Source organism: Ambystoma mexicanum, chromosome 3q (genome assembly GCF_040938575.1).
Source record: "Ambystoma mexicanum isolate Mex_15411 chromosome 3q, UKY_AmexF1_1, whole genome shotgun sequence".
Lineage (NCBI taxonomy): Eukaryota > Metazoa > Chordata > Amphibia > Caudata > Ambystomatidae > Ambystoma > Ambystoma mexicanum.
Window position 1 is genome coordinate 705,876,995 of NC_090926.1, and position 288,358 is coordinate 706,165,352.

Here is a 288,358-nt window from a genome sequence, read left to right on the forward strand (position 1 = left end):
AAGAAGTTGTTGACTACACTGGGAGGGTGGGGTTTGAGTGTTGAAGAAATTTTTGGAGTACCCCCACAGGATTAGAGTCATCCTGGTATGTGATTGTTAAGGGCAATATTGTCTATTTTTTGTTTCAGGATTAAAGTCAACATGTCAGGCCAAGGACCATCCAGTTTCTTCTCCAGTGATGCAAGTATGGTCAGTGAAAGGAGAGATAACACAGCAGAGATACCTGCAGGTCAGGCAGAAGTGATTTAGCAGTTTGGAACGGGACTGAATGAGAAGGGTACACTCATGGCAGATATGTTTAAAATTGTGCCGTTTTGTGCATTTGGCTAATGGGGCTTGTGCACAGACAGGACCCACGAATGTGTGCGTGGACTGAGTGTTCCTGTACCTGATTTCAGTGCAGAAGGTACACAGGTAAGATGCATCAGTGGGTTGGAGAACAATAGGGGCTTCTTGGAGTGTCAGAGATTGGGGCTCTTATATGCATCAACAATCATTTGCAGTATTGGACAACACACCTAACTTGATCGCAAGTTCTGGGGAGAACCCATCCACAGGACTAGGTCTGTTGTGAGCCCCACATCACAGGACGGAACAGTGTGAAAGAGTGTGAGGGGGTCAGCTTTGGTCGAGGAAGGGGTCAAAGAAACGGGTCGGGAAAAGACCAGGCAGGTTAGTATTGAATTGATACATGAATAGTATTATTATTATTATTATTATTATTATTATTATTATTATTATTATTATTACAATTATTATAATTATGAAGGGAAAGAGAAATTGGTTTCCATAGCCCCTTTGCTATCTGGACGGTCCACGCTAGCATGCATTTGTCTAAACAGGTGAACAAATGCATTTGGGCAAAGGCATTTTTTTATATAGTTTCGATTCTGTCCCTGAACACAGCCAGCCAGATATCATGATTAGTAAGGTGGAGTAGAAGAAAAGGCAATAGAGGTACAAGCCAGAGGAAACAATAGAAATTTGGACCAAGGCCTTCTCCCTAAAGTTGCCGGAACAAGGTACAGCACTATGGAAATATAAGAATACCATAATGGAAGAGCAATGGAGGTATGGGACAACAGGGTGACTGGATTATGACAGGGACTTTCAAATCAAGATTGCCCAGCTGCCTAAGCTGCTGTGGGACTGGAAGGACATGGAAATGCAGTGAAGGTGCTGATTCAGCACTGTCCATGGCGGAATACATTCTAGCTGCACGAATGATGGGAGCGAACAAAGCACCCCTGGGGGGACAGGATATAATTGACATCTGTAATAAAGGAGTCTAAGGCCCACGTGCAGCTGGAGAAGTCCGGGGGCAGGTCAGGATAGGGCTGCTCAAGGGGGACATGAGTAGACTTTGGGAGTGTGTGGTATGAGAATGAGTTAACTAGGTAAACGAATGCGAGCGGGAACCACCTAGCCACCATTATGAGGTAAGAGCCACAGGTAAGTAAATCAAGCGGGATTAACACTGACTGGCCCTGGATGGTGAGCTAACACAAAATTGCATGAGCGCACCATTTTAATTGGGTGCAAAAGGAATAATGAAAACTGACTGCTCCCAGGAGACATCAGTCACTGGGAACAGGAACCCTACAAGGTCGGCGAGAATGGCTCTTGGGCACTCACTGGGACCGGGGAGAAATAAACTCATAAAACATGTTCAGTGAGGCAGAGCCGCAATGTGGTCAGCGGTTTCAAATTGCTGCTTGGCAGATGGGAATGGGAAAAAAGATGGTTGGATGAGGGTTGATACGGGAGGGAGCCAATCAGAAGGTGAGTTTTGATGTCCCTGAAAGGTAACAAGGATATTGTGTTCTCGCTGATGTCCGCGGGGCACCTCATTGCTCGGATGCCGTGTGAATGTATCCCTTCCCAAAAGTATAGGATGTCTGGTGTTTTTTTTTTAATGTGTGCTGACCAATTTTATAATAATAAAGTCCCGGAAGTCTGCATGATTGCGTAGCACAAATAAAGAAACAAGTAATTTTCTAGGCATAGTGTGAAGAAATGTGGCTTCATAGGGGATATGGTGAACCGAGGGGTCAAGAGCGTTTTCTCCAATCATTGTTGATTAGCATATTTCTAGCTATGGGGGACTGACATTATCCTGCCAATCAGTTTAGTAAGATGTCTAATATTAAATTTAACAGTATAACATATCTGACCGCAGTGGATGGTGTTGTCTGCTCCTTTCAACCACTTCTGTTCCACTGTGCTGTTTGATTTGTGCTTGCCCAGTTGTAATAAACAGCTACTTCTTGCCTGGTGTATACTCCTTTTTAAATTGCTTCTGATTCTTATTGACTACATGCTCGTGGAGGACTGCTGAAACTGAAGGATGGCTATCTTACTTGGGCGTAAAAAAAAGGTCTGGCCAAGAAAATAGGAAAGTAGGTCACAGAGGTCCACATGGTTTAAAAATAATTCCAAAGTGAACAATGAGGAGTGGAAGCCCTTTTGTCAGGGCAAGCAGGACGCAAAGGTCATAGGCTTGCTTCACAAGGGATCTGGGGTGGCCTGCACAGCGGTAGCTGAAGGGAGGCAGGCAGCTTTAGTCAAGACAACTCATGCCGTCTGTTTAACAGTGGGTATTGCCACTGGGGTGACAGGTGTCATTTTGCCCATGAATGCACGAAATGTGGGGGAAACCATCCCATGACAGAATCTTGCAGAACACAGGGAAAGATAAAGGGCAGGGGTCAATACAGGGGTGCACGGTAATGAAAAGTTGGAGAAAGGGCCATTACTGGTTGAAAGGCTTCTGTTAGACGCATTATTGACCCAAGGGCTCCCGAAAGAGACTTGTTTTAGAGGGGGATTAGGGATGGCTTCTACATACTATACGTAGGACCCGTGGCCATCAGAATGTCCAACAACCTGCCTTTAGCAGACAAACTGCCAGGAATAGTAACTGAAAAGCTTTTGAAGGAAAAGAAGCTGGGCAGAATAGTGGGCCCCTTCGCAACACCTCGAATCGACAATTTCATAATATCACCCCTGGCTGTGGCACCCAAGAAAGAGCAAAGCTCATTCACCACCTGTCCCACCCCTGCAGAATTTCGATCAATGGCTGGCTTGATCGTGAGTACGGCTCAGGGAACAATGCCACATTTGACCAAGTGGTTGATGTGGTCTCTGGAATGCGCCAGGTAACTCTCTTAGCGAAGGTGGACATAGAGTCGGCTTTCCGCTTGCTGCCAGTTCACCCTGACAGTTTTCACTTGCTGGGGTTTCAATGGAATGGACAGTTGAATTCTTACAAATGCGTGCTGCTGGGCTACAGGATATCCTGTGCCCTATTTGAGGCATTTGGTTCATTTCTAGAATGGGCAGCATGTGCAAAGGAATAGAGAGGTGGCTTACTACACTATTTAGATGCCTTCCTCTTTGTGGCAAGAACAGTTTTCAAGATTGTGAGGTGGTGCTGGCCTCATTCCATGAATTCATGGGTCAACTGACGGTGTCTCTGGCACCTGAGAAGATTCAATGGACTGAGGAAGTTTTGACATTCCTCGGGGTTGAAATTCACTCTCTCAGGGGCAGCTACAGATTACCAAATGATAAGGTGGAATGGTTGGTGGCTGTTAGAAAAACTGACTTTTAGCTTGAGGGTAATCTCCATGGACAGGGTCTTCTCCAGAAGACTGTCGAGGGAAAAAGCTTCTGCTGATGGGATCCCATCAAAGACTTTCCAGGAATCCTGATTTGTATACACATTTCACTATTGATTGCTGTTGTATCCCAGTCGTACCAAGGTAAAAACTCTTGGTGCCCTCTTGCACTCAACTTTGTCTATGAAGGACCAAGTAAATTCAGAAATCTCATCTTCATCGTTTTATCTGAAGTTGCTTTGCTGCATTAGATTGTTTGTTGCTAAGGAAAACTAAGCCACGCTTGCTCAATCTATTATTGGTGCTAAAATCGACTACTGTGGCTGTCTTTTGGTTGGCACTGCTCAGAAAAAGATCACAAGGCTCCAAGAGCTGCAAAATAGTGCAGTAAGAAGAGCCTCCATCTCAATAGAAGAGCACACATCACACGTACTCACAACGTTTTACATTAGCTACCTGTGAAATAGCGCCTGAATTGAATTTCAGGATCCTATATATCGCTCAAACATGCATATTGGGACATTTCCCATCTTGCCTCAAAAGCAGGTGAAGCAATGCTCACGATTGATAAGATCTAGTCAGAGTACCACATTTACAATTAAAGCAGGTGAAGCAATGCTCACGATTGATAAGATCTAGTCAGAGTACCACATTTACAATTAAAGCAGGTGAAGCAATGCTCACGATTGATAAGATCTAGTCAGAGTACCACATTTACAATTAAAGCAGGTGAAGCAATGCTCACGATTGATAAGATCTAGTCAGAGTACCACATTTACAATTAAAGCAGGTGAAGCAATGCTCACGATTGATAAGATCTAGTCAGAGTACCACATTTACAATTAAAGCAGGTGAAGCAATCTTCAACACATCAGTTTTCATTTTAGACCTATCTGATTCAAAAATCTAACAGTATCCAAAATCAATGGAACATACTTTCCACACAAAATTAGCACCAAGACTCTGGGCTCTGACATTTTTCTATGATAGTTAAAATGCTGTCTCACGAGCAGATTTATCAAATCATTCAGTTCTAAGCATGACGTAATTAAATGTCTCAAAGTTTTGGTTTCTTGACCACAAAATCGACAAACTATATCAAATTCCCCCTGTTTTAATCTTGAGGCAATAATTTATTCAGTGGTCCAAAGGTTTAAGCGCAGTTTTAAAAATCCAAGTCCTTTAATAGGGCAAGGACATCAAGATAAATTATTTGGAAGACAATTAAGTGTTTTCACTTCAAATTCATAATTTTTAAAAGCCCTATATCTATGGCCTTCAGCAATTGTAGAGCGCCAATCAAATGTCCACATCATCTCTTTTGCATCATCTGGTCTCTGCTGTTATGTTTCAACACTAGTACCTGACTCTTTTTACCAGGCCAGGCAAGTCCTCCTCCAATCAATCATGGCACAAGACAGAACATCTTCTAGTAAAGGGGGCAGGACTGGGAGGATGGAGTTAGTATGCCCTAGTATTATTTTCCGTAAAAGGCTTAGAAGTTTCCACCTTCAAATTAGAGATAATTAAAAAGGACCAATTCATAGGGTAAAATATGGATGGGCGTACCCTTTGGTAGCCCTAAAGCCCTATTCCAGAATAGACCTTCTCATTTATTCCAGTCTAAAAACAAGATGGCTTCCACTACATATGATATAGTTTGGACCAACTTCTGTTCATAGAAGGTCAACAGTGGTTCATATGATATGATATGATATATTTTATTTGTTTTGCTCTCGTACACAAGTATTTCAGAGCGCGACTAGGCAAGGGAGGGGAACAGAGGAGAACACAGCACCACATAAAAAGGATCTTACTAGGCCCAGTGACATTGAGAAAGCGCAAGCGCATGTGAAAGGGCAAAAGGAAAAAGTGCATGGAAGGGGGAGAGTGGAAAGTGCGGAGCAGAGGAGCGCAGATAAATAAAATAAATAAAAATAAATAGAAAATGGAGGCAATAAAAAGTGGTATTGCAGCCAGCAAGTGGCAAATGCTGTCTTTAAGGCAGTAGACTGGATAACTCTGATAAGTGCAGACAAAGAAGAAAAATGGGGGGGGCTGTATGGGTACAGATACAGGCTCCAGTGTAAGGGGTGGCCAATAGGCAGTGCAGGAAGGTGGCAGGGTGAGCAGGTACCTGGGCGCAGGGGACAGAGGATGGCCAGGTGCACAGTGCCAAGAGAGAGCAGATCAGCAGGGGGGAAGGGGAGCGAAGGCAGAAGCAAAGAGGAAGGTCTTGAGGTGCTTCCGGAACCGGAGATGGTTCTCCTCAAGTTTTAGAGTGGCAGGGAGGCTGTTCCAGACTGAGGCCCCAGCCGAAGATAGAGATCTACCCCCAGCTTGTTTCTTTAAAAAACGATTGACCCGGAGGGAGTTAGAGGTAGAGGAGCAAAGAGCTCGAGAGGGGAGGTATTTGCGGAGGGATAGCTGAAGGTATTTTGGACCCAGGCCCAAGAAAATCTTGAGGTTTTGAATTTAATCCCTGCATCCACTGGTAGCCAATGGAGAGATTTCAGAGCTGGAGAGATACAATCCCAGGGCTTGAGGTAAAGGACAAGTCTTGCAGTCCTGTTCTGCATAAGTTGTAGAGGGTGGAGAGTAGAGGCAGACCAAGAGAGAACACAAGCTTGGGAGACAGTGAGCTTCTGAGGGAGGAGAGGAAAGGCAGAGTACTTCTGGGGAGGTGCAGTAGGAAGTTTGACTTTATAGAGACCTCAGAGATATGGGTCGAGAAGGAAACTGTGGAGTCAAAGATGACCCCAAGGTTCTTAGCATCGCAGGTAGGGGTAGGAGGAGGGCCAAGGGAGGCCGTCCAGAGAGTGAAGGAAAAGGATGGAGATGGTGTGCCGATGAGGAGGATCTCCGGCTTGCTGGCATTCACACAAAGATCATTGGCGTCACACCAATCTTTAATGGCAGTTAGGCAGTCAGAGATGAGAGAGGGAGAGGAGGTGTCCGAGGGCAGCTGGAAAATGAGTTGAGTGTCATCAGCGTAGCACTGGAAATCTGAGCAGAAAATGGCAATGCAGTGAGCGAGAATTGCCTGGTACTAGTTGAAGAGCCAGGGTGAGAGGTTAGACCCCTGGGGAACCCCACAGTTGGAGAGGAAGATAGATGATAGGAAGGAACCAAGTTGGACCTGGGAGGGTCGATCAGAGAGGAAAGAGGTCAGCCAGGCCAGAGCCTGATCAGTAATAACCAGGTTATCACGAAGACGGTTGAGCAGGATGGTGTGGTTGACCATGTCGAAGGCAGAAGAGAGATCAAGAAGGATGAGGACAGAGGGAATGTTAGAGTCCAGTTTGGAGAGCAGATCTTCACGGATATTGAGGAGAGCAGTTTCCGTGCCTTTGGCCGCTCTGATGCCAGACTGGTGGTCATGGAGACAACCAACAGAATCTGAAAGAAGGTTAAGCTGAGAGGCCAGCATTTCCAGGAGTTTGCCCAGAAAGGGGGTAATGCAAATTGGGCGATAGTTAGCCAGAAAGGAAGGATCAGCTGTGGGTTGATATTGATATTAATATTTTATTTCTTTCGCGCTCGTACACAAGTGTTTCAGAATGCGAGTTTCTTGAGAAGCGGATGCACAAGGGAGCGCTTCAGAGGGGTGGGTATCATGATGCATGGGAGTGGTTGCAAAAATCAGCACGGGCCGGAGCAAGGGTATCAATTTGGCCCTGGATGGTTTTGGAGGAACAGGGATGAACCTGTTTTGACAAGGCTTTCATAGATCGAACTTGTCTTGCGACCTCGTCAGGGGAGAAAATAGGAAAGGAAGAGAAGGACGGTGGGGGGGTGGCTGAAGGGGGGTCTGCAAGCAGAGACTGAGTGGGAATAGGAGGAGGAGGGGAGGAGAGGGTGGACAGGATGTCCTGGGTTTTAGAGATAAAGTGCGAGGCAAGGGCATTGCAGAGAGCCTGGGAGGCAAGAGGAGGGGTAGAGACTGCTGCAGGGTTGGCAAGCTCCTTTCAGATTTTAAAGAGTTTGGCCGAGTTGTTGGATGCCGCAGAAACACAGGCTTGAATTTGGGCTCTCTTCTTAGTGCGGACAGAGTCGGTATTGCCTTTGGAGCAGGCGACAGGCCAGTTTGTCAGAGGATGAGCAAGAAGACCTCCATTTCCTCTCAGCCGTTCTACACTTACGTTTAAGTGTAGCTAGGTCACAGTCATACCAGGAATTGCACTTGGCTTTGGACTTCAAGCGGATCCTCATGACAGGGGCAAGAGCATCAAGAGTATCAGAGGTAGAAAATTAGAGTAGGGACAGGGTTGTGTCGAGGTGTGAGTATGCCAGAGGAGGAGGAGGGGAAGAGAAGGAGGCAGCTAAAGCCTCATCTGACACACGCTTCATAGGTCGGATGTCAGAGAAAGTAAGTGGCCGTGTTGGGGTGGGGTTGGCTTGGGGCGGATGAGAGTGAGAGATGGGAGGAGAGAAGGCAGTGGTCACTCCAGGAGAGAGGAGTGGTCAGAGGAATAGAGAGAGGGAGGCCAGGGGAGATCAAGACATCAAGTATGTGTCCTGCAGAGCGCGTCGGGCCGGAGGTGAGGACAGAGCGGGAGAGGGAATCGCAGAGATTGCAAAATAGCAGAGATGAGGGACAGGGAGAATCGAGGTGAATGTTGAGGTCACCAAGGAGGAGGAGTTGAGTGGTTGAGGCCAGGAGGGAGGAGGAGAGGTCAACCCACTCAGAGAGAAAAGAAGTGATTTACCGGGGGGCCGGTAGAGAGTAGCAACAGTAAGAGAGTTGCTAGGAGAGATTGAGAGCCTGAAGGCAAGGCATTCAAAAGAGGAGTAAATCTGGATGGGAATGATAGTGGCAGGAATCTACTCAGGAAAGATCAGGGCTATGCCCCCTCCATGTCGAGTGGATCTGGGTGCAGAGAGGATCTTGTAGCCTTCAGGGAGTAGAGTGTCAAAGCTTGTGACAGTGCTAGCCATGAACCATGTCTCAGTAAGACCGTGGACACCAAGGTCCATTTCTTCAAGGAGGTGGCAGATGTCAGAGATGTGTTTGACAGCAGACCGAGAGTTGAGAGTGGCAAGATGAAGAAGGTTGCCAGCCTTAAATACCTTCCGGGGAGGGGTACAAATCAGAGGTATGCCCTGCGGAGTTGTGGATGTAGCCTGAATAGTGGCAGAGGAGGAGGAAAAAGTGGGCAAGGTAGCCAGGGAGTGAGAGGAAGGGGACAGCTGGAGATGGGAGGAAGTTGATGAGGCGAGGGAAATGCCTATCAAAGAGGAGGAGATTGGCCTGAGGACCTTGGACCATGACAGTGCCATTTAGGTAGACATTAAGGATGACTCTGGAGGAGTCGAAAGAAGCCATGAGGACATCGCAGCGAGTGCCACAATTAATGGGAGAGGAGAAGACAGGACAAAGCACAGAGATCATATGGGGTGCTCCATAGATCCGGAGAAGGAACAACAAAGAGGATGTCGGTTAGGGTCTGTCTGGAAGAGGCGCTGGTATAGGTATCAGCAATAGGGAGACCAGGGTTGGAGGCCAAGATATCCTTTTTAAATTTCTTTGGTCCAGACTTAGTGAGAAGGGAAGGGTAGTTGATAGAGAAACAGTTGGAATAGATGGGAGAAACAGCAAGCACCATAAGTGGAAAAGAGAAGAGGCAGAGGGAAGAGTAAGCAAGTAAAGCAGTATTGAACAGTCACTGGGCTAGCAGGTTACAATCAAAGGCCAAAAGTTAGATGCAGAAATACACTGAAGCTGAACTTTCAAGTAAATGTAAAAATACACTCAGTTTGACTTTCAAGTTAAATGGGAGACCAGTCCTTAAGAAATTAGAGTGTAGTCAGATGGTAGAGGTGAGTATAGATAAAGCTTCAAATGAGTATATGACAGGAAGAGTTGCGTACCCTCCGAGAATGAAGTACAGGTAAATCAAGGAGGGAACTAACCCAAACAGAATATGGTAAGATAGTCACGGCAGTCCAATAGTCCAGGAGTAGAAGCCTCAGTGACAATGAGGGTTTGGCTGTTGCAGAATCTCATGTTGCAGCCTGTAAAGCAGACAGAGATGCTGACAGGGACCTTAGAAAGTGGACCTTTGAAACAAGGGCCGGCTGAAGCCTGCCCGTCCCCTGATTAGCTTGAAAACAAAGCGAACAGCCAATCACTGCAGACGATGGACGGAACCACTTTAGATACACAGCCTCATGCAAAGAAGGAGGCTAGGCAGCCATGATGGAAAACCTCAAACACACTATGAGGCAGCAGGAAAAATCCATGTCATTGAAATGAGTCAGTGCAAATATAAGCAGCAGAAGGTTAGAACACAATGCCAATTTGCACAGTGTAATTTCCAAAATTAAAATGGTTTGCAAAGTGAAAAAAACACTTTTTTCCATAAGAGAACCTTCCATACTTCTTGTGCCATATAAGCCCCTGAGAGGCTGCTGTTATTATCTTGATTTTCATATCATTATAATATTGTATTTCCGCTCTAGTGTCATTGGCTAAGATCCCCAAATATTTATATTCTGAAACCCGTTGTAGGGGAAGATTATATACTCTCATTAAAGGGAACGACCACGTCTTCCTTTGACCTGGCCTAAGCATACAGACATTACATGTTTTAGTGTTTATCCTAAAACCATTGTCTAGCCAGAGCTCCTCTAGCTTGGCCAGTTGCCTTTGTAGACCCACCTGTGTTTGGTCCAAAAATACCAAATCATCCACATATAGGACCCATTGTATTGGTACCAGCCCAAGTCTAGGAGGAAATGCACGTGCTTTTAGCAGGTTAGACCCAATATCAGCTATATAATAATTTTTCATTTATAAAGCGCTACAAACCCTCAGGTATCTAAGCGCTGCATATTATTACTCACGGTGTGTGGTGCTCATTCATCTACCTGGGAAGGATAAAAGGCTGAGTTTGGCCCTGCCAGGATGGAACCTGCGTTACCAAGCTCTGCACGGAGGTCAAAGCCAGCGCTCTACTCGCTGTGCCACTTGACCGCATTTATAAAGGTTGAACTGGGCTGGTGCCAAAATGCAACCCTGTTTTAAACCCTTAGATGTCAAAATGGGTCTTGACAATAGGCCCCAATAATTTAGTCTGACCTGAGTAGAGGTTCATGTGTATAGATCTTTTATAATTTCCAACAGGTATGGCGCACATCCCCAGGTCTCCAGTTTTGCCCAAAGTCTGGCTCGGCCCGCTGAATCAAAGGCGTGCTTGAAATCTTTAAAAGCCAAAAAGACTGGTTGACCTGAACTATAGACTTTTTCTTTAATTATGGCAAAAGAGGCCATATTTATTAAAGTACCCAAACCCGGAATAAATCCTGATTGCAAATGATAAAAACGCTTTGCCTCCTTTGCCCAATGTAATAAATGTCTTAGCACCAGCTTTGCAAATATTTTTCCTGAAACATCGAGCAAAGTAATAGGCTAATAATTTCCCAGTTCTGACGGCATTCCCTTTTTGAAAATAGGAAGAGAAACAGATTTTTTCCTAGAGGTCGGGACTCTGCATATATTTTTAAGATAGACTTTGTAAAGAATACATTTGTCCATGCCTCGGGGAGGGCTTTGAAGATGATATTAGACAGCCCTTCTGGTCCCGGGGCTCTCAATTTTCTTGACTTAGCTATTATCGAAATAATATCCAGAAGATTAAAAGTCAAGTCCCATGGATCAATCCCCCAGACTACCACAGGCTGCACACTACCTCCCCCATGCGAGAAAAATGTCTCAAAATGCATCGCCGATACATCTTCTGATATTACATTAGCCTGCAAAGCGGGCTGATGAAAGAATGTATTATCCTTGAGCAGGGCCCATATACCTGCACGGTTTTTAGTTTCAAGTACTCTCAACATTGCTTCCGCATCTCTTTGCATCATAGTGGATTCATGGTTTTTCAACTAATTTTTCAGCTCTTGGCTTTAGATGCTTAACTTCCATATAGCTTTTCTCCCTACAAGACTTCACAGGTTTCCAAATCGCTCCCCTCGTTGTCTTTTTCCTAGCTTGTTCTTCGGGGTCAAAGCACTACCTGTACTGGCACACAGGAAGAGCTGTAGAAGTACCCTGTATGACAAACTGATTTAAAATAGCTGGATAATAGTATATCTGAGGCGCTTTCTCAATTAACATAGAGTTGAGAAGTGCCAACGAGGAGGAAGACCATTTAAATCAGTGAATCCACTAATTTCTGCATAAACTTCTACCACCCTAGGAGACTACGTAAAATCCAACTAGGTCACTCTTTGTCTGTGTGATGGCCACAAAATCCTCAATACAGCCATATTACTCCCCCTAAAGGCAAATATATAGTCCACTGTGGAGGAATATAGCCCCTTAGACCAAGTTGGGTGCTGCGGAACATCCCCAGGGAGTATACCATTGACCATCAAGAAACCTCTAGTCTTCATTAAGTCCATCCACAGCTTTGTTCCTATCTGATTAGTACCACTAGACTCCTTAAAGCAAGATATATTTAGATCTACCATTATAATAACAGCAGAAATCTGTGAATCTAGCACACAGACATTAAGCAAATTCAATGAACTTGTAATAAAGGTGTCAGTGGATATCACTCTACGGTTTCATACAAATTCATTAATCCCACCACAACCTCCCTCTCTTCTCCCAGCAGACCATGATACCTTGGCCAATTGGATACACATGTTTGGCGATAGCCATGGGGTTAGGGATATGCCCATACCATTTCAACAACTGTGATAAGGCATGCGGATGGTCTGCCAGAGCGACCCTTACTGGCATCAACCTTCAACAACAAATATCTAAGATTGGGGTGGATAATAGCCATGTTTCTTGCAGGCAGAACACATCCAAAATACCTAATGGATTGCCATGCACTTGAAAGGGATGTTTAAACACTCTAGTAGTCCCACTCCCCATTTGGATCTTCATAGGCCCTTTGGCCCCCTGAAGCAATTTCTTTTCAGGCTTAGTCAATAATGCTTCCGAAAGCAAGGACCTCATTTAGACAGAGGAGCTTGACATCCCTAAATCTAGGGTCTCCCTATAACAGGTTACCCTTAGTGGTCCAGTATGGATTGGTCTATCAGTGCCATCTAGGCCAATACAAGTGGCGAGATCTCAGCTGGTCTTTCTCCCAATCAGAGAGCTCAGAAATGACAAATCCCAAAGGGTGAAACTGAAGCCCCATTTCCATAATTAGCTGTCTTATCCATCTGGAAGGAATATGCAAAAATACTCGCTCTAACTCAGTATTATTTACAGATTCAATCTGATCGACATCTTTTGAATCAATGAAAGACATTTTAGGGATCTGTCTAAACAATCTCATAACATTTGCTCTGTTCAATGTCACGGGACCATGATTTTTTACAAACTGTTCAAGCATTCATGGGGTCTGCAGCAGGGCTGACATCACTGTCCACAGTATAGGATCAGCTTGCACTTTTGATGCTCTAGATCTCCTCTCTTCTAGAGTGACCAATACGTTTGAGAGGACTCCCTGATCTGACCCCCTGATATGAGGCACTGATGGCAAAGCCTCATGGGCCCCTCCTTAGGAGCCTATTTGATTTAACATCACGGGTTCTATACATTACACAGAGAGAGGTGACAGATTGCCAAGCAGAGCATCGCAATTAAAGTCGCCCCAGTGTGTGGTCAAATTCAACAGATCTTTATCAGATACATGACGTTTCTCCAATTTAATCCAAATCCTCTTACAAGTGGTCGTCCACACTAGTGGTCTGCCCCTCTGTAGAGACTTGCATCATTTTCTGTCTTTTTATGGGGCCTTTCCGAGGGTGAGCCACAGTTTTTGGTATAAGGGGTGCTATCACATTTCGAAGACATTTTCTAGAAACAGACGCTTGTGGTCTGCCGACTCCCTTTTGATTCTTAGATTTTTCTTTTGCTCATATACCACTTTCTGCCCTTCTTTAGTTGTATAAAAAATCCCCAAAATTGGGTGAAGGCATTCTACAGGGCCAGAAGTCGGTTCTGTCACTAAACATGAGTCTGGGGTCATCTGGACACTCACCTCTCTTCGTATCTGGCATACCCTCTCTCGGGTTCTAAGATCCAAATCATATAGGATCGGATAGGCCCCTGATTGTGATGCCTCAGCAACCTGAAGTATAGATGTTTGAGGTGGCAAAGAGCTGCCAATCATTGCTCCCGGAACAATCGGATGACTATATGTGCACACCGTTATATAACTTCAATAGCACATTTTTAAGGCTAAACTGAAGTGAGTAACAACTTTAGGTGCAGGGGAGGAATACAGATGCTGACACGGGGTCTGAATCACACAAAGCACAGAAAAAGTGTCTAACACTTGAGGCACTCCCGTCCCCTGCACAAGTTACAAACTGAATAGACAGTCAAACACTTTATAACAAGTATTACCTGTTTACTTGTATTTTTCTTAAGGTTCACAAAATCAAATTGTGATCTTCACACTAATTAATTAAAGTACAGTAAAAATAAGAAGGGAACACAAAACAATATTCCGCCTACAACACGCAGAGAAAATCTTGATTGAAAGGTTTTTGAAGCTCAACGTGTTTCGGGGTACACAAGTAGAGATTTTTATTCAAAACTCTGTTTGTATCACACTCGTTTCATTATGCATGTAATATAGTTCTGTTAACGTTAGCAAAGACGTGTTCATGGCTGTGAAAGGTAGGTCGGCAGAGGGAATAGGTGGGTTTGATATGCCAAAGAAGCATCTTGAGGTCGTGTGATTAAAAGACACAGAAGAAGATAATGTGGATGGAGGGGAGTCAGGGTAAAGTATCAGTGAAGCTGACAAGTTCCTATCTTGGGCCAGTGTGGTACTTGCGTCTCCTTACGTACTCCAGAAGAGTAGCCTTGTCCTATTTCCTGCACCACACATGAATTGGTGAGTTTCCAGGGTATTTGGAATTGCCCATTCCGAAGTAGGAGTCACAGAATTATTTCCAACCCTATGCCCTCCACCCCACCAATAGGGACAGCCAGCTCCCTTGATGGTAAGTTGCTTAGGCCAATAGTTGGGGGCACAAAGTCACCAACTGTATGAACCTGCGCCATAGCTGTAACCGCCTTCCCAGATGAATGTTGATAGCTAGGACCAAATCTTGGTCGTTTGAGATCAGAGGATCCCCAGAAGGGATCACTGAAGGGACTAAATCATCCATGATGTGAGAGGCTTCCAGATGTTCCACATCCAGTTGGGTTGTAACATCTTTCAAAGTAATGTCCGAAATGTCCAAAAATGAGATCAGCCGCGCCATCGGACAGGCAGGGCCATGGCCCAGAGTTTATTAATGTAATTTAGCTTTACACTTTCAGCCCCTGTGACCTGTAATGCCACATGGTGTTCATATATATAGTGCAGTATGCCATTTGTATTATTAGAAGCAAGTGTTTTCTTAGGGATTATTACGAGCATCTGCCACCACTTGCAAAGTCACAGTTTTCGATGGCATAGCACTTTTCAAAGTGTATGCATAAGACATCCGCTGGTCTGCAGCCAAGTTATTTTGCAGCTCAATGCAGGCAAGAGTGGCTCACATTCTGGGCTCTCAGCTCATCACAAAAAACACTTGAGCTCACACCCTGCTTTGGTTTTGGTCCTCAACATAGTGACAACAGCACAAATCGCAATGCTCAGCTAGCCGAACCAAACCTTAAGGCACCCTTACAGACCTCTCACCTTCTGGGCTCTCAGTTCTTCACAGAAGACCACTCAAACTCACTGACTGCTTTGGCTTTGGGCTTCAGCACGTTGGCAACTGCCCAAATCACAAATTTCAGCCAGTCAAACCAAACCTTATGGGATCCTCAAAGCCCTCTCGGTGGGTCACAGACTGCATGCCAGGCACACAGCTTCTGACTTTGACACAGCCTGCAGCAAAGCTAGAGCAAGGGCTTGAGGAAAGTACCTACTGGCGTACATCTGCACCGATCTCCTGAACAACAGAATAGACAACAGCCGCTTCCGACACCATCCCTCAGAGTAAACTGATCTTTGTGCCTCATGTGATATTTGAGAGGGCAGGTAAAGGTTCCTTTGATTTTATTGTCCATCTCTCTGGAACAAGCTACCTTGTATGCTTAGACTGAATCCCTCACTTACATCTTTAAGAGATATCTTAAGACATTCTTTATTACCTGAAATGTTTTAGCTTGTTTCTGGTTGAGCTTAGTCCTGCTGATTTTACTTCTCTGTTTTATTTGGCATCTCTTATTCTAATGATCTTATTGGTATTTCATCTGGTTTTACTGTAACCGTTTTTACTGTTTGCTTTTATGACGGAGTTCATTTTATTCTTTTATTAGCGGTACCACCCAGCGTTTCACAAGTCTGTAGCTGACATGCACATGGGGGTCTGATATAGCATTGTGTATGTTGTATTGCCTATGCTGATAGCACAGGACTGGACCCTGCCATGTGCAGGGAGAATGGTTGGGGTTAGTCAAATTCCACTATCACCAGTACAACCCAGACTGGTCTGCTGACCTTGGTCCAATATTTCAGCCCACCAACTATTGTGGGGCTGGAGCCAACAATCACAAAATCGGCAATCCACAAAAATCACCCATTCTAATAGCACAGAGACAGAAACCACCCTGGCCATGTCAGATTGAGAATACAAAGATGGGTGAGGTTTCGTGCAGGGGGTGCAAAGTTATAGGGGGGGACCCAAAATGTGTGTTTTTTCCAAGGACACAATGGAAAAAGAAATGTGCTCATGCCTGCAGCGCAAACTGCTGTACAGATTTTCACCAAATATGCGGCAGGACCGGAAGCTTGGACCCGAAAGTGTGCTTTTGTAAAATTGGCATTAATCCATACAGTAGTTTTTTTAAATGTCCCAAAAGTAGGTAAACCAAGATTAGTGATATCTGGGTTAGGTCTGCGGACCCATTTCCCTGTTCACTCCAAAGACAGAGTTCTGATTGGTCCAGGGCATGACGTGTTGTCAACGGACACCAGACATGCTCGCCGATTGGACGGTGAAGAGCGTGAGGTGCGTCATATTCTCTGAAAACCCCACCATGTTGGATCCACAGACAGTCATGTGCCTGCGGACAGCGCGGTGAGGGAAAAGGCCTGGAAACACATTGCAGGTTATTTGGTGCTGGAAATAGGGACTGGGGAGGCTGCAGGACTGGAAAAATATGATAGGGGCTCTTTGTAAAGGTTGAAAAACAGCGTATGGGTGGTGCTGTAGTCTGTGGACATCGTGGTAGTCCGCAGCCAGCATCCTGGGCAGACAACTTGAGAAAAACATTTGGGGTTATTTGGTGACTGAAAGAGTGCTTGGTCAGGGTAGGGGAGTGGAATATAGATGATATGGGGATGTTTTCAAAGGTAAAAGTAGGGCTGGTGTTTGTGGGAGTTCAGGGCGAGTTGTGTTATTCCAATATATTCCAATATATATTCTATGTCCTTCTTATTCATGGTTTAATTATGCTGCGGTGGTTGTGGCAAGTGGGCAGATTCTTGGGTGCATGGCCGTAGGCCGTAGGCCACGCACCCAAGAATCTGGCCACTGGCCACAACCATTATAATAATATGGGTATAGTAATTAAGTCTGGCCACTGGCTACAACCATTATATATAACAATGTGTGCATAGTAATTGAATCTAGGCACTGGCTACAAACATTATGATAATATGTGTATAGTAATTCTTGGTAGTGTAGGGCCAGTATACAGTATGATTGCTGTACAATTGAGGGTATAGGTTGAGTTTGTTATACATGGTAATGAAGGAGGAATCTTTGCTTCTTTCTCTGTAAAAAAACACAGTATAGTATGTTAAGCAGGATAGTTTAAAATGTTTCATTGCATACAATCTCACATATTCATGTACTTTTTAGACTCTCATAATCAGTACATTCTAATTACTATGTTTGGAACAACATTACTGTGTGTTCTGCACAGTTGCTGTTTCTGTTTGCATAATCATTGGGTCATTGGGAAATAAAATCTATTCAGAATTAAAAAGAAAATACTATATTTATGTAAATTTATTTTTGACAGTGTGTTTGTTTGAAGTGTGCTGTACTTAAAGGAATAGTGTGCTCAGAAATAGTATTGTCCCGAGTGTTCGGGCATGTGTTTTTAAGCATACGTTGATCGATCGTACAAACATTTCCTATGCACCTTACCATAGTTTTCCTCTTTTTTACCCATGCAAAATTAGGCAGCAGGGCACGGCCATCATGTGATAATCTTATCCGTTGGCACTACATCATATCCCCCGCCACTGAGGCTGAGATCACTAGATGCGTACTACCCATTTCACAACGCCAATGCACGTCTTGTGTAAACATTCTGTGCGCTTCAGCTAATGACGTGTCTCCATGGGAATGGCAGGATGCCTCTTTCCTCAATAAGTATAAACAGACCACTTCTCAACAGACACCATTACATTTGCTTTTCCATTCCTTTCACTGTCTTTTTTTGAGTATTTTGTGCCTCGTTTGTGTGCTCTGGACAGCTACCTTTGTTGCGTGTAGCCCGTGCGAACAGATACCAGTACCATTAGTATACATTTTTTTTGTTTGACCCATAATGGCAACAATACATCCCTACCAGTACGAGCTGGAGTATTCCGAGGCGGAGTATTCCGAGGCGGAATTACTCAAAAGAGAAAGATGCACAAACGATGGGGCTTCGGACAACAGTTGGGAGGACGATTCAACAGATCAAGAGCCTGAGCCTAGTCGCATGAATGGCGTTTCCACCAGTACACCAGTTTCCAGTAACTGCACTCGGTGCGCGCTAATGGCAACCGAGGAGGAGAACTGCTGCTGCTGAGAAATCTCTGGATGTTTGTCCTACATATTGGATGGCGAGACACGGCCGCAATGTGTTACAGAGCTGCCAGACTTCAGGGCAGCCTGCCTCACATGGACCGTGTTGAGGATTATGATGGTGCTTATTCACGAACTTCGAGCAACAGTTTGCCCTCGCAATCTGAGTAACAAGTAAGTGTACTCTAGTTGTGATGCCACTTAGGCCACTACCATTTCATAGTTGTCTCCTATATTGTTGTAACTTTGATCTAACAATGCCAAACGAATGTAGTGATTTTGGGGAAATCATATTGGTCTCCTTATGTTAATTTCATGCACACCCATGAAGCAATATCTCTTTGTGTCCCAAATTTAATGGAATGCATAGTTGTTCAATATTGTACAGTGTGTAGGTAATATTTGTACTGGCAACAATGCCATTGGATACAAGAAATGTAATTGGCAACTAAGGTTTAATACACTTATCTTGTTCATTTAAAAACAGTTTGTATCTTTCTCTTTCATAGCTGGTACAGGTTGGTGGCCTATTGTTCGTTTACATGGTAGCTTCATGGGAGGCTTGGACACCGCGTTCGACGAGTAATAACTGCCTGTATCGTTGGAGCCATTAGAGAAACTTTCCCCAGTGAAAGCGGTCAGTACAAGGTATTTTTCCACAATGTGCTGCAACCAGAAGCTTTTAATGTGTAGTACATGTGTGCCATCAAAATCAGAAACAAAATAAAACACTACAGAATTTTTATCAATGGTTGTTTCAGTTTTTCAGTGAATCAAGTGTGTCTCCATTCAGCAGTGCTCTGGCCCTTTCCTGCATGCCTCAGCCCCCCCCCTCCATTATCAAAGGCAGTTTGCACCAGTGGATGTGCGCTGCCAAAGGGTGCTGGCAGTGGTGGGAATGGCCAAGGTGCCAAACACCATGTACAGGTCAAAGGTATCTTACGCACAAGGATCAATGTTCACATGCCCTCCTCAGACCCTGTGTCTCCAGGCAGGATCCCCTGAAGGAGGCTGCTCCCCTGCAATCCACAGAAGTGTTTCTCCATTCAGCAGTGTTCCGGCCATTTCCTGCATGCCTCAGGCCCCCCATTAGCAAAGGCAGTTCGCACCAGTGGATGTGCGCTGCCAAAGGGTGCTGGCAGGGGTGGGAACTGCTAAGGTGCCAAACACCATGTACACTTCAAAGGTATCCTACACGCAGGGGTCAATGTTCACATGCCTCATGCCCCTCCATTCCCCCTCCATTATCAATGGCAGTTCGCACCAGTGGATGTACGCTGCCAGAGGGTGCTTGCAGGGGTGGGAACAGCCAGGGTTCCAAACACATGTACACTTCAAAGGTATCTTACACGCAGGGGTCAATGTTCACATGCCCACCTCAGTCCCAGTGTCTCCAGGCAGGATCCCCTGAAGGAGGCTGTGCCCTGCAATCCACATAAGTGTGTCTCCATTCAGCAGTGTTCTGGCCCTTTCCTGTATGCCTCAGTTCCTTCCGTCCCCCCTCCATTATCAAAGGCAGTTCGCACCAGTGGATGTGCGCTGCCAAAGGGTGCTGGCAGGAGTGGTAACGGCCAAGGTGCCAAACACCATGTAAACTTCAAAGGTATCTTACGCACAGGGGTCAATGTTCACATGCCCTCCTCAGACCCTCTGTCTCCAGGTAGGATCCCCTGAAGGAGGCTGCACCCCTGCCATCAACATAAGTGTGTTTCCATTCAGCAGTGTTCCGGCCCTTTCTTACATGCCTCATGCCCATCCATCCTGCGTCCATTATCAAAGGCAGTTAGCACCAGTGGATGTGCACTGCCAAAGGGTGCTGGCAGGGGTGGGAACGGCCAAGGTTCCAAACATCATGTACACTTCAAAGGTATCTTACGTGCAGGGGTCAATGTTCACATGGCCTGCTCAGAACCTGTGTCTCCAGGCAGGATCCCCTGATGGAGGCCGCGCCCCTGCTATCCACATAAGATTACGCCATTTACACGTCATTCATTCACATACACATCCTCTTTTCTAATTCTTTATAAACCACTTGATATTTATCGTGAGAACATCTTTGAGCACTGCAAGTCAACTCGTGAACGTGCTCCCTGAGATCTTCTGTGACCACTGCGAATCAATTCATCATTGTGCTACCTGTGCACATCTCCCTGTTCTCCTGCCACTAACTACCCTGATCACTGAATCTAACTGTTTGTTGGTCAAGGTAAGGGCAGGTCACCTACTCATATCTCCTTGATTTCGAAATTTCTATTTATTTCGAACCAACATACCCAGCAGTGTTATGTTCATTCATCTCATTGCCATTGACTTGATTTTAGTTTGTTATGTTATCAATATATTTTTAATGGATACTCTTTTCATCGGGATATAGAAGAGGAGGCATGAGGATCCGAGTTGGTGGACCAGCTTGCTATTGCTGTAGTTACAATAAAGAAGAAGGTTTCACAGAAAAGCAAGAAAGATACGGTAATTTGCAAACAATTTCATTTTTAAACAGTGTTTTGTGGTGGTGCCTTCATAACATGCTTTTTTATGTAAATTGTCCAATACTGTATGTTGTATTTACATTGAGCATCTTTTTCCAACCTGTCTTCTAGTTGCCCGATAGTGTACGAACTATGCAGACAGCTACAGAAATCAGAGATGCTGCTTGCCAAACTGATTTCACCATGGAGCAACTATTATTTGAGGTGCAGTGTGTTCAAATCAATAAGCAGACTCCAGATGCTTTTGCCCAATGGCCAGAAAATGTATTTAATGTGACCGGCGAAGCCAGCTAAGTGTTGGTGGATCATTGCTACAATGCGACTCCTCCACCATCTGAAGATGAAAATGAATGTAATGAAGATGCTTTTGAATTTGTCGCAGACCACTTGACACAATCGCCACCAGCCAAAAAAGGGCCACCCAAAAACCAATCGACATTGATGTTTTCTCTGATTCATGTTCAAGTAACAGACACTGAAATGACAGAGACTGTAGCATCAATACAATTGACTGAGGGACTAGACAAAGATCTTGACTACAGTATGTCTAGTTTGGCTAATATGTCAACCGCAGTTCAGTCAGAAACAACATTAATGCATGATGATAGACTGATAAAGGATATAAATACATAGTATTCGTCAGCAGCTTGATGGAGATTATAATGATGATGAAATGTGTGCATTCAGTGAGAAGGGAAGTATGTGGGAAACCATTGGTGAATGTGACTTGTGTATCACAAGGCAGTAACCTCAAAATACATGCCACCTGTGAAATTCTCCATGAACATTTTTCATGGTCCACTCAACTGATGCTGGGGAAACTGCCAGCTGGGAATCTACTGTGTGTAGCTGCTTTACTTTTCAGTGGCTCTAGTTTCATTAAGTTGTCCAGTTTCTGTCAATTTGTGGGACTCCATTTCATTTCTAAAACGCAGTACTACAAATATCAACATCAATATCTATTCCCTACCATTAGTGAAGCTTGGAAAATTGAACAATTGTCTATTCAAAATACATTCTCTGAAAAACGGTTTAGGCTAGCTGGCGAATGACAGTGTGACAGCCCCGGATTGTCAGCAAAGTACTGCGCACTGCACATACCACTTGCAGGACATGGAAATTAAAATAATTGTGAGTTCGGTGGTCGTGCAGGTGTCCAAATGTAAATCCCCAGTGGCCATGGAGAAACTTGGTTCTATAAAATCACTGGAAGATCTCCATCGAGGGTAATGCAAATCGATCCAATAGCCATGGACAGACATGTTTCAATAGCCAAGACAATGAGAGAGCAGTTTCCAAATATTCGCCATCAATTTGATGTATGGCATGTTGCCAAATCCATCAATAAAAAAATCTCAGCTGCAGGGAAAAAAAAGGTTCTGAAAGTATTTTACAGTGGTCCCAGTCTTTCAGCAACCATCTTTGGTGGAGCTCCAAAACTTGTGATGGGTCTGTGGAAAATCTACTAGAAAAATGGCGGTCACTAATGCACCACTGTTCCAATGTTCACTCTTGGACAGAAAATCAACATTTCCACCAATGTGCACATGGCCCTTTGTCGCCGGAGCAGGAACGGAAGAAGAAGTGGTTGATTCCATCTTCACCTCCACACAAAGCCCTTGAGAAGATTGTGTTTGATAAAACTCTATTAAGAGATCTGAAGGGACTCACAGAATTCTGTCACATGGGAGATTTGGAGGTGTTCCACAATATGTGCCTAAAGTACAGGCCAAAGAGATTGTATTTCGGCATAGAGGGGATGAAATATGGGACATTACTAGTGGTATTAGCGCATAATGAGAATGTGTGCGGTGAACAATCGAGGACTGTGGGAAACTTTGGGATGCTTCGCTACACAATGGCCTTTACGAAAAGAAGCAAAATATGCGTTGTCAAGCCAATATATGAGGAAATGGAATTTGATTTTGTGAAAGATGTTATTATGAATGTCTTGGAGATATATACTCACGGAATTGCGTGCAATTTTGTTCCAAGGACACATATATTGAACAGTTCACTTCCCGGGACAAATGATTACCATTTGTTTTTTCGATCAACAATGTTTTTATGAAGTGTCGAAATAAACCTTCCAATTTTTAAAAAAAAATATATTCTCTTTGTCAATTTATTTTTTAACAAGTACCATTTTTATGAATGCCATACAATGTAACACTGTTCTTTCCCACTTCTCAGTTTCGTCAAGCTACTGTGGGACATTCAATGATCGTGGGAGGGCCAGATGGATAAGAGTATGAAAACAACTGTGGGGTTCTACAGTTTCCTTACCAAACAGTTGCCCAAATAGCTGAATAACTACTCGTCCCACAAAAGGGATGAGACCTAGGCTAGATAAGTTACTCGGCACACAAGAACAACTGACTGTGAGCAAAACAACGCATCAAAGTGGGTTGTTGGTGAGAAATAGAAGCACTCTGTTTAATGTATTCATGGGGGCATGTGTTGGGGATCGTTGTTAACGTAAGGAAGGATTGGGTTGGTTGAGCCCCGTCCTCCATACATTATACACAAAAGTGACATCCTGCTCTTGCTCTCGTGGGGGACGCCTCCTTTGCCCTTCTGCTGCCATGGGGAAGAATGCCCTGACATAAGCAGAGGTGGGGCTATTTCTAGACACACTTGGACTCCATTTTGTGTACCCTCGACTCCAACTTTGGACTAGGCCGCATTATGTCATTGCAAAGTTTCCCCTAACCCTAAGCAGCACTGACACCCCCTCACATTTTTCCTCCTATGCCTGCGCCTCACATGTCCCTTTCTCGTGGATGCGCCGAGACAAGATGTTGCAAACTAAGAATGTATCTTCATTCTGATTGAAGGTCACCAGCTTTGAATTTTGGCTTGCGAGCTGAGGAAGCCCACGCATCGCACACAGTATAAGGTTCAATTGTTTTTTGACCTTGACAGAAAGGGACCATTCTAAAAGGAATTGAATTAAGGGAGGGGTGTAATAATGTCAGATATAATAAGGTTCACCATTAAAAAACTGGTCAAATGAACATGTAATTTCAGTATATGAAAATGTGTTGATCTGAATGGAGTCTGGATGGAAATGCCAAATATAATGCAAGTTTGACTTTTGATGATTTTATAGACCAAAAAGTCAACTTATCATTAGCCGGCCGTTATTGCTGGGTTACATTGTACTTGTTTGTTCTTTGTAGCATATTGCAATGAAACACAAGTACAACCTTTGTGTGTACTGGTCTTTCTACCGGGCACATGGCCAGTCCAGCATCGAGATGCATGTAGACCACCACTCGGTTCCCCCAGGTTCAACGCTAATATTTAATTAAATGCTGTCTAAGTGTTCCTCGAATTGTAGCATCAGCTTCCGCATCCCCTTTTTAGCTGAACATACTCCATAGCACTATCCTCTGAAGCAAATTGTAGACTACTTTCCACGTGGTTTTCTCTGTTTTCCGATTGTTTCACGTGTGTGTTCATCGTTAGTTTTAACACAGGGCCGAATTAATGGGTAAAATGATCAATTGTAATAAAGATCGGCTACTGAGACACATTTCTGTTATGTTTTCAAAACAGCTACATCCTGCCTTTCTGCAATTGTCATAGATTCCAGATACCAACTGACGGGTTTTTCAACCGGCAGCTGAATAGGTGAATAGCTGGATATCAATGACTCTTTTTTGGGACTATCGCCACGGGTCTATATGCCCTTACTTGGGACCAGCGATTAGGGGCAACCTAACATCGTTTACGGTGGTTTAGCGCCAAGCTGATGCACAAGCCTTGAGATTCATGGTGTGTCCAAAGCGCTTCTTTTACCGAAAAGGAACACCGCGTGACTCACGATAAACATTTGCAGATCGAGACCGAAGAAAAAAATTACCCATTTGATTGAATATGGCAATCACCAGATGTTCTTGGAGTGTTTATTGTGAAATAAAAGTACTTTACAAATTGTACAGTCTTGCTATTTCCTTTTAAAGTATAGTTTTATATTCCGAATTGTGACGCTCTGTGTTGTGAGATGATGTGTGTTGATTTCCGGGTTCTTCGTCACGTAGGTGATGACTGGGTGTGCTTGGCTACGCTGCCCAGTAACGTCCTGGAGATAAGCAGAAAATATCACTAGGTTTGGTGATGTCAGCTTCAGGGGCGGGGGATATGATTTATTGCTGCCTGCTTGGGCGATGCAGTAACGGATAAAATTGTCACAAGATGACCACACCCTGCTGCCTGATTTCGCATGTATACAAAAGAGGAAAACTACGGTAAGGTGCATGGGAAATGTTTGTATGATCGATCAACGTATGTTTAAAAACACATGCGTGAACCCTCGGAACAATAATATTTCTGAGCGCACTAATCCTTTAAGTGAATGTTTAAAGTGCACAGATACATGTATTTGTTGTTACAAGCAGTGTTGAAGTAAGAAGAATCCTGATGGTGTATTTGAATTGAAGTGTAATGAAGGCTTTTTATGAAGTAGTTAGATGCCTGTTGGCGTATTCTAACAATTTTGCTTTTCAAAAGTACCATTGTACTATTTCTTTAAAGGTATTTTTGAAGTACTTAGATACCTGTTGGCGCATTGAAACGGTTTCGCATTTTAAAAGCAGCATTACAGTACTTTAGATGTATTTAGATATCAGTTGGCATATTTTAACTGTTGATAGTTTTATAGTTCTTAAGGGTATTTTACATGTTGGTGTATTCTAACTATTTTGCTTTTTAAAAGTAGTATTATAGTATTATGGATGTGGTTAGATATCAGATGACGTATTCTAACAGTTGATAGTTTTAAAAGTCAGTGATTAAATTTAGGTTTAAGGAATATTAAGAAGGCATTTGTTAGATTTGCTGGTGATCTCTGTTTGAGAGTAACAGAAGTGTTGTTGCATTCAAACCAAACACTTGTTTTTCTAATGTATGCACGATAGTGACCTGCAGTAGTTGTGGCAAGACTGTGGTAGATTATGCCTACTGTTGTGGACGTTTTCTTGCCAAGAGATACTTGCCCATATGGGAAGATAGTAAGTTTGCAGTTGTTTTTGGTACCAGCTGTGTTGTACCTTAAAAGCATTAGTATCAGATTTTGGCTATATGAGTTTATGTGCATGGTGGAATGATTGTCTGAATTGCAATTGCAAAAAGTGCATAATATGGCATGATTTGCATTTTGCAACAGCTGATGAAATCAAATGCATTCACAATTGTGTATAGATACATACACAAATTGTGGATTAGGGATGTGTTCTTGTGAAACATGGTTGCTGAGAGTGAAATTATGTTTCCATGTATATGGAATCAGGAAGATTTCATGTATAGGTATGTTTTTAGTTTCCAGTACTTGCAGTAAGTATATTAGAAATTATTGTGGATCTTCCTATGTGTTATGGTGAATTGTATTGTTCCTGTACAATAGTCCAATTCATGACTTATTCCTGAGACACTGTAAGTGTTGTCAGGATTATTTGTGGCAATTCTATGCAGGACGAGCATTTGCAAACAAAAGTGGGTTGAGCTGTTCACGTAAATGTTTAGAAAAATTGGTGGCAATTGGAAGAGAAGATCGATTGCTACATTTGCATAGCAATTCACACAAGTAGTGTTGAAAAATTTTAATGGACCAGAGAGTTCTGTCTCTGTGTCATTTTTTGGACTTCCACTTGTTTTTTAGAAGACATATTTCTCTTTCTATCTTCTGATAGAAGTGCAGTTCTGTTTGCACTAGACTGTTTTGTGGTTGAACTGCTTGATGGAGTAGAAGTTGTTTTATGTTTCCTTGGTGGTATTTTTTGGAAATCCGTTACATATTCTGTTTGCATTTTTTTTAAACTTGAGCTTTTTGAGGAACAGGGTACATATCAAGAAGGGATGTGTAGAGTGAACATAGTCTGTTGTACTCTAGGATGCTAGTAATGTCAGCCTTGACTTTGTTTACATCAAAATTGACTAGGAATAATCCTTCTAGTGTACGTCGATGTGAAAGTGCTATATAACTCATACCTTCTTTAAAGACTCTGCTGCCAAAGTCAATCAATGCATGATATAGGGTTAGACCTTGCAATTTGTGAATAGTGACAGCATATGCAAGAGACAGAGAAAGTTGTTCTTTGCTTACATACATGTCTTTTTTATTTATTATCTTATCTTTTTTCTGATTTGATCTATGTATTCCTTGTTTCTTTTTATCGTTGTAGGGAATTTGTCCTTCATATCTGCATCAGTTATGCTGTGAGATGGCCTTTTAAAGGGTGTCGCTCTTTGTTGGGGCCGATGTTTTATGGGAGCTGGGGCCCTGATCGACTGATGGCTGACCAATTTCAAAATGGAACTTGTTTATTAACTTCCTGGCTGAGAATGTCTATATAGTTAGTTGGAATCTGAAGGAAGTTAATAATCCAATAAAGAAGAGGAAGGTGCTCAATTTTCTAAACAGTAAGAAGCCTGATATTGTCCTAATCCAGGAAACCCAGCTAAAACAGGATAAAACAGAGTACATTCAAGTAATGTTTTTGTGAAAGAATATTCAAGTGCTTTTACTAATAATTTGAGAGGTGTGGCTATTTCATTTAGGAAAAGCTTTATATTTTCCATAGATAGAGTAGATATTGATTATGATGGCAGATTTGTAGCGGTAAATTGTTAGTAGAGAATATTTGTCTGATGATAATTAACATCTATGCCCCAAAAATTGTGCAATCTGATTTCTTTTGCAAATTAGAAGACATTTTGATGAACATTGGAGATGCAATATTGGTAGGTGTGGACTTCAATACCATCCTGGATAAAGTGTTGGATGAATACGAACTATCGGATAGATTATCTTCTAGTTAGCAGAGATCTCCATAGTGCTGTAAAAGTTGCAAATATGGGTGAAATTGTGATTTGTGACCATGATTGTGTGTTTGTGGAACTGCATCAAACCTTGGGAGGTGAAAGAATTAATAGGCAATGGAGATTCAACACGTGCTTATTTTCTGAGGAAGACTTTGTTAAACAAATAATCATTGACATTTAGCTTTTTCTTGAAGCCAATGTGGGCTAGGTTAATAGCTTGTTTACTATCTGGCATGTGCTGAAGGTCTACGTACGTGGCAAAAAAAAGAGGGCTGAAGCAGACTATGTTCATCTGGTGTCTACTTACAAGCATTCTGGGGAAGACCATGCAGCTTCCCCTTCTGATGTTACCCTATTTACTATGTTAAGAGCTAAATGCTCATGGATGGCTTAATTCATGCTAAGGCAGAGAGGGATATATTTTACTCCAGGCAAGTATTCTGGGAACATGGGGATAAATCTGGTGCTTTGCTGGCTAGCAGACAGAAGGGTAGAGAGCGTGGAAGGCAGGTTCTGTCCATATCGGAAAGTGACGGGCCATTTCTAAGAAAAAATTAAGATATTTGTGGCGCATTCCAGAAATGTTGTGCATCAGTATATTGTGAAAAGGGATCTATAAGCCTTGATGAGGTGTTGAACTATCTTGATCAAATCCCTATCCCAAGTTAAATGATGATGATACATTTTGCCTGAAAAAGGAAATTACAGCACAGGAGATTAGAGATGTTATGGGACTATTTGCGCCTGGTAAATGTCCAGGACCAGATCGGTTTCCAGTTGAGTTTTATGTAATGTTTAGCTGCCTGCTTACACCATTCCTAGTTGAACTCTTTAAAGACATCATTGAATCTGAGCGAGTGGTCAATTCCAAGAGGATTGCGGTAATATCAGTGATACAGAAACGTGACAAGAATCACTCAATTTGCAGTAATTATAGACCAATATCTCTTTTGAAAGCAGATGTTAAGCTGTTAGCAAACATGTTTGCAGTAAAGATCAGTCCTCTTAGGCTTCATCATTGGTAGGAATAGTTATGATAATTTGAAGAAACTATAAGATCTATACATCTAAAGAGTAACTCAATAGACCCCTATGCTACCATCAGCATTGATGTGGAAAAAGCATTTCACTGGGTTAGCTGGGTGTTTCTACTGCAAATACTAATAAGAGTAAATTGTGGCCCCTGTTGCTTGAAGCTTTTTGCTACGCTCTACAAGGACACAGAAGCTAGGGTTATAATAAATTGTTGTTTTTGGATTGTTTTCTAATCCATCGGGGGACGAGGCAGGGTTGTCCCTTATTGCCTCTGTTTGCTCTCTTTATGGAGCCTCTGGCTATTGAGATTACAGGAAATGTCTGTATAAAGGGTGTCCTGTTGTGTAACTATGTTTCTAAAGTCCTACTTGATGCAGATGACCTTCTAGTTTTGATTTCTGATCCTGAGCCTTCTTTCAAGGAATTCATTTTGACATTGACTAGTTTTGGCTGGTTTCAGATTATAAAATTAATGTATCTAAACATTGATCTTCACAATTTCCGCATTGTGTAACAGAGGACGTTTTGGAGTTGAGCAGGATAGTTGGGCTGACAATTAGTTAGTATATCTGGGAAATTGAATTTATAGGCATGTAAATTGCTTATTAGCCTCAAATATTTGTGTCAAGCTTGCAAAGATAGCGGTGTTATGTTTGAAATAGAAAAGGCTAAATCTAACGTTGTGGGGTAAAATGTACATAAAAAAAGGTGACCCTGCTTCTGAAACTGCTCTATGTCTTTAGTATACTTCCTCTACCTTTGACGTGTGATTTACTTCATGACATTAAGAAAGTTTTACAACATTTTCTTTGGGGCGAGAGGGGTAGATCCAGGATCGCAATGGATGTACTTATGAAGCCTTATTTAGGCCGTTTTGGTTTCCCAGATACCGTCTCATATCATAGAGCCTTCTCCTTGTGCATGTTGCATTTCTGTTTAAGGGAGGGTGTTGCTAGCTCCCTGAACTGGTTTAATATAGAGAAGAATGCAGCGCAGCAAGGTCCCTTGGACTGCCTACACTGTCACATGTAATACCCTTTGGGAACACTACACACAATTAAGACCACACATGTAAGTACAATTTCACCTTTGGTACAAGCCTGTACTACACAGTAATGTGGTAGCAGTGGCTGAGCAGCCAGACGTATCTCAAGAGTAAAGTGAGCAGTACAAGAGGTTACACAAAGGGCTAGCAATCACGGTGGTTCAAACAAACACTTACTCAAGGTTTCTTGGCTAAAGAATATACATTTATTTACACAGTCAGTTGGAAAACATTCCACTAGTAAAAGCAGCTCAATATCACAATCTAATATACTACAATACACAACCACTAAGATTCTGAACAATTTGAGCACCCTGAAGTGGGAGCAAAATGGCACTTAAGTTACTTTAAAAAGGGGGTAAAAAGATAAGGTTAAAATAATTAAAGCACAAATACTTTCAGAGGTAGGGCAAGTCGTTTCAGTTCACTACAACCAGCAATTCAATTCAATAGGCCTCGGCCAAAGTCAATTATTCAGAGTTTTTGATAGGATAGCAGAGTTCTGTTAGTAAACGGTTAAGTCTTTGCCACTGTTTTTAGGAGTAGTTGGTCAGACGAAAAGTTTTATGTCGGTTTAGGAAGGACAACCCTTCAAAGTTGGGAAAGTTTCACAAACTTCCACCGTTGCAGAAAGGATTTTTTGACCGCACTTGCATAGTACCTTTTAAATGAAGACGAGCTGTAGCTGAGGCAGTTGTTCCTCGCAGTTCCTGCAGATCTCGCTATTCCTGAGCTTCAGTCGTGGGGACAAGAAGGAGGATGTTGGGAGGTTCCTGCACTGCCCAGGGAAGAAGCCACACGTTTGGCTAAACGTCGGTTTAAGGTGTGAGTGACCACAAACTGGTATCCTTCTCACTGGCTATCCGGTTTTCAACAGCACTCTGAAGAAAATCCAACCAGTATAAAGACGGTGTATAGAGACAGTGTCCAGGTGACTTGCGAGTTGGTTGTTCCCACCAAACTGAAGGGAAGAAGTAAACCTTGAAAGGCTTCTCTGTCCATGGCGTTTCAGGCAATTCGGACCTGCAGCAGGGCTTCCCCAGAGGATCAGGAGTTGCAGTGGTCATCTTCCTTCAGCTCGTCTTCTGTTCTTTTGTTCCATTGGTCGACTCTGCTTTCCAAGTCCCAGAGGCCTGCTTTTAAACAGTTTTCCCCCATTCATTCCAGCCTAGCTGTCACTCACCCAGCAGGGTGGCTGTCCTTGATGGACATCCAGCCAGCCAATCATGCCAGAGTGCATTCAGGTCTCCTTGGAGACTAGGCACAGGGAGTTTTGGGCACCTGCCTCACATCCTGTCCACCCCAGACACTCAGGCACCAAAGGGGGGCTTCAGCACTGAAGCCAGCCAAAGGCCAACGAACAAAGGGACCAAACCTGGTTTGGCGCGCAGAGACAAACACTAAAATGAACTTTCCTAAAAGAAACGGTGAAAAAAGTTGACCGGAGTCTGTTTTTACAGATAGGCCTTGGGTGCCATATTGAAAAACATGGCTGACACAATGTTTAGTTTACGGTGTTCCTGGTCGGGAAAAAACATGGTAGTTTGTTCTAAACCATTGCCACCAGCCATTTCAAGAGGGAAAGGGTACCATTTGACTGTTACATGAGTGTTTAGACTCAGGGGATGCTAGGCAACCCCTCCAGCACTCTATATGAAGATAGTGTGTGCTGGGTCTGTAAATTTAAAAAGACTAGTAAAGTCAATTTAACTTTACATGCTCTGGGAGACAGTAGTCAGTCCCAGAAGGTATTTAAACCTTGGAAAGACATCCCTGTGCCACTGCACTGAAGGTGCTGTGTGACACACAAGAAGAAGAAGATGCCTATGGAGTTGTTTTAAAACACATTGAAAATGAAAAGTTCAAAGTCTCAAAATAAGGCAAAAGATCTGGAGGGCTCTAATGTAGAGGGAATTTAGCGCTTGGGTGAGAATTCTCCCTAACAGTCAGACATATCCTAAAAGATTGGAATAAATAATGGGAACGTTCTGGGGTTAAATATCTACTGTGTTCAGATTCCTCAATCTGGAAAAACCTGTCATTATGTTATGATAATCATACCCTCTCGTGGCCCTCTTGGCAGTCTGCTAGCATCTGGCAACTGGGACAGGCAAACAATGGAGTTTCAATGCTTTCATTTGAGTTCCTCAGGTTTAAATATAGGTTACGTACATCAGAGGATTGTCATTATTATATTCTCTGTGACGTTTTTCAGAATTTGTTTGCACCTCTGAATGCTTCATCGCATAATGTCCCTATGATGCTGCATTTATCCAAAAGTACACCTCTATCAGCTTCTACTCTGTATAAATGTCTTTTGCAGGTGAGCAGTAATGTGCCTTCTGAGCAAGGTAGGGCTAATTAGGCACAGGAACAGGAATTGGAATCTGATTTATTGGAGGCAAATTGTAGTCATATCTGTGTGGGACCTTGCAGATACAAAGATGGCCTGGATTTGAGGTTCACGCAACAGAGGGTTGTACATGGCATTTTCTGGATGCCTTCAAACATGAAGCTGTGTAAACTTGTAAATTGGTTACTGGTACTAGTTTGCATATGTTCTGGTCCTGTATGAAAATTGACAACTTTTGGGAAGAACTACTGCGGCGTGTGGTGCTTATCTTGAAACTTTTGCTTCCTCACAATCCATTGTTATGTGTGCTAGGCTTATTTGTAGCTGGTAGTCTGCCCTCTGCTGGCCAGCTCTTTTGGTCCTGTAGGGCGTTATTGGTAGCTAAAAATCAGATCTTGAAATTCTGGAAAAGAGATGCTAAGCCCTCTATTGAGGGCTGGTTACAAGACTTAGCCATTCTTTCAAGTAGGGAGAAGGTAACTTATCAGAGTTTGACAAAATCTAATAAATATGCTGCTATATGCAATGGGGGTCAATACCACCCTGGCGTTAAGGGGTTGATGGCACTGTAAAAGGCTGTGGTGCCGTTAACCCCTTAACGCCTTACTACGAGGTCCCTTTCCATCTCCCGACCTTAACGGCTGGTCTGGACCAGCCGTTGAAGTAGGGACCCGCAAAGGGACCTTGATGGCAATTACGGTACCGCAATTTGCGGTACCGTAATTGCCGCCTTCCCCATTCCCATTGAGCCCTGTGGGGCAAAAATGGGAATGGGGAAGGGCCATGGAGAAAGGGGGAATTACCACCCCGCCAACCTTGGAATGGGGTGGTAATTCCCCCTTTCTCCATGGCGGACTCCGGCATGGGCCGTGGTGCTAATAGCACCATGGTTTAGCACCGGAGTCCTAATGAGGGCCAATGTCTTTAATGCATTACATTTATGAATATTCCCTTTTGCTATTTTATTCTTTATTTGTTTTTTCTCTTTCTTTTCTCTTCTCTCTATTTCTTCCCCTCTTCCTTAGCTTTTTCTCACTTCTCTTTCTCTTTCCCTGTATGCTCTTTCCTTTCTTTGTCTTTCCTGCTTTTTTTACTTCTTGTGAATGCTGTATAGGTATATGGACAAATTATCTTAATGATCATTATTGATCATTATTGGTTAATTTGTATTGCTGTTTTTTTTCTTTCAAATGTTATAACATTTCAATAAAGAAAGTTTACAAAAAAAAGAAAAGAAGGAATCGGTCTGTTGAGCAGTCTATTTATTTAATTTTTGCAAGTTTGTCAAAGTGTATGTTGGCAAACTGAATGTTCTTGTCATGTGGATATGTCTGGAAGCCAACAACTGTACCAGTTGCTCCATTGACTAAACCTTGTTCTACATCAAGGTTACGTTTAAAAATGACCCTTCAATTTTCACACAACATTAACATGTTCTCCAATCTAGCTGTGTTGGAGATACATTTTTCTAAGCTAATTAGTCGTGCTGTTGTTTGTTGACACATAGGTTGTGTCTGTGCACTTCCAGTTTGTCTGTGGAGTCAATATGAAGTATGGGTTGCATTTTTTTTAAACATTATCTCATTGAATTGACTACAGCTTGCTAGGGTTTGCATTAAGGACATGCATGTAAAATTTTGTAGAGTTAATTGTTCCATGACATCATGACCAGATGTGTTATGCACATTTAGATCATGGTGTAGTCTACTATTTAGGATTCATTTTGCATCTTTAGTAAGCAGACCAGTTCTAAAGCTTTTTAAAATATTAGCGTAGGTGAGGCCTGCAGACTGACGCATGTTTTGAATTAGTTCTCTGTACTGACAATGTTAACAGAGATTCACGATTCCTATGCTGCTAAGTGTGTTTTGGCATTGTTTGTGTCTTAATGTTTTGAAAATAGGTTTCCCTTTTACTGGTATGACTGTACGAGGTCTCCGAAAACAATAATGTGTTTTCCTCCAAACAGTTCTTTGTACTCTGTTTTTAGGACTTCTTGCTGTCTGAGGTCAATTAAAGCCAACATGAGGTAGGAAACCCTGCTTATCTCATCTATTAGGAGCACTTTCATTTTTTTTCGAAATATGTATACTTCAGTAGCAGCTGGTGCTGATAATTTGTAGTATTCCAATTTGTTTTGCTGATCTCCTGGAAGGTGCAGTCATCAGTGTATAGTTACAAGAGCCGAAAAGGTTGTTGTTTGTTAATTTTTGTAGAAATGTGCTGATGATTTTAATTAAGAATGTTTTTCCAGAACCAGCTTCACCACTTACATAGAGGAGCAGAGGTTTATATTTTTAACAGCTAGAAGTTGTCATTTCAAAAACCATGTTTAATTTCATCAGTGACTTGTAGATAAATGGTGAATTGCTCATCATTTAGCTTTGATTTTAGCACTGACAAGTGTTCTTCTGATTGTCTATATTGATACATGGTATTTTCTACTTCAAGCAAGGCTATTTCTGCTTCATTTAGAATGAGTGGTTCTCCAAGTGGTTCTTGATTGCCTGTAAATGAAGGTTGACTACCTTCAGGTGTCTTTATCTAGTTGAACTTCAATGGCCCTCATTCCAAGTTTGGAGGCAGCCGGTCTGGTGAAGGGAGTAATTAGCATTCACCAGAGCCATTCCCCATTCCCATTTGAGCTCCCATAGGGAAGGGGGAAGGCAGCAAATTGCGGTACCGTTATTGACACCGGTATCCCTTTGCGGGTCCCGTCCATAAAGCCTGGTAAAACCAGGTGTTAAGGGAGGACCCGCAAAGAGCCCTCGGATTAGGGTGCAAAGGGATTACCGGCACCGGTGTCATTACCGGTGACCGGTATCCCTTTGCGTCCGGGTCGTAATGACCCCCAATGTCTTCCTCTTGTTGGCGTTCATTGTCCAACATGTCTTTGTATTATTTGAAATTGGCATTTGTTGCACTGATTTCATTTGCATTGAATGCATTTTCAAATGAGTTATGGTTAACTAATAATTCTTCTTTTATCCATGGTTTAAAAAGCTGTAGTAGGGACATGTAATAAAGTTCCCTTTGTTGTGGAGTTTTAAATGGTAATTTTATGTTATTAATTAGGCTGGGTTTGGTAAAATTGACTAGGCTTATTTTAAAAGTTGAGACTACATATTGGCCAGTTGACTGATCTGGTTTGACATTATTTTTGTACGATTAGTTTTGGGCTATGTGGTACAGGCACATGTTTTCCAAAGCAGTACTTCTATTTGGATAGCATATGCCGAGTACATTGTTTTTTTTTAAATGTTCTGGCTTTTGGGATAATTTGTGGCTATTGTTTCTATCTCTTGGTAGGATTTGAGTACTCTTTTTCTGGATGAAGCTGGACCAAGGTTGAGCCAGACAATGGCCCTCATTACGACCCTTGCGGAGATCCATGGTGCAATTTGCACCATGGACCATGGCGCAGAGCTGCCAACTCCGCCATGGGGGTTGGCGGACTTACCGCCCCATTCCGACCTTGGCGGGGCGGTTAGCCCCCAATCCCCATTTACCCTTCCCCATTCCCATTTTTGCCCCATAGGGTATAATGGGAGTGGGGAAGGCGTTAATTACGCCACCGTAGATTACGGTGGCGTAATTAACAAGAGGTCCCGTAGCGCCATGGATTTTTCCGCCCGGAAAATCCGGGCGTAAAAATCACCATGGCGCTACGGAAAGTCGTAATCTGGCGGAGAGGTACGCCATGCATTACGCTGGCGTAAACCCCTCTCCGCCAGGGTCGTAATGAGGGCCAATGTGTTCAGAGTTGACATATAAGGCTGTACCTGTTAAATAGTCTACCACTTCGTAGCACCTGCATTCTCTATGGGAAGGCATTTTTATACCGAAGCAGTACATCTTTTGTGAGTGTTTTATCAGATAATATGTCATCACAGAGGTCTTTTAGCTCTGTTTGCTCAGCTTTGGTGAGATAGGTTGTGGCATATCTTGCATCAGCAGTGGAATTGTCTGCAATGTATTGAATGTCTATATTTGCATTCCACAAGAGGGTAATGATAGCCTTGTAATCATTGATATACTTGGATTCTTCATCCCTTTTAATGTTGTATGTGTTTTGGGGCGATTTGCCTTTCACACTGTGTCTAACAGAGGACGCTATTTACTTGTCCTTTTGTGCAAACTGATGTAGGGAAGCCAAAGCGACATTTGGTATAATATTTCCCTTTGTTTTTATTTCTTTGTCGGCAGTATTTGCCACACTTATGTTTTTGGAAGCGTAAGATTTGTGCACGTAGGTCACTATGTGTTTTTTCTGAAGGATGTTACGGGTTATGTATTTTTTGTAAAATGGTGTCATCACTGTCATGGGCAAATTTCAGTGAATCTTTTATCCACAAAAGCATGTGGATGTGTGGTGCTCCTCTAGATTGATATTCTTTTCTCCAAAAGTAGTGTTCTACTTTGCCGAGCGGAGGGGTACTTTTATTGCAGATGAACTGCAGCAGTCAATTTAGCCATGGTGACGGTACCTTGACACATTGACAGGGTCAAAAGAACAGAGTTCTCCTGGTGTTTTTACATCTATTCCTTCTTTATTTTGGTTTGCTATGCGTGAGAAGTTGCGCAAGTCATCCCATGCATATTCTGCGCAACTTACTGTAACAAACCACGTGGTTCCTTAGCATACAAGGCACATCAGCATGATGTCAGAATCAGGATTCTTTTGTACCACGCATGGTTGGCCAAGAGATTTGTGATACTTGACTGCAAAAACTTCATCTTTGTCTTTTATATTTTGAAGCAGTTGGGTAGCGGACATGTTTATAAAATTGAAGCCTGTTTTTAATGTGTGTGCAACTCCATAACATAGAGTTGCTAGTTCACTTTCAAATAGGAGGCGGAAATTGTATTCTACGTATTTTGTCTGAATCACTGGTCTTAAAAATACATTGATAAAGAGTATTATTCTGATGCACTAATTTGTTTGGGTATTTCAGGAAAGAGTAGAGGAAAAGAACGTTCTTTTCTCATTGCTCATTGGAGATCCTTTGGCTTGATGCATTTGATATGTTTCTAATGCATCATCTATGTTGTCATTGGAGTGGAGTGGATGAATTGTATACTGGTTCAAAATGGTGGCTGCAGTTATAGGATATACACGTCCAAATTGGCCAGATGGTGGTAAATCCTCAATTAATTGGGTGGTTGCTGTTAGGTTCTCCTCTATGTTTATATATGATTAGTATTCATCATTTTCTTTAAGATATTGTAGGGCTTGTCTAACCTTGTTTAAGTTGAATAGTTGTTGCAATTGTGTTTTGTCTTTTGTTGGTAAACCATTAACTAGGATAATCGAAGATTGGTCTATTGGCCGTTGTATTCCAAGAATTTGTACATTTTCTTTAACATCTAATGGCAAATATACTACTTTGCAACAAATGTCGTTTAGTTACTCAGAAGGAGGAAACTTGGCCGTTTTGGGTTGAAACGTATTATAACTTGAAATGGGTATACTGTTTGTATTATAATGCTTTCATACACGTTAAGTTGTTGGAGAGGCTTTGGAAGCATGAACATTTCTAAGTTATAAGTGACTGCATGTGATGGCATTTGGTTATTGCCAAGCTTTGTATTGCAGTATGTGCAAACTATTGAGGGGCAAGTTATTTTGTATTTATTTTCTTTTGATAAATATAAAGCTAATTGGAACCATTGGGATTCCTCATTGTCCTCTATTTTGTAGGCCATATCTACTATTGTTGTGATTGTACTTGGTCTGGTATTTCAGCAGATGTGTTTTGAATCTTTGCTATTTATTCTTTGTATGTGTGTGTTAGGATGTTGGTGTTTGTAAGGTTTTCACTCACGTTTTCTAAAGTTACCAAATTTTCAAAGTGATCTTCAGTTCCAAAATATTTACTTTGGATGTGCTGTATTTGTTGAAGGAGTTCTTTGGCTGTTCCATGTGGGGAGAACGTTATTTAAATGTTGCAGTTGTAAAGCAGGACTTTTAGCATGGTTTAGTCTCTGCACAAGTTTCCGTAGAGTGGAATGGTGTGTTGCCAAAACTTTGATTTGGTGGAAGGGGCGTTTGCAAGCAGTTTCCTAAATGCAGGCTAATGAATGTCCTTGCAGTCCAGTGTTGTTGTGCACTGGGCAGGAGTGCATGGTTTGTAAAGATTTTATTCTACTTTTGTCTTTTAGTTTTACTTACTGATTGAGGAATTGTCATAAAGATTTGAATGATTGTTGGCATATGTTATACATTGAGCTGCATGCCCATTGGTACACTTGATGGATTGTTTGGGTGAAAGGAATAGTAGTTCAAAGTTTGTTGGGGATGTTTTTCTATAAGGGTTTCTTGTGCCATAATGGTGTCTGCTACCTTTTCATATCCTTGGACATTACTGTTTATGGCATTTTTTTGTTTTTTCTTGTTTATAAGCCTCTTCAATGAAATATGGTTCTCTGATGCTTGTGTGAATCCATTCACCTGTACAGAAGATTGAAAAGGTATCTATATTGATGTTGCACATGTTTAGAAATACTTTTTTTTAATCTACTGATTAATTTAGTTAGTGGTTTCATATTGTTTAAAATGAATATAAACAGCTTTTTTTTATCAGAAATGCGTTGTCAATTGGAGCTTTGAGTGTTAGTCTTCTGCAGTAATATTTAACACTAGAGCGTGACTTTGCAGCTGTTTTCAAAAGATTGCTAAGTACTGTACGCTTCATTTTTATGTTTGTAAAATTACTTTTTTGGAATGCTTTACTGGGGATACATTACCCTTGTTAGATATAGGGTTAGGTTTATTCGTAGGTGTGATTTTGTTTATACATTTTTTTAAAACATTTTTGGGGAAGATGGGCTTCACTTTTTTAGTGGTTGCTGGTTTAATTTTGTTGGGTGATGTTATCAGTAGTTTTGTTTGAATATTTTCTATAAATTGTTTTAGAATTGGATGATTATATGGCTTGCTTTTTTTTTGGAAAGAAAGTGTGGGTTTGCAATTTGTGGAATATATATGGATGTATTGTGGAGGGGTGTGTGAATGTGATGATATAGATGAATACAGGGCTGGGTCATTATGTAATGGAATGATAGTTGTGGGTGGGAAGGTTGTAAGAGTAACTGTATGCGTAGTGGTGTGAAGGGCTTGGGGTAGTAAGCAAGAGAGTGGTGGCGTGAATGAATACATAGGGACATTATGATGTTTTTTGGAGACTAGTGGGTGGTATAATGATGTTGTTTAGATGAGAATGGAAAGAGTGTGCATGCTGAAATGTAATGAGTAAGAGTGAAATAATTGTTGATGATCTGAAAGGAATGCAGTTGGCTAATAAATAGCAAAAGTGCATTGATACCATAATAAAGAGATACATAGGATAGCAATGTACTTACTTTGTAGGATGTGAAGAGTAGTCTTCTTCTGGTTGGTGTCTTCAGTCATTTTCTTTTTTCCTGTAGTTTAATGAAAGAAGTGCTTTGTTTGTGGTGCAATATATTTGTAATGTGTTGCAGTATAATTAACAAATAGGGAAATTTTGGCGCAGTGGTAATGTAATGGTGGATTGTTGTTGCAGCAGTGTTTGGTGGCTTATAGCAGAGGTTGGAAAAGAAGAGTACTTTATATATAAGGTGAAGTGATGTATATAGATACTTCAGCAGTATATACATATATGTGTAAGCAGGTTGAGAAGGGTGGCAGTTCAAAGGTTGTAAAGAGTGAGGTTGGAAAGTGTGACATTAATATGGAATGAAAAATGGAAAATGATGAACTTGTAAAAAGGTTTGTTTTTAGGAGTATGTATATGAAAGATAAAAAAAATGCATATGAGCATGTATAGCAGCACTGTGTGTAACTTTTTTGTAAAATAAAATAAAAGTGGAGGTTAAAGATGTGTAGAAAATGTTTAAGGGGTACTTGGTGTGCAGAGGTTTAATATGATGCCTGTGGATGCATACGTGCAAACATGATCTGTTGCAATATCTAGGTGCTTATCAAGTCTTCTTTTTGTTTTGCATTCTGGGAGTTGAAGTTGCAGTTTTTTCATCAGAAAAGTTGCACAACAAATCCCAGAATGTACAGAAAAAATATGACAGGGTAAGCACTTGTATATTGTAAAGGGTCATGTTAGCAAGTATGCATGTACTGTCAAGATATTAAACATGCTCACACTAAGTGGCACTTAAAAATTTTGTGGAAATCTTTTGCATCTGCTTTTTTTTTCTTTTCTTGCGAAGTTATACATAGTTTAATAACAATGGTCCTAAAAATAAATTTCTTTAAACGCATAGCATTTTCCATTCCATATACATGTTTTACTTTTGAATCATCTAGTGTAGTCATGTATTTTTTTGTTTTTGTTCACAGTCTGGGAGTTGTAGTCCAAGATGTGTAATGGCAGAAGTGGTATATCAAGTCACTGAATGCAGAGAAAAAACGCATGATGTCATAACCACCTATAAATTGGAATGGGTGATGTTGGTTGGTATGAATGTGCTGCCAACATATTAAACTTCCACTTAACAAGTGTAATCGTAAAATATAGTAGACATCTTTTGCAGCTGATTTTCATTATTTTTTTAGAAAAAAAGTAGCGCACAGTTCTTCTAAAAATGCACATAAGCATGTTTTTAGTTTCATCGGAATACTTTTAAAAAGAAATATTTTTACATGTACAGCATTATATGTAAGTGTGCTAAATGATGCAATACATGGCATTTCGTAGAGTGGCTGCAAAAGAGAATATGTTGATTGAGAAGCTAATTACAGGGTATGTAAAAACAACTGTGAATATATATTTATAAAGATGTTGAAAACAGTTACTTATAGGCATACCGGTACTATGTTTTGTGAGACGCAGATCTTGTTGAATCTGGAAATAGAAATCTTGGACAGTTGCACAGTAGATTTCGGTGCATATGCTTTTCATTAACAGGAGATATGTATGTGTTCAAGTGTACACCTGAAGTGCTGAAGTGAGATGACAGGGTTAGGTGTAGAGGTTTTGGATGTGTTTGGTGGATGGATTTCTGACTCTAAGCAGACAATGAAGGAGTGTTGAGAACATGAAAGGGGAAAGAGTAGAAGAGCTGCCCCTGTGTTACGGGGTCCACGGACACCGAGGTAGACCATGGACGGCACGTGCCTCATTGGGCCTTTTGAGGATTACTGGCATGGAAGGGGGACTCTGGGGATTAGTCAATCATGTTTGTTGGGTGTGATGTACAGGAAGAGAGGGTAGCAGAAGATTTGTTTGCAGGAGTTGTGAGAACAGTGATAATGGCTATGGTTATGTGTTTGAGAAGGCAGACTGTGTGGATTCTCTGGGACTCTTAAATTCAGTCTTTGTAGGTATATTCTGAGAATCATGGCATCCTTCAAAATATTGGATTGGCAGAAGTGGAAGTTTCCTGGCATGCAGTTTTTTGCTCAAGCTATGAAAGCTTGCTTTCAATTCTGTGAGAGTATGGCTCATTTTAAAATGCCAAATATTGGGATTGTCCACTGTGGAGAGGATAGTTTGGGGTTTGTGACTCCAGTTTTTGCTCTGAAGGATTTGTTTAAAAGCTTGATGCAACTGTTTCCTGCTGCTCAGATTATCTTTTTCATAAATAAATCGGAGACGCACATGGAGATGTCCAACAAACTTTTTCAGTCCTCAAATTGAACGATCAAGACCGATTGTCAATAAAGATGTATCTGCTTTTTTGTATGGTTCTGGAATGTCCTCTTTTGAGAATGATAATATCAATTCTCAGGGTGTGAATTATTTCTGTCCAGATGGAATTCACTTCACAAATATAGGAAATACAATTTTCCTTTATAATGTAAGGAATACATTCAAGAGGTTCCTGCAAGGAAAACAAAACAACATAAAAGCAAAACAAAGAAAAAAAAGGTGTTTGTTTACAACCTCCCCCACCAAACAAAACGGTTCTTTTCAGAACCACCACTAAAGAGTAAATAACTGGACACCGCGGTAGTACGCGGACAGCACATGCCACACCCCTGTCTTTTGTGGGCGCCTGGCATGGAAAGGGGTACTGCGGAGGCTGCAAACAGTCATGGTGTCCACAGACATCGGGGGAACAGCCAATCAGGTTTCCAGGGTGTGGTGTACAGGAAGAGAGAGTAGAAGGAGTTCTGTTAGTAGGAGTTGTGAAAGGATTGAAAATGGCCATGGCAATGTCTTTCAGCAGGCAGTGTGTTTGGATTTTGGGGGCCTCTTGGGTCCACTGGGTGAAGGTGTATGCTGAGCATAGTGGGATAGCCAAAAATCTTGGACGTGTTCTGGTAAGGAGTATGTGGCATGAAGTGTGTGGACCTGCTCCCATTTTGTGCAAATATGGTTCAATTGAAGCATCTGGACCTTATCGTTCATTGTGGAGGGAACAGTTTGGGGGATGTGACTGGAATGTCATTGCAATTTGCAATGAAGGAGACATTGGGGCAGTTGAAGGAAATGTTCCCTAATTCTAAAATCATTTTTTCACACATTGTGCAGAAATAAATGTGGATGCATTCCAGTTAATTTGGTCCGCAAATGGAAAAAGCAAGGCGCAACATCAATAAAGCTGTGTGTGCTTTTGTTCGTGATGTTGGCATGATGTTGTTTCACAATGAGAAAATTAAATTTGATAGTAGCAACATTTTTCGGCGAGATGGAGTCCATCTAACTGATGTGGGTCATCAGATTTTTCTGGAAAACATTCAAAATGATTTGAAGCAGTTTTCGCAAAAGTGGGAAGAAATAATGAGGGTCATTCCGAGTTGGGCCGTAAGGGTCTACCGGCACCGGTAAGGATGCCGGTGCTGGTAAACCCTTACCTCCCTATTCCGAGGTCCCTTAGCGGGTCCCAGCAGGAACGGCTTGGCTGACCAGCCGTTCTTTGCGGGACCCGTTATGGGACCTTGGAGCTAATAACGTGCCTGCAATTTGCGGGCCCGTTATTAGCGCCTTCCCCATTCCCATTGAGCACTATGAGGGCTCAAATGGGAATGGGGAATGGTTCACTGAATGCGGACTTACCAGATCCTCACAGGTCGGAATGTCCCGGTAAGTCCCCATTCAGTGAGACCGGACCCAGACCCGGGTTTGGAGGCAGCCATGGCACTAGTAGCGCCATGGCTACCTCCAACTCGTAAAGACCCCCAATGAGTGAACTGTTTTCGTAGTTCAGTTTGTAAAACCAAAAATGAAAAAAAAAGATAAAAACAAAAACACAAAAAAGGATCTTTTAAGAGCCACCCTTTTTGAATGCAAAACAACAGATGATTTCAATTGTCCCATGCTTTGAATTTTTTAGATGTCCTCAGGCTACTGCACTGTCAGGGGACTATGCAGGCCACACAAGGGCCTGTGACTTTTTTGTTAGTTTTTTTTCAACTGTGAAAGTTGTGTCCTAAAGAAACTGGTTTTTGCGTGTTTTTTGTGATTTTGTATTTTTTGGTTTTTTGGGGGGGTTTCAGGAGAGGCAAAGAAGGGGAGGAAAGGGATGGAATGGAGGGAAGAGGCACCAACCACGGTGATGGAGGGGCAGATGGAGAGAGTGATGTCCTCAATGACATTTGCAAAGTCATCTTTGATGTCCTTGGTGTTAGTCTTAGCATTGCACAGTGGTGGTGTGAGTTATGGTTGCTTAGCTTACCATAACTGGTGAATTTCTGAGTTTTTTTTGGTTTTACTTGTAATCATAACGTCCTTTTAACAACATTTTTCACTGAATTCCATCCGTTTTTATTAGTGCAGCTTAACACTAACCTCCCTTTAACAAAGTTTTTTCATTGAATATATATATGGGTTTCGTCCTACAAGAAAGTGATGAAGTCCTAAAAACCCAGGAGAGAGTAAAGAAACACTCGGTGAGACAAATCAACAGAAAAGACAGTAGTGCCAAGACTAACAGAACAACATCAGCGAGAAGGGGCACCCAGAATACACAAAGCTCAAACAAAAGAATTCAACAACAAGAAGAAGAAAACGAAGCAGCAAGGTGAAATGGTTGAAAAACATGATTGATGACAAAACAAACACCCAATAATATAAAACAGCAAAAAGCATGGGTTCATGGAGCCTGGGAAGTTGGAACACCAGAGGCTCTAACCACCTTTTTACTAATGGAGCGCTTCAAAAAGAGAAACTGAGAGGCCGATTCATGGAATAATTAGTGCGGCGCAAGTGGGCAAAAACGTGCGAATCGCAGTGGAATAGCGAAAATCGCAGTGCAATTGCGAAAATCGCACGAAAAGCAGCGCACGTTGATTCATGGAAGGCCGTGCGCGAGAAAACCAGCGGATGTGCGATAAAGTGCGCGGCGCACGTTGGCGCACAGGCCATCTAACAGCGTGCGCCAGGTCACTGCGAAAATCGCACAGGCCACAGCGAAAATCGCACATAGCGCGGCGCACGCAACAAAAGTAGGCGGAACACGGGCGTAACACTCGGAATGGGGAACAACTTGCCAAAACGTGGGCGTCACGGGGGAAGTACAGGGCACAAGTGCGCGGAACGCCCACACGCTCGCCTACAACGCGTATTCATGGAATAGAATAGGGGAAAAAAGCGCACGCTCAAACCAGCGCACAGGCACAAACACGACCGCCACAAGAAAGCAGGCGGTAGCGTCTCTGCGGCTGTAAGAAATGTGCGCCAAAAGGTGCGCCAACAAATCGCACCTATATACTGCCATGATGAATGTCCCATACTGTGGCCCTCCAGGAAAAATGACGTGCAAAGGGGTACCCACAAACACGGACACCCGCTGACAAAAAATACGTGTGCGTGTATACCGGGGTGCGCGGGAAGTCTAACACGCGATTTCAGCGGGGTACGTGCATCACAGGGGTTCGCGTGAAGTTTCACACGTGATCGGGTCTGGGGGAGCGGGCTACGTGTATATCAGGGGTTCGCGTGAAGTTCCACACGCGAACAGCCTGGGCGCGTGTATTTCAGGGGTGCGCGGGAAGTTCCACACGCGAACAGCCTGGGCGCGTGTATTTCAGGGGTGCGCGGGAAGTTCCACACGCGAATAGCCTGGGCGCGTGTATTTCAGGGGTGCGCGGGAAGTTCCACACGCGAATAGCCTGGGCGCGTGTATTTCAGGGGTGCGCGGGAAGTTCCACACGCGAATAGCCTAGGCGCGTGTATTTCGGGGGTGCGGGGGAAGTTCCACACGCGAATAGCCTGGGGGCGTGTGTATTTCAGGGGTGCGCGGGAAGTTCCACACGCAAACAGCCTGGGCGCGTGTATTTCAGGGGTGCGCGGGAAGTTCCACACGCGAACAGCCTGGGCGCGTGTATTTCAGGGGTGCGCGGGAAGTTCCACACGCGAATAGCCTGGACGCGTGTATTTCAGGGGTGCGCGTGAAGTTCCACACGCGAATAGCCTGGGCGCGTGTATTTCAGGGGTGCGCGGGAAGTTCCACACGCGAATAGCCTAGGCGCGTGTATTTCAGGGGTGCGGGGGAAGTTCCACACGCGAAAAGCCTGTGGGCGCGTGTATTTCAGGGGTGCGCGGGAAGTTCCACACGCGAATAGCCTGGGCGCGTGTATTTCAGGGGTGCGCGGGAAGTTCCACACGCGAATAGCCTGGGCGCGTGTATTTCAGGGGTGCGCGGGAATTTCCACACGCGAATAGCCTGGGCGCGTGTATCTCAGGGGTGCGCTGGAAGTTCCACACGCGAATAGCCTAGGCGCGTCTATTTCAGGGGTGCGGTGGAAGTTCCACACGCGAATAGGCTGGGGGCGCGTGTATTTCAGGGGTGCACGGGAAGTTCCACATGCGAATAGCCTAGGCGCGTGTATTTCAGGGGTGCGGGGGAAGTTCCACACGCGAATAGGCTGGGGGCGCGTGTATTTCAGGGGTGCGCGGGAAGTTCCACACGCGAATAGCCTAGGCGCGTGTATTTCAGGGGTGCGGGGGAAGTTCCACACGCGAATAGGCTGGGGGCGCGTGTATTTCAGGGGTGCGCGGGAAGTTCCACACGCGAATAGCCTAGGCGCGTGTATTTCAGGGGTGCGCGGGAAGTTCCACACGCGAATAGCCTGGGCGCGTGTATTTCAGGGGTGCGCGGGAAGTTCCACACGCGAATAGCCTGGGCGCGTGTATTCCAGATGTGCGCGGGAAGTTCCACACGCGAATAGCCTGGGCGCGTGTATATCAGGGGTGCGCGTGAAGTTCCACATGTGATTTGACAGTGTGGGTCCTCCCAGGTGTACCCTGTACACCCTCCACGGCCCCTGCAGGCAGCCCACACCACAGGGGACTACCCTGCATCCCTGGTCATGTCCAGCAGGCAGCCCACCCACCATGGGCATGCCCCCCAGCAAAGGCACATGTCTCCTTGAACTAATGAACACCAACTCATGTCCCCTTGCACCCCCACCCCCCAGCACTGTGGGGCACCTGCCAGCAGGCCCCCACCCATGTCCAACTCATGTCCCCCAGCACCCCCACCCCCCAGCACTGTGGGACACCTGCCAGCAGGCCCCCACCCATGTCCAACTCATGTCTCCCACCACCCCCACCCCCCAGCCACCAGGGTCAGCCTCCACCAGGCCCCCACTCATGTCTCCCACCACCCCCACCCCCCAGCCACCAGGGGCACCCTCCACCAGGCCCCCACTCATGTCTACCACCACCCCCACCCCCCAGCCACCAGGGTCAGCCTCCACCAGGCCCCCACTCATGTCTCCCACCACCCCCACCCCCCAGCCACCAGGGGCACCCTCCACCAGGCCCCCACTCATGTCTACCACCACCCCCACCCCCCAGCCACCAGGGTCAGCCTCCACCAGGCCCCCACTCATGTCTCCCACCACCCCCACACCCCAGCAGTGCAGGGTCACCCTCCACCAGGCCCCCACTCATGTCACCCACCACCCCCACACCCCAGCAGTGCAGGGTCACCCTCCACCAGGCCCCCACTCATGTCTCCCACCACCCCCAAACCCCAGCCACCAGGGGCACCCTCCACCAGGCCCCCACTCATGTCACCCACCACCCCCACACCCCAGCAGTGCAGGGTCACCCTCCACCAGGCCCCCACTCATGTCACCCACCACCCCCACACCCCAGCAGTGCAGGGTCACCCTCCACCAGGCCCCCACTCATGTCTACCACCACCCCCACCCCCCAGCCACCAGGGGCACCCTCCACCAGGCCCCCACTCATGTCACCCACCACCCCCACACCCCAGCCACCAGGGGCACCCTCCACCAGGCCCCCACTCATGTCACCCACCACCCCCACACCCCAGCAGTGCAGGGTCACCCTCCACCAGGCCCCCACTCATGTCACCCACCACCCCCACACCCCAGCAGTGCAGGGTCACCCTCCACCAGGCCCCCACTCATGTCTCCCACCACCCCCAAACCCCAGCCACCAGGGGCACCCTCCACCAGGCCCCCACTCATGTCACCCACCACCCCCACACCCCAGCAGTGCAGGGTCAGCCTCCACCAGGCCCCCACTCATGTATCCCACCACCCCCACACCCCAGCAGTGCAGGGTCACCCTCCACCAGGCCCCCACTCATGTCTCCCACCACCCCCAAACCCCAGCCACCAGGGGCACCCTCCACCAGGCCCCCACTCATGTCTCCCACCACCCCCACCCCCCAGCCACCAGGGGCACCCTCCACCAGGCCCCCACTCATGTCTACCACCACCCCCACCCCCCAGCCACCAGGGTCAGCCTCCACCAGGCCCCCACTCATGTCTCCCACCACCCCCACACCCCAGCAGTGCAGGGTCACCCTCCACCAGGCCCCCACTCATGTCTCCCACCACCCCCAAACCCCAGCCACCAGGGGCACCCTCCACCAGGCCCCCACTCATGTCACCCACCACCCCCACACCCCAGCAGTGCAGGGTCACCCTCCACCAGGCCCCCACTCATGTCACCCACCACCCCCACACCCCAGCAGTGCAGGGTCATCCTCCACCAGGCCCCCACTCATGTCTACCACCACCCCCACCCCCCCAGCACTGTGGGGCACCTGCCAGCAGGCCCCCACCCATGTCCAATCCATGCCCCCCTGCACCTGGGTCCCAACATTCCCCAATCATGTCCATAATGCCCATCCTCCCCTGCCAAAAGGCCCAACCAACTATCACACCCACCCACATATCAAAGGCAATTACATGTTACACCCCCAATTTAAATAATGCAATTTAACACATGTCTGTCACACACAATGGCTGCAAGTGAATGACAAAACACCCAACATGACATGCCTGAAAGCAATGAGATGATACGACACATTGAAGATTAAAAAAATAATATGTATTTAACAGCAAGTAGAATGGAAATGAAATAAGAAAAAACACAAAGCAAATCAAACAAAACAAGATGAATGTCCAAGAAAATAATCTGAAAAATTAAAATAAGCCAATGAAGAAGATCATCCTGGGTCCATGAGCCCTACCAAATTAAACCTAACTGACTACTAACTAAAAAGTGAACTATATACAAAAAAGTGGTGCATTGTCCAATCGCAACCAAAAAAAAATCAAAAAAACAAAGGAAACCTAACCCTAACTATACAACTATATACAAAGGCAGCGGGCTATTCGGACGGCTCACTGGTTGTTGTCATGGGCCAGGGCATCATCGAACTCCTGGTCAATGGCTTGGAGGCGGGCATGTTCCCTGGCCCCGAGGTCCCGCAGGGATAACGCAGTGTCAAGCTCAAACTCCCTGCGAAGACCCTCGAGGCACTCAGCCCGCCTCAGCGCCCTCCGCAAGGAGTCCTCAGCCCTGACCATCGTGAGCCGTTCCTCCTCTGCCCGCTGCCGCTCCGCACCTATCCGCTGGCACAACCTCTCCCACACGGAAGCCACTCCCATTCCAGGGTTCTCCTGCCCTCCGGCCGATGCCTGCACCCCTGATGTTGATGGCCCCGAGCCATGATGCCTCCCACGTTGAGCCTGCTGCTGCCTCCGACGCAACTGCCTGTGCCAGCACGACGGCATCCAGGCTGATGGAAACCACCGACGCCGTCGTACACGTGCCCTGCCCGATGATGCCGTCACATCCTCCATCTGCTGGGGTCCAGTTGCTCTGGTGTCCACCCCTGCTGGATCTCTGACTCCCGACTGTAGCAGGGATGGGATCCCCACCGAGCTGGCTGCATTGGTCGGGGATGGTCCACAGGGGGCCCTGGTGGCATCTGGGCTGGAAGACGGCAAGGAGAACGACTGGTGGATAGCCTGCACAGAGGAGGAGAGGGCCGCCACATTGGCCAACACATGCAGGAAACCCCCGAACATGGGCGATCCCAATTGGGCCACGTCGGCACGGTGCACTTCGTGATGACGTGCGTGCTCCTCCCGGGAAGCACGCACGGCATCACGAATCACAGCCGTGCGCATCGCGACCCCAATCAGGACCTTCTCCGCACGGCCAGGGGTTCCCACGTCCGCAGGTGGAGGGGAGTCAGGTGACATGGACATCCCCTCTACCTGCGGACAGGCCTGGGACGGGGCATCCCTGCTGGTGCATGGTGGTGCACTCACAGGGTCAGGGACAGCGACATGCACAGGCCCCTCCACGGTGACCTGTGCTGCCTCCTGCCCCTGGCCCTGGACTGCACCACTTGCACCAGCAGGGATGCCCCCACCAGGCCCCATGTGTGCCCCAGTGGCGGCCTCCTCCTCCTCTGTGCAAACCACCAACCTGGATGGCTCCTCACCGTCTCCCACCGTAGCAGGCCCCTGTGGGGGCTCACCCACCCCTTCCGCTGCAGCCGTGGGGGCATCCCCGCCGCCTTGCTCCACAGCGCCGTCTCCGCCCTCTTCTTCACTAGCCGCTGCGTAGAGGGAGACAAAGAACACAAGCATCAGGGCACTGTACAATGGTCCCCTAGACAGGAAGCAATAGCAGATGAGCACCACTGTCAAAGTACACTTCCATCATGTCCCTCCACAACACATGGGTCAGTCCAGGCAAAACACACACAGTAACAGGCATGGTGCATGCCATGGACATTTCCATGCATGTCCAATGGACTCTTGAAACATTCAATGATATGTAACTCACATGCATCATGGCTCATGCCCATCACATGCACACACTTCACCTCAGTCACATCCATCTGGCCCCAAACACACCAAACACAGCGGATACAAGGGTAATTTGGCTGCTTTACTGAATCTCTGCATTGTCACACACATGTGTAATGCATCCATGGCATGCACAAGTCACAGACACGCAGGTCAGGCACACAGACATGGCTACCATATATGTACCTGGCATCAGCACCCATCCCTCACCCCCACCCATGTCCAGGTACAGAGACTGGCATGCTCTCATGTTCAAAATCTGAATAGGGCTCCCCATGCGGCATTTCAACACATGCAACAACCATGTGCATCACACATCACTGGTCGCACATGCATTACCATGATGTCCCTGCACACATACATGCATACATGGCCTATGGCACACATACAGGCAAGTATCATAGAACCAGCACACCGCAACATGCCCTGTCTCACACAGTAATGCATGGACACTTACCGCTCAACTCCAGACGGGCCTCCCTCTCAAGGATCTGGGCGTGGTGCGCTGGGCGTACGCGTTCCAGGACCCTCATCTGGATGGAACTCATGCGGCCCCGGCCCCCCTCCACGAGGCGCCGGGCCTTCACAAGGGTCCTGGACCTCAAGTCCTCCCAGCGCTTCTTGATCTTCAGGACGTCGCGGGTTGCCACCCCCTCCGCGTTGATGGCAACCACACAGTCGGCCCAGATCCTCTGCCGTCCTTCCTTGCTGGCGCGGGACGATCCAAAGAGGGCATCATACTGCCCCAGGACATGCTCCACCAGGACACCAACTTCGTTGACAGTGAAGCTGGTGCCCCTCTGCCCCTCTGGCCTGGGGTTGCCACTGGTGCCAGATGTGGAAGTGCCCGACATGGCAACCCCAGAGGCAGGTGTGGGTGGGCAACTGGGTCCTGGGGCTGGGCTGTGGAGCGATGTAATCCCAGTCGGGAGTCTTCAGTTCCAGCAGGGGTGGACACAGCAACTGGACCCCTGCAGATGGCTGATGTGCAGGCACCAAATGGCAGGGCACGGTGGCAGCAGGCAGGCAGGCAGGCAGCAGCAGATGGCACGTGGGAGGCTGCTCGGGGCACTGGGGGGCAGTAACTCGGCCTTCTGGGCAGGAGAGTGGGCTTCCGTGTGTTTTCGCGTGGCCAGCTTGATACGGAGTGATTTGGCACGTGAATATCCTGCACGTCAGCGTGAAATCCGAGGAAAGGCCCTTAGCGCGTAAGCGCGTCAGCACGCATACGCGATTCTATTGGACCAGAGTCCCTCAGCGCGTAAGCGCGTCTGTGACGTGACCCGCACGGGTGTTCCCCACTCAGCACGTGATGACGGGGCACACGTGGAGATACTGCACGTCAGAGTGTCATCGCGTGTAATTGGACAAAAGTGCGCGTACACGCGATTGGCCTATGTACGTGTATTTAATGGGTGCGCGGCCACTTACACACGCAAGTACGTCAGCGAACCTGTATCCCGTGGTGCGTGTGAATTTCCGCACGCTATTGGACTGGGAACTGGATTCCAGGGGTGCGCGGGTCACACGCTGTATCCCGTGGTGCGTGTGAATTTCCGCACGCTATTGGACTGGGAACTGGATTCCAGGGGTGCGCGGGTCACACGCTGTATACCGTGGTGCGTGTGAATTTCCACACGCTATTGGACTGGGAACTGGATTCCAGGGGTGCGCGGGTCACACGCTCGCCTAGAACACGCGCAAAGCATAAAATTGCGGACTTTAACAATAACAAGCTCAGACGCCAGGATGAACATACCGTTCCTAGCAGCAGTGGCAGTGGGCTACCAAAGGAGGAGGAGGAGGATAGTCAGGGCCAGAATATTCACACCCAGAACCAGCCTTTTCGGGATGCCTGATGACCAGGTGTATGGGAGGTACAGGTTTCCACCACACATCATACTGGACCTGGTGAGTGAGTGGGAGGATGACCTCACATCACCCACCCTGTGCTCCCAAGCACTCAGCCCCCTGGAGAAGGTCCTCAATGTACTGCACTTCTTAGCCACTGGATCATTTCAGCGGACAAGTGCCATAGTGGGTGGGGTGTCACAGGCCACCCAGTCACGCTGCCTACACCAGGTCTTGAACATCATGACTGCACGCCCATCAGTCCGCAGGCACATATACCTGCCCAGAACACCTGCAGAAAGGCATGCTGCCGCCCTGGATTTTTACGCAGTGGCACGATTCCCCAAAGTGCTAGGTGCCATCGACTGCACCCATGTGGCTCTACGTCCCCCCAGGGCATCTGAGCACATCTATAGGAACCGCAAGCACTGGCATTCCATCAACGTGCAGGTAGCATGTAATGCCAAGGGAATCATCACCTCAGTATATGCCAACTATCCCGGCTCCACCCACGACAGCTTCATTTACCGAATGTCCACCCTAAGCCGGGACCTAGAAGCTGGGCGGCATGGCGATACATGGCTGCTTGGTGAGTATGTATGCCACTGCACATGCATGCATGTTGGATACTGAGCAAGGTCACAACCTCACCAATGATACCAATCCCCACCTCCACAGGGGACAGTGCCTACCCTCTCAGCCCCCACATGATGACGCCAATTCGGAACCCCACCACGCCACCCCAGGTAAGATTTAACACAGCCCACATTACAACCAGGGGCATAGTGGAGCGCACATTCGGAGTGCTAAAGTCACGCTTTCGCTCCCTTGACCGTTCTGGCGGGCAGCTGTTATACGCTCCCCCAGTAGTGTGCAGGATCATAGTGGCAGCATGTGTCCTGCACAACGTTGCAACATGCCGGGGCCTGGCCGTGGACATGGTGGTGGCCCCACATCCCCAACCACATGCACAGCCGCTGCGCATGGGAGGGGAAAGGGCACGGGGGGAGGCAGCCCGTACACAGCTAGTGGCTAATTACTTCACATAGAAATCACACCCCTGTGGAGTGCACACTGTCCTGGCACATTCCATCTGACAATCAATGATGACTCAACCTGACACTGATCCTGAATGTCTGGAGAATGAACCGGGAATTCCATGTCAGCCTGAGATTGTTCACCTGGAAGTGTCACAATGTGTGCATTCCTACCCACACAGACACCACCAATGCAGTTTTGTGAAGTTACACATTGAAGCAGCTAAAATGAATACCCACTTGCAAAATGCAACAAGAGGACAGTGCCATGTCAGCCAACCCAACCCCAGCACTGCCACACGACACACCGTGCCATGTCATGCTAATTGCAGGTAAACAAAGTAATCCCCACAACATGACATCACTCTCACTATGTACAGTGGCACTATTAGAAACCTGCAACACCTGAAATGCTCACAGCAATGCCGGACCAACAACATACTTGAGCACGTAGTACCATTAACATGACATCACAAATGTTACATATTAGTAGTCTCACCACCTGGAAATGCCTGCACTCCCACCACTACCAACTGTGCAGTGTTGGCGCCATGTAGAGTTGTAGGTGCACTGCTGCCAACATGGTCCCCATCTCCAGACTAGAGGTCCTTGTGTGGACTTGAGGAAGGGACCTGCAAATTGGGAGGTAGACACAGAAGAAGAGTTACACATCAATGCAACATGCAGTGTACAACACAACAGCAATATGCACTATGAATGTATACACAGTATTGACTACAGACTGGCCACACAGCTCATGGGAGTCCAACGTCACTGTGTAATTCACTGTCACTTGGGCACACCCTTTGCAAGCCCATGGAAACGGGAAGCAGGAGGGGTGTGCGTGACTCAAACCCAAGCATCTGAACCAAATACATTACAAGCCTGCATGTGCCCAGCCACAATGCAGCGTATGCCCACAGGAACCACGGAAGCCAACAGATCGAAGCCAACAGATCGAAGCCAACAGATCGAAGCCAACAGATCGAAGCCAACACATCGAAGCCAACAGATCGAAGCCAACAGATCGAAGCCAACACATCGAAGCCAACAGATCGAAGCCAACAGATCGAAGCCAACAGATCGAAGCCAACAGATCGTCCCAAAAAAATTGGGAATAAAAGAAATCAAAATAAAAATAAAAATAAGAAACAATCAAAAATGGCCATTGATGGGCCCGGGGGGGTTGGGGAGGCCACCCAGGAGGTCCGAGGACAGGATGCACACCAGAACCCACCTGCGTGGATCCTGGGAAGATAAAACACCTCCATGGGCTCATGGCCCTCACGGCTACCCTATTGTGGGAGTATCACTGCTGTCGCTATTATCACCCTGTGCAGCTGCATCCGGAGGTGGTTGCACTATGGGAGGCAGCCCACGCAAGGCCCTAGTCTGCTCCTCCATGGCTGCAAGCATGCGGGTGTGGTAGGTCTGGTTCTGAAGGATGAGTGTGCGGAGGTCCCCATGCAACAACTCACGGGATGCCCGGACCTCCGCCCTCGTTGCCTGCATCTCAGCTGAGAGCGTACGGGTGAGACGCTCCAGCTGCTGTTCTGTCCTTTGGTGTGTTGAAGCCTCAAGCTCAACAAGAGTCGTCCTGAGGTGTAGGAGCTCCTGCCTCAGGGCTTCCCTGTGGCCCTGGGACTCAATGGAGATGGCCTCCTGCAGAGTCGCCAGTGCCGTCCGCCTGTCCCTGTTGGACCCCAACATGTCCTCCCTGTGTGACTGGCAGATGGAGTCGGTTGCCTGCTCTAGTCGCTCCATCAGCCTTTCTGGGGGGACAATGGAAGTGGCCACCCTATCCATGGCCTGAGCCATCATCTCGGATGATGCAGCCTGTTGGGTAGCCATACCATAAATGGATTGCTCCCATGCGGTATTGCCGGGTGGCGTATGGCCACCACGTCGGCGGGCACCACACCTGTCTGGGGCAAGGCGAACTGCGCCTTGCTGTGCCGGCACTGCCTGAGGCTGCAGGACTGCATTCCCCCTCTGATCTGCTGGCCCAGGAACAGAATCAGATGTCGCGGAGTGTGACCCTGCATCCGTAACCACCGAAGGCGTAGCTGCCAACACTGACATCCCCATGGAGGGTACTGACCCTGGTGCAGGTGGGTGAGACAGAACAGAATCCCTCCCTGGAACACTCACCTGCGACGGCACGTAGGTCTCATCCGAATCAACACCTGAGTACAGCTCGGGGGAGGTGCAGCCAGAGACACCCCTTGAGAGCACGACCTGCAGCACTTGTGGGTTCTCCCCCACCACCACACCACGTCCCTCACTGGTGGTTGGTCGGCCCTGGGACACCTCCTGGGTCTGCACCATCTCCACAACCCCAGCAGTATCAGGTGCGTCTTCCCCTGCATAGACATGAAAACAAAGAAATGGAAACAGGCATTAGCACCATGGCACACATTGAGGGCTGAGAAGCAAGAGAACCAGTACTTGATTGACACATGTCCCACATGACTAAAACCCTCCCATGCATGCACCCTCACTGCGAATGAAGTGCAGGCAAATGGCACACACTGATGACACCAAGATGGAAGATGAACACATTTTCTGCATGCTGCCTGGCAGTGGCATCACACATTGGCCTGTGATTGGCAGGTGAAACACACATGCCATCACACAGATGGCATGTACCATTGCTATTGAGTGAAGATGGAGAGGAGGGCAGCACCTATTCATTCAGTCCAGTTCCCGCATGTAATAGCTTTTCTAATTCTAACAGGTCAGATTTTTCACCTGGAGCTGCCAGTCTGAAATGGTCAAATTGCACAGGGACATGTGTGTACAAATGATATCCAGGTAACAAAGTCACTCCACTTTACCATACCCATGTCAGACATGTGACTAGTGGACAGCGACATGCCTAGTGAAAGTGGTGGAATGCAAACAAACTGACTGAATGAACAGTGAAAAAGAAGCAAATATGTTGTGTCAAGGTGACACTTCAAGGGCAACTGGCGTGCAGTTGTGCTAGATGTCTACTGTTGGCAGAAGGGATACTGCTATGGCCAAATGCAGCTGCGCAGGAAGGATTGCATGAAGCACATGGCTGACCCATACGACTCAGGCGCACACACTCTCACCTGGCACCCGAACAGAAGCCCTCACACACACACCATGCACATGGATGACACACACATGCATGTGCACTCACCGGACAATGCCTCGTAATCAGCCAGATCTCCCACGCCTTGGATCTGTTCCTCCGTGACGTAGGTCCCAGCGACTGACTCATGTGGAGTGAGTTCCATGTCTACTACTGGAGACCCACCTCCAGTCACTAGAGTTGCGGCATGACTTGAGGCCAGCTTACTCTTTGCCCTGCGCTTTAGGTCATTCCAGCGCTTATAGCAATCATTGGCTGTGCGCCTCACGATTCCAAGGGCACTTACGATGTCCGCAACGGTCTGCCAGTGTGCCTGGCGTTGTGCAGGTGTGGTCTTGGATCCTGCAACAATGACCATCTCGTTGGCATGTCCGGACACATACTCGACAAGTGCATTCAGTTCGTCATCCGTGAAGCTGGGCTTCCTGGACGGGCCGGACTGTGTAGCCGTGTCTGGGGCATCAGCCTGTGCCGGACGAGCACTCTTCCTCTTCCGCTTGGAAGGTGGTGGTGATCCTGAGTGTCCTGCGCCGCTCTGGACACTAGGGGCAGGAGCCCTGGTGGACTCTGTATCAGGAGTGTGGGATTGCACACTCAGCATGGGAGTTGGTGCAGGCATTGGCTCTAGTGTGATGGTGTCAGGGGGAATGTCAGCAGCATGGACTAGGACCGACACTGTCCTGGCTGGGTGTGTGAGGGCTGGGGTGGATGGAGCCGCAGCTGCCCCTGCAGCCTCTCCGCCCTGCCTCCTTGGTGCAGCAGATGACCTTGCTGCCCCAGATCCACCATGATGGCATCAACGTGCACCAGCACACGTGTCGTAGCCCTGCTGACCTGGAAGTCAGCCATGGAGTCAGCCAGGTCTGGTGCCACAATGGGCTGGTCCAACAAGGGCTGAGCATGGATGGTGTCAGCCACTTCAGCCTCAACGGGAGGGGGGGAGGGGGGGGAGGGGGGGATGATGGGTGCCCTTGACTGGTCCTCCACACATGGGGGGACAGGCTCACCCTGCAAGTTACGACCACGTCCCCTACCGGATCCACCACGGCCACCACTTGTGGCTCTTCCACCTTTGCCACCCTTACGGAATCCTCGCCTCCCAGCCATGGCACTGATATTAATGTGCGTATGGGAGTGGCTGTAGACAATTGTCCTGGGCAATTGGGGGTCAAAGGGGTTGGGTACCAGATGGTAATTGTACCCTAGTGCTCTAGCACGGCTGATTGTAACCCCTGGGAAAAGATGACGGGTCACGCAACGCACAGGAGGCCCAAAAAAGGGAGATGACGTGCACGCAACCCCTCCTAAACCACGTGTGCAGAAAGAAAAACCTGCACTACGCTGTGGCACCCAGTAACACAAGAATGAACGTATGCGTGTCACACGCAGCCTAGAATGACCTCTGAAGGGGTAGGCTACACACGGGGCAAGCACAGAAGTTGGATACGTGCGTGACTCACCGTCTGCCAGGTAAAAGAGCGTGAAAAATGAGCGCGTTTGGCTGGCTAAACCCCCGCCAAAAGAAGATGTGTACGCTGTCTGAGAAGACAGGACAACAGTAGAAGGGGACACTGTTTGAGGGAACAGGCCCAGGTAAACCAGTAAAAGAGAAAAAAGAGAAAAAGCTGTCAGAGGTAACAGGGAATATGAACTGGAAACGCCGTGAAGTAAATCGCGTGTGAAACGACAAGAAGTACAGAATTCACCCACTCGCTCTCCACGAAAAGCACGTACAAGGAAATGGTGTTCTACATGTACCTTATATACAGGCCCACACGTACAGCGTCACTTACGCGGCGTGTACGTTCACCAATCACACGCTTTGTCACTCCTGCGTGTAGATCCATTTTCACCAATCACACGCTTTGTCACTTCTGCGTGTAGATCCATTTTCACCAATCACACGCTTTGTCACTTCTGCGTGTAGATCCATTTTCACCAATCACACGCTTTGTCACTTCTGCGTGTAGATCCATTTTCACCAATCACACGCTTTGACACTGGGACGTGTCACGCAACAATTTCCTGCACGTGCAGGTGACTATAGGCGCGCATATGCTGTTGACGGGTTTACGCGCTAAGGGCCTTTGCTGACGTGTGGGATTTCACTCCCTATCAGGCTGTCCACGCGTTCACACACGAGAGACCACGCTCCTGGCCAGGAGGCCAAATTACTGCCCCCCAGAGCCCTGAGCACGCTCCCACCTGCCATCTGCTGCTGCCTGACTGCCTGCTGGCCACGTGCCCCACAGTGCTGGTGGGTGGGGGTGTTGGGAGACATGGGTGGGGGCCTGGTGGAGGGTGCCCCTGCACTGGTGGGGGTGGTGGGAGACATGGGTGGGGGCTTGGTGGAGAGTGCCCCTGGTGGCGGGGGGGTGGGGGTGGTGGGAGACATGGGTGGGGGCCTGGTGGAGGCTGCCCCTGCACTGCTGGGGGTTGGGGGTGGTGGGAGGCATGGGTGGGGGCCTGGTGGAGGCTGCCCCTGGTGGCGGGAGGGTGGGGGTGGTGGGAGACATGGTTGGGGGCCTGGTGGAGGCTGCCCCTGGTGGCGGGGGGGTGGGGGTGGTGGGAGACATGGATGGGGGCCTGGTGGAGGCTGCCCGTGCACTGCTGGGGGTTGGGGGTGGTGGGAGACATGGGTGGGGGCCTGGTGGAGGCTGCCCCTGGTGGCGGGGGGGTGGGGGTGGTGGGAGACATGGGTGGGGGCCTGGTGGAGGCTGCCCCTGGTGGCGGGGGGGTGGGGGTGGTGGGAGACATGGGTGGGGGCCTGGTGGAGGCTGCCCGTGCACTGCTGGGGGTTGGGGGTGGTGGGAGACATGGGTGGGGGCCTGGTGGAGGCTGCCCCTGGTGGCGGGGGGGTGGGGGTGGTGGGAGACATGGGTGGGGGCCTGGTGGAGGCTGCCCGTGCACTGCTGGGGGTTGGGGGTGGTGGGAGGCATGGGTGGGGGCCTGGTGGAGGCTGCCCCTGCACTGCTGGGGGTTGGGGGTGGTGGGAGGCATGGGTGGGGGCCTGGTGGAGGCTGCCCCTGGTGGCGGGGGGGTGGGGGTGGTGGGAGACATGAGTGGGGGCCTGGTGGAGGCTGCCCCTGCACTGCTGGGGGTTGGGGGTGGTGGGAGGCATGGGTGGGGGCCTGGTGGAGGCTGCCCCTGCACTGCTGGGGGTTGGGGGTGGTGGGAGGCATGGGTGGGGGCCTGGTGGAGGCTGCCCCTGGTGGCGGGGGGGTGGGGGTGGTGGGAGACATGGGTGGGGGCCTGGTGGAGGCTGCCCCTGCACTGCTGGGGGTTGGGGGTGGTGGGAGGCATGGGTGGGGGCCTGGTGGAGGCTGCCCCTGCACTGCTGGGGGTTGGGGGTGGTGGGAGGCATGGGTGGGGGCCTGGTGGAGGCTGCCCCTGGTGGCGGGGGGGTGGGGGTGGTGGGAGACATGGGTGGGGGCCTGGTGGAGGCTGCCCCTGGTGGCAGGGGGGTGGGGGTGGTGGGAGACATGGGTGGGGGCCTGGTGGAGGCTGCCCGTGCACTGCTGGGGGTTGGGGGTGGTGGGAGACATGGGTGGGGGCCTGGTGGAGGCTGCCCCTGGTGGCGGGGGGGTGGGGGTGGTGGGAGACATGGGTGGGGGCCTGGTGGAGGCTGCCCGTGCACTGCTGGGGGTTGGGGGTGGTGGGAGGCATGGGTGGGGGCCTGGTGGAGGCTGCCCCTGCAATGCTGGGGGTTGGGGGTGGTGGGAGGCATGGGTGGGGGCCTGGTGGAGGCTGCCCCTGGTGGCGGGGGGGTGGGGGTGGTGGGAGACATGGGTGGGGGCCTGGTGGAGGCTGCCCCTGCACTGCTGGGGGTTGGGGGTGGTGGGAGGCATGGGTGGGGGCCTGGTGGAGGCTGCCCCTGCACTGCTGGGGGTTGGGGGTGGTGGGAGGCATGGGTGGGGGCCTGGTGGAGGCTGCCCCTGGTGGCGGGGGGGTGGGGGTGGTGGGAGACATGGGTGGGGGCCTGGTGGAGGCTGCCCCTGCACTGCTGGGGGTTGGGGGTGGTGGGAGGCATGGGTGGGGGCCTGGTGGAGGCTGCCCCTGGTGGCGGGGGGGTGGGGGTGGTGGGAGACATGGGTGGGGGCCTGGTGGAGGCTGCCCCTGCACTGCTGGGGGTTGGGGGTGGTGGGAGGCATGGGTGGGGGCCTGGTGGAGGCTGCCCCTGCACTGCTGGGGTTTGGGGGTGGTGGGAGGCATGGGTGGGGGCCTGGTGGAGGCTGCCCCTGGTGGCGGGGGGGTGGGGGTGGTGGGAGACATGGGTGGGGCCTGGTGGAGGCTGCCCCTGCACTGCTGGGGGTTGGGGGTGGTGGGAGGCATGGGTGGGGGCCTGGTGGAGGCTGCCCCTGCACTGCTGGGGGTTGGGGGTGGTGGGAGGCATGGGTGGGGGCCTGGTGGAGGCTGCCCCTGGTGGCGGGAGGGTGGGGGTGGTGGGAGACATGGGTGGGGGCCTGGTGGAGGCTGCCCCTGGTGGCGGGGGGGTGGGGGTGGTTGGAGACATGGGTGGGGGCCTGGTGGAGGCTGCCCGTGCACTGCTGGGGGTTGGGGGTGGTGGGAGACATGGGTGGGGGCCTGGTGGAGGCTGCCCCTGGTGGCGGGGGGTGGGGGTGGTGGGAGACATGGGTGGGGGCCTGGTGGAGGCTGCCCGTGCACTGCTGGGGGTTGGGGGTGGTGGGAGACATGGGTGGGGGCCTGGTGGAGGCTGCCCCTGGTGGCGGGGGGGTGGGGGTGGTGGGAGACATGGGTGGGGGCCTGGTGGAGCCTGCCCCTGCACTGCTGGGGGTTGGGGGTGGTGGGAGGCATGGGTGGGGGCCTGGTGGAGGCTGCCCCTGCACTGCTGGGGGTTGGGGGTGGTGGGAGGCATGGGTGGGGGCCTGGTGGAGGCTGCCCCTGGTGGCGGGGGGGTGGGGTGGTGGGAGACATGGGTGGGGGCCTGGTGGAGGCTGCCCCTGCACTGCTGGGGGTTGGGGGTGGTGGGAGGCATGGGTGGGGGCCTGGTGGAGGCTGCCCCTGCACTGCTGGGGGTTGGGGGTGGTGGGAGGCATGGGTGGGGGCCTGGTGGAGGCTGCCCCTGGTGGCGGGGCGGTGGGGGTGGTGGGAGACATGGGTGGGGGCCTGGTGGAGGCTGCCCCTGCACTGCTGGGGGTTGGGGGTGGTGGGAGGCATGGGTGGGGGCCTGGTGGAGGCTGCCCCTGCACTGCTGGGGGTTGGGGGTGGTGGGAGGCATGGGTGGGGGCCTGGTGGAGGCTGCCCCTGGTGGCGGGGGAGTGGGGGTGGTGGGAGACATGGGTGGGGGCCTGGTGGAGGCTGCCCGTGCACTGCTGGGGGTTGGGGGTGGTGGGAGACATGGGTGGGGGCCTGGTGGAGGCTGCCCCTGGTGGCGGGGGGGTGGGGGTGGTGGGAGACATGGGTGGGGGCCTGGTGGAGGCTGCCCCTGCACTGCTGGGGGTTGGGGGTGGTGGGAGGCATGGGTGGGGGCCTGGTGGAGGCTGCCCCTGCACTGTTGGGGGTTGGGGGTGGTGGGAGGCATGGGTGGGGGCCTGGTGGAGGCTGCCCCTGGTGGCGGGGGGGTGGGGGTGGTGGGAGACATGGGTGGGGGCCTGGTGGAGGCTGCCCCTGCACTGCTGGGGGTTGGGGGTGGTGGGAGGCATGGGTGGGGGCCTGGTGGAGGCTGCCCCTGCACTGCTGGGGGTTGGGGGTGGTGGGAGGCATGGGTGGGGGCCTGGTGGAGGCTGCCCCTGGTGGCGGGAGGGTGGGGGTGGTGGGAGACATGGGTGGGGGCCTGGTGGAGGCTGCCCCTGGTGGCGGGAGGGTGGGGGTGGTGGGAGACATGAGTGGGGGCCTGGTGGAGGCTGCCCCTGCACTGCTGGGGGGTGGGGGTGCAGGGGGACATGAGCAGGTGTGCAGGGTAGTCCCCTGTTTTGTAGGCTGCCTGCAGGGGCCGTGGAGGGTGTACAGGGAACACCTGTGAGGACCCACCCAGCCTAATCGCGTGTGACTTCCCACGCACCCCTGTAATACACGTACCCAGCCAAATCGCGTGTGATGATTCCCACGCACCCCTGTAATACACGTACTCAGCCAAATCGCGTGTGATAATTCCTGCGCACCCCTGTAATACACGTACCTGGCCAAATCGCATCCCTGTAATACACGTACCCAGCCGAATCGCGTGTTAAACTTCCCGCATACCCCTGTAACGTACCCTGGCCAATCGCGTGTTGAACTTCCCGCGTACCCCTGTAATACACGTACCCTGGCTAATCGCGTGTTACACTTCCCGCATACCCCTGTAATACACGTACCCTGGCCAATCGCGTGTTAAACTTCCCGCGTACCCCTGTAATACACGTACCCTGGCTAATCGCGTGTTAAACTTCCCGCGTACCCCTGTAATACACGTACCCTGGCCAATCGCGTGTTAAACTTCCCGCGTACCCCTGTAATACACGTACCCTAGCTAATCGCGTGTATAACTTCACGCGTACCCCTGATATGCACGTTACCCGCTTTGCGTTCCTTGTTTGGCAGCCCTGTAAACTGGTCCAGGGTTAGCGCAGCCCTTTGCGATGATTTAGCGATTTTGATGGCTTTTCCTTGCGCGAGGGCGTTCTTGGGGGCGTTACTGGCGCTGCTGCAGGGTCGCTGCGATACTCTGCGCCACGGCTGGTTTGGGAGCCTAAAATCCATGAATACGCTGTGCGCGGAAATCGGTTTTAGCGCACGTGCCTGGCGCAGTCAATCGCACGCGGACACTCTGCGCCAGCCGCTTGCGACACTTTTCTGCGAAATTCTATGAATTGAGTGTGTTGTGCCTACAAGAAACATGGCTGGTGCAACCACCGACATTGGAAGGATACGAGGTATTGCTAAACCCAGCAGTCAAAGGTCCAAAAGGTAGACCTATGTCAGGTCTATTGGTAGCCATCAAAAATGACCTGGACTGGCAAGTGCTGGAGGAGACAAATCCAAACTTACTCATTCAGATGGTAGCGTTACAGCTGGATAAAAAAGCCAGTAAAGTACTAATACTGATCAACATATATTGGAATCCAGCAAACTCACTACACAAAAACCTGCCAGATGAAATAGCAGAATTAATCGATGAACGGAGAGAAAAGTGGACTAATCCTATGTTCATACTGGTAGGAGACTTAAATTGTTCGTGCCTGAACAAGGACGACCGATCAGAGCATGACATAACAACAGCTTCAACAAAGGAAAAAAGAGGTACAATGTGGAACCGTATGGTACAATCAAGGGATTGTGTAGTACTGAACGGAAAGGTGAAGGGGGACCAACCAGCAAAACCAAACTGGAAGGAACACAATCAGTAGAGATCCTGGACTATATTTGCATCTCAAGTAATTTGTCGGAGAACATCCAGACCTTGGAAGTAATCTCAACAGTAGAAAGTGACCACAACTTATTAAAACTGACGTGCAAAAACATCAGCAATAACAAGACTGGAACTTATAACCAGAAGTTAGTCACAGACCAAAAAGGTATCAAACTAAGGATCAGACCAGAGAAAACAAGAGAACTAAACCATAATCTAAAACAAATGATCTCGACGCTTGAAAACGAACAGGGCCAAAAAAGGATTGATTACACCCCGCTATTCAGAACATTTGTTACAGAAAGGAAGCTTGGAAGTAACCATCAAATATCAACCTACCAACACCAGTACGACAGTCGTATACGAGAAAAGAAAAAAGCATTAAGGAGAGACATCAGAAGACTAAAAAAGAATAAACACGACAACTGGAGTAAAGAGATTCATAAGCTAAAACAAAAATACAGAAACTGGTTACATTTACACAAGAAGACCTTGCTAAATCAGGATGCAGAAAGAATGCTGGGAAAAATAAAAACTAAAAATACAGCTGAAATCTGGGCAATCATCAACGAAGTGGAGAAGCCTCAAGCAATAAGTCAAATGAACCCAATTAGTGCTTCTTCATGGGTTAAGCACTACACACAGCTGCAAGGAGAAACTCACACTGACCCAAAGCGGAAACCAACGACAAATAAAAATGAGGCAACTATAGACATCAGTATTGAAGCAATTGAGAGCATCCTAAAAAAAACTGAAAGATTTGAGAGCCCCTGGGCCCGACGGGCTGATGAACGTAATACTGAAAAGTAACACAGGCGAATGGGCTGAATTTCTTCATCTTCTATTTAATTACATACTAACAACAGAAAAAAATCAGGATTCCTGGCAAAAGGCAGTAGTGGTGGCCATTTTTAAAAAGGTTCTCAGAATATCAGCTGACAATTACAGACCAATCACATTACTAGACTTGGTGGGGAAGGTCTTTGCGTCTACACTACTGAAAGCATTAGACCATTGGGTACAGCAAAGTGGACGACGTGATGCTTGGCAATGGGGTTTTGTGAAAGGGAGAGGCACAGCACTTAACATCTTCCTGATTAACTTAATGAAACCCAGAACACAAAGGAATAAAAACCAAGGAATCTATATTGCGTTCGTAGATTTGTCGAAGGCTTTCGACACCATAAAACGAGCTAAACTATGGAAGAACATGGAAAGCTGGGAATGTCCACAGTCACTGGTGGAGAACATCAAAGACTTGTACACGGATACAAGCATCAGAGCAGATTGGACACAGCGGGTACATTAACAGACGAAATTCAGATAAAAATGGGCTTAAAACAAGGATGCCCGCTGGCTCTGGAATTGTATAACCTGTTCACATTAGACCCGGAGGAGTCATTTGAGTCCACTGGCTGCTTTCCACCAAAAATAGCAGGAACGCCGATTGGGAGATTGCTTTACGCAGATGATATTGTCCTGATGGACCAAACCCAAATCGGCTTGCAAAGACAGCTCACTACATTACAATCGCATGTAGACTCAAATGATCTGGTAATAATTCCAGAAAATCGAGAATTCTGAAGCTATGGAAAAAACTAGGATGGTCTCTGAAAAACAAAAAAATCTTGGAAGTTGAAGCTTTCACGTACTTGGGAGCCTGTATAGACAATACGAAAAACAACATGCCAAGAATAGTGGGGCTAAAACGGAAAGCAACCAACCTAGCTGCGTAAAAGATACTGCAGATTCACCTTATCACCTCTAATATCCTTTTACAGGATGAAAGTGGTGCCAATATTAACATATGGGGTAGAATCACCAACCCCCCTACAAGCTCAAACATGGTCAATCCTGGAGGGCCTGTTTTGGAGGAAAACTTTACAGCTGCCCAAATCAGTCCCAATACAGCAAATAAGGAGAGAGCTGGCATTGACATCACTCAAAACAATTGCGGTATGGAAAATGCTACGTTTCTACCGAAAATGTCTTGAAGAAAACACCACGGGAGGATTTGGGGTGCTGATAAAAGCCCTAAAAGACCAATCTGACATAATCTTAATAGACTGGCAAAAGACATGTCGAGGGATCCTAGTGAACCTCAGTGAGTCAGAGGATGACTTATGGATCAACCCAGACAAAACTAAAAAGAAACTATACATGGCAGATTGGATCGAAACCCAAGAAGACAACCGCAAATACAAAGGTTACGAAAACTTCTGGGCTCAACCACGAAAACTGAATCAGATCCGGAGTTATCTGACTTTATTCCCTAACTGGTACTTCCGAGACCTTTTTCTGAGATTCAGATTGAACATTTTACCAACAGGAGAAATATTACAAAGAAGAAAAAGGTTGGATATCCGTGAAAGCTGCAGAATGTGTAAAATAAAAGGAGAGATAGAATCTCTGAAACATCTCACACTACAGTGTACCGGTTTAAGGAAAGAGCGAGAACAGTGCTTGGGGGACATCATTGGAAGTCACATGACAAGGAATGTTGATGAGTGGTGGAAGACTCTTGTAGAAGGAGAAAACATGAAAATAACATTGGCACTCATAAGACTAGTGATTCTAATTCTCAAGAAACTAAAGGTGATCAACAACATGACCCAGGCACAATAAGGTGTTACCAAGCTCTGCTATCAGGATACTGTACATCAAACTGAAGACACATCATGGAAGAATGGACATGATCAGGTTAAAGATTTCAAATATGGAAACCATACAATCTGTTTAAATAAAATTAAAAAAAATAAAAATATATATATGTATATATCACATGGCCACGGTAGTGGCCATGTAGTTACGGTTAAGTTGCTGTTTCCATGGGAAGAACACTTTTTGGGTGGCTTATAACTTTGCTCCCCCTGGACGAATCCAAACCAAACTTTGTAAAAAAAGTATATGGCCCACTATCAATTTTTTTTGCAAAGTTTGGTGAGGTTTGGTCCAGGGGGGGCAAAGTTATAGGGGGGGTCCTATTTTTTTTTTTAACCATAGACTGAATGGGAAAAAAACTCACGCCTACAGCTTAAACCGCTGGATGGATTTTCACCAAATTTGGACCAGGAGCAGCGGTTTGGTCCTGAAAGCATGCTTTTGCAGAGTTGGTGAAAATCCGTCCAGTAGTTTTTTAAAAAATTACAAAAAATAGGTCAGAACAAATTAGTGATATCTGTGTCCGCTTCGCGGACACACTTCCATGTTCGCTCCACGGACAGGACAGGGATTGGGCAAGCGTTCTGCATGGTGTCCACGGATATGTTACGTGCTTTCCCATTGGCTGCTGTGCAACGTGCAGTGCGTCTATTTTGAAAGACACCCGCCATCTTTGTTTATCCCGAGGAGCGGGATCTGCCGCCTGCTAGTAAGGTCATGCCCATGTCTTCCTCCTGTTCCCCCCACCACCGCTCATGCCCGTGTCTTCCTCCCGTTCCCCCCACCCCCGCTCATGCCCTGTGTCTCCTTCTTGTCCCCTCCACCCCCGCTCATGCCCCGTGTCTCCCTTGTGTTGCCCCCACCCCCTGCTCATGCCCGTGTCTCCCTCGTGTTGCCCCCCACTCCCTGCTCATGCCCTGTGTCTCCCTCCTGTACCCCCCACCCCCCGCTCATGCCCCCTGTCTGCCCTGTTCCCCCCACCCCCACTCATGCCCCCGTGTCTGCCATGTTCCCCCCACCCCCCGCTCATCATGCCCCATGTCTCCCTCGTGTTGTCCCCACCCCCCGCTCATGCCCCGTGTCTCCCTCGCGTTGCCCCGCACACCCCGCTCATGCCCCGTGTCTCCCTCCTGTACCCCCCACCCCTGCTTATGCCCCATGTCTGCCCTGTTCTCCCCACCCCCCGCTCATGCCCCGCGACTCCCCTGTTCCCCCCACCCCCCGCTCATGCCCCGTATTTCCCTCGTGTTACCCCCGACCCCCGCTCATGCCCCGTGTCTCCCTCCTGTTCCCCCGACCCCCTGCTCATGCCCCATGGTTCCCTCGTGTTCCTCCCACCCCCAGCTCACGCCTCGTGTCTCCCTCATGTTCACCCCACCCCCTGCTCATGCCCCATGTTTCCCTCGTGTTCCCCCCACCCCCTGCTCATTCCCTGTGTTTCCCTCGTGTTCCCCCTCACCCCCCGCTCACGCCTCGTGTCTCCCTCCTGTTCCCCCCACCCCCTGTTCATGCCCCATGTTTCCCTCGTGTTCCCCCCACCCCCCGCTCACGCCTCGTGTCTCCGGTGTACCCCCACCCCCCGCTCATGCCCCATGTCTCCCCTCTTCCCCCACCCCCCGCTCATGCCCCATGTTTCCCTCATGTTCCCCCCACCCCCCGCTCATGACCCGTGTCTCCCTTGTGTTGACCCCACCCCCCGCTCATGACCCGTGTCTCCCTCGTGTTGCCCCCCACCCCCACTCATGCCCTGTGTCTCCCTCGTGTACCTCCAACCCCCGCTCATGCCTCGTATCTCCCTCCTGTACCACCCACCCCCGCTCATGACCCGTGTCTCCCTCCTGTTCCCCCCGACCCCCCGCTCATGCCCTTTGTCTGCCCTGTTCCCCCCACCCCAGCTCATGCCCCGTGTCTCTCTCGTGTTACACCCCACCCCCCCATCATGCCCCGTGTCTTCCTCCTGTTCCCCCCACCCCCCGCTCATGCCCGTGTCTCCCTCCTGTTCCTCCCACCCCCGTTCATGCCCCATGTCTCCCTCATGTTGCCCCCCACCCCTTGCTCATGCCCTGTGTCTTCTCTGTTCCCCCAACCCCTGCTCATGGCCCATGTCTCTCTGTTCCTCCCTACCCCCGCTCATGCCCCGTGTCTCCCTCCTTCCCCCCCGCCGCCCGCTCATGCCCCATGTCTCCCCTGTTCCCCCCACCCCCCGCTCATGTCCCGTGTCTCCCCTGTTCCCCCCACCCCGGTCATGCCCCGTGTCTCCCTCCTTTCTGCCCCACCCCCAGTCGTGCCCCGTGTCTCCCCTGTTCCCCGACCCCCACTCATGCCCCATGTCTCCCCTGTTCCCCCCCGCTCATGCCCCGTGTTTCCCATGTTCCCCCTACCCCCGCTCATGCCCGGTGTCTCCCGTTTCCCCTCACCCCCTGCTCATGGCCCGTGTCTCTCTTGTTCCCCCCACCCCCCGCTCATGCCCCGTGTCTCCCTCCTTTTCACCCAACTCCCTGCTCATGCCCCTTGTCTCCTCTGTTACCCCACCCCCCTCTCATGCCCCGTGTCTCCCCTGTTCCCCCCACCACCCGCTCATGCCCCGTGTCTCTCTACTGATGCCCCCCACCCCCCGTGTCTCTCTCCTGTTCCACCCCACCCCCTGCTCATGCCCTGTGTCTCCCTCCTGTTACCCCCCACCGCCGCTCATGCCCTGTGTCTCTCTCCTGTTGCCCCCCACCCCCTGCTCATGCCCCATGTCTCTCTCCTGTTCCCCCACCCCCCGCTCATGCCCCATGTCTCCCCTGTTCCCCCCACCTCCCGCTCATGCCCCGTGTCTCTCCCCTGCTCCCCCCCCACCCTCCACTCATGCCCTGTGTCTTCCCTGTTCCCCCCACCTCCCGCTCATGCCCCTTATCTCTCTCTTGTTCCCCCCACCCCCTGCTCATGCCCCATGTCTCCCTCCTGTTCCCCCCACCCCTGCTCATGCCCCTTGTCTCCCTCCTGTGCACCCCACCCCCTGCTCATGCTTCGTGTCTCCCTCCTGTTCCCCCACCACCCGCTCATGCCCCATGTCTCTCTCCTGTTGCTCGCACCCCCCCAATCATGCCCCGTGTCTCCCTCCTGTGCACCCCACCCCCCGCTCATGCCCCGTGTCTGCCCTGTTCCCCCACCCCCACTCATGCCCCGTGTCTTCCCTGTTCCCCCCCACCCCCGCTCATGCCCCGTGTCTCCCTCGTGTTCCCCCCACCCCCCGCTCATGACCTGTGTCTCCCTCGTGTTGCCCCCCACCCCCCGCTCATGACCCGTGTCTCCCTCGTGTTCCCCCCACCCCCGCTCATGCCCCGGGTCTTCCTCCTGTACCCTCATGCCCCGTGTCTCTCTCCTTTTCCCCCCACCCCCCGCTTATGCTCTGTGTCTCTCCTGTTCCCCCCATTCTGTGCTCATGCCCTGTGTCTCCCCTGTTCCACCCCACCCACTGCTCATGCTCCGTCTCTCCCTCCTTTCCCCCCGCACCCCTCCTCATGCCCGTGTCTCCCCTGTTGCGCCTACCCCCCGCTCGGTCCCCGTGTCTCCCTCGTGTTACCCCCCACCCCCCTGCTCATGCCCCGTGTCTCCCTCGTGTTCCCCCACCCCCCGCTTATGCCCTTTGTCTGCCCTGTTCCCCCCACCCCCCGCTCATGCCCCGTGTCTCCCTCGTGTTAATCCCTACCCCCCGCTCATGCCCCATGTCTCCCTCCTGTTCCCCCACCCCCCGCTCATGCCTCGTGTCTCCCTCCTGTTCCCCCCACTCCCCTGCTCATGCCCCGTGTTACCCCCACCCCCCGCTCGTCCCCCGTGTCTCCCTCCTGTTGCCCCCCACCCTCCGCTCTTGCCCTGTGTCTCCCCTGTTCCCCCCACCCCCCGCTCATGGCCCATGTCTCCCCTGTTCCTCCCTACCACCCTCATGCCCCGTGTCTCCATCCTTTCCCCCACCCCCCGCTCATGCCCTGTGTCTCCCCTGTTCCCCCCCACCCCCCGCTCATGCCCCGTGTCTCCCCTGTTCCCCCCACCCCTGGTCATGCCCCGTGTCTCCCTCCTTTACCCCCCCACCCCCGGTCATGCCCTGTGTCTCCCCTGTTCCCCCCACCCCCACTCATGCCCCATGTCTCCCCTGTTCCCCCCGACCCCCGCTCATGCCCCGTGTCTCCCCTGTTTCCCCCCACCGCACGCTCATGCCCCGTGTCTCTCTCCTGTTGCCCCCCACCCCCTGCTCATGCCCCGTGTCTCTCTCCTGTTCCCCCCACCCCCCACTCATGCCCCGTGTCTCCCTCCTATTACCCCCCACCTCCGCTCATGCCCTGTGTCTCTCTCCTGTTGCCCCACATTTTTATTTTTACCAGCCGGGGTTCCCACTTTGAGGACTTAAAATGCTAATGGTCTTCATCTATTGAAAAGGATGTTATGGTGACGGTGCACTAATAAAAACCTATGAAATTCAATGAAAAAACTTTGTTAAAGGGACGTTATGGTTAAGTTGCGCTACTAAAAACTTATGAAATTCAGTGAAAAAACTTTGTTACAGGGACGTTATGGTTAAGTTGTGTTAGTAAAAACCTATGAAATTCAGTGAAAAAACTTTGTTAAAGGGACGTTATGGTTAAGTTGCGCTACTAAAAACCTATGAAATTTAGTGAAAAAGCTTTTTCACTGAATATACATATATATATATATATATATATATATATATATATATATATATATATATATATATATATATATATATATATATATTACATGGCCATGGTAGTGGCCATGTGGTTATGGTTAAGTTGCTGTTTCCATAGGAAGAGCACTTTTTGGGCGGCTTATAACTCCGCTCCCCCTGGATGAATCCTCACAAACTTTGTAAAAAAAGTATATGTGCCACTCTGAATTTTTGGTGAGAATTCGTCCAGGTGGAGCGGAGTTATAGGGGGGTCCCAAAACATCTTTTTTTCCCATAGACTGAATGGGGGAAAAACTTTGCGCACGGCTACAGGTGAAACCGCTGGACGGATTTTGACGAAATCTGCGGCAGGTACAGGGGCTTGGTCCAGAAAGCGTGCTTTTGTAAATTTTCTCACCATACGTGCAGTACGTTTATTTATAATTATGAAAAAGTAGGTCTGAAATAATTAGTGATATCTATGTTCGCTCCGGTGTCACACTTCCCTGTTCGGTTGACAAACAAGAAACCGATTGGCTAAGGGGCTGCCGTCATGACCGCGTCCACGCGACGTCTCTGCTCATTGGCTGCTGCGAGACGTGTTCTGCGTCAGATGGTTTGGATGCTCCCGACATCTTGGATCCGCGGAAAGCGGAGCAACAACCAGCGTACACATGCTTTTTTCATTAACCTATTTTGCTGTGTCACAGAGCATTGGGAAAGGTTCAGACAGTAAGAAATGGGTGATCTATGCATTTGTTCTTCGGCCATCATGATGTAATTTCTATGGACAACTTGTACATGCATACGTTTTTACCCCCCACAAATGTGGGGGGTAATAACGATAGCACTTCAGTCCATGTAGTGGGTAGGAAATTTCTAACACTTCAATCCATGTAGTGGACAGGAAATTTGTAACTCGTGAAAGCACACGGGTATAGGTAGGCAACATTGAAATTGACAACATGCCGTGAACGTATTATTTCTCCCAATGGCTATTTTTATATTCATTAGCACGCCGCCATGGGTGGCACATGCTACGGTGGTAGTGGCCAGGGGCTACAGTCTTAACATATGGGTAATTAATGCACTGGTTCTGGGGGTCAGTTGTCATGATGTAATGTGTATGGACATCTTGTATGCACAGTACTCTTAAACCTACTTAATGACATATGTTCTATGGCCTCCTTCTACGAACAGAAAAGTAGGGGTCCAATAAAGGCAGTATTTGAGCCTGTACACTGCATGGGGGAGTTATTACATTTGTAAGTGCATGTGTGGTGTTAGGGAACATTGAAATTGCCTACATGCTGTGAATACATTACTGTTTCCAATGGCTATTATTATATTCATTAGTACACTCCCATGGTTGGCACATGCTACGGTGGTGTGGCCAGGGCCTAGAGTCTTGGATGCATGGCCGTCAGCCGAAGGCCGAAGGCCTTACTTCCAAGACTCTAGGCCCTGGCCACAACCACCGCTGCATGTGGCACCCATGCATACACCTCTTGTGTTGCATTTTCATTGGCAAGTTGTGGAGAGTGGCCAAAGGCCATGCACCCAAGAAGAAAGAGGTAGTTGTGGGGATATCCTGCACTCTTGGGTGCAGGGCCGAAGGCTATGCACCCAATAATGCACTTAAACCTACTTTATGACATATGTCCTGTGGCCTCCTTGTACGCACAGAAAATGAGGGGTCGAATAAGGCCAGTATTTCAGGGAGTTGTTAGATTTGTAAGGAAACTTGTAGTGTTAGGGAACATTGAAATTGACAACATGCCATGAATGCATTATTTTTTCTAATGGTTATCATTATATTCATTAGTACGCCTCCATGGGTGGCACATGCTACGGTGGTTGTGGCCACATGTGGCAGTGGTTGTGGCCAGGGCCTAGAGTTTTGGATGCATGGCCGTCAGCCAAAGGCCGAAGGCCTTACTTACAAGACTGTAGGCCCTGGCCACAACCACCGCCACATGTGCCACCCATGCACACACCCATAGTGTTGCGTTTTGATTGGCAAGTTCTGGGGAGTGCGTGCAGTCTTGGGTGCATGGCCAAAGGCCATGCAACCAAGAACAACGTGGTAAGTACTAGAGTTGGAAGACACTGCACACCCATCCCATGTAAGATCTACAGACACTCACCTAGGAGGGAAGCCTCTGGGCAGAGGTACTTAACAATAACACACATATAGAATAGCCCCTACTACCACACATAACCGAGGTATTTGTGGGGAGACCCTGCAGTCTTGGGTGCATGGCTAAAGCCCATGCATGCAAGACTGAAGTCATAAGCAGTGGAGTTACAAGTTAATATGGGTGTGGTGGATTGTGGTCGCTGTGTTGATGCCCTAGTTTCTTCACTTCATGGCTGCAGACGATGGTCCGCAAAGTACATTTATAAGCAGCTAATTTGCAAGGACTATGTTTTACATATGCAGCGATGATTGTGGACAGGAACTGTACTCCTTGAAAATTGGTTGTAAGGCGTAGGTGATAGGTTACTTATCACAGATGAAAGGCCAGCCTACAGGCACTGCAGCATATTGCTACCATAGATTAGACAAATTGATTCCCATGTGTAGAAAATGCCTGCCAATATACTTAGTCCTTACTTTGTTCAGAATCCATACGTTTTTTTAAAATTGGTTATCATACTTGGCGGAAGTATCACTTTTTTCATTTCTGTGATGAAAGAAAAAGGTGTGTTAATGTTTGCAGTTTTTCCACATTTGACACATTGCATAATAGACAGTTAACTCTTTTTTTAGACCCTCATATTTAGTTTACAAACCAGTGTACTGTGCATTGCGCTCAGTTTCTGTGTTTGCTTTTCTAATCCTTGGGTCTGGGGAAAAAAATCCTTGTCGGATTAAAAAAAACCTTCATTTCTTATGCAACTAAGTACTTCATTTTTTCCTTTCAGTGTTTTCTTCATTTTTCTAATCAATGTTATGTTTTTGCCTTCCTGCCCATTTTTAACAAAAGTTAGATACCTGTAGGAGTATTGTTACTGAGCATTTGAATCTACTTATTTTTGATACTCATTCATTTGTGTCGTTGTTACATCCTGTTTCCTTCATCTTTCCCATTAATGTTTTCTTTGTTGCCTTCCTGCTGATTTTTACCAACACTTAGATACCTTTAGGCGTATTCTTCCTGTGCATTTGTTTCCAACGATCTGTGATAATCCTTTATTTGTGTCATTCTTCCATCCTGTTGGGTAGTTAGATACCTGTGGGCGTATTCTAACTGTTTGTAGTCTTTCACATACTTTGTTTACAATTTTGAAGTACATCTTATTACGTAAATTTTGGCTTCAAGAACATTAAATACGCATTTGGTAGATTATCTGGCAACCTCTGCTTTAGAGTAATGGTGCTATCATTACATTCAAACCATCTAGAAATCTTTTTCATGTATGCAATGTAGTGACCTGCATTGGTTGTAGCTCCTGCATGGTAGATTATTCCTACTGTTGTAAAGGTTTTCTTTCCAAGTGACACTTGACCGTGTGTAAATCCTGTTAGTTTGCAGTTGTTTTTGGTGCCATCTGCATTATAACGTAGAAGTATAACTATTATGTAGGCACTATGTGATTGTATCAGTAAGGTAGAGCGATTGTCTGAATTGCAAATACTACATAATCTGCCATGGTTTGCATTTTGTACACGTTGCTGAAATGGAATGCTCTGACAATTTGGTATGGAAATATACACAAATCGCTCATTTGGGATTTCTTCCTGTATCACTTTGTTACAGAGAGTGCATGTATGTTTCTACATGTACGAAATTTGCAGGATTTCATTTATAGGTATACTTTTATTTTCCAATACTAATAGTATGTACATTAGAAATTCTTGTGGATCTTCTTGTGAGTTCATAGTGAATCTCACCATTCTAGCACAGTTGTCCAATTGTTGCCTTACTCCATGAACACTGTATGTGTTGTCAGGATTGCTTGTTGCGTTTCTATACAGCACTAACATTTGCAAACACAATTGGTTTGTGCTGTGCAGGTAAATATTGTTAACAAATGGTGGCAATTGCAATAGAATATTCATTGCTACATTTGCATAGCAACTTACGCCACTTTCATTTGTAAATTTGAATGGGCCAGCAAGTTCTGTATCTGAGTGCATTTTTCGGTTTTTCTGTTGCCTAGTTTACATTCCCTAATAGGTTCTTCTATGTTTGCGGCAATTGATGAAACTTTAGCTTCTTTTCTTTTTTTTGCGGAATTTCCTGTTGCATTCTGTTGCATTTCTGTTTTATTTACTTTTCTTTTAGCACGTTTCACTTTATCTGGAACAGGGTATTGTTTCAGATGAGGGGTGTACAGTGAACGCAATCTATTGTATTCTAGAATGCAAGGAATATCAGCTTTGACTTTACTTGAATCAAAGTTTATTAGCAATAGACCGTCAAGTGTACGTAAGCTTGATAATGCTACGTAACTCATGCCTTCCTTAAACACTGTATTTCCTATATCTATCATTGCTTTCTCTAGGGAAGACCTTGGGATTTATGAATGGTAACTGCATATGCAAGAGTTAGAGAAAATTGCTCTCTACATACATACATGTCTTTGAAGAGAAGGAATCGAGCCATTGAGCGCCCTATCCTTTTTACTTCTGAAACTTTATCAAAGAGGATATTGACAAACTGAATGCTGCTATCACGTGGGTATGATTGAAAGACAACAAATGTGACCAGTGCTCCATTATCTAGCCCTTACACTACGTCAAGGTTACATTTAAGCATTACTCTACAATTTAATGATAATTTCAATACTTTTTCCAACCCAGCTGTGTTGGAGATTGATTTTTCTAAACTATTTACTCTTGTTGTGGATTGCTCACACATGGGTACTGTCAAAGCATGTACGTCTAGTTTGTCTGTGGCGCTAATTTCTATTATTGCTTGCATTTCTTTCTTTAACATTGTTTAATTGAATTTGAAACAGCTTGCCATACAATTGACATTTTTGTGCGCTATTTGTTCTATAACATCAGTTGCACATGCATTATCGCCATACTGTGCATGTATATGCTGCTTTTTCAATACAGTTTGTGCGTTTTGCGATAATACACCAACTGTAATACTTTTCAAGATGTTGGCATACGTGAGATCTGCAGATTGCTGCATATTCTCAGTGAATTATCTGTATTGGAAATGTTGCCAAAGGTTATCATTACCTATGCTACCAACAGTTTTCCGGCAGAGTTTGTGGCCTAAGGTTTTAAAAATCGGTTCACCTTTTACTGGTGTCAATTGTAGAAGATCTCTGAAAATGATAATGTGTTTCCCTTCAAAGAATTCTTTGTTATTACTTTTAAGTACTTCTTGCAATCTGAGATGAATCAAACTCAACATTAGATTGGAGACCATGTTCACTTCATCTATTAGTAGCATTTTCATTTGTTTCAATACTCTATGTAATTCCATTGCAGCTTCTGCAGAAAGTTTGTAGTCATCTAATTTATTTTGATGCTCTACTGGAAACAGTAGTAATCGGTGTAAAGTCACACCGCCTATTTTGTAGGCAACTAAACCTGTGGGGGCCGTTACAACAGCTGACAGTTTTTTGTTTGAAGGAACTTGCTGATAATTTTGATTAAGGATGTTTTCCCTGATCCAGCTTCACCACTGACGTACAGCAGTATAGGTTTGTAATTTTGGCAGGCACACTCTTTATTTCTGTGATGTACGTCATGCACAATTTCTTTTGTCACCTCTTCAAAATGGTGCGCTGATCATTGTTAAGTTTTACTTGTTGTACAGTTAAGTCCTCTGTATCTTCTTGATACTGATACATGGTGTTTTCTACTTCTGCCATAGCAACTTCAGCCTCATTTGCTATTAGTGGTTGTCCTAATGGTTCTTGACTTCCTGTTACAGAAGCTTGACTACTGTCGGAAGAGTCTTTATCTAGTTGGGCCTGAATTTCTTCTTCCTGTTGCTGCTCATTGTGTAACATTGTTTAGTACCGCGTAAAGTTAACATCAGTGATAGTGCTTTCATTTGCTTTGAAAGCATCTTCATAGCACTCATAATTATCTAGTATGTCTTCTTCTTTTCTCCATGGTTTGAAAAGTTGTAACAGAGACATGTAATGTAGTTCTTTCTGTTGAGGAGTTTTTAATGACAATTTCACATGATTAATTAAGCTTTGTTTGTTAAGTTTCACTAAGCGCCCTTCACAATTGGTCACTCTATATCTACGTTTGCTTTCATCAGGTTTTACATTATTTTTGTATGCAAAGTTTTGAGCTATGTGGTATAGACACATGGTTTCCAGAGTGGTACTCCTGTTCGGATAGTACGTGTCCAGTAAATTGTTTTTTAGAATGTCTTGGCTGTTGGGATCATTTCTGGCAATTGTTTCTATGTCCTCATATGATTTTAGCACTCTTTTTCTAAATTTTACAGGACCAAGACTGAGCCATACTATGTTGTCTGATTTTCGATACAAAGCAGTGCTGGTTAAACGATCTGCTGCTTCATAGGCCCCACATAATATATGAGAGAGCATTTTTATGCCTAGGCTGTACAATTTCTGTGATAACGTTTTGTCTGATGCTAGGTCATCCCAGAGGTCTTGAAGCTCTGTTTTTTTCTGCTTTTGTTACGTAGGCTGTAACATATTGTGCAACAGCAGTTGAATTGTCTGCAATGTACTGCACATCTATGTTTCGAATCCATAATAGGGCAATGATTGCATTGTAATCATTGATATATTTTGATTCTTCCCTTCTTTGTATGTAATACGTGTTTTTAGGTGATTTAACACTATGTCGAATTGAAGACATGAAGTTGTTTACTTCACCTGTTTCTGTAACTGGTCTAGGGAAACCAAAGCAGCATTTGGTTTAGTATTTATCTTTGTTTTTGTATTTACGGCGACAATATTTGCCACATTTGTGTCTTTGAAATTGTAAAATCTGCCCATGCAGCTCACTATGTGTCTGTTGTGAAGGGATTTCACATGTGGCATATTTTTGGATAAACTGCAAAACAGTGCTATCACTGTCGGGCCCAAATTTCGGAGCACCTTTGATCCATAACAGCATGTGAATATGTGATGCTCCTCTCATTTGATATGCTTTTCTCCAAAAAAAGTGCTGCACTTCTCCAAGGGGAGGAACAGTTTTATTGCAAATAAAGTGTAGCATTGCAATGAAACGATGATGGAAATATCTTGATACATTAACTGGATCTAGAGAGCAAAGTTCTCCAGGTGTTAATATATCTATGTTGTTTTTGTTGCTGTTTGCTATGCGTAGGAACTCATGTAAATCTTCACATGCATATTTTGGACAATTGAGCGTAACAAACCAAGTTGGTGTTCCAAGATTTCTGATCATGCAACATACGTCTCTGTGCCGTCTGAGCCAGTATTCCTTTGTACCACACATGTTTGCAAACAAATTTGTTATACTTGATTGTAAAACCTCATCTTTTTCTTCTACTTTTTGTATTAACTGCGTAGCTGACATATTTTGAAAGTGCATTCCAGATTTAAGAATGTGTGCAACTCCATAACATAGTGTTGCTAATTCACTTTCATAGAGTAGGTGGAATATGTATTCCACATTTTGCCTAAATCTGGGATCTTGCGAATACATTCGTAATGAGCGGTATTCTGATGCCCCAATCTGAGTGGGTCTATCATCGTATCTCCCACCTTTGCCAGTAGGAAATAGCAGTGGAAAAGCACGTGCTTCTATACTTTTTTTCCCAAATACTCATTGGTGACCCTTTGGTTTGTCGCATTTGGTAAGTTACTAGTGCATCATCAATGCTTTCATTGGAATGCAATGGATGAATTGTGTAATGGTCCAAATGAGTAGATACTGTAGCTGGATCCAGACATTCCAATTGCCCTTTCTGATGGCTCTTGAATTATTTCAGTTGTTTGCCTTAAGCTTTCATCAATATTTATTTCTTTGTAGTACTCATTGTTATCTTTTAGATATTGCAATGCTTGTGTAACTTTGTGTAAGTCTACTAATTGTTGCCAAATTTTGTTATCCTTTCTTGGTACTCCATTTGCCAAGACTATTAAAGAATGGTCTATTGAACGTTCCACTCCTAGAGTGTGCACATTTTCCGTTAGATCTAATGGCAAGTAAACTACTTTGCCACAAATTCCTTTCACCAATTCAGAGGAAGGTAAATTTGCTGTTTTTGGATAAACGTGTATAATTGCTTGAAATGGCTGAACTGTTTGAATTATTATGCTCTCATACAAATTGAGCTGTTGCAGGATTGTTGGTAATGGAAACATTTCCAAATTATTTGTAATTGCACGTGAAGTAGTGTGGTTGTTGTCTAATTTTGCAGTACAGTTACTGCAACATATTAGGTGTTCAGTTATTTCATATTTGCTTTCAGCTAAAAGGTACAAAGCTAATTCAAACCATTTAGAGTCTTCATTGTTTTCTATTTTATATGCTATGTCCACTTTTTTTGTGTTCCTTTTATAAAACGTTCTGCAGCAACATACACACACATGGTTTGGTACTTCAACCGATGAACTTTTAAATGTTAGTATTTCTTTTCTGTATGTGTGTAATAGAAGGTTGCTATGTGCAGAATTGTCACTACTATGCTCTAAAACGGTTGCATTTTCTACGTGGCTTTCACTTCCAAAATACTTTTTCTGAATACGGTCCATTTCTTCTTGTAAGTATTTGGGTGTACCATGCAGAATAGTGGTTTTTAAATTGCCTAATTCTGAAGCTGGACTTTTTGCACAGTATATTGTAAACACTAAATTGCTTACTTTGGAATGATGTTCTGCTATTATTTTGATATAATGGAAAGTACTTTTGCAAATAGGGCCAGAAATGCAGGCTAAAGAATGTCTTTTTAGTCCTGTGACTTTCCACACTACACAAATATCGATATTTTGCAGCACTTTCATTTTACTTTTGTCTTTACCTTTTACATATCGATTGAGGAACTGACGTAAAGATTTGAAAGCTTTGTTTGGAATGGCACACATTGATGTGCACAACCTATTGTATACTGGACGGTGTGGTTCTTCTGAATCAAGAGGTAATTCTGAGTTTTCAGAAGACAGTTTTGTAAGCAGTGTTTCTTGTTCCATGATGGTAGTATTGTTTTTCTCATACCCTCTTCCACTGCGATGGATGGCAATTGTGTTTGTTTGATTTTGTTTGTATGCTTCTTCACTAAAATATGGCTCTGTGGTTGTTGTGTGACTCCATTCACCACCACAAACATGCAACAAATTATTTTTGTTCACATTCCGTTTATTGCCGAGTTTCATTTGTAGTTTGGTACTTAGTTTTGTTCATGTTTTCATCCTTTTCAACACTAATATGAACAACTTCCTTTTGAGAAGGATTTCACTGTCCACAAGTGTTTGTAGAATTAACTTTCTACGGTACGTTTTAAGGGGCGAGGATGATTTTGGTCCTCTTCTTAGTAGATTCTGAAGGACTCTGTGACGAAACATTTTTGTTAAAAATACTTTTTTTTACTATGGGTTCTTCTTACACTATCAGGATTATTATGAACATTGTTAGCTGTACTGGCAGCCGTACAGTTTCGGTAGTTGAGACTTCTTTTATTATGTTACCCAAATGCATTAGGTGGTTTGTACCAAGATTCTCCACTAACTCTACAACAGGTGGATGCTTACATTGGGCACCTTTATTTTTATTTGCTCTAATTCTGCATTCCTTTCTACGGAGCTGCTTTTTGGTAGGCATTCTTTGGTGTCTGTTGAGAAAAAAAGTATACTCTGGTCTGTTGTCCAGTGTGTGTGTGCTGTGTGCATGTGTGCATAAGTGTGATGGGGAAGCTCTTTGGCATGGTGTGTCAACGCACAATGACCTCTAACTATCATTTGGTAAGGCTACTTTACTGTTTGTATACTAGTACAATGTGCTTTAGATGAGAGTACAAAGTGCCCTACTTGTGACGAGAACCATTATTAATAACCAAAATGCCAAAAACCTGCTACCACAACTTACTTTCACAATCTAACCTTCTAAGGATTCCCTATGTTATTTCAGTACCAAACACACAGGGATTTGTCAGCCATTCCACCTGTTAATCTTTGTTCAATAAATGGATATTCTTAGGTAGATTGGTTTACAAATGAATGCTTGCTTCGGTGCCCAAAATAAACAAATTACCCATGCAGCCTCTTTAAGGAGTAGTTACAATATGAAGGTTGTACTGTACTTACCTTTTTGTACAAGATGACCAGGTTTCTTCGGATATGTCTTCTGAAGTGTAGATGCTGTTGATTCTCAGGACAGTAGTCTTCACTGTGAATTAAAAAAAACAATATCAATTACTTTGTGTGTTTGCAGCAGTCATGATAGTGCAGACTTTACTTGTACTTCTTTCGTCAGAGGATTTAACTTTCATATTTCACCCCAGTGCACGTGCACATTTCACTTCTCTCTGTGCAGACTTTCCATACTACTTTCAATATGGTACTTGAAAGTCCTTCAAAATAACTACATTTTTTAAGGGTTTGGAAATGCCTTGTCCTTTACAAAGTGTAGTATGCATAGGAGAGAGCTTTGTAAGCAATAGGGCAAAGTACTAGATGGGCAAACATTTTGTACTTGGTAATGAAAAGCACGATGTCCAAAAATCGGGAGACCCTCCGAAGGACATGTGAGCACCACAATCGGGAGCAATTACTATTCTCATACGATCACATTGCAAGTAGCATTACTGTAGGCAGTATAGAGTACAGAACTCTGACATTTTCACATACAAAATTGAGGTCTTCCCTAATTTCTACTTCTCAACTCACACGCTTTTGGCAGGTTTTACCCGCCTTGTAAAGGGCAGACTCACCCATCAAGCCTCCTGCACGGCCATTCAATCCAATGGGCATCTCACACGCCAAAAACAAAATCGGATGATTTCACCCGTATTAAAGACAATAATGGTTGAGAGCTATGCCTAAATAGGCATGCTTGCAACATATGTACAGGTTATGCAGAAGACAGTAAGCGGTTGTGCGATTTGTTAATGACAAATCAGCATTGTTGCCCTTTAAAAGGGGGAGCGTTGTTATGTGTTCCCTATGGAAATTTACCGCCATTATTTTGTCTATTTTAAATCATAAGGGTTCCCCATGTACTCTATACTGATGCATGTGCACATGCATGGAGCTGTACGTAGAAATTCGCAATCCTTGCGCAGTCGCTTGTGAAGTAGGTGCTTTGCATTGGTATGCGATTTTCATTAAGAATCATCGACAGCAATTTTGAAGTGCGCAATGTTGATGACTGAGTTAAAATTAACGATGTTCTATGTGATTGGTGGATGATTGTGCGTCCGCTTAGTTGTGTCCAATGAGGGACTCGCTTTGGACCCGCTGTAGAAAGGGTGGAAGGACTGGGTAGGAGTTACGTGCCGCACGTAGGCAACACTTGTCCGCTGGTAGGGCGTGTCACATACGGGTTTCTACAGCAAATCCTGCATGGAAAGACGACATTAGGCATCAGCCAATCAGATGTTCACATTAGTCTTTTGTGTCGAAAAACGGTGCGCACACTGAAAATGGCAGAAGTGCAGAGGGTCAGGGTTTTGCTGCTTGGGGACATTTTTGTGCAAGGCTTACAACACTATGCCCAGAGTAGGCACCATTTTGATATGCGAGGAGTAGAGGTGGTGTGGAGCGCTGACAATGATGCAAATGCTGCTACAATTCTGCAAGTTTGCAGAGACATTCATCGAATAACCACTCCTCATCTGGTAATTTTGCACTACAGTGCTTGCCACTTGGGATATCTCACTTCACGTACTTTGTTGGCAGATTTGGCACAGTTGGTTGAAGCGCTCATGACCATCTTCCCAACATGGAAAATTATTTTTTCTGCTTGACTCCCGAGAGTGCAATGGAACAACACTTCTGTTTTCTGTCCAGATCAAAGCATCGGGAGGTGCATCATCAATCGTGGCATGCGTGCATTCATGCTACGAGTTGGTATGTTTTTCTGTAGCCACTATAACATTGCTCCAAGCAATGCACATTACTTCGAAGGAGATGGTGTTGCGCTATCTTCTTTGAGAAATGCAATGTTCTTTTGGAACGTAAGGCTTGCTTTAGAGAAGGTTCTGTAATGTTTGCAAGAGTAAAGCAAGGACAAAAAATACAAAAAAATACAAAAAATACCAGATGTCTGTATGGTATCTGGCCAAAAATACAAAAAAAACCAGCTCTTTTCAGAGCCTACCTTAAAGGGGAAAAAAGGGAATAGTACTTTAATGTACCATCGTCACGCTCTGATCCTGTACATGTCCGCGAACATGGCGGTAGTTAGCAGCCAGCATATAACACCACCGGGGATTGAAGGGTGGAGCTGCATGTAAATGAGAATGAGCGGAGCTAGGGATTGGTCCATAAAGTTCAGTAGGTGTGTTCTGACCGACATACTTTAGTAAGACCGTCTTCTCCCTCACAGGACACCACACAGCCATGGCTTTCCATGCTCGAAAACAGATTATCTGGATTGTGGGAGACTCATGCATACATTTGTTGAAGGTGCATGCAGAAAGCTGCAGTTTATCTACAAATCTCGGATTTCCACATGCTGAAGTGCACTGGCATGGCGTGCGTGACATGAGATGGGTGGACTTGCTACTTCTTTGTGTTACTTTACAGACAGTGGACCTCATCACGACTTGGGCGGTAACGGTAACGCTATTAGCACGGGCGGTATTAGCCCTACTGCCGAACTCCCCGGCGCTAATAGCGCCGGATCACGAGTTTGGCGGTAATGTAAGTCCCCATTCCCCACTGAGCCCATTCAGGAATGCCCCATTCCCCATTGGGCTCAATGGGGAATCTTTGCGCTAATACCGCCGGCGGATTAGCACAAATTTTCGGTGGATTTCCCCCAGCTCACAGCTGGGACAAAATCTGCCGAAGCCCTGATTCGGCGGACCCTTAAATCCGGCGGTAATAGCGCTACCGCCGGATTTAAGGGTTACCCCCGAAGTCGTGATGAGGCCCAGAGTGTCCTCCAGATATACTCATCATTCATTGTTGAGGAAACAGTTTAGGCCATGTATCTGGCATTTTGTTACAATTTGCCATGAAGGAAGGACTTGCAAAGCTCATGGACATGTTTCCAAATTGTCAAATATTTTTTTCCCGTATTGCCCAAAGACAAAAATGGTTGCGTTCTTCTGCATTTGGTCCACAAATGGAGAAAGCGAGACGCAATGTGAATAAGGCTGTGTGTGCCTTTTTAAGATATGTTGGCATGTCTTCTTTCCACAATGAAAACATTTTGTTTCGTAGCAATTTCATTTTCCGCAGAGATGGAGTCCACCTCACATATGCTGGTAATCAGATGTTTCTTCACAATTTACATAATGCATTGCGCCCTCTTTTGCAATCACACTAACCTATCTGACAATCCGTTTTCCCCACTCCACTGTTTTTGACAGCACACAACACACCACCAAAAGGCTCTTTTCAGAGCCGCCACTTACTCCCAACGTACACTTTATTGCATTTGCGCAGCTTGCACCCTCCCTTTTTTGCCTCTACGACTGTCCGCAAACCTTTGCTGAACTCTGCAGGGGTCTACGGCCTTCACTTCATAGTTCTATTGTTACACTGAGAAAGGCGGCTCTGAAAAGAGCCTTTTCTGTCATTTTTGTTGTTTTTATGTTCATTAATTAACAGCACTCGACACACAAGGAGAAGAAGCAAAAGGAGGGTAAGGAAGGGACACCAGCCACGGGAATAAGAAAGGGCAACTCAACAGACAAATATTACGAGTGATCTTTATTTAGGTAAGGAGCAAATCTTCTGGTGCTTGGTGATGGAGCCTCAAAAGCACTTCGAAAACTCTCCCCCTGCAGAGTACTGCGTCACAATACGTGCACACTACTGTCACCTTTGAAAGGTAAGGGTCCACAGCATTGCAAATGGCTTGTGAAGCAGCTGGAGGGAGGCGCTCCCCCACAGGAGTGTCTCTTGTGGTGGGAGGAGAGCATTCTGAGGATGCTGTGGAGGAACTCAAACGACTATGCTCTTCACATGGCACCACCTTGCGAATGTCCACAGTGTGGAACGAAGTGAGGTGTCGCTTCATAGTTGTCGTACCAAAACTGTACGCCCCAAATCTCCCTTAACTCAACACCACATTGCACTGGTTACACTTCACCAGCTTCGCACGTGCTTTTGGTACGTTCCATAAACAGAAAACAACCGCCACACCCACGACTCCCGCCGAGTGCTCCTAGTGCGGAGTTCCTCCACTTCATTCTCTTCCTCCTCTTCTTCCTCAATCTCTACATCCTCACCCATATATCTCTCTGCAGGCCCTGGGTGAGGTGGTGATGGTGGTGGGTTTGGGGGTGGTGCAGAGGCTAATAATCCAACAGCAGCCATGGAAGCCATAACGATTACTTTACTTTTCGTTACTACAGCACTAAAGGCAACGCACCTCTATCTGCTCTAGCTAGAAGGACAATGAAGATGCGCTCGGGGGTGTGGCCTTTTGAACCTCGCGACCGTCTTCATCCCTACAAAGCGGTACACACATTTTACACAGCAACTCCTGATATAGCCTATTGTTTGGGATGTGTGAAATTACATTTTTACACTCCTCAATACTTTGTCTTGTGTCTACAAGTTCATTTTTAGTGTTGCAGAAGCACACAAACCGTAGAAACTAGTCCCCACGTGCAGCGTAGGTGCGGTCACAAGATGACGTCCTCAACACATCTGCCCCCTTAATGAAAGTCCCCTGGATAGCAAAGGCAAACAATCAAACATGCGCATGCGCACAAGTGTCCTACGGACAGTGTTCGGGTTCTCAAACTACTTCAAAGTGCGACACAAGTGAGACGGACAGTTAGGAACGGGCAAAATGTTGGCAATCCTTTCAATTGTACTGTGCATCTGCATTCATGCTATATTCACTGTATGGACAGTTCCAGTGTCCTTAGGACAACTCCATTTTGTTTACCTACGAACTTGCCGGCCACCGTGCCTGTTCTACGGACAGCACCATTTTGACTGCGCCCAATATGGACCGCTATACTGTCCTTCACACACTAACTTTTTACTCATTTACACCCATTCTGGACATCTTGTGTGTTCTACGACCATGTATTATCTCGTTTCCAAGCGGTACGCCGAGGTAGTATATCCTTTGGACACCCCTTTCTGTTTATGTACGCACATTTTGAAAAGATGGTGCAGTCACACATCACATCCGTCTTACTTGGCATTAGACAGCACCCACATTCCATTGCTTGTGGATAGGTCGAACAGGCGCGCTGTTCGCAGACATTTTAGGTTTTAAAAAAAAAGAAAATTACACACAAACTCTTTCTCTACAAGTACTGTACAAAACCATTTACGACACACACACACACACACACACACACATCAATCTAAAGAAACAGTGGGGGAAGCGGACACTGAAACAAATATGGGGGAATTTGGATTTAAAACAGTCTGGTTATGAGGGGAAGATTTGTGAGGGGAAGAAGAGATGGATACTTCGTCGAAACATCTATTTTCCTCTTGCAGGTTTGGGGATGGGTCACTAGGCAATGGAGAAGCTGGCAGGTGCAGGTGGGGCAATGCTACCAAACTTTTCCTCTCACAACATCCTCTACAAACCCCCGTATACTTTGAAAATTGTGGTTCAAAATGTCTATTTTCTGCTTTATCCTTTTTATCCTGTCTTCTTCTATCTCGTTTGTTGCCCTTTCCTCTTTTTTTTTCCTGGTCTGTTGAAAAAAAAAACTATAAAATGCTGGTCACTATTCTCCATATGCAGGCCAATGTGTACCATTGTTGTCACTGTCTTCAGACATTTCCCTGTGCGGGAAATACTCCTCCAGCCACTCCAAAGTACTAGCCATTTCTGAGTAAAAACAACAGAAAGAAATTATTTCTGCACCACATACCAAAAAAAAACCACACCCACATAAAAAATGGCTTGCATTCACTCTTTTGATGTAATCTCCCTTCGTCCTACTGCGTCCGTCCACTATCGTTCCAGGCTGCCGAGTTTCTGTGAAGTGATTACAGTGGAGGCATCCTTTCTTTTTTTTTTTGGTACCATCCACTTCATTCTACATGATTATTAAATGTGTTGTTTTCTTTTCCCACATCCAGGTTTCCATATTTACTTATTACTAATTACAATATCTTTATGCCCTTCTTCAACGTTTTACACTTTTTGTGTAAGACAATAGTACATTTTCAGATACCCCCTGCCTCTTTTGGTAATGTTGATCCTGTCCACCCCCGTCCGCAAACAGGCGCTCAGTCCGTCCCTTTCTAAGATCAATAGGGAGGGGGTTCTGTATGTTCTATGTTAAATGTATTTCAAGTACATAGATTATGCTACATATCTCTGAAAATCACATGATTACAGTGTATATTCTGCTCAACAACTTCATTGCAACAATTTAATGCTTAGGTTACACCTTCCAAAAACCTGTACAATTCCCTACAAAAAAATAACTTTGTTAAGTGGACGTTATGGTTAAGTTGCACTCCCAAAAAACAGTAAAATTCACTACAAAAAAAAACTTTGTTGAGGGGACGTTATGGTTAAGTTTCCCTAACAAAAACCTTTACACTTTACTAAAAAAAAAACTTTCCACCTCCACTTTATGCTTCAAATTAAAACCGAAAACCCCCTGAAATTCAACAGTTATGGTTAACTAAGCCACCAACCCTGCCACCACCCCTGTGCACTGCTAACACTGACACCCAGACCATGAAAGATGTCATCTCACATGTCAATGATGCCAGCAATGACAACATCAGTTGTTTAGCCCCTTTCTTTCCCTTCCCTGCCATAGATATATATGTACATTCAGTAAAAAGATTTCACTAAAGGAATGTTACACTTCACAGTGCAACCAAACACCACTGCACATTCCCCCTTTATAGTAAGATAAGCAACCATAACTCGCACCATCTATGTGCGTTTCTAAGACTAACACCCAGGACATCAAAGTGACATCACAAATAACATTAATGACATCACTGAATAATAGTTTCTAATTACCCCCAGCAGATGCAAAGGTGTTGGTCATCAGGGATTAATTTGTGGTTGTTGCACAAGCAGAAAATAGAGCCCGGCAATGTCCACAGAGCGTTAGGGACATCGTTTTGAAAATAATAACAATGGTTTGGAATGTTGTGTCGGGCATCAAGTGGGCTGCCTTGATGCCCACAGTGAAAAGGCAACTGAGAACGGCTGCAGCAATGAATGTTTCAGTGATCCTCCTGGGTGGTAATGGTAATACCTCACTGGAAGGGGTCTGCTATTGCTCCAGATGCAAGAGGTCATAAGGACCGTGGTACAAATTTTAGGTGACACTGAAATTGTTTGGTCAGAAATTGTTCCCATGCCGGAATGGTGAATAGCATGGTCAGGCACTTTGGTGGAGATATCCATGCAGAGCATACATAAAACAATGGAGAAATGTATGCAGAATGAGGGCCTGGGTTTTGTCACACATAGGATGATCAGTGAGAAAGATACAATCAAATTCTCGCATGATGGGGTGCACTTTTCAAAAAGAGGACACACTGTTTTCCTGCTAGATATTATTAGTGCCATCCGGAAAGCTGGATGCGAGTAAGAGGAAAGGCTGAGGATGGGAGCTCTGAGTTGGGAGCATTGGGGGCCACGGGGTGGCCACCCCCAAAGTGTGACAGAGATACAGGGTGATCCTAGCTTCGGAGGACTCACGCTGTGGTTGCTAGCCGCAAGCATTACCCGCTGGTTTCATCAGCCAGGGTGGGTGCAATAGTCACTTTCACCCTTAAGGACAGTTGGACTCCTCACAAACTGCAGTGTCTTGTGCTTCGCTCCATACAGGGGTATGGGATTTAAGAGACTGTTTCTAGTGGAAATGGCTACCAGAAGATGGTTTTGACCTAGAAAAACTTAACAGGAAGTGACGTAGTTCACCCAGCAGGAATGGTAAACTGAAGGTATGGGTTAACCGATTTGAAGCCCAGAAATGCGGAAGGCCACCCAGGGAATGTGCTCAGGATAAGTTCCACTTGGTTCCCGGGCACTGCTGGGATCGCCCGCAAGTTGACTCCTGAATAAAATGATCTGTTTTTCTTCCAAATTCTCAAAATGTCTATGCATATGTTATTTTTAGTAAAATGACTGAATTGAATGTGTGGGGCATAGTGGGGACTATCCCTGACACGCAACTGCCCCAACTCACTTTAGGATGCCATAGAGAGGGCAGCTGACATAGCTGGCTTCCCCTCTGGCCCCTTTGACCTTTACCACCTCTTTTGTCCATGCAGGGAGGCTGGAAACTGAAGGGGCAGCCCCCCACATGCCAGCTGGAAACAGCTTCTGGCCAGATGGGAGGGCTTTAACTTTCCTGCCATGCCAGCGAAGGTCTCTTCTTGGGTGGCCTGGACACGACACCCACCCATTCACTCCAAGGAATAGGTTCGGTAAAGTAGGTTAGGTAGGTGATGTGTACTAACGTTTAATTCTTTATTTGTCACATGTGCAGAGTTATGGGGCGATTCTACCTGAGGAGTAATCGTTCTGGGGATAATAGCCACGAACATTACCCACTGGCTACAGGAACCAGGGTGGCAGCGACGTGCACTTTCACCCTTATGGGCAGTTGGATTCCTCAACAAGTGCAGTGGCTTGGGCTTCGCTCCATATAAGCTTTAAACCTATCACCTTAACTAATGTTTGTTCAATTAATCTTGATATATCCGAGTGTTTTCAAACTATGGTAGGCTCTCCAAGGTGAGAGGGACCACTCAAACGATAGCTATGCATGACTCTGGTCCCAATATAACGGCGGAGGACTGGGAGAGCGCAAGCCGGGAAACCAAGCAGGGCGGAATGACAACTAAGGTATCAATCAGCGTTTTGATAACTTCAAAGGTAGTCAGAGAGTCGATATGCCAATATTAAATACATATGAATCAAAGAAAGTGCTATGCTATGTACAAGTGTATTTCATCCATGACATTTCCCAAAATCTTGCAGGCAATTTAGCTTGCCAATTTCAAACACTACTGCAAACTATGCAAAGGTTGTACAGATGCTTCCATGTGAAAAACAATGTTGAAAAATCGGTATGTTTTGCATCCGCTTGGACCTAAGTATCTAGAATTCTGACCAACACAGTTTGTCTGGAATAAAAACAATAGGTACATTTGCGTTGAAGGAAACATATTCCAAGTATACAAGGATCAATGACACATTATCCACAGGCAACATATGTTGAATTACTATGTGTATATACACCCTTATGCACAGCAATAATGAGTAAAGTAATGTTAATGAGTTGGTAATGATCTGTATTCAGACTGACACACACACAACACACACACACACACACACACAAACAGCCACACACACAAATCATTACCGCTGTAGACACAAACACAGCACTCGTCAACCAAGTGGTCCTCTGACTATGTGTAAACACACATGCAACCGTATGTTATTATATAACGCTCAAAGGCAAATTATGAGTGCCATAGAAATTAAACACCTTAAATTACTATGCTATGTCTAACAATATATGCTGAACATATGTGATCTCATTCAGCATCATAAATATGCATTTAATATGCATACATCGCGACCATACTCCATACGCACGGGTATTATATTTCATTTAATTTCATTTATTGAGCAGCAAAAATGGCATTACAATAACACACAACACATAAGACAAAGTTTAGAATATAGCTTTACAGTTAAAAACCTACACAACAGTTGTGCCTACTTACCAATCGCTATAACAACAAAGCCCCTCAATCATTTACCTTCCCCCATGTCTTTTTATGGATTACATGTATGCATATGCACTGTCCATTAGAAATGGCACCACATGGCTAGCGGTATTGTGCGCCTGGTCAATAGCTTCATGGAGATGTGTAATAAGTGCCACTTTTCAGTCAAGCAGACGCAAGTGAGCTGTATAAGGGGCAAATTAACAAGTGGTCAGTGGTCTCAATAACACTACCACAATCACAAGGAATTTCTGAAGGATATATGTCCCTCTGTGTCCCCATTACTGCATCTAGTGCAAGAAGGTCAATGCAAAATCTAACCAAGGGATTGAATGTCCACAATGTACATTGTATTAAAATATTGTTCACACTCCACTTCAGCACAACATAATAGGTGGGTTTAAAGAGGTCTTCTCCAAAAGCCACTACGTTTTTGCCCCCAAAATCTATCCATAAGGTTTCAGGAATATAACTCAGATAATTATACTGGAAAGGTCCACATGTGGGCCAAAATGTAAGGTGATCAGGCACTGCCTGATTGCTTTGAACCATCCCAGATCTTCATGACCAGGTTGGGACTACACATCCCGAAAATGACTATTATATACATTCTAGGGCCTTCGGCTGGGCAAATTCTCACCAAAGAATGTAGGGTCTTGAGAAATATTAACCCAAGACTTCCAGAAAACATTGCCAGCTCTCTGTATCTTGAGACAAGTGCTAAATCCTTACAACTCATCAGCACAGAACACTTCCGGAAGGACCTCAGCTCAATGTATCACCAAGGCTTGGCAGATGCAATGACTCCCAAAACAATCAGAGACGCAAAGTATTCTCAAGGCAATTTGATTGATTGTTGTGGCCTCCTCTTCCACCTGGGGTCCCAGGAACCATTATCACAGAAGCAAATGCCAATGTAGTCGCAAAGAAATTGCTCAAGGGTTGTTGTGGCAGAGTGATGCAGTTTGCCAAAGTAAAATAAAAGGTACTCAAACCTAACCCTATTTTGTGCCTCTGCTCCGTCCCTGCACCCTGCCTTTAACTCGTTGATGAACTGGTTGAAAACCACGGGGGCAAGGACATGTCCATGACTAACTCCCCTGGGAATTTCAAAAACATCTAAGGTTTTCCGGTGGGGTCCAATCCTGACTATTCCTCTCGTTTTTTCACATGAATGAACTCATAGAAGGATCTACCTCCCCTAATGCTTCCCACAATACATCAGTGTCAACCGAGTTGAATGGTTCCTTCAGATCCAAAGATCCTAGATACAAACAACCCTTCCCAAGATTTACATATTTCAGCATCAGGAGCTTCAGTCTCAATCCCCATTCAATAGTCCCTGTTTCCTTGGCAGCCTCCCAAAAGGGGACACATAGAATGTTCCCTTTTCCAGTCCTGCACTATAGTAGCAAGAACATTGCACAAGACTTGCAGAGTCAAGACATGATCTTGCAATTTGGTGAATCGAGTCTTTACCCTTTTTCTAAAACAGGTACATCTTCTCATAGTTTCCAAGATGGGAGGATCATTAAACTGTGAATTGCTGACTTTTTCACCCACACAGCATTGGTGTCAATATAGCTAGCTGTAACGTATACATGTCTATGGGTATGCCTTACAGCTCATTGATAGCTATATTGACATGGGTATGCCTTACAGCTCATTGATTTCACAGAGGCTTGCAGTTGTACCATCTTTGCAGCATCAGCTACAGAAAATGGGCAATATAAAATAATACCATGTCCATTGTCTAGGCCTGCTCATCGCAGGCAAGCATTATGTTTCTCCACGACTTAACATCCCGCCCCCCCAAACAGACTGCTGCACATGGTAAGACATGTATTCCGGCAGTTCTTCTCCAAGATCGTTGAGGCTGCTGGCAAATGCACTCTTTAGAGCTCCAGGTTCCATCTTGCTGGAAAGGATTAGTCATCAAGCCACTCTTGAAAAAGCCCTTGCTTGGGGGGGGCTGTTGCCTGCATCGAAAATGGACACCTGAGTGGAGAGCGCCGGTTCGAGAGAAATCCTTTACACAATATATCCTGCCAGAGCCAACATTCACAAACGGAGATTGGAAAATACAGCTATAGAGGGTCCACGGAACAAGCCCTGAAAAAACGGGACATATTCGCTGTGTAATAACGGAGATATCCTGCTTGCAGTCTGAAGCGGCTTAGAGGCTGCGATGTGGCCGCCTGGCGGCTCCACGCATCACCCACGCACAACCGAGGTCTCAGAGTCTGTGAGCAGGTCGAATGGGGGGAGGGGCATCGCACCCGCAATGAGGCACGCCAGAGCGAAGACAGAACACGGTGTTGCTGCCCTCCCCCATGGAAAAACACCAACAACAGCCGGCCCTGCACGGGTCGGGGAGGCTGTGAGAGCGGTTCAGCTGCACACTTAAAATCCGCACATAGCGCCGGAGTGAGAGGCCCGACTGGGGGTGCGACTGTAGGCGCAGCGGATGGCTGCACACTCGAGGCCTGTGAAGCAGCATTGGAGGGAGAGACCCCAAAGCGCAGCTGAAGGTGCATCAGATCCCCTGGGGCCTGGCCTCCCAAGGCCCAGACAGCCTCCCGCGTGATCACTCCAGGTGACCTGCGGCTGTACTGTGGGGGAGAGGAGGCCCACGAGGGAGGCAGACATCACCCCCCCTGCCAAGTAAGTGAAGTGCAACGGGTGGAGCCCCCTATCAGAGAAGACATATCCTGGGCACTGCTCGGCACGGGACTACAGGGGGCAGCTGGGAGGCTCCTGGGCTGCAGGAACAGCCAAGGGACAATAAAACCCCAATGGAATCCGGGAAGAGCCATATCTACATCACTGGCACGGACCAGGCATAGGCACATAAGCCGGATGCAGCTGTCTGCCAATGCTACACGTCTACTATAGTAAGGGGAAACTTGGGATCCCCCATGAAGCGGATCGGCTGCGGGCCTCGCTTGCAGGAGGTGAGGTGACGCCAACCCTATACCGCTTGCAATACATCCTGAACCAGGTGGGGAGGTAAAGGCAGCAACACCACCCCCCCCGTACTTATTTAACTCTCTTACTGAATATCAGACATACATACCTGGGAGAGCACAGTCCACCCTTAAAGCAAGAGCTGTGACACATGGGCACTGAGAATAAGGGCTCAGGAGGGAAAAAGACTGGCCCAATGGACTCCTTTGCCAGCTCCCAGCTGCATGCTGCAGCCAGGGGGATGCCTCAAACATCCAATAGCCAGGAGGCGGATCCCATGGACCACTTGGCTACAATAGTACAAAATGAATTTCTGGCGGTTAACGTTAAACTGGATGACATAGTGGCGACAATCGTATCCCTGAAAGCACTGGGGGAAAAGGAGAGCACGTGCATTATGGAAGCAGAGAATAGAATAAGCACGAATGAAGACACAATCTGACAGCATAGCAGTGATATAACCCAACTCAAAGCAGAACTACGCAAAACTCTAGATCACGAAGAAATAACATCCAAATAGTCTGGGTTTCGGAAACATTTGGCAAGGGCTCCATGGAAAGACAGGTGGAAAATTTGATGAGGGCTGTTCTGGGGACGGAATCCCTCTCGGATCACTTTCTCATCGAGAGAGCTCACTGCACCCTTGACCCCCTCCGAAGACAGGTGCTCCACCCCACACCATAATAGCATGACTCCTCAATTATAGAGACAGGAACACAATACTCCGACTGTCTAGAGAAAAGGGATCGCTGAAATATGAAGAAAATAGAATACACATATATCCGGACAACTCAGCAAACATACAAACACAGAGAAGGTCCTATGAGTTGGTCAAGAAATAGCTACGGATGCGCAATGTGCCCTACGCCTTACTCTTCCCCGAAAAAAACAGAATTCAACATGGAGTAAGAGCCCCCTTCTTTCAGAACCATATGTAGGGCCTGGCGTATGTGGAAGCCTCATCCCGCTTCCTCCCGGAGAACTGGGGGGATATCAAAATGCGAGACCAAGGCCAGTTGAAGGGAGAAGGGACCCCGCAGAATGAGGAAGGAAAACCATTCCTCCATCATGAAAAGGTTGAAGAAATATTGATAAAGTTGGACTGGACCAAAGTTCATTGTTTTTTGAGCCATGTGGCCTCCGACGAAGGTAGCCAGATGGCCACAGCGGCTGTCCCTCAGGAAAGGTCCACTAGCTCAGAAGAATGCCCACCGGGCAAGTTATGAGCGTTATGGGGCAGCATCATCAAGTTTGGGGAGATGATGTGAGTGGGGGGTCAAGACACCAGAGACTGTTTAGCCATGTTGAGCTATATATGGGGAAAGGGCGAAAGGGGAATGGGGAGAAGTTTGCAAGCTGGGCCTACAGATGGTGGAGCTGGGCAATTCAGGTTTTGGGTTTAAAAGTTATGTGGTCTCACAGAAGTGGTTGCTGTTCCCGCCATGCGAACACTGGGACTGTTAGACACAGTGGCTGGTCATAACACACGTATGTGTAGTACCCCAGATGGGTTAAGAATACCACTTCTATCCTGGAATGTGCGAGGGCTAAACAACCCGATGAAGGCCAGGAAGGTCAGGAATTATGTTAGCAGGCATAGCCCTCAGATTGTGATGTTGCAGGAGACTCATGCACAGGCAGCCATAAACATGAATATGCTGCCCAAATGGGGGAAGCTACGATACTATACTGACTACTCTTCTTAGTCCAGGGGAGTTATCATTCTAATACACCCCTCATTGGGGTTTCAGACTAAGAGGTATAAAATAGACCCACTGGGAAATTATGCCCTGGTATGGGGCGAAGTAGCGGGTAAACAAATGACACTGGTTAACACATATGGCCCCAACATTGATGACCCAGACTTTAACACATATGGCCCCAACATTGATGACCCAGACTTTTACTTAAATATATACAAAATAATAAAATAATAATATGGGGAGGGGATTTCAACATGGCACTTGACCCCACATTAGACAGATCCAGCACGAAAATGAGAATGCCCACCAGAATGGCACTTACATTGGGTCAACTACTCACACAAATGGCAATGATAGATGCATGGCGTATATTACACACTGATGCCAAACGATACACCTATTACTCTTCTGTCCACGACAGTGAATCACGCATAGATTATTTTTTTGTGTCACAAAGCCTATCAGAGGCGCTGCAGAGCTGTGAAATCCTGACCCGTACATTATCTGACCATTTCCCTGTGCTGCTAGAGTTTAGGCTTAGAGACACCACCAGACCGGCTAGGAGATGGAGAATGCCGGGAGGGATACTTAGTGACCCAAATGTGGTGGAATCTCTGCGGGTTGAAATAGATGAGTTTTTCGCTAATAATGTTGGGATGGTGGAACGGGTCTCCACGGTTTGGGAGACCTTCAAGTTTTGGGCTAGGGGGGCATTGATTTCGAAATCTACTGGTCTCCTAAAGGGGGTAAGAAGAGAGCTCGAGGCAGTAGAAAATACATTGAGTAACCTAGAGGAAACCTATAGCCGCACACATGATAGAGATACCCTTGGAGCAATTCACAAACACATAAGAGACTTTGACGACCTGGCCACCAGAGAAATACGATATCTGGCAGCCCCTGCCAGAGTAGACAGACATGGTGAGGGGAACAAGGCGGGTAGAACATTGGCCAACCTGATTAAACATGAGAGGCAACCACACCCGATTACCAGTATACAAACGGCACAAAAGGAAGTGGTGACCTGCGAGGAGGGGATAAACGGGGGAATTCGTCAAATTTTACCAAACACTATATGCAAATAAAGACAGGAAAACAAGTGCTGAGATAAAGGCCTATTTGGTGACACTGGAGCCCCCCAAACTCCCGCTTGAAAATAAATTGGCTCTAGATCAGCCGATCACTGTGGAAGAAGTTAACGAGGCGATTAAGGGCCTCTCGTCAGGCAAAGCACCGGGATCTGATGGTCTAGGGGCCGAGTTCTATAAGGAGTTCCATACAGAACTAGTTCCCATAATGTTGAGAACCTGAGAGGAAGCACTAGAGGGAAACATAATGCCCCCAACAATGAGAGAAGCTATAATAACTGTGCTACCCAAGCCCCGATGCCCACCTTGTGATATGTTGTCATAAAGACCCCTCTCACTTATTAATGTGGATGCCAAAATATTTGCGAAGGTGCTGGCGAACCAAATGCTACCCCTAGTTTCCATGTTGGTTCACCCTGACCAGAATGGATTTATCCCCCAAAGGTCTACTGCTTTAAACCTTCGCAGACTATTTGGTATAATGGCACAGATAGATCCAGACAGAAGTGCAGTCGCAGTAGCCATGGACGCCGAGAAGACGTTCAACTCTGTCTCATGGGTCTATCTCCTTATAGTGCTCAAAACATTTGGGGTGGGACCCGGCTTCATCAGATTTGTACGGCTACTGTACACTGCCCCCGGGGCCAGAGTGTTCACCAACAGAACCATCTCCAAGTTATTCCGACTGGGTAGGGGCACGCGACAGGGCTGTCCCATATTGTTTGCCTTGACTGTTGAACCCTTGGCAGCGGCTTTCAGACTGAGGCATGGAGACAAGGGAATAAACATGAAAGGCTCCACCCAATTAATCTCACTATATGCCGATGAAACGTTCTTATACGTCCATGAGCCAGAGAAAAATATAATGCCTATAATGGCTGACATACAAGAGTTCACCGAATACTTGAGATACACAATAAACAATGCTAAATCGGAAATATTCCCGCTCACCCCTTCTACTAAATGCCCAGCTGGTACCTGCGGACTTAAATGGTCGGAACAACACATCAGATACCTGGGGGTTTTAGTATCAAAGATGACCCTAAGGTTTTTTGCCTTGCAGGTAGGAGCAGGAAGAGGGCCCAGAGAGGCCGGCCAGAGAGCAGCAGGGAAGGAGGGAGTGCCTATGAGTAGAATCTCAGTCTTACTGGCATTAAGGCAGAGGACGTTGGCGGCACACCATTCCTGGATAGCAGAAAGACAGTCAGAGATGAGGGAAGGAGAAGAGGAGGCCACGAGTAGCCTGAAAATGAGCTGGGTATCATCCACATTGCACTGAAAGTAGGGGCAGAGAGCGGTGATGTGGTGGGCAAGAAGTGCCAGATACTGTTTAAACAGCCAGGGAGAGAGGTTAGATCCGTGGGGACACCACAGGTAGAGAAAAAGATGTCAGAGAGGAAAGACCCCAGTTGGACCTGGCAGGGTCAATTTGAGAGGAAAGGGGTCAGCCACGCCAGAGCCTGACCAGTGATACCCAGGTTATCACAGAGACGGTTGAGCAAGATGGTATGGTTGACAGTATCAAAGGCAGAAGAGAGATCAAGCAAAATGAGAACACATGGAATGTTAGAGTCAAGGTTCGAGAGCAGGTCCTCACGGATGTTCAGGAGAGCAGTTTCCGTGCTTCTGGCAGCTCTGAAGCCAGACTGATGGTCATGAAGACTACCAACAGATTCAGCATGGAGATTTAACTGGGAGATGGCCAGTTTCTCCAGGAGCTTGCCCAGGAAGGGAGTGATGGAGATTGGGTGATAGTTAGCTGGGCAGGAAGGGTCGGAAGAGGGTTTCTTAAGAAGGGGGTGCACAAGGGAGTGCTTGAGAGGGGATGGGAAGACTCCAGAGGTGAAGGAGTGATTGCAGAAGTCAGCAAGGGCAGGAGCCAAGGAGTCGATGTGGTCCTTGATAGTTTTGGGGAACGGGGGTGGACCTGTTTTGACTAGACTTTCATAGATCAGACTTGTCTTGAAACCTCGTCAGCAGAAAAAAGGGGAAAGGCAGAGAAGGAGAGAGGAGGGGTGGCTGCAGAAGAGCCAGAGGAAGGGCAGGGAATAGAGGGGGGGAGGTGATAGGAGGAGAGTGAGGACAGGATGTCCTGAGTTTTTGAAATGAAGTGAGAGGCCTGTGCCGTGCAGAGGGCCTGGGAGGGGACAGGAGAGGTATAGACTGCAGCAGGGTTGGCCAGCTCCTTGCAGATTTTAACATGTTCGGACGAATTGTTAGATGCCGCAGAGATGCAGGCTTGGATAAGGGCTCTCTTCTTGGTGAGAACGGAGAGCCGGTATTGCCTTTGGAGCAGGAGACAGGCCAGTTTGTCAGAGGATGAACATGAAGCACGCCATTTCCTCTCTGCCACCCTGCACTTGCGTTTAAGGGTGACGACATCTGAGTCATACCAGGAGTTACATTTGGCTTTGGGCTTCAGGTGGATTCTCATGACAGGGGCAAGGAAATCAAGAGTATCAGACATAGCAGAGTGGAGAGTGGAGAGGGCTGTGTCAGGGTGGGAGTCAGCCGAAGGGGGAGGAGGAGGTGAGAAGGTGGCAGCGAAAGCCTCAACTGACACGCGCTTCATGGGTCGGATGACCGAGAAGGAAGGTGGCAGTGATGGGGTTGGCTTTGCCTGTGGGGTAGGGAGGGTGAGGTGGGAGGAGAGGAGAAAGTGATCACTCCAGGAGAGAGGAGTGGATAGAGGGACAGAGAGGGGAAGGTCAGAGGAGATCAGGGCATCAAGAGTATGCCCTTCATAATGAGTCGGCCCAGACGGGAGAATAGAGAGTGAGAGAGAGTCACAGAGGTCACGAAAGAGTCCAGAGGGGGGATAGGAGGCATCCAGGTGGATGTTGAAGTCTCCAAGAAAGAGGAGTTGAGTGGTTGAGGACAGGAGTGAGGAGGAGAGGTCCGCCCACTCGGAGAGGAAGGAGGAAATTTGACTAGGTGGCCGATAGATAGTAGCCACGTAAGGGAATGGCTAGGAGAGAGAGAGTCGGCAGACAAGACATTCAAAAGAGGAGTAGGTCTGCATGGGAGTAACAGTAGCAGGAATCCACTTAGGGAAGATAAGGGCCACACCCCCCCCAGCACGGTTGGGCCTGGGCACGGAGAGGATCTTGTAACCGTCGGGTAGGAGTGCGTCAAAGCAGTGAGACCGAGTATGTCAAGGTCAAGTTCCTCAAGAAGGCGGCAGATATCAGAGGAATGTTTGATGGCACAGCGAGAATTAAGAGTGGCAATGTGGAGAAGGTTGCCATCTTTGAAGGACTTCCGGGGAGGGATACAGATCAGAGGTACGCCCTGCGGAGGTGAAGAAGGAGCACGCGAGGGGTGGGGAGGGAGGGTAGAGGCAAGGTAGTCGAGGACAGAGGAGGGGGCACAGCAGGAGAGGAAAGGAAGTTGATGAGGCGTGGGAAGCATCTATCGAAGAGGTGAAGGTTGGCCTGAGGGCCTTGGACCAATACGGTCCCATTAGCGTAGACATAAATGATGGCCTTAGAGGAGTGGAAGGAGGCCAAGAAGACATCCCAACGGGTGCCACCATTGATGGGAGAAGAGGAGATAGGAGAGAGCACAGAGACCATATGAAGGGTCCTGAAGTGTTTAATTACACGCAGGGAGACGTGATTTATAGGCAAGCTATTTATTTACATTAATAGCTAAGTGAAAGTGAATTGGCCCCACCGACCGTGGAAAGCAACTGACAATGAGACGCGTTTGAAACTCGCATTCCAAACATAAGTCTTTATGTTCTATTCACCCTTCCATCACGGGAGCCGCGAAGGGTCCCGTGATGAAATGATGAAAGGACATTACACATCTCCCTTCCTTAGTCTATTGTTGTTTATGGAACACAGTCTAGTAGGCTTCTTCTACATCTCCCTTCCTTAGTCTCTTGCCGTTCATGGAATACAGTCTAGTAGGCTTCTTCTGTATCCTCAGTAATATCAGACAAAATCCTTCATGCGGTTTGTGTTTGCGGATCACTCTCCCTGTTCTTGACATATGCAGAGGATCTGGTTTAGATGTTGGCAAGGAAATTTTTGACATTACATTTCTATTCAACCTAGATCTCACATGCTGAACATTCCTTTTCATTCTTTCATTGTCACCACTACTGAGTTGCTCCTTGTGTTCCATTTCACCAGTATTTACATCCTTACTTGACTCCATCACACATACTCTCTCCATATTCCAGACTCTACCATCTTGCACTCTCACCGCATGTCTAAAAACCTCAATCACACTCACTGGTTTGGACCATTTGCAGGGTCCATCTCTTAGTACAGGGGGTAGTTTAATTCTCACCAGACCCCCCACTCTGGGAACCTTGTTTCTTTTCCTTTTGCTCATTAGACTATCATGAGCTGCCTTGTTCCTCAGCTGGATTTTTCTAATACTCTCTACTGCCTCTCCAAAATCTTTTCTTACTATGGTCTCCCTCTCCAACCAAGATGGTGTCAATTTGGTGTTTGCTCTGCGCCCTCTACTTAACTCAAAAGGTGATAGACCAGTAGTACTATGGGGAGTAAAACGGTGAGCAATTATTTTCCTTTTCACCGCTTCTTCCCAGTTGAGCCCATTTGACCAAGGCCACCGAATAGCATCCTTGAGCACCTTATTGAATCTCTCAACCATCTCATTGGTTTGTGGGTGGTATATTGCACTATTTTTGTGCACAATGGAATTACTGGTGCAGAACATTTCCATCTCTTTTGACCTGAATTGGACACCATTATCAGTTAATATGCTTCTTGGGAAACCCTCTCTAGTGCATATCTCTGACAAAAAATCTATCACTATTTTAGCACTCATATGAGGTTTGATTAAACTTCTACCCATCTGGTCAGAAGGTCAATGACCACCAAGCAAAATTGTTGTTTACCATCACAATGAATAGGCCCTAGTATGTCCATGCCTACTTCATCCCATACTTTCCCTGGAATATTCGTTATCACCATAGGGTAATTCGCACTCACACACGCCCTGTCACTCTGATTACAAAGGATACATTCTCTGATGGTTCTCTCGATTTGCAGGTCACATCCTGGCCACCAGAAATCATTGCGTATTCTCTGTTTAGTCTTCACAATTCCTTGATGGCCTTCGTGGCCCAGATCGATGATTCTTTGTCTTAGACTTGTAGGTGGAATTATTCGATCTCCTCTCATAATTCTGTCACTCGCTACGTTGAGTTCATCTGCAACTCTCCAGTATTCGATGAGACCGGACCCTTCAAACATAACTTTCTTTAAACTTCCATTGCTTCGTATAATTTGTTTCAACTGTTTTATGCTATCATCTTGTCTCTCCGCTTCTTCCCACTCAGTTTTGGATATGGAAAGCGCTTCAACGTTCAAAACAACTTCAGGATTGTTTTCACTTTCATTGTCTACTTCAGAATTGTTGGTAAGTCGCGATAGACAATCAGCGGCACGATTCTTCACTCCCGGTACATATCGTACTGTACAGTTGTACTCTTGCAGAAGTACAACCCATCTTTTAATTCTGTTAGATACATTGTCCAAACCTTTATTCATAATGACATGTATCAATGGTTTGTGGTCAGTGCGAATCTCCACCTCCACTCCCCAGATGAAATTCCTGAACTTTTCTGTTGCCCACTTGATGGCCAGTATTTCCTTTTCTATTGCAGCAAACGACCTTTCTGCACCCTTTAACAATCTAGATGCAAACGCGATAAGAACTTCTTTTCCTTCAACTTCTTGTGTGACAACAGCTCCTAACCCTAGGTTGCTTGCATCTGTTGTTATTATAGTCTTCCTCCCACTCTTGAAATTCTTCAATGATGGTGCTCTGTTTAATTCTGATTTGATATTTTCAAATTCTTATTCGCACTCTCTGTTCCATTCAAATGACTTCTGCTTTAGAAGTTCACGTAGCGGAACAGTATGTATGGCAAAATCCTTTATAAACTTAGAATAGTACTCTGCCATTCCAATGAACGTACGCACGCCCTCCTTTGACACTGGTCTTGGCATGTTCATTATGGCATCAGCAAGTTGTTTCCTTGGTTTTATGCCGCTAGCAGATATGGTATGTCCTAAATATTCGATTTCGCTACGATTTATATTACATTTATCTCTACTAAGGGTCATACCTGCTTCATATAACTTCTTGTAGACATGTTGTAATCTTTCATTATGAACCTTCTGGTTGACGGCGTGTACCAGTATGTCATCTTGAAAACAAATAATCCCTTCGTCACCTTCAAATAGTTTGTGCATGATTCTCTGAAATACTGAAGCAGCTGACACCAACCCAAATGGCAATCTTCTGTATTGATACAGCCCATCAGGTGTGATAAAGGCTGTCATTTTCTTAGAATCCCTATGAAGTTTAACCTGATGGTATGCTGATGTTAGATCCAGAGTGGAAAAATACTTCGAGGGTCCAATAGTGGATACAATCTCTGGAATATTGGGGAGTGGATGTCTGTCCGGGATCACGCACTTATTTAATTCTCTCATGTCTACACATATTCTCAATTTTCCGGATTTATTTCTTAATACAACTAACTGTGAAACCCATTCACTGGCATCTATTCTCTCGATGATTTTCTGATCTTCCAATAATTTAATCTCCTTTCTTACTTCTTCTCTCATTGAAAGCGGGATGTTGCGTAACTTCTGCGCAACAGGAACATGTCCTGGCTTCATTTTGATCTCATGAACAAACCCACGCAGACATCCGATGTCTTTCCTGAAAATTTCACCATATCAGCTTCCTTGGCGACTTCTTTGTTTCCTTGAAGTCTTCCAGCGTTGTTTTCAACTGAATATACAGACTCATCCGACGCAGCATCCAACTTCACTTTGAGTTTGCATTGGTGGGTCCAACTTAACAAAGGCATTCTCCCCTTCTTTGTTATGTATATTTTCCCATTTGCTTTCCTCTCCTTGAATTTGAGTGCTCCCCAAAACCATCCAATGACATCTATTTTAACTTCGCCATATGCTCTGGGATTTATGTCTGGTTCATGCAGGTATTCATGTTTCTTCCTGTCCCAGAAAATTTGTGGAATCAAGGTATATTTTGCACCTGAATCAATCATCATGTGCATGTTGGTTCCATCAACACAAACTACGGCCTTGGGGCTTTCTATTTCTTGTTCATTTTCTTCGTCTGTCACGACAAACACACAGGGCCTCATTACGACCCTGGCGGTAAGGGGTTTACGCCAGCGTTAGCTGCGCCGACCCCTTACCGCCAATTACGAGGTCCCTTAGCGCCATGGCGCTTTTAACACCTGCGTTTAGCAGGTGTTAAAATCCATGGCGCTAAGGGACCATGGAGTTAATTACGCCACCGTAATTTACGGTGGCGTAATTAACGCCTTCCCCACTCCCATTATGCCCTATGGGGCAAAAATGGGAATGGGGAAGGGTAAATGGGGATTGGGGACTTACCGCCCCCGCCAACCTCGGAATGGGGCGGTAAGTCCGCCAACCACCATGGCGTAAACGTAGTTTACGCCATGGTGGTAAAGTCACGGCCCAGGCGGTAACTTACCGCCTGGGTCGTAATGAGGCCCACATTCTTCTTTATCTTCATCACTATTTTCATCGCTTCCTATCCAGTTAGTGGAAGTGTTTTGCCTTCTGCAACATCGTGCGTAATGCCCCTTGCCTTTGCATTTCCCACATATAATTTTCAAAGCAGGACATTCCAGGTTATCCGCCCAATGATCCATGCTATCACATCTAAAACATCTCCCTGTGATATTCCTTCTAGGGTCGTCTCCACGCCTGTGCGGACTTTTCTTTCTCACATCACTGTTATAAATTCTGGAGCTTGTTTTTTTCCTTTTATCATCATTCCACGGTAATCTCCCGTTTCTTTCTGATTTGTATCTCCTATTGGAATTTCCTGAAATTTGGGCAATGGGTTCATTCTCTTTACTTGTAGTAAGTGTATTATGCTTCTCTTTTGAAATTTCATGTTTAATATCAGTATTTTGCATCCTGCTTTCTAATTCTTTAACACATTTCTCAGTGTGCTCCACTTCCTTGGCCACACGTAAGACAGTGTCCAAGTTGGGGTCGTCCTCAGCCCATAATCTTTCTCTTACTTTGCTACTCCTACACTCCAGCATGAATTGATCTCTCAACCGCTCGTCCAACTGAGTATTGAAATTGCATGTCTTGGCTAGCTTTCTCAAACTAGTGATGTACTGTTCTATGCTCTCACCCTCTCCTTGAGTTGTTTTCCCAAATTTATAACGTTCCAAAATAGTGCTCAGTTTCTTTTCATAATGTTTTCCCATCTTCTTCACTGACCGCTCATATTCATTTAAGTCATTATCTTCATCAGATCTGGTAGATCTTCAAATTTTTCCTGCCCCGCCGGGCCTAAACAATGCATTAAAAGAGACTTCCTCCTCTCCACGCTGCAATTCTGACCACATACAACGCCAGCGTAATGTTCAAATGATTTAATCCATCTTTTCCATGGAATAGCTGGTTCACCAACATCCCAAAAAGAAAAAACATTGGCGGTGGTACACTATTGAAAAACATGCTGACCACAAAATATATGTGCCACAAAATTGGAAAGGGTTGACCAAATATGTGAATTACGGTCTCCTTAATGTCTCTTTTAAATTCGAATGCAGGGAGTTGCTGCAGTACAATAATGTATCACTTTAATTCTCTGTTTCTTTTTTTCAATGTACTTGCACACAGTGTAGAGAATGGTGGACAGTCATAATGTCGAAAAAAATGTCGACAGACAAAAATGTCGACAAAAAAATGTCGAAAAAAAATTGTCGACTTTCTCTTTTTTTAATTATATATTTATTTTAGGGGTTTGGGAGCTAAAAAAAGGGAAAAATTAAAAAAAAAATTAAAAAAGGGGGGTTGGGGGGGAACCCCCCATATAAAAAAAAAATGCATTGAAAAAAAAAGTCGACATTTTATTTTTCGCCATTTTTTTTTCGACATTTTGACTGTCGACATTATGACTATAAACCGTAGAGAATATGGGTGGATGGCTTGAAATGGTTAATTATCAGCCAACAATATGACTTCCTGCAAATTTAAAGGCTTATCAGTTCAATGTACCTTCTCTTTCCATGTGATTGCGCCTTTATACTGAGAATTACGGTAGATGGAAAACTTGTAACTGACAAAAAAATAAACACCTCTATTCTGTGAAATACGGTAAGCTTAACAGCACAGGCCAAGAGGCGTGTCCGGACGGCATACATTAAAAGTAAACACAATCAGGATTAAGAACAACTACTCACTTAATTGACTTTGACTAGCCGTCGCTGGAAGTCGAGTTGATTGTAAGCGGAGCGGAGCGGCCACAGCTTTTATGACAGCTGCAGGGCCTGCTCACGCACATAAATCACGGCTGGCAAACCGAGCGTAGAAGATGGTAACAGATTCAGGTAAGATGAAAGCCTGGGGCACACAAAGGGGTGGTGGGGCCTGAAGATCCTCGTCGCCACTTGAAGTGTTTAATTACACGCAGGGAGACGTGATTTATAGGCAAGCTATTTATTTACATTAATAGCTAAGTGAAAGTGAATTGGCCCCACCGACCGTGGAAAGCAACTGACAATGAGACGCGTTTGAAACTCGCATTCCAAACATAAGTCTTTATGTTCTATTCACCCTTCCATCACGGGAGCTCGCGAAGGGTCCCGTGATGAAATGATGAAAGGACATTACAGGTCCATAGGTGAGGTGAAGGCATGAAAAAGAGGATGTCAGTGAGAGTTTCCTTGGAGGAGGCACTAGTGTAGGTGTCAGCGATAGGGAGGCCTGGGTTGGAGACCAGGATGTCCTTTTTAAACTTTTTCCTTCCAGATTTAGTGAGGAGAGCAGGATAGTCAATGGAGAAGCAGTTAGAAAAGATTGGTGAGATAGAGAGCACCATAGAATAGGAGGGAGTGGGGGGGGAGACAGGACAAGCGCAAGCGGACAGGAAGAGAGCGGCAGGCGCTAGTGGAATATGGAATTACCACAAATTCAGAACACAGTAAGCGTATCAGTTATACAGTGGTAGATGACTTGAGTATATTATGGGAATGAAGCTGCTGTAACTGTTGAGACCACTGTTAATCAATAAAAATATTGTTTTTAAAAAGGAAAAGCCCTTGCTTGACCCAGAAGAACCAGGTAACTTCCATACTATCTCTCACCTACCATTCCTTGTTAAAATATTGGAAAAAGGGACAGCCTTGCAAATACAGTCTTATACGAAGAAACCGGAAAATTTAACACAAACCAATTTGACTTTTGATCCTTCAGAAATAGTTACTACAAAGCTACTTCACTTCTTGATTTATCAAGCGATATAATGGGCAAAAATGCTGTGGGTTCTTATCGTGCTAGACCTGTTGACTATACAATCACAACATTGAAATGGATACGTTCTGTTGAACAAACCGTTTCTAACAAGTCCACTCACAATTCTCACCTGTGACTTGTGGAGTGCAACACGTTTCAGCCTTGTCACCCACAATGTTCAATATTTATATACGTTCCTTAATGGAGATAGTTTGTCAGCATGGATTGATCTTTTTCAATTATGCTGACAATACACACACATCCTTAGAGATCTACAGCATGCAGAGAATCCACAACTTTGCTCAGCTAATGTATGTCTGAGGCCATTAAGGAATGGACGGATGCTGATTTTCGAATACTTTATTCAGACAAAATTGAAATACTGTTTTTTAACGTAAAACCAATTCCAATTATTGTTTTTCTTTCTAGCTAGAAAGCTTTCGAAAATGCTCTGAGCCTAAACAGAGGTTCAGGAATCTGGGTGTCCTTAAAGATGATAACCCCTATTTAAAGAGTCGAATTGGTAATGTGACAAAAAGTCCCCACTTCCATTTCTGTCTTTCACACACCATGTGACGTTAATGAATGTGATTATAAGCTCAAAACTGGATTTTAAAAATAGCATTTATTTAGGCTTTCTAAAACATTCGAAACAGCGTCTTCAAAGAATTTAGAATGTTGCAGCCACAAATCTTCTAAAGCTAAGTAGACATGATTATATAACCCCGGCCTTGAGAAAACTGCACTGGCTTCTGATTAAGAAATGCATTATCGTTAAATGGCTGCGCATAGTCTTTAAATGACTACATTGGCCCAATATGACTCCTTTTGCTAAGAATACGAAAATGTTGTATTTCAAAATGAACACTAAGATTTAACCAGTTGAACATTTTGAACACTGCTGCCTACGGTGGTTGCTCCTTCTCTGTACAAGCATTAACAATGTAGAACTCACTGCCACTGTATCTCCTTAATTAAACTAGTTTACTCTCTTTCGGAAAACACGTAAAGACGTATCTTTTAAATCTGTGACAATACCTCTAATCTGGACAGCATTTCTTTAGAGGAACAAATAGCACCAAGATGCCTTTCTGTGAAAGATGCACCCTATTAAAACCTCAATAAAATAACATAACAAGTGACCAGAGAACAACACTTCTTAAAAACCTTACTCTTAACAGCCTCATTCAACTCTTCCTAAGATTTATCTCCAGTCTTCTTTTCCTGGCTCCTTAAAGGAGTTTATACTCATTCCTAATTAAAATGGCAGCGTGATTAAAAAAATTAAATGTTGTCTCTTCCCAGCCTTTAATTGCCCATATGTGTTTTGACATTTTTCTCCCCGCAATTATTATTGTACCAGTGATATCTTCCGATATCATCCACGCTCAGACCTTAGTCATTATTTAAAGCGTCAATATGAATTCTGAATGTGATCCCTCCCCATATGGCAGGAACTCTTCTAATCGTGTTAAAATGGTATGAAATAGCGTTTATGAAAAATGTTGGATCAGGTGTGATGGCACAAGACGTTTTAGAAGATTGCAGTGCATGGTGGTGGCATGAATTATGTTTGCATAACTTACCATAACTGGCACATTTCTTTGCTTTTTTGATTTAACTTGTAACCATGACCCCATAATAACGTTTTTTTCAATACATTTCATAGGTTTTTATTAGTGCAACTTAATCATAACTTCCCTTTAACAAAGCTTTTTCACTGAATTGTATAGGTTTGTATTAGTGCAATTTAAGCATAATGTCCCTCTGATAAAGTTTTTTCAGTGAATTTTATCGGTTTTTATTAGTGAACATGTTGCACGAAGTTACATCACTGTATGATATACGTTGTTAGTACCCGGCGAGAGTCATGCAGAATGCAACACACATTCTGATTGGCTCTTGCCGGGTCATTACCCAGCAGAGAATCCCTCGAATCTCGGCCGGGATTCCAGCCGCCTTGTCCAAGGCAGGGGGCGTGACAGCCTCGCAGCCAATGATGAGGCTCGAAGTGGGGCCATCCGCGCTCCAAGCCTCCCCACGGCTGAGCAGCTGCCTTCGTCCCCCACCGGGGACTCAGGTAAGGTTTTTTTTTTCTTTCCCTTTCCTCCCACCTCCCTGCCCTCCCCCACCCCACTTACCTTCTGCCTCCTTTGTCAATGGCGGGCAGCGTGGTAACCTCCCGCTGTATGGAGGCTCGAAGCGGGGCCATCCCCGCTCCACGCCTCCACACGGCTGGAGGCTACCATTGTCCCCGATGGGGAATCTGGTGCGTCTTTTTTTTTTCTTCTTTTCCCCACCCCCCAGCCCCACTTACCTTCTTCTCTGTCATATTTCGGGAGCGGACGCCATGGAATTGGAAAACAGACTCAGTTTTCCCTTTTCCAGCGGCCATTTTCTTGGTCCTTTTTTTTTTCTTTTCCTGTCCCGAAACACTGTGACAGAAAAAAATGCTTTTAGTGCACTGGCCACACAGATCTTGCGGGCCGGCGTAATAATAGTAATATGCCCCTTGCAGTGGGGGCATTACTGAGTCGGGTAATGCCCTGGGGCCTCCATTATAACTATGGGCCCCGGGGCATTACCTGACTCGGTAATGCCCCCGCCCATCGGGGCATTTTGCTTAATTAATAATGTTAACATATATGAAAGAACTTTAACTTAAACATATTTTCTGCAGTGCATACTGATGTGTGTTGTTTTCAGCAGCACATACTGGGGATACAAGTCTTGTTTCAGTTGTCTAGGACATGAGGCTCAACCATGACCCCAGCTCTACCGAACCACCCCTGTTATCCACTGCACCTAGCCAGCATTCTAGTTCAGTGTCCACTATACCCTCATAATGTGGCCAATAGACAGTGCTCATGTCTCCACATCCATTAGGCATAGGCTTCAGCCATGCCACATGCCCCAATAAGCAAATCATAGCACATATTTGTCCTTGCCGAGGGCCACACTTGGAAGAATATTAGCAAAACCGATATTTATCTTAAAAATGGCATCATCTATTGCCACCCCTCATCCCCATGAGCCACTACCACCACAAGCTGGTGAACCCTCACAACAAAAAACGTGCAGTATTTCCAAAGACAATGAAGAGGACCAAGAAGATGAGATAGAGGTAGTGCCTACCTGTTGCACCCAGAGAGAATCAAGGGTGTGGCAGTTCTTTACTACTGTTGGGAATGTACCAAAGGCTAAAGCTACAAAAGTAAAATGCACTGAGTACAACGGACTACATGTGCATTACTCGTATGGGACCACCTTCAAGCGCTGCCACACCAAATCCAATTACTGCAATGTTCTCAGAAAGATTGCTCCTTTCTTAGCAAGTAGTAGTCTTCTTCCTCCATATCATCTTCCTCAACCAATACTGTAACCACACAGCCTACTTCTGTGGGACAAAAAATCCCACCAGCTACATTGCAAGAAATAAAAGAGGCTGTTGATCCATATCTTTGGAAGACAACAATCCTCTGTATATACTTCAACACACCACTCTGCAGGGGGAATCGATTTCGACATGCATTTGAAGCTGTAATCAAGGAGCATGAGAAACAGTGCCCACTACCTTAGAAGGAATACACGCACAATGTCTTCCCCTGTCGACCTGTCCCTCTATATTAGTGCTTGGTGTCTCTTCCCTCATTTCCCTCCTCACCTTACATTCTACCCTCTCCTGCAACCTTTTCTTTTTTTTTAAACAACAAAAGAAAGGTTTCATTAGGAACCACCTTTCAGAGTTAAAAAATAGAGTTAAAAAAAATCTTATAGTTTCCATCTACTTTACATTTCTCAGTAAAGTACATGGACTCAATACGTTTTCCCAAAATTTCAATTAGCATTTTGTGTTATGCTAATGGGAAAAATGTGACGTTCATCTCCCATTCCAGGGACCGGAACGGGGGATAACGGCCCGGCAGCCCAAGTTATCGGCCCAAGCGAAGTGTGTCTGTGTGCGCCCTGATATCGGCGGGCTTCGGCATGTTATACATAAATAACAAGGGCTCTGGACCATTATCCTCCATTGCAGCCCCTGAAATGGGGGATACAGGCCATTAGCACCCCTGGTTCCCAAAGCGTGAACCCGGGGTGCTAAAAAAAAATATTTTGTCCTCCTACAGCAGGACTCCCGTGAAGCGTTCTGCTATAGGAAGGAAAATACTTTTCCAAGATGGCCACCATGGAAAGAGAAGGCCAGGCTGCATGCAGAGCCCCTCCTCCCTTTCCATGGCAGCTGTAGAACCCTATGACCATATTATCATGAGCAAATTGTTTTTCCTTTTCAAACCTTTCCTACCTTCGAACCCCTTTACCACATAGCCGATCCAAGGTTGACATGGCCACTTTAACACAATTTTTCATCCCTTGCGGTCCTGGCCAGTAGCCCGATTGTCTGCATCATGACCTTATACCTTGACCCAGACAATCTGGCCACTGCCCATGTCCACAGGCTATACCTCAGTCACCAAATGTATATCACTATTTTGTGTACCTATATTATGACACTTGTCAATAATGAAACACGGCCACATTTGCAAAACCATGCTTTAAGGTCCTTGCCAATGCTCCTTACACAAGTTTGCGTGAAATCCGCACGTTTTATTTTTTCAAAAGTGTCGAAATGTATGTACATACAATAGTCATATAACTTAGCCCCCACTTGCCAAAATCCATTCAGTCTTTACACAAACATAATCTTTCTCAAAACTTTTGTCCACATTGGGCAAATGGCAACAAAGGTTTAAGCCATCTAAAAATATTGAGACCTCCCTCTAATTTCACCCACTCATGAGAAAATCCCACCAAACTTTAGAAAAACATTTATATCTCGATCTAAAATCTTTTGGCAAACATTTGTGTAGATTTGTCAAATAGAACCACATTTATAAGCCTGTACATTATTTTGGGACCCCCCTTCTGACAGAATACCAACAAACTTTGCAAAACCATTTTTATCGAGATCCAAAATCGTTTTTTGACAACTGTTGTGCAGATTCGTCAAATGGCTCCAAATGTATAAGCCTTTAAAATATTTTGGGACCCCCAACCCTTTAATTTTGTCCCCTCTTGACAGCATCCCACCAAACTTTGCAAAACTATTCGGTTGAGGTCTAGAATAACATTCCAGAATTACATTCAGTTTCATAGAGTGGCGCCAAAGTTATAAGCCATCCAAAAACTGCTTTTCACCAACCCTGTAATGTCGAAATAGGCACAGATGTCCCAGGACATCTTAACTGTCCACAGACAATACAGGACTGTACCAGGACATCTGCAGTGTTTGCGGACCTTCTGGCCATATCCTATCCCCATCACCCCACACCTACCCAGAGATTGTTTGTTGAGTTTGATATGTGTAATGTTTCATTTTTTTCTACTGTGGTGTCTGTGGACACCGGAAAACGTAAGTGAATCCAACATGGCGGCCGTTTCAAGAAAAAACGATGAATTTCACACTTTTCGCCATCCAACAGTGGTCGCGCCCGATGTCCGCGGAACGAACAGGGAGATGGGTCCGTGGACCGAACCCAGATATCACTAATTATTTTTACTTACGTTTAGCCTGTTTTAAAGAAAACTACTGGATGGATTTACACCAAACTTACAAAAGCACGCTTTCAGGACTGATCCGCCTCTCCTGCTGCAAATTTGGTGAAAATCCATCCAGCGTTTTTGGGCTGCATACATGATAAAAATATTTTCCATTATATCTAGGTAAACCCCTATAACTTTGCCCCGCCTTTAAAATGTGCCAAAATAATTCAGAGCAGGCCATATGCTCTTTCTGCAAAGTTTGGTGAGGATTTCTCCAGGGGGAGCGAAGTGAAAAGCCTCCCACAAGTGCTCTCTATGGGTTTAGCAACTTAACCATAACTACACGGCCGCTACCGCTGGCCGTGGAATATAAAGTTATTTTCCATAAACCCACCCAAACCACAATGTAAGGAGCCTTTGCTTGGACATACAGCTGTGCCCATAGAATATATACAGACCCTTATGGATCTGGTACATTTGGAATCAGGACGACAGACCAAAGGAAACATCAGCGAAGAAGAGTGTAATTCAATAGACATCCATAACAATTGGCTTGTTAATAGTGAGCTTAAATTAAAATCACAGTTCAATCCTAATTTTCTACCAGGAGGGCACATGGAAGCACATTGATGGAACTTCATACACTGTTTGATTGTATTATTAAACCTTCCGTTAAAGGTACCAGCATTGTCATCATGTATCAACATGATTATATTGCAGAGACCAAGAGACTGCTCGGAGATAAATAATGTTTTGCCAAAATGCAGGGGTATCCTTCTGATGACGTGAACACTTTTTGACTTTCTCATAAAATGTAAAGTCCAAGGCATCCTATACGAATATATATGTTGATTTTTTCAGCTGGGATTTTCTATCATGACCACCATCTATTTTTTGCCTAAATTGCCTAGAAATATGTTCAAAAAAAGCAGGTAGACTGATTGTCAACCTCGTTGGAGCATTGTTAGAGAATATGGTTTCAGGAGGGTAGCTCAGGGGCAACATGCTCACCTTGGAAGCAAAACGACACGGAGCACCACAGGTTAGATCCATGGGTCTGTGCTTAGAAGCCTCAGGATATTAAGCGCGTTATAAATAACTTATCATATCATATCGTATCTCTAAACTTGTGGATGTGACTCTGGTTTCTATATGGGACGCCAAAGATTGTTTTAACAAAATAAATGGTATCCCATTGGAATCTTGCTATCTATTGACAATACTCATATGTTATCCCTCTGCATGTCTATTAAACATGTTGATGGCCTACGAGCTTATGAGTTCTTCTATAGTACAAGATCTATGAATTATTTTAAACACAGCAAAATTATTCTAGAGATGATCCATCTTTGTCTGAACAGTAACTTGTTTCTGTTTGACAAAGAGTTTTATATACAACTCTGTGTAACTGCTATGGGTACCACATTCGTCCCGTTGTATGCCAACCTCACCATGGGGTGGTGGGAAAAGTTTGTAGTCTGGCACCCAAATAACAACAAATACACAGACAAAATAGGATTACGGCTGTGCTACAAAGTTGATCTTTTTCATCATATGGGAAGGCACTGAGGAAGAATGGCTTATCTTTGTAAAAATATTAAATGTGAATGAGCTGAATTTAAAGTTTACAGAAAGCAACAAGACTGCTATCATATTATTTGGATATTCTTGTTAAAGTGGAACAAGGGGAATTGATAACAGACCTTTACAGAAAAACCACCAGCTCAAATATATCTTTCCATGCTACAAGTAACCATCCCTCGGCCCTTAAATGGAGCATACCATAAGGGAAGTTTATTAGAATTCGAAGAAATTGTTCGAAAATTGAAACTTTTGACACAGAATGTGCCATGATGGCCAAAGTATTCCAAACTCGTGGGTATCCCCAAAAAGTTCTTGAAAGGGCATATATAAAAGCCTGTGAAAAAGATTGGAACTCTCTTCTAGTATCAAACCCCATACAGAACATGGTTCCAGATTATAAAGAGAAGCGCCTCATTCCTACCAACAGTGATGGGTCGAAGCACATTTGCCAGATCATTAACAAACATTGGCATGTGCTCAAATTAGATGAACGTTTGGGCAGTGCGTTGGGCAACAAGATTAATATTTCCTTTCACAAGTCCATGGGCCTCATTACGACCCTGGCGGTAAGGGGTTTACGCCAGCGTTAGCTGCGCCGACCCCTTACCGCCAATTATGAGGTCCCTTAGCGCCATGGCGCTTTTAACACCTGCTTTTAGCAGGTGTTAAAATCCATGGCGCTAAGGGACCATGGAGTTAATTACGCCACCGTAATTGACGGTGGCGTAATTAACGCCTTCCCCACTCCCATTATGCCCTATGGGGCAAAAATGGGAATGGGGAAGGGTAAATGGGGATTGGGGACTTACCGCCCCGCCAAGGTCGGAATGGGGCGGTAAGTCCGCCAACCACCATGGCGTAAACGTAGTTTACGCCATGGTGGTAAAGTCACGGCCCAGGCGGTAACTTACCGCCTGGGTCGTAATGAGGCGCCATGTCACTAAAATACAGTTTGGTATCCAGCTATATGAGCCGGAACGCCAGGCGAGTCATGGTTGAATAGAAACACTCCAGGTTTTTACAGATGTATGAAATGCAAAGCATGCCAACATGCTACAAATGCAGCAAGTTATTGTTATCCAGTTTTGGCCACAGATATCAAGATCAAATCCAGGATTGCCTGCAATGCAGCCTATGTGGTTCATGTACTTACATGTTCTTGCAAAATGTGGTATGTGTGGAGTACTATTGGCAAATTAAAACTTAGAATACTTCAACATATACGGGCCATTAAAAATGTAGATCCCACATACCCCATGGCAGTACATTTTATGTCTGTTCATGCAGGCAAACTCGATGGGTTTTAATTTTTTGGAATACATTCCGTTCCTGAATCACCAAGAGGAGGCAATCGAGAATTGCAATTAAGACATTCAGAAGCAAATTATATATTGGACTTTGAGATAAAAAAAGACTGAGGCAACACAACCTGGATGAAGAATGATATACTTTTTTGGGCAAATGAGTTACTATGTGTGTCCTTCATATATGGAGAGGTTACAACGTGTGTGGCCTTTTTGATTTCATTCTTTTCTTCTTTTCTTATTCGATTTTGCCATGTCTCAATATTCTCTGTGTATTAGTTCTTCTATACTCTTTGTCCTTTCACTTCACATTTACTTCTATGCCCTGGATACATTGCTAGTCTTTGTATTCATTTAGGGATGCCATTAATTTTGGTTGGATATACATATATTTTTTCTGGGTTCAGCTGTTTATAAGATACTACTAAGGAAATATGCGTATGATTTGTGTTTCATATTCACTAATAGTTTTTATTACCCTTCTATATATTTTTTTTCTTTTTGTTCATCTATTTCTATATTGGAATTCAGATATTTTTATAATTTTAGCATTTTAGGTCTGTTTGTTTTAATGGAAACACGTTTTGGTCTTATACAGCATGTACATTGGTCACTTGGATATTGAACTGTATATATGAGTCACATTCACAATATCCAATCTGACTTCAAAGGGTTTTATTTTATATTTGCATTTGATACTTTATTCTATGGCATTTTACATGTTTACATCCTAGGATAGGGCATCAGCCATTCTAAGCCATTTCCAGTAAGAATAGATGTTGCCATAGGTTTTTATATTGAGCAGAAAATTCAAGTGTATGCACGAAGCGCTTTACTATGCTGTAAATATCGCATATATATTTTATCTTTTGTACTTTGTAGAGTATTCTGCACCCTGCACTTTATTGCTCCCTTGCACATTTATTTTGTATCATGCACTTTATTGAGAGTATGTTTGTTTACCATTCTGAAATATTGTATGCACATAGCACTTTATTACGCTGTGATATTATATATATGGTACATTTTAGTGCTCTGTAGACTAGAGTATAGTAAATTATTCACTGTATTGCTCATTTGCACATCAATTATGTATGATGCACTTTCTTATGAACCCTATACTTGCATTACATTGAACATTTTGGTCAGATTGGCGAAATGCGCTTTTATATGGCATTGTCGTTTGTTGCTACATGAACAAACGCTTTATTCATGTATCATATGCACGCACCTTGCACTTTACGAGGCTGTGCTATTGTACATTCGTTATGCATTTAGCATTATGCTCAGTGTATCTATGGTTAGTATTCTATTGCCTATTTGCACACATCCAGCACTAAGCACTTTACTTAAAGCCACACCATTGCAATTTATCGCATTTAAGCGTTTGAATGTAATTGAGCATTCGTCATATTGCTTGGATTATTTCCTCTAGGTCAGTTTTCATTTACCATTGTGGACAGTGCAGTTGCAATGTGTGTCTAATAATGTGCATCTTGCATTGTGTTTATATGAGCATCACAATGGCTTTGTTCTTCTGTCTTTTGTTTGCACACATTTGTGCTGCAATCGTTAGACTGTATTCTATCCGATCGCTATATTAATACAAAGCTGTTGCATTGTTTGCTTGTATGCTTGTCTGTAGAGCTTTGATCGAGCCTGACATTACGAGATGTCCGACCATTGCCTGTGTATGCATATGTATCATAGAGTTTTCGAGCATTGTCTCTTTTTGTGACCATAGAGCAGTGACTGTTCATTTAAGTCCTACTTTCATGTTGTTTTCCTCAAAAGTGATCAAGTGGTTTGCTGACTGCAAAATGCGTCATTGCTAGCTTTTTTTCTCTATCCACCGCATTCACATTAAAAAGAATTTCCAGCCGTTAATTCTGTGGTGTTGCTTTCTTCGCAGATGGGAGGACTTTCACCCGTTCTGCTGCTCCGAAAAGTGCAGTCCATCATTGTACCATGGTTTTCAAATATATATCACACGGGACACGGTGGCCGTGTAGTTATAGATAAGTTGTTAAACCCATAGGAAGAGCACTTTTTGGGTGCGTTATAACTTCGCTCCCCCTGGACGAATCCTCACCAAACTTTGCAAGTATATGGCCCACTCTGAATTTCTTTGCAACATTTGGTGCGGTGAGGTTTGGTGAAGGGGGGGCAAAGCTATAGGGGGAATCCCAACTTTTATTTTTTTCCGATAGACATAATGAGAAAAAATGTCTGTCACGCCTACAGCCCAAACCGCCTGACGGATTATCACCAAATCGGTGCCAGGAGCGGCAGCTTGGTCCCAGAAGCGTGCTTTTGTCAATTTGGTGTAAATCCGTCCAGTAGTTTTTATTTAAATGACCAAAATGTAAGCCAAAAAATGTGTGATATCTATGACCGCTCCGCAGACACACTTCCCTGTTCGCTCCACGAACAGGACACTGATTGGATGATCGGCATGCGTCATGTCCGCAGACACTCAACGTGTTCTCTGATTGGCTGGGATGAGGCGTGAGGTGTGTGAAATTGTTTTGATGCACATGCCATATTGGATGCGTGGACATGCACTGGAAGAGAGCATAAATCCAATTTTGGGGAGTGTGTTGGTGTGTATGAGTGCTTGGAGAGGGTGGAGGAGTAAGAGATGGGTCAAATGCTGTATTTGTTTAGGCGGGAGAAGGCTGTGATGTGTGTGCGATGACATACTAAACACTGGGCGCACTACTGGCTACTTTAGTAAATTATTTTTTAGAATGTTAATTGAAGTGCATAGATTTGAGGTGGATGTATTATGTTTTTGGGTTGTGGTCAATTGGTAGGTGTTTGTTTTTATGGGTGTTTTATGCTGCAGTGGTTGTAGCCAGGGCCTAGAGTCTTGGGTGCATGGCCGAAGCAATAAATCTACAATGCTACCGAACATTTTGATTTTGGTATGTGCGCTGCTTAGGGGAATAAATATGAAGGATTTGATGGGGTCACCAGCTTATTACTCAGTAGGTGATTACTAAGTGCTGGGTGATTCTGTGGTGCTTGGAGATGGGAGAGTCTGAAATAAAGTAAGGGTTGCAAGGAAGGACCTGGTGCTTGTGTTGCAGACGGAAAGAAGGGCGGAGGGAGATGTTGTATGTCTTTCTTTACAACAATGTACATAGTTGTAGATGATGTGATAGATATGACTGCACCTGTGCATAGTTGAATGGTGTTGTGAAATCTAGAATGGAATGGGCAACCAGCTGGAAAGAGAGAGCTGTGTACATTGGAAGAACAGTTGTAGAGGCAGTGGTGTTGTTTCAGTTGGGAGCCTTTCAAATGATATTGGCTATCTGTGTGCATAAATAAAGATGCATGTACTCATCTTGGCTGTATGTCATTTTATAACACACTAGAAAACCTTTTTCCATAATTATACTGTTATTTTTTCACATTAAATGACACTTTGTTAGATAGTTGTGTGTGTTGTGTTTGATTACTATTATAATCATTCCTAAAGGAAGTTCACATGATAGATTGTATGTACAATATCCAGAATGTATAGAAAGGAAATTGTATGCACATCCAATGCACTATACTGCATTAAAAGCTATTATGGTTCAAATGTGGATAAATAGGTGGCAGTGGTTACACAAATGACAGAATGAATGAAGAGAACAACAGTTTTCACATTACAGTTAATAATATGAGAAAACAAAAAGTTGGAGAGCAGACAGTTTTGCAAGTGACATTTGATCATAGCAGATGGGAGAAATGACAGTAAGTTTGTTTATAGGTTGTACAGGTTAAGTGGAAGTTACCCCGTTTATATGTATTTATACAAGAGCTGTTCATGTACTCAGAGTGATCAACAGTACATCTAAAGTGCTGAACTGTGATGATGGAGTTAGATGTAGAGTTCTTGAATGTGATTGGTGGATGGTTGTTTGACTGCTTAACAGTAGCCAATGAGGGAATGGTGCAGAGAGTGAAGTGGAAAGGGTAGAAGGGCTGCCCCAGTGTTAAGCTCTCCGCAGACAGCACGGCTGTTCGCAGACAGGACATGCCATATCCGGGGCTTCTTTGCATATCTGGCATGAACATAGGACTGGGGGAATTAGCCAATCAGGTGCTAAGGGTGTCATTCATAGGGAGAGAGGGTATTCATTTGTTTCATTGCTGTATGCTGTGAAGATGGCTGTGGTTGCTGAGATGGACAGAGTTAGAGTGTGGATAGTTGGAGATCATTATATTACTAATCTGCAGTGGTATGCAAACATGGGTGGCATTTCAGACAATGTTGGAATGCAGGGAGTGGAGGCTACCTGGTGTGATGTGCCAGCAAAACATTTGCATGGTGTTTGTACACTTTTTGCGAAATATGGCTTGTTTTAACACTCCTGATATTCTGGTGGTAAATTGTGGAGCAATGCATTTGAGCTATCTGAGTACAACAAGTTTGCTGGGTGCACTGAAGCAGTTGCTAAAGGAACTGATCCACCTGCTTCCATCTGCTAAGATCATTTTTTCACAAATACCACCTAGGACTGCATGGATGCCTTGTCATGTATTTAATCCTCAACAAGACATAGCAAGATGTTTTGTTAATGAAGGAATATCTTGTTATATGCATTCTCTGGGCATGTCATCATTCCAAAATGAGTACCTTTTGGAAGATGGTGCAATTTTATCTTGTAATGGAATGACTTTCACAGATGTTGGTCATGCAATATTTCTTGGTAATATGCAGACCTTAATCAGGAAAGTGTTGTGGAGTGATGTAACAGATAAAATCTGAAAGAAAACTAAAAAGAAGCCTGAAAAAATATAAAAAATTAAAACATAAAACAAAAAACAAAAAAGGTTCTTTTCAGAGTCAACCTCAAGGGGGAAGTGGGGCACACTATTTAAATTTTCATTCCCCACCCTCAGATTTTCTCGATGTGTCCGCGGACAGCACGCTTGTCCGCGGGCAGCACGTATTACATACAGGGATTTTGAGGTTGAGAGGGATGCAAATGAGATGTAGCAAAGGAAGGGATTGGTCAATAGGGTTTACTGGGTGTGGTGTGTGAGCAGAGAGTTTGTCAGAAAGTATTTTTCCAGCGAAGAGAAAAGATAGCTATGGCTGTGTGTTTCAGAAAGCAGATTGTCTGGATTTTGGGAGATTTGTGGATAAATTGGTTGGAGGTGCATGCAGATCGCTGTGGAGTGGCTGCACTTCTTGGATTCTCTCATGTGGAAGTGCACTGGCATGGAGTGCGTGGAATGAAGTGGGTTGATTTGGTACCTCTCTGTGCTTCTTTGGTGACACAGCGTCATCCAGACCTTATTATTATTCATTGTGGAGGGAACAGTTTAGGACATGTGTCTGGAATCTCTTTGCAATTTGCAATGAAAGAAGGACTTGGGAAAGTCATGGACGTGTATCCAAACTCCAGAGTAATTATTCCCTGTATTGCACAGAGACAACTGTGGCTGCATTCTTTTTTCATTTGGTCCATAAAAGGAGAGTGCAAGGCGCATTGTTAACAAGGCTGTTTGTGCCTTTTTGAGAGATGTTGGTATGTCCTTTTTTCAGAATTAAAACATTATGTTTTGTAGCACACACATTTTTCACAGAGATGGAGTTCATCTTACTTATGCCAGAAATCAGATTTTTCTGCAAAATATACAAAATTCATTGCAACCTTTTTTTGTAATTAGAGCAATCCATTTTGCAGTAGGTGTTGACCATTTGAAGTTTCCAAAACAAAAAAAAACACAAAAAGGCTCTTTTCAGAGTCACCACTTTTTCCCAGAGAAAAATGCAATGGTTGTGACAGGGCAGCACTGCACAGTTTTTAGATGTCTGCAGACTTCTAAAAAAATGCACAGGGCCCTGCACTATTTATTTGTCACTTCTGTTTTTAAACTGTGAAAGGTGGCTCTGAAAAGAGCCTTTGTTTTTTTTGTTGTTTTATATTCTTTGGGATTTTTTAAACACGACACACATGGAAAGGAGGGGAAAGGAGGCTAAGGAAGGGATACCAACCACAGGGATAAGAAAGGGCAGATGGAGAGAGGAAGATGTAGGGTGGGCCTTATTCAGGTAGGTCGCAGACCTTCTGATGCTCCTTGACTGTAGTCTCGAAAGCAGTCCAAAGGTTCTCCACCTGCAGAGTACTGCATCGCAGTACATGCACAATATTGTGACCCTCGAAAGGTAAGGGGCAACAGCATCATGAATGGCCTGTGAGGCAGCTGGAGGGATGCACTGTCCCACAGGAGTGTCGTTTGTGGTGACAGGAGTGAAAACGGAGGATGCTGCAGAGGAACTCAACCTACTTCGTTTATCGCAAGGCACAATCTTACGAATAGCCCCATCGTGGAATGATTTTAGGTGTTGCTTCATTGACGTAGTACCAAAGCTATACGAACCAGCCTTGCCATGACTCAGCACCATGTGGCACTGAGTGCAGATCACCTTGTTCGCTTGAGCTTTTGATTTTCCCTCAACAGTGGTAAATAACCGCCACACCCAAGACTCACGATGAGTGCTAGTAGTAGGGATTTCCACTAACTCATCCTCTTCATCCGTCTCCTCTGTATCCTCACGCCTGTTCCCGTTTGCATGCCATTGGGGATGTTGTGGTTTTGGTTGATGGGGTGGGGGTGCAGATGCCGAGGCAATAGCAGCAGAAGCAATTTGGGATGCCATCTGGAAGGTTAATAACCAGGAACTAGGAACGAGGAACAAGGAACAGCAACCTGCACAGTTGTCCTGTTGTAAATCTTGGAGATCCAAAAGCAGAAAGAGGATCAGCTCTGGGGTGTGGCCTTTTATAAGGGTGCTGGGGCATGCTTTGCATCCACCCACGCTGTCCCCAAACACTTCAAACACCAAGAACGGGCTCAAAAAGTTCCAAAAAGTATGTAGATCGGCAGGGACGGTCACATGATATGATATTTATTTATTTATTTATATAGCGCCTATACACAATGTGTTTTTCGAAGAGCTTCAAGGCAAGGGAGAGAACAAGGGAAAATATAACAACATTCCTACAGGCCATGAACAGTGTAGTGAAATTAACTATTGTGCTTGGCGAAATGACATTTCAGTTAGTGCAACAGCTAAGACATAGATAAGGAAGGGAGGGGGAGAGAGGGAAGGAAATGGAAACAGACAGGCGACTACCATACTAGGCCTGACTACATTTCTGGTAGAGCCGTAGAAAACCATAAGGTGAGGGAGAGGGATGCAAAAAGGGAAGGGAGGAACAAAACAAGCGACTATCGTACTAGGCCTGACAACATTTCAGATAGTGCTGGAGGGAGCGGGGCAGTAAGGGGATGGGGGAGCGACAGACGAGGTTGCTATCATACAAGGTCCAGGGACAAATCTGATAGATTAAGTCCATAGAAGAAAGTAAGGGGAGGAGGGGAAGAGAAAGGAAAAGGGAGATGGGAGGGGAGGAGAGAACAGAGAGTAAGCAGTCAAAAAGAGTGAAGAAGCAAGAGGGGAGAGGGAATACAATAGCAGAAGTCAGTAGTAACATATAATGTTGCAAGCCAGGATACAAGATGAAGATGGGAACAGCATGATTCAGGGCTAACATGAGTACAAGAGGAAAAGGAAGTTCAGCATGCGAGTTGAGAAAGGGTGACAAACTGTGAATCAATGAAGTCCATAAAAGCAAAATCCAGCATTGGCCACAAGGCAGTTGTCATGCGCAGTAGGAAGGTCAGGCACACCAGGCACACCGCCTTACAGAACACTCATACCCTCAGGGACTCTCTGACACATAACACAGTGATAATCTCCAAGTCACCGTCAGCCCTTCACATGATCACGATACCTGTGGTGGGAGGGAAGCGTCACCAACTTCCAGGCCCTGTCAGAGGGCAATACGATGTGTTCCCTCGTTTCCACTGGCAAGTGCCACGGAGATTGGGAGAGGGCTGGAGCAAGAGTAATCGACGACAACTACTTCCCGGTTCCGGGACAAACTCCCGGTCACGTGCCCTGAGCTCCGTGGGGTGGGCAGGTATAAAAGTGACGCACTTTGAATCACTCGTCGCTTCACAGCTGTTTCGCGACACTGTTTGGCGTTTTCGATTCACGTTGGATTAATTTGGTTACAGATCTCAAGCTTACGGATTACAGACTGGTTTTTCTTGCTCCTTTGATTTGGCATTTGGTTTCTGCTTGGATTTATGGACCTTTTGACTTTAACTCACGTTTCACGGATTGATTGGATTACCCTTATCTCTTTGGCAAGTATTCTACGCTCTCCAGAGTTCCTCGAACTGCTACGTTACCTCAGTTTTAAGAATACTTCCAAGAATCATCAGATGGTAGCCAGCGCTGAGTTTCTGGCACCTTGGCTTTGAAGGATTACCGATGCTTCCCTGCACCACAGCCTCAGAGTTCCAGGCAGTTAGAATATAACCCTTGGGTAAGCCCTATTTCAATAACAGTTATTGTTCACAGTACTGTGTTTGTTTGTACTAATACCTAACTCATTCCACAGCTCTGGGGTCCTCGGCGGCATCTGGTCCTGCGAACAACAACAACCACCTGTGGCCTCAAGGCTCGCACAGGGAGTAGTTTTTTCTTTCTCTCTGTGTGGAACTTGGGGACGGAGGCCCATTTATTCTTCACAACGAGTCAAGTTACGACAGACTGTGAAGCCGCGGGTTGTGTTGAATATGGAGGCCGCAGTCGACGACCCCGTGGCTGCATTGGTACAGGCAATCACAGTGTTGAGGGCGGATATGACTGCTGCCAATACCACCATACATCAGCGGTTAGACCTCATCCAAAGTACTCACAATCCCTTACCCGCTGATGCAGAGTTTGGCGATTTGGCGGCGGCCCCACCATCAGTAGCGCCACCTATTGTTCCCACTGCAACAACTCAGGTTCCCGTATTGGTGCCCACGCCCTTTCCTTTGGCTGCTCCAGAAAGATTTCAATTGGATCCCCGAAAGTTACATTCATAAACCAATGCAAATTGCATTTTCTTTGTAGACCTCAGACTTTTCCCGATTCCACCACAAAGGCAGCATTTAGCTTTATCTCATCTAGCTGGTACAGCTGCCGCCTGGGCAAACCCGTTACTGGAAAACAACAGTCCTGTTCTTTTTGATTTTGACTTACTAGTCACAGAAATGTCTCAGGTATTTGACACACACCACAAAGCCCAGTCCCGGGATCTTGAGTTATTGTAATTATATCAAGGAAAGGGTTCACTCATAGAATATATTGCCCAATTCAATCAATTGGCCGCTGAGACCTGTTGGCCTGAATCAAAGAAAGCAGTGGTGTTTTATAGAGGACTCAGTAATTCCATGAAGGACGCTATCGCTGTCATACCCTCTCTGCCCACACAACATGTTGAACTAGTTGACCTCGCCCCTCAGATAGACGCACAGCGTTCTGAATGTAAAAATGAAGCAGGGTTTCCTATTACAGTTCAGACCTCCTCTTCCACAGAAACAGGTAGTGAACCCATGCAGATAGGCGGAATCCGCAGTCCGATTTCCCAAATCGAGCGAGAACGCAGTAGAACAGACAATGCCTATTATTATTGTGGCTTAAACAGTCATTTTGTAAAGACCTGTCCTCGGCGTCCCAAGACTAAAAATTCTGTTTTTCGAACTGCTCGACCTGTTGGTTGTCCTGACCCACGTTTGAGCTATCATGCTGCAACATTTGGTGCTGTGGGCTTAGAAAATCCAAGATGGCCAAAAAGCTCACAAGTGCGCCAGAATCCGGGAGAACCACGCAGTTTGTGTGCACACCAAAATGGTTACCTAACTTTCCACCCACCAGTGTAAAGAAAGATCTTTGTTAACCAAAATCCACTGTTACTGATGTCAAAAAGTTGCTGAAATCGTGACTCATTGGACCACTTTAAAGATTCAACCCTTTTGTGGGGTTCCACATAACCATCTTACTGTAAGGAGCCCCATCCAAACAATGATAAGCAAGGATTTACTACCATGTAAGAACCATTCCTGTTTGGAATGCATTAATCCAAGAAAAATCCCAAAAATGGGTGCAGTACCAGTACTCACCACTATCAGAAAGCCGGCGGTTTAAAACAACACCAGACTTTTTTTGTGTAAAACTGAATAAATGAACCCAAAGCATGCCAAAGAAAGACTTACTGAGAGGTGGATCCAATGTAAAGTTATATTCTGAAGTGACTTGAAGGTTTATAACAAGACTGGCTGAGCTGTGGATTTCAGCAGTTTAAGTAAATTTGGACTGAAAGACACTAAAAATCTAAATGTTTAAAAGAAATGAGTGACCTACTTTTGAGTGTCACATAGGTTGCAATTGTTTACATGTCATAGTTTTAAACTTAGAATCAGCATTCTAGCTGCATATGTAAAATGGTTAGTTTTATTTGAATGCAGAAAACTGAGTAACTAAAAGTGACATTAGCTGGGGGCTGGCTTAAGGAACTGAATTCTGCCTACCAGCTACCCCCGACAGGAGTTGAGACTTGCACAATTACTGTGTTCCCAGGCCTACCTGCCTTTTGCTCCTCCCACCAAAAGGGATATGACACTTCTCTGATTGAATTACCTGGGCTCTGCAGAAAATTGAACAAAGCCCTGTCCTGACTCAGGCAAATGTTTTATTATGGGGGCCATAAAAGTGGCTTCCTCCTGGAAGGAAAGGGGAGGAGCACTGCCTGTGAGAGCAAGCTGGCTTGGCAGAACTGGAAAAACCAGAAATTCAACCTTGTGCTGGGGTGAAACCACACCCCTGTAGCCAGAATATGGTTTTAGAAAAAGATGAATAACTCATAGTACGGACTTGTAATAATTATTTAAATGATACCATAATTCTTGTGATTTTTCTGCCCACATTTTAAGAGGTTTTTAGAACCGGTGGCATGATCTGGGGGCAAGCTAGCAGTTAAGAGGGTATTACTTAAAAGGTATGCATGTTAAAAATCTGACTCTTCATCAAGTAATGTCCATACTCCTTGCGCACATGTGTATAAATTTGGGGTAATGTCCGATATTACGAAACCAGTTAAAAAGTGCAAATGTTGCCATTTCTGAATGCAAGCTCCCAGGAAGAGCAGATTTGGACAGGGTATACCTCCTATGTGATGGGTGCATGTAATTTTAAACAAATGTGTACCTGTGCAAATATGTCTTTTGGGTCAAAATATAGATTGTGTGTAATTTGACAGGGGTGGGTTCTCTGTATCATAAACAGACCTCATCATGATGACACTTCATTTCATTCCCCCAATCAAGGGGAAGAGGATGAAGTGGCCAATGACAAGTGGAGAAGGGTAGGGCCTAGGAAGCTAGCCTCTCCACCCATTTTCAAAACACATAAAAGCAGACAGTCAGGACAGATAGACACATTCAATTCCATTTGCTGCGGAGCATGCTGCCGGACCATACCACATCCAGAGATCCAGACTTCAAATCCATCAATCTCCAGAGAAAGCTGTGCAGAAAGATCCAGAAGCAGTGCTGTACCCAGAGAGAGCAGAGTTGACCCAGACCACTGTTAGCAGAACCAGAGAGCTGACCCAGATCACTGTGAAGTGCCGAGACCAGACCAGAGTCCAGTCTAAAACCTGACCAGATCCGTGGCGAGGCCCATTCTATTTCTAAATATATTGTGAGTACCTAGCAGAACTGTGCAGAACCAATCTCTTAGTTAAAATAATATAATTCAATCTATTTTAATCTAACCAGAACTGTCTCCTAGAAGTTGTACTTTGTCATTTTGCAAAACTGTCACTTGTCACTTTGAATTTTAACATTCCAAATCCGAAAAACGACCTTTATTTAATCGCTCATATCACCGTGACCGTTTGTCCTAGAGACTGAAAAGCTGGGAATCTTGGCTTTTCAACGAACCTAGAACGGCATTCCTAAATAGCCAGAGAGAACTTCTTACATAAGTTATTTGTGAGAGGTGAGTGGACTCATCAGGACCAGACGGTCTGGTTGCAAGCAATCGCACCCCAGATCACGGAAACAGGGTCAGATAAATGGAGAGACCAGGGTCCCTTACATGTGGCCCTGAGTGAACTATATATGTCCTCTAAGGCCAAGGATGAGCACAACAAGATTGCCAGGGTAGCAGCATATTTATATTTACATATGGGAGCCATGCAGGACAAATGTGCTGAAGGCCAAGATCTGGCGAGTAGGCAACTGCTGGCATTACAGAAGGTCCAATCTGACCTGGTCTCTTCTGAGCAGAGGCTGCAGGGAAGCCAGGAGTCAGAAAATGAGAGTAGACAGCACATCATTAAAATAAAGAAGGATATGGACATCCTGCAACAGGAAAAGGCTGACTAGGATACCAGATTTCTGGCCTTGCAGAAGGAGTACCAAGAAGGTTTGGACTCCCTACTGCAGAGCCAGAAAGAGCTGGAGCAACAGTTAGACTTCAATAGGGTATGTGCTGAGCAGGTAGTCACCCTGCAAAGCCACCTAGATAGGGAGAAGGCAGAGAGCAATAAACTGATTCTGAAAGACCTGGATACCCAGGCAGAGTTTGATCAGGAGCGCCAGAAAGCTGGTGCCTTCCAAAGGCAAAGGGACGACCTGGCAGCACAGATGCAGGCTCTTAGTCACGAAAGGGACGCCTTAGGCCAGGAAGTCTGCCATTTAAAAAGAAAAACAGAAGAAAATCACTTGGCCCTCCAGGGGCTGGGTGACCTCCAAAAAGAATGCCAGAACTTGTTAGAACACACCAGGAGGGTGGAGGATGCTCTGGCAAGAAAGGAGCAGGCCAATAGGGGCACAGCTCAGGAGGTAACCCTCCTGCAGCAAAGACTGGCCCAGTGCTCCAGGACCAATCTGGAGGCACAGAGAGAAAATGAGGCTCTCTGCCAGCACAATGATAGACTCCAACAACAGGTAGCGATGCAGGAGAGACTGATAGAGTCTAGTAAGGCCTTAACTGAGGAACTGAAGGCGCAGGCTCTTGCATTGCAACAGGGAGCAGGGGCGGATAGAGACCAAGTTCGCTGGGAAAAGGAAACTCCTGAGCATAACCTCAGGAGCCCTAGTACCAGAGACCTTTATCTCTCTCAGTCCCTGGACTCTGCCACCCCCATGTCCCCTGGCGCACGTGAGCACCGGGCCACAGGGATGGCAGATTACTATCCAGCCAGAAGCATGGGGCTCATAGGCCAGTACCTCCCAGGAATGGATGGGCGGGCATCCGGGTATGGGCACCCAAGCACAGTGCAATTTAGTGGGGAACCCCAGGAGAATAGGCCCATTAAGGGCATCCTGAAAACCTCTGTCCAGTTAGGTCAGTGGGGGGGGGTACCCATCAAATCCTGGCAGCAAAGAGGAATCTGAAGACTCCTCTGAATGGTACAGGACACAGGAGACCAGGTCCCCACATTCTGCCAGCCATTCCCAGGCTCGCAGAATCCGGGAAAACCTGGAAGATCAGACAGGAACCTCTGAGAGCAGTGCCTCTGAGTCAGAGGACGAATGGACAAGGGTTACCCGAACCAAAAAGGCCAATAAGGCAAAAAGGGCCTTGATTAAGGACCCATTGAAACAGATTAAGGCAATCAGGAGTGTCATCACGCCTTATCATAAGAACGCCAAGTATTCTGTTTGGGAGCACTTAGAGTTGTTTGAGCAAATGATGGAGACTTTCCATTTGAAGGACAGCCAAAGCTGTATTCAATATGTAAAGGGGACCTTCTCCCCGGAATACTCCAGTTTCTTTGCGGGGCTGGAGGACCAAAATCATTTAAGATGGTCCACCTATAAGGCGGCCATCTTGAAACATTTTTCTACTCATAGAAATCCGCAAGAGGCTCGCAAGGAAGCCTACAATTTACAATGTGGGGAGGATCAGGCCCCACAAGAATTTGTGCAGGAGTTAAAACGTGCTTTTGCAGAGACCACAAGAAGGGTGCGCACGGATAGCAGAGAATTTATTAATACGTTTTTCCATGCCTTGCCCAAATACATAATGACCCAGCTCGTGAGGGTTTTCACGAGAAACGATCTTTAGACTGGGTCATTGAACAGGTGACCCGGATCTATGAGGTGCAGAAGCCAATAGAAAATAAAAATAATGCGCCCAAAAACCCCAAAGTCAACAACACCCCTGCTGCTGCCAAGGTGGCAGAGGTAAAGGTCACCCCCGTTTTAGAGTTGGAGATGGGGGGGCCTAAAAACCTACCTGCACCTAATAATGCTAGGCCCAGAAGGTCCTCGGGCCAGTCACAGACAGGGAGCCAGGGAGGCAGCCCCACAAATGGAGTCCCTCGCTCTCCTGATTATGTAAGCCCCCGTTACAAGGGAAACATACCCATCCTGGGTTATGTGTGGACTCCTCCAGCCCAAGGGGGGGATCCAGCCAAGCACCTAACCCAAAGAACTTCCGTCCTAACTTCTCACAGGAGGGCAGAAACTCACCAAACCCTGGGCAGAACTTCTTCCCCAGGTATCCACCCAACTTCCAGCCCCAAAATCCTCCACCCTTCTTTCCCCAATTCCCTGAGCCCAGACAACCGAATCCGGGAGAGGGGAGGCCAAGGGTGGAGGGGTATTCAAATCTTCCCAACCAGGGGTACTACCAAAGAAGGGATAGCTACCCTTCCCGGGATCAGCCCAGGGGAGAAAACAGGGCCCCGTATCAGCCTGAGCGGGTTTCCCAGTTAGAGCGCCAGGTTCAAAACATGGCTCGGGATCTGGGTCACATACTGAGGGCTCAGCAGAACCCTCAGATCGGCATGCCGGCACAGAACGCACCCAACTCTGGACCTACTGCTCCAGAACAATGACGGGGGCAGCACCCCGATAACTCACCGGTTCCCAGGGAGGAGGCACAAAGGGAAGGGGGGTGTAAAGCCTTGGAGGAAGCTTCCTTCCTCACTTGTAAACAGCCCCTGGAAACCCAGGAACCGGAAACAAAATCTCCTGCCCCTGAAAGTCTGCCTCCTAAGGAGCAGAGGGAGGGTAGGAGAAACAAAAGACCCAAACAGACACAGTTTGAGGAGGGGGTACAGATCTTCCAATTTGAGGGAGAGGGATCCTCAGAGGATCCTGGGAAAAGGATCTTCTCCTTCAGAGAGGGGGGAACTCCTCCCAAAGAAAAATGGGTCCCCAGGGATGCAAATCCAGACTGGGGAGATGTGGAGACTGAGCTACCGCCGCCCACCATCTCATCCCAGAACCAACTGCAAGAAAATCCCCTGGTTCAAACCCATCCTGATGACCGCCTCCAAAAAGGGCGGGGCGTCCCAGAACCGGAACCAGGGAAACCCACAATGGCTCTGATCTCCAGTTGCCAACTTTTTCTTTCAGATTCCCAAGGCTCTCCACAGAATTCTGCCCAAATCTCTTCGCTAGCAATGTACAAAACCAGAAAGTTAGCCCACCAGTTGTCCAAAAATGTGCATTATCTGTGCCCCCTTGAGGAGAAGGAGGGAAGATATTATGCCCCGGTACAAGTACAGGGGCAGGGTACAATTTCAGCGCTGGTGGACACGGGATCTCAAGCTACCCTTCTGTCCAGAAGGGCCTTTGATGAACTGAATGCAGGAAGGGGAGGGAATTACCAAATTCCTCTCACCTCACTTCCTGGACAACTCCAGAACTTTGACGGGAAGGAAATTCCCGTCGAGGGGAAGGCAGACTTGGACATTAAAATTGGGCAACACAAGTTGAAACACCCGGTCATAGTAGTGACTCCAGAGGGCACCCCTTGTTTACTGGGGAATGACCTCCTGAGGAGGTTGTCACCCTTAATAGATTGCGTAAACAAGGTCCTCTGGACCCAGACTAGCCGACCAATAAAATTAAAACAGAGTTTCAACCATGTTAGTTTAAACGGCACCTGCCACATGGTTGAACAAAAATCTGACCAAGTAGAATTTCACTTCCAGAACAACCAAACTCCAGACGTGACAGTAATAGCAGTAGGACAACAGACTGGTGATGGGGGGTCCTCTCTATTTCTGAAAATCAACCTTCCTTCCAGCCTAAAGTGGTATTCCACGCTGGAAGGAAATACTCTGAAATTCTATACTAATCCACAATCAGAAACTCCCACTCCTATAGTCCAGAAAGATGTGAAATCAGCTGAGAGCCTGGCTGATATTCAGCAAATTGGAGAGCAGTTGTTCATCCCTGTTCAGTTAAATGATGGGAAGGACTCTGTTCTCGCTCGAGTGTGCGTGAACAATGGTAAGAGCTTCATCAGCGAAGCCATGTTTCGCCAACTCCCAAAAGATCCAGCCATTCCCACCTTCAAACTGATAGACAAATGGGAAATGGACCTGGAAGCACCTAATTCCAAACATCTCCTGCCAAGCAGGTGTATGCTCAAAATCTCCATTGGCAACAAGAGCATAGTCCACAATTGTTGGGTCGTGCATGACGTCCCTGCCGCCTTTTACTTAGGCAGTGACATTCTCAATCGCTTTGCAATTAGTTTGGAGCTAATAAACTTCAAAGCTTGGTCCCGATTACCGGATAATCCCATGGGCTTTGATGACCCAGAAAAAGCATATAGGCCAGCTCAATTGCTACCTTATGCAGTTGAAATTCAGATCAAAGAGGAAGTCACCATCCCAGAAAGGACCCGACAATTCTCCCTGGAAGTGAAAGTTAAAAGAGGACAACATTTGAAAAACCCTGATGCTTACATACATCTAAACGCTTCTCTCCAACAGCAAGGGTTGGGGGTAAACCCAACACTGTTAGTCAACATAGAACATGACACCATTCCAATAGAGGTGGATAACAGCGACTTAAAGAGTATTACTCTAGCCGCAGGCACCATTATTGGAATGGCGGTTGATGACCGACATTTTTCCATCGATTTAGGTAATGAACTGTTAGGGCCAATCCCCAAGGACTGCTTTGACAGTGACAGTGAGGACAATACAACACCAGACAGGATTTTTACCCGGCATGGGGGGAACTTCCTGGTGTGCACTTCTTGCCCTTATGGTAAGGAAGATGTGACTTGTGACTTCAGGAGGGATGAGGTGATTTTCCAGGTCCATGAGGGCTGCCTTTCCCACCTGAAGCCTCCAGTCCAAATCAGCACTCTGACCAGGGACTTCTCCACCCAGCTGGAGGAGGCCACTGAGATAGCCAAACCAGAAGTCTTTCCAGGCTTCAGGCAGATGGTGGAAGAGAGAGTCAACCTAGCTGATGCCTGTGTGACTCTGGAACAAAAGCAAAAGTTGAAACAAGTTTTCTTGGATTTCCAAGATCTCTTTGCGGTAGACTCATATGACTGTGGCCGCACCGACATCCACACAACAACAATCCCCACGGACCCTGGCATGACTCCTGTGTTTGTGAAGCAATATCGCTTGCCTCTTGCATCAATGGAGTCCCTTACTGAAATAATTAAGAACCTTGAGTCACGGGGAATAATCCGTCCAGTCCACAGCACCTTCAATAATCCGGTGCTGGGAATATTGAAGCCAAATGGCCAGTGGAGACTCTGCGCCGACCTCAGGGAGCTCAACAAACAGGTCCATACTTCCCGATGGCCTCTGCCCTACATTGACCAAGGGCTGGCCCAGATCCAGGGGTCACAGGTATTCACTGCAATAGACCTGACCAATGGATACTGGACTGTGCCTGTCAGTATGGAGGACCAATACAAGCTGGCTTTTACCTTTGGGGCCAGCAGTACACATGGACCCGGACTCCCTTCGGATACCTTAACTCCGGTAATGAGTTTAACATTTTCCTACATAAGGCCATGCCCGACCTGGGTGCGAGGGGTAACCTGGCTTATGTAGATGATGTCCTCATCAAAAGTTCATCTGTGGAGGAACACATAGCGGAGATCCGTTATGTTCTGACGCAGTTGAGGGCCGCCGGAGCAAAACTTTCCTTTCAGAAAGCACAGTGGTGTAGAACCCGTGTTAATTTCCTGGGGCATGAGATTACTCCTCAGGGTCTCTGTCCCCAGGAAAAGAAAGTGGAAGCACTTCAGAAACTGAAAGACCCCACAACTCTGCGGGAACTAAGGAGCCTCCTTGGACTGACTAATTACAGCAGAAAGTTCATTGAGGGCTACGCAGAGATCACCAGACCCCTGATTCATCTCCTGAAGGGGGGGTCAAGAGGGAATGGGGTCCAGAACAAGCCGAGGTCGTAAAACAACTCAAGAGAAGCCTCTCAAAAGCGCCTTGCCTAGCTTACCCTGTCAGAAACAAGGAGTTTTTCCTGGAGATGGGGTTCTCTAATACGTGCTTGACGGCGGTATTATACCAAAAGCATGACAAGGTCAATAAAGTAATCTCCTATGCGAGCAAAACTTTATCCTCTGTGGAGGAAAAATTCAACGATTGTGAGAAGGCACTCCTGGCAACGGTGTGGGCATTGAAGAATTACCGCCCGTTTATCCAGGGGGAACACATCATAGTGGAGACTCCACGCCAGCCTCTGCAATATCTCCAAAGTGACAGAATCCAGGCCGGAAATGTGAGTAATTCCCGAATTACTTCCTGGATTCTGTCAATGCAAGGCATTCCTGTGGAGGTCGGATATGGCCAAAACAAGAAGAGTCCCCTCGCGCAAGGTCTCGCTGACTTGCATGATTGTGCCAGAGAAAACTGTCTCGAGGACGAAAGTCTAAAAATAAAGGACAACATGGAGGCATACCTTAAGTCCCCCCACAAAGTCTTTGAAGAAGACAAGTGCGAGGGAATGCCCACTGTGTATGTGGATGGATGCTCTTACCATGTTGACAACGACGGGGAGAAAGAACTGGTGGCCGGCGTAGGGAATGCATGGGTGAATGAGTCCCCAGAACCCTCCGCTGGATACAAAATTGGTCCCCGAAGTAGTCAGGTGGCAGAATTGATGGCTGTGCATCAGGCCATCCTCACTGCTGTCCAGCATCAACTCCACAAACTGGTCATAATCACAGATTCGGATTATGTACGGAACGGGTTCGTGGAGCAGTTGGTTAATTGGAAAACCAGAGGCATGTTATGTGCTAACAACAAACCCTTGAAACATGGGAAGTTGATCCAAAACATTGATGATCTGGTCACCTCGAATGAGATGACCATCTATTGGAAAAAGATCAAGGGTCATTCCAAAATAGAGGGACCAGACAAAACTGGAAATGACTTAGCTGATCAGCTGGCCAAAACCGGGGCCATCCAAGGGGATCTAATTGAGATTGAGTCCCTGTTGGGGGAAATCCAGGTCACTGCTATCACTACGTCCCAGACAAATGCTCACGATGATCTTTCAATTGCACAATGGAGTAAGGAGACCCCTGATGCTGATTTAATTACAGCTCAGAAGGGGGATCCAATTATTGGTAAGTTTTACCAACACCTTGAGGACCCTGAGAACTTTCCCCTGACGGATACCGATTACATTGGGAAAGAGGACCTAAGAGTGTTGATGAAATGTCCAAAAATGTTTCGAATCCAAGACGGTTTGCTGGTATGGAAATCCAAAGCTGGCCACGATCAGTGGGTGGTTCCTACCTCATTCCGAAGCCTGATGTTAAGTCACGCCCATGATGCGGCCACTGCCGGTCATAGGGGGTTTCACACAACATTGGAAATCTTAAGAGAGGTTGCATACTGGCCACACATGGGGCAGGACCTTGACCAATACTTGAAGGGGTGTCTTGTGTGTGCGCAATTTCAGCCGACGTCCCTCACACACCGTGCGCCTCTCCAAAAGAGGGGGATGACCCTGCCATGGTCAGATTTACAAATAGACTTCGTAGGCCCCGTGATTCGCTCGGCTAGGGGGAATAAGTACATGTTGACTGTGACATGCTTGTTTACCAAGTGGGTGGAATGTCTCCCAGCCCCAAATTGCAAGGCAGAAACTGCAGCTGCCCTGATGATTAACCACATCTTTTCCCGTTTTGGTCTAACTCAAAGGATTGAGTCAGACAGAGGTAGCCACTTCACCAGTGAAGTGATGACAAAGATGTGGGAGATACTGGGGGTCAAAAGGAAGTTGCATATTGCTTACCGGCCAGCTTCTTCTGGGGCAGTAGAGAGCTATAACCGAACCATTGTGAGCATATTAAAAAAGTTTGTGGCAGATTATGGGCCAAGTTGGGATATCCGATTACCTCTGGTCCTAATGGCCATCAGATCTACCCCTTCATCTGCAACCAAAATGTCACCATTTGAGTTGATGACTGGGCGCAAGATGGTGCTTCCTCAGCATTTGCTCTACAGGACCCAAGAGCAGACACTGATAAATGCCTCCACAACTCATGAGTATGTGGAGAATTTAAGGAAACACCTTCAACATGCTTTTGCTTATGCTCAGCGGAATCTAGAAAGATCAGCTGATAGCATGAAGACCCACTATGACCTGAAGACTTCCAGGAAGGAATATCAGGTGGGGGACCGGCTCTATCTATACAATTTCCAAAAGAACCAGGCCAAACAGCGAAAATGTTTGCCTACATGGAAGGGACCCTTTGAGATTATAGACAAAATCTCCCCTGTGGCCTATAAGATCCGCATCCCCAAAGGCGGTTTGGCAGAGGGGGAAGACAAGTGGGTCCACATAAACCAGTTGAAGTGTTGCCATCCCAGGCACACTCTGCAACAACTGGAGGAATCCTCTGGAATCCTAGAGGGTACTGTCTCAGATTAATTCAGTTCTAACTTAAAATATCCTACATATCGCCTATCAAATTCTGAGTTTCTCAATGTGGGTGTTTTTGTTTTTGAATGCAAAAAGAAATGTGCATGTTGATATGTTTTGACTATAAATTTATATGCCACCCCACTATATCAATGGTGGGGGAGAAATGTCCATGAATAGGTATTGCCGTTCTTCCTTTGTCGTCCTAGGAGAAAGAAAACCTGGAGACGGGCCAAGGAGGACGATCCGGAGACCGGGAGCAGAGACGCAAGGGGCCCAGTGTACCGCCCAATACTCCCATCAGGACCGGCGAGGAGAACCGATCAATCAGTACCGGATGGAGGAAAAAATGCTGAACTGTGCCATTTGCAGAATTGGAAGAAGATTATGCGGACAGACCAGTGCGTGGGTCAAAACCCTTGTGCACCCGACTCCCCATCGACTCAAATTCAAAGGGCAGTCACGTGGGGGGATCTGTTGGGTGTCCTGACCCACGTTTGAGCTATCATGCTGCAACATTTGGTGCTGTGGGCTTAGAAAATCCAAGATGGCCAAAAAGCCCACAAGTGCGCCAGAATCCGGGAGAACCGCACAGTTTGTGCGCACACCAAAATGGTTACCTAACTTGCCACCCACCAGTGTAAAGAAAGATCTTTGTTAACCAAAATCCACTGTTACTGATGTCAAAAAGTTGCTGAAATCGTGACTCATTGGACCACTTTAAAGATTCAACCCTTTTGTGGGGTTCCACATAACCATCTTACTGTAAGGAGCCCCATCAAAACAATGTTAAGCAAGGATTTACTACCATGTAAGAACCATTCCTGTTTGGAATGCATTAATCCAAGAAAAATCCCAAAAATGGGTGCAGTACCAGTACTCACCACTATCAGAAAGCCGGCGGTTTTAAACAACACCAGACTTTTTTTTTTGTGTAAAACTGAATAAAAGAACCCAAAGCATGCCAAAGAAAGACTTACTGAGAGGTGGATCCAATGTAAAGTTATATTCTGAAGTGACTTGAAGGTTTATAACAAGACTGGCTGAGCTGTGGATTTCAGCAATTTAAGTAAATTTGGACTGAAAGACACTAAAAATCTAAATGTTTAAAAGAAATGAGTGACCTACTTTTGAGTGTCACAAAGGTTGCAATTGTTTAAATGTCATAGTTTTAAACTTAGAATCAGCATTCTAGCTGCATATGTAAAATGGTTAGTTTTATTTGAATGCAGAAAACCGGGTAACTAAAATTGACATTAGCTGAGGGCTGGCTTAAGGAACTGAATTCTGCCTACCAGCTACCCCCGACAGGAGTTGAGACTTGCACAACAGCTGTGTTCCCAGGCATACCTGCCTTTTGCTGCTCCCACCAAAAGGGATATGACACTTCTCTGATTGAATTACCTGGGCTCTGCAGGAAATTGAACAAAGCCCTGTCCTGACTCAGGCAAATGTTTTATTATGGGGGCCGTAAAAGTGGCTTCCTCCTGGAAGGAAAGGGGAGGAGCACTGCCTGTGAGAGCAAGCTGGCTTGGCAGAACTGGAAAAACCAGAAATTCAACCTTGTGCTGGGGGGAAACCACACCCCTGTAGCCAGAATATGGTTTTAGAAAAAGATGAATAACTCATAGTACGGACTTGTCATAATTATTTAAATGATACCATAATTCTTGTGATTTTTCTGCCCACATTTTAAGAGGTTTTTAGAACCGGTGGCATGATCTGGGGGCAAGCTAGCAGTTAAGAGGGTATTACTTAAAAGGTATGCATGTTAAAAATCTGACACTTCATCAAGTAATGTCCATACTCCTTGCGCACATGTGTATAAATTTGGGGTAATGTCCGATATTACGAAACCAGTTAAAAAGTGCAAATGTTGCCATTTCTGAATGCAAGCTCCCAGGAAGAGCAGATTTGGACAGGGTATACCTCCTATGTGATGGGTGCATTTAATTTTAAACAAATGTGTACCTGTGCAAATGTGTCTTTTGGGTCAAAATATAGATTGTGTGTAACTTGACAGGGGTGGGTTCTCTGTATCATAAACAGACCTCATCATGATGACACTTCATTTCATTCCCCCAATCAAGGGAAGAGGATGAAGTGGCCAATGACAAGTGGAGAGGGGTAGGGCCTAGGAAGCTAGCCTCTCCACCCATTTTCAAAACACATAAAAGCAGGCAGTCAGGACAGATAGACACATTCAATTCCATTTGCTGCGGAGCATGCTGCCGGACCATACCACATCCAGAGATCCAGACTTCAAATCCATCAATCTCCAGAGAAAGCTGTGCAGAAAGATCCAGAAGCAGTGCTGTACCCAGAGAGAGCAGAGCTGACCCAGACCACTGTTACCAGAACCAGAGAGCTGACCCAGATCACTGTGAAGTGCCGAGACCAGACCAGAGTCCAGTCTAAAACCTGACCAGATCCGTGGCGAGGCCCATTCTATTTCTAAATATATTGTGAGTACCTAGCAGAACTGTGCAGACCAATCTCTTAGTTAAAATAATATAATTCAATCTATTTTAATCTAACCAGAACTGTTTCCTAGAAGTTGTACTTTGTCATTTTGCAAAACTGTCACTTGTCACTTTGAATTTTAACATTCCAAATCCGAAAAACGACCTTTATTTAATCGCTCATATCACCGTGACCGTTTGTCCTAGAGACTTGCAGTAACTTTCCTCTGAAATCTGGGAATCTTGGCTTTTCAACGAACCTAGAACGGCATTCCTACCCCCGATACTTTTGCCGCAATCGCGAAAAACGCACGCGTGAATTTTACCGCGATTTGAAAATTCCTCCACATGTGAAAACAGCAGCTTCTTGCTAGAACTGTTAGAAAGTCGTTTGCAACCTGCCAATCATTCCTAGAACATTGCTAAAGTAAGCCTGAACTAATTTAAACCAACTAATCCTCAACCTGACCCTCTAGAGGGAATTAAAAGCATTTTAGCATATTTTTCACTTCATTGCCAGCACATATAAAAGCATTTTGGGCCTGTGTTTCAAACTTCTGTAGTCTAAGCTTGCTGGGGTGAACTGAATTACATTTGATTGCATTTCTGAGAACTGTGTGCTTTCCTTCCATTTCCTTGCATTGCATAAAGGGGGGAGGGGATTGCCAGAGAAAAGTGATTACATTGGGCCTCATTACGACTCAGGCGGTAAGGGTTTTACGGCGGCGTAAACAGCGCCGACCCTTACCGCCTGAGTACGAGGTCCCTTAGCGCCATGGCGGACTTAACACCTGCTTTTAGCAGGTGTTAAAATCCATGGCGCTAAGGGACCATGGAGTTAATTACGCCACCGTAATTTACGTAATTTACGGTGGCGTAATTAAAGCCTTCCCCACTCCCATTATGCCCTATGGGGCAAAAATGGGAATGGGGAAGGGTAAATGGGGATTGGGGATTTACCGCCCCGCCAAGGTCGGAATGGGGCGGTAAGTCCGCCAACCACCATGGCGTAAACATAGTTTACGCCATGGTGGTAAAGTCCCGGCCCAGGCGGTAACTTACCGCCTGGGTCGTAATGAGGCCCATTGTTTTGTTGAAATCATATTGAGTATTTTCTGTATTGCATTTTCATTCAACATTACATCCATCTGAACTTATATAAAGCATTCTCTACCACCTTATTCTTCTGTTCCTATTCACAAGTGTGCTAGTGACAGACTATCCATTATTGATTACTGCTCAGATTCAGTGTGATATTCAATTATTTATTTATTATAAAGCGTGATATATATATATATATTGTTTAAATTATCAAATAAACCTTTAAACTTGCAAAACAGAACTACTTCTTGGCTCAGTGGGGTCAGGGGGATTCCAAGAGAGGGGTGTTATATAGGGGTAGTCATCCAGAACGCATCAACTGGACATAAAGATATATTAATAAGGGTTTCCATTCAGTATCCCAGACTAGGCATTGACTTAGCTGTAGTGTTGAATTGAATCCTCTTACAGACCCTAGATTCGAGGGCCGGATCGGGCAGTTCATCCACTCGCTCGGAAATTATACCTGCTTTTGGGAGGGTTAGGCCAGTGGTGGTACAGGCTACTTTGAAACCCTGTCAAAGCTTGCAACCCTGGTTCCCTTTTCCAACTCCTCCTCACCTGAATCTCCGTCGAATTCTTCTCGGAGTTCCGTCTTCTCTTTCTTTTGTGTCTTTCCGATTTCTTTACTCCTTCTCTGATGTAAGTACGGGCGTGACTCCCCGGAGGCCACCGTGTCCGGATAGGAACCAAATACCAGGAGCCTCCCAGGAGCCAACCCGCTGTTCCAGGGAAAAAGCCGTAGGCAGAAAAAACCCTGTGTGAATGGTCTTTTTCAGGTTGGATAGAAGAGTAGAATCGAGACGCGTTCCTTCTTCGGTGAAGATGATCGAGTAGCCGGTGTTGCCGAAGGTACTGAGGCACAATAGAAGCACAGGAAACTGGTCGGAAGGTAGAAGAACGCCAAGGCAGCGATACCACGAACTGATGAATAGACTTGAAAGCCTTTAACAAGAGAGAAAAGACTCCAGGCAAAAGAAAAGGAGTGAAAAGAAATGAAACGGAAGTCAGAAAGGAAGATTAGCAAGGTAAGGCAGGAAGGAAAAGTACAGGGACTGAGGAGTTAAGAACAACCTCAAAGTGCGATTAACAGGGATCAAACCGTTAAGAGAAAAATAAGCTACCCACAAATAGTATGTTTACCTCTGTGAAAGATAATGAATGAAGAGAGAGGAAAAGCTATATTAAGCAATAGCAGGTAGCGAAATATACAGCAACACAGCACTGGAAAGGTACGAGAGTACTAAGATACAAAGCATCGGAACACTGGTGCGTTGTGCGTAAATACGTGCTGGCGGCCATCTTGGATAATGCATAGACCGCTACACGAAGTTTCCAACATCCATGTTAGGTGTACTTCCATCGGTTCCAAACCTTCCAAGGTCGATGCATTACAGTATGCCTCCTTCGATGTCGGACACCACCTGGTTTACTCGGAAACAACCTGTGAAAATTCTGAACAAGTCTTTGAGCACTTATATGGGTTTTGGGCTCCCAGGTTCTCTCTTATCTGGGATACCCCTTCCAGTGTACCAGGTACTGCAAGACACCCTGTCTATAACGTGAATCAACCAATCTGTCCACCTCGTACTCCTTGGTTTCTTTGGGATCTACTACACTTGTCTTCTTATTACTCCTATGAAAAGGATCTTCAACATAAGCCTTTAGCAAGGAAGTATGAAATACTGGGTGTATTCTCTTGAATCGAGGTGGAAGTTTCAACTTGTAGACGACAGGATTTATCTTAGTCTCGATCTTATATGGACCGATATATCTTGGAGAGAATTTTCCCATATGTGTCCAGCGAGGTAAGTACCTGGTGGATAGCCATACCATAGAACCAGGACCCCATTGAGGATTGGGTCTTCTCTTAGCATCGGCTAATCTCTTGTAGTTCCTTCTGCTCTTCTCTAGAGTCTGTAAAGCTAATTGATGGGTCTGTTTTCTATTTTGAAAACTGCCTCGCCTACAGCCGGAGCCTTGGTACTTCCTGCTGTATTGGGAGGTAGAAAATGCGGATGATAACCATAAGTACACTGAAAAGGACTCATTCCAATAGCTGCATGTACTGTGTTGTTATACATGAACTCCGCCATGGGTAACAATGATGCCCAATTGTCTTGTTCCTTGTTACAGAAACACCTCAGATACTCCTCCAGTATGGCATTTAGTCTATCCGTTTGTCCATTGGATTGAGGGTGGTATCCTGATGATAATGCTCTTTGGATACCAAGTTCCTAACACAGAATGGACCAGAATTTAGAGGTGAATTGTACTCCTCTGTCCGAGATGATCACTCGAGGAAATCCGTGCAGTCTTATTATGTCTCGTAAGAACACAGAAGCTGTCTCAGAAGCAGAAGGCACTCCTGTTAAAGAGGAAAAATGAGCCTGTTTGGAAAAGGAATCAACCGTAACTATAATAGCTGTCTTCCCCTGAGAAGGAGGTAGATCTACGATAAAGTCCATAGATAGATTCTCCCAGGGTTGAGAAGGTAAATCGGCTTGCTGGAGGAGTCCTAAGGGTCTCTGTCTAGAAACCTTTGCACTAGCACATACCGAACAGGAGTTAACATATGAGTTAACATCAGCTCTCATCGAAGGCCACCAAAAACTTCTGTCCAATAGTTCGTAGGTGGCCTTTTGTCCCCTATGACCAGCTAAAGGGAGATCATGACAAAAATGTAGCGCCTTGGCTTGAAGTTGAGAAGAAGGGAGAAAGAGAGACGAATTGTGGAACCATAAACCATCTCTCTCTTGAAGACCTTTAGACATTAGCTTCTGTCTTGTCCATGTCCTGTATTCCTTCCTAACCTTCTGAAGAAAGCAGTTGATCACTGCTATAAATCTTGTGGTAGGCAACATCCTTTCCTTCTCAGTAGGTTTGACGTCTGTACCTTGATCTTCCGCCCAGATTCTAGAAAGAGCGTCAGCTACTCCATTTTGTGAGCCTGGTATATATGTAATCTGAAAATCAAAGTTGGAGAAATAGTATTCCCATCTGGCATGATGGCAATTGCGGCATTCCATCTGCTGGAAAACCCGCAGATTCCTGTGGTCAGTGCGAATCAGAAATGGATGTGTGGCTCCTTGTAATAAATGTCTCCACTCCTCGCAAGCTCTTCTCATCGCTAAAAGCTCTCGCTCAAGTACAGAATAGTTTCGTTCACTGACTGTAAGAGTTCGTGAGTATTAGGCGATGGGATGTTCCACTCCTTCATTATCTTCTTGTAACAATACAGCTCCGAGGGCTCCGCCTGAAGCATCGGCTTCCACTATAAAGGGTTTTGACTGATCCGGTTGAATAAATACCGGAGCTGTGGTAAATAGTCTCTTGAGGTCCGAAAAGGCCGATTGAGCAGAAGGATTCCAATCAAAAACACTTCCCTTCTTGAGAAGCAATGTCAGAGGAAGTACCATCTCCGAGAAGTGAGGAATGAATCGACGGTAGAAATTAGCCAGACCAAGACATCTTTGAATATCCTTAGGAGAAGATGGTTCAGGCCACCTGAGAATGGCCTTTACCTTATCCGGATCCATCCGTATTCCATTAGAGGATAAAATGAAGCCGAGGTAAGGTACTTCGGTAGCCTCAAATATACACTTCTCGACCTTAGCGTATAGACGATTGTCCTTGAGTCTCTGCAGTACTTCCTTAACCAGGGTCCGATGTTCAGTTAGAGTGGAAGAGTAGATCAAAATGTCATCTAAGTACAATACTACGAAAGTTCCTAGCATATCAGCGAAAATGTGGTCCATGAACTGCTGAAACACCGATGGGGCGTTGACTAATCCAAACGGCATCACGCAATACTCGTACAACCCCAACGGTGTTCGGAACGCGGTCTTCCATTCATCGCCTGCATGGATCCTGAGTAGGTGGTAGGCCCTGTGTAGATCGATCTTAGTGAAGATCGTGGAGTCCTTAACAGCTTCAAGAATGTCCCTTATCAAGGACATGGGATAACGATCCCGAACAGTAATTCTGTTTAGTTCTCGATAGTCTATACATGGACGTAATTCTTTTGTTCCCTTCTTTGCAACGAAGAAAAGTGATGCACCTCCGGAGGATCTTGACTTCCGAATCAGACCTTTCTGAAGATTGGATTCGAGATATTCTTTCAAGACCGTCTTTTCCTGCCGGGACAATGGATACATCCTACCGAAAGCTAGTGAGACTTCTTCTTTTAAGTCTATACTGCAGTCTTCAGGTCGGTGAGGTGGGAGGAGTTTGGGAACAACATCTTCAAAAACCTCTTTGTAATCTTGATACTGAACGGGAATGGCAGAAATAGAAACTCTAGACTGATTGATAGGGCATGCAGAGACTTCAACCCGTTGCTCCTTGATGCAATTCCTTCCACAGAAATTTGAGTTAAAACTCAGTCGATTAGCACTCCAGTCAATCGAAGGATTGTGAAGTCTCAACCAGGAAATGCCAAGTATCACTGGAAAATGAGCAGCCCTGATTGTGTCAAAGAATATCTCTTGGTATGATTCTTCATGGTTATCTGTAATGGTATTGTTTCCATGGTAACAGGTCCTGAAGACAAGGGACGTCCATCAACACCTTCCACAGGGATGGGCTTCCTCTTCTGCCCGAGCGGAATACCCTTGCCTTGTGCCCAAGAGGAGTCTATAAAGTTGCCTGCAGCACCGCAGTCTAACATGGCTAATACTGGAATCGAGACTCCATTAGTAGAGTTCAATGTTACTTGAAATATCATCAGTCGGTTGTCTTCTCCTGTGTTAGTGGTGTTGCAAGGGTTTGTGCCACTTTCCCCATAGTCTCCCTTGTGTAGACTCGGGGTTGCTCATTTCCCGAACGCCGAGATGGAATCACTGTAGAGTCCTTTAACCGATGGTCTGAAGACCCACAATACATGCACAAATTGTGTTCTCTCCTTCATCTTCTCTCCTTAGAAGACAGGGGTCCTCTGGTTGCACCAATCTGCATTGGTTCCTCTGTAGAAACATGATCCTTAAGTTGTGCACTAGCTTGGGTGTTCCATTGGAGTCCTCGACCCTTCCGTTTCTCTTGGCGTCTCTCCTGCAACCTGAAATCTATCCGGAGTACGAAGGAAACCAGATCGGAGAACGTCTCGGGTCTTTCAACTCGTGCCAACTCATCCTTTATATCTTCGTGCAACCCTCTTCGAAATATGGTCTGTTGCGCAGTGTCTGGCCATCCTGCTAAGCTTGACAAACCTTGGAAATGAGAAATATATGTCTGTACGTCTTGGTTCCTTTGTTTTACATCCATAAGGGCCTCATATGTAGAAAAGTGAACCTCAGGTCTTTCGAACCTAGTCTTGAAATTGCGAACAAATAAGTCGTAATCATTTACTGAAGGATCATCAGAGGTAACTAGAGGTGTTGCCCATTTTAATGCGCTACCCGTCAGGTTAGCTATCAGGAATCCAACACGTGATCTACCAGACTCAAAATTCATCCTTCTAAAAGAGAAATACACGGTACAAGAGTTGAGAAATTCCTTCATTCCCTTGAAAATCATATTTGTTAATGGACAAGGGCATCAGTGGTAGTTCACCTCTTCCTTCATCTCGAGTTGCTACTTGCTGACAAAGAGCTTGATTTTCAACCTGTAAATTCTGCATATCGACTCGAAATGCTTGAATGGCGTTACACATTTCTTGAACCTGTTCTGGAGTAGCCATTTTCTTTGTCTTTTGGCATTGTATACTGTCAAAACCTGCAACCCTGGTTCCCTTTTCAAACTCCTCCTCACCTGAATCTCCTCGAACGTCTTCTCTTTCTTTCGTGTCTTTCAGATTTCTTTACTCCTTCTTTGATGCAAGTATGGGCGTGACTCCCCGGAGGCCACCGTGACCGGATAGGAACCAAATTCCAGGAGCCTCCCAGAAGCCAACCCGCTGTTCCAGGGAAAAAGCCGTAGGCAGAAAAAACCCTGTGTGAATGGTCTTCTTCAGGTTGGATAGAAGAGTAGAATCGAGACCCGTTCCTTCTTCGGTGAAGATGTTTGAGTAGCCAGTGGTGCCAAAGGTACTGAGGTACAATAGAAGCACAGGAAACTGGTCGGAAGGTAGAAGAACGCCAAGGCAGCGATACCACAAACTGATGAATAGACTTGAAAGCCTTTAACAAGAGAGAAAAGACTCCAGGTGAAAGAAGAGGAGTGAAAAGAAATGATACGGAAGTCAGAAAGAAAGATAAGCATGGTAAGGCAGGAAGGAAAAGTACAGGGACTGAGGAGTTAAGAACAACCTCAAAGTGCGATTAACAGGGATTAAACCGTTAAGAGAAAAATAAGCTACCCAAAAATAGTACATTTACCTCTGTGAAAGATAATGAATGAAGAGAGAGGAAAAGCTATAATAAGCAATAGCGGGCAGCGAAATATACAGCAACACAGTGCTGGAAAGGTACGAGAGTACTAAGATACAACGCATCGGAACACTGGTGCGTTGTGCGTAAATACATGCTGGCGGCCATCTTGGATAATGCATAGACCGCTACACAAAGTTTCCAGCATCCATGTTAGGTGTACTTCCATCGGTTCCAAACCTTCCAAGGTCGATGGATTACAAACCCACTCCAGAGGTCATTAACACAGTTTCTATTGTTATTGATTCAGCTGCCACAGGTTGATATAATATTGGCTAAGTCATTGAATCTACCCCTGGTTAACAAGCAACACCCAGAACGTGTACATGCAGTTGATGGCACGGCATTGATTTCCGGTCCGATCAGACATCAAATTGCCCCAATCACCATGAATATACAGAAAACGCATCAGGAAGTGATTTCCTTTGACTTAATCTCGACACCACAGTTCGGGTTGATATTTGGTATTCCGTGGTTGAAAGAACATAATCCACTGATTGACTGGAGGTCTGGGAATGTTCATTTTGAGTCGGAAATATGTCAACATTTTTGCCTTAAAGTACCCGAAGGCGTTGATTCACCCCCACATGCTTTGGGGGCCATAGCACAACTCACGTTGAACGATGACACTTCTTCTTCATTTTCAGAGCCACACTTGGTGTGGGCGGTTGTAACTGGCATTTCTTTTGAATGCCAAGATTTTCAGGAAGTTTTCGATAAGGGTTCTTCTGAAATTCTTCCTCCGCATCGCCCTTATGATTGTCCTATTGACATAATTCCTGATTCCATCATTCCTTCAGGGCGCAGGGCGGAGGAACAAGCTCTCAAGGATTACATCCAAAAGGCCCTAAAAATTGGTCACATACGCCCTTCTACCTCTCCAGAGGCCAGCCCTATTTTTTTTGTTCCCAAAAAGGAGGACGATTTACGTCCTTGCGTGGATTACTGCCGCCTAAATTGCATCACCATAAAAAACCGGTATCCTATCCCTTTGATCACTTCATTATTGGATAGATTAAGTCACGCCACTGTCTTTACAAAACTCGCTCTCCGTGGAGCATATAACTTGCTTAGGATTCACCCCGGAGACGAATGGAAAACTGCCTTTTGTACTGGGTATGGGCTGTTCGAGTATGTGCTTATGCCCTTTGGGCTCTGTAACGCCCCCGCCACATTTCAACGGTTCATGAACAAAATATTCCATGACTTGCTGGATGTATTTGTAGCGGTATATCTTGATGATATTCTCATTTTTTCACAAAACCTAAAGGAACATGTGACACACGTCTTCGCCAAAATTCACTTTTTGCTAAACCTGAGAAGTGTCAGTTTCATACTGACAGTGTGGAGTTCTTGGGATTCCATATTACGCCCGGGGGTCTATCCATGAATCATTCTAAAGTTTGTGCTGTGTTGGATTGGCCGAAGCCCAGTAATCTTAAGGCATTACAATCATTTCTGGGTTTCTCAAATTATTACAGGCGTTTTATTCAGGATTTTTCCTCCATTGTAACACCCCTGACTGCACTAACCACTCCCAAAGTGCCTTTTGTATGGCTAGAAGAACATCAGACAGCTTTTGACGCATTAAAGAAATTGTTTACCACTGCCCCCATTCTGAAACATCCTGACCGAGAACTCCCTTTCATAGTGGAAGCAGACACATCCTCATTTGCCCTTGGCACAGTGTTATCCCAGCATTGCACTTATTCAGGTCAATTACATCCAGTGGCCTTTCATTCCCGAAAATGTTCCCCTACCGAAAGCCATTACACTGTCACGGAAAAAGAATTATTAGCCATCAAAGATGCCTTTCAAGTTTGGCGACATCATCTATTAGGGGCCATACATCCTATCACGGTATTCACAGATCACCGTAATATCCAGGACTTAGCCTCACTCACGTGTATCAATAGCCGGCAGGTGCGATGACATTTATTCTTTGCAGCCTTCGACTTCCAGATCAAACATAGATCAGGCTTGTCCCATGGAAAGGCAGATGCACTATCACGTTCCCGTGGCGGAGTCTCCCTACCTGTTTTTCCGGAAACTCTATTAGAGGTGTCATTTGGCTATGTACACCTCTTTTACCACTACTGAAATCAATTCGAACATGGGTTTCACTACATCCTGAACAAGTCTCAGAGTGGAATCCAGTGTTTCATGATGGTTTACCTTTCATCCAGAATAAATTATGGCTACCAACAGCAGAGACCCACAACTTTGCTCTGGAATGGTCCCATGACAGTGCTATCAATGGACATCCTGGACAAAAGAGGACGTTGGATCTCCTCAAATGCTGGTGTTGGTGGCCATCCATGAAACACAATGTTGAGAGCTTTGTGAACATATGTGCAATATGTGCCCAGTGTAAGCATCGTTGGGGGCGTCCACTGGGCCTTCTACATCCTTTGCCTGTACCCGCTCGACCCTGGCACACAGTGTCGATGGATTTTGTGACGGATTTACCACGAACCAAGGGCTTTGACACAGTTTGGGTGGTGGTGGATTCTTTTTCTAAACTTGCTCGATTTAATCCCTGTTCTGGCATACCGTCCGCGCCAACCCTGGCCAACCTATTCTTTAAATCTGTCTTCTGTCTTTTTGGGTTGCCCACGGTTATCATCTCGGACAGAGGGCTGCAATTCACATCTCGGTTCTGGCGGGCGCTCACAGGTCTCCTGGGCATTGATTCCCCTTTCTCATCCGCCTATCATCCAGAAACGGATGGCCAGACTGAGAGGGTGAACCAGGCCATGGAACAGTATTTACGTTGTCTCATCTTACAGCACCAACAATCATGGTTAAATGTCCTACACCTTGCTGAATTCGCTTACAATAACTCTTTGCACACCTCCACTGGTTCTTCACCCTTTTATATTCTTTATGGTCAACATCCCCGTACCTTGCCTGTTCCTGATTTCACACTTTATGTTAATCCCGCTGCGGTTGCTTGTGCCCATGACCTATCGGCTATTCATGCCCAGACACTCACTCATCTTCGCGAGGCTCAGGTGTCGGCGAAGTCTGCGGCTGATAGGCAGAGGGCTGTGGCACCTTCCTATTCTGTGGGGGACAGGGTTTGGCTTTCTTCACGTCACCTCCGATTACCAGGGTGTTGCAAATTACTTCCCCGTTTTGTGGGACCTTATAGGATTTCTGCTATGATCAACCCAGTGGCTTATCGCCTCTCTGTTCCCTCTTCCTGGCGCATCCATCCTGTGTTTCATACCTTCCTGTTAAAACCTTGCCCCGCTCCTACCCTTCTTTGCTCTGCCCCGGGACCGTTTCTGTGGGTAGTTCTGAGGAGTATGAGGTGTCGAACATTCTGGGGTCCCGTGTGGTTAGGGGTGGTCTCCAGTATCTTGTGGACTGGGCGGGTTTTGGCCCGGAGGAGCGATGTTGCGTTCCTGAGGCAGATGTCCATGCCCCGCGGCTGGTTTCTCGTTTTCACCTGTACCATCCTGCATGCCCATGAACTCTCGGTCACGTGCCCTGAGCTCCGCTCATGTGATCAGGAGTCGGCAGGTATAAAACCGACACACTTTGAATCACTCGTCGGTTCACAGCTGTTTCGCGACACTGTTTGGCGTTTTCGATTCACGTTGGATTCATTTGGTTACAGATCTCAAGCTTACGGATTACGGACTGGTTATCTTGCTCCTTGAATTTGTCGTTTGGTTTCTGCTTGGATTTACGGACCTTTTGACTTTAGCTCACGTTTCACGGATTGATTGGATTACCCTTATCTGCTTTGTCAAGTATTCTACGCTCTTCAGGGTTCCTCGAACTGCTACGTTACCACAGTTTTAAGAATACTTCCAAGAATCATCAGGTGGTAGCCAGTGCTGAGTTTCTGGTGCCTTGGCTTTGAAGGATTACCGACGCTTCCCTGCACCACAGCCTCAGAGTTCCTGGCAGTTAGAATATAACCCTTGGGTAAGCCCTATTTCAATAACAGTTATTGTTGACTGTACTGAGTTTGTTTGTACTAATACCTAATTCATTCCAAAGCTCTGGGGTCCTCGGCGGCGTCTGGTCCTGCGAACAACAACAACCACCTGTGGCCTCAAGGCTCGCACAGGGAGTAGTTTTTTCTTTCTCTCTGTGTGGAACTTGGGGACAGAGGCCCATATATTCTTCCCGACGAGTCAAGTTACGACAGCAGTGATGGTAATGTATCAGGATAGACTCCTGTGTGCGGGAAGGGGGGGCACAAGGGGACAACACGGGGGGACCAGAGAGGGTTGGGGTGGCCTCTGGGGACAGAGGGTATAAACACATGTTGGTGCATGATTACCTGCTGTCTTAGCAGGGGGCAGACCCTGGTTCCTCCTGGTCCGGACAGGCACAAACAGGAATTGCCCTTTTCTTTGACTGCCCTTCACTTTGGACGTACGGGCGAGAGACGCCCTTGATCCAAGAGTTAAGAGCACGAAGGAAGAGGCAGGGCTAAGAAAGTGTGTGGTGCTTAGGCCAGGTGACCTAGATCCACTTACACCTGCTCCCCAGCTGCAAAGGTAAAGAGGCTGAAGGGCTCCTTCAGCAGGGAAAAGAGCGGCAAACAGGAAGGCACACAGTGGTCAGGGCTTGCTAAGTGGTAAAAAAGAGCGGCAAGCAGGAAGTCATCAGGTGGGCGGAGCTTGCTAAGAGGTGAAAAAGAGCGGCAAGCAGGAAGGTACCAGGTGGGCGAAGCTTGCTAAGTGGAGAAAAAGAGCGGCAACCAGGAAGGCACCAGGTGGGCGGGGCTTAGGCCAGGTGACCTAGATCCACTTACACCTGCTCCCCAGCTGCCTGCCTGATGACGTCGCGGACACGTTCGCAAATGGGACGGCTGTCCGCAGGACACCAAATGCACAGTGACGGTTGTGCGAATGTGCGCGGGTGTTCTACGGACAGTGTTCGGGTCCCCGAAATAATTAAAGGTGCAACACAGGTGTGGCGGACAGTTGCGGAGAGGCGCTATGTTTGTAGGACCCAAGTGTGCGATACGCATGTGCGCGGGTGCTCTTCAAACAATGTTGAACTCCGCGAATAAAATAAAAGTGCATCAAAACTTTGCAGACAGGTGGACGGGATATGTGTTCTACAGATATATTCATTCTGGTTGCGGACATTACATTACATTAATGTGTGTTATAAGGACATCCCCATGTTGGTTAGTTGAGAACCCTCCGGACAGCTGCGTTGTCCACGGACACCCTGACTGTGTTTTTTAAAAAAAAAAATAAGACACAGACATATACTAAGAACACATTTAAAATGGTATTATTGTTTAACAGTAGAAAATTAGGAAAGAGAGGGGGAAGCAGAAACTTAAACAAATACAGGCGATTTAGGGGTTTGGACATGATGTATGGGAGGGGAGGAAGGGATGGAAGTTTCATTGTACCGTTTTTCTTGGTGGGGAGGATTTGGGGATAGTTTACTGGGACATGGAGAGGGGGAACAGGTACATGTGGGACAGTGGTATTTAATGTTTTCTTTAAAGTGGTCCACAATACACTCTTTTAGTTGATTGAATTGTTGTAGTAATAAATCCATTTTCAGTTTCATTTGTTTGAGGGGATCTTCTATTATCTCTTTTGGTATATTAGTTTTATTGGTTGTCTGGTCTGTAAACAAACACAAAAATTGTTAAGTACATATAAAGTAATGGTTATTAATTGTCTTATATAGAGAAATGTTGTGTCTACCTTTATTATCACTCTCTTCACTCATTTCATCTTGTGGGAAATTTTCTTCCAGCCATTCCAAAGTACTGGACATTTCTGTGTTTATTATTAAATATAATGTATCTATGTGGTTCTTTTTGATTATGTTTGTGTGTTTTATTGTATGATGCAATAATGGATGATACCCTGTAAGTTTTTGGATAGTGCTGATGGTGACCGTGTGTGCCTGCGGACATGCGCATGGTCCGCGGACATCAAAATTACTAGCGGTGCAGGCAGTTTATTATTTTCTATGTTATATAAACGTAAGGTAACAGAGTTTTAGTAAACATTTGTCACATTTCCATTATCTATATTCAAATTCAGTGAAAAAAACTTTGTTAAAGGGACATTATGGTTAAGTTGCGCTACTAAAAACCTATGAAAATCAGTAAAAAAAACGTTGTTAAAGGGATGTTATGGTTCGAAGTAAAACTGGAAAACCTCTGAAATTAAGTTATGGTAAGATAACTCGCGTCACCACCGTGCACTGCTAAGACTAACACCCAGGACATCAGAGATCAAAAAGTAGGTCTAAATAAATTAGTGATATCTATGTCCGCTCCGCAGACACACTTCCCTGTTCGTTCCGCGAGCAGGACACCGATTGGGTAATCAGGCGCGTCATGTCCGCGGAAATGTGACGCGTTCGCTCATTGGATGGTGAATGACGTCAAGTGCATCAGATTGTTCCTTTGCGTCTGCCATCTTTGATCCGTGTTTTGGTGTCCGTGGACATCGCTGTAAAAACATATAAAAAAACACAACATTGCACTTGTTAAACTTATCAAATACTGTCTGGGGAGGTGAGGGTTGATGAGGATGGGATGAGATATGGCAGCAAGAAGCAAAAAGTGGTGTTTTTTTGTCACAAAAGTCATACGGTATATTTGGAGGTAGGGTGGGCAATTGTCCCGTAATTTGCGGGATGTCCCGCAATTGGCGCCTGTGTTGCGCAGTTTGCCGAGTGGCTCTGCGGGACGAAGGTTGTCACGACTTGCTCTGTTTGAGCACAATTTGTGATCTAACAGAGTAAGTTAGGAGTCACAATTAGTCATGCTGGGGGTTGGGGCCGAGCGGGGAGGGGGTCATATACATACATTTTCCGTGAATGGAAATAACAGTGGCTGGCAAGTGGCAGCTAATCTGTAAATAAGAGTCCTATTGTTTTGCATTGCAACCGCAGCTACTGATGTGACAGGCTTGCAGGCCGGTCATGTCAGTAGCTTCGGGTGGAATGCATTGATTCTGCCAGGTGAATGACGCTGTGACGTCATCACCACCTTTTGTCCCGCAAAGGGATGTGACAAAGTTGGCCACCCTATTTGGAAGTATTCCTCAATATATTGTGTGTAAAATACTGGTGAAGGAGTAATGTGTCTGTGTTACAATGTATGTAAAATAATATTGGAGTCAGATTGGTGCCCCCTAGTCTTTGGCATCTGAGGTAGCCATCTGCAGTGTTTGATGGAAACAGCGGCCGTGCATGTGTATGACAATACGAGTTCTCATGGGTGCGTTGACCCGTGTTGTTGCAAAGTGAGAATGTATTCAGATTCTGAGTGAAGGTCAGCAACTTTGATTTTTTGGTTGCAAGCTAAGGAAGCCCACGCATGGGACAGCAAGTAGAAGGGTCAATTGTTTTTTGACCTTGAGAGAAAGGGATATTTTTTGTGAACAGTCAGTGAGAGGAGGTTTGTAATAAAGAACATTTGATAAGGTTATGCATTCTAAAAGTGTGTACCGAACATGTGAATTCGGTTCATGAAGATTCTTTGATGCAAGTGGATTGAGCATTACGGACTGATTTTTGCAAATACAATGGAGACGGTCAATATTATGTAAGTTTGCTTTTGACGACTGTATACCGGAACAAGGTTTAACCTATTATTATCTGAAGATTAATTTTGGCAATGTAACTCAATTACTATTTTTCTGTGTGATTGTCTTTTTTATGTGGTTATGGGAAGTGCAAAATGTAGTCGTATGTCCACTATAACTAGATTCACCCAGGTTCAACGCCAATATTTCTTTAAAATGTCATGTATTACTTTATGGAATTGTGTGTCAGTTTCTAGGTTCTTTTTGTCTTTTTTGAGATTGTTTGATGTGTGTGCTAATCGTTAGATTAAACTCTATGCCGAATTAAGAAAATAATACATATATTGCAATAAAGTGTAATAAATGTCGGCTATTGATACATATTTCCTGTTATGTTTTCCAAATAGCTACATGCTGCCTTACTGCAATTGCCATGGATTCTAGATGCCAATTGATGGGTTTTTCATTCGTCAGGTGCACGTAGTCGTGAATGGGTGGATTACTGTGACTGTTTTGTGGGACGATCGGCCAGCACCCATGTGTCCGTACGCTGCACTAGCGATTAGGAGTAACATAACATCTTTTATGGTGGTCTAGGCGTAAATTGATGCAGACACCCTGGAATTCACTGTGGGACCCAAGCGGTTCCTTCATCGAAAACAAACACTTTGTGTATGGAAAAAGAAAAACGTGTGTCTCAGAATTAACATTTTCGATCACGTGCAAAGAAACAAATTTGTAATTTGATTGAAAATGGGAACCGTCGGATGTTCTTGGAGAGTTTATTGTGAAATAAAAGTACTTTACAAATTGTATACTGGTATTGTTTTCTTTTAAAGAGTGGTTTAATAATTTGAATTATGACGTGGTATGCTGTTAGTCGCTGTGTGTTGATTTTTGGGTTCTGCGTCACGTCACGTAGGTGGTTATGGGCGCATTTGGCTACGCTGAAGAGCAACATCACCGAAAAAGGTGTTCATTCTCACTAGGGTTGATTATGTGAGGGACAGGGGCGGGACATATGATTTAGTGACGTCCGGCCAGTTTACCTTAGGCCGATGCAGCAATGGTTAACAATAGCACAAGATGGACGCGCCCTGTTGCCAGATTTCGTACATTTCTCAAAGAGGAGAAATGCGGTAAGCTGATGTGGAAATGGTTGCGATAAATCAACGTATGTATACAAATACATGGTCAAACCCTCGGGACAATAATATTTTGTGAGCATTGCACTTGTGAAACTTATGCAATAATGTTTGGGGAGTAGAGGGGTGATGATCATGGCTGGAATATTTTAGACGTAATTTCGAATGACTTTACAAAGGTTGTTGGAATTTTCTAAAATAAAACGTGGGTGGATTTACAGCAAATTTGCGTAAGGCTCATTGGCAAGGATCGAGAAGCATGGTTTTTTTAGTGCCTAAGGGGTAGGCTGTAGTCATGGGCAGTGGCACGAATGTCGGGGTCATGGTATAAGGTCACGATCCAGACAATGTGGCTACTGGCCATTACCAGAAGGGACAAAACATAGTATTAAAGTGGTCATGTCCACCTGGGACTGGCCTTGTCGTAAAGTTATTTGCAATTAGGATAGATTTGAAAGGGAAGAAAAATGTGCTTATGTTAATATGGTTAGAGGATTTTTTTTTTGCCTTTTGGAGGCTGCCATGGAAAGGGAAGATGGGCCCTGTATGGAACTGGTACTTTCCCTTTCCATGGTGGCCATCTTGGAAAAGGATTTTATTTCTAAACTGGGATATAGGACGAGAAAGCCTATTTTTTAGTAGCATGGGTTACTGCTTTGGAAACCTAGGCTGGTAATGGCGTTCCTCCCCCATTTTAGGGGCTGAAATGGGGGGTAATGATCCAGAGACCTCGTTATCCACCCTCGCTTCGCTTGGGATGATTCCTAGAGCTACTGGGCTGTTATCCACCATTTCAGTCCCTGGAACGGCACATGAATGCTACAATATTCACATTACTATAACAAAAAATGCCAATGGAAATGTTGGAAAATCTTATTGCGTCTATGTATTTTACTGAGAAATACAAAGTAGATGGAATCTATGCATTTTTTTTTTATTTTTAACTGTGAAAGGTGGTTCTTAAAGCAACATTTGTTTTGTTTTTGGATGGATTTTTTTTGGCAGGAGAGCTAAAACGAAAGGTGGGGATGGAAATGAGAGAAGAGGCACCAAACACTAATATGGAGTGGCAGATGGAAAAGGGGGAAATGTTGTGCATGTGTTATTTCTAAGGTAGGGGGTAGTAGGGTGGCCAAGTGTCCCTAATTTTGTGGGATTGTCCCGCAATTAGGAACTCCGTCCCGCGGTTTGCAGAGTGTCTGTGGGGGACATAGGTTGTCCCAACTTGCATTAGACAACCTGCCGTAATTACCTCCTTCCCCATTCCCATTGAGCCCTATGGGGGCAGAAATGGGGATGGGGAAGGGCTATGGTAAATGGGGAATTACCGGTCCATCCAACCTTGGAATGGACCGGAAATTACTCCATTCACCATGCCGGTATTCCATGGAGTAAATAGCTCCATGGTTGCCAACCATGGAGCTATTTACTCCATGGTGTAGTCCTAACTCGGAATGAGGGCCAATATGTTTTAAAATGGAATATACCAAAAGAAGATAAAGTGGCTTCCAACATAATTACCTCACAGACGCTCCACAACCAACAGCAAGACCAGGCGTATAGACTACTGATTACATATCTCACCAGACATAGTAAGTGCACTTTTTTTTACTCATATATTTATAAACTTTCTATATTAGAAAAAAAAACATATTACTTTTTTGTTTTCTCACAGAAATGGGTAGTACTCTCGACTGGCTAGAGGAGCATTTCCCACGAGAGGAAATGTTAGACGATAGTCCACTTAATGGTACACACTTTACTATATAAACCAATTAATAAATATTATTTTGTATGCATTTAACATATACATTTTTTTTATTACAGACCACACAAAAATCTCAAGCATCTCACAACAACAATCAGAGGATATCACTCTACAACAGATTCATCAAAAAATGGACGACTTTATGCAAAATTTTATGGATTTGAAAAACGTTTTGGAAAATCATGTGAAACCACCTACAGCAAACCATTGTCCAACCTGCACTTGTCCCCCCTCACCCTATCCCACTCAGTTAACCACAAACCCTGTCTATGGACCAAAGCGTTTTGATGAGCTTTCCTTCCCTTCTTCACCTGATCCCAGTTATCTAGAAATCCCTAATTTTCCTGTTTTTGTTTGCATTTCTGTCCGACCTTCCCAGTCATAATTGTATATATATGTATATATATATATGAAATAAAGTTACTTTTCTTATATTCTGTTGTAATTACTTCCAGTTCTTTGTGATGAAACCAATGTAGGTGTCCACGGACAGCACGGTTGTTCTGAAATGTTCGTAAAGAAACGAAAATATAACTGTCCTGTGGACACTACATCTGTCCGTAATGTTCTCATGCAAGTTAAAAATGTTCTAAGAACACTCATAGTGTCCTGAAATGTTTATAAATAAACGAAAATGGAGGTGTTCTTAAGAACACTATGCCTGTTCGTAGTGTTCGCTAGCAAGCAGAGACTGTTCTAAGAACACTCGTGGTGTCCTGAATTGTTCGTAAATAAACGAAAATGGAGGTGTGCTTGAAACGCTATGTCTGTCTGTATTGTTAGCAAATAAATTAAACTGTGCTAAGAACAAACGGCTGTCCGTAACTGTTCGTTTTACATGTGACACACTTTTAATTAGTTCTGGACCCGCACACTGTCCGTAGAACATCAACATGCATGCACAAAACAATGTCCGTAAATTGGGTGTCCTGCGGACGGCCGCTACCTTAGCGAACTTGCTCACAAAACAATCATGTGACCGCGCCCACGCTCATCTCGTGCTCTAAATGCGGACACTGTTCGTGTCCCCAAACAGTTTAAAAGTAAATTTCAAAGTAATCCACAATATTTCTCATTAAAAAATCGCCATACCACAAATCCCACATACTAATCCTAACTTTCCACATAGTTTTTGTGACTTTTTGAACCTTTTTTGATGTTCGATCTGTCTTGCGGACGGCGCGCATGTCTGCGACCCGCGCACAAGCACCCCTATATAACACCACGCCCTAGAGCACATTCTCATTGTGTTTCTGACTATTCCACAGAGCACACTGCATTTTGCTGCATACTTTGCAGATTTTGAGATTTCCATCTCCATGACATCCATGGCTCGACTATTACCACATGGTGCTATATCTGCCTCAGCACCACCCCCACCCCCTCCAACACCACCATTTCCCCAAGGGCCTGAAGAGGGGAACAGGAGTGAGCATACAGAGGAAGAAGAAGAGGATGACAAGAATGATGTATAGGAAATCCCTACTAGCCGCCCGCAGCGTGATTCTTGGCATGGTTCGTATAGCTTTGGGACTACGACCATGAAGCGACACCTGAACTCATTCCACACTGGGGCCATTCGCAAGGTTGTACCTTGCGAAGAGCGTAGTAGGTTGATTGCCTCTACTTCATCCTCCATTTCTGATCCTGTCACCACAAAGAACACCTCTGTGGGACAGCGTCTTCCTCAAGCTGCCTCACAGGCCATACAGAATTCTGATGACCCTTACCTTTCGAGGGTCACAGTTATATGTATGTACAGTTACACAGCACTCTGTAGGGGGGAGCGACTTCGGAGTGCTTTTGAGACTATCGTCTCAGAGCACGAGAAGACCTGTTCACTACCCAAATAAAACTCATTCTACAGCTTCCTCTCTCAGCTCGCCCTTTCTTATCCCTGTGGTTGGTGTCCCCCCCTTTACCCTCCTTTCCCCTCCTCTCCTAGTGTGTCATGTGTAAAAAACCAAAAAAACAAAAAATAACAAAAATCAAAAAGAAAATAAGGCTCTTTTCAGAGCCGCCTTTCACAGTTAAAAAATAGAAGTGTTTAAAGAATGCAGGGCCCTTTCTATTTCTTGAAAGTTCACAAAAATAAAAAAAATTGGGGTGCTGCCCTATTATAACCATTGCTTTTTTCTCTGGGAGGAAGTGGTGGCTCTGAAAAGAGCCTTTTGGAGGTGTTTGTATGTCAAAAATTATAAATACTTAACACCTCAAAATAGATGCTGCATTTCTAAAAAAGGTTGCAATGCATTTTGTACATTTCTCAGAAAAATCTGATTGCCAGCATAAGTAAGATGGACTCCATCTCTGCGAAAAATATATGTACTACGAAACATAATATTTTCATTGTGAAAAGAGGACATGCCAAAATCTCTCAGGAAAGCACAAACAGCCTTATTGACATTACGCCTTGCTTTCTCCATTTGTGGACCACATGAGAAAGAACAAAGCCACATTTGTCTCTGCGCAATCCGTGAAAAAATTACTTTGGAGTTTGGAAAAATATCCATGATCTTCTGAAGTCCTTCTTTCATTGCAAATTGCAAATAAATTCCAGACACATGTCCTAAACTGTTCCCTCCACAATGAATTACAATTATGTCTGGATGTTCCTCTATCTTCAAAGTTGCACAGAAAGGTAGCAAGTCCAGCCACTTCATTCCACGCACTGCATGCCAGTGCACTTCCACATGTGGGAATCTAATATCTATAGATACTCCACAGCTTTCGGCATGCAACTTCCACCAATGTATCCACGAGTCTCCCAAAATCCACACAATCTGTTTTTTGAAACACTCAGCCATAGCTATCTGTTCTTCTCTCACCAAAAAGAATATCAGAGAAAACCTCTCCTAGCACAACACACTCACTAAACTTTACTGACCAATCCCTTGCTACATTCAATCTCATTTGCATGCCTCCCCACCCCAAATTCCCCGGATGTAATACGCAGTGTCCTGGAACTACCGCCATGTCCGCGAACGTATCGTAACATTGACAGCCCTTCTACCATTTCCACTTCACTCTCTGTGCCATTCCCTCATTGGATGTAGCTAAGAAATCACATGACCATCCACCAATCAAATCCACGACCTATATATGTAACTGCATCATCATGGATTAGCACTGCAAATGTACGGTGAATCTCTCGGACTACAAGTCTCATACCATTGGCAAGCAAGATCTACGAGAAATACTAGACAAATCTCCAAGATTTCTACTTGCAGCTTCGTCCATATCCATATGCATGAACACAAACTACGGGTATGCATATTTTCTATACAGTACATGAACACATTTTCTAACCGACTTTTACCTTGTATAATCTGTAAAATTAATCTACAATCATTTTTCATTATCCTAAAATGAACTGTGACTTACAAACCTTTATACTGTTTAATTTCTTCGTACACACACACACACACGCAAATAATGTTAAACTAATCTTTTTCAAATAAAATATATAGACTACATATAATCAAACAAAATTACATGCACACTATATGATCAAATCTCAAAGAATAATAGTTGTACAAACACATATTTGGTTTTACTTTTTTTAGTTTATATAATTACTTACATTTATATAGGACAAGCAGGCTATGACATTCACTCACTATTACCTGGAAAAGCAGGCTATGACATGGACTCACTATTACGTGGAAAAGCTTAGTTGCAGGAATAGTGGTATACAATGGTACATTATGAATTTAACAAGCCATAGTGAAGATATTTTCCTTCCTACAGTTAGTCATAAAATAGTTTTAGTGGTTTTAAGAAAAGCGCTGAGCATGTCAATTTAAAAAAGCTATGTCTAAATTAAAAAGAGTGCTATATACAAACCAAATTACTAATTTCTTTCTTTTACAATTGCAGTGAAGACCATTCTCCTGAAAAGAAGCAGCCGAATTGGAACTACAAAGAACAACTAAGAAGCAAACTGCTCATTTTAGAAAAAAAGTAAGTAGAATGTTACCATAATATTTGAATTATTACTCACACTGTAAGCTTAATTCATGCTTTTTCTGTGCCTAAAAATAGAGATTCTGCACCATTCTGACCAAAAATCTCCCCGTCTTAAACAGTGATTTACTGGCAGAATGGCCCACAAATTCCTATTTTTCGACACACAAATTACCCAACTCACCAGCTCGAATTTAGATGTTGTAGAAAAACAACTGTTTTAATTGTATAGCTTTAGATATACTATTTATACTTCTCCATACCACCAGCTTACTTTTTTCTGTTATCTGAACCCCAGTTTAGTAACACATTAATTCCAAGAATCGCCATCCCTACTAGTTGTACTTCCCAATGCACAATCACACACCATTACATACATCTTTATCACCTTACTCAAACACTCATGCACACACCACACATGCATTGCAGAACACCCCAACCCATACCTTCTGTATTTTTTTCAACAGACCCTAAAGAATGCCTACCAAAAAGTAACTCTGTAGAAAGGGACGCAGAAGTAGAGCAAATGAAAAGAAAAGTCTCCAACATAAACATCCATCTATAGCAGAATTTGTAAAAAAAAGTTTAAATACAACAACTAATATAGTCATGTAGTGAAACAGAAGAAGTTTCTAGTACAAAAACTTTCCCTCCTCTATCAAAAAGTAAAACAGCCCAAAAACAGAAAATCAACTATGACTACAAATAAAACTTCTTCTACGAATCTTGATATAGTAGAAAAGTAAGCATACCAAGAAAAGTATTTTAGCCAAAATGTTCCGTCACAAAGTCCTTCAAAATCTTATGAAAACAGGAGAGAAACAAGGTTCAAGTCTTCAAACCTATTGTAGGAAAGTAATCTTAGAAGCGTTGATAGACAGTGCACTTCTTCTCAAAACAAAGTTATTTATTTTAGTGTTAAACAGAATGAAACCAATAACAAAACTAATAACTAAATTACAAAAAAGACTTCTCAATAAATGAAATGTCAACAGAAATAACTTCTTAAATATCGGTGGAGGTGAATGGAGTCACACTACAACCACAGAACCATACTTTAATGAAGAAGCCTACAAACAAAAGCAAACAAATACATTGCCATACATAGCAGTGGTTGAGGTTATGAAAAAGTTAATAATACCATAATGGAACAAGAAGAACTCCTTACAAAAATATGCCCTGAAAACGTAGAATCAGAACATCTAGTGTACAACTGGCCATGCAAGTCAATGTGTAACATTCCCAAAAAAAGTTCAAGTCTTTACGCCAATTCCTCAATCAATATGTGAAAAGCAAAGACAAAATCAAAATTAAACTACTGCAAAATATGGATGCTTGTCCAATACGCAAGTACAAAGGACTACAATGACATTCCTTGGCCTGCATTACAGGACCTACTTGCAAAATACCCTTCCATGATATCAAAAGGATATCAACACATCATGCAAGTATAAGAAATCTAGTTTATAAACTGTACTATGTTAAAAGTCCTGCTTTAGTACTAGCCAATTTAAATAACATTCTTCTACATGGTACAGCAACAGACCTCCTAGAAGAAATCGACTATATCCAGACAAAATATTTTGGAACTGAAACCCACTTACAAGATGAATTAGCTGTCAACCAACTTCGTAACCATTCTGCACATGGCAACCTTTCACTACAGACATACAAAAAAGAAATACTAAAATTTGAAAGTACTTCAGCTGAAGTACCAAACCACGTGTGTGTATGTTGCCGCAGAACTTTATATAAAATTAGCACACAAACTATAGACCTATCATACAAAATAGAAGACAATGAAGATTCTAAATGGTTTGAATTAGCCCTCTACCTTATAGCAGAAAACAAATACGAAATAACTGACCCCATAATACTTTGCAGTTACTGCACTACAAAACTTGACAACAACCAAACTCCTTCCCATGCTATCACAAATAACTTGGAATTGTATCCACTACCAAAACCCCTACAACAACTTAATTTATATGAGAGCATCATAATTCAAACAGTGCACCCATTTCAAGCAATAATACGCCTTCAACCAAAAACTGCAAAATTACCTCCCTCTGAATTAGTGAAAGGTATTAGTGGAAAAGCAGTGTATTTACCATTAGATCTAAAAGAAAATGTGCACACTCTCGGAGTGCAACGTCCAATGCAGCAATCTATAATTATCTTGGTAAATGGAGTACCTACACAAGACAAAAAAAAATGGCAACAACTGGTAGATTTACATAAAGTTAGAGAAGCCCTACAATATCTTAAAGAGAACAATGAATATTACAAAGAAGTTAATATTGAATAAAACTTGCAAGATACAAGTGAAATAATTGAACAGACACAAGAAGCTGGTCAATTTGAGCTCCTAGATCCTGCTACAGTATCAAACACTTTAGACCATTATACAATTCATCCATTGCACTCTAATGACACCATAGAAGATGCACTGGAAACGTACCAAATGCGTAAAACAAAAGGATCATCAATCAGCATATGGGAAAAAAGTATAGAAGCATGTGCTTTCCTCTACTCTTTCCTACTGGCAGAGGAGGAAGATACGATGATAGACCTAATCAAATATCAGCATCAGAATATCGCTCATTACAAATGTATTCTGAAGATCCCAGATTTCGACAAAATGTGGATTTCATATTCCACCTACTCTTTGAAAGTGAACTAGCAACTTTTTGTTACGGAGTTGCACACATATTAAAATCAGGATCACATTTTCAAAATATGACAGCTACACAATTATTACAAAAAGTTCAACAAAAAGATGAGGTTTTACAAGTAAATCTTTCAAATCTATTAGCAAATATGCATGGTACTAAAGAGTACTGGTTTCGACGTCATGGAGATGTACGTGGAATGATCAGAAACCTTGGCGCACCCACTTGGTTTGTTACATTAAGTTGCACAGAATATGCATGGGAAGATTTACATGGTTTCCTACGCATATCAAATAAAAACAAAACAAACATAGATATACTAACACCTGGAGAACTTTATTCATAGGATCCTGTTAATGTTTCACAATATTTTCACCATCGCTTCATTGCTATGCTACATTTTATTTGTAACAAAACTCTTCCTCCCCTTGGAGAAGTGCAACACTTCTTTTGGAGAAAAGAATACCAAGCCAGAGGAGCACCACATATCCGCATGCTTTTATGGATTAAAGATGCTCCTAAATTTGGTCAAGACAGTGATGCCACTGTTTTACAGTTTATTGAAAAATATGTCACTTGTGAAATTCCATCAGAATCCACAAATAGTGATCTTCATGCAAAGATTTTACAATTCCAAAGACACAAATGTGGCAAATATTGTCGTCGCAAATACAAAAACAGAGGGAAATACTACACCAAATGCCGATTTGGTTTCCCAAGACCAGCCACAAATACAGGTCAAGTGAACAACCTCATGTCTTCAGTTAGACATAGTGTTAAAGGTAAGTCACCTAAAAATACATATTGCATAAAAAGAAAAGAAGAAGAAAAATATATCAATGATTACAATGCAATCATTGCCATTTATTGAATGCAAACATAGACGTGCAGTACATTGCAGACAATTCTACTGAAGTTGCAAGATATGTCACAGCATACTTAACCAAATCAGAAAAAACAGAACTCCAAGACCTCTGGAATGACCTGCCATCAGATAAAACAGTGTCTCAGAAATTATACAGCTTGGGCATAAAAATGCTGTCCCATAGAGAATGTGGATCCTATGAAGCAGCTGATCAATTAACTGGTATTGCATTGTATAGTAAATCTGTAAATATAGTATGGCTAAGTCTTGGTCCATCTAAAACTAGAACAAGAGTTCTAAAATCATACGAAGATATAGAAACAATAGCCAAACATGATCCCAACAGCCAAGACATTTTTAAAAACAATTTATTGGACACATACTACCCAAACAGGAGTACCACTTTGGAAACCATGAGTCTATACCACATAGCCCAAAACTACACATACAAAACCTGATGAACAAAACCGTAAATACAAAGTGACAAACTGTGAAGGCAGGTTAGTAAAACACACCAAACCAAATTTAATTAATCATATCAAATTGTCATTAAAGACTCCAAAACATAAAGAAGTATATGACATGTCCCTGCTACAACTCTTTAAACCATGGAGAAAAGAAGAAGAAATACTAGACAACTATGACTCATATGAAGACGCTTTCAAAGCAAATGAAAGCAGTATAACTGATGTAAACTTTGCACAATACAAAACAATGTTGCACAATGAACAGCAACACGAAGAAGACCTCCAGGCCCAACTAGATAAGGACACTCCTGACAGTAGTCAACCATCTGTCACAGGAAGCCAAGAACCACTGGGAGACCCACTAATAACAAATGAGGCAGAATTAGCTATGATAGAAGTACAAAACACCATGGGGCCGATTCATGGAACAAACGTGCGCCAAAAATCTACGCGCAAGCAGGCGCAAGCAGGCGCAGGCGGAAAAAAACAGGCGCACGATTCATGGAAGTCCCTGCGCGTGTACACCCCGGGATGTGCGCCAAACCCGTGCATGGCGCACAAGTCACTGCAACATCCCGAAAGGCGTGCGCGACGCGCACAGTGAAAGCGCACAACCTCGGCGCATACACCAGAAAGTGGGCGGGACACGGGGCATAACACGCGGAATGGGGAACAACGCGCGAAAATAAGGGCGTAACTGGGGATGTACTGCAGGGAAGCAGACGGAACGCCCACACGCACTCGAACCACACGTATCCATGGAATCGAATAGGGCAAAGCCACGCACAGCCAAAGACACGCACAAGCCGAAACACGTCCGCCACACGAAGGCAGGCGGTAGCGTCCCTGTGCATTACAAAAGTGGCAACATACAGCAATTGGGCCTGTGCGAGCGGGCTACGTGTATTTCAGGGGTTCGCGTGAACTTTTCCACGCGATCGGGCCTGGGGGAGCGGGCTATGTGTATTTCAAGGGTTCGCGTGAACTTTTTCACGCGATCAGGCCTGGGGGAGCGGGCTACGTGTATTTCAGGGGTTTGCGTGAAGTTTCTCACGCGATCGGGCCTGGGGGAGTGTGCTACGTGTATTTCAGGGGTTCGTGTGAACTTTTTCATGCGATCGGGCCTGGGGGAGCGGGCTACGTGTATTTCAGGGGTTCGCGTGAAGTTTCTCACGCGATCGGGCCTGGGGGAGCGGGCTACGTGTATTTCAGGGGTTCGCGTGAAGTTTTTCACGCGATCGGGCCTGGGGGAGCGGGCTACGTGTATATCAGGGGTTCGCGTGAAGTTTCTCACGCGATCGGGCCTGGGGGAGCGGGCTTCGTGTATTCCAGGGATTCGCATGAAGTTTTTCACGCGATCGGGCCTGGGGGAGCGGGCTACTTGTATATCAGGGGTTTGCGTGAAGTTTCTCACGCGATCGGGCCTGGTCGAGCGGGCTACGTGTATTTCAGGGTTCGCGTGAAGTTTCTTACGCGATCGGACCTGGGGGAGCGGGTTACGTGTATTTCAGGGGTTTGCGTGAAGTTTCTCACGCGATCGGGCCTGGGGGAGCGGGTTACGTGTATTTCAGGGGTTCGCGTGAAGTTTTTCACGCAATCGGGCCTGGGGGAGCGGGATACGTGTATTTCAGGGGTTCGCGTGAAGTGTATCACGCGATCGGGCCTGGGGGAGCGGGCTACGTGTATTTCAGGGGCGTCGCGTGAAGTTTTTCACGCAATCGGGCCTGGGGGAGCGGGGTACCACTCACCGTCTGCCTTGCGTGTAGAAGAACGCGTAGCCAACACCCGCTGTGAAGTAATAGCGTGTCAACCCCAACGGATGAAAAACACACGCACCGCACGAAAAGCACGTACAGAACAGTGTAAAGGCACGCGGGATCTCCAAGCCCTGCCAGGGCAACGCCCGTGCGCAAAACGTCACAGACGCGCTTACGCTGTAAGTGCCTTTGGTCCAATGAAATCGCGTATGCGTGCTGACGCGCTTACGCGCTAAGGGCCTTTCCTCGATTTTCACGCTGACGTGCAGGATTTTCACGTGCCAAATCACTCCGTATCAAGCTGGCCACGCGAAAACACACAGAAGACCACGCTCCTGCCCAGAAGGCCGAATTACTGCCCCCCAGTGCCCCAAGCAGCCTCCCACGTGCCATCTGCTGCTGCCTGCCTGCCTGCCTGCTGCCACCGTGCCCTGCCATTTGGTGCCTGCACATCAGCCATCTGCAGGGGTCCAGTTGCTGTGTCCACCCCTGCTGGAACAGAAGACTCCCGACTCAGATAACATCGCTCCACAGCCCAGCCCCAGGACCCAGTTGCCCACCAACTCCTGCCCCTGGGGTTGCCATGTCGGGCACATCCACATCTGGCACCAGTGGCAACCCCCGGCCAGAGGGGCAGAGAGGCACCAGCTTCACTGCCACTGAAGTTGGTGTCCTGGTGGAGCAAGTCCTGGGGCAGTATGATGCCCTCTTCGGATCGTCCCGCGCCAACAAGGAAGGACGGGAGAGGATCTAGGCTGACTGTGTGGTTGCCATCAACGCGGAGGGGGTGGCAACCCGCACCATCCAGAAGGTCAAGAAGCGCTGGGAAGATATGAGGTCCAGGACCCTCATGAAGGCCCGGCGCCTCGTGGAGGGGGGCCGGGGCCGCATGAGTTCCATCCTGATGGGGGTCCTGGAACGCGTACACCCAGCGCTCCACGCCCAGGTCCTTGAGAGGGAGACCCGTCTGGAGTTGAGCGGTAAGTGGCCAAGCATTGCTGTGTGAGACAGGGCATGTTGCAGTGTGCTGGTTGTCTGATACTTGCCTGTATGTGTGACATAGGCCATGTACGCATGCATGTGTGCAGGGACATCATGGTAATGCATGTGCGACCAGTAATGTGTGAACCGCACAGTTGTTGCATGTGTTTAAATGTGACATGGGGAGCCCTATGCAGATTGTACACATGAGAGCATGGCAGTCTCTGTTCCTGGACATGGGTGGGGGTGAGGGATGGGTGCTGATGCCAGGTACATATATGGTGTCCATGTCTGTGTGCCTGACCTGCGTGTATGTGACTTGTGGATGCCATGGATGCATGACACATGTCTGTGACAATGTACAGATTCACTGATGCAGCCTAGTCATCCTTGTATCCACTGTGATTGGGGTGTACGGGGCCAGATGGATGTGACTGAGGTGAAGTGTGTGCATGTGATAGGCATGACCCATGATGCATGTGAGTTCCATTACATTTTATGTTTTGAGAGTCCATTGGACATGTATGGAAATGTCCATGGCATGCACCATGACTGTCACTGTGTGTGTTTTGCCTGGACTGACACATGTGTTGTGGAGGGACATGATGGAAGTGTACTTTGACAGTGGCACTCATCTGCTATTGCTTCCTGTCTAGGGGACCATTGTACAGTACCCTGATGCTTGTGTTCTATGTCTCCCTCTACGCAGCGGCTAGTGAAGAAGAGGGCGGAGACGGCGCTGTGGAGCAAGGCGGCGGGGATGCCCCCATGGCTGCAGCGGAAGGGGTGGGTGAGCCCCCACAGGGGCCTGCTACAGCGGAAGACGGTGAGGAGCCATCCAGGTTGGTGGTTTCCACAGAGGAGGAGGAGGCCGCCACTGAGGCGCACATGGGGCCTGGTGGGGGCATCCCTGCTGGTGCAAGTGATGCAGTCCAGGGGCAGGGGCAGGAGGCAGCACAGGTCACCATGGAGGGGCCTGTACATGTCGCTGTCCCTGACCCTGTGGGTACACCACCATGCACCAGCAGGGATGCCCCGTCCCAGGCCCGTCCGCAGGTAGAGGAGATGTCCATGTCATCTGACTCCCCTCAACCTGCGGACGAGGGGACCCCTCGCCGTATGGAGAAGGTCCTGATTGGGGTCGCGATGCGCACGGCTGTGATTCATGATGCCGTGCGTGCTTCCCAGGAGGAGCATGCACGTCATCACGAAGAGCACCGTGCCGACGTGGCCCAATTGGGATCGTCCATGTTCGGGGGTTTCCTGCATGTGTGGGCCAATCTGGCGGCCCTCTCCTCCTCTGTGGAGACTATATGCCAGTCGTTCTCCTTGCCGTCTTCCGGCCCAGATGCCACCAGGGCCCCCTGTGGACCTGCCCTGACCAATGCAGCCAGCTCGGTGGGGATCCCAAACCCTGCCACAGTCGGGAGTCAGAGGTCCAGCAGGGGTGGACACCACAGCAACTGTACCCCAGCAGATGGAGGATGTGCCGGCATCATCAGGCAGGGCATGTGCATGACGGCGTCGGTGGATTCCATCAGCCTGGATGCCGTCGTGCTGGCAGAGGCAGTGGCGTCGGAGGCAGCAGCGGAGTCAATGTGGGAGGCGTCATGGCTCGGGGCTATCAACATCGGAGGGGCAGGCATCGGCCGGAGGGCAGGAGGACCTAGGACGGGAAGTGTCTTCCGTGTGGCAGCGGTTGGGCCAGCATATAGGTGTGGAGTGGCAGCAGGCGGAAGAGGTGTGGCTCACAATGGTCAGGGCGGAGAACTCCATGCGGAGGGCCCTGAGGCGGGCCGAGTGCCTCGAGGCAATCCGCAGAGGGTTGGAGGAGCAGATGGCGTCGTCCCTGCGGACCCTCGGGGCCATGGAACAGGAACGCCTCCGGGACATAGACGAGGAGTTTGATGATGCCCTGGCCCGGAACACCACGGAGTGAGCCGCTGGACTTGCCCGCCGCCTTTGTATATAGTTCTTTAGTTTTAGGTTTCATTTGTTTCTTCTTATGATTTGGAGTCGACGGACACAGCTCCACTTTTTGTATATAGGTGCATTTTAGTTAGGGTTTTTTGTAGGTTTCCTTTGTTCAGTTGGGCTCATGGACCCTTGGATGTTTTGTACATAGTTCTTCATTGGATTGTTTTATTTTTTTATTTTTGATTTATTCTCCATGGAGCAATGGTCTTTGCATTTATTTTTATCTCTCGGATTGATTTTATTTTTAATGTGACTTTGAACAACTTTTTTTTGGATTTGGATTTGTAGTTTTGATTTTTTTGGACGGACATGCAGCTTTTTTTTTTCATTGCCATTGTAGTTTGTTTAATTTCATTTGCATTCAATTTTTTTTAATACAATTTTGTTTTCATACTTCACTGTGTGGTATCATCTCATTGGTTTCATGCATGCCATGTTGGGTGTTTTCCCATTCATTTGCAACCATTGTGTGTGACGGACATGGGTTCATTTGCTTTATGAACATTGGCGGTGTAACATGTAATTTCCATTTCCATGTGGGTGAATGGGTTACTTGGTAGGGCCTTTTGGCTGTGGAGGCTGACCATAACCCACATGATTGGGGATTGTGAGGACCTGGGTGCAGGGGGACATGAGTGGGGGCCTGGTGGAGGCTTCCCCTGGTGACTGGGGGGTGGGGGTGGTGGGAGACATGGGTGGGGGCCTGGTGGCAGGTGCCCCACAGTGCTGGGGGGTGGGGGGGTGGGGAACATGAGTTGGACATGGGTGGGGGCCTGCTGGCAGGTGCCCCACAGTGCTGGGGGGTGGGGGTGCTGGGAGACATGGGTGGGGGCCTGCTGGCAGGTGCCCCACAGTGCTGGGGGGTGGGGGTGCTGGGAGACATGGGTGGGGGCCTGCTGGCAGGTGCCCCACAGTGCTGGGGGGTGGGGGTGGTGGGAGACATGGGTGGGGGCCTGGTGGTGGGTGCCCCTGCACTGCTGGGGGGTGAGGGGGGTGGGAGACATGGTTGGGGGCCTGGTGGAGGCTTCCCCTGGTGGCTGGGGGGTGGGGGTGGTGGGAGACATGGGTGGGGGCCTGGTGGTGGGTGCCCCTGCACTGCTGGGGGGTGGAGAGTGGGAGACATGGGGGGGCCTGGTGGAGGCTGCCCCTGGTGGCTGGGGGATGGGGGTGGTGGGAGACATGGGTGGGGGCCTGGTGGAGGGTGCCCCTGCACTGCTGGGGGGTGGTGGGAGACATGGGTGGGGGCCTGTGGAGGGTGCCCCTGGTGGCTGGGGGTGCAGGGGGACATGCGTTGGTGGGCAGTAGTGCAAGTTGACATGTGGGTTGGCTGGGGGGCATGGCCATGGTGGATGGGGTGCCTGCAGGACATGTGCAGGGTAGGCCCCTGTGGTGTGAGCCACCTGCAGGGGTCGTGGAGGGTGTAGAGGGAACACCTGGGAGGGCCCACACGTGCAATTCACGTGTGGTGCTCCCTGCGCACCCCTGTAATACACGTACCCTGATGGAATCACTTGTCGAACTTCCCCCGCACCCCGAAATACACGTACCCTGATGAAATTGCGTGTGGAACTTCCCGCGCACCCCTGGAATACACGTACCCTGCTGATTTTGCGTGTGTAACTTCCCCTGCACCCTGAAATACACGTACCCTGCTGATATCGCGTGTGGAACTTCCCGCGCACCCCTGAGATACGCGTACCCTGCTCGCACGGGCCCAATCGCGTGTGGAAATTCCCGCGCACCCCTGAAATACACGTAACCTGCTGGAATCGCGTGTGGAACTTCATGCGCACCCCGAAATACACGTACCCTGATGGAATCGCGTGTGGAACTTCCCGCGCACCCCTGAGATACGCGTACCCTGCTCGCACGGGCCCAATCGCATGTGGAAATTCCCGCGCACCCCTGAAATACACGTACCCTGCTGATATCGCGTGTGGAACTTCACGCGCACCCCGAAATACACGTACCCTAATGGAATCGCGTGTGGAACTTCCCGCGCACCCCTGAGATTCGCGTACCCTGCTCGTACGGGCCAATCGCGTGTGGAAATTCCCGCGCACCCCTGAAATACACGTACCATGATGAAATCGCGTGTGGAACTTCCAGCGCACCCCTGAAATACGCGTACCCTGCTCGCACGGGGCCAATCGCGTGAGGTACTTCCCGCGCACCCCAGTGATACACGTAGCCCGCTTGCTGTGCTGGTACAGGGTTAGCGCAGCCCTTTGCACTGGATTGGGTATATTGATGGCTTTTCCCTGCGCGAGAGGCGTTCTTGGGGGCGTAACTGGCGCTGCTGCAGGGTCGCTGCGCCACTGTGCGCCACGGCTGGTTTTGGTGGCTGGAATCCATGAATACGCTGTGCGGGGAAATGGATTTTAGCGCATGTGGCTGGCGCAGGGATTCGCACGCGCACACTGTGCGCCAGCCGCGTGCGCCACTTGTGCGCCGAATTCTATGAATTACCCCCATGTGTCAGTATGAAGATAAAGAAGACTCGTCTATACTAGAATCAAAGCTAAACAATGAGCAACATAGCATTTTTTCAAGAAGTAACAAAAGAAATTGCACATGGTGTACAACATGAAAACAAAGAATGCACCTGTCAAAATTACAAACCTATACTATTGTATGTCAGTGGCGAAGCTGGTTCTGGCAAAACATTCCTAATCAAAATCATCAGTAAGTTCCTTCAACAATTCACAAACAACAAACTGTCAGCTATTGTCACTGCCCCCACAGGTTTAGCTGCCTACAACATAGGAGGTGTCACTTTACACCGATTACTACTCCTGCCAGTAGAACACCAAAACAAATTAGATTATTACAAGCTGTCTGCAGAATCTGCAATGGAACTACGCAGAGTATTAAAAAAAATGAAAATGCTACTAATAGATGAAGCGAGCATAGTGTCCAACCTAATATTGGCTTTGATTCACCTCAGATTACAGGAAGTACTCAAAACAAACTATGAAGAGCTCTTTGCAGGAAAACACATTATTGTTTTTGGAGATCTTCTTCAATTGACACCTGTAAAAGGTGAGCCTATTTTTAAAACATTAGGACACAAACTCTGTCGTAAAACTGTTGGCAGCATTGGAAATGTCAACCTTTGGCAACATTTCCAATACAGAGAATTAACACAAAACATGTACCATTCTGCAGATCTCACTTATGCCAACATCTTGAAGCAATAAGAAGCAGAAGCAATATTGAAACCTGGCACATTCATGCACTTTATGGTGATAATACATGTGCTACAGATGTTATGGAACAATTAGCCCACAACAATGTCAATTGTATGGCCTTAATGCCAACTCTTGCAAGCTGTTTCAAATTCAATGAAATCATGTTAAGTAAAGAAATGCAACCAATAATGGAAATTAGCGCCACAGACAAACTAGATGTACATGGAATGACACTACCCATGTTTGACCAAGCCACAGCAAGACTAAACAGTTTAGAAAAATCAATCTCAAACACAGCAGGCTTGGAAAAGATATTAAAATTATCCTTAAACTGCAGAGTAATGCTGAAACGTAACCTTGACGTAGACCAAGGACTAGTTAATGGAGCACTTGGTACAGTTGTTGGCTTTCAAACATACCCACGTGACAACAAAATTCAGTTCGTCAATATTCTCTTTGACAAACTTTCAGAAGTTAAAAGAATAGGACGCTCAACAGCTCGATTCCTTCTCTTCAAAGACATGTATCTACGCAGAGAACAATTTTCTCTAACTCTTGCATACGCAGTACCCATTCATAAATCACAAGGTCTTACTTCAGACAAAGCAATGATAGACATTGGTAACACAGTCTTTAAAGAAGGCATGAGCTACGTAGCACTATCACGCTTACGTACACTTGACGGTCTATTTCTAATAAACTTTGATGCAAGTAAAATAAATGCTGATATTCCTTGCATTTTAAAATACAATAGACTTCGTTCACTATACACCCCCCATCTACAAACATATCCTGTTCCATAAAAAGGAAAATGTTTTAAAAGAATACTAAATCAAACAGAAATGCAACAGGATGTCACTGCAAATCCTCCAAAAGGAGTAAAAGAAACTAAAACTTCATCAAGTACTACAATCAAAAAAGAATCAATTTTGGAAAGTAAACCAGGTACTTCTTCAAAGAAGGAAGACAAACTCCAAAAAAAGCAGTCAGATACAGAACTACATAGTCCATTTAAACTCTCAAATATAGTTGGTGTAAGTTTCTATGCAAATGTAGCAATGAATATTCTATTTCAATTACCACCAATTGTTGAGAACATTTACTTACACAGTGCAGACCCATTGTGTTTGCAAATGTTAGTACTTCACAGAAATGCAGCAAACAATCCTGACAACATGTATAGTGTTTTTGGAATAAGACAACAATTGGACTACTGTGCTGGAATGGTGAAATTCACTATAAACTCACAAGAAGATCCACAAGAATTTCTAATGTACTTACTACAAGTACTGGAAAACAAAAACATACCTATAAATGAAATCTTCCAGATTTCATACATGTGGAAACATACATGCACTCTCTGCAACAATGTGACACAAGAACAAATCCCCAATAAGCGCTTTGTGTATATGTCAGTTTGCAATCCTAGCCACCTGATTGGCTGGCTCCTCCATCCAGGGTGCTAATGCAGAATTCACCAGAGGCCTGAAATCTAAACAAATCCAATAACACTGGAGAAAAAAAAATGAATGCATGAGAAGTAGGCAGGGAGACTGAATGGCATGTGGATTCATCCATAAGACATGACATTAAGAGAACAAATAAAGTTCTGAAAACAAGCACAATACTTTCCGTGAGCATGTTTACCAGCAATGGAGACTTGCTTGCACGCTCCAATTCCCCAGAGATGTAATTATGGTGTGCCTAATGAAGGGTTATTAGTGTATTATTTAGATGGATGATCATAATAATTCATGTAAAAACTTCTCTTATGGAGGGAGAGTTTCAACTGTCATATGCTTAAAGTAATGTATTTTAGGGAGCTGAAACATTGGGATGTCTTCCTAGCAAGAAGATGTCATCTCATCAACCAAATTTTAACAAACTGGTGCAAGGACAATTGAGAATATGTCACTGTCACATTCCAAGTGCACCCAAGAACGTTTTACTACATCACTCTCTCCACTGTCCTGGACTACGGTCCCCAAGGAAGTTCTACCCACAGCGCATTGGAATCATACCAATGGTAAAAGATGCTATACAAATGCCCAATAACAAAACGTACCATAATATTCCGGTGTCCGCCATGGCGGAATAGGGAATTACCACCCCATTCCGAGGTTGTTTGGGCGGTAATTCCCCATGCCGCCATGGCCCTTCCCCATTCCCATTTTTGCCCCATAGGGCTCAATGGGAATGGGGAAGGCGCTAATAACGGTACCGCAAATTGCGGTACCGTTATTAGCACCAAAGTCTCTTTGCGGGTCCCTACTTTAACGGCTGGAAAAACCAGCCGTTAAGGTCGGGTCCCGCAAAGGGACCTCGTAATCAGGCGTTAAGTGTTTAACGGCGCCGACATTTTTTACGGCGCCGTTAAACCCTTAATGCCAGGGTCGTAATGAGGCCCATAGAATCCAGCGCAGAAGCAGCGCAAGCGCTGTGTGCAGAGAAGGAGTGTGTGCCACCCTGGTGCAAAGCAGCATCTGCGCGCCATGCGTATTCATGGATTTCCCGAGCTATTACCAGCAGTGGCGCAGTGAACATCCATCTGCGCTAGTAGCTCCCCCCAACACCGCTCCTTGCACAGGAAAAAGCCAGTGAAATGTCCAATATGGCACAAGGCCCAGCGCCATCCGTGGCTTATCACACAGCCCCCCTCCGTCGCAATCGTGCAAAAAATCAGAGCATACCCTCCTCCCGCCAGTCAAATTACATGAAATGTGCCTCACATACCTCTGCAAAATCGCGAACCCTGCTTGCGCCCTACAAATCACATGAAAAGAAACTCACATACCCCCTTCAAAATCACGTAACACGCGTGAAAAGGGCCATGCGTACCCACTTGAAATCGTGTACCACCTTCGCGCAAGCCAAATCGCATGAAAGGCCCTCCCGTACCGCCACGAAATCATGTACTCTGCTCGCAGCAGCCAAATTGCATGAAAAGGGCCTCGTGTACCCCCGCAAAATCACGTACCCAATGAAATTGCGCCCCCCACTCGCGCCAGCTAAATCACGTGAAAAGGGCCTTGCATACCCCTGCAAAATCGCGTACCCACTTGCGCCAGTCAAATCGCATGAAAAGGGCCTGCGTACCCCTGATAAATCGCATACCCCAATCTCGCCAGCCAAATCACGTGAAAAGGGCAGTGCGTGCTGCCATTAGCCACGAACACACCCCGCAGGCAGGCCACACCACAAGGGAGCCCCCCGTCACCCATGACCATACACCGCAGACAGCCCACATGGGACCATACCCCACAGGCAGCCCACACCACATGGGGACCCCCATCACCCATGACCATACCCTGCAGACAGCACACATGGGACCATACCCCGCAGGCAGCCCACACCACATGGGACCCCCCCAACACCCATGACCATACCCTGCAGGCAGTTCACATGGGACCACACCCTGCAGGCAGCATACACCACACGGGATCCGCCCCAACACCCATAACCATACCCCACAGGCAGCCCACACCACATGGGACCCCCCCATCACCTGTGACCATACCCCACAGGCAGCCCACATGGGACCAACCCTGCAAGCAGCCCATACCACAAGTGACCCCCAACACCCGTGACCATACCCCGCAGGCAGCCCACACCACATGGGACCCCACCATCAGCCCACACCACACGGGACCCCCCATCACCCGTGACCATACCCCACAGGCAGCCAACATGAGATCATACTCCGCAGGCAGCCCATATCACAAGGGATCCCATCCCCCATCAACTGTGATCATACCCCGCAGGCAGCCCACATGGAACCATACCCCACAAACAGCCCACACCACATGGGACACCCCAACACCTGTCACCATATCCCACAGGCAGCCCACACCACAAGGGACCCCCCAACACCCGTGTCTATACCCCGCACCAGCCCACATGGGACCATACCCTGCAGGCAGCCCACACCACATGGGACCCCCCAACACCCGTGACCATACCCCACAGGCAGCCCACACCACAAGGGACCCCCCAACATCCATGACCATACCCCGGAGCAAGCCCACATGGACCATACCCCGCAGGCAGCCCACACCACATCGGACCCCCCCAACAAACCCTGTCCATACCCCATTGGCAGCCCACACCACATTGGACACCCCAACACACGTGACCATACCCCTCAGGCGACCCACACCACAAGGAACCCCCAACACCCACAGGCAGGCCCCCACTCATGTCCCCCCACCCCCACCAGTGACAGCAACCTGCAGGCAGGCCACGACTCATGTCCCCCCACCGCCACCAGTGACGGCAACCTGTAGGCAGGCCACGACTCATGTCCCCCCAACGCCACCAGTGATGGCAACCTGCAGGCAAGCCCCCACTCATGTCCCCTCACCCCCACCAGTGACAGCAACCTGCAGGAAGGCCACGACTCATGTCCCCCCAACCCCACCAGTGATGGCAACCTGCAGGCAAGCCCAACTCATGTCCCCCCGCACCCACACCTGTAAACCCCACAATCATGTAGCAAATGTCCACCAAAATGCCACCACACGCTGCCCCCGCTCATCCATGGGTACTACTCCCCAGTACATGCCCCATGGTATGTGAATCACAAATGCACACACGCATGTTTGCAAACACATGACCAACATTGCTCAACAGCAGGGACACGTAACAGAGCCAATGAAGAGTGACACATGCACAAAACCATTGAGAGCAGACACCACTTTGATTGTAAGGGAGAAAAATGTACTAAGTACCAAAAATCCCACCAACTGAAAGCTAACCATGAAAATGATAATTAATGGAATGCAAATGAAAATGAAATTTTAAACAAAAAGAAATGTCTTATTAAAAAAGTTGAAACTCCAAAATGTGGTCCATGTCCAATGATTGTCCTCCAATTGCAAACCAAAATCATTAAAAAAACCATTACTCCCTGGTGAACAAAAATCCAAATAAATTAAAACATGTCCAACTATGTACAAGGCTGAAGGGTCCATGATCCCTAAATCCAAATATACATCCTAAAAAACCCTAACAAAAAACTATTCACAAGATGTGGAGCAAAGTCCTTGAACTCCAAATAAAAAATAAAATAAAGGAAACCTACTACTAAATAACTATTTACAAAGGCAGCGGGCTAGTCCTACGACTCACCATTTCCCCCAAGAGTTCCGGCCAGGGCATCATCAAACTGTCTTTTCCCAGAGGTGGGCCTGTGCTCTACCCTTGAGGGCCCACAGGTACTCCTTCGTACTCCGCTCAAACACCCTGCGAATCTCCTTGAGGAACTCCACCCACCTCTCTGCCCGATGCAGGGTGTTCTCCGCCCTGGCCATGGTGAGTCGTGCCCCCTCTGCCCGCTGCCACTCTGCTCTGATTTGCTGGCCAATTTGCTGCAACACAGAAGACATCCTTGTTCCAAGGTCCACGTTACCCTCCTGCCCGATGGCCGATACCTGCCCCTGTGATGTTGATGGCCTGAGTCCTGTTGCATCCTACATTGAGCCTGCTGCCACCATTAAGCCCTGTGCCTGTGCCTCCGGAAATGCCTCTGGGATGATGACAACCCCTGGGGCAGTCGTGCACATGCCCTGCTGCAGGGGGCCTGCACTACCTCCATTGCCACTGGTCCTGTTGCTGAGGTAACCACCTCTGCTGATCCTCTGACTCCTGACTGTGGCAGTGATGTGGTCTCCACCAGACTCGCCGCCGTGATTGGGACAGGTCCACAGGGGGCCCTGGTGTTATCTGGGCCAGGCGATGGCAGTGAGGACGACTGGCGCACAGTGGAGGAAGAGGAGGAGGCAGTCGCAGCAGTGGCCAGCACACGTAGTAAACTCCCGATAACGAGCTGAGCTAGCCAGTTCATGAGGCTACAGAACTCTTCATAATGACATGCAAGCCCCCAATTGGAAGCCTGCACGTCAACCCGAATGGCGCCTGTCCGCCTCCTGATCCCGGCTACCATGGGCTACACCACCTCATGAATTGCTTTGTCAGCAGGTAGTGGAAGATCAGTTGACGTGGATAAGCTTGCTCCCTGCGGATGGGTCCGGCCTGAGGTATGCCCGTAGGTGCCTCTGATGCAGCCAGAGAGTCATGGACAAGGTCATTCACAGGCCGCTCCACAATGACCTGCACTGGCTCTGGCTCCTGACCCTGGACTGCACCAGGAACACCTACCTCATCACCCCCGCTGGGCCCCATGTGCTGGGCTGATTTGGCCTCCTCCTCCACCACCACCGACTTTGATGACTTCCCACTGTCTTCTGCATCGGATTGCCCCTGTGTGGTCTCACCTGCCCCTCCCGCTGCCGAGGAGCCCACGGTCAACTTCACCCTCTTGGGCCTCCCCTCAGCAGCTGCGGCCGATGACTCTGATGCAGGACACCAGCGTCTTTGCTCCCGGAAGATGACCTAACCTGGGAGGATGACTGGGCCTTGCGTCGGTGCCTGGTGGAGGCATCCCTGTGGCGGTGCTCCAGAATGCCTCCTCTTACCTCTTCCTCCATTGTCGCTGTGGATTGGGAGACATTGAACACAAGCATCAGTGTACCGAACAAATGTCTGCTTGAAACAAAGCAAATGAACATGAGTGGCACTGTCAAACATCACAACCAAATTAACAAGGGGGGCCCTGTGAATCCCTCTGCCAGACATTAGTCCTGGTTACGAGAGACTTACCCAGAGTCTTTAGCTCACTATCTTTCACAGAGAAGAAATATCCCAAACATATCAGGCTTTGTCCTGCCCTGGGGCAGTCCAGCACTGAAATGCTAGGCAATTCTCCTCTGAACAAGAGTACCAACAGAAACCCCAGACACGTGTTTCAGTATGGTTGGACCTCATCAGTAGGGTGGATCTGTGCCTCTCCAAGAATAGTGAGCAAGGGGTCCACATCTGGGACCACGTATTTTGATCTGCAGTTGATTGAGTGTTTAATCACAAATACTTTTCCATTTTGCCCATCCAGGCTTCTGGTTCTATCTCCCGCAAATTTGCACATTGTGCAATAGCCACATTTCCTGAAGCCTGGCTCAATTTTAATGAGCCATGTATTCTCATTGTTTTTCGGTGTGTCTGGTAGCATGGATGGGCAGATAGTCAATTTGATAGTGTTGGCTTTCTTGAAAATAATAGCCTGGAACTGAAAGACATTTTGTATATTCTTTTCTTTGTTAATGGAGCAGATAATAATGGGATTCGACCCAATATATCTTTCGCAAATAAGAAGTCAGTGAGCCCCAGTGTGGGTAAGTTTTGGCCTGAAGTAGCCGTGGTTCTTTTACTACACACAGCAAATAGGTAATAACCGTGACTAATATAACATTTGTCTTTTGTCTCCCGCTTTGTTTGTATGTCTCCCCTCCCCACTTTTCCACCTTTCTTTGTGTAAATACTCTTTTTTGAACTCATTATTGAATACTTTGATTTGTTTGCTATTCAATTTCACTGATACTTTCGTTTTATGTGTTTTTTCTTGCAATGCATTCAATGTTTCTTGATTTACTTCCATTTTGAATATGTATGATGTAATACATTGTTGTGTATATGCTTTCTATCAGTTCAACATATTAGCCCTAATTTGAAAAAGACTGGCAGAGGCCGAAACACGTCTAATACTATAAGGGCAACTGTTTTGAGAAAAAATATTAAAATACATCTACAATCATCTGAAATAAGGCACTCAGTAACCAGGTCTACGATGATATGAGGTGGAAAACTATACCTGCCATAGGCCTGGTCATCAGGCATCCCAAAAAGGCTGGTCCTGGGTAAAAAAAAATGCAGAGCCTGGCTATCCTCCTCCTCCTCCTGTGGTGTCCCACAATCACTGTTGCAAGGAATGGTACATTATTCGTAGTTGTATATGCGCGTTTGTTGTTTGAGTGAACTTTTATGAATTGGCTTTGGTGCGCAAGGGCACTTCTGCCTGCTTGCGCGTGGTGTACGTGTTTCTGGGTTTGCGCGCCTTTTGCTGCATGCCGGTGAGCCCTCTTCTATTCCATGAATACATGTTGTTAGCGCGCGTGTGGGCTTTGCAAGGATTTTACTGCGGTGCTTCCCCTGAAACGCCCACATTTTCGCATGTTGTTCCCCATTTCAAGTGTTCCACCCCCTTTTTAGGTGTGTGCACTGGACGGTGTGCACCTTCGCTGGCCGTATAGCACAAGCCGTTCGTGGTGTCGCAGTGACATGTTGGACCCGCGCGGATTCAATGCAGGTCTCATATAAGCCATGCACAATGTGTTCCATGAATACAGAAACGGGTGCATGCACCCGTTTTCGGTGCACATTTATTCCATGAATTACCCTGTAAGTATTCTGGATAGTGCTGATGGGAGTTGTAGTCCTAAACATCTGGAGAACCAAAGGTTGCAGACCCCTAGACAAAGGGACATCAACTAAATCACCGGGTACAAAGATGACATATGTTGGTGTTGGTGCAGGTGACTTACTAACACTATCCTCTTTTGTCTCAAAGTCATGGTGGCAGGCATTGCCACATATATTGCTGGAATTGTATTTGTAACCCTTTCACTTATTCTTCAAGGTCCAGGTAGGGTCACCAGCCTGCCATAAGAGAGAGGGTGGTGGCACTAGTGGAAATTTCAGAAATTGTTCTGACTCAGGACAATTCCTCTACATATTTGGTGCCACTGCAGAAAGCACCCAGAATACATCCAAAAACGAACCCACACTTCCATAGCAATTTTCACAATAAAACTTTCATAACCTATTGCTCTTTTAATTCTGCCTCACGCATTCTGTTGTTTTGGATGATACCGGAAAATATGTCTTTGAATGAAGGGAAGGGGAGAAGTAGGAATGCATGAAAAAAGTGGGAGGAAGCAGTGACTTTGTTTTTTGCAGTTCACCGCTTTTCAGATCATTAATAAAATGAATAAAATAATTTGATGGGGCTCATCATCCATTTTGAAAAAAATATTTCTCTCTCTTTTTTCTCTCTCCCATCACATCAATGACACATCCTCCTCATATAACCTTATCATTTGTTCTTAGCTGTTTTAAGGCAAGTCCCACTCCAAGTAACAAAAATCAATCAAAAAGAACCAAAAATAAATGCATGAGATATGAGAAAAACAAAAATGTATTAGGCAGGGAATTATTTAAAAAGACATTCAGCAGTACATCGGAAAATGGCTGGTATTATAGTAAATTACAGAAATGAAAAGACAACAAGTATTACAAATCAATCACAGTTTTCAAGTCTCTGATTGGCTATTGTCATAGGAACTATAGGTACTTCCATACATTTCCTAACTTTATTGGTTTATTTTATCATTCTGAATATATTAGCATTTCAAGCGGTCAGTTGATTAACATTGATATCATCTTCTTACAGATGGTGCCGATTGATAACACTCTTTTGAACGTGTATCCTTTAAACTTGACATGTAATTGGTTGCTCCTAGAGGAACATGTGTGGAGTGAATTACTAAGTACATTTCAACCAATCCCTTTGTGAGGTGTGACAGCATGACTTTGAAAATATAGCTTTTACATACTTTCCCATTGGTTTAATCGGTTGGCACCATCTTACTGTTCTCACCAGTGTGAACTGATCATCGCTGGTTCACTTTGCAACTTGTTGTTAGAAATATTAATTGCTTCTACTTCCTTTCTCATGATTTCGTCTGCCCTACCTCTGATCTTACGCGCTGGGGCCTAATTGTGTGAAAGACCTCACTTATTTTCAATGGTATGGCTGTATTTATACATGTGTACCTAGGTGACGTGATTCCATACATTGTTACTTGCTACAATGGTATATGTGCTGTGAGGGTTACTCATGAATTTCCATAAGAATGACTAATTACTAATTAATTCTACTTCATGGATAATAATGTTTTGCATGGCTTTTTCCTTAACAATTGGAGCTCTGCTAGTGCAATTTCCACTAAAGAGGGCATTGTTGTGCCTCGTTCATTTTGTCTCGACAGGCATGTCTTACACTGCTTATTGTTCCATTCTCACTGGCTTGTGACCTTCATTATGTTACGTTTTTATGTACTGATTAGGAACATACTTTATTATATCTCTTATGAAAACAGGTTTGTTAACTTGGCTAAGCCAATGTGTTTTGATCAATACCTGTGGAGTGTTCTGTCCTTTAACTTTGGCATCTGCTGTCTCTCTGTGCTGTTCTATCATGACCTCACTACTACAACTCAGGCCTGGGAAGTTGTTTGCCTTAATCAATCACTGCACTGCATTTAGTCTCTTGGTCTGGGAAGTTGCAACTTGGGATTTGTGTCTCTCTTTGAAAGGGGATGGCTAACGCTTTCGGTGGAGGAGTTCGAATTTTCATTCTTGCGAGTTGTTTAACTATATCTCAACGCCTACATGTACTGTTGGTTCAGTTAGTGTGAAGGGTTACTGTCATTCATTATCATTATGAATGTTCTTCTATATTATTCCTAAGCTAATGTTAAATGCTGCTGTTTCTATTAAGGACATGAACGCACTATGGCTCACTGAAACATGGCTACCTGTGCTTTGTTGGGCCTACACAGTGAGGTCACTTTGTGTGGGGTTGCTGGGCCCATGCAGTGTGTTTATTTTACAGGGACTTTTGCTACAGGGACTTTTGCAGCTTGTATTTGTGAGCATGTTTAGGGCATCGGATGTATTCTCCAATGTTACAGTACTCCCCAACACCCCCCCTTTTACTCCATAAAATATGAATCCCTCTGTATATTCTCAGTCATATCTATCTATCTATCTATCTATCTATCTATCTATCTATCTATCTATCTATCTATCTTCTTCTTTTTGCCAGTCGTATACACTGTTGGCCATCCATATTTTGCATACATTTCTTAGGTTTCCTCTACAAATACCATAATACCATTTGCTGCAGCTCAGGAAACTGCTTGGCCAATCTGCATTTATGTCTATGTAGCACTCTAAGTACTCTTATGGGTCAGAGGGTGGTGACCAAAGGTTATCTTCTGGGCAACAGTGTCTAGCTCTAGGGTATTGTTTTATTTCTCCTAAACTGTGGGCTTGGGTCAATTTACTAGCTTTCATCTTTTCAATGAAGTGTGACACTACCTTTCATAACTGTAAGGAGGTTATGTTTATTACCATGTGACACACAACAAGTTGCAATTATTTGATAAATATGTATAAGACCATGAGGATAGGAAAAAAAAAACTCAGTATACATTTTAGAGTGGGGTAGCCATGAAGTAAGGATTCCAAGCCAGGCGTCATCTTTAATTATTCGTCCTGTGTTTTCCTTGTCTGTTGTCAACCTGGCCATTTATTTAATTGCAAATGTCAGTGTTCCATTATCCGCCTCATTAGGAGGTTTATATATGTGCAGCAGGTGCTGCTGATCTTCTTACAGACGCCACCTTGCATCGCTGTTAGTAGGTTTAGCACCATTCTGTTCTGCAGTGCTGTGAGCCTCAGGGCACAGAGTTCCTTGTGGATCGCATTGAGACCATTCTTTGTGGCATTTGAAAGTTCCATGGGGTTCCAACTGATAATCTGAATCCATTTGGAATTTACAGCAGTTTGTATTCCAGGAGTTAAACGTGAGACAAAGAATACCTCGGCCTCTGAAAACAATCTGTACTGTGCAGGTATCTTTCCCAAAGCCTTGTCTGATTCATTAGAAAAATATGCTGAACGATTTCTTCTTGTTATGTGTGTATTCATTTGTCCATCAAACATTCAGGGCAGAACAGGCGACTGGGATTGTCCTTTTGGCAATTTTACACGTTTTTCCAGGAAAATCATTACAGGAGCATACAATGTTACCAATGAGCAGGCTCTGATCCATGAGAGAGGCAGGTAGAAATAAGCCTTGTTTCTGCATTGGCACAATGCATAACAGCGGCTGTCCCCTCATCTAGTGCTGAAATCACAAATGTTTGGTTGCAGTTAGTATTACTTCCAACTGGCATGCTTTCCTTGCCCCTGAAACAGAATGAAGATCGAGTGAGTGTCTGTACTTTTTGTTCATGTTGATGCAGACTGGCCAGCTTGTTTACATGTGTTGCCCATACATTTCTACAACTTCTGCCAGTTTCTTCTTCTGTAAATTCAATAAGACCCTCAGCATTACATACTGCCTGCCACTTCACCCATTTCTTGTTCCAGAATAATGCATCTCCAATAGCCATTTGTGGCTTTGCTCAACGCTGTGCTTCTTCATCTTTCCCCATCCCTTAACATTCACTTTTGGATCTTCTTTCCATTTCTTTTCGAACTGTGTGTCCCTGAAACGGCTCTTGCATTCTGCAACTTATTAAATATGCCAAGCAATGTGCCTCTAAAGTCGGCACTTCCTGGGAAAAGAACAGTTTGGGGTTGCCAACCGCATGTGGGATAAGCCTACATATGTAACATGATGCATTTACCTGGGCTTTGCTAATGGCCTTCATAAGGTTATATCACACATTGGTACCATCTGAATGATGTTCATCTACTATGTTATTTACTTCCTTACTTAAATGTCATTTATGTCTGGTCGCAAGGTTATTTCTAACTTGAAGTATGCTTTCTAGTTTTGTATTATTATGCTCATTACCTCTAATGCCTAATTTTAGTATTTCCATTAATGAGAAAGAAAGAACAAAAGAGACTTTTTTTGCATATTGATTGCTGCACTTGCTTTGCTTTGCCAAAACGGCTTCATTCTCTGCTTGTTTTACAGTTCAATACTAATACTCAATGTTCATTGTTTATTCTTTGTGTTAGTCCCTATGTCTGTTGATCATCACTGTTGCAGTGCTGTACTTGTGTCTTTAGAAAGATATATGAGGTGTACTCAGGCGTGCTGTTTTTTTAGTATGGCTGTGGTCACTGTTTCTTTCTCTACTTCATAGGGAGCAGTCAACTTAGGTTTGCTACACCATCACACTTGCTGTCTGGCATAGACCCTGTCACCGGGTTATAGATGAAGAAGCTCTTCTGTTGCTGTGTTATGCTGGTCAGTTGGGGCCCTGTTGCACGTTTTGTTGTCTATCTTGGAAGAAATTAACTTTGCACAGGATGACGTATTCTTGAGATATACATTGAATTCTTCACCCGATAAATATGCACTTCTGTGTGCATCAGACACTGTTTGTGGGACACATCTGGGGCATGCATTCTCCTTCCTGTCACTACTTTGTGGGATGTAATATGGCGGTCCTTGTGCAAACAGAATATGCCAAGGGCATTAGGTACAGCCAGTAGAGCCAGCAGTAGAGCAAGAGCAAGCAGTAGAGCCAGCTATTTTTAAGAGTACCACAGAGCTTGGCTACCTTTATTTTTCTTAAGCAGTGCAATCTCTCCACCAGCCCATTTGCTTGTCGGTTGTAGGTTGTACGGTTGCTTAGTTGATGTCTTAACAGTCAAATGACTTCCCAGAGAAACTCATTCAAAATGTGGAACCCACTAACAGACATCAAAGTTTCACATATGCCCCATGTGGGGAACACCTCCCTCATGAGAAACCTGGCAGCGGATTTTCCATTTGCATTGACACTAGGGCCTGCCTCTATCCATCGGGGATACGGGCACACTACCACTACTACATAACTGTATGTGTTGCATCAGTTCACCATATCAATATATAATCAATATGGAGCTCCTTAAAAGGCCCTGTGGACCGGGGTAATGTCTCCTTCAGTGTATGTGCAGGATGAAATGTGTGGCATGTGGTGCAATTTGCACAAAAACTTGTCAACTTGTTTGGCCAAATTAGGCACAAACCATTGTTCGTTAATGTCAGCAGCAATGCCGTGCTTAGGTGCATGCATAGGGAAATTGAGCTGCTCTAGGGCAATGTTTAGTAACTCTATAGGCATTACTACTTTACCTGTGCTGTTTTGGCTCCATATAATATGCGTGGGTTACTGGTCACAACCTCTTTTTACCCATAATGCTTTTTCTTCTCCGGGGGCTTTTTGTTGAAACTCAATGATGTGCTCTTTGGATAATGCACTAAAAGCTTCTGGTAATTGTCTTTGCTGAGCTGCTATTACTAGCATTTGGCTTTGATTTGATATGCCTGCTTTTCACAGCATCTGCAGCTGCATTTCCACAGGATATCAAGTCATTCCCTTTGGAGTGCGCTGTGCACTTCACTACGGCTACATTTAATGGACTTTTCAATGTTTTGATTAGTATGGCTAACAGGATTGCGTGTTGCACCGGTAACCTGTCTGCCTTCCTGTAACCTCTTCTCTTTCACCTTGATATTCATCAATGTACTTTGTATGTCATATAGTCAGGACCAGTATAAATAGTGACATTGTAGTATTCTGGCATTTCTAAGGCGTCTATGAGTGCTACAAGCTTTGCTGCTTTCGCTGAATAATGTGAGGGTAATCTCTGTTGCATTACTAGTTGGAATTCTTCCTTCTGGTCATTCACATATTTTACTACTGCTGCTCATGTATAGCTCTGGCCACTCTCTTGATATATAATTGATGACCTATGTATATACATCACTTCCCCTGTGTCAAGCGGGTCTTCACACACCATGCTGTATTCATCTGTTTCTACTTCATATACTGTGCAATAGAGTGTGTCTTGAGGCTCATCTGGAGTTTGAATGTATGTAGCTGGGTTATTTGTGTGGCACTTCACTTTGGTGATGGCTGGATTTGTCAAAATTATTGCATACCCACTGGCTCCCTAGACGGTGAGTGGTGATTTATTTCTCTCTTAGATGGAAAACACTGCATGCTCAGCCTACAAAGTGAGTGGTGTGAGAAACCTGAGGGTATTCTTCCAGGTAAGCCCCAAAATGTCTCTATTCAGATGGCATGGGGAGGGCCATCACATTTGGATCCCAACCCTGCGGGTGGACAAGCGATGGTGGATAACCTGCATTGGGGAGTCTGTGGTAATAGATCTGAGAAACCGACAGGCGAGTCACGGTATCCTATTAGGATAACAGGATAACTGGGGAAAAAGAACACATCCCCAAAGCCTTCATAGGATATTTGGGTCTATCTCTCTTGAATAAGGAAGAGAAGTCCAATCATCGTAGGAGGACATGGGTGGGTAAGTATGGGAACCGGAGGGAACAGAATCTGTTTGGCTATAACATCAACGGGCCCTTCCCCAACTCAAGTCCAATGATTTCGTATCCATATCTGTCCAACCATTCCAAATCACTGGTACAGAAGGATAATATAGGGAAAAAGGTTATATAAAAATTATCCACAATCACAACCACCGTATTACCCTTCGCCCTGCAAGAAACTAATTGGTCTTGTCCTGTTCCCCATCCCCCCATTTTCAATAATTACTGGGACAAGGAAGAGGCAACAGGGAGCAATGAGGATTACCCATGGAAATAACATAGGGATACAAAGTGAGGCCCACCATCTAACACCTTTGTATTGTCCCACTAATAGAGTCAGGCAAGGTCAGACACATTTCCCCAACTGTGCACAACTGACTCCAATTGACTCTCACCTGCAGTATAAAAAGGGTGGCTCTGCCAGAATTAGACACCGAGCTGGGGATGCTGACTGGATCAGAGGAGCTGAAGAGCAGGAAGCTGCAGGAAGAAAAGCCAGGAGGATCCAGAGGGGAACGGTGTGCCAAGAGGCTTGCTTGGTGCTCATGAAAGGGTACATCATGTTTAGGGAGTAGTGTCTTCAGGGAGCTGGAGTGAGGCAGCATGTATCCTGTGGGTGTTGTTCAGGGAAAGGCTTGTTCCTTAGGGATGTGTGCTGGTCCCAACAGTGTCTGAGTGGCATGTGGTGAGACCCTGACCTTGACCCAAACCCAATTAACCTGCTAACCGGTGCCACGCTACTGTTGGTGAGCTTCACGAGACAGAGAGAAACTCAGTAGCGTGTGGGTGGCTGAAGCAGGAACAGGAGCCTTGTTGAAAGAAAGCCCAGTGAGAAAACGCGGGATGAAAGCGAAGCAACAGAAAGGTAAAAGAAAAGCGCAGCAAGCAAAACCTGGCAAGCAGTGAAAGAAAGCAAAGTGGAATGACAGAAAAAATACGCTAGTGGTGCGGAAATAATAAAAGACAGAAAAGTCAGCTGGCAGCACAGAAACAGCCAATAGTGGGTGCGAGAGAGACCATTGTGCCAGGCCCTGGTATTTTGAACCTTTGGCAACACCTGGATGGTAGGTGGGTACCAACTATCATGCACACACAAGCAGTCACATAACACAAAGAAACATGAGAAATGACACAACATGCAATCAATAACCACTTACTCATTTACAGGGTACAGTGCTTACCTGCTGTTACCATTCCTGCTGATACGGTTCAGGAAATCAACCGGGATACCGCCCAACGCTAATTGTACTACAGCAGCTCAGTCTGGTGCTATTTGCGCCAGATCACTAGTTGCGGGGGAGGGCAGTAAATCCCAATTCCCCATTGGGTCCATAAGACCCAATGTGGCTGGGGAGCACTGTAACCACCAGCGGATATTGTGCTGGTGGTAATAGCACTGAAAATGGCCAAAAGCATCCGGAGAATCAACATTTTTACCTCCAGCGAAAAACAGAGGTTAACAATTCAATTTTCCGCCCAACTCTTGATTGGGCCAGCCCATAAATGCAATGCTATCACTGCTATCTTGTGATGAGGCCCATAGCCATTAGGGGTATAGTGGAGTGCACATTCAGAATGCTTAAGACACAATTCTGATCCCCTGACCACTCAGTTGGTGTATTGCTATATTCATCCCCTGTAGTATGCAACATCATTGTGACATGTTGTGGGCTGCATAATATTGCTACACATCATGTCATAGCAATAGGGCTTCCTCCCACATCAACAGGCACCACCAATTCCCTTAGCAGGCCATAGCGCACAGGAAGTGGACACACGCAACCAGGAAGTACAAACCTATTTCACAACCTTCACATGAATCACAATCCCGGTGGCGCACACGCACACACTAAAGCCACATCCTCTATGGCCTTCATTGATGACGTTGGGCTAATCCAGTTTGCCAATCAGAACACCCTGAGAATGGGTCTCTTGGATGGCCAAACACTCTGTGCCCCATAACATTAACATTACACTGATACCTCATTGACATCCTTGCCATAAAGTGCACAATCATGTCCACACTCATGTCAAATAGGAAGACAAGTTTCCATGTCAGACATATGTGTTCCCCTGAGTTGCATGCATCAAGGGCAACATAATCCTCTCAATTGACTGTCATCTTGATGCTGGGTTACAATCCACCACTGCTGCTGGTCTTGCTCACCTCCACTCACCACTGCAATGTACATGTTCTGCAATGGGGAACATCAATAGCTGTCCAGCCACAGTATCTGTTAGACTTCCTTTCCCTCTCACCACTTCCCCCCAATTCCATTCCTAACCCTGACACTTACCCCATCTCCAGTGTGTAACACTCTTCAATGGACTGTATCCCTCCAGTTATCATCAGGCCCTTCCTATATATCCATCAATGCCCACTAATGACTCCTGTAGCAGCCTGTACCACGGAACAAACCAGATTCCTCTAGTGACTGTTTCCCCCACATCTCACCGGGGGGAATTCACACACATCTCTTCTCCTATCTAGGTGGGTACTGGTTTACCCACCACCTGCTGCACATGGTGTGTGCTGGAATACCTCCCGAAGTACCACCTGGGCTGCCCTGCCACCAGCACTGGCAGAGTCAGACCACTTTGCCTGTCATCTGTGTCCACGTTGGTTGGTGGGGCCCTGCCCTTACACCCACTATACCTACTGCTCTCCAGAGCGCATCCTTCCCCCCCTATACATGAACAGTTGTGGCACATGTATCTATAACCCCTAACCATGTCCCTCATACACCCCACCCCTGCAGTATACTTCCAACCTCAAACCCTACTGCTCCCTGTGTCATCCTGCCCTGTTGCCCAATTAACACAGGACCCACAACCTCTTTCAGCAACCCACATCCCTATCAAGGCCCTCACTAGCACCAATCTCCATGTCAAATGCCCCCTACACATCCCACTGCTTTAGCTTCCCCTCTTTCCATGTGTCTGCACCCTCCTCCTCTGAGTGAACATCCTAGCACATTGGCACTCCCTGTGTCAGTACACCCACCTCTGAGGCATCCCCCTAGAGCCCTCCAACCCTCCACCCACCATGGCCTGTCATGGCTGACACCAACTCAGCCAGCTGCCAGATACATGCCCTACCAATGAGACAAAAGCACAACCTCTGAGACAAAGGACCACTGGCCCAGGCCAAACTGTCATAGGTCTATGGAGACAAAGGATCCTTGCAAAATATTATTAATAAACACAGGCTATATGCCACTGGGGGTTAACCACTCCATGACACTTTCCCCTGTTTCACCACCAACTGCAGCCACACCCTGCTGGCTATGCCTGCCCAAAACAGATCCATGGGTTGTCCCTTTGCCTTGCTCTATGAGGAAAGTCAACATGGAGCCCTACCCCACAACCTCTCCCATGCACCAAGCAATGCTTGCCTCCTTCACCGGCCCCTCTTGTCGTGGCTGTGCCTGTACTGTAGCAGGTTTCTGGAGCTCCTCCCTGCAAAGATGAGCATAGTAGCGCCACGGGTATGCCATCATGCCAAGCTTATGCTTGCAAAGCTGTGTCCAACAGGGAATGCAGGCCAGCCTGAACAGTACCCAAAAGCTTTTCTGCCCAGAAAACATGTCCCATCCTTCTGTACCTGGCCCTTGTGCAGTGTCCAAATACCCCCAAAATAACATACCGGGATACGCCATGCACATCATGCACACACCAGCACGCACATAACCACATCAACACATGCCTCATCAAATCACTGACAAATGAAACATACATGCACAGTACACTGTGGAAACTCACACAACACTAATAGTAAAAGTATTGCCTGCCTTGTGAAGACTATACCAACACCATCACCAGATCATCTTCTATGACAGCACAGCCAATATGTGTAGAGGCAGATGAACTACAACATCCCTTCTTTTGTGGGGGCAACCGACACCCAATGGCTCAGAATGACCTTCTGCAGGGCTCACCAGTGTGTATGATTACACACATTTGCCATATGAAAATCCTACACAGGCATCCATATTAAAAGACAACTCATGAGAACCACTAAATGTACCCCTGAATGTCTGTGGCTCTAACACATGTGCCATTTCTGTACTAGAATTTACTATGGACATGGATCAGACAATCCATAAGCATAAACATAAATACACAGTTATTCACACAAAAAACGTCAAGACTTGCATAGGTGGGCAGTCGTGCCTTATCGGTGGTGGCTGCTAAGACATGGAATCTGCTTTCCTCCCTTCTTAGCACCATCGAAGATTATCTGTGCCTCCACCGGGCACTGAAAACCTTCCTTTGTTAGCCTTTTGACCAGGTTGACCAGACCTCCGTAGCTACAGCACCATGATGCCTCTGGACGTACGCTGCACTTCATTAGTTGTGATAAGATAAGATAAGACAAGGTTGACATGACAGGAGTGTAAATGTAATGGTGCACCAAATATAAGCGACTGCATCACCCCTCACCAAATCCATGTGCACAAGAATATCCTGGGGACACTGAGCAGCTTGTCATGGAAGTGAAACCAATAACACAAGCACATGGGTAAATGATCGAGACATTTAAAAACTCAATGATGCAGAACAACTCCCATCTTCAGTAACAGTGACCATCAGCCATACAACACCATATTGAATCATTCATGCACAACCCTGCATGTGCCACATCATGCCATTAATGGAATGCATATATCAACAGCCATGCTAATGCATGACAGTGCACAACTTTACCTGATGGTACTGCTGGTGTGCTCTGAATGATATGATATATGATATGATAGTTTATTTATATAGCACCTGTACACAATGGGGGTCATTTACGACCGTAAAAGGTGTCGGTGCCGTTAAACCCTTAAGGACTGATTACGAGGTCCCTTTGCGGGACCCGACCTTAACGGCTGGCTTTACCAGCCGTTAAAGTAGGGTGCCGCAAAGGGACCTCGGTGCTAATTACGGCAATTTGCGGTACCATACTTAGTGCCTTCCCCAGTCCCATTGAGCCCTATAGGGCGAAAATGGGAATGGGGAAGGGCCATGGTGAAATGGGGAAATACCGCCCCGCCAACCTTGGAATGGGGCGGTATTTCCCCATTCCACCATGGAGGACTCGTTACAACACCGGCACCAACCATGGTGCTAATAGCGCCATGGTTTAGCACCGGGGTTGTAATGAGGGCCAATGTGTTTCGAAGTGCTTCAAGGCAAGGGAGGGAACAAGGGAAAATCCAATGACATTCTTACAGGCTATGAACAGTAAGGATGTGAAATTAACTATCATATTCAGCCTCACGACGTTTCAGATAGTGCAAGTGCTAAGACATCGATAAGAAAGGGAGGGGGAGAGTGGGAAGGAAATGGAAACAGACAGTCGACTACCCTACTAGGCCTGACAACATTTCTGGTAGAGCTAGTGGAAAACAAAAGGTGAGGGAGAGGGGTGCAGAAAGGTAGGGGAAGAACACAACAAGCGACTATCGTACTAGGCCTTACAACGTTTCAGATAGTGCTGGAGGGAGGGGGGGGAGTAAGGGGATGGAGGAGCAACAGACGAGTTTGCTATCATACTAGGTCCAGGGACAATTCTGATAGAGTAAGTGCATAGAAGAAAGTAAGGGGAGGAGGGGAGGAGATAAGAAAATGGAGAGGGGAGGGGAGAGGAGGACACACGGAGAGTAAGCAGTCAAAAAGAGTGGAGAAGCAAGAGGGGAGAGCAAATACAATTGCACAAGTCAGTAGTAACACATGATGTTGCAAGCCAGGATACAAGATGAAGATGGGAACAGAATGATTCCGGGCCACCATGAGTACAAGATGTAAAGGAAGTCCAGCATGAGAGTTGAGAAAGGGTAACACACCGTGAATCAATGAAGTCCATAAAAGTAAAATCCAGCATTGGCCACAAGACAGTGATGGTGAAACCAGAACATATCAGGACAGACTCCTGTGTGCAGGAAGGGGGGGGGGGGGCACAAGGGAACAACATGGGGACCAGAGAGGGTGGGGATGGCCTGTGGGGTCAGAGGGTGTAAACACATGTTTGTGCATGCTTACCTGCTGTTTTAGCAGGGAGTCGGACCCTGGATCCTCCTGGTCCGAACAGGTCCAAACAGGAATTGCCCTTCTCTTTGCACGCCCGGGTAAGAGACACCCTTGATCTTAGATATAAGAGCAGGAAGGAAGAGGCAGGGCTAAGAAGGTGGGTGGTGCTTAAGCCAGGTGACCTAGATCCACTTAGACCTGCTCCCCAGCTGCAAAGGAAAAGAGGCTGGAGGGCTCCTTAAGTAGGGAAAAGAGTGACAAGCAGGAAGGCACCAAGCGGGTGGGGCTTAGGCCAGGAGATCTAGATCCACTTACACCTGCTCCCCAGCTGCAAAGTAAAAGCGGCTGGAGGGCTCATTAAGTAGGGAAAAGCACCACAAGTAGGAGGCACCAGGTGGGTGGGGCTTGCTAAATGGTGAAAAAGAGTGGCAACCAGGAAAGCACCAGGTGGGTGAGGCTTAGGCCAGGTGACCTAGATCCACTTACACCTGCCGCCCAGTTGCAAAAGAAAAGCAGCTGGAGGGCTCCTTAAGTAGGGAAAAGAGCAGCAAGCAGGAAGGCACCAGGTGGGCGGCGCTTGCTAAGTGGTGAAAAAGAGCGGCAACCAGGAAGGTACCAGGTGGGCGGGGCTTAGACCAGGTGACCTAGATCCACTTAAACCTGCTCCCCAGCTGCAAAGGAAAAGAGGCTGGAGGGTTCCTTAAGCAGGGAAAAGAGCGGCAAGCAGGAAGGCACCAGGAGGGCGCGGCTTGCTAAGTGGTGAAAAAGAGTGGTAACCAGGAAGGCACCAGGTGGGCGGGTTTTGGGCCAGGTGACCTAGATCCACTTACACCTGCTCCCCAGCTGCAAAGGAAAAGCAGCTGAAGGGCTCCTTAAGTAGGGAAAAGAGCAGCAAGCAGGAAGATACCAGGTAGGCAGGGCTTGCTAAGCGGTGAAAAAGAGTGGCGACCTGGAAGACACCAGGTGGGCAGGGCTTAGGCCAGGCAACCTAGATCCACTTACACCTGTTCCGCAGCTGCCTCACCACCTCCACCTAACATTATGCCTCCACATTGTTGCTAGGAGGGTTAGTAACCAGCAAAGGCTATCAAGACTTGGGTGGAAAACAAGTGCTTGTGGTGTATTCTCAGGGAATGTGGGCACTGGATGAGTGAAGAGATCTGAAATGATATTGGATATTTGTTTGCACTAGCCAAAAAAGCATGTCTGACAGACTGCACATCCCATACATTTTTCAAAGGAATGTTCACCAGTATGTGGGAGCCTGTAGCAATCCAGATGACCATGTCCATTGACTTCATTGAACATGTCCTCATGTATCGTCCTCCAGATCAATAGTGTTCCCAGTAGCATAGACGTTTGAGTAACTTCCCCCTACAGCACTATGGTCCTGTCATGAGGAAAAACTAAATACAGTCTACCATGGACAGGGGAAAAAATTGAAAAATCCATGCTCCATTCACATACTTCTGGACACCAGGGTAGATGAAGAAGGGGTGGTGGTGGCAACAGGATAGGAGTTTGTAGGGATATTCCCAATGGTATCACCTGCATGGTTCAGTTGGAATCTCCATCCTGCGGTGGGTCCAGGGAGAGTGAACTCTGACCATGCATGGCCAAAGCCTGGTCCTCATTTGCTAGGGCCACCCATGAAAGGAATGCATGCATGAGAGACCCAATTTCAACAACGTCCTGATGATAGCTATCTATGAGTTTCCAAAGAGTCAGCATGAATGCTGACCCTTGATGTCTCCAACTGCATTTTGAGATTTTTACACAAGCAAGCCTTCTTTTGAAGGCAGAGTTCCCTGGAGGCCAACATCTCCTCATGCAGACATTGTCTCAATAAATCTGTCTTCACAGTGAAATATACTTGAGGCCAACATCTCTGTATGCAGGGTTTTTTTCAAGGAGGCCGGCCATCTCTTTCCTCAGGCTTTCCCTTGAGGCTAAAAACTCATCATTCAGGTATTGCCACAAGGCATAACCCTCCTTGCGAGTCACCTGGCTCTGGTGTTGCATGTCCTCTCTTGTCTACTGCTGCAATAGGTGTAGTTTGGCAGTGTGTGCAGCTTTAGAGGAGATTACATTTTCAGGCAGATGATGGATGACCCAGGCCATCTCTTTCAGGACCTCACCCCGTTGGGCACTTGCACGCAGTAACTGCTGCTCCCACTCCAAGTGTCCAGTAGGCACACATCCACCATGTGCGCATGGCCTAACAAGCCAGGATGCCAGAGCATGGGCCTTTCACAGTGCGTTCACTGTTTTAGGCTGGCTGTCTACAACCCTGCCACTGACATCAGCCTCCGCTAGTGCACCCATAATGGTAGAAGGCAATATTGCAGACACAGAATCCAGCATTGATGTAGGACTCTCTCAACTGCCAATCCCAGGGTCTCCTGGCTCTCCTGCTCAAACTCAGCAGCCTCCAGGTACTCAAGGAGCTCCATTGCATATGGACTACTCAGTGCTGGTCCATCCACCATGTCCCTCAGTATTCCTTCCACATTTGATTCAGCAGCATCATCAGAAGATGTGTTGGCAGGCCTGCTGATGATGGCCTGCAACTGGAGGGGATCCCCCAGCTATAGCTGTTTCTGCACACACCAGGAGGTCCACAATGTACCCCCAAACAATGTTGTGCCGGCAAACATGAAGAAAAGGACATATAGATGTGACATTCATGTGAGCATGCTATTTACAATGTAACGTGTAGAAGCACACAATCTGTATGTGCTGGTCGCGGTGCAGACTTTATGCACACAAGGCCATTCCTTTGTTTTTGTCACTGCTGCCTTGTGTATCTAGTGAAGATACCAGTGCCTTGCTGTTCCTCCTGCCGTGTGCCATTTTGTGCCTCCCACTGGCATATTTTGCCTACAAACATCAACATATCTTGCTACCTGGTGGTGTGTCACTGGTTGCTGACACTTGCATTACCTTGGAGTGCCTGGTTTTCCTCCATAGCCTTTTCTTCTATGGGTCCCCTGACAGGCTTTGTGACCACCTCATCTGAAATATTATGACTTTCACACCTCCATATTTCCTTCACAGTTCCACAGTACAGGTACAGTCAGGGCCCAGGTACACCCCATCAGCCTCAGGTGCCCTATATCTGCAACATCAACCAACACCCCCAAGGTCGCAAGGGTTATGACTGTCAACTTCTCTGCTGCTGAAGTTGGCATTCTGTGTGAACAGGTCCTGACCCATTACAATTCCCTCTTCAATCTGCAGAAGTAACTTGGGGTGTTGACGTCAGAGGATCTGGAACGACATCACGGCTGCCATCAACTTGGAGGGGGTGGCTGTCCATACTGTGGACAGTGTCAAGAAGCAATTGGATGACCCGAGGATCCGGAGACAGACAAAGGCGATTTCGGCCCTTGAGGATTGTGCTTCCGTGGAGGTGCACTCTGCAGGAGGCCATCGAGTGACACCCCTTCATCTCCGGATCCTGAAGAAATGAAACCCAGCGTTGCATGTCCTATACTTGAACTGCAGGTACGTATCCAAACTGCTGGTAAGTTCTCACAAGGTGAACAGTAACACTGATTTAGAATGTCCTGGATTAGTATGCATGAAGTGAGCCCATTAGTGCTTTTCATGCAATGTGTGTTGCACAGTTCATAACTGGCATGCAGCCTCATGCACACACTGCAAGTATGTCAAGGCACACTTCTGTGAAACGGACAGGTGTAGGAGTGAGCAGTGAATATTTCTGAGCATGCAATGTGAGATGTTAACTAAAAGGCCTTGTACAGTGACACAAACCAGATTGAGATTTTGAGGCCATGTAAGTTACATTCATGCACACCTCCTCTCTGGCTTTTTCAGTTAGTGAATGATGACTGCATCATGTCCACTCTGCAGGTGGAGACTGCCACATATGTTTTGATGTCCGGTCACGTCAATTTAATGAATTTGACAATATGTTTAAACATCAGGACCAGTCAGGCACCTGAATGAGAGGGCATACATGGCATGTCATCATACAAATTGTTTGTGTTGGGCTCAACAGCATTGCTGCTTGTTCCTCGGCAATGGGTGCATGCATGTGTTGCATACTTTCATGTTGGACAATCAAGGATGCATGTAGCAAGATGAGATTGGATGGAGATGTGACTATGATGCTATTGATACATGCTGCATGTGCCCTTTCCATGGCCCTGCTTGCATGATACACTTGGGTCACCGATGCATTTCTATTGGTATACAAAATCAGTTGTCTGTGTATATGGGCACACTTCAATGTGCTGCGTTCACATGTGAATGTCTCATCATTGTAACCTGTCATTTTGCATTTGTGAAACTGTATTTATGCAGGTTTCCAAGCATGGGACTGTGTGTGTGAGGCAGGTGTTTGTTGACCTATGATAACTGCATTCTACTGATACATTTGCGGGGAGTACACATGCATGGCACTTATTATTGATTATTGATTCCTACGTTGCATCTTCCCTTATCCACAGTTGAGTCAGCTGAAGAACAGTGGACAACATGTGTTTTGGTGCTGCATACTAGGACCGAGACAACCAGATGCCACTGCAGAACCCAGTCCCCACTCCCACCCTACCCCCCCAATTACATCCTGCTTGTTGTGGTCGACACCTTAGCAGCAGAGGGACAGGGTAGTGGTGATGTAACCACACAGGGGCCCCAAGGCAAGGATACCTCTTTGGAGGTGTAAGGGTTGATTGAGGAGCAGGAGGAGGGGGCCATTGTAGGCCTTCCTCTGGTGTCAAATGGGGCTACTGAGGGTGATGTGCAGGCTGTACACATGGCCCGGAGACAGGAGGGTGAACAGTCCAGTGTGGAGGGGCCAGCACATCCTTCTGTCACAGGGCCATCTGCTGCAGAACTATACTCCTTTGATGATGCCTCCACCTAGAGAGATTTCACACTTCTGGTCACAACTGGCAACAGCAAAGCTTGGCCCTGGCCTCTCTGGACAGGCCACTGCAATGGTCCTTTACTCCTCTTCCTCATCTGAGCCCCAGTCAACGTCAACTGAGACCTCCATGTCAGCCAGCACCATGGTCTCCTATGCACCTGTCCTGTCATTGGAGAGTATGGATGTGCCTGTGCCCTGGTGGAGGTAGAAGTTGGTACAGGGACAGATGCAGTGGTCACAGAACCTGCATAGGAACCAACAGGGGAACAGGCTGTGGAGGAATCCCAGGCAAGTGTTGTTAGTACAGGTGCAGTACTACCCTGAAGCAGACTGTCATGGAATCAAAGAAATGACCAGTGCCAGAGACACATTTCCATGCAGCAGGAGGTACTGGCGCTGAAGAGGCGAATCCTTGATAGGGTGGGTGCCAGGAGGAGGTGGCAAGGAGCACACATGTGGTGTGTACATGCCGTGGTGTCTTCTCAGGTGCAATTGCTGAGGTATCAGGATGAGCAGAGGCAGTGGGCACATGAGGCAGGAATTGCCAGGGCCCAGTTGGTGCGAGCATGGGTTGCCATTCCTGAGGAGTCTTGCAGGGCAGAAGAGGAGATTAAGTCAAGGATCAGGGTGGCACTGCATGCCCTCCAGGATCAATGGAGGCCCACCTGCAGGAGGTGTATGTTGAAGGAGAATTGCCCTTGGCACAGGCATTTTCTGAAATTTCAATGGACTAGTGCACAAAATCCTGTACATAGTTCTGCAGTAGTAGGTTTCCTTGTATTCTATTTATTTTTTCGCATATTATGTTTATTATTATCCATATTCGTACATAGTTTAGCATTACTACATAAATATTGTATTATTCAATGCAACAGTTTTCCGTCTCTTTGTACCCATGTGCAGCATGTCGTGACTTGCTGTTGTATGCATGCTTCGGTGGTTCTTTGGCCATGTGCTATGGCAGTCACTTGGTTTTAGGGCACAATCTGGCTCATAATGGTAATGGCCTATTTGCAGGGGGACATGTGTGTATGTGTGGGTGTGTGAGATGTTTATTATGATGCCTTCATTGCCAATGTACGTGTGCAGACTATGGTTGATTTAGGGAGGTGACACATTTGTTACTTTACAACTTCTGTCCTTTGGAGTACAGGCATGATGTCCATTGATGTATATTGTGTGTGTGGATGTGTCAACAATTTAGGCTGTGGTTGGCATGGCACATACTTTGTAAAGGTTTTTCATGGGTATTGATTGATGGGGGGGGTTATTTGAAGTAGGCACATGGCCATGTAGACATATGTTTCATAAGTAGGGATGGCAACATCAAGAGGCTGTGGGTAGCCAGCTATTTATATGATGTATGCCCTTTATGGTGCTGGGGCATTGCATGTTTGCTTTGGTGTATCAGTGGTGGTTGAGCATGGTTTGAATTATGTGTCGCTGGTGGAGATATGAGTAGATATTTTGTGATAGGGGGTATGTTTATTCATATGTTTTGGGTCTCTTATTGGTTATGGGTACACATGTGTTTAGGTGTCTGGCCAGATATTCTCCAGTGCAGGGATATTTGAGGAATCTGGAGACAGCTCATTCACCTGTGCCCATTCACTTCTCCAGATTGCTAATTATGTTGCAACAGTGGTTTGGGTGGCCCTTTGACACTTGCTTGTCCAAGTGGATGTGCTTAGACTTCCACAACAGATCCAGCAAATGGTCATTGTGGATGATAATAGTGGATGTTGGATCCCTTTGAGTCAATGGGCTCCCCACCTCACATGAGGTCTATATCACCTGAAGGGCAAATGACCAAGGTGTAGAAGCAGGAACCATGTGAGTGTGATTCAAGGGGAATCCAACCCATGGAAGAGGTGAATGTCCTGGAGCCACCAGCACTGCTTCAAAGGGATTATGTTGGAGGAGGAAATCGGCCAGGTGTAGTTCATGGAAGATGCAGGCCAGAAAAGTTAGGAAGGTAAGTGCTGAAGCTTGAGGAGAACCAGCTCTGGTTCCGGAAGCACCTCAAGACCTGACTCTTTACTTCAGCCTTTGCCCTCCTTCTCCCTTGCTGATCTGTTCTCTCTCGGCACCGTGCAGCTGGCCTACCCTCTGTCTTTCAGCCAAGGTACCTGCTCCCCCTGCAACCCCCCCACGCACTGCCTCCGGCCCACCCTTTTCACTGGAATCTGTATCTGTACACATACCGCCCCAACCCCATTTTCTTCCTGAATTTATCTGACATTCCCTGTCTGATGACTTAAACCCAGCACTTGCCGCTTACTGGCTGCACTACCACTGTATGTTGTCTTTTATTTATTTTATTCATAATTATTTATCTGTTTTCTCCTTTGCTCCGCACTTTCCACTTCTCCTCTCCTCCCATGCACTTCTCCCCTCCCCCTCTCCCATGCACTTGCACCTTCTCAATGTCACTGGGCCTAGTAAGATCATTGTTTTGTTCTCCCTTGTTCTCCCTTCCCTTGTCTGGTCGTGCTCTGAAACACGTGTGCAAGAGTGTGTTATAAATAAAATATCATATCATACCATAACACTAAAATGGACCATGGGTGTTCAAGGTGCATAGCTGGCAAGTGTCCTTGCACTTACACACATTGTAAGGCTGACACCACCATGTTACTTAGCAAGGACCACAAGCTTGTTTAACACCTCCGAGGGTCTGTGAGTTGGTGTGATGATCCATTACTGTTGGGTATGTGCCTGTGCCCTTTTCATTACAGATTATGTGTGTGACCAGCATATAGTTATGTGTGTTCAGCAGCCAACAAGAGTAGTACATCCGTGGAAGTCCAATTGTTATATTCCTATGTGCAAGGAGTATGGAGGGGAAACAGAGTGAGCTATTGTCAAGAGAGTGTTGTAGTCAAATTACACAGGAGGTGGATACAACCTTATAAGGTGGGTTAGGGTTTTATCATGGACTCTACTACAAGCTAATTGAAAGGGATTGACATCCTCCAACAGCAGTTGCCAATACTGTGCAATAGAAGGGTGACCATTGGGGTTATGTTTATTTGGGGTGAATGAATGTTAGATTGCATTTTATTGGGGCAAGTATTGTGAGGACGTGGAGTAGGCATAGAGTGATGCAGATATTTGGGTTCAGATTGGTAGAGGTACTGTGATGAGGACTTGTGGGTTCAGTCCTAATGTGGGATTGGGGGTGGCGATTTGTGGAGGTACTGGGACAAGTACTTGTGGATGCAGCCTTATTGTGGGATTGGGAGCGCAGATTAGTAGAAGTACTGGGGTGAGGACTTGTGGGTGCAGTCTGAATGTGGGTTTGGAGATGCAGATTAGTTGAGGTACTGGGATGAGGATTTGTGGGTTCAGTCTTAATGTGGGTTTGGGGCCACATTTTAGCAGAAGAACTTGTCGGTCGGAGCAGAGGAGTGGAATTAATGGTGATTGCTGGTAAGTAATCCTTGATTACTTTTTTACCTTTGGTCTGGCCAATGTCACACTTCTCATTGTAGCGCACAACACTTTGACAGTGCTATGTTCATTATGTTCAGGGGGCGTGCTGTTGGCGTGCTGAGCGCTAATCATGTTTCTATGCGCTGCAGACTTCTGAGTGTATATCATTCTGTGAATCAGTTCCCGGCGCAGACCATTTGGGACACGCAATGTTTGTACTTGCGCTAACTACTTTGCATGAACATTGTGCTTTTTCGGTGAATTAGGCTATTTAAAATGTTAGTTCAATCAAATAATGTTCTTTTTTATTGAATATTTTGCCAAGGAAACACGTTGTTTTTTTCTCTCAAAATGTCCTGCCTTCTTACAATGGATACATTCAGATTTAAACCATTGATAAGCTTCTTCTGTGGGCACCAAAGAAATTATAAAATGTGTTTGCTTGCTAGTGACTTTTGATAGTGCAGCTGAACCACACCTTTGCTGTAGTCTGCAACAACACCGATAACTAATACAAATTAGAAAATTAAAACAACCGTCATAGACCCTGCAACCTGGTTCTCTGATTGCTTATAGAGTCTGTCAGAAAGACGGTGGCAGAGCCTATCAGCAGTTTTCCTCCAATACAACAAACATCCTCAATATGATGATGGCATCCCCGCAGCACATATTCAATGACATGTCTCCACATACAAGGTCAGTTCCCATCAAGGGTGTTGTCTATGTCATTACTTCTCCCATTCTACATTTAACCATACAAGAAACAGACCCAATTCCTTCAATGTAGCTGATGTATTGTTCTGTTTGTGCTGCTGTCAGCAATGGCTGGTGTGTCTCTAAAAATGCACACCTAACAATGTGATACGTGTCCACATAGAGAGTGAGAGAGATTTAGAGAAATCACATGATAGAGAAAGAGAGAGACAGAGAGACAGAGGAAGACATAGAGAGAGAGGCAGAGAAAGATAGAGAGAGGTGAGAGAGAGAGAGAGAGTGGGAGAGAGAGAGAGAGGTAGAAAGAGTGATTGATCAAATTATGATATGCCAGGTACAGCTAGGGGCAAGTTAGATGTTCATAATCACACAATGGTTCTTGTGTTTGATGTTCCTTTTATAATTTATTATACAAAACCAGATATGTTTTTAGAATATAAAGACTTGTGGTGATGCTATTTCATATTGAGTGTGTTATTAAATGGTAGAACGACATGGTTGAGATCTCTAGCGATGTATACAATTAATGATTAAATACTTTAATAGTATCCCCGTCAGAAGCTTTTTTTCTGAGTGTTTTTCAAACATCACTCCAGATTCTGGACAGTGGTGAATCTTGTAGAGAAAATCAATACTTAAACTGTCTTCATAAACACATGAACACATCCATTAAAAGCACGTCTTTAATTTCAAAAAATGTCATAACTAAGATGCATTGTTTGAATTACTCTAGGTAAAGTTGCAGATATTGTTTGATGCACGACTGAAAATGCATCCGTACAGTACAAAAGGAAGAACAATAATAATCATAAACAAATAATATCTCAAGACAACATTGAACATGCTTTAAAAAAGAAAGTCAGAAATCTATCATAGCAGTTCAGGCTTATACATATGACATCATTGACAGATTAACATCTTTTAAAAAATATAGGCAACACGAATCCAGGTACTATAATAAGGGAGGGCATACATAATAAGCAAAATAACAAATAATATACATAATAAAGTACTAACAGTCTAAAACTAAACAAACTCCATACCAGTTGTTCATAATGTATTCACAGGAAAGTAATTATCTTATCAATAAATAATAACAGAAGTAGAAATGATATCTGAATTCCTGCTCACAAATCCAATAGATCAGCCACGAATTAATGCAAATCTCCATAGTGTAAAATGGGTTTGCTCCCTTTATAAACATACATATGCAAACCTATGTTCGACCAACTCTAAAGCAACTCACCACTATCTACAGAATGTTTCATATTATGGTCTGTTTAATGATGCACTCCTCTAAACAAATAGATCAAAATATCAGAAACTAACATCTATAAGCACTCCTTTATAACAAGGGACTAAGGTTAAAAAAATAGCTCTTTGTCTCCATTTTAAAAACTTCCACTCCCAAATGGAAAAGGCTTAGATACCCAACATAAACCCTTGCTCACTGTGCTCAGAGAGGCACAGCTTCATCTCGCTGATGAGGCCCAACAAGCCTGAAACATGTGCATGAGGTTGCTGTTGGTGCTCTTGTTCAGAAGAGAATTGCCATAGCATTTTGGTGCTGGACTGCCCATGTGGGCGGGACAAAGACTGATATGCAAATGGATATTTCCTTTCTGTGAAAGGCACAGTGAGCTAAAGTGTGGCTGCAGACTCTTGAGTGGGTACCATCTCAAATAACAGGTCATTTAGCCATGTTCCTTCTCAAAGAGGGGCGCCTATGGACTATTTTCTGATTGTTGAAGGGACTTAGGTATAGTCACCTTAAGTTTCCTAGGGTCATCCAGACGTGGACCCCTTGCTCACTGTGCTTAGAGAGGCAGAGCTCCACCTCACTGATGAGGCCCAACAAGGCTGTAACGTGTGTATGGTGTTGCTGTTGGTACTCTTATTCAGAAGAGAATTGCCATAGTATTTCGGTGCTGGACTGCCCATGTGGGTGGGACAAAGACTGATATGCACATAGATATTTCCCTTCTGTGAAAAGTACAGTGAGCTAAAGTGTGGCTGTGGACTCTTGAATGGGCACCATCACAAATAACAGATCAGTTAGCCGTTTTTGTTCTGAAAGAGTGGCGCCTATGGACTATTTTTTAATTATTTAAGGGACTTAGGTATAGTCACCCTAAGTTTCTTAGGGTCACCCAGACGTGGACCCCTTGCTCTCGGTGCTCAGAGAGGCATAGCTCCACCTCACTGATGAGGCCAACCAAGGCTGAAACACATGTATGGGGTTGCTGTTGGTACTCTTGTTCAGAAGAGAATTGCCATAGCATTTCGGTGCTGGACTGCCCATGTGGGCGGGACAAAGACTGATATGCAAATGGATATTTCCTTTCTGTGAAAGGTACAGTAAGCTAAAGTGTGGCTGTGGACTCTTGAGTGGGTACCATCCCAAAGAACAGGTCATTTAGCCATGTTTGTTCTCAAAGAGGGGAACCTATGGACTATTTTTTGATTATTTAAGGGACTTAGGTATAGTCACCTTAAGTTTCCTAGGGTCATCCAGACGTGGACCCCTTGCTCACTGTGCTAAGAGAGGCAGAGCTCCACCTCACTTATGAGGCCCAACAAGGCTGTAACATGTGTATGGGGTTGCTGTTGGTACTCTTATTCAGAAGAGAATTGCCATAGCATTTTGGTGCTGGACTGCCCATGTGGGTGGGACACAGACTGATATGCACATAGATATTTCCCTTCTGTGAAAAGTACAGTGAGCTAAAGTGTGGCTGTGGACTCGTGAGTGGGAACCATCCTAAAGAACAGGTCATTTAGCCATGTTCCTTCTCAAAGGGGGGCGCCTATGGACTATTTTCTGATTGTTGAAGGGACTTAGGTATAGTCACCCTACATTTCCTAGGCTCATCCAGACGTGGACCCCTTGCTCACTGTGCTTAGAGAGGCAGAGCTCCACCTCACTGATGAGGCCCAACAAGGCTGTAACATGTGTATGGGGTTGCTGTTGGTACTCTTATTCAGAAGAGAATTGCCATAGTATTTCGGTGCTGGACTGCCCATGTGGGTGGGACAAAGACTGATATGCACATAGATATTTCCCTTCTGTGAAAAGTACAGTGAGCTAAAGTGTGGCTGTGGACTCTTGAATGGGTACCATCACAAATAACAGATCATTTAGCCGTTTTTGTTCTGAAAGAGGGGCGCCTATGGACTATTTTTGATTATTTAAGGGACTTAGATATAGTCACCTTAAGTTTCCTAGGGTCATCCAGACGTGGACCCCTTGCTCACTGTGCTCAGAGAGGCACAGCTCCACCTCACTGATGAGGCCCAACAAGGCTGAAACATGTGTATGGGGTTGCTGTTGGTACTCTTGTTCAGAAGAGAATTGCCATAGCATTTCGGGGCTGGACTGCCCACGTGGGCGGGACAACGACTGATATGCAAATGGCTATATCCCTTCTGTGAAAAGTACGGTGAGCTAAAGTGTGGCTGTGGACTCGTGAATGGGTACCATCACAAAGAACAGATCATTTAGCCATGTTCGTTCTCAAAGAGGGGAGCCTATGGACTATTTTTTGATACCCAACATGTTCTCTATCGGATACTAGGCTCCAAAATCTCTTGTTTCATAAAGGACATTTTTATTAGATATACCATTACTGCCCTTTAAAAAATAATCAGCTTACACACATTTCAGTGTCTTCAATAGCATGCAGAAGACGATCCCAGAGACATATGTCAGACATTTACTTACGTGCTGAAAATCATAAACAAGCAGGTAAGTATTGTCAACATCAAATGAGAAGCTAAGTAAAATATATCAACTAGACGTGATTTTCTTATATAATTAAACAAGAGCCACTTTTAACTTTCAACACAAATCAGTGTATATTGCCTAATTCCAACGAGTCACTTTCAAATGTAAAGTGGTCCCTCTCAGAGCCCTGGAATGCAGCACCATATGGGATCATGGGATTGATTTCAGTTTCATAAATCTGTATTGTCTGCAAATTACAGTGAAATAGAACCTTGCGATAAAATTGATGAACCAGTCCAACACAAAATCGAGTAGTGTGCATGGACTATTAAACATTTCAAATATTACATTGTGATGCGTATATTTTGTTTTTGATGCATGTTGTGGTGCTTGAGTGTCACCAAATGGTCAAGACAATTCTACATACGTGTAAAACAGAAGGGGTGACCAGCATAATTATTTGCTAGCATGGCAATGCTTTGGGCATGCATGGCCTGACATCAGATATTTCTTGCTTTTTTGACATATCAGCCATATGGGGTTGTTTTACTATACGTGTGCGAATCAAGAATGTTAGGAGGTGTGCAGGCGGACTTCCACTCTCATGGCCATACCTTGCAATAAGCAACCTCATCTAGCAAATTGTGGCTCCCAAGCATAGACAAATGCGGAGTTTTATATGGTTTTGCACACTCAGCCATATTTTGAAATACACAGGAATGACATACCAGTGCAAACCTACTAAGTTCGAAAATTCAAAATAAAATTCTTTTGAGGAAAATACAGTGACCTTGGTGCAGAGGAGCTAACACAATCCTGACATGAAGTTGAGAGAACAATACACTGAAGAATGATGCCCTGAATCATGACACTGCTGTCCCCTGCACACCTTAGTGCTTCACTAACAGCCATAAGTAATCAAACGTTTCAATCAATAGTTGACACATCTCTGTCAAAGCAAATTAAAGCACACAATTTGTAAACAAATGAAGCTTCTTTAACTGTAGAAAGCAATGCTCCGTTCTACAGGTGCGAAACTGTAAACAGATAGTCTAACATTAAAGGGCCGATTCATGGAACAAATGTGCTCCGAAAATCTTGGCGCAAGCTGGCGCAAGCCGGTGCAAGTGTGAAAAAACTAGCGCACGTGCACGCGTGCGCTGCATGGAAGGGCCTGCGCGTGTTTACTGTGGGATGTGTGCCAAATCCGAGCATGGCGCGCACGGGCGCACACGTCACATCAACATCCCGAACGCTGTGCGTGGCGCGCACATCGCAAGCACACAACATCGGTGCACACACCAAAAAGGGGGCAGGACACAGGGCGTAACATGCGGAATGGGGAACAACGCATGAAAAAGAACACGTAACTGGGGAAGTACTGCAGGGAAATACACGGAACACCAACACGCATGCAAACAACACGTATTCATGGAATCGCAGTATAAAAGTGCGTGCAACAACAAACATGTATATACAGCTACAATGAATGCCCCATTTGTTGCAGCACTGATCGTGGGACACCGCAGGAGGAGGAGAATAGCCAGGCCCTGCATTTTTTTGCCCCAGACCAGCCTTTTTGGGATGCCTGACGACCAGGTCTATGGCAGGTATAGGTTTCCACCTCGTATTATCCTAGACCTGGTCAGGGAGTGGGAAGATGACCTTACATCACCCACCCTGTGCTCCCAAGCATTGAGCCCCTTGGAGAAGGTGCTCAATGTCCTGCATTTTTTGGCCACTGGGTCATTTCAGCGGACAACTGCCATAGTGGGGGGGTCTTACAGGCCTTGCAGTCATGCTGCCTACACCAGGTGTTGGCAATCATGACTGCGCGCCCCTCAGTCCGCAGGCACATATACATGCCCACAATACCCGCAGAAAGACAGGCCGTGGTCCAGCACTTCTACAGGGTGGCCCTATGTCCACCTAGGGCCACTGAGCACATCTATCGAAACCGCAAGCACTGGCATTCCATCAACGTGCAGGTTGCATGCGATGCAATGGGAATCATCACCTCTGTCTATGCAAACTACCCTGGGTCTACCCATGACAGTTTCATATACAGAATGTCCGCCCTTAGCCAGGCCCTGGAAGCTGGGAAGCATGGCAACACATGGCTCCTAGGTGAGTACAAATGCCTGTGCACATGCATGCATGTTACACATGGACAAATGCACAAACCCAACTAAGACAAACCCAACTAATCACAACCATTATCATCTCCCTAGGGGACAGTGCCTATCCTCTGAGCAACCACATGATGACGCCAATCCGGAACCCCACCACACCACCCCAGGTAAGATACATCGCTGCCCATATTGCAACCAGGGCCATAGTGGAGCGCACATTCGGAGTGCTCCAGTCACGCTTCCGCTCCCTTGACCGCTCAGGCGGCCAGCTACTATATGCACCCCCAGTAGTGTGCAGGATCATTGAGGCAGCATGTGTCCTGCACAATGCTGCAACATAGTGGGACGTACCAGTGGCCATGGTGGTGCCCCCACATGCACAGGCACTGCCCATGGGAGGGGAAAGGGAATGTGGTGAGGCAGCCCAGACCCAGCTTGTGGCCACATTTTTCACCTAAACCTCCACCCCTGCGGAGTGCACACAGGCCTGGCACATACCATGTGACAATCGATGATGACAAAGAGACAGACAACTGTCACAACCTTACCACCTTGAGAATGTTGCCACGGAAGTGCTACATTATGTGCATCTCTAGCTACTTAAACATACCCAATCCTGTGTGACCAAAAGGAACACATGCAAGGTGTGTATCACACCACCCCCTGCAAAACAGGCCATGACAATCACTGGTATGTCACCCAAACCCTCCAAACCCACATCACCCTTGTCTGCCACACCATGACATGGCATACAACAGCAAAAACCCAACACATGACCCATTACATAAAAAGCGACATGTGAAAAATGGAAAGTGGTCTGACATAATGACGCCTGACATGGAATCAGAAGAAATGACTGACCAAGAACCTCCCACAAATACCAAGTCATACGCAAATGCTTTCCACCAGTGTTAGCATGAACAAAAGACTGAATGCCAGTTCACATGCACATTGGGCAAGCCAAATGGCTACTCCCTAACCCCTGTGCTGTGCGTGTCTCCTGCAACACACTGCTCAGCACACAGCACAGTGAGCAGCCATTGTGTTGGCAATACACCTTGAGCATCACATCCACAGGACAAACAAAATAAACAACCTATTGACGCATGTACACAATCCCCAAATGGCAATTGATCATGCGCTGCAGGGACACAGCGTGCCCGAGAAGGCAATCTGTGTGCACCTCTGTGCATGGAAGGGTGGTTGTAAGTTTGGTGGAGCATTGTGTAACTCTGTGTGTCAGTAGGGACATGCACTCAAAATATGCATGTGAAATCAAGTGACCCTCAGTGTCCTGTACACATCACATGCGAACATTGCCCATGTGCAAACCCCAGCATGTCAAACCACAACAATCCCCTGACATCTGAAAAGTAAATACTACACATGAACAGCCATTGACCAGCAGAACACATCATGTACATAGTACCCCACAATGACATTGTCAGAGAGTGCCCAAACACTGTAGGCCAGGTTTACTGTCCAACAACAAAAGGTCTTCCCTCATTTACACATCACCATGACCTTCTGAACAACTGTGTCTGTGGTATGTAGCCTTCTCCCTTTTAGTCTACCTGGCTACAGGATCCCACTTCCCCTTGGTCTTCATGTTCCACCTTGCGTGTAAATAGGGTCCAGACCCCTCAGAGGCCTCCTTGACTGGTAAAAATACCAAATCGCAGAGAACTCCAATGAGCCAAACCCCTAAAGCAGGGAAAAGGCCTCTAGGCACCAAAAAACCCTGGAAGAGTCTCCAGTAGATTACTTGAAGTAGCAAAAAAGTCCAGGCACATGTACAAGCAGAATGATAGAACTACCAAGGTAGCACAGTTCAACAATGGTTCAACAGGATGGGTAGCTTTTTCAGGACACAATATACCATGAGGATGCAACAACTGATGGGTAGTGTCACAGTTCCGGTCTCCAGGTGCAGGAGTGGCACAAACCAACCACCCCCTCCGTGGTCTGGGCGCCTGCAAGGTAAAACTTACACAGGCCTCGGAGACCCCGCCAGGGAAAGAGGGTCAGGGATCCGTTGTTCGGACAGGGAGTTGGTTTGGCAAGGGAAAGTAGGCAAAATACAAAATACAACTATTGAATAACACATACTCAATCAGAGAAACCATGTTCTACATGCACATAGTACTAAATGAGTCAAATGCAAGACAAAGAGAGACGTATCTCTGGGGTGAGTGCTGGCCTCCTGCCTGCGCACTCTCAGGTTGGGTAACAGGATCAGTTCAATGCTGCAAAGAGAGCGTGAGTTACTAATCTGTGTGTGTTTACAACATACACAAAACACCATTCATGCCCCAAAGTAAGTGACCTCTCCACAAACAAACACTCTTGTCTGCTGCTATGTACTTATACGTTAGCTTGCCCCCGTGATGGTTCATACACTGTCAATGCAAGAAACACACGTGATAGAGTAGTCCCTGGGTGAGCTGCTAGACGCGTTTAGCGAGGTGCGACTTCAGTGTTCTGCCAGCCGTCGATTTCAATAGGTAGTGCACGAGGAATGCAAATGATATGCACTGCACACAAGTCTGTGCCACGCTGGTTGTCCCTGTGCGCTGTATTAGTTTCTGACTAGGAACGCTACTGCGCTAATAACTCAGCTTCTATGGAGCAGGGGGGACTGGAGGATATGTGCGATGGCCCCTTTGTGTGCCCCTGACTACTTATAAAACTACTTGGCATTTGTCCCTCAACACATCTTTGCTGTACTGTGTGCTTCTACAACAATGCCTGGCCAAGCTCCCCAGTGGGACGGGTGAGCCTGGTTCTGTGAGGCAATGCCTCGTAGGTCAGCATGTAAAACCTTGCATGATACGCATGATTCTTCTTGCGAGGTAACACGTGTAACATGGAGTTCTTCCTGCATGGCCTGGCTGGACAACTGGTACACCTCCCGGCAAGCACGTAGCTCAGCCAAGATGGTATTCTCTAGCTGCTCCACCTCTCCTCTGACCGCGTCCTCTGGGACATCAAGACCACATCCAGAGTAGATTTGAGGGACTCATAGTCAACCCTCATGGCCTCCATGTGTGCCTCTGCGTGAGCAGCAATTGCTTGAGGCTAAGACACCATTTCAGCCCGGTGTGCCCTGTCTGAGGCCGCCATGGCCAGCCTGAGCGAGTGGGCCGTGGACTGTTGCCACCCGCATCTGGAGTTCCACCTGCCTAGCAGGGGGTAGCACAGATTGGGCCACATGTTCCATGCTCTCAGCGATGTTATCAATTGCTGCCCCCTGTTGTTCTGAATTGGCAACCATGGCTTGCTCCCACTCACTATACCCCAGTGGCTCGCGGCCACTGCGTTGCTGGGCTTGACACCTGTGAGGCCCAAGAAGCCGACGTCCTTCTTGGGTTGGCACTGCCCGCGGCTGCAGGAGTACATTCCTCCGTTGACCTGATGCCCCAGGCACATCAGCAACTGGAGTGGAGGGTGACCCTGTGTCCCGATCCACCACAGGTGGAGGTCCCACCACTGTCTGGCCCCTCGGTGCAGGTGTCGCGGACAGAGGAGCATCCACATCAGAATCACTCACATCTGACGAATGGACCCGATGCACATCCAACTCGACATTGTTGTCAGAGTGATCATCCAAGCTAGACTCATTGCCAGCCCTAGACAAGATGGTGTGTAACACAAGTGGCTTCTCGTGGCCTACCACCCCACAACCCCCACTTGTGGTGGGTTGCTGGTGTGATAGCAACCCTGTGTCTGGCATGACAACACCATCCTCTGGCTCCATTGCATCATCATCTGAAAAGTGGAGAAACGATAAACATTAGTACACTTGTCAGAAGCACATAACACACACACACAGCCAACACATGAAGCAGACATGTCACACACAAATGAGAACCCGGCATGTATCCAGTGGCCTTGATATGCAAACACATCCCAGAAGCAGAAATGGATGTGTCTACATTGCAAAGCCTACACAACTACAAAATATAGTATATGAACTCCATCAGGCACCACCTCTGTCAGGCACATGTCACAGGCAGAAAAGAAAGATGTCAACTAAGAGATAAAACACACCATAAGCATTTCTGAACTGCAAATTGACCACTGCTGCAAGTGAATCCAAACACACAATGACACAAGTACCTTGCATGTAGACATGCATCACTAAATCATCAGCATCAATATAGCTACATCCATCTGCAGCTTGTCCCGTACTGGGTGCCATGGGCCATGTAGATATAGTGAATGTCCCAAGCAAAGCAAGGGCCTGCAACCAGGCATGAGGGACCATAACGCCCAGTACCGTCCGAGCTGCAGGACATGAGGCCTCCACAACACCCCTCAGGGCCTGATTGAGCACATTTAGCTATGAATGTGCCCTATTACATAATTCCTTGTGGAAATCTCCACACCCAGGACCCACCATAGTAGCCAAGTGGGCCTGGGCATACACATACTGCACAACAGTGAACCTTTGGGATCATGCCAGTTCCACGTAACGTGTGCAATGCTGAATTCTCACCAGCATAAAGTCTATCAACTACAGATTAGTCAGTCAACAAAAAAGCTGCGGAAGACACATGTGTAAATGGACACTTTCACAAACACATAAGTGAGTACTCGCAATGTTGCACCACACAACGTTGAAGCTGCTTGCATATGTACATGTGAAAGCGTTCAAAAACACCCATTTCCCCATACACCTGTGTTGTGTACATGACCAGCATCCAATACACCAAAGCAAGCAGCTATAACGCAGCTTGCTTTGATGTATGTGGAAGTGCACACATACACACGTGAAGGAAGCTCCACAGTCATTGCAACCCGATTGGCAGGCTACATCCAATCAGTGCCCTATGCCAGTTGGTATAGGCCGCAGATTGACTAATCAACTCATCTAAGCAACCACTAGGGAGTTCCAATAATGAGTACATATTGCACAGGATGCACCTATGCCTGTCGCATACATGACAGACAAGGGATGAAAAACTGGCCATACATGCCAGGTGACTTTGACATTGCATCAGTGAATAGGCATGTAGAAGGGTGTAACACGGCTCAGAAGTGGGTTGATGCAGTCCAGAACAAGTGTACGTTACCCATTATCTACATGAAAGTACATTATGATGTCTATAAAAAAAAAAACGTGAAGGCAGTGCAAGGGCAGGGAGGCATAGCATGGCAGCGAAAGGGTGACCAGAGAGGCATAGCATGGCAGCGAAAGGGTGACCAGAGACCTGTGTATTGGCAGACAGTGTTGACTAGCGTCAATTGCATCATCTGAGTCAACTGACAACACAGCAGATGATGATGGGACAGTACGCAGGACACATGACGAACCCTCAGTAGTACACCCATGTGTGCAGAAGCCATACACCAGTTGAACAGTGGGCCTGAAATAGAGGGAGACCTGTGCCCCGCACACAATGTTACACCCTAAACCTGTGTGTGATGCTGGACTGAGCCAGAGTGGGCATGGAATGCATAATCAAATGCCATGAAATGTAGGTCATCCTGAACACGTACTACAATGATCATCCTGTCAAGGACACATAGGGGCATGCATGGAATGCACATGGAGCATGAATGTGCACTCATGTCCCTGCAGAGCATCTGACATCTGCACAGTGCAAGTGAGACACCCTGCATCAAGGACAGAGGATGTACCCCACTGCATGTGTCTGGCAGGTTGGCTGGTGGATGTTTGCATGTACACCTGAGCCTTGAACAGGCCATTGCAGTACACCAACATGATGCACACCAGTGCCATGGTGAAATTTGGTTGCAGGGGGTTGTGGAGGGGCAAGGGCGCATGCCTACGTGGAGTACCTGCATGCAGGCAGAAGACACATGCACGTCAGTCATGGAATAACATAGTCCCATTGCTGAGAGGAAAGACTCCCCAGGCTACATGCAGAAGGGCCAGTGAGCTGGAACATGGACCGGAGGGGCAGCCGGGTGAGTAGCATGTGAGTAGGGTGCAAGTGTGGTCATGAGGACAGTCCCGGTCTGCTCTACATGTCCAGCATCCTGAACAACAGGCATGAAACAGTGAAGCATTGTATGACTTGCACATGAGAACCATGTACACAAACATGTAGTGGCAGTCAAGCACAACACATCGCAAAGCAAACCACACATGTCCTCGACAAACACGCAACAATACTCACTGGACGCGGCATCAAAGTCCCGCATCTCTCCCACTCCTTCGACCATTCCTGCTGGTATGAACTCCACAGCGACAGACTCGTGCAAAGTGTGGCCCACTGTCAGTCACCAGAGTCATGTTGTAATTAATGGCACGCTTTGCCTTAGTACTGTGTTTGAGGTCTTTCCAGCACTTTTTGCACTCTTGAGCTGTGCACACGTCATGGTCGAATGCACTCACAAAATCTGCAACTTGCTTCCAGTGGGACATACGATGGGCAGCCGTAGTTTGACAATTCAGCCCCACTAGCATATCACGGTTGTGGTCCTGCATGTAGTCCACAAGGAAGTCCCGTTCCGGTACGCAGAAAGGCTTCTTCCTCGACGTGCAGGAGGCCGGAGCTGTGTGTGGGGTCCCAGCCTCTACTGTAGGTGCAACCTTCCTCCTCTTGGACAGTGGTCCGGACCCTTGCTGGCAAATGCCACCCTGATCAGTATGGGCTGTGGCGCTGGTGGGTTGAACTGAGGGAGTGGCAGGTGGAACGACGACGGAAGCCCTGACTTGTGTCAGTGGCTGCTGGGTGCCCTGGAATGGACGCTGCGGAGCAACATCCGCTGTGCCAGAATCATTGACCGGGCCTGTCCTGGATGTTAGACTCACAACCGGGGTGGTGTCGGCTGCATCTGCCCATGCACTTGTCAACACCAAGCTGGTCGGGGGACCAGATGACATTACTGCCCAAGTGACACATGCCTCGGTCAGGGCAGCCCTGAGTGCACCTACGGTGTGCCTCCTAACCTCCTGGAAATCTTCCATGGTCTCTTCAGGTGCCAACATAGCCTGCGCTGGCAGACCCTGAGCCTGGGTGGTGGTGTCCACAGCTGCACCTGCAGGTACTACTCCCCTTGGGCCCGTGGCAGTTGATGAAATGGACTGCCGGGTCACGTGGGCGCCAGTGCCAGATGCAAGAACTTCATCTCCCGAACCGCAGGGGGTGGGGGCATGACTGCACCAACACGGTGCACATCATCGTGCCGAAGTGGCGCACCCCTGCCTCTTCCCCCTCTGCAGCCACCCTGGACACCCTGGACTCCCCCTACTCCCTGGTCACCCCAGACACGTCCCTGACCACACCCACCATGTGGAGTACGCCCAGCTGAGGTGCCCCTCACCTTTCGTGGCCTCCCAGCCATGGCACAGATGTAGTAGTGCCGGCACAGATGTAGTAGTGCCAATGGGAGGTGTACACGACAATTGTCCTGGGAAATTGGGGTGAAGGGGGTGGGATGCAAGATGTTAACAGCACCCCTGCACCTGCAAGACTGTATGTGACCCCGGGGATAAAGTGACGGATAACGCAACGCTCAGGCACCCCAAAACTGCAGTAAAACCGTGCACGCAACCCTGGTAGCCCACATGTGTGGAATGAACCTCCTGCAGTACGCGGTGGCACCCAGGGACACGAAATACACGTAGCGTGGGACTCGCAGGCTACTATGACCTCAAAAACGGGTACGCGATACACAGGGATAAATAGCATACAGGACTCACTGTCAGACTAGCGTGATAATGAAAAACACGGGTACCCAACACCCCAGCCAAAAGTAGAGATATGGCCTTGATCTGCTGTGAAGTTGTGATGGCGTGTGAAACAACACGAATTAGCAACATACATGTCGGTCTCCACGAAAGGCACGTACAGCGAACTGCTGGCCATGCTCAACTTTAACCCATGCTGAGGGAAACGCCTGTGCACGTCTCTTCTCTTATGCACTTAGGCCCTTTCCTCGGATTACATGCATTAACACGCGTACGTGATATTTTTGCACGTGCGGGAGCACCCGTGCTGAGGGAAACACCTGCGCGTATCACGTCACATATGCGCTTACGCGCTAAGGGCCTTTCCTCGAATTACACGCTGACGTGCAGTTTTTTCACGTGTCAAATCACTCCTGGCCACGTGACAACATACAGAAGACCAGACTCCTGCCCAGTACTTCATTTTCCTGCCCCCCAGATCCCCGAACACGCTCCCACCTGCCTTCTGCTGCTGCCTGCCTGCTGGCCACGTGCCTTGCAATTTAGTGTATGCACGTCAGCCATAATGTACATGTGCATGTGTGTGTATTTGACATGTGTGCCACTGTGATACACCATGGATGCATGTCACACTGGCATGTAGGAGGCTGATTGGCAGATGTGACATGGATGGCGATGATTTCACTGAGACAGGTGGTGGAGATGTACAGATGAATTTATGTCTGATGGCGTGTGTGCATGTGTTCTGCACTCCCCGTGTTGCATGTGATGTCAGGCTAACCTTCGGATGCTCATGCTGTTGTATGTGTATGGATGATTTCACCTGCTGCAACATTCAAGTTAATTTGCGCATGTGTGTGGGTTGAAATGATATGTGTGTTGGGGAGTGTGATGCCATGTGTGAAGTTTGACACTGCCACTCATCATAGGTTTTCTTTCAATTTTTCTTTCATTTGGGGCGCATGGACTATGCCCCACCTTTTTGTATATAGTTATTTATTAGGTAGGGTTTTATTTGTAGGTTTCCTTTGGATTGTTGAGCTCATGGACCCTGGATTTGTACATTGTATATAGTTCTGGACTGGATTTGACTTCATTGATTTTTATTTTTTTTCCTATTTTCCTATGGAGCAATGGTTTTCTTTTTTTTTTACCTTTGGATTTGGTTTGATGGACGAATGCTTTGGAGCCATTTTCATTTGGATTTATTTGGATTCAGCATTCATATATTTTTCATTCATGTTGGACATCCAGCCTTTGGTTTATTATTTCTTTTCTTGTGTGATTTTCTTTCATTCTGTTGATTTTGTATTTAATACATTTTGATATCATACTTCATTTGTGTGGTTGGTATTCTCTCATTGGTTTTGCGCATGTCACGATGTGGGTTTTCTCATTCACTTGCCCCCATTGTGTGTGTCTGATGGACATGTATTGATATGTGCATACTTGTCATTTGGGATCTATCATGACATGGGGATTTCAATGTGGAGTGGATGGAATACTTGGTTGGGTGTTTGGACTGGGGTGGCGTGGGGTGGGATTTGGGTGGCCATAAGGGCTATGAGTGTGGGTCATGATGACGTGTTGGGGGGACATGAGTCAGGGCCTGCTGGCAGGTGCCCGTCACTGGGGGTGCAGGGGGACATGAGTTGGGGCCGGCTGGCAGGTGCCCGTCACTGGGGGTGGGTGGATGGGTGTGGGACATGAGTTGGGGCCTGCTGTCAGGTGCCCGTCACTGGGGGTGGGTGAGTGGGTGGGGGGACATGAGTCGTGGCCTGCTGGCAGGTGCCAGTCAATGGTGGGTGGGTGAGTGGGTGGGGGAACATGAGTCGGGGCCTGCTGGCAGGTGCCCGTCACTGGGGGTGGGTCGGGGTGCAGGAGGACATGAGTCGGGCCTGCTGGAAAGTGCCCATCACTGCTGGGTGGGTGGGGTGCAGAGGGACATGAGTCGGGGCCTGCTGTCAGGTGTCCGTTAATTTGAGTGGGTGGGGGGACATGAATCGCAGCCTGCTGGCAAGTGCCCATCACTGGGGGTGGGTGGGGTGCAGGGGGGCATGAGTCGGGGCCTGTTATGTCTCCCACTGCCCCACACACTTACCTGGGTCCACGTAACCCATTGACCCTCAACCATCCTGTTAGAACACTGCATGGCAGACCCGGCGTTTATCGCCCCTCCCGTTCTTGGCAACTGAACTGGAGATTGACATCTCGCTACAACGCAAAGCGTTGCCCACGGAGACCCGCGCGGCACGGATCACGTGATTGCCCTTCACGCAGCAACGCTCCCGTGTCACGTATCACGTGACCCCTGAAATGATATAAAAGACTTCCGGAAACAAGGAGCGTTGCTTCACAGCTGTTTTCCTCCTGGATCACGTGACGCTTTTGAACTTACGGATTGTTTTCTTTCCTCGACCACGCTTTGTTTCACGGACTGCCTCGCATTGCCCTCCTACTAACAGAACTTTTGGATCTTCAGTTGCCGAACCACGCTTTGCTCCACGGACTGCTTCTGCCTCACCCTCCTGTTCGAACTTTTGTCCTCTTGTTTACTTGACCTCGGCTTCGTCTCTGGATACTCTACGGATCACGTCTGTCTGCTTGGTAACCTGGCCTCCGGCCTCCACTCTAGGTGTTTACCTATCCGTCTTCCTAGCCTCCAGCAACTCCTGCTCCGGGGTTCAGCCCTTTCTCACATCTCTGGGCCACCTCTTGTACAGATAGGTAAGCAGCACCAACTTACCCGTGTCTTTAGTTGTCCTTCCTGTTCTGTGCATAACTGCCTAACCTTTTGCTTTACAGCGTTCAAGGGGTTCTTCCGGCTGTTCCCAAATCGGCTCGACGGACTTCCACCTGTGGCCTCAAAGACCGCACAGGCAGTATTTCTGGTGTTGTCTGTGGGGTACTTGGGGACGGAGGTATTTATACTCTGCACGACCATCAAGTCCATAACAGACTGTGAAGCCTTTGGCCGTTCAGAGTATGAATCCCTCCGCCGGGGACCCAGTGACCGCTCTAATGCAGGCCGTAGCGGCCCTTAGGACCGACATGGCGGCAGCTACGACCGCCATTCACCATCGCTTAGACGCCTTGCAAAGCACACGTTATCCTTTGCCTGCAGACGCCGAGTTCGAAGACCCTGCCCCTCCAGTACTGCCTGTCCCGGCCCCGGCCTCCGCACCCACACCTGTTTTGCTTCCAACCGCTTTTCCGCTTGCCGCTCCAGAACGCTATCAGGGTGACCCGCGGAAATACCGCACCTTCATAAACCAATGCAAACTCCACTTCTTGTCCAGACCCCAAGTCTTCCCCGATTCTATCACAAAAGCTGCATTCCTTTTGTCCCATCTTTCTGGTGTAGCGGCTACCTGGGCAAACCCCATGTTAGAAAATGACCATCCTGCTTTATATGACTTTGAGCTCCTCATAACGGAAATGGCTAAAGTGTTTGACACCCGCTACAAGGCCCAGTCAAGGGACCTGGAATTACTAGATCTCTCACAGGGAAAGCAAACGCTTATCGAGTACATCACCCGTTATAATCAACTCGCCGCTGAGACCTCCTGGCCAGAGGAGAAAAAGGCGATCGTGTTCTACCGTGGGTTATGCAACTCCTTGAAGGACGCTCTATCATTGGTTCCTGCTCTTCCCTCTGTGTTTACGGATCTTGTAGACCTTGCACTACAGGTGGACGCCCAGAGGTCCATACGGAAGGCAGAAACCACGTTTGCTGGCCAGTCAACCCCTGTTCCTTCCCCCGCCAGTTCTGAACCCATGCAAATAGGTGGGATCCGAAGCCCAATAACGCAGTCTGAACGGGAACGTCGGAGAACCGAAAACGCCTGTTTTTACTGCGGGTTAAATGGACACTACGTAAGGGAATGCCCCCGACGACCAAAGAACAAGGCGCCGGGTTTTCAGAAGGCTCGCCCATGATACAGGGGGCACCAGCGAGCCTATCCACGACCCCCGCTGAACCCACCTTCGGTCCTATCAGACCGGTTGTGGTCCAGGCCCTGTTGAAACCTACCCAGGAGATCGTCCATGCCGTTCAGATCGTGATCGACTCCGGGGCCACGGGTTGTTTTATAGACATCACATTAGCCCATCGTCTCAATCTGCCTTTGATCAAAAAAGAACACCCGGAACCAGTGCAAGCGGTCGATGGCACGTCCTTGGCCTCTGGGCCGATTAAGCACCAAACTGCACCTTTGGAAGTGGTGATACAGAGCACTCATAAGGAGAGCCTGTCATTTGACCTCATCACCACGCCACAATTCGGGGTTATTTTGGGTATCCCCTGGTTAAGGCACCACAACCCTTTGATTAATTGGGGAACGGGACAGGTAACGTTCGAGTCAGAAGAATGCCAGCACTTCTGCCTAACAGAACCAGAATCACTCTCCTCTCCCGCCAGAATCCTCGGCGCCTTGGCTTCCTCCAGTATCAGGGAAATAGCCACTGACACCACGTCAACACACACTGTGGGAGCCGTTATGGCAGGTATTCCCGTGGACTACCATGATTATCATATGGTCTTTGACAAAGTCACAGCGGAAGGTCTACCTCCACACAGACCTTATGACTGTCCTATTGATCTTCTCCCGGATGCTCCTATACCAAGGGGTAGGATCTACTCGTTATCACAGTCTGAAGAACGGGCTTTGAAAGAATACATTCAGCAAGCCTTGCGTTTGGGTCATATCCGTCCTTCCTGTTCTCCAGCTGCCAGCCCTATTTTTTTTGTCCCGAAAAAGGAAGGTGATCTGCGCCCATGCGTAGACTATAGACGGTTAAACGCTATCACCGTGAAGAACAGGTACCCCATTCCGCTCATCTCCACGCTACTGGACAGGTTGACAAAGGCGTCCCCGTTTACCAAATTAGACCTGAGAGGGGCATACAACCTAATCCGCATGCGGCGTGGAGACGAATGGAAAACAGCATTTTGCTCCAGACAGGGTTTATTTGAATACACAGTGATGCCTTTCGGGCTCTGTAATGCACCTGCAACGTTCCAGCGTTTCGTCAACGATGTATTCTCGGACATCTTGGATACGTACGTGGTGGTCTATCTGGACGACATTTTGATCTATTCATCCTCCTTGAAAGAACATATTGCTCATGTTAGAGAGGTACTCTCCCGTCTCAAGAAGAACGCCCTGTTCGCCAAACCCGAGAAATGTCTGTTTCATACAAGGGAGGTGGAGTTTCTGGGGTTTCACATCACCCCTGGAGGGTTGTCTATGAATGAGTCAAAAGTCCGTGCTGTCACAGAATGGCCAGTCCCTGTCAACCTCAAACAGCTCCAGTCTTTTCTCGGCTTTGCTAATTTTTATCGGCGTTTCATTGCTGGTTTTTCTTCCATTGTATCTCCCCTGACTGCGCTGACCAGCCCTCTCGTCCCTTTCGTCTGGTCCTCCGTACACCAGGAGGCTTTTGAGGCACTTAAATCCAGATTTGTTTCTGCCCCCGTGTTGCAGCACCCTGACCCGGACCTTGCGTTTGTAATAGAGGCTGATGCTTCCTCGTTTGCTCTGGGTGCCATACTGTCACAACCATGTCCAACCACGGGTAGTTTGCATCCGGTAGCTTATCACTCACGGAAGTTCACTGTGGCCGAGTCACACTATACAGTGACCGAGAAAGAGCTGTTGGCCATCAAGGACGCCCTCCAATCATGGCGTCACCACCTCATGGGGGCGAAACACCAAACCATAGTATACACAGATCACAAGAATCTACAGGATCTGGCCTCTCTTAAATGCGTGAACAGCAGACAAGTGTGTTGGCATTTGTTCTTCGCTGCTTTTGATTTTGTGGTTAAGCACAGGCCAGGTCTTGTTCATGGTAAGGCTGATGCCCTATCCCGTTCACCTGGGGGGGAACCACTGTCTTCATTTCCAGACACATTGTTGGGGAAGGGTCATGTTGTTTGTTTGTGTACACCATCCCAGCCACTGCTTACCTCTATTAGACAATGGGTCTCCCAACATCCGCATACACTCACAGAATGGGACATTGTACTACGAGAGGGGTTGCCGTTTGTTCAGGGCAAGTTGTTCCTTCCCACATGCGATGTGCGCAACCAAGCGCTGGCCTGGTCTCACGATGCTGCCATAAACGGTCACCCAGGGCAGCAACGCACCCTGGATCTGTTACACCGGTGGTGCTGGTGGCAGTCCATGAGAAGGGATGTAGAGAACTACGTGAACACCTGTTCGATATGTGCCCAATGCAAGTCACGTAGAGGACGCCCCCTAGGCCTACTCCACCCATTGCCCATACCCCTCCGACCGTGGCATACTATCTCCATGGACCTTGTCACGGATCTGCCACGCCGACGAGGTTATGATGCTATCTGGGTTATCGTGGACTCCTACACTAAGATGGCACGCTTCATTCCCTGCACCGGCATACCTTCGGCCCCAACGCTAGCCCGCCTGTTCTTCAGGACAGTCTTTTGTCTCTTTGGTCTTCCACAGGTCATCATATCGGACCGCGGGTCGCAGTTTACTTCCTGTTTCTGGCGCGCCCTTACCAAACTATTGGGAATTGATGCTCGTTTCTCCTCTGCCTATCACCCAGAAAGCGATGGGCAGACTGAGAGGGTAAATCAAGCCATGGAACAATATTTGCGGTGCCTGACCCTTCAATACCAAGACTCCTGGTACGATCTGCTCCACCTCGCTGAATTCGCCTATAACAACTCACGACACTCAGCTACTGGTTTCTCTCCTTTCTATTCTATGTATGGTCAACATCCGCGCACCCTTCCGCTTCCGGATCTCTCCTCCGACACCCCTGCTGCCAACGCCTGTGTTCGCGACCTTGCGGACGTCCATGCTCAGACACTTGTCCATCTCCGTGAGGCCAAAACCTTGATGAAATCAAAGGCTGACCGGAGACGGTCGGTGGCCCCTGCTTATCGCGTAGGGGACCGGGTGTGGTTGTCAACCCGACACTTGCGTATACCTGGGTGTCGCAAACTGTTGCCCCGTTTTGTGGGTCCCTATAAAATCACTGGGATCTTGAACCCTGTGGCCTTCCGCCTTGCTGTCCCTCCTTCTTGGCGAGTCCACCCGGTTTTTCATGCCTCTCTCCTCAAGCCTTGTCTGGCCCCTACCCGTGTCACTGCTCCGCCACCCTCTGTCTCGGTGTCCTCTCCGGATGTTTTCGAGGTCAGTGCTATCTTGGGTTCCCGTTTTCACAGGGGTCGCCTTCAATATCTCGTCGACTGGGTGGGTTACGGTCCCGAGGACCGCTCTTGGGTTTCCTCCAATGATGTCCATGCCCCGCTTCTTGTTGCCCGTTTTCATAGGGACTGCCCTGCCTGCCCACGGGGTCGTGGGCCTTTGAGGGGGGACTCTGTTACGTCTCCCACTACCCCACACACTTACCTGGGTCCACGTAACCCATTGACCCTCAACCATCCTGTTAGAACACTGCATGGCAGACCCGGCGTTTATCGCCCCTCCCGTTCTTGGCAACTGAACTGGAGATTGACATCTCGCTACAACGCAAAGCGTTGCCCACGGAGACCCGCGCGGCACGGATCACGTGATTGCCCTTCACGCAGCAACGCTCCCGTGTCACGTATCACGTGACCCCTGAAATGATATAAAAGACTTCCGGAAACAAGGAGCGTTGCTTCACAGCTGTTTTCCTCCTGGATCACGTGACGCTTTTGAACTTACGGATTGTTTTCTTTCCTCGACCACGCTTTGTTTCACGGACTGCCTCGCATTGCCCTCCTACTAACAGAACTTTTGGATCTTCAGTTGCCGAACCACGCTTTGCTCCACGGACTGCTTCTGCCTCACCCTCCTGTTCGAACTTTGGTCCTCTTGTTTACTTGACCTCGGCTTCGTCTCTGGATACTCTACGGATCACGTCTGTCTGCTTGGTAACCTGGCCTCCGGCCTCCACTCTAGGTGTTTACCTATCCGTCTTCCTAGCCTCCAGCAACTCCTGCTCCGGGGTTCAGCCCTTTCTCACATCTCTGGGCCACCTCTTGTACAGATAGGTAAGCAGCACCAACTTACCCGTGTCTTTAGTTGTCCTTCCTGTTCTGTGCATAACTGCCTAACCTTTTGCTTTACAGCGTTCAAGGGGTTCTTCCGGCTGTTCCCAAATCGGCTCGACGGACTTCCACCTGTGGCCTCAAAGACCGCACAGGCAGTATTTCTGGTGTTGTCTGTGGGGTACTTGGGGACGGAGGTATTTATACTCTGCACGACCATCAAGTCCATAACAGGGCCTGCTGGCAGGTGCCCATCACTGCTGGGTGGGTGGGGGTGCAGGGGGACATGAGTCGGGGCCTGCTGGCAGGTGCCCGTCAATGGTGGGTGGGTGACTGGGTGGGGGACATGAGTCGGGGCCTGCAGGCAGGTGCCCGTCACTGCTGGGTGGATGGGTGGGGGATATGAGTCGGGGCCTGCTGGTAGGTGCCTGTCACTGCTGGGTGGGTGGGGATGCAGGGGGGCATGAGTCGTACCCGCCAATGGTGAGTGGGTGAGTGGGTGGGGGGACATGAGTCGGGGCCTTCTGGCAGGTGCCCGTCACTGGGGGTGGGTGGGGGTGCAGGGGGACATGAGTCGGGGCCTGCTGGTAGGTGCCCATCAATGGTGGGTGGGTGACTGGGTGGGGGACATGAGTCGGGGCCTGTAGCAGGTGCCCGTCACTGCTGGGTGGGTGGGGGTGCAGGGGGACATGAGTCGGGTCTGCTGGTAGGTGCCCATCAATGGTGGGTGGGTGAGGGGGTGGGGGGACATGAGTCGGGGCCTGCTGGCAGGTGCTCATCACTGGGGGTGGGTGAGGGTGCAGGGGGACATGAGTCGGGGCCTGCTGGTAGGTGCCTATCAATGGTGGGTGGGTGACTGGGTGGGGGACATGAGTCGGGGCCTGCTGGCAGGTGCCCGTCACTGGGGGTGGGTAGGGGTGCAGGGGGGCATGATTGGGGGCCTGCTGGCAGGTGCCCGTCAATGGTGGGTGGGTGAGTGGGTGTGGGGAAATGAGTCAGGGCCTGCCGGCAGGTGCCCATCACTGCTGGGTGGGTGCGGGTGCAGGGGGACATGAGTCGGGCCTGCTGGCAGGTGCCCGTCACTGGGAGTGGGTGGATGGGTGGGGGACATGAGTTGGGGCTCACAGGTGTGCTCACAAGTGCATGGTGCCATGTGGGCTGCCTGCAGGGCATGGTGAGTGTTGTAGGGTAGTCCCCTGTGGTGTGGGCTGCCTGCAGGGCATGGGGAGGGGGAAACCGCACACCCGGGAGGGCCCACAATGCCAAATCGCGAGTGAAACTCACGGCGTAACCCCCAAATACACGTACCCCACTCTAGCATGGAGTATCGTGTGTGAAACTTCCCACGCACCCTCGAAATCACCATAACAACCTTCGCCCAAGGCCTACGCATGTAAACTCCCTGCGCACCCCGCAAATACACCTACCCCGCTCGCACAGACCCTATCGCCTGTGAGACTGCCCGCGTGCCCCCCAAATACACGTATCCCGCTCGCACAGGGCCTATTGTGTGTGAAACTCCCTGCATACCCCCCAAATACACATATCCCGCTCGCACAGGGCCTATCACCTGTGAAGCTCCCAGCGTACACATACCCCGCTCGCACAGGGCCTATAGCGTGTGAAACTCCCCGCATAGCCCCCAAATAGACATATCCCAGTGCCACAGGGCCTATCGCGTGTGAGACTCCCTGCGTACCCCCCAAATACACGTACCCCGCTTGCACAGGGACTATCGCGTGTGAAACTCCCCGCGTACCCCCCAAATACACATATCCCGCTCGCACAGGGCCTATCACCTGTGAAGCTCCCAGCGTACACATACCCCGCTTGCACAGGGACTATCGCGTGTGAAACTCCCCGCGTACCCCCCAAATACACATACCCCGCTCTCGCACAAGTCCTATCGTGTGCAACTTCTCGTGCACCCGCGCAATTCATGCTGGCTGCCCATCCACTCTCCCCATGCCCCACAGGCAGCCCATCCACCCTGGCCATGGCCCACAGGCAGCCCACACTACAGGGGGGGCTTTTTCCACACAATTTACCTGGCGCGAGCGAGGTACGTGTATTCTAGGGGTGCGCGGGGAGTTTTACACGCATTTTCGCTAGCACAAGAGGGGTACGTGTATTCTGAGGGGTGCACAGGCAGTTTTACACGTTTTTCCGCTAGCGCGAGAGGGGTACGTGTATTCTGAGGGGTGCGCGGGGAGTTTTCACACACATTTTTGCTAGCGCGAGAGGTGTACGTGTATTCTGAGGGGTGCGCGGGGAGTTTTCACACACATTTTTGCTAGCGCGAGAGGTGTACGTGTATTCTGAGGGGTGCGCAGGGAGTTTTACACGCGTTTTCGCTAGCGCGAGCGGTGTACGTGTATTCTGAGAGGTGCGCAGGGAGTTTTACACGCGCTGTCGTGGTTGGGGGGCTGTATGCTGGTCCAATGGCCTTTGCGCCATGTACTGGATTTGCGCGATGTTTATGGCGCACAGGGCGAGGTTGGGGGCATAACTGGTGCTGCTAAAGGGTCGCTGCGTCACTCTGCGCCACGGCTGGTTATGGATGTTAAAATCCATGAATACACTGTGCGCTGAAATGGGTTTTGGCGCACGCGGCTGGTGCAGACTGCCGCACGCGCACACTGTGCGCCAGCCGCGTGCGCCACTGGTGCGCCGCATTCTATGAATTACCCCCTTAGTATCAAGAAATGCACATTACAGACAGTGGGGCTCATTAGGAGTTCCCCAGTCCGAAAAATGGTGATAATTCAGCCTCAGCTTTTCTTTTTTTTTCAAACCGGGGAAACACAGGTTTGCCGGTGGGGGCACATATCTATCAGCAGATGGGACCAGTTCTCTAGCTAAATGTTGACACAACAACCACATATATAATGTAATCCAATATGCTATGCTCTTTGCTCAGAATCCTAAAGAATAAGATATTCATGGTCACATATCCATTAGATTACCATGAAAAAAACAAACACAAAGTCATATTCATGGTCACATAGCCATTATATTTTCATACAGAAAACCAATATAACATATACTCATCTCTGATCCTATATGCATGTGTGACAAGCGGTGCACGTAGTTGAAAGAGTACATTCAAGACAACATCTGACCACTCAGGGTTTACACCACAAATTGTTACAGTGATCCAAACAGCTCTAGAAGTAGCAGCGTATGGATTAATGACCAAACTAAAGATGTCTTCACTAATCAATATACCATTACTCCTGTCTTGTATGATTAACCTAGGATTTACAAACATTCCACACATCACCCTTTCAAACCGATTGTGGTTGGGACTGAGAGTGTATTTGATCCTGTGGCTATTTATGTCAGTACAATTCTACAACCGCTTCTTCAAATAAATGAGACATATCTACTGGACACAAAACACTTTTTGAACTGTGGCAATGAGATTAATGACTTTGAAGAGAAGTGACCTCTCTTAAGAGAAAAAAGAAATTAGGTGAATCACCTCATAATTTCTGACGCTCTCAGTTAGCTCAATTAGAGCAAAAATAAATTCTTCATTTAAATTTTGAGTTTTGTATTCATTTCACGTTTCTTTTTTCTTTTTACAATACATGTAGGATTTCCGTTTTACAAAAAGGAAACAACAATTGTTATGTAAAATGCAGGCAATGTTTTATTCACATTCCTGTTGGATAGTTATGAAAATGTAGCGTTTGTTCAAGGCAGTTGTTAAATACAGTGGTCAGTTCAATTCAATGCACAAAGCCAATGCATTTCAGTGTGTAGCACACCATCTTCATGGTTATGCAAACCTATATAGATTATACATAAAGTAAATTCTGCCATACAAACAGAAAAATCATGTCTACAAAAAAGTAGTCATTGTAAATGATGTACGTACCAATACACCCATTGTTTTCAAACATGTTGTCACCACGGGTTTGTTTTGTTTTTTTTATTATTTATAATGAGCAAGCGTACCCGGGGGTATCAGGGCGCAGCCTTTACAAGAATTCTCGAAACTTAGTTACAGTACAAAGAATATACATAATGCAGGAATAAAATACACCAATGTTATATACAAGTCAGTGGTAGGCTTGCAGACCATTACATACAGGTAATCAGGAAGGCACGCAGGCAGGTAATCAAGAGGCACACGTGGTTACAAATTGTGTGTGTGGCTCTGGGCACATCAAAGTCTTAGTGAGTCTCGAGTTTCAACCAGGAGACTACCAGTGAGCGGAAATTCTGGTAGGGCATGTCAATTCAGGTTGGGAGGCAAGGAATTCCATAGCAAAGCAGCTTTTACTGGGAAGCTATTACCCCCTATAGTGGCCCGCTTGTAGTGAGGAACAGATAGACAATTTTGCGGTTCTAGTTGGCCTTGATGAGGCCTGTAGGTGGAATCTGTTGATCAGGTAAGTTGGGGCGGCATTGTTCAGAGGCTTATGGGTAAGTGATGCCATTTTTAATAGAATATTGTTTTTAGTTGAAAGCCAATTGTTCTGTTGGCTAAAGGTTGTGATGTGTTCCCTTCTAGAAATGCCCAGAGCTGCTCTGAGAGCATTGTTCTGAAGGGTTTGCAGTTTACTGGTGGTAGCCTTGCTAGATCCCAGGTATAGGGTGTTGCAGTAGTCAAGGCGAGATAGAATAAGGGCTCTGGCGAGTGTCAGGCAACTGGAGTCTGACAGGAAGGGTTTAGCTGTGCGGATTAATTTGCATGTATAAACTGTGGAAGATGCAAGGGAGCTAACTTGTCTTTTGAAGGAGAAATTGGAGTCTAGATAGAATCCCAAGGTTTTAACCTCCTGTCCGACTTTGATGTTGTAACCGTCAATCATAAAGGAATTGTAGGCCGGACCGAGTTTCCTTATGTCCAATCTTCAGAAAATTATTTGTAATAGACACAACACGCTAGTATACATATACATTTCTTTTGTACGGCATCTCATAGGACCTTCTGTTCGTAGATAATGCTTATCCTTGATCTACACTTTGGGCCAATATTCACAATGCTCAGGATTTTACATGTAATAAAACACAACAGATATGTATACATGTTCATTTCTTATGCAATGCACCTTGTTATACCAGTCTGCTATAGCGGACTCAAGAAGATTCACCAGACCCGTTTGTGTAATAAGTACTTACTACTCTGCATGTCCCCTGTTAATATTATGTTTTACGAGCCCTACAAATCAGTCAGTCTGTATGCGAAACGTGTGAAACAATCTTAATCCTAAAGATATTCCTAAATCATCCACTTAATCACTGACAGCGATTAACTTTCTATATCTTGTTCAGCTAGTATTTACAATCTTCGGATTTGTATCTGTAATAGACACCACAGACTAGTATACATATACATTTCTTCTGCAAGGCATCTTATGGGACCTCCTAACAGATAGTGCTTATTATTGATATCTTCCTTGGGCCCGTAGTCACAATCAGCAGGATATTACATGCAATAGAATACAACAGATGAGTATAGATGTTAATTTCTTAGGTGTGGCACCTTATGAAGCCAGTCGCGGCTGAATTGCTATTATGAACATAAGAAACACATATAGTTGATTTCCTCATTGAGTCCTTTTGGTGTGAGTGTGCTCATCCTGTCTATCCAGAAAGTTCCTCTCTGATCGAGCTTCTTCTGAATGTTCTCACGCATGTTTATTTTCTTCACAACTTCGAGAATTAAGAATCTGATCTGTGCCAAGTTATGTTTCTTTTCATGGCAATGATTAGGGACCGCCAAATTCAAGTTGTGATTCCGGATGCATAACCTGTGTTCATTCCATCTGTTTTTTGCAGTCCTTCTTGATTGTCCCAAATAGTAAAGACCACATCGACAGTTTATCACATAGATAATATTCTGTGTATCACAAGTAGCATACGAAAATGTGTAATACAACAATGCTGCCTTAGTGTTATGCTAGGAATCAATCTTTCCACTCAGAGTCCAAGAAGCTTACAGAAATTACCTACCCGTGTCCAGATGGACGACTTCAGCAGGAATCACTGTCTTCCTATCCGTCGTAGAGGATAATGGAATCTACCTGCATTTCCCTCTGGACCCCAGTTCTAGGCTCGAGCACAGTGAGAACCCCAGGGAAACCCCGAAGGGAAAAAACTCTGAGAAGAGCTCCTGGGGTTCGTGGAATCCTTGATGCAGTCTTCCCTTGAGAAGGACTGGAGAATTGAAGGTCAGGTGGTTGTTCCTTCTGTCCTTCGGGCTGATTACGTGTTCCTGATCCTGGTGTTAACTATGTGACAAGGAAGGGAAGTTATAAAAGGTGTTTGTTTCCCTCAGCTCCCTGCTACTGTATTACTTTCACCTCCCCCACCCCTTCTTACCCCTGTACCACAGCTACCGAGCAGGAAAGCCCAGAAGTTGAATGGGGAAGGTGGGAAGTACTGTATGTAGTAGATGCAATAGAGAAAGTAAAGAAACAATGAGCAGGGAGTGTACAGCCTGAAGTTCTATCTTTGTAAAGCAAGAGCGTGTTCCTACCGAAGGTAAGGACATGTTCCAGGATCTGAAGCGTTCGTATTTTCTAGAACGTTGTGATCAGAATACAAACGCAGAAGTAGAGTTGTTGGTCTGTTCCTAAGAAGAGAAACAGATTTATGGCTTACCCAGAAGAGAGTGCAGGTCTGACGCTACTCACTAACGGAAGGAGGTAAGCCTTACCGCGGTGTCTGTAAACGGCTCATGGAAAGTGAGGAGAACAGCGTCCGAAAATGGGAAAAAATAAGCCTCCCACAATGGCAATAACGTGTGGTCTGAACCAGAAAGAAATGTCATGTTAGCAGTAGACAAGGAAATGGATAGAAGAAATGCTTATAAGATAGATATATCCTTGAAGCTAAGAAACTAGGCAAACTCACAGAGTGTGGCAAAACTCCTAAGAGAGTAGCAACGCAACATGTACAGGATCCGCCTCCAGGATATACTGGACAGGAAGTAGGCATAGTCTTCCAACAGGACTTCTGTGGCATGAAACACTAGACCGCTGCTTGATGTACCATTAGGCTCCATCTTGGATATGCACCCTCCGGGGCCATTAACCCGGAGAGTTCTGGAAATATTTGTCACACTTAGAACATATGGTAATTAATGGATTAAGAAAGTAATGTAACTAAAGTGAAGTTTGCCGGATTTCACTGAACTCATTTGACGTACCGTTATGAGTTTACTTAGACATGCTTCACGGATTTCTGTCAATTGAACAATAAGGTCTGGCATGCATACGGAAGTACACATTGACAGTTGCATTCGGTATAGCAATTACGTCTGCATGCAGACTGTCCCACCCTCCCGTTGCCATGGTAGGGTGGGACACGAGGCGTAAGTGTGCCGGCTCATCTGAGCCAGAGCGCAACGCCTAGCGTTTGTTTCCATGACAACAGTTAAATACAGAGAAGAGCCGCGCAACCTTGTGGTTTATCTTCCATGCATTTTGTTAATGGCAGATCGGAACAGTGAAGGTAAGACATGATGCTGCAAAGCTACGCACTTTACGCGACGGGTAATGACAGATGTTTAAATTATAGGCGCTGCTCTCTACGTCTTCGCATGATGAGAGATACGAGTTACACGTGGCAGTCAGATGACAACTGAGTATACAGAGGTATGAATAGTTGGACATAATTGAATGTCAGTATAGACACACAATGGAAGTTTACTGCTGTATATATGCAAATAGTTGCTGATTGAGATTCTCTTTCTGTTTTACCGGTGGTGATGACATGTTTGAAAACAATGGGCATATTGGTAAGTACATCATTTACAACGACTACTTTTTTGTACTCGTGATTTTTCTGTTTGTAAGGTTGAATTTACTTTAAGTATAATGTATATTGGTTTGCATAGTCCTGAAGATGGGGTGCTAATAATCGAAATCCATTGGCTTTGTGCATTGAACTGACCTTTGTATTTAACTACTGCCTTGAACAAATGCTACATTTTTGGAACTATCCAACAGGAATGTGCATAAAACATTGCCTGCATTTTACATAAGAACCTTTGCTTCCTTTTAGAAAAACTTAAATCCTACTAGATTTGAAAACAGAAAAAAGAAATGTCAAATGAATACAAAACTAAAAATTTAAATGCAAGAATGTATATTTTTGCTCTAATTGAGCTAAATGAGAGCGTCAGAAACTATGATGTGATTTCACCTCATTTCTTTTTTCTCTTAATATATTATGATCCGAGTGTCATGGGATCATTATGTTCTGACAGCCCCAGGTTAAAGTAGTAATCAAGTATTACAGAACTACAAAGAATGTATTTCATTGAGAAAATCTAAATTAAAAAGCGTGTTGCCCACCCCTTCTCTGCCCATAAACTGAATTCTCTTATCCATGAATGTTTGCAGTGTGTACACATCCATCCCACATAACGAAGGGATTGAAGCAGTGGAATAGATTATTTTTAAATTGGATACTGTGAGAGCTCACAAATGGTGTATTATTGAACTTAGACAGATCATTTTGTCCAATCATTATTTCAGATACAGGAGTACTATCACCCCCAAGTTTCAAGCACATGAATGGGTTTCAGCCATAGTTCTGGCCTATGCCAATATCTTTATATTTTCTTTTTGAAAAAACAAAATGTACCTGTTAATCCTAATTGGTCAGAGAAGATTGTATTCTGGAAGAGATACATAGATAATATTTATGGGATGCAGGCTTGTTCAAGATCTAAATTACAAGATTCCGTTTTTTAATGTAATTCATCCACGTGTGAAATTCACATTAGAAAATGGCTGCATAGAATTACGTTTCCTGGATGATCAACTTCAGATTTCAGGAAGTCAACCAACTGACGTTAATAACGTATTGCACTTTGGGAGTTTTCATCACAGGTCTATGATGAATAGTCTTCCTTAGATGGAGTTATTAAGGCTAAAAAGCACAATCTGAACAGAAAAAAAAACAAAGACATCTGAACAGGAGAATTAAAATGAGATTTGGAGCTAGAGGATATCCTGATGCAGTTTTGGCAGAAGCAGTACAGAGAGTTAACTTGGTTGAGAAAGAATTGTTATTACGTCATTGCCAGAAAAGTGAGGAAATCCCATTAATGTAAATCTATAAGTTCACGAGATAAAGCACCCATACCTATTGCATCATTAAGAGAAAGTGGAAATGTTTACACCATGATCCACAATTGTTAACATTGCTTCCAAAACGACAGATTATGGACTTTAAAGAGGGAAGGAACTTGAGAGACAGACTGGTACAGACAGAAAAATCTCCTATGGATCCACAGAGGTCTCATCACATATGCAAGATGGGTATATTTCTGTCGCTCTCCTGCAGTAGTTGTAAAAATATCATTAATGTAGGACCTGTCTGCCATCCACACACTGGTCAGAAAATTGCACTTATAGATGTTGCAACATGTACTGTGCCTGGAGTCATTTATTGTTTAAATGCCCATGCAGATATTTATATATAGATCAATCATCCAAATCTGCTTGTGAGAGATGGCTTGAACACAAGTCTAATATTCGTACTCACAGCATCAAATCCCCAATTGCGCGTGTTAGGGAGAATACTCCAGAATGGCTAATTTCCCTTACCTACAGAGTCCCTCAGCAGCTTTGCGGGATTTCCAGGATTTATTTTCTTCACCTGGTAAGAGTCTGAGCCTTTTTTCCAACTCTTACATGTGTTTTGCTGTGTGTGTTTAACTTTTTCTTGTGTTCATAGACTGTAGAGCCTCACCTTCTCCATAGGCATCATCTTTGTACTGTGTGTTACACAGCACCTTCAGTACAGTGACACAGGGTTGTCTTTTTGACTTCCCAACTCTGACTCCATTTTCTGGGACTGACTACTGTCTCCCAGAACATGCAAAGTTGCCATTGACTTTATTAGTCTCTTTTAAATCTCACAGACCCAGTGAAAACTATCTTAAATAGAGTTCTGGAAAGGATTAATACTTATCCCTCTTTGTCTGTTTCTCTTGGAGCATTGTTTCCCTTTTCATTAAGACTTGGCTAGTGGCAGTTGTAACTACCCTATTTTTCCTACCGCGGTTATCTTAAATAGCCTTGGTATTGTTTTAGGCTATCTTGGTAGCCTCAAACTTAAACCCAAACTTAAACCCGCTAGATCATATACATTTTTATACAGATCCAGCTGGGTTTAGACCAAAGTCTTTCTTGTGTTTTACTCTGCACGCCAAACAAGGTTTGATTCCTTGTTCACCGTCCTTTTGCGGGCTTCTGCATAGAAGCCCTCGTTAGGCACCTGTATGTCTGGGGGGACAGGTTGTGAGGGAGGGTTTTAGGACTCCCTGCACAGGGTCTTCTTGGAGACCCATGTCGCACTCTGATCTGATTGGATGTGGTGACTGTCCTGGCGGGACAGCCACCTTGCTGTGTGATTGACAGCCAGGCTGTGTGAATGGGGGAAAACTGCATGAAAGGCAGGGCTCTGGGGCTGGAAAGGCAGAGTTGCCACTGGAACAAGAGCACCGAAGAGGAGCTAGCAGAAGAGGACCACTACCACAACTGAACCTCCCAGTGAAGCCCTGCTGCAGGTCCGAATCTTCATACTCCAATGACAGGGAAGATCTGCAAAGAATCTTCTCCCTTTGAACTGGTCGGAACAACCAGTTTACCAAACTGCTCGCCAGATCTCCCTTCTCTGGTCGAATTTGCTGTACAGAGATACAGTGAACCAGATAGCCAGGAGGAACGGACCCTGCTTGCGTTTTAAGGAGCACACCTTTTATTTGTTGCTTTGCTCTGCTGCTGGTTTCTTCCCTGGGCAGTGCAGGACCCTCCAGTCTTCCTACTTCGTGTCAGTCTGACAGTCACTTCAGGAACCGTGAGCCTGCAGGACCTGCCAGGAATGGTCACCTCAGCTACAGCCTTCTTCTCCATTTAAGGTACTGTTCAAATCCGGTTGTTCGTTTCATCCAGCCGCGGTGAACGTTTATGAAACCTTTCACCAATCCGAGGGCTTGTGCTTCTCCATTCTTTAAGCTAACTTTTCTGCTGACCAACTTCGTCCTGAACTCTTGGCAAAGACTGAACCACAAACTGCCCTGAACTGTGTGATCTTGAGCAACAGACTTTGACCCATTAACATTGGCCCAGGCCTATTGAATTGATTTCCTCACTGTAGTTCCTTTTTCTAGATTGCCCTGCTATTACTTGTTGGTACTGCTACATTTGTTGATAACTTTGTCTTTACCTCCCTTTTTGAATTACTTGAGTGCCATTTTGCTCCCACTTCAGTTTGAACCTAACTTGTCCAGAATCTATTGGGTGTGGTGTAGTGTATTAAGAGTGTGCTTTTTCAACTGATTTACTTTAGTGAAATGTTTCACAACTAATGTGTAAATAAATGTATATTCTTTTACTCAGAAACCTTGAGTCAGTGTTTGATTGAATCATAGTAATTGCTGTTCTTTGTTTAACTGTTGATACTGCTCACTTACTCTTGAGATAAGTCTGGCTGCTCAGCCATCGCTACCACTTTACTGTGTAGTACAGGCTTGTACCAAAGGTGAATTAGTACTGTCACTTGTAGTCTTAATTGAGTGTGGTGTTCCCAAAGGGTACTACATACTGCATAATTCTGCCTAACACTGGTGGAAGAGGTGGGATCAAGTATAGTGATTGCAGTTAGAGTGCTGCCATTACCTTGGATCAACTAACCACAATGCTAAACATCACTAAAAAGCAATATTAATCATGTCTAATATGGAAAGCTACAGTCAAGAGACCCTCCTTAGTTACACTGTGGATTATCCGAAAAATATGTGTAGAGAAAGGAATTTCTCTGTCAAAGGCAACATGTCTGAATTGATTGAAAGGTTGTTAGAGAAACAAAGTCTGGTGGGTAGCTCTGAAATACCTGACCCCTCAGCAAATGTGGAAAATAATGAGGATGATAATGTGCCTATTATTGATGAGTTAGAAGAGGCAGGTGTGTCTCCTAATGTAGGCCTCACTGCTCCCTTACCTGCTCAGCAACCTCAACCTGTGTCCACTGGGACCCCTATAGGTCCTACACTCAGTCCTGAATGCATTGCTCTAGAAAAGATGAGGCTTGAATTGGAATTTAAACGTTTAAATGCTCAAACTGAACAAAAGCACCAAGAACTTAAGCTCAGAGAAATGGAGATGAACCATGCCTTAGAAATGAAAAAGTTGTCTATTGAAAATGCTTTTCTCCCAGAGTCTTCTAGGTCTTCTAGTCCTAAGAGACCCTGTATGCCTAAATAAATTGTGGGTAAGCTTCATATTTTGGATTGGTTTGCAATATTTGAATATAACCATGGGATTCAAGACATTACAGGGAATCAGTTGCTTCCTTGGCTCTTCTCTGGGCTCCCACTTTAGCATCTGATGTTGTGATGGAGTTGGGGGAGGTGGATAGGATGGATTATGAGTGTGTGAAGTTAGCTTTAATTGCTATATATATTGGAAGACACCTTCCAAGTACATTAAGAGGTTTGGGATCCTCAAAAAGCATGATGGTACCCATTGGGCTACCTGGGCATGTGAATGTTATAAACATTTAGATGGTTGGGTTAAGGGTTACAGAGTAAACACTTATGAAGGTATGGGAAATCTTGAAGTCAATTTATGATGCCTGCTCTCCTGAGCTCAGACAGCATTTGGTTGATTCAAATGAGATAGATCCCAAGAAGTTAGCTAAGGCTGCTGACTTGTGGGTTGCCAACAGGGCTACTCACAAGGTTTTCAGAAGAGGGAAGAGGGAAAGCAGCCAAAGAAAGATAACATGGAGAATTTGAATACCTCCAATCCAAAAGAGGGCCACAAACAGCAGCATAAGGGTAAACCACAAGGGAAACCGAATCATGCTAGTGCACCATCTGGACCCAAACCAGATAGAGGTCAGGACAAACCCCCATTTTCAAGACATTTGGGAAATGTTATGTTTGTGGGTCCACTGACCATGTGAAAGGGGATCCCAGATACAAGGGTAAACCTTCAGGGGACCACACTGTCTCCTTGGCCTTCTCCCAAGAGGAAGAAGTACCTATGGCAAGTGCAAACTCTCACCCCCTGGCTGATGAACCGAGGAGAATCTCAGCTAGTTTTTCTTTAGTGTCCATGAGCTTGTGGGAACAACAGCATTTAGATGTCTATAATTCCATCCCAGATAATGCTTAAGAGTATTATAAAGATAGTGTTCTTGTGCATGGACAGGAGACTCCTGCCATCAGAGACACTGAAGCCAGCATAACTGTGGTGGATGAATAATTTTTCAAGGTAGAGGATATTTCTAAGGCACCCAAACACCTCACCAAGTTAGCTGGAGGCCCTATGCAAATGTTTCCACAGTTACCAGCTCTCATCCAGTGTAATGATATGACTGTCAAAATGCCTGTTAGTGTGCAGAGTGAAGTACCTGGGGGAGTCTTGTTGGGTAATGACTTGAAAACTCATGGAGTTGTGTCCAGTACCCCCAGGCCTCCTAGTGAAAGGAGACAGGAGCTCACTAGGCCTGCAAGGGAGATGACCTTAAGAGGCTCTCCAGAGGAGTTGATAGAGGAAACTATCACTCACACTCCACAGGAGTTGCTCACTGCTATTTCTGGAAAGAAAGAGGAAAAGGGGAAACCCAAGACCTCAAGGAAAAAGTCAGACAGCACCCCTGTGCTATCAACAAAGACATCACCAAGATAGTTCAAGGTCACACCTGTGACTCCTCCCCCTGCTGAGGCAGAGTGTGAGGTACAACCATGTGTGGTTTATCCAGTTTCTGAAGAATCAGATATGGAGGAAGACACTGTTTTGTTCGGAGACCTTAAACCTGTTGACCATCCTGAGCTGCAGTCTTTACTGGCAGAAGGTGGACCCAACAGGGCAGACTTCAGCAGAGGACAAAGAGAGTGTTCTACTCTCGAAGGTCTTCGACAACAGGCTGCTTCTCAACTTGATGGGCAAGAAGTTGGAAAGCATGGGTTAAGCTGGGAAGATGGCCTCTTCTACAGTGTAATGACTGAGTGTATCCCTGGGGACTGCAAAAGAATTGTAGTGCCCCTTGCCAACAGACTCCAGTTCCTACAGTTGACCCATTAGAAACCTTTGGCTGGTCATTTGAGTTTCAGAAAGACCAAGGAAAGGCTCCCCCTATACTTCTACTAGCCTGATATGGGTCCCGAAGTTGACAAATTCTGTAGGAGCTGTCACACTTGCCAAACCTCTGGAAAGAGTGAAGCCAAGAATCTGGCACCCATGGTGCCTCTCGCAGTGGTGGGAGTTCCTTTTGAGAGGGTGTGCATCGACATTGTTGGTCCCCTTGACCCTCACACATCTAAAGGGAACAGATTATCCTGGTTGTAGTAGACCATGCTACAAGATACGCAGAAGCAATACCTATGAGGACTGTTACGGCTCAAGCTGTGGCTACGGCACTAATTGGTATTTTTACCAGAGTAGGGTTTCCTAAGGAAGTGATATCCGACAGGGGATCCAATTTTATTCCCCAAGCCATGTGAAAAAAAAACTGTGGTGTCACTTACAAGTTCTCTACAGCCTACCATCCACAGACAAATGGACTGGTAGAGAGGTTTAATCAAACTATGAAGCGCATGATAGGTGCTTTAGAGGAACCCTTTAAAAGAAAGTGCGACCTCCTACTGCCATGCCTTATCTTTGCTTATAGAGAAGTCCCTCAGGAGGGAGTTGGATACAGACCCTTCAAACTTCTTTATGGCCATCCAGTCAGCGGTCCATTGGCCCTGATTAAGGAGTGGTTGGAGAGTGCTCCTTCCCCCAAGCATATGTGATAGGTCTCCGGAGGAGAATGTCACACATGATGGCAGAAGCTAGTGATAACTTAAAAGCAGGTCAGGCTCTGGTCAAACATTGGCATGGCCAGAAGGCCAGCATGGTTAAGTTTACTCAAGACCAGCTTGTATTAGTTATGGTGCCAACAAGGCAGAGGGCCTTGCAGGACAAATGGATAGGACCCTTAAAAGTTGTGGGCAAATTTAGAGAGGTGTACTATTTGGTGGACTTAGGTAGACCTAAGGATGCTCCCAGAGTCTTCCACACCAACCGTTTAAAGTCATATGACACGAGAAGTGGGAGCTTTGCTTCTAGCTTCAGCTCAAGAGGAGGAGGAGAGTGAACCTCTACCTGGCCTCTTCAGAGGCCAACCTTTGGATGAGAATATAGAAGGAGTCAACCTCTCTTCTCAACTGACTTCTGAACAAAGGGAGGAGTGCAAAGTTCTGTTAAATCAGTTTGCCTCCCTGTTTTCAATTTCACCAGGCCTGACCCATTGTGGCCAGCATGATATTCTCACTGTTGACTGTCTACCTGTGAAAAGCAGAGGTTACAGAATGTCAGAACATGTGAGATCCCAGATCAAAGGAGAGGTCAACAAGATGCTTGATCTCGGGGTTATAAAGCCTGTTAGGGAGAATTCTCATTCAAGGGCTAATTTCCCTCACCTAGTGAGTCCCCCAACAGCTTTGATGGATTTCTGGAGTTTATTTCATTCCACCTGGTAAGACTGTACATCTTTTTCCACTCTTACATGTGTTTTGGCCTATGTGTTTTTACTCATTGTGTGATCTTGGGCTCTGGAGCACACTACTCCAGGTGCCCCTGTTCTTGTACGGGTTACACAGCACCTTTAGTGTAGTAACCCAGGATTGTCTTTTAGACTTCCCTCTGACTCCATTTCGCTGGGGCTGACTACTGTCCCCCAGAGAAAGGTAAAGTTGCCATTTACTTTACATTGTCATTTTTACCACAGACCCAGTACACCCCATCTTACATGGAGTACTGGAAAGGGCTAATCTGTACCCCTTTTCTGTCTGTACCTCCCTGAGAATTGTTTTGCTCTTTTAACATCTAGACTTGGTTGGTGGCAGTGATATCTACTCTAACTTTTCTACTGTGATTAAAATTGGTCAGAGTTCAGTGGTCTACCTTGGACATGAGGTAGGAGGAGGTAAAACAAGGCCATTGCTTAGCAAAGTACAATCTGTACAAAACTGGGCCACCCCTACTACGCAGACCCAAGTAAGACCCTTCCTAGGTCTTACTGGGTACTATAGGAACTTCATAAATAACTATGGGACCATAGCTTCTCCCTTGAATGTCATCTCCTCCCCCAAATTTCCTAAAAAGGTCAGGTGGAATGAGGAGTACAATCAAGCCTTTGAAGGTCTTAAGAAAGCCCTTTGTCAAGCTCCAGTCCTAAGAGCTCCTGACTATCACGAACCCTTCATTGTACAAACTGATGCTTCTAATGTAGGTATAGGTGCAGTCCTTAGTCAACTGGATGAGAAAGGTAGGGAACACCCCATTTGTTTCATCAGCAGGAAGTTAAAGGATCCTGAAACAAGGTGGGTAACAATAGAAAGAGAATGCTTTGCTATTGTTTGGGCACTGTAGAAGCTTAGAGCATACTTGTATGGATCTACCTTCATCATTCAAACTGACCACCAACCCTTGAGATGGCTGATGCAAATGAAACGGGAAACCCAAAGTTACTCAGATGGTCAATCTGCCTGCAAGGATTTGATTTTTCCATTGAGCACAGAGCAGGAAGTCACCACCAAAATGCTGATGGTCTCTCTAGGATGTTTTTAACCGACTAGCGGTATGAGATCCATCCAGGAGTGGATTAAATCCTTCTGTCCCTTAGTCTGGGGGGGGGGGGCGAGTGTTAGGGATAATTCTCCTTCTAGGGCTAATTTCCCTCACCTTGTGAGTACCCCAGCAGCTTTGCTGGATTTCTGGAGTTTATTTTTTCCACCTGGTAAGAGTGTACATCTTTTTCCACTCTTACATGTGTTTTGGCCTATGTGTTTTTACTCATTGTGTGATATTGGGCTCTGGAGCACACCTCTCCAGGTGCCCCTGTTCTTGTACGGGTTACACAGCACCTTTAGTGTAGTAACCCAGGGTTGTCTTTTAGACTTCCCTCTGACTCCATTTAGCTGGGGCTGACTACTGTCCCCCAGAGAAAGGTAAAGTTGCCATTTACTTTACATAGTCATTTTTACCACAGACCCAGTACACCCCATCTTACATGGAGTACTGGAAAGGGCTAATCTGTACAGATACCCCTTTTCTGTCTGTACCTCCCTGAGCATTGTTTTGCTCTTTTAACATCTAGACTTGGCTGGTGGCAGTGGTATCTACCCTAACTTTTCTACCGCGATTATATTAGATAAACGTGGTACTGTTCTTGGCTATTATATTAGCCTCGATCATAAACCCGCTTGGCCAAATCGTCTTTCTTTAGGCTCCGGTTGGGTTTATTAGCCATTTCTTCTTGTTAAAGTCCTTCTTGTGTTTTACTTTGCGCGGCAAACTAGGTTTGCCTTCTTTGTTCACCATCTTTTTTGGCGGGCTTCTGTAGAGAAGCCCTCCTCAAGGCGCCTGGGTGTCTAGGTGGGGTGAATGTGAGTGAGGGGTGTAGTCACCCCCTGCACAGGGTATCCTAGGAAACCCAAGTCACACTTTGCCATGATTGGCTTAGGTGGTTGTCCCGGCTGGACAACCCCCCCTGCTGCGTGATTGACAGCCAGGCTGTGTGAATGGGGGTTTTGCGCATAAAAGGCAGGTCTCTTGGGCTAGAAGTCAGAGTCGCCTCTGGAACTACAAGGAACCGAAGAGAAGCGGAGAGAATGACGGCTGCTGCAACTATCCCGTCCCGGTGAAGCCCTGCTGCAGTCCTGATCTATCTACCTTTTGACAATTAAGAGAAGATCCAGTCCGGAGTCTTCTTCCCTTGAGCCTGGTGGGGATAACCAGTTCACATTCTTCAGCCAGAGATCTCCGCCGTGGTCGAAATCGCTGCACACTGCTCTAATGGTCCGGATAGCCACCTGCTGAGCCTCTCCTGTTCTTAAGGAGCACACCTTTTTGTTGTTGCTGCTGTCGGCTTCATCCCTGCGTGGTCTAGACCCCCTTCAGACGTCTTCCTTCACAACAAAGCTCCAGGAATCGTGGGTCTGCGGGAAACCAACAGGAACAACTGCCAGGGCTCCAGCTGCATCATGGAAATAAGGTACTGTGTTCTACTCGAGGAAACTGGGTGAACCCCTTTTCTTCGTCTCCAAGGCTCATCCTTGTTTTCCCTCCTTCTTATAACTTTTGCTTCTGAACATTGACAATATTCAAGTACTCTTGGGCTATACGGAATCGTGAACTGTCTAACGTTGTGATCTTCGGTACAGGCCTCCGGTGTCATCTAAACCTGGCTCCAACCTTTTGACTTTTGAACTCCATTTTCTGAGTGTTTCTCGATACTGTCTGCCTAACCGAAATATTGCCTGTGATTTTTGCCTCCAGCTCCCTCTGGGTATCTCAGGTGCTAAGTGTGCTTTTACCCCAGTAGCATTTCATGTCACGGATACCCGTTTATTTAGTAGACCGAACTATCAAAAAGTGATCGCAACCGTATCCGCGGTATCGTGTTTTCTTCACAACACAGGTTCATTCAAACACAGGGTACTTACCTTGAGACTTACTGTACAAAGTGAATTGGTTAGTTGATGTATATTTAATGTGTGGTTTTGTTTAAAGTTTAATAGAGGTGTTGTGTTTATAACTGATGGTTTGAAAATAAATGTACTTATAATTTGTTACCTGAAACCTTGAGTCAGTGTTTGCTTCAGTCACAGTAATTGTGGTCCCTTTGTGTAATCTCTGCTACTGCCCATATACACTTGAGATAAGCCTGGCTGCTCTGCTACTGCTACCACTATAACTTAGTAGTACAGGCTTGTACCAAAGGTAAAACTTGTATTGCCACCTGTAGTCTTAATCAGGTGTAGTGGTCCCTAACAGAGCCCTCTACAAGTCCATGGTCTAGTCCATTTGTTCTAGTACCAAAGGCAGGATCCAAAGAGTTGAGATTCTGTGTGGACTATAGAGCTCTAAATGCAGTCACTAAGACTGATGCCCATCCTTTGCCAATGACAGATGAACTGGTGGATAGACTTGGTTCAGCAAAGTACCTCAGTACATTTGATCTGACGTCAGGCTATTGGCAAATAGCCCTGACAGACCATGCCATGGAGAAAACTGCAGTTTCAACCACAGCAGGCCTCTACCAGTTTAAGGTTATGCCTTTTGGACTATGAATGCACCTGATACATTCAAAAGGATGGTTAATCAAGTTCTGAATGGGATGGAGGATGTCTGCATGGCATACTTGGATGACAGTGCACTGTTCAGCCCTACATGGAAAGAACATATTGCTCACTTACGATATGTTTTGCAGGCTCTTGAGCATGCCCATCTGACCATAAAGGCAAGAAAATGTCAAATTGCTCAAAGCAAAGTGGTCTACCTTGGTCATGAGGTAGGAGGAGGAGAAATAAGGCCATTTCCTAGCAAAGTACAAGCTGTACAAAACTGGGCCACCCCTACTACTCAAAACCAAGTGAGAGCTTTCCTATGTCTCACTGGGTACTACAGGAATTTCATAGAGAACTATGGGACCATAGCTTCTACCTTGAATGTGATTTCCTCTCCAGAATCCCCTAAAAAGGTTAGATGGAATGAGGAGTGCACTCAAGCCTTTGAAAACCTGAAGAAAGTCCTTTGTCAAACTCCAGTCCTAAGAGCTCCTGATTATCACCAACCCTTCATTGGTCAGTGTTCAGACAGATGCATCTAATACAGGTATAGGTGCAGTCCTTAGTCAACTGGATGAGAAAGGTAGGAGCACCCCATTTGCTTCATCAGTAGGAAACTGAAGAAACCAGAAACAAGGTGGGCAACCATAGAGCGTGAATGTTTTGCAATTGAGTGGTTTCTGAAGCAGTTTAGGCCATATGTGTATGGATCCACTTTTGTGATTCAGACAGACCACCAACCCTTGAAATGGTTAATGCAAATGAAAGGGGAGAACCCAAAACTTCAGAGCTGGTCAATCCGCCTGCAAGGGTTTGATTTCACCATTAAGCACAGAGCAGGATTTGACCACCAAAATTCTGATCGTCTCTCTAGGATGTTTTTAACCGACTAGAGGTAGAGATTCATCCATGAGTGGATTAAATCCTCCTGTCCCTTAGTCTAAGGGGGGGCAGGCCTAGAGAGAATTCTCCAGAATGGCTCATTTCCCTTACCTAATGTGTCCCTCAGCAGCTTTGCTGGATTTCTATGATTTATTTTTTTCACCTGGTAAGAGTGTGAGCCTTTTTTTCCACTCTTACATGTGTTTTTGCTGTGTGACAGTCACCACCAGTCACAGTTAAGGTGTCCCAGTAACTTGGCACAGTGAAATCCTTCTCTGTGAAATATGAGGATATTAGCTCTTTGGTTAATGTCTAAAAGGCTAGGATCTTTCCTCTATTGACATATGGCACAGAACTATGGTGATTTTAACATGTTTTCAAATTTAGCCAATTGGTGAATCATCAAATTGCCTCAATGCTTATCGGCAGACTATCTATATGCAGATCTTGGCATTGCAGCCATAGTTTGGTAACAGCAGTGCAAGTGTGTCAGACAAATCGCTACTAGAAATTAGCTAACTGCTCTCCTGACTCCCTATTTTGTCTTATAATTAGAGTAACTACTCTTAAGGTATGCAGAGCCACAGATACATGTTTGGGTAGACTTAATAGAGACTCATAAATCTGGTGCACACCATCTTAATCTTAATAGATCCTTGTAACTCCAATATTAACAATTTAAATGTTCTATCAAAAGTAGATTGCTGAGCTATAACATGAACTCACCTTTTTAAATCTGGCTAGTAAATCACTGAGTTATGAGTAGGTATTCCATCTTCAATATAGTAGTGTAGGTCCTAGTTGTCTTTCCTGCTTCCCTAATAACTTCCTTGTTCACAAGTTCCTTAAAATTGAATGTAATCCGTTTGAGAGTTTGGAGCTCATGAGAACTAGATTAGGACTTGTTAGTAATCAAAGAATGTGCTGACTATGTGGCCTTAACATTTGAGAGATGGCTAAACATCGACTGCTAAATTGTGAATCCTTGGATAAGGTACTGAGGGGTTATTTGTTGAAAATACATTGACAAAGTGTGACTATTTAAAAACTGTGCGGAAGCAATATTTTGGGACAATCACTCATTAATGTATCCTTGTGTGAAGTATTGGTGTTATTTAATCACATTTTAGACATTTTAGATTAATGTGAACATGTGGTTGTATCTGGACTGGAAAAGTGTTATTCTGTTTTGCAAATTGTTTGATAATTTTGTGTTCTTATTTTGCTCTTTTATTTGCCTTTATTATTATGATTCCCTTTTATTTAAATGATTGTATAAACATTCTAAACTGGCTGACATATTAAATGAAAAAAAGGTAATTAAGTGGGCTAGTGAGTATCACAAAGAAACCTTGAGAATTCTGACAGATGAAAATCATTATGTCCAACATAATGGAGAGCCAGTTTATTATTTGCAGGAGATATAACCTATCACTTAGCATGTACAGGCAAATATATTTTTTACCAATAACTAATTTTCCTTTCTGAATTTTTTTATAATTTGCCCAAAATACAATCCTTCTTAATGTCTAATTGTCTCACTTTGTGGTAAAATTATTGAATCGAGGGGGCGTGGCTTGCAGGCCATGCTGTAGGCAGCAAGGCTCGAGAGCTCCGATGAGATCCTGAAAGACATTCGGCACAAGTGGCGAGTTGCAGCACAAATCATGGTCAAAACAGAAGAACGGGTGTTAGAACACCCACGGAACAGCAGGGAAGTCCTTTCATGGGCAACTGGTGAAGGGAACAAGCACATCTTGGCTCTAAGGATCCCTCTCGCTGCATCCATGATGGCTGATACATACTGAGAGTATGGTGAGTGAGGAGCTGACGGAGGCTGCTGATAGAGGGACATGTGAGGTGGGGGAAGCCGTCACACTGCATACAAGGAATGGCTCCTGGACCCCAAGGACCCCAGACCGCACCGTGAAGGTGGTCAGCCTTGGAGGAGACAGGCCCGGGCAGAGGAGCTGTGCGCGTCCCAGTGGAGAGCCGAGGGAGGAGGAACCTAAGTTGAGAGGTGGCCCAGGGGGGGATCCTAGGCTCCAGTGTGCGGAGCAAGGGTGCCCCATAGCAGACCCAGCCGGGGTGCTTCCAGGATTGGAGGCGGAGCAGAGGCCCACGGCGGAGGAAGGGGAGGCAAGAGACCCCCCCCCCCCAGTGGGGCCAACAGAAATCCGAACAGGTCTAGGAGGGCTAAAACCCCCAAAACCAACCCTATTTCTACCAGCATCCCTTGGGGTGAGAGCAGCCTAAACCCCCGGCCACGACGTAAAGAACGCAGTGGCATCCAGATGAAATATCGAGTGCCACAATATCCCTGAGGACCGAGGAACCTGGACTTGGACTGGCAAGAGAGGCCGTATTGCCGGCAGCATGACCGTCGGTGCTGGAGCCGTGCATGGGTCATTGGCGTGCCAGGAGGAGAAGAAGCCGGTGAGGGTGAGCAACCCAGCAGCGACTCCTGAGCTCTGGTGGAAAGTGCCACTCTCCCCAGAGTTGATCCGGCTGGGTGGTTTGGAACACGCGGCAGGAGGTGGGAGAATCTGTGCCCCCCCTTCGGGGGAAGCTGACTCCAGCCCGGATGAACCTGACAGCTGATGGCAGCGCGGGCCCCTGCCTTGAGGTCAGAGCTACCAACGCCCAGCTACGGGAGCAAGATATTGCGGTTTGGGCATGGGGACCACACAGCATAGACAGCTTGGGCAGGGGCCTGCACACCAAGATATGCATCCTACAGCCTTTATCACGGGGGTGATACTCCCCACCGTAATAGTGAACTGGGAGATCCTGACCCTGCTTTGACAGGCACTGCAGAGCTTGGCAGGTGTGGTGGGTGAGAGATGGAGACCAGGATGGTGGCCCGGGCCTGCGGGGAATAAGCAGCGCACAACAGTGCGACATGAGGAGTAGGAGCAGGATCTGACCTGCGCTTCAGGAGAATAGCACCGGGAGGCCCGCAGGCGCATCCTGGGGTAAGGCACAGGCATATGCATCCATGGGCCTGGCTACCCCCCTGCTGACATTTGAAGCAGCGACCTTCATCCAAACAGCCTAAAGACAGCCAGCAACAACGCATGCTACCCAACCAAGCAACAACCCCCTGAACCAAAGCACTCGCCCAACCAAACCATCTTCTACGCACAACTGATAACACCAAATCCAGGAGGGAAAAGCATACACAGCGTGCCCAACAGCACAACTGAGAAAATAATTAATGGACGTAAAGGCTTACATAAAGCTGATACGTGGGGATACAACCTATGGGGCTAGACATGTGCTATTGAACCGCACCAGCAGGACTGTGTTTGGCATCAGAAGACATACATAGATAATAGATGACACCCTAGGTGAGTGGGTGGACACCAGCTGCGGAGAGTGACAAGCGGGGAGCTATCATACAGGACACAACCACAGCAATCCACGAGCCAGGGGGGCTCACCAAGAGGGGAAATGGATGGGAGCAAGTGGATGACAAACGGACGTCCACCACACAATGGGGGAAGAAAACAGCAAACTGGTGGTCACTCCATGGACACAGAAGTGAATGGAAAGATCATGATAACGTGGGAGAATGCAACACACTCACAGAGTGCCACAGTGGAAGGCAGAGCAAGGAGAGTACAGCTGGAGCCTGTGCCTACTGGGCCTCAGTAGTGGCACAGCAGATCAGAAGTAAGCGGGAAACATGGACAAAGCAACAACTGGAGTTCGCTGGTGCGGGCAAGGAGGTGTCTGCTCCCCTGGGTTGTTTCGGGAACAAGCCAATATAGGAGCAACCTGAGAGCAAGCAAAATATATGGGGGAGGGGAGAGTGCCTTATTGAACTGGAGCTGCAGCGGAGAACAATAACCCCCACATGTAGCAATTTCTCCTTGGGGGTGAACATGCTACGGTAAGACCCGCGCAGAGACACCAGGGCGAGAAGACAATGCACAACATCAGCCAGAGGGCCAAAGGGCAATACACACAGGAGGAAGGGCAATCTGCATACGGCCGTAGTGCCCAGGCGCAGTAGTGTCGGTTTCAAAGAGAAGAGCTGGCTCCTTTCTGGAATAACAACAGAGACACGTTGGTGCTGGGGCACAGGAGGGAGCCAACACACCCTAACTGAAGGAGCGAAACGACACTCTGATACAATAACAAACCTGCATGCTCACAGAGATAACAGCAGAGCATGCAGTGTCACCTTGGGAGGGACAGTGTGAGACTGAGATGCCCAAAGCCTGAAAAAGAAGGATGCCAAATAGACACAAAGGAGGAAGAGGCAGGCAGACTAGCATTGCCTCCTTTGCCAAGAAATATGATAAAAAGCAACATACCTCACCAGAAGCAGATATGGCCTCAACGAGAGCGGCAAAACTGATGGAAGGCAAAACTGAGGGGCCGATACTGGAAGCTATATCAGCACTAAAGAAGTCCCTAGAAAAAAATCTGGACACAGTCATGATGGATATGGGCTTCATCCGACAAGATGTACGGAACTTGATAGATTGAGTGAGTACAGCGGAACTGCAGGTGCAGCAGAACACCACTGATGTCGCCACGACACAGACACAAATGTCGAATGTACTCCAACAAGTGAAGATCTTGGAATGCAGAGCAGAGGACGCGGAAGGGAGACTGCGAAGGAACAACATCCGCATAGTCAGACTGCCTAAAGGGGAAGAAGGCAGGGATCCCACGAACTATGCTGAGAATCTGCTGCTGCAGGAGATTGGGGCATGGGAGCTGTTCCTGGACTTTGTGGTGGAAAGAGCCCACAGACACCTGACCAGAAAACCCCAGCCGGGAGCACCCCCGAGAACAATGATCGCCAAGATCATGAATTTCAAAGATAGTGATAAAATATTGACATTTTTCGAGAGAAGGGAGGGGTAACAACCAGGAACTCCTCCAAAATAATCATCTATCCCGATTATACAGTCATAGTCCAGAGGCAGAGAGCATGTTTCGGCCCAACTAAAGAACGCCTTAAAGCAGCGGGTATACGCTACATGCTGCTGTATCCTGCCAAACTCAAGGTGATACATCAAGGTAGATCAAGCCTCTTTGAGACGACAGAGGAGGCTCACATATGGATGGACCAGCAAGGTATTCCCCAGCAGAGACCCAGGAATTCTAACAACGACGACAACCTGGCCCGGTGAAGACACAAGAGGCCCCAATAGCAGAAAAGACATCTCAGTATGAGACACATATCTCAAGCCAGAGTGAGTTCATAACGGAGCAGAGAGCTTTGGTCCTTCAATGAAGACGACAAGACACACACCCCAAAGAGTTTCACAAGTTTGGATGTCAGTTTTCAGACATCACTCTGCGACGAGCCGGTCCCGCGGGTGGTGCAAGAGAAGCAGCAAGGCTTGAGACGGGGGAGGGTGGCAGGGCGTCTGTTTGATAGTTGTAGTTAGTCAATTGTTTGATAAGTGGAGGAAAGGCACAAATAGTGGAGGAAGCAACACACAAATATGCAGGAAGCACTGCAGAAAGGGTGAAGGACATATCGAGGATCAAAGGAAGCAAGTCCTGGGAAATAGTACCAGTCCGAGGCCAAGGGCGAAGATGGCACAGTGTGACAACAGTGTGACGCATGGGATGACACGCCTTCGGGAAGAAGGGACTGCACAAACCAGTGCCGAGGTACAGAGACTCTGGGTGGATTGGCAAAGGACTAAGGGAGGGGTCGAGCCAGAGAGAATACCACAATTATGGGCCTGGACGAGATGACGATTGCAACATGGAACGTCAGAGGACTCACGCTTATGTTACGAGACTCAGATAATATGCCTGGCTGAACAGGATGAAAGTCAAAATAGAAATGTTACAAGAGACTCACCTAAAGTCTGAGAAATAAACCAAAGTGGCAAAGAAATGGGGGGGACAAGTATACAGTTCAACATACTCAAACTATGCCAGGGGAGTACTGATATGGATCACTCCGGGGGCCCCATTCTAGCTGATAAAACAAGAATGTGATGCAAAAGGCAGGCTCCTAATAGTGCACGGAATGTTGGAGAATAAAGAAATATGCTTGATCAACAAATACGCCCGTAATCATGATGCAACAGAATTCTACAGGACAATCGCACCGAAAAATGCCTCAATACAGGGAGGCAAAGTTTATCTCGGCGGGTGACTTCAATTGCACCCTAGACACGCTCCTGGATAGATCAGATGACAAACACAGGAAGCCAGCACCACAGGTGAAGGCTTTGCAAACTATCCTGAACCAACTGCACCTGATGGACATCTGGAGAAAGGTACATGGAGATGGGAAAGTGTACACACATTATTGCACACCCCACAGAATATTTACACGCAGAGACTATCTATTCACAGGCATGGAATCTCTCAGAGAATTCACAGGGATGAACATTAAGTCACGCACATTATCTGACCATGCACCATTTTTAGCAACATGGGCACATGCCTATAGGAAAACTCCAATACCAATATGGAGATTAAGGGCAGAAGCACTGTAGGAAGGAGAGATCCAGGAAGCTTTGCACAATGTGATAGACGGTTACTTTGAACATAATGTGAAAAGTGTGGAGAGTAATGGCACACTCAGGGATGCCTTCAAAGTGGTGATAAGGGGAGTGGCGATAGGGAAGATGGGGGAATGAAAGGCAACACCCTAGCAGAGTTTGGAAATTGGAAAAGGAGATAGAACTAGCTAAATACCAAGATGGAACGTCAGGAGAGCAACCCATGGAACTACTGATGCTAAGATTGACATGTATGACACTCTGGGAGAAAGTGTGGAGATTGGAATATGGGAAATATATACAGTGGCTACACGCGGGGGGTGATAAGCCCAGCAGGCTCCTGGCCTGCTCACCAAGCAGGAATCTAGGAGAGGGCCTATTAATGCGATAAAAGAGGAGGCGGGGGAAGAGGTCAGGACCCAAGAGGACATTAACAAACTATTTTCACAATTCTATGAACGATTGTAATCCCCCAATCCGGTGGTGGAGCCGAGATACATAGCGGACGCTTTAGCAGAGATTACATTGCCGAAATTGCAGTAGACCAGGTCCCGATGCTGGAGGCCCCCTCGCAGTGGAAGAAATAGAAACCTTAATCACTGTGCTTCCATCAGGTAAGTCTCTGGGACCCGACGGGCTCCCGGCCCAATTCTACAAGGAATATAAGGGTATTTTAGCACCCAGATTGTTGGAAACATATCAGGAGGCGTACGAGAAGGAGCAGCTGCCTGACAGCATGTTGGAATCAGTTATCATACAAATTCTTAAACCAGGCAAAACGCCACTAGATTGCACCTCCTTCAGGCCTATCTCCCTGATCAATCAAGATTCCAAAGTCCTCACAGTAATACTCGCTAACCGGCTTAAACGTGTCACACTCATGCTGATCCACACAGACCCACAGACCAAACCAGCTATGTCCCGGGACGGAACACGACGTGGAATCTAAGAAGGCGCCATCATGTGGTAGACCAGACAAACCTCAGAAGGGGTGAATGTGCCATAGCGTCGTTAGACGCTGTTAAAGATTTGGATTCTGGGACTTGGGAGTTGCTGTTGAATGTCCTAGCTCATTTCGGGAAGGGGAAGGTTTTCCTCCACTGGATCAGGGTGCTATATAAAAATCCCAGCATGAGGGTGAGAACAGGAAGGTACATCTTGGAGGTCTGGAGAATATACAGAGGCACCAAGCAGGTATGTCCACTATCACTGATGTTATATATACTGGCTCTAGAACCACTGGCAGTTTTTCTTAGAGCCGAATAGGGGGATACCAGGATAGACATGGATGGAATAATACACCAGGTCTCGCTATACGCCGACAACATGCTTCTCTTTGTGGGGAACCCGCGGGTGAATCCATCATGTCTACTGGAAGCGATAGACGCATATACCAGACTCTCAGGAATACCTATTAATAGAGAAAAGTCCTCCCTGTTCCCCTAGCAGATTTAAGATGGGTCCCTTTAAACCAATTGCCTAGCCTAGGTCTTGTTTGGGCACTGCAGTCCTTCCGCTACCTGGGAATAGAAGTACACCATGATACGGCTGATACACACAAACTAAACACACAGATAGCCCTCGATAGCACACAGAAAGCCATGGTCTACTGGCGGACGCTTCCGTTGGGAATGATAGGAAGGGCATCCTTGCTGAAGATGATTGTATTGCCACGGATGCTATATTACTTCATAAACATCCTGCATGACATACCTAAGGCTTTCTTCACGCAATTGAGCAACATGGCACAAGAGTTCCTGTGGGGGGGTTGGGGTGCAGGATCGTGATGAAGACTCTCCAGAGAGATTATGAGGCAGGAGGTATCAGACTGCCAGACTTTGAAAGATACTATTTGGCAGGGCAACTGCAATTCGTGGTCAAGTGGCTGGGGGAAGAAACAACGATAAACGCAATACTTTTCCGGCCGGGATTGAAACTACATTATTTGAGAGAAGTACTATGGATTGAAAAATCTGTGACCAAGACCTTACCCGATATGGTCCAGCTAGGTATAACCCTGTGGAAAAAGGCCTGGAAAATCCAGGGGGTGAACGACCCCTTCTCTGTACAGATCCCCCTGGTGGGATTGGTGGGTTCGGACACAGGAACCCTTGCTACGTACCGATCCCATTGGGAAGGCAAAGGCGTAGCCCAGATAGGAGATTTACAAAAGGAAGGAAAATGGGTGGAATTTCTAAACCTAGTGGTGGAACACGACATACATGGGGGCCGGTTTATACCACAAAACAGTATGGGTCGGACAATCAAGAAGAGAAGGCCAGTACTGCCAGGGGATGAGGAGCCGGGGGAATATTGGATGCAGGGTATGATATATCAGAAGGGGCTCACACTGTCTCTAGACTGTACGAACAGTTGCTGGAATCAAACAATAAACATGAGCTGCAAATGAGAGAACACTGGGAAGGGGAGCTCAAGAGGCCCTTTAGCAACCATAAATGGTCTAGAGTTCAGAGATACCCTAAAAGAGTGTCCAGGAATGCAGGATTCTGAAAAGCACAGCTATACCTTCTGCATAGACCATACCTTTCTCCCAGGAGGATGATCATGATGAGACGGAGGGAGCCCTGAAACTGCACCCGCTGTGCTGAGGAGAATGCAGACATGTTGTACATGTTTTGGACTTGCCCAGTGATAAGAATGTGTTCGGAGGGAATCAAGGAGAGAGTGGTGAGGGGTGGAATCCAAATTCCAGCATGGGCCCCAGAATCTTACCTGTTGGGCCTGTTTCCTATGGGCGTCAGGCAAAGGGGACATCTGGCTAAAATGAAAGATTGGGTGTGCATTTTGGCAAAACGCTGCATAGCAATGGCTTGGAACAAGAACTCGGGCCCTGGCATGGACTTGTGGTGGTCAGATATCCAGAGATGGTCGGTAGCAGAAACAGTAGTGTGGACTACGGCGGTGCAGAGAGCAGATGGATAAGGAGGCCATAAAATACTTGCATGGAACTCCCTGATACAAGAACTATTTGGACAGAGGGAAGAGGGCAGCACAGACAACTCCAGAACAGTGGAGGAGCATAGATGAGAGAATATACAAATGCATAAAGTCCCCCTTGATAGGGCCCAACTATAAAGACACTGACGAGAGGTTCGAAGAGCTGGGGGGCCATGGACCAGGACAGCACGCCCATGAAATCGCGCCATGACAACTAATGATCGAAAGCGAAATCCACAAGAAGTGCCTGAGTGTTTATTTGTTAAGTTTGTTTGTTGTTGTTCGGTACTGCTGTTAAAACAATAAAGAGATCTTAAAGAAAAAATGATTGAATAGATGAGGAAAACAATGATTTATTTCTTAACCCCCTAGCAAGTAATATGGCAACTTTTCTGGCTGACTCACAAGATGTAATAAAAACTTTTGAGAGTATAACGTTTGACACTGGAACAGACGTATTGGTCGCCCTCAACAATTAATCTTTATATTCCAACCTACCACAAGGTGAAGCCATGCGTGTTATGAGAGACATTCTTGATACTTGACCAGTCCCACGTGACATTCCAGCATCTTTCATTTTAGAACCTCTCTTTATAATATTTGTTTAAATCACCATAGTATTGGCAACTGGACATTTCTAGGATATTAGTTATTGTTTTTGCTTGCATTTTGACATATTCATGGTCCTGACGAAGACATGGCCCTTTAAATACTAGGTTATTTTATGTGAAACCTAGCAAAGAATTTATACTTAGACAAGGTTGTTTGAACATTTGGGTCAATGGAACAGAACAAGACTGCCCTACCAGCCCATCATAACTATTCGACCCACTTGTTAAATTCCATGATCCAATTAGTGACCTACCTCTTTGAATTTCTTATAGGATTAATGTCAGATCTGTTCTCATATTCTTTTAAGATGTTGTAATGTTGCACTACAATATATATTTTGTTTTTATCATTACTAAATTAGTTTAATAATTTTCCCCTTTTAAGTTTAATCTGTGTTTTTTTAAATCCTTGTTTGATTCAGATAAATTAGATACATGAATTGTATACATATTGACTATATCTTTTAGTAAATATATTCTAGTTTATGCTATTACTTGTGTATTTGCTTGATAGGACCATATGGCTTTATAAGAAGTGGACATGCATTGCCCTCCAAAGAAAAATCATTTTGGGAATCCATTATCGATTAATTAATTTCACTGGGCACACCTTGCATGTGTTGTAATATAGCTGTCCCATATTTGTATGATAACGTACAATGACACTTAAAAATGTAAAAGGAAATGAACAACCACAAAAGCTTCAACTATTGGATTTTCCAATTCTTCTTTTACTTTTACTAGATACAGATTTAGAAGACAAATGGTGACTCAGATGAGTGCATATCTAAGTAATACTGACCCTAACGTTAACACTTAAAGAGCTGTGACAATATATTTAATGCACTTGTGGTGTCTGCTGCGACCCAACAATGAAATATATTTTTCAAATGAATTGCTGAAAGAACAACATATATTTTGAAAAAAGTGATTGCACACCAACAGACGTCCCAGCTGGAGATGCTCGGTGAGTGGGAATAGGCTACTTTGTGCCTGAAGAACCACATGATGGTTTTGCTCTCAGGATACCTGAAGATAATTTTCACAAGACACTTACTGGCACTTTCACAGGTGGAAAGCTGGCATTCATGCGGCCTGCTCTTTGTAGAATTGTAGTGGACTTTCAGGCAATAGAGTAATGCCCAAAGAGCAAATCAAACAAGCCATAGTGAGCTATTTTTTGGGGTCAAGTTTTATCTGTTAGTGCACTGTGCTTTTGATCCTATTAACCAATGTGACTGGCAAAATGTGTTTTCAATGCATAATTTAGCACTAATGACCCCCAAAATTGAAACCCCATATACAAACATTTAGAGTGTGGCGAATGCACAGGTGCAGCATTTTTCCACCGACGGATTGAAGGCTATTTATACCAGCACTCCAACATTTTTCCATTGGTTTTCCACTAGCAGAAAGCTGGAGACCAGTGGATTTTCCAGCAACTTTCTTTTGACAGAAGGAACAGTGTAAAGCTGGTGGAGTGCTTTCTTTAAATAGCCTTCAGTCTGCTGGCAGAAAACTGACAGATATGTGCATCTCTATATTTTTTCAGTAATTTTTGATGCTCAAGCCTACCGTTTTTCTGAGTTTCACCCTGGTTTAGTGTAAGTTATTTTTATATCAGATAAGTGTGCAGTGTTATCTGTTTGTTGTCTAATAATGTGTGTTTGTGTGAGTGAATGATGGATTGCCATCTGACAAGGGCATAGAAGCCCTAGCTTTTTTTTTGTTCTTAATTAACAAAATGATGTACATACCTCCATCCCCGAGAGGGAAATCTGCTAATCAGATCCCCTCTACTAAACTCAATGGTTAAAGCACATTGTAGTCGTGTGTCCTGCTGCATTCATATTATGATCAGCATAGCCTGCTCTCCAGGGCCACTGAGCATGGACAAAGGATACAGGTACCCATTTGACAGCTGCTGTGACAGTCCAGGGGCTGCATGTAAGATGTGCTCCCTGTTACAAAATACCATAAATATGAATCTTAATGTTCTGGTGGCATTTAAAACTGTATATTTAAGCCACACCTGAGTAAAAGCTGGTTCCATGTGTTAATATCCCTGCAAAAATATCAACATACAAAAATATCTTCATATTTTTGCTGCAATTTTAAGTCATGGAACTTTTTTAATGGAGTGGGGGACACCCCCAAAACCCCCTGTCCCAATAACCTCATAAATTATCCCCACTAATAATATCGCCTATGGCCTTACCCCACGACTATATATGGCGATATTATTGGTGGGGATAATATTACCTGATACCGTAAAGTTAAGGTAGACATCAACCATTAAGTGAGAATTCATCATAATGTATGTACTATCAAAGAAAAACGAGTGCCCAGATTCCTCAGGGTTAGGTGCGCTCTATAAGTGTCAAAATAAATAAATAAAATCTTCTCATAAATAACTATTAAATAAATTCCAGCCACATCAAATTGATATCAGAAACGTGTCAGCCTTCTGAGTTCAGCTCAGCTGTGGTTGGGTTATGCGTATTCTGGGCAGCCAGCCTGGACCTGCCAATTGACAGGCCAAGTTCCTGGATGGCAGGGCATCCACTGCAATCCTTTGTGAGGGCAGGTAAGACCCACCCGATAATGACAGACACTCCACAGGAAGCTGTCCTGGGAACAGGAATCATAGGGCAGGCATATTCATAAAAGGTGTAGCCTCACACCAAGGTGCTACACGGGCCATTGATTCTATTAAAACGTTTAGAGGGTGTGGTTAATGTGCACAAAGGAGGCTGTGTGGGAGGTTCCACCATCTTGCTTTTCAAAGCCTCCATCTTTCTTCCTGTCCCCCACTTCCTGTAGCACAAAGCATCTTGGGTGTGATATCTGAAGGCAAATTCCACTTGTTCCAAGGACATTGGACCCTTAAAGCAGGCTTGCTCATGACCAATCATCTCTAAACTCATGCCTTTAAAAGAAGGGGTCTCCCAAAACCTCTCTGTATCACTGTGGAACAAACACCTAGGAAGGATTAATTTGGACCTCCTTTGGGAGAGTTTACTTTCCAAAGCCCTCAACCACTGAGATGCAGAAGGAGCAGTGCAAAGCAGGGAAAGGTTATGCATCCTAAACACCCCAATGGTTGGGCAAGCGAACTCAGTAAGGATGTATCCTATCCTAGACTCCCTGGAATGGGCCTCACAGCATCTGGAGGACCAGATCAGCTAAGGCTACTTGGTCTCCTGCATCAAACCAGATGGATCATGCCAGTGCTGTCTTTGGAACTCCTTCAAACATTCGAACTACAGTGCTTTCATCTTTAACCCGATTGAGACTGCATCATATGCTTGCCAAGCCAGTCACCTTTTAGGCTTCACCCAAGTGCTTTCACTGGGGCCCAACACAAACCAATAGAGTGTTACTTGACAATACAAAGCAGGGTTTACAACACCACTTGAACCAACTCACCTTCGAACTGCTGCTTCACCGACCTGCACACCGGAACACCAGGATCACTGCTTCAAAGCAACATTGCTTGCAGACTTGAACCACCGGAACATCAGTCATGAACCCTTCAGGGTGGTTAGAACCCCACTTGACCAAGAACACCCTCAAACAGATCCTGATGGGCACCCAGACCTGCATCCCAGAACTCTGCCTTTGTACCGCAAGGATCTACCTATTTCGAACCTGCTCGGAAGACAGCTTGAGCCTACATGAATCAACGCACCCAAACTCAGCTTGATATTCTCGCACCATTGCTTGAAGCTGAGTTTTGACACTGTTGAACTGCTACAGAACCAATCTGTAGTTGTATTCAAGGGAAGTAATAGGATGTTGGTAGAACAGTTGAAGGAATAATCTTTATTTGGGTGTAAGGTTGAACATTATTTGATTTGAGATGAGTTAGAGATATGAAATTAAGATATGATTTAGGTTAGAGGTAAGAAATTGAAATAAGAGACAAGATGTGCTGTCCCGGAAGCTGGACCTGATGATTTATAGCAGCCAGTCCAAATATTGTGTGCCTGTGAAGTTGCAAATATTTCATAGTAGAATTCTGTATATGCAAGACAGTGAAACCACTATCTACAACTGACTGTGACAACTTTTTGTAACCAGACCAAGTACTAGACTTACATGTCATAGTAAGCAGGCAATTCAGTGGCAGTTGATCAGTTTGTCATCTTTTAGTGCTAAAACCAAATACTTTTTGCGTGTTGGAAAGTTGCACATAAAACTTCTTTCAATTATTTTTAGGAAAGAGAGTGAAATCTTTGACTATAACTGAGTGCATCACAATTTTCTATTTATCTAGAAATACACTAATTCAAGAGAAAAAGAAGTGTATTTCTTGCTAGGCCAAATGATATTATATCCAATAGCTTCTATTCCTGGCCAGCACACATTCTAGTGGCAGAGAACATGCTTTATTATTCTTGGCAGCTGGTGAACATTATATGCAATGGCTGTAAGTGGCTGCACCATTTTATTGCTCAGGGGTTTGGAATCCTAGTGACTGGTCACCTTGCATGACGTAAACAAACATGACACTCATTTTCCATGTGATAAGAAAACCACACAGTTCTTTGGAGGCAGGCAGGAGATTTGATTACATTCAGTGACTCCAAATCAGGTGCCTTCTTTTTGTAGCCAGGTAGCCACATACATATTGCGTTCGAAGTTGTGCAAACCAAATCCTAGAAATATTTTTAGGAAAAAGACTGCATTCAGTAGCATTCTGTTACAGAGCCCTCAAAGGGCCCTGATCTTAGGGTCATGGAGAATGGGCTGTTGTCACTGTTAACTTGTCAGAAGCACTTAAAAGGGACAGTGGGAGAAGGAGGCTTGTGAAGGAGATTTGGCCCACTGTTTCTTAGTAAAAAGGAGTAGAGGAGTTACAGATTGTTTCTACTGAGGAACCAGAAGGAACAAGTGTGGAGTTGCAGATGTGGGATGTTCAGGTATCCTCCACCAACACACACATCCACCAATGAAGAGTCTGAACATAATGAGGAGTCCTACCAAGAAAAATATTGAGACCTAACTCAGCTCCGGCTCCTGCTCATGATTCTTGAAACCTTTGATTTGTAGGAGGAGAAGGTGGAGGATAATGCCACAGTTACAGAGATGGGAGAATGGACAAACCTTTAATGGGGCATTCAAAGGCAGCCTGACAGGTCTGAAAGTGAGAAACATCAGTCGATATCGGACTGATAACCAGCTCCACCAACTCCAACAAAGGTTATGCCACCAGTAGAGCACAGAAGGACATATCTTGCAACAACAAGTAGTTCCAAAGTGGGGACCTTTGCAATACTAAAGGCAAAACGTTTCTCTTTATTTTTCACTGGTTCTTCCACTTCAATACAGATAGATATCAATCTGTTTTTTTTCTGAAAACTGAAAATAATAGACATCAAGGACTCTTATTGGTTTCTCCCTATATATACTGTTATCCATGTATTGCAAGGCAATGAAAATTCATGCAATAGCAGGATGAGTGTACATTAATTAGATGAATTCCCTTTAAAACTGGTGACACTTCAGATATGTGGTGCAGATCAGCAATAATTTCAATAGCAGAATCCTTAGTTTGATTATTGAGAGCATACAATATATTTTATTTTAAGTTGAACGCATAACACTGTGCATATTCAATTTGTGTGTCAGTATGTTTGTCTGCCTGTGCATGTTTGCACTAAAGGCGAGAACAAATGGTGATTGTTTGATGTGTTGCAGACCATAGCCACGAGTGGCGCAGTTTGTAAAATACCAAATTAAATGAGGTTTGCCAGTGTTGCCATGTGTGGTAAATTTGTGAATTAAACTTGATGTGCTTTGGAGGTGCTGGGTTAAATGGAAATTGTAGCAACTCAGCACTCTTGGGCTCCATTACAGTCATTAAGTGCTAACACCGATTTTCTATTAGCATGCATTTGTAAATAATACCAATATTATTTAATTTATTTTGCAGTACAAAAATACATGCAGGTAAAATACACGCAACGTGAATATAATTTAAATTTAGGTAGCTGCAAGTGGAGATGTAGAAAAACCATATCCGTGAAAGTCTTAATTATACTATGCTATAAAGAAAGACACCATCTCATCACACTGCTATGCAATATAATTGTGCACTGGGAAAAGTCTGGCCCAAATTGTGTACCATATTTCTGCAGTGCCTTCTGACTTGGTACCATAAAAAGGACTGGGATAGACCCATATGAGTCATCGACAACCCTCTCACCAGTAGCCAGGCACAATACCACCTCTTCATCGTGGTGAATGACGCCTGGAAATGTGGGCCAGCATCTCCTGTGCTTGGGAGCCAGAGAAAAGACTACACTTGTCACTGAGAAGCTGGAGTTGGACTCACCAACCCCCAAGACAGCCAAGTGTCCCAGTGTTTTAGTTGTCAAACTTCTGCAAACTGGGATTCGAGCCCGTATGACCACATCAAACCAACTAGACACTCCGTGATGCTATTGGATGTATCTTTTAGATGCTTGAACTACTTTGCTGCCGCACTGTGGCAGCTGAGCACATTTTTGCCTTAGTTCAAACTGAAGCTCATCGCTGCATCTGCTGGGTTCAAACCACAAATCCCAATTGCTGATTTTCATCAACAGTCAAACTGACCCTGGTGGCTTAATTGAAAAGCGATCATTGATAGTGCAACTCAAACTGCTCATTGAATGATCACCATCTGTAATCAAACCGACTGTCAATCTGAACCTTTGTGGTCCCCATGATCCACACCGCACTTCCTTGATCACCTCATCAAGCCAACCACCTAGAACAGCATATTCAGCCACCAGCTTCTTCGCCATCACACTGAATGTTGAACTGATTCTGGTGGGTCTCACAATCTGCCTTCAAGCAATGCTTCAAACAACAGGGAAATTCACCTCTACATCGACCCAGCACTGCATCCAGTCTGGAAAACCATGACTGCTGCATGTAGGCCTGATTCGAAGCACACAAACATTATTGAAGGACCTGATTCAATTCTGTCAAACGCCCAAAGAATTGCTCCCTTAGTCCATCTAGGGCCCGAGAAACTAACTGGCTCACCCTTAATCCCCTTTCACACCAGAACATATCCTTTCTAAAGTAATTGTGGTTGCCGATAATGTGTGTTTAATGAATGTATAAATAGTTGTTATGAATCCTTGATTGGAAATTCCATTTATGTTGGACTGTTATGCTTTGCTGTTTGGATTGCTACTGGATCACAATTACACTCCTCTTGAGAGCATAGCTGTCTCTTGGCCCAAGTTACCACAAAAGGCGAAGGAGGTACTACATCTCTTAACTGTGCCTGATCTGTTCCATGTCTTAAAATTGCAGCAAAAATGGCTGTGAATACAAAATATTGTGCATAAATTATGTGTTTTTTTTACCACAATCATGTAAAGGATGCGGGGGACACCCCCGTAACCCCCATACCCATTATAACATTTAAGGGATGCGGGGGACACCCCCAAACCTCCCTGCTCCCCTTAAATGGTATAATGGGGAACACCTTTACCGGGTCTAACCACGTGATTTTTTTACCAGCAACATTTTTGGTGCAATTATATTACCTGATACCATCTGATGAGTGATCACGTAGCCAGTTGAACAGGATGGCATGGTTGACCGTGTCATAGGCAGAAGAGAGATCAAGTAGGATGAGGACAGAGGGGAAATTAGCATCAAGGTTCAAGAGCCGGTCTTGACGAATGTTCAGGAGAACAGTTTCCATAATGTTGGCCGCTCTAAAGCAGACCACTGGTCATGGAGATAAACAACCGATTAAGCGTGCCGATTAAGCTGGGAGATGGTCAGCTTTTCCAGGAGTTTGCCCAGGAAAGGAGTGATCGAGAGTGTGCGATAGTTAGCCGGCAGGGAGAGGTCGGCTGAGTCTTTCTTGAGAAGGGGTTGCACAAGAGAATGCTTCAGAGGGGAGGGGAAGATTCCAGTGGCAAAAGAGTGGTTGCAGACGTCCGCCAGGGCTGGAATGAGGGGGCCAATGTGGTCCTTGATGGTTTTGGAAGAACAGGGAAGAACCTGTTTAGAAGAGGTTTTCATAGATCAGACTTGTCTTGAAACCTTGCCAGGGGAGAAGAGAGGAAAGGCAGAGAAGGGAGGGGGGGTGTCCGCAGGGAGGCCGGATGAAGAGGAGAGTGTGGAGGGAGACGAAGGAGAGGATGAAAGGGTAGACAGGATGTCTGGGTTTTAGAGATGAAGTGAGAAGCCAGGGGCGTTCAGAGGGCCAAGGAGGGGACAGGAGAGGTAGAGACTGAGGCAGGATTTTGAAGAGTTCGGCCGAGTTGTTATTTGCAGCAGAGACGGCTTGAATGTGAGCTCTCTTCTTAGGGAGGACAGAGAGTCGGTATTGCATTTGTACTAGTCGGTGGGCCAGTTTGTCAGAGGGTGTGCACGATGCCACCATTTCCTCTCAGCAATCCTACACTTGTGTCTAGGGGTGACGAGGTCTGAGTCATACCAGGAGTTGCACTTGGTTTTAGGCTTCATGTGGATCCTCATGACAGGGGCAAGTACATAGTGTTAGGGAGAATTCTCAACATGTGCTAATTTCCCTTACCTTTTGAGACCACCAGCAACTTTGCTGGATTTCAAGGATTAGATTTTTGTATTACCTGGGAAGAGTGTGAGCCTTTTTTCCCACTCTTCCATGTATTTTGATGTGTGTTTTACTTTTGTGTTCTTTGGTTGTGGAGTTTTAAAACAACTCCATAGGCATCATCTTTTTCTGTGTGTCACACAGCACCTTCAGACTCCCCAAGGTTTAAATACCTTATCTGGGACTGACTACTGTCTCCCAGAGCAAGTACATTTAAATTGGCTTTACTAGTCTCTTTAAATTTACAGACCCAGCAAACACTATCTTCCTATAGAGTGCTGTAGGGGTTGCTTCCCCTGAGTCAAAACACTCATGTAACAGTCAAATGTTACCCTTTACTACTTTAAATGGCTAGTGGCAGTGGTTTAGATCAAACTACCATGATTTTTCCCAACCGCGAACAACGATAGCTAAAAATCGTGTTAGCCATGTTTTTCAAATTGGCGCCCAAGAACTATCTGTAAAAACAGGTTCCTGTCAACTTTTTCCGACATTTCTTTTAGGAAAGGTCCTTCTTTTGTTTGTCTCTGTGCGCCAAACCAGGTTTGGTCCCCTCTGGAACATGAGTGTCTGGGGTGGAAAGGATATGAGGGAGGTGCCCGAAACTCCCTGTGCTTAGTCTCCTAGGAGACCTGAATGCACTCTGGTGTAACTAGCCGGCTGGCTGTCCGGCAAGGACAGCCACTCTGCTGTGTGAGTGACAGCCAGGCTGGAATGAGTGAGGGACAACTGTTTAAAAGCAGGTATCTGGGACTTGGAAAGCAGAGTCGACCACTGGAACGAAAGAACTGAAGACGAGCTGAAGGAAGAGGACTGCTGCAACTCCTGGACGACCGCTGAAGCCCTGCTGCAGGTCCGAATTGCCTGAAACTCCATCGACAGAGAAGCCCTTCAAGGTTAACTTCTTCCCTTGAGTTTGGTGGGAACAACCAACTCGTAAGCCGCCTGGACACCGTCCCCTCCTGGTCGAATTTTCTGCAGAGTGCTTTGGAAAACTGGATAGCCAGTGGGAAGGATACCAGTTTGTGGTCTTTAAGGCACTCACACCTTAAACTGACATTTTGCTAAGCTTGTGGCCTCATCCCTGGGCAGTGCAGGAACCTCCCAACATCCTCCTTCTTGTCCCCATGACTGAAGCTCAGTAACAGCGAGATCTGCTCGAACTGGCTGGAACAATTGCCTCAGCTACAGCTCTTCTTCACTAGCAAGGTACTGTGCAAACGCAGTCCGGAAATCTTCCCGGCCACCGCAAAAGTTTGTGGAACCTTTCTCAACTTCGAAGGCTTTTCCTTCCCTAAATATTCATCAAACTTTTCACCTAGCCAAAGTCTTCTAAACTCTTTGGCAAAGACTTAACCGTTTACTACCAGAACTGTGCTATCCAATACAAAGACTCTGAACCATTGACTTTGGCCCAGGCCTATGAACTGAATTGCTGGTTGTAGTTTACTGAAATCCTTTGCCCTGCCTATTCAAGTATTTGTGCTATTGGTTCTTATAACCTTGTCTTTTTACCCCCGTTTAAAGTATCTGAAGTGCCATTTTGCTCCCACATCAGGGGAGCTGAACTTGTTCAGTAACTTATTGGTTGTGTATTTGTAGTATATTATTAGTGTGTGATATTGAACTGCTCTTGCTAGTATAATCTTTTCAAAGTGACTGTGTAAATAAATGTATATTATTTTACCAGGAAACCTTGAGAACGTGTATATTTGAATCACTGTATTTGTTGGTCCTTTGTGTAACTTGTTCTACTGCTCACTCAACTCTTGAGATAAGTCTGGCTGCTCAGCTACTGCTACCACATAACTGTGTAGTAAAGGCTTGTATCAAAAGTGAAATTGTACTGACACGTGTAGTCTTAATTGCATGTAGTGTTCCCAAAGGTTACTGCACGTGATTCTGCCTGACACATAGAGCGTGTCGGAGATAGCAGAGTGGAGCATAGAAAGGGCTGTGTCAGGGTGTGAGTCAGCCAGAGGTGCAGTAGGGGGAGAGAAAGATGCGGCGAAAGCCTTAACTGACACAAGCTTCATGGTTTGAATGACTGAGAAGGTGGCTGGCAGTGTGGGGTTCAGCTAGACCTCAGAGGTAGAGAGAGAGAGAGAGAGAGAGAGATGTGGTTGAGGCCAAGAGGGAGGAAGAGAGGTCCACCCACTCGAAGAGGAAGGAGGTGATCGGACTAGATAGTCAGTAGATAGTAGCTACTGTGAGAGAGTGGCTAGAAGAGAGAGAAAGCCTACAGACCAGGCATTCAAAGGAGGAGTAGGCCTGCATAGGAATGATAGTGGGAGGAATCCACTCTAGGAAAATCATGGCTACAACCCCCCGCCCCACCCCAGGAACGGTTGGATCTGGGTGCGGAGAGTATCTTGTAGCCATCAGGGAGTAGAGTGTCAAAGCTCATGACAGAACTGGCCATGACCCATTCATCGGTGAGAACAAGGACATCAAGGCTGCGTTCTTCCAGGCAATGGCAGATGTCAGAGGAGTGTTTGACAGCTGAGCTAGGGTTAAGAGTGGTGAGGTGGATCTTGCAAGTGAGGTACTCCCTGCAGAGGTGTAGAAGGAGCCTGAGGGTGGGCAGAGGAGGAGGTAGGAGAAGAGGGCAAGGTAGCTGAGGAGGAGGAAGAGGGCACCAGAGAGATGGCAGAGGGTGGAGGCAAGGAAGCAGAAGAAGGGAGAGAAGGGACAGTGGGAGAAGAAAGGAAATTGATAAGACATGGGAAGAGTATATCAAAGAGGAGGAGGGTGGCCTAAGGGCCTTGGACCAAGACTGTGCCATTCAGGTAAACATTAATGATGACTTTAGAAGAGTAGAAGGAAGCCAAGTGGGCCTCCAACCGGGTGCCACGATTAATGTGAGAGGAGGAGAAAGGAGAGAGCACAAAGACCATATGAAGAGTCCATAGGTCTGGCGAAGGAATGACAAAGTGGATGTCAGTGAGGATCTGTCTGGAGGAGGCGCTTGTGTAGGTAACAGTGATCGTGAGGCCTGATTTGGAGACCAGGATGTCCTTTTTGAACTTCTTCATACGAGACTTAGGGCCTCATCACGAGTTCGGCTGTAATGCAGCGGTTTTCCCGTCGGATGTAAATAGCGCTAATGCCAATGCCCCCGGAGGATAATCTGCCAAATCACGAGTTATCGTGCACGCACCCCGGGCCATGGCGTTATCGCAAATAGCGCGAAACGGGTCAAACCCTTAAATCCGGCGCACTGTGCGCTACCTCCATATCGCGCTAATAGCGCTCACCATGAGCGCGTGCTAATAGCGCCCTGGAAACGCGTCACCGGAAGGGGAAACAATGGGAAATAAAGCAGCGGCCTACTTGGAAATCACTATCTGTCAGATATCACAGCCCCTGGAAGCATCCACGCCATCTAACACCAAAACATGTCACAGGAGCGCACTAGGGGCAAGACTGCCCTGGACAGGGTGAGAAAGCCCAAATTGGGCGGCCAGGAGCTGGTTGTACTGGTGGAGGAGGCGGACACACATCATGAGGAGCTGCAGCAGCGCAAAACCAATGGCCAGCACAGAGCACAGATTTGGCGCAACGTCAGCCAAAGGGTCACTACTGTGGGGCGTGTGCCCCGGGATGGGGAGGATTGCCGCAAGCACCTCAACGACCTGCATGTGCGAGTCTGCAGCATCCTCTCACAGCACAGGAGTGCAAGCAGGGGCTTTGGCGGAGGGCCACCACCACCCCCACCCAAACTCACACCTTGGGAGGAGAAAATAACTGCCTTGATTGATATTGATATGATATGATATGATATGGCATTTGTAACGCGCCTATACACAAGTGTTTCAAGGCGTGACGAAGCAGGGGGGGGAACAAGGGGGAGACAGACAACGATCCTACTAGGCCAGGTGTCATTCAGATCGCGCAAGTGCAACGGTAGCGGGGAAGGGAAAAGTGCAAGGGGAAAGGGAGAGGGGAAAGTGCAGTACAGGGTTATAAGAAAAAAACATTATAAATAACAAGGGCCAGCTGGTGGCAAGTGCGAGGTAAGTATAGACAAGTGCTAGGGAAGGGGGGCTGTAGGGATACAGGCACAGTCCCGCAGTGCAGGGGTTGCCCGGGAGGCAGTGCAGGGGAGAGTGGCTGGGCAGGGACTGAGAACGGTGAGTGGCCCAGTTGCAGATTCAGTGCAGTTTCAGTAATTTTAACAGGGGAGAGGGGGAGAGAAAGCGGAGGCAAAGAGGAAGGTTTTGAGGTGCTTCCGGAACCGGAGATGGTTCTCCTCAAGTTTCAAGGAGGCAGGAAGGCTGTTGCAGAGGGAGGCCCCTGCAGAGGAGAGAGATCTGCCCCCAACTCGTGTTTGGAGAAGCGGCTGACCCTGAAGGAGTTGGAGGCGGATGAGCGAAGAGCTTGAGAAGGAAGATATTTAGGAAGAGAGAGTTGAAGGTATTTTGGCCTAAGGCCCCAGACGGCCTTGTGGACAATGCAGAGGGTTTTGAACTTGATCCTCGCAGTCACTGGGAGCCAGTTTAGTGATTTCAGTCCTGGAGAGATACGGTCACTGGGCTTGAAGCCAAGGACAAGTCTCACAGTCCTGTTCTGGATGAGTTGCAAAGGGCGGAGAGTAGAGGCGGGCAGATTTAGATAGAGGCTGTTACAGTAGTCCAGCTTTGAGAGAACCAGGGCTCTAGAGACAGTGAGCTTCTGGGAGAAGGAGAGGAAAGGAAGGATACCTCTGAGGAGGTGTAGCTGGTAGTGTGACTTCTTAGAGAGGTCGGATATGTGAGGAGAGAAGGAGAGTGTAGAGTCGAAGATGACCCCAAGGTTTTTTGCCTTGCAGGTAGGAGCGGGAAGAGGGCCAAGAGAGCCCGGCCAGAGAGCTGCTGGGAAGGAGGGAGTGGGTGTGCCGATGAGTAGAATCTCAGTCTTGCTGGCATTAAGGCAGAGGTTGTTGGCGGCACACCATTCCTGGATAGCAGAAAGACAGTTAGAGATGAGGGAATGAGAAGAGGAGGCTGAGGGTAGCCTGAAGATGAGCTGGGTATCATCTGCATAGCACTGAAAGTTGGGGCAGAGAGTGGTGATGCGGTGGCAAGAAGTGCCAGATACTGGTTGAAAAGCCAGGGAGAGAGGTTAGATCACTGGGGGACACCACAGGTAAAGAAAAAGATGTCAGAGAGGAAAGACCCCAGTTGGACCTGGGAGGGTCAATTGGAGAGGAAAGAGGTCAATTACGCCAGAGCCTGACAGTAATACCCAGGTTATCACGGAGATGGTTGAGCAGGATGCTATGGTTGACAGTATCAAAGGCAGAAGAGAGATCAGGCAGAATGAGAACACAAGGAATGTTCGAGTCAAGGTTCAAGAGCAGGTCCTCACGGATGTTCAGGAGGGCAGTTTCTGTGCTTCTGGCAGCTCTGAAGCCAGACTGATGGTCAATGGAGACTACCAACAGATTCAGAATGTCGATTAAGATGGGAGATTGCCAATTTCTCCAGGAGCTTGCCCAGGAAGGGAGTGATAGAGATTGGACGATAGTTAGCTGGGCAGGAAGGATCGGAAGGGGGTTTCTTAAGAAGGGGGTGCACAAGGGAGTGCTTGAGAGGGGATGAGAAAACTCTGGAGGCGAAGGAGTGATTTCAGAAGTCAGCAAGGGCAGGAGCCAAGGAGTCGATGTGGTCCTTGATAGTTTTGGAGGAACAGGGGTGGACCTGTTTTGACGAGACTTTCATAGATCAGACTTGTCTCGAAACCTTGTCAGCTGAGAAAAGGGGAAAGGCAGAGAAGAAGAGAGGAGGGGTGGCTGTAGAAGGGCCAGAGATGGGGCAGGGAATAGAGTATGGGAGGTGATAGGAGGAGAGTGAGGACAGGATGTCCTGAGTTTTAGAAATGAAATGAGAGGTCAGTGCCGTGCAGAGGGCCTGGGAGGGGACAGGAGAGGAAGAGACTGCAGCAGGGTTGGCCAGCTCCTTGCAGATTTTAAAGAGTTCGGACAAATTGTTAGATGCCGCAGAGATGTGGGCTTGGATAGGGGCACTCTTTTTGGTGAGAACGGAGAGCCGGTATTGCCTTTGGAGCAGGCGGCAGGCCAGTTTGTCAGGGGATTAACACGAAGCACGCCATCGAGGGAATTGGTGGAGCGGAGGCAGGCACTGGCATCGATCCAACTGCAGGTGAGTCCCACCCCGAATGCATGCAACTGAAAGTACCACACATGCAGACCCTGAGTGAATGAATGCAAAGAAATGTGTGTGAGGAACTGCAGACACCCATAAGTGAGCCCTACGTCCATTGAACCGTAGTGCTGCCTAGACAACCCTGCACGTACAGTGCATCAATGTCAGGGGCAGCGGATAGACATCCATAGCCATGGGACAGCTACGTAGAGTGTGAGTGTGCATGAATACACCCCCAAAACTCTGAGTGCAGTGCACCCCAACCACGCATGCAATCCTGTCACTCAAACATTCCCATGCAGTGTACCTCCATACTCACTCACACCAAGCACCACATGGCGACTGAACAGAATGCAAGTTGAATGCGTGATTGATATTGTCTTCAATCCCACTTTTTATGATGAACTGCATTACACAATTGTAGGTAGCCTTGAACTCAGACCACACCCTATGTGCCCCACAGGCACACGTCAAACCCAACGGGATGAAGATGATGGTGAGGAGGCCACACCAACACGGCGCCCATGGCAGCGAGCCTCCACCAGCACCACCACCCCAGAAAGAGGCCGCACGGAAGGGAGACGACCCAGGGCACCCCCCACTTCACCATAACGCAGCCCTACCAGACCACAGCAGCATCCACATGCCCGCAGGGAGTCCACCACCAGCTCGACCCAAGCCACCAGACACAGCCCCGATGCAGAGGGACTAACCTGTGGATCGGAGCTCGACGTGGGAGTGACACCTCCACGTGCACATCATGCAGGAGGACAGCATTCACCCGGAAGCAGTGACACAGAAGGGATGGTCACACCACAGGGAACCCCAAGGCCAGGCACACAGCAAGCACAAACCCCAGATGTGCATGTGCGTCGTGTCCGCACACCACAGCCGGATGAGGAGACGCCATCATATGGCAGCCCTGAAGACCGGCACTCAGAGCATGGCAGCCCAATCCAAGCCGGCGCCATGTCCCCATGCAACCCCCCCAACAGCACACAAGTGGCAGGCCGGCACATGCCACACCAGGGGTGCCCTTCTTCACAGGGGCAGCAGTGATGGGCCGACTCGACGTGATTGAGGCCAAACAGGCCAAGGTAGAATCAATGGCCAAGGTGCAAAGCTGGCACATCAAGGCTGTTTGTGCATCTATATGCCATGGATGCAAATACATAGCACAGTTCAATGCGCACACATGCAGAGTTGTAGAGAAATGTACCGCTGCCCTGACAGGGTTTGGACAAAGAGTGAGGGAGTTGTGCGAGGTGGTGTCAGCACTTGCTGAGGAAACAAGGGAGGGAAACAACCTCATCTGACAGCACATGCAGGCAACCGGGTCAGTCCCTTCAACATCAACCACACCCAGGAGGGCTCCCTTGAGCCATCTCCTAGGTGCCGGTCTATGCGCCACCTGAGGTCACGCACACCAGAGGGCCCCAGAAAAAGAAAGCGCCCACGACCATCCTAGTATTGCATGTCATCGTTGTTGGTGCCCTGATAAAACACATGCACCTATCTGCACAGTTGTGGGTAGTTCACTGGGGGAGGGGGGATTGTGTGCTGGGTGTTCACTGGGGGAGGGGGGATTGTGTGCTGGGTGTTCACTGGGGCGAAGGGGGATTGTGTGCTGGGTGTTCACTGGGGGAGGGGGGTTTGTTGCACTGAAAATAAATCACGTTTCAAAAATCACAAAGCATGGACAGTAGTGATTGTTGAAAAATTCCATTTAATGTTGAAGTGACATCTGTTAATTTTACCCATCACCCGTGTTAGAAAAATACATCAATCAATCCCTGTCTTGCCAACCTCCCCTCCCTCGCCCCAACCCTTTGTGCATGTGCAACACCTTCAGGCACGTCATTACCCTCATTCCCATCCTCAGGTGGCTGCACATGAGCATCAAGGGGCAGTGGCACATTTCTGCGACAGCACATGTTGTGCAGCAAGGTACATGTCAGTACAATCTTGCCAGCTTTTTCTGGTGCATACATCAGTGGCCCTCCCGTGCGGTCGAAGCACCGGAAGCGTGCCTTCGGCAGTCCAAATGCCCTCTCCACGCAGATCCATGTACGAGCATGGGCAAGGTTGTTTGCCCGCTCCGCTGCCGTGTGTGGATGATGCACAGGGGTCATGAGCCACGTGTACTGGGGATATCCGGAATCACCTGCCGGGGAGAGAAAGCTGGTATGGGGACAAGGTAAATCCAGTGGGTGTAGAGAGCTCAGTTATCAGTGACATTTTTCCATACTTGTCATTAGGTCAACAACATTGTGTAGTGTGCTGTTCTACGAGCACAATTGTATCAATGAGGTACTCTCAACTTGGTACGCCTATGTTTCAGGATGTAACTGTACTCATTCACTTGTCACTGGGTAAGGGGGCCCTTCCATCTACTTCTACATGGCAGAAGTGGCTGCCTCATGTGTCATTGCCATTCCATTTGGCTGCAGTTGCATTTGCTGGTTGTCACTATTCTGTACTGTTCTCCATGCATTTGCTTGGCCATGTGTTTGTGGGATGTACATTGCCATTAAAGAGTATGCTCATGTGTGGTGCATTTGTGGATGTGGCAACTTATGGGTTACATTTACATTACTGTCGGGTGGGCAGGGTGGGATGTCTGTACTGTGTCAGTGTTGGGAGCCATAGTGCTACTCACAGAGGGGGCTTTATGGTGGTGGGCCTTCCATATGTCACTGTGCTGCCATATGTCTTTTACATCCTGAATGGGTGTGTTCTGCTGTGTTGGACATGTCCAAGGTTTGGCGTGCAAGCTGCCTGAATGTGAATGCTGCAGTAATGGTGCTGCCTATTGGGAATCATGGATTTCACTGTGTGTGACCAGCCCCATCAGTTGTGGATTGACATGCATTATAGTATACATTTCTACTCACCCAGCAGCCATGTGTTTTGCCCTCGGTGCCTTTCCATGTACGCTGGCAGGGTACTGTTGCGCAGGACCATGGAGTGATGGGTGGATCCTGGGTAGCGGCCACAGCAGTGGCTGAAGGTGAGGTCAGGACCACATGTCATCTGCACATTAAGGGAATGGTACTGTTTCCGGTTTCTGTAGGCTACCTCATGCGCCTGGGGTGGTATGAGTGCTACATGTGTGCAGTCCAGGGCTGCTATTACATTCGGGACTTGGGCAATGGCATAGAATTGACCCTTCAGCTGGTGCACCTGTGCCTGTGTGGCTGGCAATACGATGTGCTCATTCACATGATTCTACAGTGCATCGAGCACCTGTCCAAGCATGGCACTGAATGTGGACTGGGCCATTCCATGCATCATGGCAACGGTATGTTGGTATCTGCCAGTCCCAAGGAATTGAAGCACAGACACGAGCTTCACTAGCGGAGGTACTGCTGTGCTGGTGACTATGCAGCTGCTGATGTCGGCCTGGATTGTGTCCAGCAACTGTGTGATGGTTGCCCTGTCCAGCTGATATACCTATCAAGAAAAATAAGTATAGAGCAGAGCTTAGAATGGTGAGCAGAGAGAAGAAAGTTATAGACATGCAAAAGAGCAGTCTCAGTAGAATGAGAAGGACGGAATTCAGATATGAGAGGTGTTAGAAGAGAATTAAGATTTAGGAAACTAGCAACCTAAGCATATTCAGTCCGCTCAAGAATTTTAGAGAGAAATGGAAGAAGTGAAATTAGGCAAAAATTAGCAGTCGTGGAAGGGTTAAGAGTTGTTTCTTTTAGAATCGGGAGAATGAGAGCATGCTTAAATGTAGCAGGGAAAGATGAGTTAGAAAGAGAAGAATGAATGAGTGAAGAAAAATAAGGAAGAAGATGGGGATAGACATGTGGAACAAGAGGAGAGGGAAGAGGATCAGAAAGAGATGCCATTGGATGAGCACAGGTAAGGAAGGCAGAAGTAGGAGGATTGGGAGAAGAGGAAGGAGGAAGAGTGGGAGAAGAAGCAGAGCAAACAATAGCAACTTTAGATGTGAAGTAACTAGCAAAGTCAGAGGAAGAATGAGATGAGAGGAGGGATGTGTCAGGAGATAGGATGTATATATGATCAAGGAGACAAGACACAAACTCACATCTTCAGTGACAATTACCATCACCAACTCACATCATCCATGCAAATCCTACATGTGCCACATCATGCTACTATTGGGATGCATATCTCACCAACTATGTATAAGATTGACAGTGCAAAACCTTTGTGGAGCCATGTACCCCCTCCAAAAGCTCTGCCCCCATGTTGCCATACAGCTATGTATAAGATTGACAGTGCAAAACCTTGTGGAGCCATGAACCCCCTCCAAAAGCTCCGACCCCATGTTCCCTATATGTTGGGAACCATAAATGACGACACGTGCACTTCCAATAAGACTGCCAATACCTCAAGAACCTTCGAGATAAGGTACCCACTGAGAAAACCCTATATAAATGCATGATGAAATTGTGCTTGTCTGGTTGGAGTGCCAGAAGAGATGTGCATTTGAACACGGAAGGATGACAAAACCTCATCTTTTTCTTGAACTTTTTGTAATAATTGTGTAGCTGACATATTTTGAAAGTGAGGTCCTGATTTTAATGTGTGTGCAGCTCTGTAACATAAAGTTGCTAGATCACTTTCAAAGAGTAGGTGGAATATGTATTCCACATTTTGTCTAAATCTGGGATCTTCAGAATACATCCGTAATGAGTGGTATTCTGATGCTGATATTTGAATAGGTCTATCATCGTACCTTCCTCCTTCACCAGTAGGAAAGAGTAGAGGAAAAGCTTGTGCTTCTATACTTTTTTGCCATATGCTGATTGGTGATCCTTTTGTTTGACACATTTGGTATGTTTCCAGTGCATCTTCTATGGTGTCATTAGAGTGCAAAGGAAGAATTGTATAATGGTCTAAAGTATTTGATATTGTAGCAGGGTCTAGGAGCTCAAATTGACCAGTTTCTTGTGTTTCTTGAATTATTTCAGTTGTATCCTTCAAGTTTTCTTCAATATTAATTTCTTTGTAATATTCATTATTCTCTTTAAGATATTGCAAGGCTTGTTTAACTTTATGTAAATCTACCAGCTGTTGCCATATTTTTTTGTCTTTTGTAGGTACTCCATTTACTAAGATAATTAAAGATTGCTGCATTGGACGTTGCACTCCTAGAGTGTGCACATTTTCTTTTAGAGCTAATGGTAAATAAACTACTTTTCCACGAATGCCTTTTACCAATTCAGAGGGAGATAATTTTGCTGTTTTTGGTTGAAGGCGTATTATTGCTTGAAATGGGTGCACTGTTTGAATGATGATGCTCTCATATAAATTAAGTTGTTGTAGGGGTTTTGGTAGTGGATATAATTCCAAATGATTTGTCATAGCACGTGAAGGAGTTTGGTTGTTGTCAAGTTTTGTAGTGCAGTAACTGCAAAGTATTAAAGCGTCAGTTATTTCATATTTGTTTTCTGCTATAAGGTAGAGAGCTGATTCAAACCATTTAGATTCTTCATTGTCTTCTATTTTGTATGATAGGTCTACAGTTTTTGTGTTACTTTCATAAAAAGTTCTGCGGCAACATACACACACGTGGTTTGGTACTTCAGCTGAAGTACTTTCAAATGTTAGTATTTCTTTTTTGTATGTGTGTAGTGAAAGGTTGCCATGTGCAGAATTGTTACTAAGTTGGTTTACAGCTAATTCATCTTGTAAGTGGGTTTCACGTCCAAAATATTTTCTCTGGATATAGTCGATTTCTTTTAGTAGGTCTTTTGCTGTATCATGTAGAAGAATGTGATTTAAATTGGCTAGAGCTAAAGCAGGACTTTTAGCATAGTACAGTTTATACTTGCATGATGTGTTGATATCCTGTTGATATCATGGAAGGTAGTTTTGCAAGTAGGTCCTGTATTGCAGGCCAATGAATGTCCTTGTAGTCCTGTGCACTTGCGTACTGGACAAGCATCCATATTTTGCAGTAGTTTAATTTAATTTTGTCTTTGCTTTTCACATATTGGTTGAGGAATTGGCGTAAAGACTTGAACATTTTTTTGGGAATGTTACACATTGACGTGCCTGGCGATTTGTACACTAGATGTTCTGATTCAGTGAATGGAGGGGTAAATCTACGTTTTCAGGGCATATTTTTGTAAGGAGTACTTCTTGTTCGATTATGGTAGTATTAACTTTTTCATAACCTCGACCACTGCTATGTATGGCAATTGTATTTGTTTGTTTTTGTTTGTACGCTTCTTCATTAAAGTATGGTTCTGTGCTTGTGCTTATAGTGTGACTCCATTCACCCCCACAGATATTTAAGACGTTATTTCTGTTGACATTTTGTTTATTGAGAAGTCTTTTTTTGTAATGTTGTTATTAGTTTTGTTAGTGGTTTTATTCTGTTTAACACTAAAGTAAATAACTTTCTTTTGAGAAGAATTGCACTGTCTATCAAGGCTACTAAGATTACTTTTCTACGATAGGTTTGAAGTGTTGGTTTCTCTCCTGTTTTCATAAGATTTTGAAGGACTTTGTGATGGAACATGTTGGCTAAAATACTTTTCTTGGTATGCTTACTTTGTACTACATCAAGATTTATAGAAGAAGTTTTATTTCTAGTGATAGTTGATTTTCTGTTAATTGTTTTTTGGTTTGTTTTACTTTTTGATAGAGGAGGCACAGTTTTTGTACTAGAAACTTCTTCTGTTTCACTACATGACTGTATTAGCTGTTGCGTTTCAACTTTTTTTACAAATTCTGCTATAGATGGATGTTTATGTTGGAGAGTTTTCTTTTCATTTGCTCTACTCTGCGTTCCTTTCTACGGAGTTGCTTTTTGGTAGGCATTCTTTAGGGTCTGTTGAAAAAAATACAGAAGGTATGGGTTGGGGTGTTCTGGGATGCATGTGTGTTGTGTGCATGAGTATTTGAGTAAGATGATAAAGATGTATGTACTGGTGTGTGATTGTGCTTTAGGAAGTACAACTACTAGGGATGAGTATTCTTGAATTAATGTGTTACTAAACTGGGGTTCAGATGACAGAAAAAAGTAAGCCAGTGGTTTGGAGAAGTATAAATAGTATATCTAAAGCTATACAATTAAAACAGTTGTTTGTTCTACAACATCTAAATTCTAGCGGATGAGTTGGGTAATTTGTGTGTCGAAAAATAGGAAGTTGTGGGCCATTCTACCAGTAAATCACTGTTTAAGACGGGGGATTTTTGGTCAGAATGGTGCAGAATCTCTATTTTTAGGCACAGAAATAGCATGAATTAACCTTACAGTGTGTTTGAGTAATAATTCAAATATTATGGTAACATTTTACTTACTTTTTTTCTAAAATGAGCAGTTTGCTTCTTAGTTGTTCTTTGTACTTCAAATTCGGCTGCTTCGTTTCTGGAGAATGGTCTTCACTGCAATTGTAAAAGAAAGAAATTAGTAATTTGGTTTGTATATAGCACTCTTTTTAATTTAGACATAGATTTTTTTAAATTGAAATGCTCAGCGCCTTCCTCAAAACCATTAAAACTATCTTATGACTAACTGTAGGAAAGAAAATATCTTTCCTATGGCTTGTGAAATTCATAATGTACCACTTTATACCACTATTCCTGTAACTAAGCTTTTCCACGTAATAGTGAGTCAATGTCAGAGCCTTCTTTTCCACGTAATAGTGAGTCAATGTCATAGCCTACTTGTCCTATATAAATGTAAGTAATTATATAAATTAAAACCAATTATGTGTTTGTACAGATATTATTGTTTGTGATTTGATCATAGAGTGTGCATGTAATTTTGTTTGATTATATGTAGTCTATATATTTTATTAAAAAAATGTTGGTTTAACATTATTTGCGTGTCTGTGTGTGTATGAAGAAATTAAACGGTATAAAGGTTTGTAAGTCACAGTTCATTTTAGGTAGATCGTAGATTCATTTTACAGATTATACAAGGTAAAAATCGGTTAGAAAATGTGTTCATGTACTGTATAGAAAATATGCATACCTGTAGTTTGTGTTCATGCATATGGATATGGACGAAGCTGCAAGTAGAAATCTTGGAGACTTGTATAGTATTTCTCGTAGATCGTGCTTGCCAATGGTATGAGACTTGTACTCCGAGAGATTCACCGTACATTTGCAGTGCTGATCTATAATGATGCAGTTACATGTAGAGGTCTTGGATTTGATTGGTGGATGGTCATGTGATTTCTTAGCTACATCCAATGAGGGAATGGTACAGAGAGTGAAGTAGAAGTGGTAGAAGAGCTGTCCATGTTACGATATGTTTGCGGACATGGCGGTAGTTCTAAGACACAGCGTATTACATCAGGGGAATTGGGGTGGGGAGGCATGCAAATGAGATTGAATGTAGCAAGGGATTGGTCAGTAAAGCTTAGTGAGTTTTTGTGCTAGGAGAGGTTTTCTCAGATATTCTTTTTGCTGAGAGAAGAACAGATAGCTATGGCTGAGTGTTTGAGTGTTCAAAAAACAGATTGTGTGGATTTTGGGAGACTCGTGGATACATTGGTTGAAGGTGCATGCAGAAAGCTGTGGAGTATCTATAGATCTTGGATTCCCACATGTGGAAGTGCACTGGCATGGAGTGCGTGGAATTAAGTGGTTGGACTTGCTACCTCTCTGTGCCACTTTGAAGATAGAGGAACATCCAGACATAATTGTAATTCATTGTGGAGGGAACATGTGTCTGGAATTTCTTTGCAATTTGCAATGAAAGAAGGACTTCAGAAGATCATAGACATGTTTCCAAACTCCAAAGTAAAATTTTCACGGATTGCGCAGAGACAAATGTGGCTTCGTTCTTTCTCATGTGGTCCACAAATGGAGAAAGCAAGGCGTAATGTCAATAAGGCTGTTTGTGCCTTCCTAAGAAATTTTGGAATGTCCTCTTTTCACAATGAAAATATTATGTTTCGTAGTACATACATTTTTCGCAGAGATGGAGTCCATCTTACTTATGCTGGCAATCAGATTTTTCTGAGAAATGTACAAAATGCATTGCAACCTTTTTTAGAAATACAGCATCCATTTTGAAGTAGGTGTTAAGTATTTATAATTTTTGACATACAAACACCTCCCAAAGGCCCTTTTCAGAGCCACCACTTGCTCCCAGAGAAAAATGCAATGGTTACAATAGGGTAGCACCCCAATTTTTGTTAAGTTCGCAAACTGTCAGCGGACTTTTAAGATATACAAAAGGCCCTGCTTTATTTATCTTCACTTCTGTTTTTTAACTGTGAAAGGCGGCTCTGAAAAGAGCCTTATTTTTTTTTTTGATTTTTGTTATTTTGTATTTTTTTTGTTTTTTTATACTCGACACACTAGGAGAGGAGGGGAAAGGAGGGTAAAGGGGGGGACACCAATCACAGGGATAAGAAAGGGCGAGCTGAGAGAGGAAGATGTAGCGTGGGTTTTATTTGGGTAGTGAGCAGGTCTTCTCGTGCTCTGAGACGATAGTCCCAAAAGCACTCCGAAGTCGCTCTCCCCTACAGAGTACTGTGTCACAGTACATACATACAACTGTGACCCTCGAAAGGTAAGGGTCATCAGAATTCTGTATGGCCTGTGAGGAAGCTTGAGGAAGACGCTGTCCCACAGAGGTGTTCCTTGTGGTGACAGGATCAGAAACGGAGGATGAAGTAGAGGCAATCAACCTACTACACTCTTCGCAAGGTACAACCGGGCGAATGGCCCCAGTGTGGAATGAGTTCAGGTGTCGCATCATGGTCGTGGTCCCAAAGCTGTACGCACCATGCCTCCCGCGACTGATTACCATTTTGCACTCATTGCAGGTGACACGGTTCGCACGAGCCTTAGGAACATTCCCATGAACTGTAAACAACCGCCACACCCAAGAATCATGCCGGAGGGCGGGTAGAAGGGATTTCCTCTACCTCATTCTCGTCATCCTCTTCTTCCTCCTCTGTATCCTCACTCCTGTTCCCCTCTTCAGGCCCCTGGGGAGATGGTGGTGGTGGAGGGGGTGGGGTGGTGCTGAAGCAGATGTAGCACCAGGTGGCAATAGTGGAGCCATGGATGTCATCGTCTTGGAGATGGAAATCTCAAAATCTGCAAAGTATGCAGCAAAATGCAGTGTGCTCTGTGGAATAGCCAGAAACACAATGAGAATGAGCTCTAGGGCATGGTCTTTTATAGGGGTGCTTGTACGCGGTTCGCGGACATGCGCGTCGTCCGCAAGACAGATCGAACAACAAAAAATGTTCAAAAAGTCACAAAAACTATGTGGAAACTTAGGATTAGTATGTGGAATTTGTGGTATGGTGAGTTTTTAATGAGAAATATTGTGGATTACTTGGAAATGTACTTTTAAACTGTTCGGGGATACGAACAGTGTCTGCATTCAGAACACGCGATCAGAGTGGGCGCGGTCACATGATTGCTTCGTGAGCATGTTCTCTAAGGAAGCGGCCGTCCGCAGGACACCCAATGTATGGACATTGTTTTGCGCATGCGTGTTGATGTTCTACGGACAGTGTTCAGGTCCTGAACTAATTAAAAGTGTGTCACACGTAAAACGAACAGTTACGGACATCCGTTTGCTCTTAGCACAGTTTAACTTACTTGCGAACAATACGGACAGACATAGCGTCTCCAGCTCACCTCCATTTTCGTTTATTTACGAACAATTCAGCACACCAGGAGTGTTCTTAGAACAGTTTCAACTTGCTAGCGAACACTACGAACAGGTATAGTGTTCTTAAGGACACCTCCATTTTCGTTTATTTACGAACATTTCAGGACAGTACAAGTGTTCTTAGAACAGTTTCAACTTGCATGAGAACATTACGGACAGATATAGTGTCCTCAGGACGCTTACATTTTTGTTTATATACGAACATTTCCCAACAACCGTGCTGTCTGTGGACACCTAAATTGGTTTTAACACAAAGAACTGAAAGTAATTACAACACAATATAAAAAAGTAACTTTATTTGACATATATAAACAATTTATGACTGAGAATGTGGGGCAGAAACGGAAACAAAAACAGGAGTATTAGGGATTTCAACATGATTGGGATCAGGTGAAGAAGGGATGGAAATGTCATCAAAACGTTTTGGTCCATGGAGAGGGTTTGGGGTTAAATGAGTGGGATATGGTGAGGGGGAACAAGTACAGGTGGGACCATGATATGTTGTTGGTAGTTTTAGGTGATCTTCCACAAAGTTCTTTAAATCGTTAAAATTTGCCAGAAGTTGGTCCATTTTTTGGATAATTTGTTCCAGAGTGTTATCCACCGCTTCTTTTTCTGTGGTAGTGGCAATTTTTGTATGGCCTGTAAAAACAAATGTATATGTTAAATGTATACAAAAGAATATTTATTAATTGGTTTATATAGGAAAGTGTGTACCATTAGATGCACTATCTTCTGACATTTCGTCTTGTGGGAAATAATCCTCTAGCCACTCCAGAGTACTACACATTTCTGTGAGAAAACAAAAAAGTAATATATTTTATGAATGAAGTGCACTTACTATTTCAGGAAAGTATGTGATGAGTAGTCTGTATGTCTGTCTTGCTCTTAGTTGTGGAGTGTCTGTGAGGTAATTATGTTGGAAGCCACTTTATCCTCTTTTGGTATATTCCATTTTAGAACATATTGAATTTAAATCAATGGTTAGTGTGTTACATATATGGGTTACATTTCTTAAGTATTACTACATATACTTTGTATGTGTGCTGCTTTGTGAATTTGTTAAATGTTCCTATGTTATGATATAACAATTACACATACTGTCACGCACGGCAGCCGCGGCCGCTGGCGGTTGTGGAGACGCTGGCGCTGGGGCGGCCATTGATATGGCCGCTACGCAGCTGCACGTTCTCCAGCCGTGGTCTAGCTGCTGCCGCGGCCGCTGGCGGTGGTGGAGACGCTGGCGCTGGAGCGGCCATTGTTTTGGCCGCTACGCAGCTGCACGTTCTCCAGCCGCGGTCTAGCTTTCCGCCGTCGGATCAGCGGCGCACTTCATTATGAGCGCCAACCCGGAAGCCCGCGCATTGCAACCTATTCGCGTTAGGCTTCCGGGTTGGTACGCTCTAGTGCCTTTCTCCGTGTTCTGTTCCTCTCTCGTTTCTTTCTCCTGAGTACATTCTGCATTGCCCTTTCGTCCTCTCCCTTACCTCTCAGGCTCCCCTTTTCTTCAGCAGTCCTTCTATCTTGGCTACCATATTGGCTTCAGCAGTTCTCCTTTTCTCTTCTGTCTGTTGGGTTCCATCACCCCCATCCTACCTTCGTTCTGGAAGGAAGTTCGTTCCGTGTGGGAATCCTTCAAATCATTTCTGACCTGGCATCCTGTTATCCAATCCAATCGGAAGGGTTTTTTCGTGCCTTACGGCTTTTTCCCCTTCATTGGTCTGCCCCGGTTCGGGGGCCCCCCTAGGCCCCGAGTCAGAGGGGCAGGGTGGCTTCCTCTCGAGGCAGACCCCATCTGCATTCCCGAGAAGAGGCCCTGAGAAGAAGGAGATTTGGACTCCAAACAGAAGAAGAGACAGCAGGTGAGCAGGAGGGCATAAGGGTCACTGTGGATAGTGGTGAGGAGTCGAGTAAACCAGGGAGCCATTGTGACAGTTTGCAACGCCAAGAAAGAAGTATGGCCTCCCCCGAGCAAATACAAGATTTAGTAGCTGCGGTTCAGGCCATGAATATGGAACTACAGAATGTAAAGGCAGACAATGCAGTTCTGAGGCAGATGATCTCTAATCGAGAAGCTAGAGATTCCGACTTACCGCCTATGACCTTGTCCACAGGAAAATATGACAGCACCCCAAAGCGCTTAAAAGAATTTTTGGAAGGATGTTCCGTTTACTTTGCATTCAGACCACTGATGTTCTCTAACGATCAAGCTAAGGTGGGGTACATGATATCTAATATGATGGGAAATGCCTTGGCTTGGGCCACCCCATTTGTGACCAACAATAACCCTATTATCAGAGATTATGGGGGTTTTCTGACCTTATTGCGCCAGCAGTTCGAACAACCGGAGATAACACATGTGGCTGCAGAGGAACTTTTGGATGTGCAACATGGTTCCAAGGACCTGCTGACATACATCTCCACCTTTAAACGGTTGGCCTCTGAGGCAGGTTGGCCAGAAAGGGCCCAGTATACAATTTTCCGTCGAGGATTGAAGGAGGAGATAAAGGATGAGCTGGCCCGAATAGCCCGTCCTACTACCCTGTCGGACTTATTCTCCATAGTAACACAGATTGACTACCGCCTTAGCGAACGCAAGGCAGAAAAGAAGAAACAAAGGGTGTCGGTCACCCCTCTACCTAGTGCCTACCCTATGCCCTCACTGTCTCACTCCAGTAACAAGGAGGAACCCATGCAAGTTGGGTCCGCACGGTCCCCGTTGACCCCCGAAGAAAGAAGACGCCGGAGGGAAGCGGGCCTCTGCATGTATTGTGGATCCGGTTCCCACTTACTGCGAAGTTGTACTGAAGTCCCACTAAGACGCTCGGGAAACGATCGACCTCGGAACTGAAGGGGACGAGTAACCGAGGTTCGACCACAAGTCCCTATGTTACGGTGACCGTAGCGTCTCATTCAACCACCATGGACTCTCGCCTTATGGCTGTTCCCATCCGGTTGGAAACCCCGACAAAAGTCTTCACCACTATGGCGCTTTTGGATTGTGGCGCCGCAGGAGTATTTATGGACACTGAGTGGGCACACAAACATGGTCTCCCACTGCGGAAACTGGAAGAAGTCCAGATGGTAGAAGGAGTTGATGGCTCTCCTCTGTCATCGGGGCCCATCACCCATTCCACTATGTTTTTGAAGGCGTGCATTCTCCAACATTCAGAACAGATACAATTCGACTTAATTCAAGCAGCCCATTTTCCGGTTATCCTTGGAATCCCTTGGTTAAGGAAGCATAACCCGCTAATCGACTGGGCTCAGAACACCCTGGCTTTTACATCCTCGTATTGTAAACAAAACTCTTTACTCCATACCTCAGAAGAATTTGTACAAGTCCTAACCCCCCAACAAGAAGGAGTACATGAAGTTTGTAAAATTCCCTCAGAATTGGTTAAGTTCAAAGAAGTCTTCAAAGACAATCCGGTCTTGGATCTCCCTCCACACCGTCCGGAAGACTGCGCCATCGAGCTGGTACCAGATGCCCTGGTTCCGTTTAGTCGCATGTTTTCGTTATCTCTATTGGAGAAGAAGGCGCTTCGGATTTACTTGGACTCTCATCTGACCAATGGCCTTATTCGACCCTCCAAATCACCGGCTGGAGCATCTTTATTTTTCATACCTAAAAAGGATTCCTCGGAATTAAGGCCATGTATCGACTATCGGGGTCTAAATAAGGTCACAGTACGTGACCGTTATCCAATGCCTTTGATAGCAGACATACTGGAAGCTGTACAGGGTTCAACCGTCTTCTCAAAATTAGAACTCCGGAGTGCCTACCACCTTCTCCGGATTAGAGATGGAGATGAATGGAAGACAGCCTTTCGGACACCTTTTGGCCTTTTTGAATATCGAGTAATGCCATTCGGCTTGGTTAACGCTCCGGCAATATTCCAACGTTTCATGGATCGCTTGTTTTCTGACCTGTTATTCATCAATGTCATAGTCTACCTCGATGACATCTTGGTTTTTTCAGAATCCTCCTCAGCACATGCGTCACATCTTCAGACAGTGTTTCACTGACTACAATCCCAACACCTATTAGTCAAACCCGAGAAGTGCTTTTTTTACGTATCTTCTGTTCCTTATTTGGGTTAAATCTTATCCCATGAAGGCATAACCATGGATCCAAGGAAGGTGTCTGCCATCTTGGACTGGCCCGCACCCATGTCTTTGAAGGATGTCCAACGGTTCTTGGGACTAGCCAACTTCTATTGAAAGTTTATTGAACATTTTTCGCAGATAGTGCTGCCCATTACTTCACTACTTAAGAAGGAGACTAAGCCGTTTCTATGGTCGGAAACGGCCAATCAAGCCTTTATTGGTTTAAAGAGGAGATTCTGTTCCGCACCTATACTATCCCAACCTAATCAGAATCAGCCCTTTATAGTAGAGGCTGATGCTTCCGCAAGCGCATTAGGAGCAGCACTTCTTCAACTCAAAGATGGACTGGAACATCCTATCGCATACCTTTCTAAGACTCTATCCACCAGTCAACAAAATTATTCAGTCATTGAAAAGGAACTTCTAGCGCTCAAGGTGGCATGTGAAGAGTGGAGACACCTGCTACAAGGCGGTTCACATCCATTCACTTTACGTACAGATCATAAGAACCTAAAGATCCTTCGAAATATGGAATGCGTCAACTCCAGGCAGGTTCGTTGGGCTCATTTCTTCAGCCAATATGACTTTTCTATAACCTATATTCCAGGCACTCAAAACAGCTTGGCTGACGCCCTGTCAAGATGTCAGACTTCCGAAAATCACTCTTCTTCATTTAGTCACATGATGTTTCCCCGAAACCGAATAGTGGGGATAATCTCGTCTTTCCTTCAAGAAGTTAAGACAGCAACCCAACCAAATTTAGCAACCACTGTGCCGGGTGGCTTACAACCTCAACTTCGCTGGTCTGAAGGCTTCTTACTGGTGGGGCAGCGTTTGTACATTCCCTCTAGACCCCTACAACTGAAAGTTCTGGAATGGGGTCACAACCATGTTACCGCCGGACATAGGGGTGTCAAGGGTACTGTGGAGTTGATCTCTCGCTCTTTCTTCTGGCCTTCTCTTTCTCACGATGTAATGCAACACTGTAAATCGTGTTTGGTGTGCGCCCAAAATAAGAACTCCACTCACAAGCCCTATGGGTTGTTGATGCAACCGGAATTGCCAAGCCAGCCATGGTCCCAAATATCCACAGACTTTATAGTAGACCTGCCCCGATCCCAGGGGCTGACATGTCTTATGGTTACCATTGATTCATTTACCAAGCTGGCCCATTTCTCAGCGCTGAAAGGAGTTCCATCCGCTACAGAAATGGCTGAAGTATTCCTTAGGGACATATTCAGGCTCCACGGGCTGCCTGATAAGATTATCTCGGACCGGGGCTCTCAATATAACTCTCGATTTTGGGGCGCACTATGTCAACGGTTAGGTATAGGGAGGGCCTTGTCATCCGGTTTCCATCCTCAGACTAATGGCCAGACAGAACGCCTTAATGCCTCCCTGGAACAATACCTCCGATGTTATGTCAACAAGTATCAGGACAATTGGGTGAGTCTTCTGCCCACCGCCGAAATCGCATATAACAACGCTGTTCACTCGGCGACGGGACTCAGCCCTTTCTTTTGTTCTTATGGTTTCCACCCTCGAGGTATACTACCAATTTTCTCTTCACCCTCTAATATACCCACCATCGAATCCACATTAGATCAAATAACCTCAGCCCACACTACCGCTCAACAAAGTCTGATATCTACCAGGCGCCGGTATAAGGAGGTGGCTGATAGAAGACGTTTATCCGGTCCTGATTGGAGGGAGGGAGAGCGGGTCTGGTTGTCCACCAGATATTTGCCGAGATGGGTACACCCAACCAAACTAACCCCCCGGTTTATCGGACCTTTCAAAATAATCAAGAAGATTAACCCAGTGGCTTATAGATTACAACTTCCCAAGTCCATGTCTCGAATACACCCAGTCTTTCACTCCTCCCTCTTCCGGCTAGTCGATTCAAGCACTCCTGTTAGAAAGGCTACCGGAACAGCGAGTTATCCCCAGGCTATACCCGAAAAATATGAGGTATCTGCCATATTAGATTCCAGATATCGTAGAGGCAGATTGGAATACCTTGTGTCATGGAAGAAGTATCCCAGTTCGGAGGATTCTTGGGAACCCAGGTCATATGTACATGCTCCTAGACTGTTAAGATGTTTTCACCGAACACATCCGGGGAAACCCGGAGGGGTAGGATCTGGAGGGGGGCATACTGTCACGCACGGCAGCCGCAGCCGCTGGCAGTTGTGGAGACGCTGGTGCTGGGGCGGCCATTGATATGGCCGCTACACAGCTGCACGTTCTCCAGCCGCGGTCTAGCTGCTGCCGCGGCCGCTGGCGGTGGTGGGGACGCTGGCGCTGGAGCGGCCATTGTTTTGGCCGCTACGCAGCTGCACGTTCTCCAGCCGCGGTCTATCTTTCCGCCGTCGGATCAGCGGCGCACTTCATTACGAGCACCAACCCGGAAGCCCGCGCGTTGCAACCTATTCGCGTTAGGCTTCCGGGTTGGTACGCTCTAGTGCCTTTCTCAGTGTTCTGTTCCTCTCTCGTTTCTTTCTCCTGAGTACATTCTGCATTGCCCTTTCGTCCTCTCCCTTACCTCTCAGGCTCCCCTTTTCTTCATCAGTCCTTCTGTCTTGGCTACCATATTGGCTTCAGCAGTTCTCCTTTTCTCTTCTGTCTGTTGGGTTCCATCACCCCCATCCTACCTTCGTTCTGGAAGGAAGTTCGTTCCGTGTGGGAATCCTTCAAATCATTTCTGACCTGGCATCCTGTTATCCAATCCAATCGGAAGGGGTTTTTTGTGCCTTGTGGCTTTTTCCCCTTCATTGGTCTGCCCCGGTTCGGGGGCCCCCTTAGGCTCCGAGTCAGAGGGGCAGGGTGGCTTCCTCTCGAGGCAGACCCCATCTGCATTCCCGAGAAGAGGCCCTGAGAAGAAGGAGATTTGGACTCCAAACAGAAGAAGAGACAGCAGGTGAGCAGGAGGGCATAAGGGTCACTGTGGATAGTGGTGAGGAGTCGAGTAAACCAGGGAGCCATTGTGACACATACCCCCCCAGAGTTTTTAGGTGGTGGTACTGTTGTTCGAACATGTCCGCAGACAGTCAAATTCAGTAGAAAGGGTTCAGTATGTTCCATATTATATGTACATAAAGTCAAAGTTATTGTTACGTTGTGCTACTAAAAAACTATGAAATTCAGTAAAAAAGTCTTTGTTAAAGGGACGTTATGGTTCAGTTGCGCTACGAAAAACCTAAGAAATTCAGTTAAAAAAAACTTTGTTAAAGGGACGTTATGGTTAAGTTGCGCTACTAAAAACCTATCAGATTCAGTAAAAAAACTTTCTTAAAGGGACGTTATGGTTCAAAGTAAAAACGAAAAACCCCTGAAATTCGGCAGTTATGGTAAAATAAGCAACCATAACTCGCGCCACCGTGCACTGCTAACACTAACACCCAGGACATCAAAGATGACATCACAAATGTAATTGATGACATCACTGATGACATCACATGGCTGGCTCTCCCTTTTTTTCCTTTACTGACATATCTAAGCCACATAGTTTTCTTCCGTTACAGTCAGGAAGTAAAAATTGAAAGGTAATATATATATATATATATATATATATATATATATATATATATATATATATATATATATATATATATATATCAATAAATTATAAATTACACTTTTGTTTTTCTTTTTATTATTCAAATAGTATTCAATTTAAAACAAATAAATCACATATTATATGACACATCTTTAGATAAAATTCATTACACTTGTATTCGACCCATAACATGCATCCCCACCATTCACTCAATCATATTCTCTCTACCAACATTTAGCTCAATACATATACAAATGACTCGTTATACTTGGTCAACATAAACAATATTAAATCTAAACAATATTGGGTGGCCTCTGCCCATTCTCAAGTGATTCAATCAGTAAAGCAACCTTCCTGAGGACAGAAACAGGAAACTCAGTAGGTCTCATTTCGTATTGCAGAGTGAGCCATACTGCCTAAAAAATGTATGAATAAAACCGATTATAAACTCTGTCATGCTGCCATCCTCTCTTCTTTTCATAGAACTATTAATGTATCAATACATGATTCTAAATAGTACTCATAATATCTGGACTCACTTCCGTCTATCTGTTGTGGAAGAACAGATATATTGGATAAATCCTTATTACACGTGCGTGTATATCCTGAACAATAAGGACCAACCTACAAGGATGCGATATGAGTGACCCCATTAAATCAGGTCTTGTGTTTCAAATCCTCTAATTCAATTTCAATCGTAACAATCTTGGTAACAACCATAAACTCACTTCTATAATACAAGAGATGTCTTTAATCGCCTTCAACTCTTGTAACCCTGTTAGAGAGCTTTTTCTATACTCCCAGCATCCAATAGGTGTTAGGATCACCCTTCTACTCTTGATGAAGATGCTGGACACTGTCCTCTGATGGTATCCTCTACGGTCTCTCTCCCTTGGAAACAGAAGCCATCAAATATTTCCGCAAATCTCCATTTTTTGAAAACCAAAAGGGAAAGGGGAAACCAAATCACCTGTCATATTCTTTCAATTGTCTTCCGCATTATGGAACCATCTATGTGCTTATATATGGTAATTTCTTGATGCCACGTTCAAATAAATCTCCGTCATGTCCCCCCATATGTCTACAAATGATTGCTAAATCTGTCCAGGACCTGTCTACATTTCTTTACAGGACAACGCCGACATGCTACTATTGTGACAATGTTTAAATGCAGCCTCTTTGCTTGTCTCTGTGAGCCTACTTCTTTATGTACCGCTGTATATGTTGCAAAGTTCTAAGTTGCCATGTCATTACTTATCTTGTAGCAGCATATTCTCTGTGCCTCAAACCTCCATGCTATCCGTTACATACACTAAACGGCACCTTTCTTTTAACTTTATTTTCTGTTACGCTTTAAGGAGCCGATTCATGGAACAAACGTGCGCCGAAAATCTACGCGCAAGCAGGCGCAAGCAGGCGCAAGCAGGCGGAAAAAAACAGGCGCGCGCGTGCGATTCATGGAAGTCCCTGCGCGTGTCTTCCCCAGGATGTGCGCCAAACCCGTGCATGGCGCACACGTCACTGCAACATCCCGAAAGACGTGCGCGACGCGCACAGTGAAAGCGCACAACCTCTGCGCATACACTAGAAAGTGGGCGGAACACGGGGCGTAACGCGCGGAATGGGGAACAACTCGCGAAAACAAGGGCGCAACTGGGGATG